Source organism: Pithys albifrons, chromosome 20 (assembly GCF_047495875.1).
Source record: "Pithys albifrons albifrons isolate INPA30051 chromosome 20, PitAlb_v1, whole genome shotgun sequence".
Lineage (NCBI taxonomy): Eukaryota > Metazoa > Chordata > Aves > Passeriformes > Thamnophilidae > Pithys > Pithys albifrons.
Genome location: NC_092477.1, coordinates 1,624,683 through 1,900,967, shown reverse-complemented (window position 1 = coordinate 1,900,967; position 276,285 = coordinate 1,624,683). Strand labels below are relative to the sequence as shown.

Here is a 276,285-nt window from a genome sequence, read left to right as displayed (position 1 = left end):
CGTGGAGTGTACCCTTTCTCCTTAGCTGGAAGACGCCTGCTTCTGATGGCGGAGACTCTTGTTTGTTCTGGAGAGATATGGAAGAGTCCTTCCTTAATCTTCTCTTCCAGTTCAGCCAGTTTTGTTTCCACAGCTGAGACATGGGCTCGTAATGGAGCAGTGACAGTGTCTTCATAAATCCTGAGTTTGCTGACCAGTGCACCCACCTTGTCTTCTCCCTCTCTCCACTGCAATGTTGCAAGGTAGCGAGAATACATTTCTGGCCCAAGTCGTGCAAATTTTAACCACATCTGGGATGTGCACTGGACACCATCTGGACTTTTAGGGAGTCTCTCATCCTCTGAAAAGATTATCTCCAGTACGGCTAATTCCCTTAAGCACCGGATACCTTGTTCCATCGTGTTCCACTGTCCTTGCTGTACGTGGAGGTCCTCCTTACAAAGATATCTCTCCCTCACGCTTGACAACAGTCGCCGCCAGAGGCTGAGAGTTTCCTGTCTCTTTCCAATGCCCTGATCAATGACAACATCTCGAGACAGGGATCCCAGCTGCCTTGCCTCACTCCCATCTAGAATGGTATCATTGGCTGCAGCATCCCAGATTCGAAGTAGCCAGGTCAAGATGGACTCATTTGCCTGTCGTGTGAACTCTCTCCGGAGCTCACGCAGCTCTCCCAGGGATAGGGACCGGGTGATTATTTCTGGCTCCATTTCTTCTGCTTGAGATGAAGGTCCTGACTCTTCCTCGTCATGCACTATACGAACTGATTTGGTCTTTGATTTTCTTTTCTGGACAGGGGCAACTGCTATCGGTTTCTGTTGTCCTTCTGGCTCCTCCATGGTTTGTGTGGACATGGTGCTGGTTGATGTATCTCTCTTCCTCTCTGGCTCAGTCATGGTCTGGGTGGACATGGCGCTAGTTGATGTATCTCTCTTCCTCTCTGGCTCAGTCATGGTCTGGGTGGACATGGCGCTAGTTGATGTATCTCTCTTCCTCTCTGGCTCAGTCATGGTCTGGGTGGACATGGCGCTAGTTGATGTATCTCTCTTCCTCTCTGGCTCAGTCATGGTCTGGCTGGACATGGTGCCTGTGGATTTGCTCCTTTTCTCCTCCTCCTGATGATGCTGTACCACACCAAGCAGTGTGCGGTAGGCAGTGGCCAGGGCCCAGCAGGTTGCTGTGAGCTGCACATCTCTGGGACTACCAGAGCATCTTCCTTTCACATAGCTTAGCATTTTGGCAGGGTCCTGCAGTTGTTCTGGGGTGAATTTCCAGATCATTTGAGGAGAGAAGGTCTCCAAATACTGGCCCATATCTTCCCACTTCCCGTGCCACTCAACATCATCCGCTCCCAGGGCAGGCCTCCAGCAAGTCTCCTTAGAGAGCCCAGTTCTGACCCTAAACATGGTGTATACAGTACAGAGGAGACAAAGCAACACTAACAGCAAGATTATGCTGTCCCTAACATCAAAAGGAAGCTCAATATTTTCAATGATTGTTGTAGCAGAGGTGAAAAGGTGGAAGTAACCATCTCCGCCTGTTTTCCCCACAGTCTGGGTGCTATTTTTAATGAGACCCCAGAGGTAACAACCCAAACCAGGACAGGCACACCAGACTGAACATACATTCACAATGAAATTCATTGCTTCTGATGTTATGACAACATAAACATAGTATATTAATAAAGCAATTTTGATCCTTCTCCCTGGTATTAAAGAGAGCATCAAAACAGGCACATGGTTCCCCATGTGTCGAAATATGAACAGGCCCAGATACACCATCCACATGAATACATCAAGCAACATGGTAGTCAGGGAGTTTCTGTACCCAAATACACAAAATGAAATTGTAGTTCTGACTTCTCTCTCGTGCCCCACGTTGGGCGCCAAAAGATGTGCTGGTTTGAAGGTGAACCAGCAAGGGAGAATGAACTCACCACGAGAGAGATTATAAGTCAGAGCTAAAATTTAATAATAATATTATTATAGCAACACTGACACACAAGGGAAATTGCTTTCAACGCACAATACCCCAGCAGTATAACCCAGTGTCCTGGGGCACAAACCCAAGGGGGTTTGTTTGCCCTTGTGCTGAGACCCCTGTGGCTCCCCCAAGTCCAGAGCAAAAGGAAAAGAAAGACCTGTTGGTGCAGGCGAGGGCTGTGGTCTGGGCGAGAGCGGTGATCTCCTGCTGTCGAGGTCCTGCTGCTGCTCTGGATCCGACGAGAAGTAACCGAGGTCTTCTTACCCACCACTTATGTACCCTCAGGGAGCACTCAGTCCCTCCCCCTGGGCGGGGACTCACACAATGGGTGATTGACTCTGGGAGCCAGGGGGTGTTGAGCTGTTGATGGCCCATTAGCAGCTCCGCCCCCCTCAGGCTGGGTGTGAAGGTGATAATGGCTCCCTGGGCAGCTGCTGCTAATGGCCCATTGTCCTTGGGGAATGATTAGAGGGGGTAGAATACACAGCTTTGATCACCCCCACACAGGGTTAGCTGGTCCCTCCTGCTGAACTAGGACAGTCGGCCAGACCCTTCCCACAGGGAAGTTTGCTGCCTTCCCAGGGCCAGGGTGAGGGATATTACTAAGAGACTTCCTAAGCTTATTCAACCCTTAGACTATTACCCGCTGTTGGTTGTCCAGTTTGGAAGAGATGACATCAATGAAAGAAGTACCAGGGTAATTAAAAAAGATTTTAAGGCACTGGCCCAATCACTTCATGGGACAGAAGCACAGGTAGTAATTGCCTCAGTTCCTGTGCTGGCTGGGACGAATGAGGAGAGGTTTAGCAAAGCCCAGCTTACCGATAGGTGGCTTAGGGGATGGTGTTACCGTCAAACTTTTGGGTTTTTTGATAATGGGGCAAACTCCGTGTTGCCCAGTCTCGTCAAAGCAGATGGGCTTCATCTATCTAGGAAGGGCAAAAGAACTGTAGCCCATAAGTTGGCAGGGTTGGTTAGGAGGGCTTTAAACTGGGTTTGGAGGGGGAAGGGATGGCAACTGGGCTCTCCAGAGATAGGCCTAAGGGCACAGAGCCCGAGTTGAGAATGAAATCAATGGCCCAGCTGAAGTGCATGTGCACCAATGCACACAGTGTGGGAAACAAACAAGAGGAGCTGGAAGCCACAGTGCAACAGGAAAACTATGATGTAGTTGCTGTCACAGAAACATGGTGGGATGACTCCCATGACTGGAGTGCTGCTATGGGGGGCTACAAGCTGTTCAGAAAGGACAGGCAGGGTAGGAGAGGTGGAAGGGTGGCTTTATATGTTAGAGAGTCTCTTGACTCTGTTGAAGTTGAGGTCAGCAGTGACAAGGTTGAGTGCCTGTGGGCCAGAATCAGGGGCAAGGCCAACAAGGCTGACACCCTTGTGGGTGTCTGTTACACACCGCCCAACCAGGATGATGAAGGAGATGAATTGTTCTACAAGCAGCTGGCAGATGTCTCAAAATCTCCAGCCCTTGTTCTTGTGGGTGGCTTTAACCTGCCAGATATCTGCTGGGAGCTTCATACTGCAGAGAAGAGGCAATCTAAGAGGTTCCTGGAGTGTATAGAGGATAATTTCCTTCATCAACTGATAAATGAGCCTACCAGGGGTAAGGCCCCACTAGACCTGCTGTTTACAAACAGAGAGGGGCTGGTGGATGATGTAGTGGTTGGAGGCCGCCTGGGGCACAGTGACCATGAAATAATAGAATTTTCAATACTCAGGGATGCAAGGAGAGCCATCATTAAAACCTCACTGGACTTCTGAAGGGCAGGTTTTGGCCTATTCAAAAGACTAATTCAGAGTATATCCTGGGAAACAACTCTTGAGAACAAGGGGGTTCCAGGAGGGATGGACATGTTTTAAGAAGGAAATTTTGAGTGCACAGCAACAGACTGTCCCGGTGTGCCCAAAGGGCAGCCGGAGGGGAAGATGACTGGCTTGGTTAAATAGGGAGATTCTGAAAGAAATCAGGGATAAAAAGAAAGTTTACAGACTATGGAAAAAAGGGCTGGCTACTTACGAAGAATTTACAGATAGAGCTGGGTCATGCAGAAAAAAAATCAGGGAAAGAAAAATGCAATTTGAAGTTAATTTGGCTAATTCTGTTAGGGATAACAAAAAGTCCTTCTATAAATACATTAATAACAAAAGGAGAGGCAAGGAAAACCTCCATTCTCTGTTGGACTTGGAGGAAAATATAGTTAAGGAAGATGAGGAGAAGGCTGAGGTACTTAACACCTACTGTGCCTCAGTTTTTACCAGTAAGACAGGTGGCCCTCAAGACAACTGGCCTCTGGAGCTGGTAGACAGGGAGAGGGAGCTGAATAGCCCTCCTGTATTCCAGGAGGAAATAATGACTGACTTACTCAGCCAGCTGGATCCTAACAAGTCTATGGGACCAGACGGGATCCATCCCAGGGTGATGAGGGAGCTGCAGAAGAGCTTGCCAAGCCACTCTCCATCATCTTCCAACAGTCCTGGCTCTCTGGGGAGGTCCCAGATGGTTGGAGGTTGGCCAATGTCACCCCAATCCACAAAAAGGGCTGCAAGGCTGACCCTGGCAACTCCAGGCCTGTCAGCCTGCCCTCAGTGCCTGGCAGGGTTATGGAGCAGTTCATCCTGAGTGCAATCACACAGCACCTTCAGAGTGGACAAGGGATTAGATCCAGCCAGCAGGGGTTTAGGAGGGACAGGTCCTGTCTGACCAACCTGATCTCTTCTTATGATCAGGTGACCCACCTGCTGGATGAGGGGAAGGCTGTGGATGTGTCTATCCAGACTTCAGCAAGGCCTTTGACACTGTCTCCCATAATATACTCCTGGAAAAGCTGGTAGCCCATGGCTTGGACAAGTGTACCCTCTGCTGGATTAAGAGCTGGCTGGAGGGTCGGGCCCAGAGAGTGCTGGTGAACGGGGCTGTGTCCAGCTGGCGGCCGGTCACCAGTGGTGTTCCCCAGGGGTCTGTGTTGGGTCCAGTCCTGTTTAACATCTTTATTGAAGATTTAGATGAGGGGATTGAGTCCATCATCAGCAAATTTGCTGATGACCCCAAGTTGGGAGGGAGTGTTGACCTGCTGGAAGGCAGGAGGGCTCTGCAGAGGGATCTGGATAGACTGGAGAGATGGGCTGATTCCAATGGGATGAAGTTCAACAAGGCCAAGTGCAGGTCCTGCCCTTTGACCACCCCAACCCCCTGCAGCACTCCAGGCTGGGCAGAGTGGCTGGAGAGCAGCCAGGCAGAGGGACCTGGGGGGACTGAGGGACAGGAAGCTCAACATGAGCCAACAGTGTGCCCAGGTGGCCAAGAAGGCCAATGGGATCCTGGCCTGGATCCAAACTAGCCTGGCCAGCAGGACCAGGGCAGTGACCCTTCCCCTGGACTCTGCCTTGGGGAGGCCACACCTTGAGTGTTGTGTTCAGTTCTGGGCCCCTCAGTTCAGAAAGGATATTGAGGAGCTGGAGCGGGGCCAGAGAAGAGCAACGAGGCTGGAGAAGGGACTGGAGCACAAGTGCTGTGGGGAGAGGCTGAGGGAGCTGGGGGTGTTCAGCCTGGAGAAGAGGAGGCTCAGAGGTGACCTCAGCACTGTCTGGAACTGCCTGAAGGGAAGTTCTGGCCAGGTGGGGTCTGGTCTCTTCTCCCAGGCATTCAGCAATAGGACAAGGGGGCACGATGGGCTCAAGCTCTGCCAGGGGAAATTGAAGTTGGAGATCAGAAAAAAATTCTTTGCAGAGAGAGTGCTCAGGCATTGGAATGGACTGCCCAGAGACGTGGTAGATTCACCATCCCTGGAGGTTTTTAAACTGAGATTGGCTGTGGCACTGAGTGCCATGATCTGGTCAAGGGGCTGGAGTTGGCCCAAGGTTTGGACTTGATGATCTCGGAGGGCTTTTCCAACCCAGTCAATTCTTTGATTCTATGATTCTATGAGTCCTCGATCACCTCTGCCCTGGTCACACCAGCTGTTTCTCTGACCTCTGGGAATATCTGCTACTGGGGGTAGCTCCACGTAGTAGTTTCTCTTGCCATGGTTACAGGAAGTTTTTGTATTTCATTACCTTTTCCAACATCCTTTTGGAGGGAATGTCTCTTTAAGAGGGAATTCCCACCCCTTCTGGAGCTGGGCAGGGAGGAAAGTTAAAAAAAGGCTTGGTTGGAAATAGAACTCATTTACTTCCCCAGGACCTTGTGGGCAGTCCCTGCGTGGGACTGCTGCTTGTGTCAGGAACACCTGCCATCGCCCAGACCTAGACTGCCACCACCACTTGCTCTCTTCCACAGCCAGGGAGGAAATGAAAGTGAGGCTGACCCAAGGCATGCTGTGTTGGACCAGCACGGCCACTCAGGACTGCCACTACCACTCACCCATGCCGGGACCGCCGTCACTGCCTGGGACCGCCACCACCACCACCACTGCCCAGGACTGCCATCACTGCCCGGGACTGCCACCACCACCGCCCAGGACTGCCACCATCACTGCCCGGGACTGCCACCATCACTGCCCGGGACTGCCACCATCACTGCCCGGGACTGCCACCACCACTGCCCAGGACTGCCATCACTGCCCAGGACTGCCATCACTGCCCGGGACTGCCACCACCACCGCCCAGGACTGCCACCACTGCCCAGGACTGCCATCACTGCCCGGGACTGCCACCACCACCGCCCAGGACTGCCATCACTGCCCGGGACTGCCACCATCACTGCCCAGGACTGCCACCACCACCACCACTGCCCGGGACTGCTGTCACTGTGCAGGACTACTGTGTCACTGCCTGGGACCACCATCTCTGCCTGGGACCACTGTCACTGCCCAGGACTGCCACCACTGCCCAGGACCACCATCACTGCCTGTGACCGCTGCTATTGCTCAGCCACTGCTCAGCCAAGCCCAGCAGGGCAGCACCAGTGCCAGGGGCAGCACATGGCAGGGAACAAAGAGGCTCTGGACTAATACCACTGCTACAGTCAGGACCTGAACCTGACTGGGTGACAGAGTGGGGAGTATAGCTCCTTGTGAGCAACAGAGTTTTCCTGGATTTTTGCTTTTGCCCCTATTTCCCATTGGGTATTTTGGTTGGGTAAAGGGGAGTGGTTGGCCATTTTTCCCCTTTGTTGGGGCACATGGGATGGTCAATTCCCCTCTTTTTGGGTAAGCCTATTCCTTTGTATCTTTGTGGTTGCTGCTATTTCCTTGTCATTTTTTAATGTATAAAAGCTGTCATTTTTTAATGTATACCTCCTCACATTGTGTCTCTCTGTATTGGTGGGAAATAAAAGGGATGGAGGTTCATTTTATTGGAGTTCCTGCCCCGACATTTGTCCTTAAACTAAGGAACTCTACACCAGGTTTTCACAAGGCCACCATGGTTTGTTTTATTTCCTATGAGCCAGAGGAGATACCAGCCCATACTGCTCTCTCAGCTGCTCCTATCCCTCAGGTCCTTCCCTCTGTGGTTACACTTTTGTTTACCAGCTCCTACTCCTCCATCACAACCCAAACTAGTGAATAGAGAACACATTGCTTCTTCAACCTCCATTCCTTTCATGGTTTCAAGCCTGGCATCACATTCCTGAAGGCTTCTCCCATCCTGCTGGCACACCTCCTTGCATTGAGGAGTATGCCCATGGATGTTCCCAGTTGTTCAGCACCCCAGCCTGAGCTGCTGAGGCTGCTCCTCCCTCCTTGCTCACATGCATCCACCAAACTGCTGGGCACCACGACAAACCCACAGCCCACTCCTTGCCCTCTGCATTGTGGAGCACATCTCCAGCATGGCAAGGTTGTCCTTGTTCTCTCTTGGAGGGCAATTACACTGTCATTTGATGTGCTTAATCCTCTTAGCCTGGCACCCACCTCTTCTTTACTCCTGGCAGATGCTCCTACCCTTCTGTCTGGAAGGACCTGATGACAGCTCTGTCAGCAACAGCAGGTTCTTACAGGCTTTTGTGAATCACTGATCATCTCCTGGCTGCTCCTTTTGCAAGTTTTAGGTTCACACTCAAAATCTTCTGTATCTCGTCTTCATTTATTCCTGAGTTCCAGTTTCCCATTAGACCCAGAGCCTTTCCCATTTCCTGCAGGCTAATGTCTCTGCTTTTCCTTGCCATCCTCAAGCCTGATGGAACCATATAGTCACCTTTGCATTTCTGGTCCTTGTGTGATCTCTGACTCTCAGAGGTCCCTACCTTGTGTTGTTTTCTCAGGGTGACATCCCCAGTGCAGTATTGGTCAGAAGGCACCTTCTCCCTCTGCCACATAAACATTATTTATTTTTTTGAGATCTGCTTCCATGATCTGTGATGCAGAGGACAAGCAGGAGACTTTCCTATATCTTCACTAAAGGTGTAAACACAATTTGTTCCCATGAAGGGCAGCAGCTGTTCAAGCGGGGTCCAACCTGTCACATTTTGTGGGGTCTTTAGATAAATCTCCAGCTGCAGATTGGGAAACCTGGAAGGAGGAGAGGAACTACTCACATCTGCTCATGTCTAACAGTCCCTGGGATCCTTACTGACCACAGAGGTGAGGTCTCAGCTCTCTATGGTGTCCTTCAGCTGATACAGAGTTGGAGGTTGCCTTAAGGATTGAAACCCCATGGGCTCAGACCTGCCACCTGCTCTGACTAAGCCCCTGGATCAAGGTGTGAGCAGTGCCTGGGCAGTGGCACAGGTTCAGCCCACCACACAGCAGAATGAAGGGCTGGTGATGCCCCATGGCAGGGGTGAGCACTCCTCCTCCTTCTATCTGTCCTTATCTCCTGCTTTCCCTGCAGATGAGCCCAAAGCCCCTGCAGCAGGAAAATCTCAGCAGCGCCACCATGTTCCTACTCTTGGAACTTTCCAGTGTCAATGGAGTAGAAATTACCCTCTACCAGTGCTTCTCACTCATTTGCCTGGTGATGGTGCTGGGGAACCTGCTCATTATCACCCTTGTCCTTCTGGATGCCCATCTGTACTTCCTCATGTGTTTCTTCCTGGGCCACCTCTCCTTCCTGAACATCTGCTGTTCCTCCATCACCCTCCCTTAGATCCTTGGGCACTCCTTCTCATCATTTCCTTTGTGAAGAAGACCATTCCCTTTGTGGGCTGCATCACTCAAATGTAGTTCTTCCTTGGCTTTGGGGGCTCTGGGTGCTGCTGCTGGCTAACATGGCCCAGGACCAGTCATGGCCATCTGCCATCCTCTCCACTACATGGCACTGATGAGTAAGAGGATGTGCCACTGCTTGGTGGCTGAGCAGCATCTTCTTGTCTCTGATCCAGGCCTGCCCCCAGCCTGCTTGTGCTTCTGAAGGTCCGGTGGGAGGGACCACTTGTTTCATGAGAAGCCCTTTGTGCTGCAGGCCCCCTGCCGGCCCACACCGCCCTCAGCACAGCCACCTTGTACATTCTGGCTGGGACCACTGTGATGGCCTTCTTCCTCCTCACTCTTATGTTGTATGTTCAGATCTTTGGAGCTGCCCCGCAGCAGGGAGCAGGAACAGAGAGCCTTTGCCACCTGCACCCCTGGCCATAGTGTCCTTGTTCTCCACAGGGACTGGGACCATTGCATACCTAGTGCCTTGCCCAGTAGTTCCAAGGAAACGGAAGAGATCTTCACCCTGCTCTATGCCTTGTGACCACCATGCTAACCCCATCCTCTACAGCTTGAGGAACAGTGAAGTCAAAGGGCTATCAGGAGAGCCCTGTGCCAGGGTGTCTTACAGATGTCCATTGAGGGTGCAGGCATTGCCGCTGAGCAACCCCCACCCTTCCCGTGACAGGGATGGGGCTCTCAGTGACTGAAGGTGTAGGAAGGGCCTGGGGCTCCTGGTCAGGCAGTGCCAGTGAGGGCACAGCTGGCAGCTTCTTGCTTCCCCTCACCAGCAGATTCAACACTCAGACCTGTTATTGCCCATGAGGACCTGGGGGCTGGGTCCCTAATTCACCTCATCTCCCTCTGCCACTGAGAGCCCCCACACTGCTGACTCAGATGTCCACTGCCAGCTACAGAGAGCCCAGCTCTGCAAATAGGAGCCCAGGCAGGTGAGCTGGGTCTCATCCCATCCCAAGAGCCAGGTACCATCCTTCCGTTGCACAGCTCTTCACTCTCTCAGAGGAGAGGAGTGGCAGAAGGATGGCATGCAGTGTCCTCCAGAATAGACTAAGACTAAGAAATAGATACTGCCCCAATGGATAAGCTGTGCTGGCTGTCCATACATTGCCTTCAGTGTGCTGGTGCCCTTGGTAAGCTTTTTCTTTTAATTATTTAACTATGCAAGAGCTTTGTCAGGCTCTCTGGAAAGAGCATTTACTCCCATCAGAGCCCTTTTTCAGGTGAAACACTGCAAAGCACTGCAGTAGTGCTCAGCTGTTTGCAGTCCTGGTAAGTGCTGGATAATCTCTTCTGGGCTCAACTTGCAGGCACCGCAGAGCTGGATGTCTTTCCCTTAATGCAATAAAATATGTATAAGTGGGAAAATCATTGTCAGTGGACTTATCTTTATAGTTTTGGGAGCCAAAATTAATCCTGGGAACAGGGAGCTGCTTCCACGTGAGAATTGCTGGCAATGAAGCAGGAGTTCAGGTGGGAAGGCAGATGTATCTGGTTCCTGGCATGCCTTCAGGGAGGGTTCAGGGGCACATGGAGCTGAGTGGGTGGTACCTGGTCGTCGTAAATAAAGTGATGGGAAAGGATGTTGTGAGCCCTGCTCAGCGTGTGCAGGGAGACCCAGCCACAGGCACAGTGAAACCTGTTCTTCCCAAACCTCGGCCCGGTGCTGGTTTGGGATTGCTTTACAAGCAAAACTCTGTAAGACTCCTACTGAGCAGAAATTATGGGAACCACTTTCCTGTGACTGATGGAGCCAAGATTTCCCAGTGGGAACCCAACGTGCGTTACCTGTTCAGGTGAGGCTGCACCACATCCTCCCAGGGCACATGGACAGGGCAGGGACAGTTGGGGAACCCAGATTGTAGGACACCCACAAAATCAGCAGCTTCTTTGGAAATAAAATGGCAATTTCCCAACCCTTCTCACCAATGGTTCCCAGGGCAGGTGTGACCTGGGGCAATCTGTCACCCCTCTGCTCTCTGACTGCCAGGGAAACCTGAGAATTCATGACTGCTCCTGCTAGGTGTGCTGTTTTAGTATTTGGCTGCTCATAACCTCTGGAAGTTATGAGCAGCAAGAGAGGATGGAGGATCTCTGTGGCAGGGAAGGGTTGGGTACCATGAGTTCCAAGGATGTCTGTGCTTAGCCTTCACCAACTTGAGACACTGATGGGCAAGGCCACACCATGATATGGACCAACAGAGCTTGCTGAAAGGACCAGCAGCCTTGCCAGGGATTAAAAAACCATAAATCCTGCTATCAGACTTATGAGTCAAGAGAGACCCCCACTTTCTTCAGAGCAGTGGCCTTCAAAGAGGAGACTGGAGGTCTGCATGCACCCTAGGGGTATACAGGACAACCCATTTGGATGCAGAAAGAAATACATTTGGTACCATTAGAAATAAAATAGAATAAAATAAAATAAAAGTTTAAAAGCAATGTTTATTTAATCTTTACCTTGTCTTTTTAAAATCTCTATTCATGTGTATGTTTTATAATCTACATGTAGTTATGTTATAACATAAATAAAGGGAGACATCCCTGCCAGGGGACTGGAAGTGACTGTGTCCTGCAGCCAAAGGAGAGACACGGGAGGTTCTAGGGTCAAGGCTGGCATGAAGAGGAGATCTCACGCTGTGCCAGTGTGAAGGCAGTAGGGATGGGTGGGTATCCAGCCTCCAGGGGCTGGCAGGGAGGCAGAGAGGAGGACATGGTAGCTGGACAGGCATGTTGGGAGCAACACCACATCAAGGACTCAGTGAGGCTGGAGGGGTGCACAGGAGGTGTGGGATCCATGAGGTGATGCAGTGGGCTAAGAGATGTGAAAAGGGTAAAGCAGAGAGGTGCTGGGGACAGGGGTGTAGGGGACTGGGTCGTGGAATGGATGCTGGGTATGGGCAGCATAAAGGAACAGCATGTGTAGGGTGAGAGGGTTTGGGTGGGGGTACAGAGGAGGGGTGCAGGGCAAGGCTTATGCAGGCAGGACGTGTGTGATAAGGTGTGTAGAGCTGTGCAACACCTGAGGCTTCATGAGCTGCCAGAGAATAAGAAGTCTCAACATGAGGAAGTTCAACTGCATCCTGGAGGAATCCCTGAGCTTATCCCTTCCACATCTGAAACATCGCTTGACTTTCTCCTGCAGAGAAAAGCCTCACCCGCTGTGTCCTGGTCATTATGGACCATGCCAGCCTCAGCACCCCCCTCAGAAGCTGTAGCGATGGCAGGGAGATGAGGGGTGCAGGGGGCAGACCCTCCACCAAGAGCCTGCCAGTAGGATGAGAGATTCCAGACAGCTCATCCCACTGTTCTGGGGGTGCTCAGGGTGCTAGGTGCTCTGGCAGGTCTGCATGTGTGACCAAAGTGCTCCCAGTGCCATCCCCCATGGGAAGAGGAGGTTTGGGGGCATTTTTTCAGGCTGCAGCCATATTGCAGCAAATATCCTCTGTACTTCCCGTCACTGCCAGAAAGACACTGAGGTGCTGGAGCATGTCCAGAGACTGGCAATGGAGCTGAGGAAAGGTCTGGAGCACAAGTCTGATGAGCAATGGACACAGGGACTACTGGCACAGCAACCCAAACACAGTCCCAAGCACCACTCTGAGAAGGGCTGAGCACTGGATAATGGCCTTAAAAGCCACTTCTTAAATTTTTTCCTTTAACCAAGGAAATTTTAAGATCTGAAACTCAGCATTAGGAGGGAATGTGGCCTTAGCTGTGTTTTGAAAAGTTGGGAACTAGCAGCCATCTACAACAGATAGTCCCTTGGGAGCTGGGGCTGGGCTTGTGGTAAGCAGCAGGAACTTCTCCAGAGAGGGGGAATGGGACTGAGGAGTCCTGGAATGTCTGTATGTATGGCCAGACTTCACGAATGAAGATTTGGGCAGGGCTCTCCCCATGTGGGTGTGCCCTTCCAGCGTGTGCAGTGGATTTTTTAGGTAAGGCACAGCGTGTGCAGAACTGGTCCACTGTTTAAGTCCTGAGGTCCTTCTGCCATGGCCGAGAGAGCTTGGACAGTGACAGTGAAGTCCTCGGGACTGTCACAGCACCCGGTACTGACTGGGGCTGACCCTACTGAGCATCTGAGATCTGACGGGATCAGATGGCAGGGAGGCATTGAACTGCCAGGGCACAGTCCCCACTGAGACTTGAACTCAGGTCCTTGGGATTCAGAGTCCAGAGTGCTCTCCTTTACATCACGGGACCGCCCCCAGCCCTGGAATAACTCAAGTTGGAAGATACCTCTGGAGGTCTGTAGTTGAGCCCCTCACCACAACAAGGCCCAGGTTTCTCAGGCTTTCATCCGGTAGGATCTTACAAGCCCTGAAGGTGGTGATGTCATAGCTTCATCAGGTCCATCTCTGGCTCTCACTTTGCTGCCAGTTCTGCTTGTTCCTAATGGATCAGTGCTGGAGGATCCAACTCAGCCCCAGTTTTGCTGTGGTCAAGGCTCCTGTGGCCGCCTCCACCTTCCTAGCCACCTCTTGCTCTCAGATGAAGAAATGATGACCCTGTCCATTGGCTGGGTGCAATGCTGGGTAATGCTGAGGTCCTCACAGAGGTGATTCAGGCTCTCATACATCCCCTGTCCAGGGAGGCATCATGCGGGTGGGGTCTCCTACCGACCTCACCCGGACTCACAGACTCTCATGGACACACAGTAGTGGCCCCCAGGTTACGTACCACTGCACTTGCCCGGCCAGGTGGATGCAGGCTTGACGTGCAGATGGGGAAGTTGTTGCATCACATTGAATCAGGCTCTGTGAACATTTTGCATGTAAATCACCCTTTCTTTTTCTGTACACTTCTGTTATTAATATTGTTGCTGTTACTGGTTGGTTTCTTATCTCATTGCTGTTTACAGTAAATCCTTACCTCAACCTGTAATTTTTACCTTTTTGTGTCTCCAATTCTCAAGTCCATCCCTGAAGAAGGAAAGGGGAGGGGAAGGGGAAAGGAGCAAGTGAGCAGCATTTGGTTTAGAAGATTCTTGGTGTGTGGGGGGACACTAAGTGCTGTACCTAAACCACAACAGCAGGTCTTTCTTTGGGAAGTAAAATCCCAGGTTGGTATTTCATTTCACAGACCCTTTCACAGGAGTAAAGGGCCAAGGAAATTAGGAAATAAAGAAATGAGATAACTACTGTGCTGGGGGCAGATGACGCAGCTGGCCGCATGTCATATTGTCATTCATCTCTGCCAGCACCTTCCTGCTCATCCATGGTGGCACTGGGAACTACCAGCAGGTGGCAATTCCTGCCAGAGCTGAGCCTGGTGTTCAAGCACACCGCACTTCAGTGGCGTCCTCTCAGCGTTTCTTGGACAGGCTCAGAGTGGGCTGACAGCCTGCCAGGGCACCACTGATGCTCTAACAGGGCTCCTGCTGTGAGCATGTTGGCTGGGATGGAGCCCAGCCACGCAGCATGGCAGAGGCCGTGGGAATCCCTCCACCGAGAATCAGGCAGCACATGTTGGTCAGCAGGATCCTGGGCAGCAGGGCCCATCCAGCATCATGTCATTGTGTTTGTGCCAAGGCCTCAGGTCTGTGACTGGAGCATGGGGCCAGAGATCAGATGCTGGGATTTTGCAGAATTGTCTGTCTTGGCATCCCCTGACTCCAAGGGGACCTTGGGCAGCCTGGGAACTGTGCAGCACACAGGGACACTGGGGATGACAACCTGGTATCCCTGATGGATGTGACTGGGGTGTCCATGTGGCAAGCCTGGGGCTGGCAGCTGCAGAGGCACATCTCCACCAAACACCCACTGTCCTTCAGCCAGATGCAACATTCATGCTCTGAAGGGGACATAAGTGTTGAAAACAAACCCTGCAGATGTGAAACTAATCTAGGATATGGGAAGAGGTTTTGTAAGGGAGCTCCCCCCTATAGTGACCCAGGGACTTTGACCAGGAAGGGAGGTGGTGGTTTAGTCATGCATGGCTCTATTCAAGGCCAGTGGCTGCAGCTCAGGTCTGACAAACTCAGCACTCACAGCCAGGTGCTACAGCTGTGGAGCAGGCAGGGATATGACACCAGCCCAAGCACTACCCCAGCAGCAACATGGGATTTCCCAGCCCCTCATTGCCAGTCGGTGCCATTCCTGTGGGACTAGGGGGAAAAGCACACCCCAGTAAAGTATCACAGACTGCTTTGTGTTGGAAGGGACCTTTCAAGGCCATCTAGTCCAATGCCCCTGCCATTGGCAGGGATACCTTCCACTAAACCAGGCTGCTCAGATCCCCATCCAACCTGCCCCAAACACTTACAGGGATGGGGCAGCCACAGCTTCTCTGGGTAACCTGTGCCAGTGTCTCACCATGCTCATAGCCAAGAATTCCTTCCCGATATCCCACCTATCCCTGCTCTCTGGCAGTGGGAAGCCTTTCTCCCTTGTCCTATCCCTCCAGGCCTTTGTCCAAAGTCCTTCGCCAGCTCTCTTGGAGCCCCTTTAGGGACTGGAAGGGGCTCTGAGGCCTTCCCGGGTGCTGCAGCCCTCGGAGCATCTTTGGGATCAGTGATGCCGGAGTGGTCCAGACGCGGTGCTCCAGGAGGGGGCGGGGCTCTTGGGGAGCGCGGTCCCAGCGCGGGGCGTGGCCCCGCCCCCGCCTGGCCCCGCCCCCCGCGCCCGCCGCCGCAGCTGCCGCGTCCGTGCCCGTGTCCGTGCCCGTGCCCGCGTCCGTGTCCGTGGACGATGCTGGCGGCCCGGGGCGCTGCCACCCGCCGAGGAGCGCTGCTGCTGCTGCTCGCCGCCCTCGGATGCTGCCGTTTGCGTCTCGTCCGTTCCGGTGGGTGCCTCTCCGTTCCCCCCCCAACCCGCGTCTGTGTCCTCTCGCTGCCTCCGCGAACGCTCGTGTTCCCTCCCAGGACGAACCCTGGTGCGGTTCTGCCCCATCCTCCCCCGTCAACGCCATCCCCACGAGGGATCAGCACGCATGGGTGCTGGGTGGAAGCAAGGTGGGAATTGCCCCCCTACGCAGCCCTGCTGGGGTTTCTCACGCCCCGCAGCGCTCCCCGGGGACTGGCAGCGCCGCATCGTCACCTCCTGCCCCGGCGCAGGGCTGGTCCCCAGCAGCTGTTTGCGAGGACTGGAAGCACCCAGAGGTGTTGAGTGGGGGGCAGGAGAGAATCACAGATGTGGATCCTGGAGCGGTGAGACAGCATGGATTCATGGGAGTGGCCCACAGGAAGCACCTTTATTAGAAGGAAAAAAACTAAAAAAACACGAGCCCCCATCAAAACAAAATAAAAAAAAACCCAAATAACCCAAATAAAGGTGCTGCTGTGACTGAGCCACCCAGGGGAGCCACCGAGGAGGCTGTGCGGGGGGTAGGCCTGTTTGCCCACCTGCTCCATGGCCCTGGAGCGCCTGCAGCATCGCCCTGCGGAGCCGCCCCGGTGACAGGGTCATTTCTACTCTCTGCCAGGGCAGAAGGAATGGGTGGCCTTCACTCCCTCCCCGCAGCAGCACCTTCAGCCACCTTGCTCGTCTGCTGAAGGGCTTTTTTGGGGCGTTCACGCTTGATTTGTTTGAATTTCAGGCTCTGAGTTAAGGCATTTTCCCTCCCCGGGCGGTCTGGCATTGGCCATGCTCCGTGCCCACTGTGGGGGTGTGCTGGGCTGCGATGGGCATAAACACTGCCCTGAAAACCCCAACCAGCCCTGAGCATTTGCTGTCTGCGGGTGAGGCTGGGGCTGCCCAGCGCTGCCCACACCGCTGCCTGCGCCGGGAGCTGCGCTGTCCCGGCCGTGGTACGGCCTGTCTCAGGCAGGTGCTTTCCGCCTCGCTGGCGCAGGAGCTGGGAAGGGCCTTCTGACTCCCAGCATTGTTTGCGGATCCGATATTGTTTCCCTGTGGCGGCTCCCGGCGGGGCAGGCGGGTGCTGGGCAGGCAGCCCACTGTCAGCGCGGGGCCCAGGCAGCCTCACCGTATTTCCCGCCTGCTCGGAGGGTCAGCAGGAAGGTGCAAGAATTTTTAAACCTCCCAGTGGATCAAAACATCCGGATGCTTCCATGCTGGGGTGTTGGAGGTGGGGATGGGGATGCTCCTGCACTGCCCCTCTTCCCATGAGCCAAGGCTGGGGTGGCCCAGGCAGGGGTACTGCTGATGCAGACTGTGATGGCAGGAAGGAGACCCGGGTGGCTCCAATGCAGTCACCAGTGATCTGGTGTAGTCTCTGCTGCTCCTGAATTTAAGGGTTTGGCATCAGATCATCTGGCCTGGCAGTGCTGCTGGGGCAGAGTCCCTCAGAGGCTGGTGGGGTGGCTGGGCCTAGGGGCTGTCTAGGGAGCTGGTTTCACCTCCTCTCCCTTCCCAGCCCTGCAGGTGCAGCTGGAAGTGCGGTGACCGGGAGGGGCCTGGCTCTGCAGCAGCAACCTGCTCCAGCTCTAGGATATCTCACACTCTCACCACATGTGGAGTTGGGATTTTCGGCTCAACCTGTTGGTCCCATGAAATGCTGGGGATGGTGTCTTTGAGCTGATCCTGATGGCAGCACCCCATTGCTGGGAGGTTGAGGTTGTGCAGCATATGGCAGTGGGGAGCTCCAGCCAGGTTTCTCCTGGGAATGGCTGGAGAAATGTCCCTGGGATGCTGGGCAGGGAAAGGGGCCGCTGTCCGGACCCCACCGCCTTCCTTGCTGAGTGCAGTGGGGCACGAGAAACATTGACTGTTTCTTCCCACTTTATAGTTGCCCTTCTTGCATGGATGGGGCAGAGCTTGGCTTTCGCTGGGGGTGACTGCGAGGTAGAGCTGGCCTGGCCAGGGGCAGCTCCTGCCTGTGGCGTCCTGATGAGGCTGGCTCGTGAAGGGCAAGGAGAGAGCAGAAGAGAAAGTCCTGGACCACCATACCTGTGTCCTCCTGCCTCTGTGGATTTATCAAAGCTTTTTCAGATGAGGGTTGGCATCTCCTCCTTGTCAGCTTCTCATCCAGCACTGTCACCCAGAGCTCCTGTAGCAGATGACATCTCCTAGGATGCAGCTGCATATGGCACAGTGATATCCTTGTCTTGCTGTGGGCCTGATCTGAGCTGCAGGAAGGGCAGCAGTGCTTTGGAGGTGCTGTAGAGTGGTTTAGGTTTGCTTGCTGCTCCTCAGCTGGTTTCTTTCCCCCCTTGTGTCTCTTTCCAGTGCACTTGGTTTTGGGCAGGGCCCCTGCCTTGCCTCGTTTCCTGGCTTCATTCTGGCTTGGTACTTGAGTGAGAGACAGACTTCTACCCCCTTCTTGAGTATTTAGGTTGCCAAATTTCATCTATTATCATCATTATTATTAACAAAAAATGTTTTACAAATGTGATGACAGGCTAGAACCCCTTCTTTTAATAATCCTGAACCCTTTGGCCCCACTGCCACTGTCAGCACTTCACATCCCAAACATCCAGAGTAGCTGCTCAGCAAAACGTGAGTGGTTCTTTCCAGTCCAAGTGACCCATTTGGCCACATGTGACCTGCCAGCTCCACATTGCTGCTCCTCCTTGTGCTGCTCCTCTGGGATGCAGGTGGGAGCATGGATGCTGGTGCTGATACCGGCTGCCCCAGCAGTGTGGTGGTTCAGGGACTGCTCATGGTCCCCAGATGGGCACAGCAAGGCAGGAGCCATCCCCTGGGAATTTCCCATGGCTCAACCTGTGGCAAGATTGTCCATCTCTTGGGTTTTCCTTTGCCTGCTTGGCCATTGCTACACTGGGGATGTGTGAGGGGCACAGTGGACGCAGTGGGTCCAGAGACCCCCATGCTGACCACTGAAGCTGGGACAGCTGTTGGGATTAGGGATTAGGCATTAGGGCCTGTGGTGCTTGCAAGGGCCCGGCTGCCCTGCTGAGCTCCCTGGGACAATACCCAGGTGAGCAAGGATTGGTCTGCTGGAAGCAGCCCCAGCTCTTTCTTGAGGCACAGGGAAGGTTATCAAAGTCCACCCTGGGAGCAGTGGCAGTGGTGGACAATGGTCCTGCTCAGCCACCCCATCCCTTTGAACTGCCCCCAGCTGCATGTCAGGGTGTCCTCTGCCATGCTGGTTCAGACCAAGTTTGCCCCATGGTGCAGCTGGGGTGCTGTTCCCCTGGGAACTGTGTGCTGCTCCTGACTTTAATTTTCCATGCAGTTTTATTCTTGGACATGATGTGCCCACCTTGTTCTCTGAGGTTACATTGCAGCTGGCTCCCACCATGGGAAAGGAGCTCTCGTGGGGGTGAGATGTGGGGGAGCTGAAACATGTGGCACAGGCATCCCATGGGGCTCTGTGGGCCAGTACTCAATGCAGGGACCTGGGCAGGGCTCCATCCACAGGCCTGAGGAGGGGGAAATGTGTGGAAAGAGGCTAACGATGTCCATGATCCCAATTGCAGAATCAGCATCAAGGAAGACTTTATGGAAGAGATGGGGTGAAAGTCCCTCCTCTCTTTCAGGGCAGCTGGCTGGTGACCCACACACCCATGTGCACCTCACGCATGTTCTGTGGGTCCTGGTGCAGGGAGAGCTGGAGATTGTGACAGGGAGACCATGGTCCTGGAGCCTGGGATGTATGTAGGGTCACATCCTTTGGATCTGCGTTTTCCCTGGCAGCTCTGGAGATGGGTCCCCCACCCTAAGGACCCCCTAGTCCACAAGGGTGCCCAGGTTCTTCTCACAGCACAGGGGGAAGATGTGTTGCGGATGTTTGCCTGAAAAGTCTGTTCTGGGCCATGGGGGTATTAAGGGAGGTAATCGGCTTAGCCCTGATGGGCGCTTCCCGGAGAGCTTGGGGACAGGGGGGTGACAGTGTGGTCAGGACACTGGGGACCGGGAAGTTGGTGGTGGTTGCTGGACAGTAGAGAGGTGATGGGGATGTTTGGGATAGGAGGAGTATTGGAGTTATTAGGGGTGACAGTGTGGCAGGGGCAGTGGGAACAGGAAGCGTCACAGGATGTACAGTGTGCTGGAGACAAAAGAGATGTGTGGCTACACTGGGTACAGGAGGGATCACAGCATGGTAGGGACACTGGGAATGGGAAGGTTGATGGGGGTTGCTGGGGACAATAGTGTCGGTGTGGTGATGGGGATGTTGTGGACAGGGTGAGTGTTGGGGGTGCCCAGGGGCAGGAGGGGTGATGGGATGGTCTCTCCTCGAGTACACGGTGCTGGATCCCTGGACACAGGGTACAGTACCTACCATCAGTCTCATCCCTGCATTAATTCCATAAACACAGTGCTACAGTGCCTGGTCCCCACAGGAAGCTCTGAGTCTGCTCAGGGGAACAGCGGCTCCCTCAGTCAGCTGCCCCTCAAAACCCCAGGGCCTGGCCCTAACGCCACTGCCAAAGCTGGGGCATCTCCCTCCCATGCCTGGGTGTTGCCCAGCGCCACAGAGTGATCAGAGCTCCAAATGGCAGCTGCAGGCCTATAATTAGCCACTTTGTGAGCTAATTAGAATTGCAACGGGAAGAAACTGGCCGTTAAGTGCCTGGAGCAATTTTGAATTGGAGGAAGGAAACACAGCTGGAGCAGGTCCAGGTCCCTGCCTTATCCTGTCCTGGAGGATGGGAGCTGCCCAGCCTAACCTGTACACATTGCAGCGAATGCTGGGGTCCCTCCTGCATGGACAGAGGATGGCAAAGCCTTTATCGGGGGAGATTTGCCCTGAGGGTGGGAACCCATCACTCTAGGTGGGTGACATGTCACCTGAGGGTTGGCAGGGACCATGGCTCATCGTGGCAGAGAAGTCCCGTGGAATCCTGGCCTCTATGCCCTTCCTATAGAAAGGAGACTCTGCTGGAGGTGGAGGCAGGAGGTATGGAAGTTACTGCTCTCCGGTGCACCCACAGCACCAGTGGGTGCTTCCTGGGCTCAGCTGGGGAGCACTCCTGGGGAGTCTGCAGCTCTCATGTGCAGGAGGAGCAGCTCTGCCTTAGGGATTTCATCATCTCGCATCTGCTGGGGATTATTTCCCAGCCACTTGCTAAATCGGGCAAGAGGGCGGCCCCCGGTGAGCTGCTGTAGTGTGACCCATGCTGTGGCCATCATTCCTGGCTTCCTGGCTAGGAAGGAGAGGGTTTCCCTGAGCTGGCTCTTCCTATGGGCCATAAACCCCAAAATCTCTGAGTCCAGCTCTTTCAGCACCATCTGCAGCACTTTCCTAGGAGCCCTGGCATGCTGCATTCACCACACCCCTGTGGTGCCTCTGTGCTTCCCATGGGCCCCCGGTTTCTGAGCTCATGGGGGCTCCCCAAATTCTGGGTTGATGGGGCCTCTCAGTTTCTGGGTTCTGCTCCATGTGTCATCATGACCCCACAGGTCTTTATCGCTGGCAGTGGCTGAGTCAGCATGGGTGCAGCCACAAGTGCAGCCCCAGCAGGGTGGGGAGCTGCAGCCCCTGTGTTTCCGCCCGCCTCTAGCCTTGCGTGTCTACCTGCACGTGGTGCCTGCCCAGAGTTCCCTTGCCAGCCCTTATTCCAAAGGCTGTTGTTCCAATGGCTGTTCCAACAGCCATAAAGGTCAGTCCCTATCACTCCAGTACCCATGGGCTGTGTCCCCAGACACCTGTTCCAGGATGGTGGGCTGGTGGGAGTGCCTGGGCTGATGCCGGGCAAGGAGTGGATGAGAGAAGCTGACAGAGAGACTCCTCACCCTGTGCAAAGCTGCCTCAAATCTGTCCAAGGGAGTTTCATCAGCAAAATCATGCCAGTGCCTCTTTCTCAGAGGCTGCAGGATGTCTCCAGTGGTGACGTCGCCACAGCAGAGGGTAGAATGGCTTTGGCTTTGCCAAACAGCATCTGGCCTTGGTGGGCACAGCAGTGCTGCCCATGCTGGACGGGTATTTCCAGACCAGCAGTGGGAGCACATGGGAGCCTGTGTCTTGCTCACAGATGGCTGAGCTGTGCTGGCCCCTGGCCTGGCAGCTCCTTGTGTGCTGGGCTGGGTGGGGGTGGGCTGCTCTCTCCCACCTCCCTGCCATCAGCAGTGGCTCCACAGGGAGAGCTCACCTGAGGCTGTGGCTCTGCTGCAGCTCACCAGACAGGTGAGCACCCTTGGGATGCTGCCCTGCTGCTGGGCCAGTGCCCAAGAGTGCCAGGAGGAAAGAGCTCGACCCCAGCCCTTCTCTCCAGACTGCTCAACACTCCAGGTGGGTCCATGGTGCCAGAGCTGCCCATTCCCTGTGATGTCAGCACAGCAAGGGTCTAGCATTGTGCTGTGCTGCCCGTTGTAGTGTCTCAGAGCACCCCAGGGATGCAAGGAGGGTCCCCTTGCCAGTGCTTGCTCTGCACCATGGCCCTGGCCACCAGCTGCTTCACCTGTGGTGTGGTGCCAAATCTGCCCAATAAAAAGCAAATTAAAGAACCCCACCCCTGCCCCAGCCCCTGTCCCATCAGTCTCAGGGCGGGTATGAAGCCCGTTGGTATTTGCTTCAGCAAAACCTGATAAACAAGACCTAAAGTGGGTTGTTCAAAGAGCAGCCGGGTGTGTTTTGGCCTGAGGTGGCATCGGGGACAGCCCAGGTCCCTGGTACGGGTAGGTGTGCAGTCAGCAAAGTGGAGCCAGTGGCAGGTTTGGATGGGCAGCCCCAGGGAAAAGGCATGTGGCACTTGGTTTGCCTTTTGCTCTTTTTTTAATTATTTTTTCTCTTCCTAAGTATCTGAAGCCACTTGTGGCTAGAGTCACCCTGGCACGGTGGGGGCACAGTGAGGATGCAATGGTGCAGATCCTGGATGCAACACAGCCTTTTTGGGGCTGGAGGTGGGGTTGGCAGCATCTGGGGGTGTTGGGGCTGAGGTACCAGAAGGATCTCACGTGGCTCAATGTCCCACTCACCTGCCACACACAAGGAGAGCCACGTCCTCTGCTGCCTCCTGGTTCTGCCCAGTCCCTGCTGAAGTCTGGATCCATGGTTTGCTGGAGCTGTTTTCATCCATCCAGGTGCCATCTCCCCTTCCCCCAGCCCTGCCACTCCAGCTCTTCCCCTTGCACAGCAGGCAGGCTGCCAGGGCAGGGAACAGGGATTTTTTTGGCCCTTTAGGGGATTTGAGTAGTGATGACACAAATTCCCACTCCCTCAGCCTTGTGGAGACTGCCTGGTGCTGCCCCAGCCTGGGATCACAGGAGCAACTTTGGATTTCAGGATGCTTGTAGATGGGGTCTCCTCTAGAGCAGGGACAGGCTCAGGAAGAACACTCGTGGTTGGGAGGTGATGTTCTTGGGGATGCCAAGGGTTTGGCGTCTCCCCAACTCTGCAGAAGGCTCACTCAGCTCCTCCTAGCCCTCCCTTTCCCCCTTGGCATTGAACCTGGAGCAGGACAAAGCTCTAGAAGCCCATTGTGATGCCCTCAGGGCTGCAGAGGGATGCGCACCACACTGCCCATGCTGCCTGTAGCCCAGGGCACCAGGCTGGTGGCCCCAAAGCAGATGTAGTGGTGTCTCTTCACTCCCAGCTTGTAGGGTCCACATTGCAGAGAGCCTTGCTTGGGTGGGGACTTGGCTGCTGCATTTTCAGGGACTGGAGCACAGTGGTGACGTGACCAGCTGCTGGCAGTGGTAGGGTTCCCATGGGTTCTGCCAAGCTGTGGTGCCACCTGTGCCCAGGAGTGGGGATTGCTCCAAGGGTGCAGCCTGCCCCCCACCGCCTGCATCCTGATGCAAAAAGCAGCAGGGCAGGGAGATGCATCTGGGTTGGAAAGCCCGCCAGTTCTTGGCCATGAGTGTGGTGTCTGTCCTGCAGTCACCCTGTGTCACCTGTGGTCAAGATGTGTCACCCGTGTCCACTGTGTGCAGAAGGAGCCATGCCAGGGCTGGAGTACCCCAAGCATCCAGCCTGCCATTGGGGGTGTCACTGCAGCTGTTGACAGGTCTGCTGTGACCAGCTGGCTTACCTTGGGAGCAACGTCCCTGGGCACAGGCAGTGGAGCTGGGGCATCTGGGTGCCTCAGCATCCCTGTCCCTGCCTGCTGCTGGACAGCAGCATTGCCCTTGCCCAGAGAGGCTGTGGGCAGGGGGAAGTGAGACCTTGGGGGCTGGAATGTGGCAGAGGGCATCACATCAGCCTGCCTGCCCAGTGCCTGCCTGTCTGCCTGCCCTGAGCCTGCTCCAGAGTACTCCTTCAGAGCCAGGAGCAATTTGCAGAGCCAGGAGGGAGCCCCAAACGCTGCCAGCTGGCAGAGGAAGTGCTGGGAGGGCAGGCAGGCTGCAGGCAGGACCCGCAGAATCTCCAATATCACTTGGCTGGAGGAGGAGAGGGAGGAGAAGGAGGATGAGGAAGAGGAGAAGTGGCCTTGAAGTGAAGCTGGCAGACACCACAGCACTGCAGGCTCCAAGGAGTCTGATGCTGCTGCTTCCAGGACTCTGTCATGCCTTTGCCATGGTCTTTCCTCAGCCACAGTCATGTGACAGTGTGCAGGGCCTCAATGTGGGAGTGAGATCTGTCCTTCTCCCCAGACACCCTGATGCACCCCCATGCCCTGGCTCAGTGCCCATGTGCCACCAGGGACCATGTCATACTGCCATAGTTGTGCTGAACCCCAGCGGTCCCTGGCAGGCTGCTCCAGTGGGCAGGCTGATCCATGCCCACGTGGCATGCAGCCTGTGCCCAGTGCGCCCTGCCAGCTCATGTTGCTGGCACTGGTGCTGGCAGCAGAGAGGGAGACTGGATGCTGGTGTTGCTGGTGCAGGGATTGTAAGTGATCGCACCAGTGCTCATTGCTAATTAATTATCTCTCTATCTATGGCAGTGACGCACTGAGGGCAGTCCCTGCCTTGGCCACCCAGATGTCCTCCTTGCGTTTATTTTTGTTTCTTTTTCACCTGTATATTTTGGCATGACTGTGGAAGACTCAGGCTGTGACTGTCAGCAGCTCCATGCTCTGCCTGGGCACGCCCCTGTCTCCAGCATTCTGCTGACCCCCAGTCCCACCCTGGGTGCCCAGCACAGCTCTCCCCAGGGTGAGTCCTTGGGGCATAGGGGATTGCACTTTACCCCATGGATAATACATCCAGGGGCCATGCACACACCTTGCAGTTCACACACCCATGTTTCCTCCTGGGCATGGGTCTGTTCCTGTTTACATGTGTCCCCAGTTTGTGCCCACCAGCTGTGCTGGCTGCAGGGTGTCCTGTGCACCTGCTGGCCTTGGGTTTGGTTCCTGCCTGGGATCCTGCCTGCCTGGAGGTACTCACCCTCTCCAGCACTGGCAACTCAGCAGAGCCCTAAGCTCAGTTTAAGGGGTTACCCCAATTGTTCTGGGCTTGGCTCACTGCCCACCTGCACAGGACCTGTGTGCCATGGCAGGGCAATGACAGCAACTGGAGCATCCCCCTCTTCCCAATGCCTCTGCCATATCTGGAGAGCAGCATCCAGGCTGTGCCGTGTCCAGCACTGGCCATGCTCTCCATGTCACTGCTCGCTCCTGGGATCTGTACTGTCCTGCCGGCAGGTCCGTGCTGCCTGTGCATCCCTGTCCCTCAGGATCCCAGCCTGAGTCCCTCCTGACCATCCCACCTGTGGCCTGGCCTTGCTGGGCTGCACTGATGCCAAGCAGGGGGCATGATTGGAGGAAGGGGATCCCAAATTCTCCCAGATTCAACAGCAGCCCCCTACAGGTGCAGAGGCAAGTCCGGGTAACTGCTGTGGGCATGCTGGCACTGGTACAGGTGAGTGGCATAGTGGTGGACACAGCCACAGCTGGGTGGAATTGGGTCCCATATACTGTGCCAGTCCCAGTACCTACCTTCGAGTGAGTGTTCAGGACTGTGAGTCCATGGCCAGAGCACTGGGGAGCTAAGGGTGGTGGGAAGGGTCACCCCAATATGGGAGCTGGACCCCCCACCTACCTGCTTGAGCATGGATAGGTGGTACCTACCCCCCAGGCATGTGTGGGTGTGCAGAGCTGGTGCAGCATTGCGGGGGTGTGGTGTGACAGCCCTCAGGGTGGCGGTGGTCAGGGTTGGAGATGCCCCCACAATGCCTGGGTGCTGGCACATGCAGGACTCAGTCCCTGTCACCTAGTATGCACGGAGGTGCCTGCTCCCACCAGCACAGGGCTCTCACTGCTGGTCTTGGAGGTGGGCTCAGAGAGTGGCAAAGTTCCATGAGCAGCCTCAGCCCACAGGGTGCCCACGCAGTGATGCCAGCTCAACTATCCACTGACTTGGTGACACATGGGGAGCTCTGAATCGCAGCCAGTGACAGCTGGGCAAGCACAGCTCGTTCCTCAAACAGAGATAACAGGCTTCACTGGGATCCAGCCTGGGCTTTATTTGTTTACCTGGTTACTGGACTCTGGCTTGGGGCTGTCCCCCTGTTGCCCCTCCCACTCCCCAAGGTGGCTCTGAGGGTGTTGTCGCGGTTTGACACTGGGGGGTGACCCACACTGGGGTGGCTTCCTCCGCCAGTCATCAGCTTTTGGCAGCACCTGTTTTGGGGGAAAGAATTTCCATGGGCGTGTGGCACAGGCAGAGGCACTCTGGTGACCTCTCGGCCTGTGGCATGTCCCCAGCCTGAGGCTGTGCAGTGCCACAGCCTCCTTCTGCCCCTGATTTTTAAACAGAGTGGCCTTGAGAGTAACCCCAGGGAGGTGCAGCGAGCAGCCAAGTTCCATTTCTGTGCTTAAACACCTGATTATTTTCCCATTAAGCACTAATTGCCCAGCAGCCACCTGTCTGAGCCCCACGCCATCACCAGGGAGCAAACCTGGCATCCATGGGCATGGCGGGCTCTGCCCCCCACCCCAAGTGAACACCCTCCAGGCTGCTGTGCCTGGTGTGGGGTTCAGCCAGCCCTAAAATTGCAGCTGCTGCAGGAGAAACTGCTACAGTGAGCGCAGCTCTGCCCCAACACTGCCAGGCAGGAGGGGAAGATGATGAGTGCCCCATGGGGTGCACTGGGGAGCAGGCTGGGTACAGGCGGGGGCCTGTTAGCTGCAGTTGCATCCTCTGATGAGCAGTTTGATGGTGAAATATGGCCATGCAGAGGAAGGGGTTGCTGTGCGGGGCATCTCCCACTTCTGTGGCTTTGGGGTGTCATTCCTCCTGTGCCCTTGCTGGGGGAGCAAAACTGTCATGATTCCTGTCCCCTGGCAGTTTCATCTTGTTCCAGAACTCTGCACTGTGCACAGGGTGCTGTCTCCCTTGACTCTGGTGTGCTGCAGGGATGGGGATGCTCAGGACAGCCCCTATAGTTGGGGTGCCCCTCCTTGTGGGGTGCTCGGTGCCAGGGCTCTCCCCTGGTGTTACTGTCCCCAGAGTGCAGGGATGGCAGATGGCAGGTACGTTGCCAGTGTGGGCGGCGAGGGCTGGCAGCGATGGCTCGGGGTGCGTGGGCCCGTGCTGGGAGGCGGCTCCTGCCATGACTCATCACTAGTCTGGGGGTGGCCAGCCTGGCCCTGCTCCCAGTGCAGTCTCACAGCCCTGCTCCCTGTCCAGTGCTGCCTGCGGGAACGCTGTGAGCATGGCCATGCGTGGCAAGGTGAGGGGCAGGCTAGGGCAGCTCTGTGCTGTGCCCCCATTCAGCTGCTCAACCCCATCCAGCTCTGCCTCACATCCAAATGTGCTGCTCCCCATTCAGCTGTACCTCTTGGTCAGCTGCACATGCCTCCATTGTACCTCATCCAGCTGTGCCCCTTCCTGCTGCACACCCCCATCCATTTGTGCCTCACATCCAGCTGTGCTCCCTATTCACTTGTGTCCCATCCAGCTCTGCCTCCTACCCAGCTGTGCCCAGCCTGAATACAGGGCATACTCAGGGGCCCCTGGCTCTGCACTACCACCAGCCCATGATGGAGGGACACTCATGCTCATGCTGTGGCAGGACCAGCAGTGTCACCATCAAAGCCAGAACGCCAGAGTGTCCCTGCAGCCCTGCACTGCAGGTGACACCCGAATCCTGGCCCTGCTTGTCGCTGCCCTGTCTAGTCACAGTTCCTCTCTCCAGCTCTGCACATGGTTTGTCATCATCGCCCAGTCCTGGACTCAGCTTTGTATAGGACATGGGGACTCTGTCCCCCAACAAGGTCCCGCTGTCCTGAGCCTGGCTGAGGTGATGAACCAGGGTGCTCCCGGCCATGACAGCACTGCCATGACATGATGGGTTGGGTGAGGTGGAGCATGGGGGGCTCATGCCTGTTCCCAGGGAGTGGAGACACCCTGGGGCTGACATGGACATGAGATGCCCGAAACTGTGAGAGAGATTTGGGGTGCAGTGCTGGGAAGGACTGGCTCCCACTGCTTCCTCTGGGCAATGCCAAAGGCATGGGATCCTAGTTGCTGGTGCCAGTGCTGACCTGTCACAACCCCACTGAGGCTTTGAAGGGATTGATCTGGGACTTCTGGTTTGACAGTCACCACACAAGCATCAGTCTATACTGGTTGGATTTCAGGTCCCTGTGCGGAACAGGCTGGGATGGGAGATCCTGGTCACTGCCAGCTCTGTGGGGCTCAGAGTACCCTGTAGCATATCCTGTCATGGGATAGTGGCAACCTTGGGGCTGGGGACCTCTGCAGGAGGATGAGCACTGCCTGCTCCTCTCTGTGCAGGTCATGGAATCACAGGCTATCTCGAATTGAAAGGGACCCATAAAGATCATCAAGTCCAGCTCCTCAGTCATTAAGGTTGTGGTTAATTGCAGGCGGTAATGCCTTTCTGGAGGCAAAGCAGGGCCAAAGGGCGGCTCTGGTGAAGCCTGTCCGTACCTGGGAGCTGTAGCAGGAGCATCCCGGGGCAGCTGGATCCCAATCCAAGAGGCTATGGGCAGGCCTGTAGGCACGTTTAACCCCTCTCCTTCTGAGTTCTTTTCTCCTGTCTTCATAGCAGTGTCGTGTCCCCGGAGCCTGGACTGTGCCCTGCAGCGCCGAGAGTTCTGCCCGCCGGGGTCAGGTGCCTGTGGGCCCTGCCTGCCCCACTTCAAGGAGGACGACCACGGGCACTGTGTCCAGAAGCAGTTCTCACCCAGTGGTAGGTGCACCCACCCCACAGCAGCCCCTTCACCCCCTGCCTGCACACCTGCCCCACCTCTGCAGCTCTGGGAGGTTCAATGCCTCAGGGCAGCACCCTGCCCTGCCCCAGCAGCACCCCAGCCTCTGCTCTCTCCTGTGGGGATGGCTGCTCTCCTCCTTCTCACCCCACTCACCGACGCTGGGGAGTGATTTTGGGGTTGGCAAGGAGCATGTGGGCCCCACCCTGCTCCACGTACATCCTCCTCGAGTGACCGTGTGCGGCCTTGCCAGCACCCCAGGGTCCCAGGACAGCCAGGGATAGGAGGGGGGTCAGATGGCTTCCAGGGCTCTCTGGGTTCTGCCAGGCTGTTCCAGGGCACAGGCTTTGCAGGAGCAGGGGAGCAGTTCTTGTCACACAGAGCTGTGATTTGTGCTGACCCTGTGGCTGAGGCAAATGGGTCCCTATGGCCTCACCTATTCAGGCACTGAGTTGAGACATTGGCCTGTGGTTCAGGGCTGCTGGCTCTTCCTTGAGTGATGCCCAGGACCCATGCTGGGAGGGCTGGACTAGGGTAATGAGGGTTGCACAGGGGGTTATTTCCGTCTGCTTTCCCAAGGGATCTGATGGGCTGTGACTGCCTGGGTGGCTGCACTGTACCGGTGGGCAGAAAGACAGGCAGAGCATCCTGGGAGCAGCAGCCCATGGTCACCCATCCCACTGTGGCTGCAGTAGATGGAGGATGCTCTCAGTGCAGTCATGGCACTTGTGCCCCAGTTCAGCTGCAAAGGCATTTTTTAGCATGATCCTCAGCTCGGAAAGCTGTGGTAGAGCTGTCTCTGTGCCCCCCTGTCATTTCATTACAGGATCAATGCACAGGTAAATTAAGACTGTAATTACAGCTCTACAGAATTCCTTTTCCTATAACTAAAGTGGAGTGACTTCTGTGTCTGGGGAAGAGGCCAGGACTGGCCATGCCCTTGGACTGCTCCTGTTGGGTTCTGCTGGGGACCACCTGGATGCAGGGTGGCAGCTCTGAATCACCTCCTGAAGCAGCACATGTTAGCCTCTCCCCTCAGCCTGCCCTTCTCCACCTGCTCCCACTCTCCCCAAAAGCCTCCTGCTAAGGGGTTCCCAAGTCCTGGGGAGCTTCCAAAAACATGTGGAGTGCCTTGTCCTGTGCCAGACAGGATGGACAAGCTCTGGTCACTGACCCAGAGAGGCAGCTCCCCTAGCATCTGAGTTCCATGCAGACATGGAGGGGTCCTCTGGGTTTTCAGGGATTGCTTTGTTCTTGAGCACATTCGGGGTCCCATCAGGGGGCAGCCAGAGCTTCCCTTTGCCCATGGCTCAGCCTGGGTGGGCACATGGGGGATGGCAGAGCTCAGCATACCTTTGGTGCCATTCCTCTTGGCAGGAGGATCACCCTGTAAATCAGAAGGGAGACCCCAAAGGGAGTCGCTGTGGCTGAAATGAGAGTGATGGCTGGAGGGGGTGAGAGATGATGGCACAGGGATGGGGTCCAAGCTTGGCATTTGACAGCAGTCAAGGGTCCATCCCCTCTGCCATGGCCTCCTTATCCACATAGTACGGAATGGCTTTAGCAGTTGTTTATAGCTCATTTTTTAATGTGAAGTCTTGGGAGCAGATTTCTCCTCTCAGAACGGATGCACATGCACTGGCATCTCCGTAGCAACCCAGCTCCTTCCCAAAGGATGTGGCCACAGTTGCATCCTCACCCAGAGAGATGCAGGACCATGGTACCATCCTCTGAGGACCTACCTGGGAGGATGGCGACCATCAGGGTGTCTCCCAGCCCCATCCTGTTGTCCCAAGCAATGCCATTAGCTTGTGGCAGCAAAAATGTGGATACTGGGGTAAATGAAAAAGGGAAATCCCTCCCAAATTCTCTGTTTTAGCATCCTGAGGATGCCCAGCTCCTCTTCACAGGGAGGCACCAATTCTTTTTTCATGGGGCTTTTGCATCCTGCCTGTAACTTAGTCTAGCAGCAGGAGCAGAGAAGGCTGCAAGGATGAGGGGCTGCAATAGCCTCATTTTGAGGGGGGTGCAAGGCAAACAGAGGAGACTGCTGTGGCTCAAGGATGCCTAACCCTTTGAAGGGGCTACCCACCCACCTCTTTGCTGCATGAGCAGCCCCTTTAAATGGTTAGGCATCCTTGAGCCATTTGTGATTGCTGCTTATGCTGATCCTGGGATCCCAGCTTGCTGCCAGATCCCTGTCAGGAACTGGGGATCCTCTCCCAAGAGCAGCTTTTTGGGGTAAAAAGCATTATTTGGGGTTTCAAGAGGGCAATACCTATGAGTGGCATGTTCCTGCCATTGGTGACAGCAGGAGTGGGGCACTCAGCGTACCCAGCACAGCATCAGCACAGAAGTGAGATGGGATGAATAGAATGTCGGTGCAGTGCATCCTAATAGCTGCCTGCACGTGGCTGATACTGCCTTGCAGAGAGGTCTGAGCCCCTCAAAATCCCATGCACACCATAATGCTACATGTGTCTGTGCTGTGATGGGTTTGAGTGGTGTGCTTTGGGCTGCTTCTGCTTGACCAGGATGGAGACCCACCAGGCTGCACGAAGCACCTTGGGAAAAGGTAGAAAAAGGGATCTCAGCTCACAGATGTAGGGATTCCCCTTCCCCAGTTGCTGTGCTGCTGGCACCAAGGAGGGCATCAGCCATCCTGGGGCAGGACTAGAGAAATCAGTGAATTTGTAGGAATTTTGTGCCCTCCTGTGGACACTGTCAACCTCAAGTTTCCTCTGCCCAGGGCAGAGGTCACACTTGTCTCTCCTTGGTTCCTGCTGTCCCAAATCATCACGGTAACTGGTGTGACCTCGCTGTTGTCCCAGGGTTGAGCTCTGAGGAGAGGAAAGCCATGAGGAGGGGCCAGGGGCAGAGCAGAGGGGCTGCAGGGCTTTGTGCCATCCTGCTGCAGGCAGTGGTGGGACCTACCATGAGAGGGCACCCGTGCGCTGCACAAGCCCTACCTGCACCTGTGAGTGTCCTGTGCGTGTCCTGTGTGTCCTGTGAAACCCCTGTGCAGGCCCTGTGCATAGCCTGTGTGCCACATCTCTGCACTCTGTTCCTTGTGCTCTGGCTGTACCCTGCCTTGTCCTATTCCTCCCCAGTATGCTCAACGCACTGCAGCAACTCTGCTCCTCCTGCTCCTGGGACAGCTAGGCAGGAATTGGGGCTAACCCTGGCCCCCTTTTTCTTGAAGCAGCCCAGAATCAGTGTTTCATCATAAGCTGCTGGTACCATCTTGCCTTTGTACGTCTGGGATTACCCTCCAGAGCTTTCCACAGGGGATAGCCTGAATATGGGCAGAGGGAGCAGGGATAGGGTTGGGGATTGGAATGGGGTCAGGGATAGGACAGGAATGTCTCCTGCCCTTGAAGATGAGTTTAATTCTGTTAAAAGCAGTGGTGAGTGTCAGAGCTGGACTCTGCTCAGTGAGTCTGAGAGGAGCAGCTCCACTCCTGCTCCACGCTGTCACCCCGTGGGTGGGCACTCCCTGGCTAGCATGGGGCTCTGCCCATGCCTGATGCCACACAAGCCCTCTGCACGGTGGATGTCCCTGGATGTCACTGTGTGTGAGATGCTGGGCCAGCCCCTGGGGATACAGGATGCTCCTCGCTGCACGGAGCTGCATGGACTCCCTCCCCAAAGGGCTATATCCTACCGGGCAGGACCCAGCCCCTCTGCTGGAGTGAGGTCTCCCACACTCTGTAGGACAGTCCAGCTGAGCTCTGCTCTGAAGTGGCTCCAGGGTCCCTGGGCTGTAAAGGACAATTTGGAGCAAAACCCAGTGTTGAGGTGTCCCCTGCCTGCAACTCAACCTGCTGGAGCTGCCCTTCATCCCTGTGGCAGTGGGGCAGTGGTGGGTTGTCTGTCCTGGTTCAGCTCCCATTTCTCCTCACTCAAGGCTACTGTGTAGCCCCAGGGGCGGGGACATGGAGCAGGTCAAGTACAGCAGGTTCTGGCACTCTGCACGCTACCACAGGGTCTGCAGGACCTGCTGCCTCTGGCACAGGGGCAGGCGTTGTCGCTCCTGCAGCCTCCAGTGTTAGTGGGGTAAAAATCCCTCCAAAAGCAATAAGGATAAATGTGGGTCCAAGTCCCAGCTTTGGGAAGGCTGCATCCAAGGTGGCTCAGACTCACCACCACCTGCATCTGCTAGAGCTGGGATGTGAGGGGGCCTGGGGGTGGGCACACAGCTGCACCCTGCAATACCCACTTCATGCATATATTCTCCCGCAGGACAGACCTCCATTCCCAGCTTGGAGGCAGAAATTGATTTACTGGCAGATGTGCTGGCAAGGCAAGAGACTCCTCATCACCACCTGCTACAGGATGGCAGACCCAGGAGTAAGTGCTTGCTCCCTACTCCCTGTGGTGCCAGGGACCACATAGCAGGGCATCTCAGGCTGGTTTGCCCTCCAGAGCTGCCTGGCAGCTGCTCACAGCTCTGCCTTCTCCTGCAGCCACCCTGGTGCCTGAAGGCAGCAGACAGCGCGTGGCCAGCAGGCTGAGAGAGGGGCAACTGCAGCGGGGCCCTGCTGGCGCCGCAGCAGCTGCCACCCTCCCCACCACTGCCACAGTCCAGAAGTACCCAGTGGAGGCATCCCCCATCCCTGCAAATGACAACATGGTGCTTGGTGAGACCCTGGGGGCTCCTGGGAAGGGGTTTCACACGCTCCCCAGGAAAGTGTCATCTGGTGGCACTGTGCTGCTGGCTTGCCTACTGTCCCTCAGTGTCCTCTCTGCCTCCACAGGGCTGATCGTGGTGTGCACAGTAGCCGGGATCTCCGCGCTAATTGTGGCAGCTGTCTGCTGGTGCAGGTGAGATAGGGCTGCTGATGCCAGCTAGTCCCTTGGTGTCCCTGTGCCCCGGGCAGTGTATTCCTGTGCTTCCCAGGCAGGAGAGGCAATAGCTGCCCTTGCCAATCTCCTCCAGCCTCCTGGTCTTCTGGCCAGGGTGGGAGCACAGTGGTGAGATACCCCCATGCCAGGTGCAGACTCCTGGGGGTGGGTGGCACCTGGTATGAGCATCGCTGTGGCGCTGGGTGCTGACACTCCCAGCACATCAATACCTTGTGCCCAGGCCCTGTGGGACGGAGATGGCTATTCAGGGGGGTGCCACCTGTTGTGGATGCCATCACAGGGAACAGGGATGTGGGTGGAAAGACTGAACCCCTCTGAGCCTCACTGGTCCATGCATGTTGTCTGCTCCCATAGCTCCCAAAATCCACTAGGATGGACTGGAGAAGTAGTTGTCCACTGCACTGGGCACCTTGAATCCTGGGGTCAGTTTTAGGTCCCTCACAACAAGACATTAAGGGACTGGAGCATGTCCAGAGAAGGACAATGGAGCCAGGGAAGGGTCTGGAGCACAAGTCTCACGAGGAGCAGGTGAGGGAGCTGGAGCTCTTAGCCTGCAGAAGAGGAGGGGGACCTTCTTGCTCTCTACAACTCTGTGACAAGGGAGCCAGGTGGCGTTCAGGCTCTTCTGCCAGGTAACCAGTGACAGGACAAGTTCTGTTGGGGAGGTTTAGGTTGGATATTAGAAAGGATGGTCAGGCACTGGAACAGGCCTGCACAAGGAGGTAGTAGAGTAACCATCCCTGAAAATGTTCAAAAAACATGGATGCGGTGCCTGGGAACATGGTTTAGTGGGGAGGTTGCCAGTGCTGAGTTTCTGATGGACTTCATGACCTTAGATGGCTTTTCCAAACTTAGTGATTCCATGATTCTGATTCCCTTCCTTGGCAGGCTGCAGAAGGAGGTCAGGCTGGCACAGAAAGCAGACTACTCAAGCCAGCGAGTGGCCAGCCCCCTGCCCTACGACAAGATCTCGGTAAGACACCCACGTCCCTCCCTGTGTTGTGTTTGGTGCTCTCCTGGAGGGATTCCCACACAGTGGAGGCCCCCCCACCAGCCAGGCTGGAGCACTCCAAAGCCCAGCGTCCACAGCTATTCCTGCTCTCTCTGCAGCCCGGGGACAAGACACTGGCTCAGAGCGCCCAGATGTACCACTACCAGCACCAAAAACAGCAGATGCTCTCCCTGGAGAAGTAAGCAGCTCGTCATCAGACAGCCACTGACTGGGGTTCCCCTAATCACCCCCCTGGGTTTCACCCCCTCTCTACACCCTCTCCCCCACAGGCATAAAGAGGAGCCAAAACTGCCGGACTCTGCATCGTCTGATGAGGAAAACGAGGATGGAGACTTCACCGTGTATGAGTGCCCCGGGCTGGCTCCGGTATGTGGGCACAGGGGAGCTTGGGGTCCCTGTGCATACGGGTGGTGTCCAGCGTATGCCTGGGATGTGCAGTTCCTTGTCAGGAGATTTTTCCACATGTTCTTTATCAAACCTTGAGATAGTCCAACCCTTCAAACCCAGGAACGTCCTCCCTGGCTGGCAGGGGACCCCAGGGAGAGATACCTCCTAACAGCCCTGGGTACAAAGAACACAAAGGGCTGGCGAGAAGCCTTTCACATGGTAATAGCTGCGGAGCCCGGCCATCAGGGCCCAGATCGAGGGTCATCATTGGGTCTTTACAGGCCCATTAAAGAGCACTTGATGGCAGGCAGGCAGTCTGGGCAATGCACCCCATTCCTGCTGGGAGGCCTGTCCTGGAGTTCCCAGTCTGGGCAAAGAATCCTATTCCTGCCAGCCGGGCTGGGGATGTTGTCCTGCGATCCTCAGCCCAGCTATGGGGTCCAATCCCACCCGGGACCTTGGGTTTTACACATCACCCCAGCACTCCTGGCCCCACCTGGCAGGAAAACAGTACCTTTCCAGGAGTGATGAAGGTCGTGGTTTGTGTCACCCCATCACAGTCCACTAGGTCATTCCCCTCCTCCTTCCTCTCTGCCGGGCTGGGGTTCAGACCTAAATCCCTTGGGATGGGGCAGCTGAACTCCAACTGTTTTCTGACGTGCCTTTTCCTTCCTCCATCCCACTCCCTCTACCACGACAGACTGGAGAAATGGAAGTGAGGAACCCCCTGTTTGACGACTCCTCCTTACACCCCTCCAACCCCAAGTCGCACCAGTAACATTCCCCCCGACTCCTGCACCCGAGCTCGCTACAGACTGTGCCCGCAGCCGGGACACAGCGAGGCGGCCGTGCCGGAGGGGCACCGACAGCCGGGCCAAGGGCCGCAGACCCCGCGCTGCCAGACTGTTCGACGCCTGCCCAATAAACACCCGCTAACAGCTATGGGGGCGGGGATCGCCCCCATTTCCAGCGTCCTTGTTCTCTTTGCTGCTGTGATCGCGTCCCTGCCTTGCCCTTTGCTCACTGCCCTCGGGAACATGCCAGGCCCACGCGGGGGTGGCTGCTGGTTTGGCACAGAAATTGGAGGGGCTGCTGCACTATCTCTTTGTGGTTGGCTTTGAGGAGAGAGCTGCTGCCCTGGCTGCAGCTAGGCTGATGTGCAGCAGCTGGGAAAGGGCTGGAGAGAGGGTTAGAAATCAGGAGATGCCAGAAGGGCTGGGCATGCTCATGCCTAGCCATCAGGGCTGCCAGCCTGCCCAGAGCCCGTCTACCAGGGGAGTCTTTCCCTGGAGCAGATGGCATCACTAAGAGCTGTGATGCCCATTCTGCCCACTCTTCTCCAGCCTGGGCAGCCCCCTGCAGCAGGATAGTGCTCTGGGAGCCAGTGGCAGGAGCAGGAGCAGCTTGAGCAGGTGTTTGCATCGCTCCCCAGGATGCTCCTTCAGATGCTGCCCTGTGCCCTGTCCTCTTTAGGAGTTGCTGGGCCTCGGGGGCTCTGGGGTGCAGTCAGTTGCAGTTCCACTGTGGCCTGGCAGCCCGTGCCAGGCTGTGCTGGCAGAGGATGGGCTCTTTCTTACCCCAGGTCTTGGTGGGGTAAAAGCTCAGAAGAAGGGTTCCGTGTTTGGTTTTTAAGCTGTATGGCCCTGGGGAAGGAAAGAGCAGGACTGGAGGGAGCTGGGGTGTCTGGTAGGGGTAGGCAAGGCACAGGGGCTTTGCTGTGCTGCTTCAGATCTCATGGAGCCCACACCTTGGCAGCATCCCTGTGGAGTCTGATACCACGTGATCTCCAGGCATCCCTCCATGGCAGGAGACAGTCTCCACTGCTCCATTCCAGGCACCTCCTGGGCCTCAGACACCCTCTGTACCCCTCTCTTCCCTGTGTCTGAGCTCACCAGCCCTCACCAACACATCCCTGCTCAGAGCCCAGTGCTGCTCCCCAAGGCCTCCTCTGTGCATTGGCCATGACCCCTCCAGTGGAAGGCCCAGGACAGGGTTTGAGTTACTTTGCACAGATGTGGTTTCATGTCCAGACCATGTTGTGGACTGTCACAGCCACAGGTGATCTGTTGCATGGAGGTGACCTCTTGCACTCCTGGAAGCCGTGGCACACTCAGGCAGGCACAGGCAGGACAGGCATTGGTGTTGGACGTGCCAGTGAGTGGTGGTGGCATGGGACCCTTCCTATCCCTGGCAGAGTGGCTGACAGGGGCTGTCACAGCACAGATGCTGTCCCCATGTCCTGTACTCCCCCTCCCCATGGGCTGCTGCCCCTCTCTTCACACCTCTTGTCGTTGTTGAATGAACTGTAGTTCTTTTAAAAGATTTTATTAAACGACCACGTTTGAGACCCATGTGAGTGTGTGGTGTGGGGCCCACTGCTTGGGGGGGCTCCTCTCGAAGTGGGATGGGACAAGGAGACAAGGAGGGAGGATACTGTGGGTCCCCCAGCCCCAAACCTTCCCTGGAGAACAGCGAATACCCACCCTGCTCCTGCAGTTGGAGGAGCCTTTAAACCTTTCCCGAGGATTCTCTCATACATGGAAAGAACTGAGTGTAATTTTCTTCTCAGTGTTTGCCAGGCGAGGTTTCCCCAGCAAAGGGGGCCGGGTGGAAGCCTCCGCACCCAACCCTGCAGCACCCAGCACCCACCCCCCCCTCCGCCCCTCGGCCCCAGGGCCCTTCGCACCTCGGGGATGGCAGATAAGGGCTATCGCGTCCCCGCATTGTGTACAGCGGAGCTCCTTTGATCACGCCAGCCCTCCATCAGGCTGATACCATCTCTCCTGGTTTCGGCAGCCGGAGGTGAGTGCTGACTCACTGCCAAAGCACCCAGCTGGGATGCTTCTCTCATGGGTTCTCCAGCTGCAGCCCTGGGCAATGCGCACCCCCAAATAACCCGAGAACACTCCAGGGCTCAATCCTGGGGAAACCTCCCTCTCCCTAGGTCCCGAAATTTGACCTTCCTTTGCTCTCAGTGCCCAGCAACCTCTCAGAGCACATCCAGACATTTGGTAAGCTGTAGCTTGGAGTAAAATCTGTCTGTTCCTTCTGGGAAGATCTCCTCACTCCTGGAAAAACGGTTGCAGGAGCCCTGTGTCTCCTGGAAATCCATGTCCCCACAACATGTCCGGGTACAGAAGGCTCATTTGTCCAGGGACATGGGCACTTGTGCCACAGACATCCCGGGACATCCTGGGACTGGATGCAGGGTCCATGCTCAGTCCCTGCCTCATCTTCCCCAGCTGTAGCACAGCAAGGAGGACCTGCTGGTGTGTTCGGGGCAGTGTGGTGGTGAGGGTGACTGTAAGGACAGACTGGGGTCTTTGTATGAGGGGACAGATCTGGACCAAAACACCCATCGGGATTTTCGTTTCAGTCGGGTTTGGAAGAACCAACTCCACCCTGCCCACCAGGCCAGCTGCAGCCCAGCAAGCTGCACTAACAGGTCAGCATTCCTTCAGGAATAGAGCTTCTAGAGCTGAACCCCCTGCCCAGCCTTCCTGGAGGGTCCTGGAGTGACCCTCTCATCATGGGACCTTCACCCTGCATGTGCAGGGCTGCAGCCCTCAGAGGCATGATTGCTTTCAGTGGGCAACTCAGGAGGATCCAGCACAGCCCCTCCACCACCTGCCACAGGGAGGGTGGGCTGACCATGAGTAAAACCTCATGTATGGTCATTCACTCTCTTAAAATCTCATTCCCAAGCCACACGAGTGCCACAGCAGCACACTCAGCAAAGGGAGGATTACCAGATATGCACCTCTGCCCCCACCAAAGTATTGCCATCTGAGCGAGACAGAAGAACAGATGCCTTTCTTTCTCTTCCCCTTTTCCTAACAGGATCCCACTGATCCCTGGCTACCTTAAATCACAGAGCCTGACCAAGCCTGGAGCACCAGCAGGTTCAGCCACGCTGTGATGGGAGGACACATTCATCCTCCACCTCTGGAACAGGCAGAGACTTGTGACCATTGGTGCTCAATGATCCCATACAATAACCAGGCACCTCACACAGCCCCCCCAAAATCACCCCATTGAAATGTATGGGGGGGCACACACCGAGAAACCCCACTGACTCCCTCCACATCCCCCAGCTAAAACCATCACCGCCACAATGGCCCTCACTCCTACAAAGGGACCGGTTCAAAGTCAACGTCTCCCTTCCCCTCCGCCTGTATATGAAAGGAGCAGGAATGCGTTTGAGGGCCCGGGGGGGGGGGGGGAGGCGGAGGGGGGGGATAGGGGGGGTGCTGGGAGGCTTCCTGGGGGGATGGAGAGAAAGAGCAGGTTGGCAGGAGGAGGGGGTCCAACCCGGGAACAATAAATCAAAGGAAAGGGGAGTTACTGCCTGGACAAGAAGCTTCTGAAATCCTGGGCCGCAGCAGGAGCCCGGGAGGAGCAGGGCTGATGGCTGCCAGCGGGGTCCCGCAGAGAGATTTCCTCTGCCCGCTGGCAGTGGGGTAGGCAGTGGGCAGGCAGCGGGCGGGCCTGCCTGCACAGCACTGGGATCAGCAGCCCTGGCAGCACGACATGGTCCAGGTTACCCGTGGGCACAACTGAATTAAGTCCCTGCTCCAGAAGGCACCTCACCAGCTCAGGACATCCCCCCCCACACCATGTCCTGTAGCTCACTAAAAGGTTCACGGTGTTTTAGCATCCTCCCTTAATTTTCCTGGGACTGGCCTCCCTTCTGGAGCCTGACACAACCAGGATGGACAGCCTGGCATATGTCATGCCAGGAGTCAGGAACAGGCATTAATTCCAGCTCAACCACTTGGCCACTTTTTTCCTTACAGGAATATCATTAGGTGGCTTAGCTGTTTCACTTCCCTCTACATGCAGCAGTGCCATCCATACGTACCAGTTCCTAGATGCCAGTCCCTGCATGTCTGTCCCTTGGGTCCCTTGGTACCTGTCCCTAGGTTACAGTTCCTAGGTCCCATCCCCTGGATGCCAGACCCCGGGTATCAGTTCCTGACTGCCAGCTGCGGGTATGAGGCCTGGGATGCCATTCCCTGGGTGTCAGTTCCTGGGTGCCAGCCGTCTCAGTGGACAAAACAAGTGCTTCATAACCAGCATTCAAGCGCCTTCCCCCAGTCCCTCCCACAGCCCCATCCCCATCCCGCCGCGGAGGAGGCCGCTCCAGCCTATCTCTTCGGCATATCAGTGCGAGACAGCAGCAACTCCCAGTAATCCGGGTTAATAAACAGGGAGCAGTGTCGGCAGCCGGGTTGTTCCTCGCCCTGCTCCAGCTGGGATCACGGGATGCCAGCAGTAGGGTTACCACTCACCCTGCTCTGACTGGAGTCAGAGGCTGCCCGCACCACCGATGCCTGCCCGTATGAAGGAGCTGGCATCAGGTTAGATTCAGAGGCTGATATGATGGCAGTGTTGGAATCAGGGAAGCATCCAGTGCTGAAGCAGGAGGGAAGGAAGGGGGAAATGCCTCGAGCTGACCCCAATAGTGCCATTTTGACGGACTGTGCAAGAGGAAAGTGCTTTAGAGAAAATATGGAGCATGCTCCATTGTGAAGCCCATGGACCCGATAGCTTGGGCTCCAAATTCCTCCCTAGCAGCACACTCTGGGGTCTCAGAGTCAGACATGCTCCTCCACATCACAACCTTTCTCTGTAGAAGGAGGAAGAGGTGAGGGATGGTGGGAGTGTGAAGGGTCTAGCTCTGTCCAGCTCTGTCCATGCTCCCCATGGAGCCACAAGGCTCAGTCGGCAACACCAGGTGTCAAGAGGTAAGAGGTGATGGCCAAGCCCTGGACCATCCCTTCTGCTGCACAATGGCACAGGCATTCCAGGGCCTGTCCTCTGTCCTGGGGACAAGGGGCTGGTGCGAGCGGGTGGGCTGCCCTCATGCCAGCCCCTGGCCCTGGTTCATAACGCTGCAGCTGCGCAAAGCTATTCCTCCCTGCCCAGGCCCCACAGCGCCTGGGGGGTTCCCAAGTGGGGAGACCCCGGGGCTGTGATGCCCTAACACTGCCGCGGGTGCCCCCGCGAGCAGCGCGGGGCCGGAGGAGTGCATGGCCTCGAGGGAGAGTCGGTGTCCTCCCGCTCCCTGTTCCGTCGGGGCCGCCCCGTCCACCTCCCCACGCCCAGGGTGCGGGTGAACGCAGCCTCCTCCCACCGCACCTTCCCCCCCCGTGCCCCCCGCCCCCCGGGGGATCAAGTTCACGCCCGACCCACTGATGCGGGGCCCAATGGGGCCGGGGCCCATTTCCATCCGGCCCGGCTCGGCCCCGCCGCTCTCAGAGGCCCCGGCGGCGCCGCAGCAGGGAGGCAGCGGCCGGCAGCCCCCGCATGGAGTCCTAGGGCGGCGGGCAATATGTTCAGCCCGGACGGGGGGCTGCCGGCCGCCCCCTTCGGCCTCCTGAGCGACGCCGGCCCGCCCTTTCCCCGCGCCGGCTTCGACGGGGCGCCCGCCCAGCCGCTCTTCTTCCCTTTCGCTGCCGCCGCCGAAGCCGACCCCGTCCGCGACCCGCCGCCGGCCCGCGCCTGGCTGCCCCCAGCCTCCCCCGCACCCCCTGCCAAGGCGGAGGCGCGCCCGGGCCGGTCCTGTAGCCAGCCCGAGCCCGAGACCCGCACGGCCGCCTGCTGCGGCCCGGCCTGGCCGCCCCCGCCCTGGGCCGGCCCCGCGACCCCCGGCCCCGCCGCCCTGCCCGGGCCACCGTTCCCTGGCCCGTCCGCCCCTGCCTTCCCCGGCCCCCAGCTCTGCCCCGCTGCGCTGCAGCCGGGCTCCGGCGGCCCCTCGGGGCTGGGCAGCAGCGGCAGCTCCAGCGGCGCCGCCAGCGAGGGCGGACACTCCAGCGACAGCGGCGAGGAGGTGAGACCCGATGGGACGGTGATGGGCAGACTGCCCTGTCCATTTTCCGCCGGCCGCATGCGGCGTGCCCCGGCTTTCCTCCGCGCCCGGTGTAGCTGCCGGGACAGCGACCAGAACCCCGACTCGCCAAGACCCCGCCGGTGGCTCCTGTTCGGCCCCGCCGTCGGGTACCCCCGGGAGAAGGTCTGACCCGGCGCTGGGGCTCATCCTGGCTGGGCCAGCCTCTCCTCAAGGGGGGAGAGCCTCGGTGAGGCGGGTTTAGGGTAAGAAAAGGGGTTTGAGGGCTTAGAGGAGCAGGTTTCCTTTTGTTATGTCGCCCCTGGTACGCGACGCGTCGGGGCCGTCCCGGGTAGCGACGCCGAAGGCCGGTTCCGGCGGGATAGTGGGGACAGCGCAGCGCAGTCCCTGCTCAGCTGCGAACTCCTGGCAGCCCCCCCGGTCACCCGCGGCTGCGACCCCGGCCGCTGCTCCCGGAGCTCCCTGGGAAACGACGGCTGCTGGGGCAGAGACAGCCCTAAGATGACGGCGGGGTCGGAAAGGGAACACTGTTTACCGACGCGCCTGAAACTGGTTTGGGTTAGTTTTTGGTATTTTTAAATCTTGGCATAACACGAGCCCGCTCCGGGGGCACCGTCGGCGGCCAATGCCGGGCCTGGTCCTTGCGGCCGTTGGGTGCGTTTGGGCAGCCGTCGCCGGACCGGGCCTGCGGCAGCTCCCATGCCACGATGGATGCGGGCCCCCAGGCCGCAGCCGGCCGTGGTGGGTAGGGGGTGATCGCGAGTGATGTTTCCCTGATGCGGGACAGTGAAGAATGCTCCTGGGAGGGATACCTCGGGCTTCCCGTTCTACAATAGAAATTGAAAGCCGAGGCTCAGTTGATAGGAGGAACGCCTAGAGAAACCGACACTGTGGTGAAAAAGTGGAAACTGGGTAAAAGACTTCAAAATGCCGCCGCAGTGGCTGAAGACTGCGCGGTAGGTAGGTGGAAGCGCCTAGGTGATCCCCGGACAGAAGGAGAGAGCCTGCTGGTGGCAAAGGGGAGGTTGAGTCCCACGCACCTCTCCGGTGCTTTGGTCCCTCCGTTCACGGGAACCTTTTCCCTGCCCCAGCGCCATTGGGAAGTGATCTACGCCGCGGGAGACCTGAGTTATGGTGTCGTGTGGTGGGATACGTGGGAGCGGGGCGAATCTGGGACCTTCAGCCAGTGTGAACATTGGTGCTGCCTCTGGTCAGGGCAGGAGAGTACTAGCCAGCGGAGAAAGAGGACATTCCCAGGGTGTGATGAGGTAGATCGGGAGGTCTGGGTGCTCATTGTTCCACCTTTGGCCGCCGCTACGCCAGCGTGGGTTGATCTGGGCGGTGTGCGTGGTCCGGGTGGGGAAGAGGGAGAGTCCTGTGTGGGGCAGGATGGAGGTGCTGCCTGGTACCTGAGCAGAGTTCGTCCGGGGGTTGGGAAAAAACCCTCTGTCGTCCATCCCATCACCCAAGGACTCTGTCACATGAGCCTGGTGCTGCCGAGGGCTCAGCTGAGCCCCCTCCTGACCCAGTCCCCGTTCCACGGGGACCCCGACAACCCGACAGACCTCGCTCTTGGCAGACCCTGGGCGCCAGTTGTCCCCTCTCAGTGTCTCTCTGCCCCTGCCAGGATGCGCCAACCTCTGGAGAGCTGGAGCAGTTCGCCAAGGACCTCAAGCACAAACGCATCATGCTGGGCTTCACCCAGGCTGACGTGGGACTGGCCCTGGGCACACTCTATGGTGAGAGGCCGGGGAGGGTCGGAGGAGGGCTCTCGACTGCTTCCGCAGCTTGGGGGAAAGGAGAGGGTTGGGAGAAGGATTGGTATTACCTGGTCCAGTAGAGGTTTCTGCTTCTTAACGACCCGCAAAGGAGCCGACAAGCACCATCCTCGGGGCTCCCGGGGGCGAGGGAAGGGGGGAGGGCAGTCCTACGGGAAGGTGAGCTCGAAGGGCTCGATAACCGGAAACTGGTTTAATAAAATAGCTACAGTTGCTTATTTTCAGGGCTTTAAATCCCTGCTGAAACAGCTGGGAGAATCCCTTTCCTGGTCTCCCAGGGTCATGGGAGGCTTGGGGGTGGCAGATCGTGGGGGCTGCAGGCGCGGGGGAGGGGGGAGCTGCGCAGCGCATGACGCCCTGCCCGCCCTGCTCGCGCAGGGAAGATGTTCAGCCAGACGACCATTTGCCGCTTCGAAGCGCTCCAGCTCAGCTTCAAGAACATGTGCAAACTGAAGCCGCTGCTGCAGCGCTGGCTCAACGAGGCGGAGAACACGGACAACATGCAAGAGGTGAGGGCTGGGGAGGGTGGGAGCTGGGGTACCCTGCACTTGCAAGCCCTCAAGCTGCAGGTTCTCCTCCATTTCTAACTTGCTTTTGGGGAAAGAAGAGGGGAACAGGAGATGTCTTGTGCCACAGCAGTGTCTCATTGCATGGCTTCAGTCTAGCTTGAGGGGAAACCATTGGGTATTGCCTTCTGCCAAGCTGAGGGGAGCCCAGTTCCCTCTCAGACGCCTAATAATTGTGGCAGCTCCCATCTTGGAGCAGCCAGGTCCTGCTGCAGCCTCAGATAGGCTAAATGTGTAGCGTCTGCTCCCTGGCAAACCTGGCGGGGGTGTAACAAGAGGTCTCCAGTTGCCCCACACCAGCTGCTGGTAGGGCTGGGACACTGGGAACAGCCCCAGTCACAGTGGAGTGATACTCAGTGGAAAGTCACAGGGACCCAGTGTCCCCAGAGTTCTGCAGCCAGCCACAGGTGTGCCAAGAGCCCAGTGGAGACTCTTCCACCCTGTGACCAGTGTGGTCCCTCTCTTGTTCCCAGATGTGCAATGCAGAGCAAGTATTGGCCCAAGCCCGGAAGAGAAAACGCAGGACCAGCATTGAGACCAACGTGAAGGGGACACTGGAGAGCTTCTTCCGCAAGTGTGTGAAGCCCAGTCCTCAGGAGATCTCCCAGATCGCTGAGGACCTCAACCTGGATAAAGACGTAGGTTGAGAGAGTGGGAAGGGTGGGTGCCCAAATGGCAGCAGCTCCTGAGCTCCTGCATTAGGCCAGTTTGATACTTTGTCTCAGAGCAGAAGTGAACAGCTGCACTTTGGCTCTGCCAGGCAGTTATGAGGTATAGCTCATCAATACAACCCCCCCCCCGCCTCCAGAAAAAAGCTTTTGTTCACAGATCGAGTATTTAAAACTGAAGAGAAACAAAAATAATTTCCAGACCCAACAATAACACCCATCTGCATTTGTGTATACACACATAGATATATAGAAGTCCTGTGATACTAATTCATCTCTGAAGCAGCTGATTTTTGCCCCCAAGAACCCACATGGAAAGTGGAAACTTTTTCTTCATCAGAAGTGGAAATGTACCAGAAACCCAACAAAACCCAACACAAGTTCCAGCCTCAGATGCATATTGTCTTCATCAGGTTATGCTGCCAGCCTTTGGAGAGAAAACTTTTTTTGATTCATTATCTTCTTTACTATTTAACATTTGCTGTCTCCCATCTTTTAGCTCTGGAAGCAGTGGGAAAATGGTCATGGCTGGACTCTGTCAGAGCACAGCCCAGGAAAGAGCTGTGCCAGGGAGGGGGCTGCACTGGCAAGTTGGGGTGCTGTGGAGATGCTACTAGCAGAAGGGTCACCTTGATATCCACACAGTTCCTGTGGTCACCCCTTCACCCATCTCTGTCTCCCTTCCTGCAGGTCGTCCGGGTCTGGTTCTGCAACCGGCGTCAAAAAGGCAAACGGCTGCTGCTGCCCTACGGCAATGAGGCAGATGGGATGATGTATGACATGAACCAGCCCCTGGTGCCCCCCACTTTGCCCATCCCAGTGACATCCCAGGGCTACAGCCTGGCGCCCTCCCCTCCTGTCTACATGCCGACCTTCCACAAAGCTGAGATGTTTCCACAAGCTCTGCAGCCTGGGCTCTCCATGAGCAATGGCGGCCACTGAACCAGAGTCTGTGGGGTCACTGCAGATGGTCTGGCAGCCCCCTCCTTTGCCCTGGGCTGGCACAGGCAGTGCCCTGCTTCTGCTCTTTGGGCTGCTGCGTTGGGGTTTTTGGGGTGCAAGGGGCTGGGAGCCTGCTCGCTCTTTACAGTTGCTCCCAGCCCTTCCCAGTTATGTGAGCTTACTGGTCCCAGCAGTGCTGGCCCCTCTCTGACCTCTCCTGGGGGCAGCTGCTCCTGCACCACTGTACCCACTGAAGCCACGTGAGCCTGGGGCTCTGAGTGGAGCCACTTGTGCCCAGACCCAGCCCAGCCACTCCCCTGGAAGACCCAAAAAAAAAATTAGATTTTGGGGTGGGGGGGAGGGGGGTGTTTTGTTTTTTTTAATGTTTTTTGGTTGTAGTTTTTAAAGAGCAAAAATTTTTGTAGTGATCTAGTTTCCCAGGTGCCTCCTCCCTGTCATGTAGAGCAGGGCTGGGGGTCCTGGTGGCTCTGCCCACCCTCTTGGGCAGCCAGGATGAGCCCCCACCACCCTTTGCCCTGTGGCACAGGAGAGCTTCACCCCTCTATGGGTCAGCTGGCGAGGCTTGTTTAGGTCAGGAGGGTCCTCCCCAGTGCTTGTGCTCAGCACACGCTGGACACAGGGGACTGAGGACCCTCAGTCCCCATGGCCCTCCTCACCCTCCAGCCACTGTCCCACTGCCCCAGCCCAGCTGCCCAGAAACCTCCTTTTCCTGGGAGGTCCCAGCCCAGGGGGGCAACACCACCCTATCCATGCTGCTAACACCCCATGCCTTCCAGCCTGCTGTAGTTATGATTTTTATATTTTTTGTTCTTAAATCAAATTTCCTCTGGCAGTGAAATAAATCTCAAGGGTTCTTTGGGACAAGAATGAGTTAATCTCTTTTGCATCCCTGCTCCTGCAGCCCAGCAGTGCAGATCTGGCTGCATGTGGGGGCACAGTGGCACTGAACCAAGGCCACCCAAAGAGTGTGGATTGGTCCCTGTCACACTGGCAACACCCGGCTCTTGTCTGCCTGCAACTTGGCCGCCCCCATACCAGGACTGGTGGCAGCTCGGCCCTGGAGATGCACCAACTTGTCAGGGCTGTTCCCTGCCCAAAGCAGAGGGGGGTCAAAAGTGAAGGGAGGGGTCATCTTCCACCCAGTTTTAACTGTTTTGCTGTGGCTGCTTCTGGGAAAGGGGGAAGCAGGGGTATTTAATTTGCAGGCTGCTTCAGGAGCTACCATGGACAGGGAAGGATGGGGCAGGGGGGTGGGGGTGGGGGGGGAGATGGGGTGTTGGTGCCTCAGGGAGGGGTGTAGAGGGTAGGCAAGGAAGAGATCTGGGAAACTGGATCTGTCCTTTTCTGTGGGGCTGCCGATGTGACACTCATGGGCAAAGGATGGATGCTCCTGTGTGCATGGTCCAGCTGAGACAGCCTTGTCGAGGGGTGATGCCCACTCATCCAGGCAGGTGCAGTGGCCAGTGAGATCGGGGCATGTCTGGGGGATGACTCTTCACTGTTCCTCACCACAGTCTCAGCAGCTGGTTTTCCTCCAATTCTTTCCCACAGCAGATTGAAATACCCAACCAAGCCTGTAGGGAAGCTTCTGGGAAGCCTCATTTGTATCTCAGCAGCTGGGTAGCTGTGGGTTTGCTCTGCAGGTCTGCCTGGAGTGGAAACACTTCAGGCAGCTTCTTGCAGAACACCCTGGGACTCTGCTGGGCTGGGTGCTGGCCTTGTGGGGCAGAACCTCCTTTGCTCACTGCATCTATGCTTCTTCCCTAGGGTCAAGTCCCTGCTTGCCCACAGGGTAGGGGCACAGCCACATTAGAAACTGCCCCTGTCACAGCTGTACTCTTTAAAAGTGTGGGTAGCTGGTGGAGTGGGGAGCAGAAAGCTGAGAAGGACATTGCTTTTCTTGAGGTTTGCTTCTCCACATTTTCACCGTCTGATTTTCTGCTTGTAGCAAGGCAGGAGCCCCAGACCCTCATGGGATTCCCAAATCCCACTTCTCTTGACACCCTGCCCATGGGCACTCAGCACTTGTCTGTGGGCACCCACAGCCCCTCCTGCTCCACTTCTGGTTGACCCAGAAAACAAAGCGGAAATTGGAAGCCACAGAAGTCAGAAGAATACAGCACGCCTGTCCAGCTGCCACCCAAAACCAGGGCTGGGCCAGGACAGGGATGCAGAGGGGGACCCTGGGTCCTGTTGGACACCCAGCAGCTCACAGGGTGGCAGGGGTGAAGTTGGGTGACTTCAGAGCTGCAGGGAGGAAAACTGCAGGAAACCAGTAACCAACAGTTGTTTATATCAGTGGTGTTGACTACACTGAGCAGAGGGATGTGGAGCAGGGCATGGATGGAGTAGGCATGTGTCACTCCCTGGTCCTGTCACTCAACCCCAACATGTCTACCCTGATCCCAGATGGGTGCCCAAGCTGCAGTGCCTACGGTGCAGGGGGGCTATGTGGTGCATGGTGCTCACAGTGCAATGTGTGAGTGCACATGGTACCCCCAGTACTGGCTGTGCTCTAGGCTTGTGCAAGGCTCCGGAGGCCACCAGTTCTCTGGCTTCCTGCCACAGGGAGGGACAAGCTACAGCGTACCTCTGCCTGGCCGACTCTGACTTTGCCTTGAGGGGATCCACTGTCCTGCAGCCCCTCACTGATGCAGTGACACAATTCGAGGGGGGTAGGGGGGGATGGGTGCTGCCAGGAAGTGGGGGAGCAGAGGCTGTGCTCCCTCCTGGCTGTGGGGTGCTGGGCACCCCTGGACTGCCTGAGCACGGCTCCTCCACCCCAGCCACAAATGTCACCATGGGTCCTCTGCTGCCAGGGCTTTGGCACCCAGCAAATGGTGCTGGGGGAACACTGAGAATCATGGAGGAAGGTTGAAGACCCACGAGCCACCCACAAACCCCCTGTCCTGTCCACACCTGGCACCACAGGCACAGTCTTGGCAGCAATGTACTATTTATTTCCAAAGCACCCTCTGGGCCTACCAGCACTGCAGCAAGGTAGTCAGTGTTGGGTCAAGGGGGTTAGTCCCATTTTGTTAGAAATTAAGTCATGAGAAGTTGCTTGGGGTCCCAGTGTGGCAACAGCTGGGCTGGGAGGAGGGTAGTGGCTCCTGTCCCTCCTTGCCCCACCTCCTGGCCAGCAGGTGGGTGCCCTGTACACCACCCACCCCTGTATCCTCTGCCCAGACTCATCATGATGGTCCTAGCACACACTAGGAGTTGAACCAGCTCTGCAGGCTGGGATAGAGGCGGCCGCGGGGCAGGTGGGGGTAGGCAGTGCAGATGGTGCAGATCCGTTCCCTCCAGTCACTGTAGAGCTTCACACTGAACCTCCTCTGCCAGGCAAAGAACTGCCGGTAGCGGCTGGAGTTCATGGTCTTCAGGAAGGTGGCCAGCTCCTCCAGGGAGCTGAAGTCATCGACATGGATAAAGGAATCTGCGGGAACAAACTGCTCATAGTTGGCCCGAGGTGGTCCCAGCACCACAGGCACAGTGCCAGCCAGCAGCGAGTTCCTCCAGAGCTTCTCTGTGATGTAGTCCTGGTGGATGGAGTTCTCGAAGGCCAGGTAGAACCTGGATTTGGATGTTGTTGGCAAAAGGCAGTCCTTGCAGAGGGGCTTGTTGTTTGCTTTCCCATATACATTCACATGGAGGTACCTGGAGAGGTTTTTGTAGACTTCAGCTCTTTTCTGAGTCCTGTGGTAGTTGCTGATAACCCAAGATACCAAGTTGGTTTTTGCAGGGATGTTCACAGTGGCTGATGGGTTGGGCACAAGCTTGCCGTAGGGGATAAAGATGTCCGAGTCCTGCCTGTAGGTCATCACCCAGTTGAAGGTCTGATTCCATCCCGCTAGAGCTCTACTGTTGGAAGGGGACTCTAGGGAGACCCATACCCAGTTCTGCCCGGGTGGCCTCTCCTTGGGCAGCCTGTCCTGGCCAGGACGAAGCCTGACATGGGGGAACACCACCACGTCAGCCTGGTGTAGGAGCTGCCGCTCTGTGGTGAGCTGGCAGCCTGTGATGCTGTACAGCTCACGGCACACGTCTCCACTGACATTGGGGACCTGCTTCGAGGGCCATTCCCACACCAGCACCACCAGGGGCTCTACGTGTTTGGAGTCTTCTCTGGAGCCCTTGGAGGGGTTGAGGAAGCACTTCAAGTTCCAGAGGATGGTTACAAACACTCCAGCAGTGACCAAGGCCTTCACACCAGGCTGGCCCCGCAGTGACCATGGCAGTGGTAATGCCCGGGACATGCTGATGGGTTGGCTGTCACCTCCTCAGGTTACAGAGTTGACACCTGGCAAAGAGAAGTGACCACCAAAGGCCATCGGCTTGGCTAGCGAAGGGGAAAGGGATGGTGGGGAGGTGCTGGGGTCAGAGGGGCCAGAGAAGGGGTTTCTCCATGAAATCTGGACCTCAACATCACCCCTGGACCCTCGACTCCCCTGTGCCACAGGGTTCCCCATGCACCTAGTGCCACCCCAGGGGGGTCCCTGGTGTCTCCATCTTTGGGGTAGCACAGATGCTGCTGGAAGGTGCAGAACTGATGGGAAGCAGCCATCTGTGCCCCTTGCCCCACATGCCTGGCCCCATAGTCCATAACAAGTGGGTTTTTAGTGCTTGCTCTGTACCTCAGATTCTCCACTTGACATGCAGCCACGATCCCACTCCTCACTTCTTACTTTGTCCAGAGTAGGTCAAACCTAATATACAGCCAGCCTTGCTGAAGCTGTGCACCAAAGGATGAGAGGGAACATCCCAGTCCCACCTAAACACCCCTCAAAGCAAGGCTCCAGCTGCAAAATGTGGTGTCCCTGGAACTGACTCTGAAGTCTGAAACTCTATTCAGGGCCAGACTGGAGTGTCGTACCCAAGAAACGTCCCCTTATCCCAGCATTCTCCTGCAACAATGACAAGGCAATACCCAGGCCCAAGGTGCCCTCCCCAGGTCAGGGTACTATCCCCAGCCCACAAAGCCATGGGGAGTTCCAGAAGGCTGGGAGGCTGTAGCAGGTGCTCCAGACACTAATATTTTATATTCAGGATGTCACAATTGGCCAGTGCTCCACTGTGAAGGCATGGAGGTCAGAGGGTGCAGTGAGAGCAAGGAGGGCAGTGAGAGAAAAAAGGGCAGAAAGGGCAGAGCTCAATGTCTGCAGGTCACCCATGGCATTCAGCAGCAAAGGTAGTTTCTCTTTTGTGGAAACCTCTGGAAATGCAGGGGCTGCCTGCACCCCACTGCCAGCTGAGGCTGAGCCCGTTCCTCCAGTATTGGAGCCTCCTGGAAAGCAGTGCCCTACTTATCTACTCACACCAGCACTGCAGCTTGGCTGCAAAAAGTCCCTTCCCTGCTTTTACCCGCTCCATCTGTCCTGCTAAAATGTACAAGCTAAGTTTAGGCTCCAGACAAACCTGGCATTGGAAGCTGAGAGGGCTGGGAAAGCTTTGCTGGTTTCCTGCATCACACATTGGTGCTGTGGGTACCTCTCCCTGGCAGTGGGGATGCTGCCCCCATTTTGGGGATGATCTAGAAGGGAACGTCCTGCTCTGGCAGTGCCAGGGGCTGCCCCATTTCTCAGCCCCTCTCCCCACAGTGGTCAGTGATCCTGAGCTTAGACTTACCGGGATGGAGGTGTGCAGGACTCCAGCATCTGCCTGGGTGCTGCTGCACTGGGCTGAGGCACTCAAGGGCTTCCTCTTTTCTGTGGTTTTTGCCTTGTCCCAGCCCCACAGTGGGTCCTTCCTGTCCCATGTGGCAGCTGGCACAGCCTGCTCCCAGCACTTCCCCTGTGCCACCCCAGGGGCTGGTGAACGCCCACAGCTGGGTGGGTGCCCTATGGCCAAGTGGGTACCTTGTGGCCTGGGTGTGTGCCCCATGGCTGGGTGGGTACCTTGTGGCCTGGGTGTGTGCCCCATGGCTGGGTGGGTACCCCATGGCTTGGTGGGTACCCAATGGCTGGGTGGGTGTCCCATGGTGGGTGCATGCCCCAGAGCAAGCTGGGTTCCCTGTGGCTGAATGGGTGCCCCATGACTGTGTGAGTGTCCTCTGGCTGAGCGGGTGCTACAAGACTAAGCATGCACCCCATAGATGTGTGGGTACCCCAGGGTGCCCTCAGCTTCAACAAAGTGCCACCCATCTGCCACACACAGCCTAATGGCAAACAGGATATCAGTGTGACTCCAACTCCCACTGACTCATCCTGAAACTGTCAACTAACACAGCCCCAGCAGCCCCACAGTGCTGCTGGGTCCTGGGCACTGCCCTGCCCAGGATGTTTCCTGCCAAAAGGGAAGCGGGCACGTGTGAGCCTCAGCAGTGCATGCACGAGCTGTCTCCTGGGTGTTGGCTCCAATTCCGCCCTGCTCCCAGTATGGCTCAGTTGTGTTCTTTGCTGGCATTGCTGTCCAGGACCTAAGTCTCCATGAAAGCCCTGCAGGGAAAATGAGAAGGGAAATCTGAGGCAGAGGCACAGAGGGGAGCACAGAGGTGTGCATCACTGCTTTTAAAGCTGGCAGGGGTATTTTGTATGGCCTGGCACACACCCCAAATGGGAGCTCTCTGTTCCACTGCCCCTGAGGTCTGCATCTTCACACCTGCCATGTCCCTTGGATCCCTGTTGGGCATGGTGCTGTGTCACCATGCCACGGTATATTGTGGCTCTGTGATTTCAGTGCCATCCCACGAGACCTCAGAGGCCAACTGCAGCCCCAAGGAAGGGTGTTTCTTCCTACACAACCATTTCCCCAGCTTCCTGTCATCTTTTCTCACTCTATGCATTCCTTCCACTGCATGATTGAGAGCCCAGATAACACAGTCAGCAGGCATTGCTCCCAGCCTGGCCTGCCCCAGCCCTGTCAGCTGTGGGCAGCAGTCTCTGCCTGGCCAGAGCATTCAGCATCATCCTGCTGCTGTCCCATACCTTGAGAGCCCAGTGCTACATTGGCTGGGGCCATTGCCCTCCACGGAGAGCAGTGGGGATAGAATTTCTATGAGGGATTCGGGATGTCTGGTGGAGCAGGAGGCAGCTGGCACTTGTAGCTGTCACCCATGGGTGCTGCCCCAGGACACCCTGGCAGCAGAGATAATGACCCAGGAGGACTTACAGCCAGTGGATCCATACAACCTGACCCTGTTGCCCAAGGAACATGGCTCTGAGTCGGCCTGGGAGCCAGGATCAGCACTGTGTGGGTGGGCTGGAAAGAGATCAGGGCCAGGGGCCAGGCCATGGGACCATTGGATAACATCAGACAGCACTAGCACAGAGCAGGGAACTGTGTGTGGGTGGGTACTGCCATCTGCAGATGACCACATACCACATACAGAGAGAGGAGCTTGGCCACCTCAAAAGAAGTCCCCTGAGAGGTGCTCAGGGCTCCACATGTCCCTAAAGCTTCAGGCCCTGGGTCCGTGGAGGATACTGTCCCCAGGGCTGTGCTGCCCCATTGTACACTGCTGTGTCCATCCCTTGCTGGCCCTGCAGGGAGTTCTGTGGTCATGCCAAGCAGAAAAGAGAAGCACTCCAAGACCCACGCAGGGGCAACAGGAGGGAGGGATCAGGAGACCCAGGTCAGGGATTTGATCCACCTGTGGAGCCCCCCACTGCACCTCTCCAAGCTGAGGATCCACTCTGCTTCAGGACAGGGGTTTTGAGGTGCTTTGTGTGTGGGCTGGGGACAAACTACACGCAATCCCTTGCAGGCAGCCAAGGGTGATAGCTTCCCTCCTTCCCCAGGGATGCAGGAGAAGCTCAGCTCCCCTCAGTTCTGAGCAGTTCTGCCTATACCCCTGCCCACAACCCTGCCTACATGCCTCCCAAACCAGCCACCCTCCCCAGGGCACAGAGCTGGGCACACAGTGCCTCTCCACCACCGCATCAACCCAGGCATCCCTTATCCTCCTGCACCTCAGCACATTGTTTCACCCAGAAGTTTGGGGAATAATGACACTTTGCGTTGGACAAGGGGAGCTTTTGTTAGCACCAGGCAGCTGCTGAAGGGTCTTCCCTGAGTACAGGGCACCCTTGGAGGCACCACTGGGTCTGGGGTAGCCAGAGGGGGATTCACTGCTCCCAGCTGAACTTGTCTGAGGAAGCCACGTGGAAAGGGACATGGTCACAGAATTGGAGGGAAGGAGAGGAGGCCACAGAGAGTAGGAAGAGCGACGGACAGGTGGGAAATGGAGAGAACCAGAGAGATGAGCAGGGGGAAGGGCGGGAGAGAAGCAAGGATGGATGAAAAGAAGGGTGGATGGGAGGAAGAAGGAGACCTGGTCCGGTTCAGGTCTTATTGCTGCTGATGTCATCCTTCCCAGCCCTGGGGTCAGAGCTGGTAATGGACAGCTATGGCGGCAGGTTGTTCCCTCCAAAACCACCTGGGGATGCCCCAGCATGTGCCCGTGGAAGGGGTCAGGCAGGAGCAGGGTGGGCTGCAGCCAGCAGCAGGAACAGCAGTGGCACCCTGGACGCAGAACCCGCAGCCAAGGGCAAGTCCATCCTGTTCGGAGGCAGCACGAGGGGCAGAGGCGTGGGGGTGACCCGTGCCTGGCTGCGGGGAGCGGGGGTGGCTCGGGGGACTGAGGGTTCCCCGGCACCAGGGCAGCAGCCCCGTTCTGGACCTGCCGCACAGGGGCCGCGGTTGCCGGGAGGAGCCGCGCCCGCCCACAGCGGCCCACCCTGCGGGGCAATCCCGGGGCCGCTCCGCGCTGGGCCGGCGCCGCGGTGCGGGCAGAGCGGGGGGCCCGGCGGTGCCTTTAAGGGGCGGCCCGGCTGTGCCTTTAAGGGGCGGCCGTGCGGGCTGGGGGTGGTGCTGGTGCTGCGCTGGGTCGGGCCGGACCGGGCGCGGCAGGGCCGAGGCCGGAGCCGAAGCCCAGGCCGAAGCTGAGGCTGCTCCGCTCCCCGCAGTCCGCAGCGGGCAGAGGCGGCGGCCGGGCGGGGATGGCGGTGGGCAGCAGGTGACCGCAGAGCCGAGCGCGGCGCGGCCCTGCGACGAGGCCAGCTCGGCCATGGGGTTCCTGCATCAGCTCCATCTCCTGCTCTGGAAGAACGTGACGCTGAAGCGGCGCAGCCCGGTGAGCGGGGGCGAGGGTCGGGGGGCTCTGCAGCGCCGGGGGGCGAAGCCGGGTCCCGCGTGGGGGCGGTGCCAGGGACTCGCCAGGGTGCGTCCCCATCCTCCGGCCCGGCGGTGTCCGCTCGTCTGGGGCCGTCCGTGCGCGAATCCGCGAAACGTCGGGAACGCCACCGCGGCCTCGAGCCCGGCGCGCCCCCCGCGCGGCGGCGGCGGCTGCTCCGCCCCGCTCCATCCCGTGTCCGTGCGACTGCCCGGGCCCGGAGGCCGAAGGAGCGGCCCGAGGCCGGAGTTTGGATGTCGGCCCCCTGGGTGGGATCCCTCCCCGAGCCCCGGTACCTTCCGGCTGTAAATAGATTTCCAACCCATACGTGGGTCGGAGCCGCCTCTCTCGAGAAGAGCTGCCCGTCTTGGGACTGGGGGTCGGGGGACTGATGTGTCTTCCCCCAAGGGGGGGCGAAGTGGCACCGGCCGTGTTGGGGTCACGGGGCCGCTGTCCCTGCCGTGGACTCCCTGTGAGGGGTCACCCGTCAGCCCCCGAGGCACCGCCGGCTCCGGTCAGGGAGTGGGTCCGCGCCCGGAGGGAGCCGGTTATTTTTAGCGGCTGGGGGAGGGAAGCGGCTGCTGCTCCCAGGCTCTTCCCCTCCCAAATATCCCGCAGACCCAAGCGTGATGTTCCTCGCCGGCAGCCTCCTGCACCAGACCTCCTGTGTCCCGGTGGCCGAAGCAGTAGAGACCCGCGAGGCAGGAGCAGGGCCGAGGCCGGGGCCGGGGCTGGGGCTGGGGCTGCAGGCAAGTTCGCCTGCACGGGCAGCCCTCATGCCCCCAAAATGGATGAGGGGGATGATGCTTTTTGGCTGAGTCATCTCCACTCACCCTGAGCAGAGCTACGTGGCCACAAGTAGGAGGCTGCTAGACCCCTGCCCTCGAGGGTGAGCAGGCTGACACAGCTGAACCCTGGCATGTGCTGGCTAACCCGGCTCTGGCTGCCGTGTCCATTGGATTACAGATTGGGGGTGCACATAGCTTTTGGGGACCCTTTTGTCTGTGACTCCTCAGCCCTGTGGGCAAGCATGGGGATGCAGCGCAGGAGGCCGTGGCTGGAGGAGGAGGAGCCCAGGCCCTGTCACCCCCATATGCATGGACTGTCACTGGAGTGCCAGTGCTGCAGACAGGGTGACAGGGTAAGGAGCAGCCCCTCCTTGCCTACCCAGTGATGCCATGTGTGGATGGGGGTGTGCACGGGACCAGCTGTGTGCTAGGGTGAGAGCTGGCCCAAGTGCTGAGGGTGCTCATGGATGGATTTGGTGCAGCCCCTGGAACAGCTGTGTCCTGTGCATGCCACCTCCTTCCTCTTGCTCCTGTGCATGTGAGTCCTAGAGTCACCTGGCGTCCCTGGTCTGTACAGGAGCCATCATCCAGCTCGTTCCTGGAGTAGCTCTGCCCTCTCCCAGCAGCCCGGAGCCAAGCTGCCAGCTCTGGGTAGCCAGGGCAGAGCCAGGCCCTGTGACAGAGTTTGGTGGCAGCTGCACTTGAAGCTCAGAAGTGAGTTTCCCAGTGCAGATCTGCCCTGGCACTGACCAGAGACAGGTGTCTCACTGAGAACCAGCTCTGTATCGCACGGGGGTGATCTTATTGCAGCAGCCAGAGGATGGGGGCTTAGAGAGGGGAAGAAGGAATGCATGAGCCCCGTCTCCTGCTGGGTGTTCACCCGGTGGGGATTGCTAGGCTTCTCCCAGCCTCACAGAGGGATTGTGTTGTGTGCCAGCGGCTGCCCCTTGGCACAGCCTGGTGCTGCCCAGGGGTTGGTGCCTTACCACCATGGACTTCCCTCCCAGCAGCATGCAGAGCAGCAGCCCTGGTGCTGCGGACTAGAGTGAGTGGGAAGTAGAGACCCTATGTTTGGCTGAGCGCTCTGGGCTGGGTCTTGAGAGCTAGGGCAGTTCCCAGCACTGCCTGTGAGTGCTGGTGGCCCAGAGGAGTCCCCATTGTCCCTGGTGCCAGGGGCTCTTCAGGAGCAGGATTGCAGCAAGGTGCAGCTGTGGTTTTAGGACAGACTTTGCAGGTATTTGGTAAGGGCTTGGCCAGGCAGCTTGCAGATGCAGCATGGCCAGGTGCTGTCCTGTGGCACTTCTGTAAAGTTTTGTGTCCAGCCTGTGGGAGCTTTGGACCTTGCCTGGTGTGGCTGAGCTGTTCTCGGCACTGCTCTGGGGTTGGGCACTGCTTTTATTCTTCTCAGAGCAGAAATTCAGGCAGGAGCCCTGGAGTAATGAAGGTCTGAGCAGAACAGCATCAGCAGCTCTTGATAGAGGGAAGCCAGGGCTGTGGGGTCCCGTGAGATGCCAAAGGCAGCCCTGGTGAGTATCATCTCTGTGTTGGTTCTGCTGGAATGGGAATGTGTTAAGGGATGGGCTCTTCCATGACTTTGGTATCTGGTTTAAACCTACCTTGGATGTAAAATTACCAGGTGCTCTCTCCAGCGTTACCAGAGGTGCAATTCAGGATGTTCACCCACCTGTCCTCTACCTGCTCTCTGTGCCCATGCTTTTGGAATAGGCAGGCAGATGCAGCTGGAGCTCCCAGTGATGGAAGTGTGCTGCCGGGTTTACTCTGCCCTGGGGAAGCATTTGGCGGGTGGAGGCTCTTTGGAGGAACGGCGGAACTGAGGCTCTGGGTGCTGCATTGGTGCTGCAGCACATTGGTGGGGCTCCCTGTGGGGTGGGGGGGATGCAAGGAGAGCTGGGCAGCAGTGTGGCTGCTCTAGCCTGGTCAGGATCTGTGCCTTCTGCTCCTTGGACCAGAGCCGGAAAGCTCCCTTCACACAGAGGATCTGGCCTGCCAAATCTGTCCCTTTCCCTGGCTGGTGGTAGTGGGGGGGTACTGATGCCTCCAGAAAAGGAAAGGCTGAAACTTAGGGTGCTGGGGTGCTGTAACAGTGCCTCTGCTAGGGCACAGCACCCCTAGGGGACAGTGTACTGTGTGCCTGTGGCACTGCCAGCTCCAGCTGCTGGGGCTGGGAGGGGTGTGTAGCTGGATCCTGCAGTAGGAATCGATCGGGTGCTGTCCTGACTCTGGGTGCTCTTTGCCCCCTTGCTGTTTGCGACGGATGTGGGGAGGGGAAATACAGGTTTGGCAGGGGCATGCCATCCCTGTAAGTCCCTGCTGTCCAGGCAACTGGGGAGCACCTGTTGCAGAGCACCTTCCTCTACACTGTGTCTGCTTGGCACGATGCTGTACTGGGGCCTGGCATCTTGTGCTGGCAGGAGGGATGGCATTGTCCCAGTGCCTTATGTCCCCTTCAACCCAGCAAACGGGTGCCCAGCTGACATGGGGAGAACTGTAGTGGGTGTTCCGTGGGCAAACCCCAGCAAGGATTTCCTCCTTCTCCAGCTTCCAGAAGGCAGGACCCCAGGCTGCCATCTCAGGACTGCCAGCAGGGTGTGAGGGGTGGGAATGTGCCCATACTGGAGTCAGGGGCTAGTGGGACAGGAGGTGATAGACACAACTGGCAGTGACCAGAGGCAGAGGTGAGGGCTTCCAGGCCTTGGCAGGAAAGGAGTTGGCAGCCCCTAGGCCTTGCCTTGTCTATTCCTACGGGGCAGATGACCTCAGGGAGCCCTGTCACAGGTACCACTGGGTGGTGGCCATCAGTGGGTGTCCATGGTCAGTTCACCCCAGGAATGAGAGCTTTGTGTAGCCTCGTGGGTCTGCCTGCCTGGGGGCGCCTGGCTGCCCCCCACCTTCAGTGACTGTGGCTTCACCTGTTTGTGCTTCCTGGCGCTGGGCAGAAGTGGGTGTTTAATGCTGATTTAACTCTGTAGCCATCAAAAAGTTCAAGGTTCTGCCAGCCTTAAAATGCTGTTGGAAGATTTGGATCCTGCAGGATGTGAACCTTATCCCTTGGGGTTCCTGGAGTCTGGCCCTACAAAGAGTACTGGCATGGGCAGAGAGGCTGGCAGGGAGCAGGCGGCAGCTTCTTCCTCTCAGGAGTAATGCAGGCAGACTCTGCCCTGGCAGACCTCTGTCATGTGGTGGGTATGTATGGGGCTTTTGGATGCTGCCTCAGGCTGTGTGTGGTGCTGCTTCACCTGTGCTGGGCCAATAAACACTCTCCTAGCTGCCATGCTATGGGAGAGGGGGTCTGGCGTGGCAGGTTTGGTGTGCAGGAGTTGCTGGCTTGAAGGTCTTCAGGTGGGGCTGCACAGCCCCTGGCTGCCCCTTTGCTGTCTGGAGGTCATGGCTGTGGACCTCAGACACTGCTGGGAGCCAGCAGGAGGGAATTTGGCAGAATTTTGAGTGGCAGCAATGGACCAGAGAGCTATCTCTGCCTGGCCAGGCTGACCCCACAAGGACTGGCCAGTGGGATATGTGAGTGCTGCCACTTCCTGGGGACACCTGTGGAGTTGACCATGACCCAGCACTTACGTCCATGCTGACCTTGGCTCTAGCACATATCCCAACTGCCCTGGTTCTGGCTGGAGAGTGGACATGGTGGCACCATTTTCCCAGGCTGGGCTGTTTGTTCTCCCACTGTCCTGTGGTGCTTGTCTGGCCTTTTAACCTGACTTTGTGGGAGCTGTGGATCTTGGTGGGCACCACTGCCTCATCCTTGGCTTCCTTGTAGCCTCTCACTCCCATGTGACAGCATGGCAGAGGATGGGTGCAGGTGTTAAGCTGCTGTCCCAGTGCTCAGGGAGAGATGTGTCCCCCTCCCAGGTGCCAGCACCCTGCTGTGGCACCCACTCATCTCTGCCTCCCCGGCAGGGGCAAGGCTGAACATGGAACCCAGCAGGCATAGGTTATCCCACCGTCCCTAGGGTGGCAGGTGGTCACTCAGCACTTGTGCAAACCCAGACAGCACTCATGGCCACATCCTGCTCATGTCTAAGAAGACTGAGGTGAACATGTGCCAGGGAAGGTGGATGGGGTACACACAGGAGTTGCCCATAGCTGTTGTCACCTGGGCACAAAGGCCTTCAGATCCAGTGTCCTACCCTGGGTCTTGCACCTGTGTCATTGCCAAGAGAGGGGGGAGGCACGGGATGGATGAGAGGGCAAGGCACACTGTGCAGTGCAGGGCATGGCCAGCTACTGGCAGGCACCAGCCTCTCTCCTCTGCCTAACTCTACCTGCTGGGAAGCATTTTCTTCCCAGCTGCCTCTCCCCACCTCCTTGCTTCCTCACACCATCCCAAAATGTCCTCCATTGTCCTAGGCCTGCGGGTCGGGACCCCACCATCCCCAGGCTGTGCCAGTGCTGGGTGTCCCTGCTGTGTGCCTCTCTCAGGGACTGAGGCTCTCTTAGGGCCCTCCCTTAGGGCTGTGTGCTGGTGCCTCTGCCCCACTGTAGGTGTGGGGCAGCCCTAGCCTTGCCACCCCTGGGAAGCCCCCAGGGGTAAAACCCTGGGGACCAGGCGGGCAGGATCAGTCCCAGAGGTGCTGGCCGGGGAGCATCCCTCTTCTGCCACATCTGCTCATTGCCCTGTCAGTCTGGGTGCTAAAGGTGGGGGACAGTCTGCCCTGGCACTGGAGTATGTGGGCAAAAGGGACATCTCTGAGGATGGAGATGAGCAAAAGGTCAATGATCCCCATCAAAAAAATAAGTAACAACAAGCAGGTTCCTGCTGTTGCCACCAAGGACAGTCCTCATGGGAGCCTGGTACAGCCCAGCATGGGTGTGGGGGGATGGTTCCCCTAGTGCTTGGGCACAGAGGCCCCATTGTGTGCCTGGTAAACAGGCAGGGAGTGGGGGCAGGCAGTCAGGAGGACAGAGCAGAGGCCACAGGACAGCAGCATGGGTCAGGGTGTCCCTTGCTACTCCACCTTGTACAGGAGCAGTGATGCCAGGGACTGTCCCTGGGACTAGTGGTACCAAAAAGATGGGGATCCCCTGGCACTGCTCCTCATGTATCCTCTAGCCCTTCTTCCTCTGGTCTCTGCCTCCCCCAAAACTGGGAGCTCTGGAGTGGAAAGGGCAGTATGGGGGGGATACCCATGTGTGCAGTCATGCTTATCCCACAGCAGCAGCACTGTGGTCATATATGCCAGCAGGGACCCAGGTGTGAGGTTCAGGGCTGCTCTGACTTTCTTGGCAGTGTTGGCAGCCCCTGGGTGAGCATGGAGGTGACACTGGAGATAGAAGAGCCTGACCCTGTCACATGTTGCCAGCCACATCCTTCCAGGCAGCTCCTGCCATGTTAAAGCTCGCTCTGCCCACCTCACTGGCTTACTCCTTGGCACTGGGTCACTGGTGGGAGCCCGATGGAGGTGTGGGTGCTGTAGTGAGCACCTTCCCGGCAGTGGAGCTGGGCAGGGGCCCATGGTGGCAGCAAGTTTCAGAGTCTCAGTACCTGCCTTGGGTCTGATCTGGCCCTGGAGCAAGCCAAAGCTGGCTCACCTCTCATTTTCTCAACTTCCCCACCTGCAGTAATTCCCCCACACTGGGCAGCAGGGCCATGACGTTCCGGGCACTCCTAGTGCAAAGTGGCAGCAGCTGCACTGGCAGCATGCCTGGTGCCCACTCCTGCTGGTGACTGAAGGCTGTGATGCCCATGCCCAGGGCCTCTGGGCAGGGAGCCCAGCCTAGGCTTCCTGAACTACTGTGGCCAGGGATTCCTGAGGATCTGCCGTGACTTACTATATGCCACCAGTGGAAATCCTGTGCAGCTGGAGCCTTTTATGAGGGTGCCAGGGCACCCCAGTTGCTCCTGGAGCTCATGCCAGGGCCTGGCTGAATCAAAGGTCTGACTCCTGCTATGGGACTTGCCTATGGGACCTGGTGGAACCCAATGATGGCCAAGTGGCAGGGGGTCATCATGCCAGGCACCTCCAGGCTGTGCACAGGCTGTTCAGGATTTGGGTTCATCTCCCTGGGCAGCCCCCAGCTGTAGTGGCCTGTCAAGGCTGGGCTCGAGCCCCAGCATGCTGTTTGCACTGCTGGTGGAGGTATCCATCCCTCTGTGCGTCCTCCCTTGTCCTGTGGTGCCTCAGGCAGAATGGAGCAGGCAGGGTGCAGACAGGAGATCACGGAGTGCCCAGGAACCTATTTGCCTCTGGCTGAGCTGTGACAGTGCCACCAGCTACCTGCAATATGTGGGCACAGTGCCACATGGCACCAGGGTATGGGGACCCCTGTCCTGCCCACCCTCCTGCCTGGCAGCTGAGTTCTATCCCTAAGTGTCATGATCCCTCTGCTCTGTGTCATCCCCAGTGGGTGCTGGCTTTTGAGATCTTCATCCCCCTGGTGCTATTCTTCATCCTCCTGGGGCTGCGGCAGAAGAAGCCAACCATCCCTGTGAAAGAAGGTGAGTGCCAGTGAGGTGATGCCTGAGGCCCTCTTGCATTTGGAGGCACCCCGAGGCTCTGGGGAGGTGCTGTAGCCCTCTGGTGACACCCTGGGGATGGGAGGGAGGACCCAGAATGGCCTTTGGGGGACATAGCACTGGGCTGGGGCTGCAGCCAAGGCATGGTAGGGCAGATATGGCATGTGGGAGTGGCAGAGTCTGTCCCAGCCTGGGGGGCTCCCCTGGGAGTGGCAGCACCAACCAGCCTGTGGCTGCCATCAGCAAGGAAGTTTTGTGGGGGGGAAGAGTGAGCTGGATGGTGCTGGGACAGCCATTTTCCCCCCAGGTATTTGAGGAGCAGCCAGAGTCTCGCTGAGAAGGGCTCTCCAGCAGCAGGGCTATTGTCCCATGGGACTGGAGCTGGGGACTCCTGGAGATGTCCAGCCAGAGCTCGAGACAGGGCTCTGGTCTCCAGTACCTGCAGGCTGTGCTGCTGGGAGGAGGTGGCAGAACAGAGCTGCCAGATCTCCAGGGCCCATGGGATGTCCATCTTTGTGAGCACCTTGGCACAGGTGACACAGCAGGACTAGGGGAGATGCTGGGCAATGGAGGTGACCCCACATAAGGATGGTTCAAGCCTGTGTTTCAGCGTGTCCTGGCAAGGGAGAGCCCAGCTGCCAGCATGATCCCACTGTGGCAGGCACTGCCTGGATTCCTGCCCTGGCACTGACGTGTGCTCTGCGTTGTGTACTTTTTTGGTTTGTTTTTTTGTTCTTTTTGCTCATGTTTTCTTTTTCTTTCCCACCATCTTCCCTGCCCGCCTGCCCTTCATGCCTCTACTGCATGTGCCAGTCTGTAAGTTGGTGGGGTGGGTGAATGCTTCTCCCTCTTCCCTTGCCTGTGCCAGCCTCATAGTCTGGGGAGAAAGAGCCTGATTTAGATCAACTCACTGTGGCCTAATTCACACCTCTGTAACCCCCTTGCCTTCCTCTGCAGTTGGTGAAGATGAGCATGGGCAGCACAGCATGGCCTGCTCCTCCCTGGAGACTGACCAGGCATGGTGGAGTCCCTGCTGTGTTGATGATGCTGGGTTCCCCAAGTGCTGGGGCCACTGGTGGCCATGTACCCAGCCTCCTGGGCTGCAGAGGGCTCTCCAGGCCAGGTGAAGGCTAGTCCTACCCCTTGTTCTTGCCTCCTTCCTGAGGCAGAGTCTGCTGGGTGCTGTCACCCATGTGATCACCAAATCTTGCCGGATCACCAAGGCTTCCACCCTGGCACCATCACCAGGGCACTATCACCAGGTCCCCATCTTGGCCCCCTGTGGCTAGGACAAGCCAGGATGTGGCACTGCTGGGAGTCTGGAGGCCAGCAAGATGCCACCTGTGCACTGACTTTGTCACCAAACTGTGGCATGGCCACCAGTGTGGGTCCCACTACCCCAGCAGGCTGTTGGCTCATCCTGTGCTGTACCTGTCCCTGCCCTGGGCTGTCCCTTGTCCCTGCCAGAAGCCCATCTTCACCAGCCCCTGCCCGTCGCGGCCATGCTGACAGCACTGACCTGCCTCTAACCACAGGCTGGGGTGGTGAGAGTGGGGTCCCTGCCTGGCACTACCTGGTGTCACATGCTGGTCCCCACCACTGGACAGGGCCATTTTGGGCTTGCCCTGTCCCAGGGAAGGACACAGGAAGGTCCCAGCAGGGACAATGACTCAGTGCCAGCAGAGGGGGGAAGGTTTGTCAGTCCCTTGCTGCTCCTTGTTTCTTCCATCTTCCCCCAGCATGTCTCCATTTCCACCTACCTCCAGTTGCTACACATCAGGGCAGCTGGGTTGGGGATAGGCTGGGGGCTCTGGGAGCTGCAGGTGACAATTCTTATTTTCCCTGTCGTAGTCTTCCTGTTCCTCTGGATATCTGGCAATGCCTCTGAGGTTACTAACAGGAGGGGCTGGGAGCCCAGAGGAGGTTGGTGGCCGTTCTCAGGGCAAACGGCAGAAGTTGGCAACATCCTGGGACCCATCAACCAGGGCAGAGTGGGTGGGAGCAAGAGGGCTGGAGCCAGGGTGGCAGGAGTTGCCTGCAACCTCTTGGGGCAACCAGCCAGGACAGTCCTGGGGGGAAAGCTGCCCACTTCTGACTATGACCGCCAGCCTCCCATGGACTCTCAGACCCTGACGCACGCTTCTCTGAATTGAATGTCTGTTTCTCTGGTGGCCCCTTCCCTCTCCCCACTTCTCCTCCCCTCACTCCCACCTTCCCTGGCCTCTTTTGCACTCTTACCGCCTCCAGCTTTCTATACGGCGGCCCCGCTCACCTCGGCTGGGATCCTGCCCGTCATGCAGTCCCTGTGCCCTGACGGCCAGCGCGATGAGTTTGGCTTCTTGCAGTACTCCAACTCCACGTGAGTCCTGCCCTTGCCACGTGCTTCCCCTCCCACTGCGCACAGTATTGCACGCTCCCATGCATAGCCTGCCCCTTCCCATGTTGGCACTGCAGCCCTGGGGATGAGGCACAGGCTGGTATCCTCTGAAGTGTTTGGGTGTAGACCACCATGTGCTTGGGGTGCAAGGAACACCTCAGCCCATTCCACTGTGGGCTTCCAAGTGCTCGGTGCTGGGAGGAGGATGGAGGTGGCCTACATGGACACCTTGAGGCATTGGGGTTCCACTGTGCTCTAGCACACTGGATTCAGTGTGCAGGTGAGAGTAGTGGTGCCCCATTTCAGGCAGTACTGCTGCCCTGCGCCTTCAAGAGGCTCATCCCCCTAGAGCTCTGGGGAAGGTGTCCCTCTCTGCCTAAAGCCAGCATAGCACTGGATTTTCACAGGGTGACACAGCTCCTGGAGCACCTCAGTGAGGCAGTAGAGCAAAGCAGCCTCTTTGACCCATGGCACCCAGGGCTGGAGGAGGAGCTGGAGTCACTGCGCCGGCACCTGGAGGCCCTCAGCAGCTCTGAGCCCAGCTCCATGGAGACCCACTTCAGCAGCCAAGGAGGTGGGCCTTGCCCTGCCTGCCCCTGCTGCCTGCCTGGGCAGGGACAGAGGTGCAAATTTACCTGGCATCCAGCGGTGTGATGTGTGGCAGTGCCCTGCCACTGTCCTGCATTGCTGTGTTGGGCAGGGCCAGCTGTGGGGCCACACCAGGTCCCTGCTGCTTGTCGACTGATTTTGACCCACCACCTTACTCTTTCCCAGGGTCTGGCTTCACACTGGCATGGGCGGCCAAGGACCAGGGTGAGCTGCAGCGCTTCCTGATGCAGAACATGTCCCTCCCCAACAGCACAGCCAAGCTGCTCTTGGGCTCCAGCATTGACCTGCAGGAGGTGAGTGACAGCCCACGGGTGGTGGGTGACCGCTAGGCTTTGCAAAGGTCTGTGCTGCCCTGTGAATGGCCATATCCTGATCCAGACTGAACCCTGACCATCAGACCCACAGGGCAGGGGCCAGCTGGCACCCAGGTGGGATGTATCCTGCCCTGCCACCCCATGCCAGGGCCTTGCTGGGCAAGTGGGTGCCTCCTGTACCAGCACAGCTGGCAGCCTCGCTCCTGTCTTGGTGCAGGTATACCGCCTGTTTTTTGGTTCATTTCCTTTGGTACCTGATGAGACCCATGAGCGAGACCTGTGGGATGGGTTTGGCTTTGGTGAGAAGATGACATGGCTGGAGGTGAGGAGTGGTGCTGCATGCAGGGAAAATGGTAGGGCAGAGCCCATCCTCTTGTCCCCTCCGTATCCAACCACAGGGATATCTGCGTGTCTGTCCCAGTAGAGGGGATGTGACAGGACCTTGTCAGGGGACAGAGCAGCATCAGGGATGTCTGGGGTCCATCCTGGTGCTGCCATCAGTTCCCTCAGTGCTGTGAGGCACACTAGCACCTGTGCCTGGGTTTACCATTGTAGTGGGGGATGGCACTGCCTGGGCAGTGGCTGTGGAGGGAGCAAAGGGAGATTGTTCCCTCCTTGTGGCCGGGGTGCAGGGGATCCCTGCTCTTTGTGTCTGCACAAGCCTTTTCTTCCTCTCCCTGTGGAGACCATGGGTTCTGTGGGGCTGTTCACATATGCTTGGGGACACACATGGAGGGAGACTTAGGGACCCCTCACCCCACCAGCCATCCCTGTTCTTTCTCTTGCAGAAGAACCTCCCCAGTGGCTGGACAAGTCTGCGGGCAGGGCTGGTTCCCAGAGTGCTGCAGGATCCTGTGGCAGCCCCACACCAGCCAGCACTGCTCCGCATGCTCTCCCAGGCCCTGGGCCTTGCCAGCGCTGCCATGGCACCCACTGCCTCCAACAGCCCCCAGGCCTTTGTCACTGAGATGGAGGTGAGCACCTCATGGGGCAACCTGGGCTGCTCTGCCAGGGCAGGCACTGCAGCACTGTCCCCCCAACTTCTGCCCTGTAGGGTGTCCTCTTCACTGGGCCAGTGCTGGAGCAGCTGACATGTGAGCAGAGCCAGGGGGAGCTGCGCCGTCTTTTGCATGTGGCCCCCAGGCAGCAGCCACTGCTGGCGGTGTACCGGGCACTGGCCTGCAATGGCAGCCGGGCCACCCGCCAGGAACGCTTTGCCCAGCTGGCTACTGAGCTCCGGGAGCAGCTGGACACACCCAAAATTGTCAGCAGGGTGAGAGCTGTGCAGGTGGGGTGGCCTGGGGGCAGGGGTGAGTTCTGCGCAGGGTCTCTGTTGCATGGCTTGGTCACTCCTTTCCATGACATGAGCACTCCACACCCAGCTCCATGGTAGGATCCCAGATGATTCCCCCTCTAGCACTCACTTTGACACTTCCTGTGGGGTGGGACTGCATGTCCCTGGCATCCTTCAAGGTGTGTCTGCAGGCTTTTCTGCCTAGCACCGGCAATATTCTTGGTGGCACAAGTCAAGGTTCCCCACCTCATCCCACCCAAGCCTCATTCATCCTTTGCAGTCACAGAGGACCACTTTCCTGTCTTGAGCGACATCTCATGTCCCATAACACGTCCCTGCCAGCATTTGCCACCACTCCCCCTGCCTGATAGCCACAGATGCACAGCAATCAGTCTTGGGCTCTATCTGGGCACAACTCCAACTTTTTAACCAAGAAAGTCAAGTTGCCACTGCTTGAGGTCCCCATTGGTCCCCTCCTGCTGCACCCTGTTACCCCAACAATAGGTGACTCCTTGTCCACTCATCCTTGCAGCTGAAGCTGGATGAGATAAACAGCACAGCTGCCCAGCACCGCCTCCGTGCCCTCCTTGAGGACCTGGTGGAGATGGAGAAGGTTCTCCGGGACATGGACATCCTCTCGGCACTGGCCAAGCTGCTGCCCAGGGGAGCCTGTGCCAGCAACGCCCCACCACCCACTGCCAACAGCACCAGCTGGGCCAGCACCAATGCCACAGCTGGCAATGCCACAGCAGAGGAGGAGGATGGTGCTGAGGGCCCATCTGGCAGTGACAACTCCCAGGGACAGTTCTCAGCGTTTGTGCAGCTCTGGGCTGGGCTGCAGCCCATCCTCTGTGGCAATAACCGGTAGGAGGGCTGGGGGATGGCTCCGAGTGCTCCCTGGTCGAACCAGGGGTGTCACTGCTTGCTGAGCAGACAGGATGGGTGCTGTACTGCAGCCAGGGATGCTCCCTGGGTTGAGCAGCACTGTATGGGCATGGGAGCCAGTGTGGAGTCCCCTCACTGGCAGGGGAGGGGTCTGCCTCCAGCAAGGGGTGCTGGGGCTGAAACAGAGTGGACAGCTTGAGCCCCTTTTGCAGGACCATCGAGCCTGAGGCACTGAAGCAGGGCAACATGAGCTCGCTGGGCTTCACCAGCAAGGAGCAGCGGAACTTGGGCCTCCTTGTGCATCTTATGACCAGCAACCCCAAAATCCTCTACGCACCCATGGGTACTGAAGTGGACAAGGTTATCCTGAAGGTGAGGGTGCATAGGCTGGAACCTCCACCCTTCCTTTCCCATCAGTTGCCATCTGCAGACTGACTGAGCGGCAGGGAAGAGGCTGACTGCCAGACAGAGGCAGCCATGGCCCTTGCTGGGGTAGTAGTGCCCTTGCGGGATGGGCAGGTACCTCTGTGGTCGCCAGTCATCCCAGAGAGCAGGAGGCTCCCGCCTCTGCCTGCTGTGTGACTTTTCCTCTGGCCCACAGGCCAATGAGACCTTTGCCTTTGTGGGAAACGTCACCCACTATGCCAAGGCATGGCTGAACATCTCCCCTGAGATTCGAGCCTACCTGGAGGAGGGCAGGCTGCAGAGGCGCATCCACTGGCTGCAGCAGGTAGGACAGGGTGGTGGGGACTGAGCCTGCCTGGGATTTACTGCTCTGCCAGTGGAGAAGGGGGTGTCCTGCCCCCAGGTACCCTGTGACTTCTTAATGGGGTACTCCCTGGTACCCACCTTGCTTCTGCAGGGACTAGTCTGGATCCCTGCATAGTGTGCATGCTGTCCCCCATCCCCGGGAAGAGCTTTGACTCCCACCTGTGTCCATGGGGAGGACAATCACCTGAGAGGCAGGGTTGTAAGCCCAGCTTCTCCCTCCTGTGTCTGTCTCAGTTCACCGCTGACCTCCACAAGCACCCAGAGATCCTGAATGTTTCTGACAGTGATGTTCTCCACAACTTCCTCAATGGCAACTTCTCCTTGCCCAATGCCAGCGTCCTGCTGCAGCAGCTGGACACTATTGACAATGCTGCCTGTGGCTGGGTCCGCTTCATGGCCAAGGTGAGGTGGTGCCCACTTGTGGGAATGTGGAACCCACCCACAGACAGGCTCTGTGGGATGAAATGGGTGAGATCTGCTCAGACCTCTGTAAGAGCATGGGACAGAGCCCATGGGGGCATGGAGAGATGGTGGCTTCTGTAGTGTCAAGGGTAGAGGTGCCCACACACTGTTGAGTTCAGGGCATGTGGGGTGGCTTAGGGTGGCACATGCTGTACTGTGTGCACAGTCTGTGTGCTGGATCCATCTTTGGCTTCGGGGTCTCACTGGCCTGCTGGAGTCTGTCCAGGAAAGGCCAAGAGATCTGGGGAAGGGTCTGAAGCACGAATCTGATGGGAGAGTGGTTGAGGGAGCTTGGGGGGCTCAGCCTGGAGAAAAGGAGGCTCAGGGGGAACTTTCTATCTCTACAATTACCTGGTAGGAGATTGTAGCCAGGTGAGTTGGTCTCTTCTGCCAGGTAACAAGGGACAAGAGTAAACTGCCTCAAGCTGTGGCAGGGCAGGTTTACTTTGGATATTAGGGAAAATTTCTGCACTGGAAGGGTAGTCAAGCATTGGAACAAACTGCCCATGGCAGCAGTATTATCCTTGAAAGTGTTCAAAAAACGTGTGAATTTGGCATCTGAGGACAAGGTTTAGTGCTGGGCTTGGCAGTGCTTGGGTTGCTGGTTGGACTTGATGATCTAATCTTAGTGATTCTGATTCCTCTCCCACTAGGTCAGCGTGGATGTCTTCAAAGGCTTCCCAGATGAAGAGAGCATTGTCAACTACACACTGAACCAGGCCTACCAGGACAATGTCACGGTCTTTGCCAGTATGTCCCTGGGAATCAGCCCCATTGCAGGGGTCCCTGAAGCCATGTATTTCTCCAGCTGTGCTGTGGACCCATTGGCATTGGGTTGTGGCTCCCTTGATGCATGCGTTGGGTGGGTGAATGTGCTGAGCATCTCACAGCGCCCATCCTCTGCCCTGGCTGGAATGCTGCCAGACAGCACCTTGCTGCTGTCCTGGCTCTCCCACTGCCTGCTCTCCACATTCCCTTGCATCCATGGCGGTCTCGCATCCCAGGCCCATGCCACCCAATCCTTGTCCGTGGCAGCCCTTATGGTACCCTTGGCTGGAACATGCTGAACCTCTCCCTGCCCCTGTCTATCACTGTGGCTGTCCCCCAGTGGAATCCCTGAATCCCTGCTTCTCCTGCTGCCCACAGGCGTCATCTTCCAGACCAACAGGGACGGCTCACTTCCCCCCCACGTCATGTACAAGATCCGTCAGAATTCCAGCTTCACAGAGAAGACCAATGAGATCCGCCGGGCATACTGGCGGCCTGGCCCCAACACCGGCGGCCGCTTCTACTTCCTCTATGGCTTTGTCTGGATCCAGGGTGAGTGTCAGTGCCCTGCCACAGCTACCCACATCCCTGGCCCCAGCCCACTCAGTCTGGCCTCTCCGCCTTCTCCACAGACATGATGGAGCGCGCCCTCATCAACACATTTGTTGGCCACGATGTGGTGGAGCCTGGCAACTATGTACAGATGTTCCCTTACCCGTGTTATACCCGGGATGAGTAAGTAACACCCACCTGCAGGACCTCCCCTCCCCTTTTACAGGCCAGGACACTTTAACTCGGAAAAGGGGACAAGTTTGGGGACCTGAAAGATTGGTGACATTAGGAGTGGTGAGCAACCAGTTAAGCCAGTTCCTTGGACCACCAGGCTCACGAGGGTGGGGGTGGGGGTGGGGAAAAGTAAAGGGATGGTGTGTGCATCTGTTGGTGGTTCCTGGACCACAGTGGTTTGGAGGCAGCACCGGCAGAAGTCCCAGAGCCAGTAACACTCCTGGGCAGGAGGGTGGAGAGGGCCTCATCCACACCAAAGTGGACAAGGACCTGGGCTAAGCCCATGGCTGCTACCTGCCTGCCTGCCAGGCCTGCCAGCCAGGAGGCTTGATTGTCCTGTGGGCTCACCAGAGAAGCTCTTTCGAGGCACTTAGGAGGCACTGGGCTGAAGATTCGTTGTCCCTGAGCAGTGGGAGGGCCCTCCTTGTCCCTGTGCCCCAGGGTCTCCTTCAGTTTCTGCAGGAGTGCCATCATCCAGCTCTCCCTTCTCTTCCTCTACCACACCAGCTTCCTCTTTGTCATTGAGCACATGATGCCCCTGTGCATGGTCATCTCCTGGGTTTACTCGGTGGCCATGATGATCCAGCATATCGTGACAGAGAAGGAGCATCGCCTGAAAGAGGTGGGGATGGTGGGAGAGATATCTGGGCAGGAGTGGGTATATTTGAGCACTGTATTCTGTGCTGTGTTCCTGGTCACCATCCCTGTGCGTCTGGGTCACATGAGAAGTAGATCCCAAATTCCTGGGCTGAACTGGTCCTTCTGAGTGTCCCCAGCATGAGATGAGCCCTGCCCAGAACCTGAGTTCCTTAGCACTCTTGCACAGGCTTCTGTGTGCTGCCCACTCCCAGCAACCCCTACAACCTCTCAGTGCTGCCCCTTGCTCTCTCAGCCCAGTGAGATTGACAGCAGGGGCACGCAGTGTCGGGGACAGCCCCACTGAGCAGTTTTGGCCTTATAGGTGATGAAGATGATGGGCTTGAACAATGCGGTACACTGGGTGGCTTGGTTCATAACTGGCTTTGTCCAACTCTCCATCTCGGTGACAGCGCTTACTGCCATTCTCAAGTACGGCAAGGTCCTGATGCACAGCGATGTCCTCATCATATGGCTTTTTCTTGCCATCTATGCTGTGGCCACCATCATGTTCTGGTGAGCTGCCCAGTCTGTGCTAGGCAGGGGGCACAAGGCAGTGCTGGGTCCTTGTGCCATGGGGCAAGGGTGCTGGGAGCTGTGTGGGCACAGGCTGCTGAAAGGAGCACAAGTGCCCCCAGGCAGCTGATTTGAGGAGTCAGTTTATCACCTCAATGCCACCAAAGCCGGATGGTGTGGGGAAAGCCCTGGTGGGATGAGATCCAAAGTGATGCTGTCCTCGCTGCAGCTTCCTGGTGTCGGTGCTCTACTCCAAGGCCAAGCTGGCCTCTGCCTGCGGTGGCATCATCTACTTCCTCAGCTATGTGCCCTACATGTACGTGGCCATCCGGGAGGAGGTGGCACATGACAAGATCACTGCCTTTGAGAAGTGCATTGCGGTGAGTTGGCTGTGGCTGCTGGGGAGATGCTTGGCCCCAGGTTTTCCCTGGGCTCCCCATGTCCAGGAGGAGGCCATCAAGCTGTCACCATGCCCTGGGCAAGCCTCTGTCTCTGTGAACCAACTCCCTGTGGGGCTTTTGAGGCATCTCCAGAAGGTTTGGTGCATCTCAGGGCCAGGAGCATCTCCACCCAGCTAGGTGGGGCAGCACTGGGTAGGATTTCGCCCCAACCTGTTCCTCTGGAGGTGGGGTGTGGTTCCTGCTGACCTCCGATTCCCTTCCCTCTACCTCTTCACAGTCCCTCATGTCCACCACAGCCTTTGGGCTGGGCTCCAAGTACTTTGCGCTGTATGAGGTAGCCGGTGTGGGCATCCAGTGGCACACCTTCAGCCAGTCACCTGTGGAAGGAGATGACTTCAACCTCCTGCTGTCTATGATGATGCTGGTTGTGGATGCCATGGTGTACGGTGTGCTTACGTGGTACATTGAGGCCGTGCACCCAGGTATGTGCAGGTAGAGGTGCATGAAGGCACATTGGACCTCACAGGAGCCTCTTTGCTGGGAGTCACCTGCCCACATGCCCTCACCCACTAGTGACACCAGCAGGTTCTTCAGAGATCTTCAGCTGAGTGTCTCAGTTCAGGGGCCAGCTATAGAAAAGCCAGGTGTTCACAGCTGGGATACTGATCCCCCTTATCCCTTCTCAGGGAGATGTCTTACCTGCTCCCTTTTCTTTCATTGTAAAGCTGAAGAATGAGCCAACCCAACCCAAAACCCAGAGGACTTTGTTTCCTGGCACAGCCCAGCAGCGCTGCCTTAAGCCCAGCTGGCCAGAGTGCTCACAGCCCCAGTGAGAGAAGCCCCAGTGCCTGTATCAAGCTCTGCCCCAGCCCTCATCCAGCCTCTGCATGGTCCTGGGTGCAGGGTTGGCCCTGACTTCGTGGGGCTGTGGTTGCAGGTATGTTCGGCCTGCCTCGGCCCTGGTACTTCCCTTTCCAGAAGTCTTACTGGCTGGGCAACGGGCGCGTGGAGACCTGGGAGTGGACCTGGCCCTGGTCGCGTACCACCCGCCTCAGCATCATGGAGGAGGATCAGGCCTGTGCCATGGAGAGCCGGAGACTGGGTGAGGGCAGCTGGGGGGTGAAAGTGAGTGGCAAAGGGTTGGCCCTGGCTCTGCCACAGGGTCTTGTTGTGGCTGTGGACCCCTGTGCTCTTTTCGGGGTTGGATCCTGGGCCAGGCACTGCAGCCTGTCTGGGAGCTGCCACCATGGTGTGGCAGGGGGGAAGCTGGAGAGAAGCAGAGGGGAAGGAGCCACAAGCCAGCACAGCCACCACAGGGTGGAGGCGGGTTGCTTCATACCCTGGAAGCCATGCTCCAAGCCTGGGTTTTCTGGCTCCTCACCATCCCACTGTCACAGCAGAGGAGACACGGGGCATTGAGGAGGAGCCAACCCACCTTCCCTTGGTTGTCTGCATTGACAAGCTGACCAAGGTCTACAAGACAGACAAGAAACTGGCACTGAACAAGCTGAGTCTCAACCTCTACGAGAACCAGGTTGTGTCCTTCCTGGGGCACAATGGTGCAGGCAAGACCACTACCATGTGAGTGCCTGTCTGGGCAGACAGGGATCATGTGTCTCTGGTCAGCTGCAGGGGGTGGGGAAGAGGCTGTGGGATGTCCCTGCGGGGTCCTGTGGCAGCTGGTGCCGTGCCCAGAGGGCAGCAGTGTGGATGTGGGGCTGGCACAAACATAGGGCAAGCTCATGGCCCTGTGCTAGTGTTACTCTGCCTGGAGCCCAGCAGATGCTACTGTAGATGGTGGTTGGGATTGGAACCAGACTGAAGAATACAAGCTCCCTCATATTGTTGCCTTTCTCCATCTATCCAGGTCCATCCTCACTGGTTTGTTCCCTCCAACCTCGGGCTCCGCAACCATCTACGGCCATGATATCCGTACGGAGATGGACAAGATTCGGAAGAACCTGGGCATGTGTCCCCAGCATAACGTGCTCTTTGACAGACTGACAGTGGAGGAGCACCTCTGGTTCTACTCACAGCTCAAGAGCATGGCAGAGGAGGAGATCCGCAAGGAGATGGACAAGTAGGCACCCTCCAGCTCCTTTAGTTCCATCCATGCCTTTGGTATGAATGAGTCTCCTTTCTGCTGGCTGTGCTGTGGGGGTTGATCTGGTGGCAGAGATGTCCCCTGGCACAGCTGCACCCTTAGGGTGTCGGGCTGTGGAAGCAAGCAGAAGATGCGTATGGCCTGACCACAGCTGGGCAGTCCCAGTGGTCGAGGGCCACAGGGTACCATGTGGGGAAGAGGTGTCATGTACTCCTCACAGGCACTGAGCACCAGTAGAGCTCCCCCAGCATCCCCTGCACTTCTACTCTGTTCCCAGGATGATTGAGGACCTGGAACTCTCCAACAAACGGCACTGCCAGGTGCAGACCCTCTCAGGTGGCATGAAGAGGAAGCTGTCCGTGGCCATTGCCTTCGTGGGTGGATCACGGGCTGTTATCTTGGATGAGCCCACAGCTGGTGTGGACCCTTATGCCCGCAGGGCCATCTGGGACCTCATTCTCAAGTACAAACCAGGTGAGCGGAGCTGGGCAGAGCCTGGCATGCTTGTCTGTCTGTACCAGCCCTAGCCCCTCTGTTGAGGCTCTGTCCTGCCCTTAGGGAGGACCATCCTGCTCTCCACGCATCACATGGATGAGGCCGATCTGCTAGGGGACCGCATTGCCATCATCTCCCACGGCAAGCTCAAGTGCTGTGGTTCCCCACTGTTCCTCAAGAGCACCTACGGTGATGGCTACAAACTGACAGTGGTGAAGAAGCAGTCAGACACCAGGAATGGCACAGGTTTGGGGAGCAGCTGGACCCTTTGCTTAGAAGAGTAGGTGGGACTAGTCCTTCAGCCGAAGAAAGGACCAAGAGGTCAACACCTAAGTACTCCCATCCTGAGTCTCCTTAGGCCTGTGGAGAGCAGAGGGGATGGGGAAGGGGTGTAGGAAGTGCCATCAATCCACTGTGATTTCTCCCAGCTGAGTCCTTGGTCAGACCCTGTGTGGTGACATTTGCCTCCAGGTGCTGATTGTGTCCAGCCTGTGGGTTGCCCACCAAGACATCCAGTGTGGGCCACATTCCTGGGTCAGGTGGGATGACTGGGAAGCTGCGTGCACCCCATGATGGAGGCTGGAGGAACCCCCACAACACTGGGTGGTAGGGGGAACAATGTGGGTCATGGTGGGAGGCCAGGTGCAAAGTGACTGATGGGTGCTGCCCTTCTGCCCCAGAGCCAGGCCAGCTGCACAGCCCCCTGGCCCACTCCTCTGTCAGCCCCTGCTCTGAGCCCCGTGTCTCCCAGTTCATCAAGAAGTATGTGGCCTCCTGCCTCCTCATCTCAGACACCAACACGGAGCTCTCCTACATCCTGCCCAGCGAGGCTGTCAAGAAGGGCTGCTTTGAGCGGCTCTTCCAGGTATCTGCAGGGGCTGGTAGGGTGGACAGGCAGGGGGCTGTGGCACTGTGGGCATCTCCTGCCTTCTTCACACAGCAGTTTCTCCCTCACAGCACTTGGAGCAGAGCCTGGAGGAGCTGGACCTCACCAGTTTTGGGCTGATGGACACCACCCTGGAGGAGGTCTTCCTAAAGGTGTCTGAGGAGGACCAGTCTCTGGAGAACAGCGACGTGGGTATGGGTGCTGCTGGGTCTAGCAAGGGACTGTGTGCTCTTCCTGGGCTTGTGACTGCAGGAGTACCCTCTCTTAAGGGGAGATGTCTCCAGCAGAGCCCATCCCAGCCAAGGGCAGCCAGCCTCTGCTCTGCTCTGCTCTGGGTTTACTTCCACCTGGAACAGTGTGTCCAGCTCTGGAGTCCTCAGCACAAAAAGAACATGGTCACAGAGATGCTCTGACGGCTGGCGCACCTCTGCCATGGAGACAGGCTGAAAGAGCTGGGGGTGTTCAGCCTGGAGAAGAGAAGGCTCCAGGGAGAACTTAAAGCCCCTTCCAGTGGCTAAAGTGGGCTTTAAAAAATGATAGAGCTAGGGACTTTACATGGGGCAGATAGTGATAGGACAAGGTGGAATAGTCTTAAAGAGGAGAGATTTAGATTAGGTGTTAGGAGGAAATTCTTCCCTGTGAGGATGGAGATGCCCTGGCACACGTTGCCCAGAGAAGCTGTGGCTGCCCCATCCCTGGGAGTGTTCAAGGCCAGGTTAAATGGAGCTTGGAGCAACCTGGCCTAGTGGAAGGTGTCCCTGCACATGGCAGGGTTTTGGAATGAGATGAGCTTTAAAGTCCCTTCCAACCCAAACCAGTCTGTGATTCTATGATATGATGCATCCCTGCTCCATGCTATGCTGCAGTAAAGAGTAGCATGGTCGATGGCAATCTGTTTTCTTCCAGATATCAAGGAGTCCAAGAAGGATACCCTGCAGCCACCCATGCCTGAGCTGGGCCCAAAGCCCGAGGCCAATGGGGAGCCTCGGGCTGAAGCAGCCATGCCAGAGAAGCCTGAGGTGGAGCTCAGCAACCTGGTGACCTGCTCTAAGCTGGCACAGTCGCAGGCATCCCTGCGCTCGGCTTCCTCGGTGGGCTCCGTGCGGGGTGATGAAGGTGGGGCTTATTCCGAATTCTTTGGGGATTATGCGCCCCTGTTCGATAACCGGCAGGACCCTGATAACATCAGTCTGCAAGGTTGGTGCCACTGGTGCCCGGCCAGCGGCAGGGACCAGGGGAGGCACTTGGCTGGGATACAGAGGGTTCACCGGGGCAGGGTAGAGCTGGCCCTGACTGTGCAGGGTCTACACAATTGTGTCTGAGATGGCGGGCTGTGCCTGCTGGGATGAGAGTCTGTAGGGAGGGGACTGGTGGTGCATCCACCACACTGCACACAGAGAGCCACAGCCTGGGTGGGAGGGCTGGGAATAGGCTCTTCCACCAGTTTGCACCCCAAACTGGTAGGTAGGGTGTGCGTATGGGGTCTCGTGCCGAGGCATGGAGTCAGCGGGGGCAACCAGCTTTGGCTCTGCCTCTTGTGGGTCTCCAGTGCCACCTTGCAGACTTGCCCCACTAACATGTCTGCTCCCCATGCTGGCACTGGTTGGGTTTCTCCTCCTGGCCCCTGGGCGTGGAGTCACCTTCCAGCTGGTGGCTTTACCTGCTGTACCCTACCCCAGGTGCAAGGCTCTCCTTTCCTAAATGCTGGGTTTGCTGGATATGGAGGGTGCAGGTTGTTGCTTTTGTCACAGATCCTGTTCTGGGTTATCTCATCAGCTCTTGTGGTTAATTCAGGGATGTGTAACCTTTACCCACTCCCCAACATGGCTCCTCTGAGCACTGTGATTTGGGCTGAGCCAGGATAGTGCCACAGCAGAACTCCCACTGCTTCACTAGGACCCCACCTGTGTCCTGTACCCTATTCATGACTGTGCTGACCCCTCACCAGCTGGGACAGCTCATGGCAAAATGGAGGAGTCCTGCAAAAAAGCACCAATTTACCTTGTGGGTTTTTTAATTATTGTCTAAATTTCCCATCTGGGGCTGAGAGGAACCTGCCAGCCTGCTGTCTTGCTTCACACCGCACTGCTGCTGTGGCTCTGTGCGGTCGGGGTTGGGTGCTGCCCTGTCCTTTTGGTGGCTGTGCTGGGCTGGGTGTCAAGCTCAGCTTTCTGGGAGCCCTGGCGGGCATGGAAGCAGCTGTGGCAAGGGGCTGACATCCCTCTCCCCTCCCAGAGCAAGAAGCAGAGGTGGAGGCAGAGGACCACGACCTGGCGGGGCAGGGGAGCTTCAAACTGGAAGGCTCATGGCTGAAACTGCGCCAATTCCATGGGCTGATTGTCAAACGCTTCCACTGTGCCAAGCGCAACACCAAGGCCCTCTTCTCGCAGATCCTCCTGCCCGCCTTCTTTGTCTGTGTGGCTATGACTGTGGCCCTCTCCGTGCCTGAAATAGGTACGTGCGAGCCACCCATCCCTGCCTGCCCGCTAGAGGTTCCTGGTGACCTTTTCTGCCTGCCCCAGTGTGGCTGTGGGAAGACAGGGTCAAGGCAGTCTGTCTGTGCAGTGGTGCTGTGGCAGCAATCAGGTTCCTGTCCTTGTCCCTGCAGGTGACCTGCCACCCCTCATCCTCTCACCATCACAGTACCACAACTACACCCAGCCCAAGGGCAACTTCATTCCTTACGCCAATGAGGAGCGGCATGAGTACCGGTGAGAGCTGCTACTGGTGGTGACCAGCATCCCACACCCCAGCCCCATCCCTGTCTCCATACCTTGGACTTCAGGGAGGGCAGGGGGAATGCAGTCCACAGCAGGCATGGCACCAGGGCTGGCTCATGCAGGGAGCAGAGCTTGCCTGGTGCCACATTGCCTGACAGAAAGCAGCCTCTGTTGTGGCCAGGGTGTTTCTGGGAGAGGTGCCAGTGCAGATGCTGCAATCAGCAGCTTGATCTTGCCAGGCACAGGCTGTGTGCCCACGAGAAGTGCAAAGGCCCCAGGGAGGTTGCAGCAGAAGATCGCCAGGGTGGTGAGAGCCATGTCTCCTGCCCCTTGCTCTTCCTTACCAGCTCACTTTCCCTGCAGCATCAGGCTGTCTCCTGATGCCAGCCCTCAGCAGCTGGTGAACACTTTCCGTCTGCCCTCTGGTGTGGGGGCCACGTGTGTGCTCAAGACACCATTTAACAACACACTGGACCAGCCTATGCAGACCCTCAACCTCAACAGCAACGAGTCCAAGATGCTGGCAGCCAAATACTTCGATGCCATGTGCATTGACTCCTTCACCCAGGGCCTGCCACTCTCCAACTTCGTGCCACCACCTCCATCCCCAGCTCCATCCGACTACCCCATCTCAGTAGATGAGGACCTGCTCCATGCCTGGAACTCCACGACATTCTCTGCTGTCAAAGGTGTGGGTGCTGGGTACTCAGGTGTTTGGAATTTGTCTTCTGCAGGGAGATGATGCCTCTCCCCGCAGAAGAAGCTCCAGGAACCTCTGGACGTGCCTGTCAGTCTGGCCTGGCCACAGCAGCGTCTTGTTGGGGTGAACTTGTGGCTCAGGACCAATGTTGGCCCTGGAATGCTGTCTCTGTTTAGCCACCACCATTCCAGTAGAGCCCCTGGGATGGTGATATCATCACAAGCCCTGTGGCCAGCCTTGTGATGCCTGTACTGGACACACTCCTCCACCATTGCTTTCTCCAACCACACTTCATTGCCCCTCTCTGAACCTTTCTGTCCTTCCTAAGCTTTTACCTACATCCATCTCTTGGTCCTTCTTAGTTAGCAGGACCCTACCTGGCCAGCTCATCACCTTCACACTGTCCCCAGCAGCCGGGACAGGCAGGAGCCTGGCTGTGAGCCAATCTCTCTGCTCCTCAGGGACTGTGACCTCGGCCCCTGCCCTGCCCCGTATCATCCATGAGCCCATCAAGTGCACGTGTTCGATGCAGGGGACTGGCTTCTCCTGCCCCAGTGGTGTGGGGGGCCACCCCCCACAGATGAAGGTAGTGACGGGGGACATCCTGGCAGACATCACAGGGCGCAATGTCTCTGAGTACCTGCTCTACACCTCGGACCGCTTCCGGCTGCACAGGCAAGAGGGGAGGCTGGGAGGGTCTGCCCTTCACCATGCAGCAGGGGTGAGGACCGGGGACTTGGGGATACCTGCCCAGCATTCTGGCTGGAGCCAGAAACGTGCTTGAGCATGGCTGCAGTCCCAGAAGTGGGGAACAGCAGTCACAGTTTCCTCAGCAGTATCTTGTCCCCCAGGTATGGAGCACTCACCTTTGGCAATATCCAGAAATCTATCCCAGCCTCCTTTGGGGCCAGGGCTCCTGCCATGGTTCGCAAGATCGCTGTGCGGAGAACAGCCCAGGTGGGATGGCACTGCTCCCTGGAGCTGGGGGAGATGGGTGGGGAGGAGAGGGGCAGGCAGGGACCCCTGGCCCACTGCTCTGCTGCAGTGCTCTCCTCCTTCAAGGGCTCTAGGGGGACTCCAGCCCTGTTGGGGTCAGCCAGCAGGTCTGGCCCAGCACAGTCAGCAGTGGCCTCTCCCCATAGCCCTGAGCACAGGATGTGCCCTGTGGCTGGCTGTCCACCCCGTCCTATTCCTCCCTCCCACTACATCTGCGGGCCCAGCTCTCTTGCCACCTCCCACCACTCCTCCTCCTGCAGGTCTTCTACAACAACAAAGGCTACCACAGCATGCCCACCTACCTCAATGCCCTCAACAACGCCATCCTGAGGGCCAACCTGCCCAAGAGCAAGGGCAACCCTGCAGCCTACGGTGAGGACCTGGAAGGGTGTTTGAGGGCAGGAGCACATCAGGAAACAGCATTAGGGGATGGTCCAACCAGGCTCCAAAATGCAAGTGTTCCACCCTGGGCTGAGCTGAGTCAGAGATTTCGCATACCATGACTCAGAGATGTGAGACCTGGTTTGGGGCAGAATGTCCCAAAGTGCTGCCTGATGGTGCCTAGGCTTATGAGGGTGCTCTCCAGTGTTGGTTTACTTCAGAGTGCTGAGCTTCAGGTTGAAAACCTATCTTGCTCAGAAGCCAGGACCAGGCAGACTAGGGACAAAGTTCTGTGTTCTGAGCCAGTTTTCATGCTTCCATGTTTCTTCTTGGTCCTTCTTGCAGGCATCACGGTCACCAATCACCCCATGAACAAAACGAGTGCCAGCCTATCACTGGATTACCTGTAGGTCTGAGGGAGGGTGGCTGTCCCATGGGGGGTAGTGAGCTCCTTACTGGTGGTTGCGGGGAAACGCTGAGGCTCTTGCCCTGCAGGCTGCGTGGCTAGGGACAGGGTGACTGTGATGTGGTGGTCCCTGTGCCCTGTGCACAGCCACTGTCTCACAAAGAGGATGGATGGCCCTTCCCCAAGCAACTGAATGTGATGGGGTCCCCACTCTCCTTGCTCCTCATCCAGCCTGCAAGGCACAGATGTGGTGATTGCGATCTTCATCATTGTGGCCATGTCCTTCGTCCCAGCCAGCTTTGTGGTCTTCCTGGTGGCTGAAAAGGCCACCAAGGCCAAACACCTGCAGTTTGTGAGCGGCTGTGACCCTGTGATCTACTGGTTGGCCAACTATGTGTGGGACATGGTGAGCAGAGCATGTGGCCCCACCAGCCAAGCCCCCAAGGCTGTGCTAGGGAGTGGGCAGCCAGAAGTTTCTGTCTTCTCCAGATGAACTACCTGGTGCCAGCCACATGCTGCATCATCATCCTGTTCGTGTTTGATCTCCCGGCGTACACTTCTCCCACCAACTTCCCTGCTGTCCTCTCCCTTTTCCTGCTCTATGGGTACATTGCTCAGAGGGGTGGTCAGGAGGCACTGGGGATTCCTCCAGAGCCTCATGGGGTGATGGTTTTAAACTAAAAGAGGGGAGATTTAGACCAGATACAAAGAAGAAATTTCTGATGATGGGGGTGGTCAGACATGGGCCCAGGCTGCCAAGAGAAGTTATTGCTGCCCCATCCTTGGATGTGTTCAAGGCCAGGTTGGATGGGGCTTGGAGCAACCTGATCCAGTTGAAGTTGTCCTTGCCCATGGCAGAGGTACTGGATTAGATGACCCACTTATCCGAGTCTTTCTATGATTCTATGCTCCATCTGCACTTGGGTGCACAGGCAGGACCCGCTCTTGAGGGCTGATGTTCTGCAGCCCCCATAGCTGTTTGGGGTGGATTGGCTGTGAGGGCTGGGGTGGGAGAGCCTGGGAATGGCAGGCGGGGAGATGGGTGATCTCAGGTCTGGGGTCCCTCTCCTGCCATACAAACCTGTGTTCCCACTGCTCACCTCCCCAGCTGGTCCATCACCCCTATCATGTACCCAGCCTCCTTCTGGTTTGAGGTGCCCAGCTCTGCCTACGTCTTCCTCATCGTCATCAACCTCTTCATTGGCATCACAGCCACTGTCGCCACGTTCCTGCTGCAGCTATTTGAGCACGACAAGGTATGGGATTCACGACTCTGCTGAGGGCCATCAGGAGGGGAGGTGCTGTCGTTGGGTCATGGGGGGGCTTAGAGTGGGATGGACCTTGTAAGGTCTCGGCTCCCAGCAGGGTCAGCCATGAGACCTGATGAGGCTGGATCTTGGGGATCCTGATCCTACCACACACTCAGGGTTGTTTGATGCTTGTGTCATCTCTGCTGACTCACAGGACCTGAAAGTGGTGAACAGCTACTTGAAGAGCTGCTTTCTTGTGTTCCCTAACTACAACCTGGGCCACGGCTTGATGGAGATGGCCTACAATGAGTATATCAACGAGTACTATGCCAAGATTGGTACGGCCTCTTGCTCCCTCCCTCCCTCCCTAGCTCCAGGGCAGGTGGGGCTGGAGGGTCCAGGATGCTGGCTCATCCCCTCTGTCTGCCCCATGGGGTGTCCCAAGGCCCAGAGCAACCTGGAGCAAAAAGCCAGGGGAGTGGACTAGACAGGACACAGAAAGAGATATGGCTAAGGCTCAGCAATGGCATGATGCCAGGGGTGCTGAAAGTGGTTCCTTGAGCCATCCCGAATAGCAGCCCCGTAGGGGAAAGGGTGATGTGAGCCCTAACAAGTGCATGATTCTGCTACTGCTGCACATTGCCTGTGGTGGGTCATAGTGGGGCTATGGTGGAGCTGCAGTGGGGCAGCAGTGGGGCAGCGGTGGAGATGTGGTGAGCCATGGTTGAGCTGTCCTGGGCTGTGGTGGGGCTGTACTGTGACAGGAGTGATGGGATTTACCAGGACTTTTTCCTCCCAGCTGGGGTCTCCTGAGGGCTGTGCTGCCCAACCAAAACAAGCGTTTTGCCACTTACCTGGCCTCAGAAGCTCCCCTGCTCTCTGCTTCTTGAACAGCTTCTGTACATAATCCAGGTGCTGCTGGCATTGTAAGGGGCAATTTTGGGTCAGGATCTGACAAATCCAACTGATATCACTCTCAGTTTGTTTAATTTATCCTACTGAGGTTGAAAAGCTGCCAGATGATTTCTGCAGCACCTGTGCTGTGAGCAGGGAAGTCTGTTGTGACCAGCCCAGGCAGCTGAGGTGGGGAGCATGGGAACAGTGTCATTGTTACAGGTCAGCTCAGGGGGTGTGATCAGGCTGACCCCTCAGGAAGGTGTTCCCAGCTGCTCTCTCCTCTTCCTCCCACGCAGGGCAATTCGATAAAATGAAATCACCCTTTGAGTGGGACATCGTGACACGGGGACTTGTTGCCATGACAATTGAAGGCTTCGTCGGCTTCTTCATCACCATCATGTGCCAGTACAACTTCTTCCGGAAGCCCCAGTGAGTACAGCAGGGGGCTGGCTGTGGGGTAAAGCTTGGCCATTGGGACACCTGAGCTCCAGGCTGCCCCTCTGGTGAGTGTGAATGGGAGCTGCCTACCCCCAGCAGGGATGCAGCTCCTGGTCCTGCATCCCCCTTCATCCATTCCCCCTACCACAGATGCCTGCCCGTCTCCACCAAACCCATTGAGGATGACATTGATGTGGCCAATGAGCGTCACCGGGTCCTGCGCGGCGATGCCGACAATGACATGCTAAAGATTGAGAACCTCACCAAGGTGCGAGCTGCACTAGGCTTCAAGGAGACACCTGGGACAAGCCTATGCCGGGGGTGTGGGTGAGGCTGAGGGTTCAGGTGGCACCTGGTGAGCTGAGCCCCCATCCCCTGCTCAACCAGGTGTACAAGTCCCGCAAGATTGGGCGCATCCTGGCTGTGGACCGGCTGTGCATGGGCGTGCGCCCCGGGGAGTGCTTTGGGCTGCTGGGCGTCAACGGCGCAGGCAAGACTACCACCTTCAAGATGCTGACAGGAGATGAGAACACCACGGGCGGAGAGGCCTTCGTTAATGGGCACAGGTTAACGGGGGGCACATGTTGGGTGTGACTGGGGGCTCCCTGCACTCCTGGAGACTGGATGGGGTTTGCTTGAAGGGCCCCCATGATGAAACAGTGTGAGTGAGCCTGTGTTTCCCCATGGGACTCTGCAGTCCTCTGTCTATGACCTGGTGACCATGACCTAGGATGTGAGGCAAGTGACAGCGGCCCTGAACTGAGACTGCCTAGGGGGAGTTTTACCTGGGGGAAGATGCTCCATTGTAAAGGCATGTAAAATGAGCCTCAGCAGCAGGGTCCTCACAAAAACCAATTCCTCCCCACGGCACCCCCCATTCTCTCTGACAGCATCTTGAAGGAGCTCCTGCAGGTCCAGCAGAGCTTGGGCTACTGCCCTCAGTTTGATGCACTCTTCGATGAGCTGACTGCCCAGGAGCACCTGGAGCTCTACACTCGCCTGCGTGGCATCCCCTGGAAGGATGAGGAGCGGGTAGGGCTCTGGGTGGGCAGGTGGCAGCATTCAAGGGGTGGTGCTGTGCCATGGGGATGGCATCTTACTGGGCAACAGCAGGATCTTGAGCCAGCGCTGGAGCCCTTGTGGCAGTGCTGTCACAGTGGTGTGCCCACATGGGCTGCCAGGGCCAGGCACACATGCTGACAGGCCCCCACTGCTGCTCATGACTCTGCCAGGGGCTACCAGGGGGCCCACCTGACTTGGCATGTGGCTTGTGGTCCCATCAGCAGCTTATGTGTGCTGTGGAGCCCAACCCCTGCCAGCTCTGCCAGCCCTGTAGGCTTGGCAGGGTGACAGTAGCCCCCTGCACCTTGCAGGTGGTCCAGTGGGCGCTGAAGAAGCTGGAGTTGACCAAGTATGCGGACAAGCCTGCCAGCACCTACAGTGGGGGCAACAAGAGGAAGTTGTCCACAGCCATCGCGCTCATCGGATACCCGGCCTTCATCTTTCTGGTGTGCCTTGAGGGTGCAGAAGTAACCCTGGGTGGGAGTTGCCTGCCCCCAGCTCCACCATGCATGTAGGGAGTGTGGGACCGTGGCCTGAGCTGGGCTCAGGATGGGAAGGGGCTGGCCTGTCTGAGGGTCCTGTCTGTCCCCCAGGATGAGCCAACCACGGGGATGGACCCCAAGGCACGGCGCTTCCTTTGGAACCTCATCCTGGATGTCATCAAAACGGGTCGTTCTGTGGTTCTCACGTCTCACAGGTCCACGGGGGTTCTGACTGCACCCATGATGCCTCCAGGCACCTGGGAATGCTGCATGGGAGGGAGGGAGCTCCCTAGTCCCCAGGGAATGGCATTTGATAGGGGCATGGGGAGCAAGGGGAGCCCTGAGACACCCTCTGTTGCCTTCTCTCATCCCTGATGGTGGGGCCACAGCATGTGGGTGATGATCCAGGGAGCTCAGCCCCCCACTTGCCCTTACCATAGCCCTGGCACTATCTTCCCATGTACCCTCTCTGAACCCTGCCCTTTCCCCCCAGCATGGAGGAGTGCGAGGCGCTCTGCACTCGCCTGGCCATCATGGTGAATGGACGACTCAAGTGTCTTGGCAGCATCCAGCACCTGAAGAACAGGTAAGAGTCCTGCAGGAGCCAAGCATCTCATATTCGCTGCAGGGCAGGAAGGGCCTGGGCCCCCGTGGTTGGGTGATAGTGTTATACCTGAGGCAAGATACCAGCCCTTTGTGTGGGTGCTTGGAGGTGGGCAGGGAACAGGCTCCCTGGACCTCCCTGGCACTGTCCTGGTGTCCAGCAGTAGCAACCTAAGAGCATCGTCCCCTTCTATGGACTTGGTTCTTCTCCATAGGAGTGTGGATGAGGGGACAGGTCCTTACAGGGTCCCTTATACCCTGGCAGGTTTGGTGATGGTTACATGATCACGGTGCGCACCAAGTCCAGCCTCAACGTCAAGGAGGTGGTGAGGTTCTTCAATCGCAACTTCCCTGAGGCTGTCCTTAAGGTGAGCTGCTCTCAGTGGTCATCCTGTCCCCTGCCAGCCCCCATCTTGAGGCACAAGCAGCCTTCACCTTCCATGGGGTGATGGAGGGGATCTGGGAGTGAGTGCTCAGTGCCCTCTCTGTGCACCCCTTCAGGAGCGGCACCACACCAAGGCCCAGTACCAGCTGAAGTCGGACCACATCTCACTGGCACAAGTCTTCAGCAAGATGGAGCAGGTGGTGGATGTGCTGGGCATCGAAGACTACTCTGTTAGCCAGACCACACTGGACAATGTAAGACTGGGGATGGCATGGGCAACTGGATGCTTGTACCCAGGGGTGGCAGCCGTGACAAAGTGCCAGGCAGGAACTGCCTTTGGTGCAGGAGGTGGACCTGGACAGGAAACACAATGGCAACCACCACATGGCAGAATGCACTGGATCCTGACATGGCAGCATGGATGGCAGGCAAGGGGTGGCTAGAGGTGGAGATGCCTGCAAGGATACCTCTCACTCTCCTGTCCTTTTACCCCTCCAGGTGTTTGTGAATTTTGCCAAGAAGCAAAGTGACAACCTGGAGCAGCAGGAGACCAGCCCCAGCTGTGTCCTGCAGTCACCCCTGGAGCGTGTGCTGAGCCTGCTGCGCCCCCGTGCTGCCCCCACCGAGCTGCAGGCCCTTGTGGTAGAGGAGCAGGAAGACCTGGAGACTGATGATGAAGGCCTCATCAGCTTCGAGGAGGAGAGGGTGAGATGTTGTCCCTGGATCTGGGTGTCCCTGGTGCCACCTGTGTCCCTGCCATGGAGCCCTGGGAGTGAGTGCAGCACCATGAGGAAGGGGACATGGTGAAACAAAGGCCGGGCCATGCTGGGAGGGCTCCCTGGGGGTGTGTGGGCTCTCTGGGAGGGATGGCTGCTCTGCCACCTGGGCCAGACTCTCGCCCCAGATGCCCTGGAGGTGATGGTGGAGTGGGCAACCCCTGAGTCCCGCCTGTCTTCTCACACAGGCACAGCTCTCCTTCAACACCGACACGCTGTGCTGAGACCCTGGGGGCAACCACATTCTTGTCTGTGAAGCCACCGACCCCTTTTGGCCTCTTTCCTCCCTTTGCCCCATGGAGCGGAGCTGCTGTGGCCAGAGGCACATGCCAGGGAGGACACAGTGGGTGCAGCAATGCCTGAATGGACCTCACGAGCCACACCACTGGGTGGCCTTTCTCCCCTTCAGCTCCAGAGCAGTATCACTGTGTGGTGCCAGGGGTCACGGTCCTCAGCCTGTCTAGCTGGCACATGCCACGGATGGAGACTGCAAAGGAAGGGATGCAGTTTGGCACCAGCACTGCTGCCCCCATGTACCTTGGGCCAGGGACACACAGGCCCGTGAGTGGTGCCTTTGGCTGGACACTTGTGTTGCACTAACACCAGGGACCTTTGGCTGTGGGGACCCACCCTGGCCTGGCCCTGTGGAGCTGGAGGAGGGATGACTGCTTCTGCATTGCCCCTAGCCAGCACTGCCCTGGGCACCACAGGGGCAGGTGGTCTGGTGCTTCACTCATGACTGATTTCTTTACTGGTGGGATGTCACTGGGGGTCTTGGCCCCACTGGTATTTCCTCCCCACCATGGGCTCTGTCCGCCCCAGCCCTGCCTGGCCTTGGGCACTGGATCTGTCCCCAGGCAGCAGCATTCCTTCAGGGCAGAGGGTATTTCACAGGGTATTTCACATGCTGGCACCAGCTGTTTCTCCCCTCTGCCCCTAACCGTGTCCCTCCCCCTCCAGTCCCTCACCCTGCCTCCTGCCTGCCCTCACCATCCACTTTCCCCATCGCAGGGCATTGCTGCATGCAGCTCTGCCACCTTTTTGTTGTGTCTCCTGTGTCACCCTTGCCCTGGCACTCATTCCTGAGTGTCCAGCCCTATGAGAGCCACCTGCACTACTTTCTTAATGTTGGGTCACTGGTGGTACTGGGAGAGGGGTTACTGCACCCCAGAATGGCTTTGGAAGATGGTAGTGGGTTGGCGTTAAGGTAAGAGGTCAGGACAGACTGGGTGTGGGTGCAGCTTGGCAGTGTTGCCTGGGGTGGTGGGGAGGGGAGGATGGATCATGGCAGTGGGGCTGGCAGTGTCACTGTGCCAGCAGTGGACACCCTCTCAGCCAGCAATGTCCCTCCTTTTTGCAGAGGGTCCTTCTGCCTTGTCACCCACAGGGACCATGTCTGGTGCCTGCAGCTTGACCCAGAGGTGGGGTGACAGTGGGGCCCGTGATGCTGACCCTGACCCCCAGCTGCCTGGTGCCCCAGACTTTGACAGCATCCCAGGGTGGCCATGCACCTTTCTGGGGAGCACCCAAGGCCCAGCTGCCCTGTGAGCTCTGCTGCCCTCTCTGCCTCCCTGGCATGGGCTTGGCTGGAGGCCCCGAGCAGCATCAAGGCGCCTCAGCTGGCTGCCATGGGAGGTGTGAGGCACATGGTGTAGGGAGGCCACTTTGAGCTGCCTTTGGCCCAACTCAGGCACAGGAGCAGGGCTTGACCTCCACTGTTGTCGTGCCCCCCTGGTCTCACCAGCCCTGTATGCCACCTGCTATAGATTGTGATACAATATACAGTATTTTCAATAGGGGGAAAATGAGGGAGAAGCTCTATTTTCAGATTTTTAAGACCATATTTTTTTTAATGGCATATGGGAAACTGGCTGGTTCTGGGGTGGGGTGGAAGGCACACGGGGGCAACCCCCACCAAGGTGCCCTTGCTCCCTTGCTGGGCACACTCTGCCTTCCTGGATGAGCACTGAAGGATGAGCCAGCTCAAGGTTTGCCCTTTGTCAGGAGGGAGATGGGATGGTTTCACCGTTGAGTCCCCAGCTGTCACTTCAATGTGGTGGCACCCTAGGGCACCCCAGGGTGGACAGTGTTGCCATGCTCTGGCTTTGTCCTTGCCCCACACCTGCCACACTGTCCTGTTGCTCAGGGCACTGGCATGCCAGTCACAGTGTCTTCCCTTTTCCCAGCCCTCCCCCCTGCCACCATGCCATCATCCCTATGGCTTTGATGGTCAGTGGAGATGCTCTTGAGCCCATACAGCCTGGGTGGCCATGGTGGCCTCCCCACCCTGGGTTCAGGGCTGCCCAGGCACAGGACCCTGCTGGGGACACCCCAAGGGTGGCAGCAGGGTGGGAGCAGGAGGGTAGTGCCCCAGGGCAGAGGTGGCTGCTGCCTTAACACTTCATTGAGTTTGGCTCTGCTTCTGGCCTTGCCTCCCCCCCTGCACGTCCTTGGCCACCAGCTGTGGGCACAGCGCCAGTGCCACGCTCAGCCCCAGGCATGGGGTCCCCAAGGGGTGGGGATGTCTTGGAGCTGCCTGTACATTGCTAGCAAACAAAAAAAAGATGAAATGTGAACATAATGATCGTTTTAAATAAAAAATAATAACTAGATCCAGCAAGGCTGTGTGGTTGAAGGGCTGGGCCCAGGTGCCTGGGAAGGATCAGGCCTGAGGAAGGGGTTGGCAGGGCCCAGGTGGGGGTGCAGGAGCCTGCTATGGGCAAAAGATGCTGGGCACAATGGGTGTATGCAGTGCTTGGCATCATTTGGACGGTGGTGGGGTGTTTAGGGGTGCAGGCAGAAGCTGTGGCAGCTGGCAATGTCCCCAGTCTCCCTCACTGGCCTGGGGCTGGCGGCAGCTTCGGTGCCGGGGCCCTATGGCAGGGCTTCCCACCTGTGCTATGGGGCCAGGCGTGGGTGGGAGCAGGTACACCCTGGGGAGGAATGTGGGCTGGGAGGGGCTGCGGCTCCAGCTGGGGCACTCAGGGCACAGCCAGCACTGTGCCAACAGCCGCCACCCAGCATGGCTGAGAAACCCCAGATCCAGCTCTTCATCAAGGTGAGGGGGGTTCCTTAGGCCAGTGCTCCAGGCCAGTGGGCACCCACTGGCTGCCACCCCTGGCAGTGCTGCAGTGGGGTGACCTGGCTGCCCCTGCCCACCACAGTGCCCAGATGTAGGGCACTGGGCAGGTAGTGGGCAGGGAGCCAGGCAGCAAGGTAACGAGCGGGACTGGCAACAGGAACGGGGGGCAGGGAGCAGGCAGGGCTCTTCTTCACAGCATTGCATGCTGCTGCTTGCCCTGCAGGCAGGGGGGCTGTGGGGGCTCAGCTTGGGGAGGTTGGACTGAGATGCCCCCTGCCCCAAACCAGGGCCCATTAACTGCCTGGCTGGGGCACTCTGTCTGCCTGCACTGGGCAGGACAGGGCTCTCCTGGGATTGTGCCTGGGGGGGATAGGGCCACCAGCATTGCCATCACCTTCCTTCGTCACAGTCCCTGCTACTGGACTGTCCCCTGCCACAGCTGCCCCTGCTGCCATGACTGCTGCTGCCCCCAAGCCCAGGACCCCTTCAGTGCTGTGAAGCTGGCACAGTCTGGGGGTCCTGTTCCCTGAGGCGTGCCAGGGCTAGCACTCACTGTGCCATGTGACTGCTCTGAGGCACGGCACTGAGGCCCTGGGAGCACACAGGGGCCGGGGGGCTGACACCCTGCCTTAGCACGGCAGGTGCCACAGACTGCAGCACAGCTCGCCAGCCTGTGCCAGCCCAGGCTGGACCAGGGCATGTGCCCTGCCACCCTCACCCTGTACCCACCAGGGCTGCCCCCACATGGTCCATGCTGGGGCAAAGGGGCAGCTGAGCTCTCTGTGCCCACAGGCAAGTGAGGATGGGGAGAGCATTGGGCACTGCCCCTTCTGCCAGCGGCTCTTCATGGTGCTGCTGCTCAAAGGGGTGCCCTTCACCCTCACCACCGTGGATATGAAAAGGTGAGTGGTGGTCCCCTTCCAAGGGGTGCCAGCCCTCAGGCCAGGGCCATGTGGGGGGTGGTAGGTCCCTAACAGTTTGGGAAGGGGTGTGAAGGGTTGGCACTATGGCATTCATGGAGCTTGTACCCCCACCAGGTGCTCACCACTGCCTGAGGAGATTGGTGAGCATTTCCCTAGGCACACACAGAGGCAGAAGCAGCCTAGGTGCACCTCCTCATCACTTTGCTTGGCACATGAACATACACACACACACACACACACACACACGTGCATAGTGCCAAGCAGAGCCTTAGACACACCTGTATCAGTAGTGTCTCCATCTCCTGCAGGGGTCTGGATGTGCTGAAGAACTTCGCACCAGGTGCCCAGCTGCCTGTTCTGCTCTACAACGGCGAGCCCAAGACTGACACTGTCACCATTGAGGAGTTCCTGGAGGACCAGCTGGGCCCCCCTACGTCAGTGGGCAGCACTGCCCTGAGAGGATCAAGGGGCCAAAGAGGGGCAGGATAGGCTGAGACAGGAGGGGGCTGACAGGATGTGAGCCTGTTGGCCCCTGACACCTGCCTCAGCTGTGCCCATGTCCCCACAGGTGCCCCAGTCTGGTCCCACGGTATCAGGAGTCAAGCCTGGCTGGGAATGACATCTTCCACAAGTTCTCTGCCTTCATCAAGAACCCGGTGCCTGCCCAGGATGAGGGTGAGGAGTGGGTCAGAAAGCACCCCATGCAACCTCTGAGGTGTCACCACCCCAAAGCCTAGCCAGGTCACACGGAGTCCTCCCAGTCCCCCCCACCCACGCAGGTCATTACAAGGTCTCTGTGGGAGGGCAAGGACCAGGTGCCAGCCTGGGCACAGGTCTGGGCTGGCAAAGGGATCACAGCAGAGCAGGAGCCCTGTGCCCTGACCCAGCTGCCCTCCCCATAGTGCTGCAGCGGAGCCTGCTGCGGGCCCTGCTGAAGCTGGATGAGTACCTGAGTGCCCCTCTGGAGCACGAGCTGGCCCAGGACCCCCAACTCCAGGCCTCCCAGCGACGCTTCCTTGATGGAGACCACCTCACGTTGGCCGACTGCAACCTACTGCCCAAGCTCAACATTGTTCAGGTAACCAGGGGCATCCTGGCACCATGTTCTGCTTTTCCTGGCACCTCCAGGCCACTGGCCTCGTGGTCTCACTTTCCCCTTGGAGCCTGCAGCAACCCTGTGCTCCTTTTACAAATGCTCTGTCAGCCCTGTGTCCTCTGGCATCCCCCTTCCCAGGAGCCAGAGGTACAATGCCTTCACACAGAACCCACTCTGCTCTGCATCTCCTCCCAAGTGCCAGCCTTCAAGTGTGGCCCCTGGGCCCCTTGCCCCCCTTCCCAGCTGGTTCCTTTCCTGGCAGCTGGGCCCTCCTTGGCGCACAGTACCAGGCAAGGCTCCTCCTGTTTCTGCTCACAGGTCATAGGCCAGCACTACCGCCACTTTGGGATCCCCAAGGACCTGCAGGGCGTGTGGCGGTACCTCAACAGTGCCAACGAAACCAAGGAGTTCAAATACACCTGCCCCAACAGCCAGGAGATTATACAAGCTTATCGCTCCATGGTCCGGGCACAGCAGTGAACCCAGCATGTGCCCCAGGGGGTGCAAGGCCAGGGTTGGGGTCGGGCAGGAGGACAGTGCTCACCCTAGTCCTACCAGCACATGCTTGGAAGAGCAGAGCATGAACTGTGCCCCTGACACCCAAATTCTCTCCACTGACACCCAGGTGCCCGCAACAATCTGTGGTTCACTGAGCCTCTCTTGTGCCACCCTCCTTCCCAGCCAGGACATGCTCTGTGGCCCCCCCCAAGCATCGGAACTGGGGGCAAGGGGGCAAAGCCATGGGCATCACCACTGCCAAAGCTGGGCCCTGCTGTGGACAAAGGCAGAGCTGAGGACAACAAACTGCCCAGAGCAAAGGGCAACCCTGCAGCCTCTTGAGTGGGCACACCATGCCACCTTCTCATGAGGGTCCGAGGCCCAGCTTTGCCTGGCCAGTAGGCACTGCAGGATGCCCTCACACCTCCACTGGGTGAGGGGACCCAGCATAGCCATGGAGAGGCCTGGGAACAGAGCTGACAGAGGAAGTCAGGGGCAGTGGGCACAGGCCAGTTGCCAGCACTCTTGGTGAGGGGAGCAGAACCTACCATTGGAAAGCTCTCAGGAGTGGATTTGGGGGTTGTGAAGTGGGGCAAGCCCAAGCCAAGCTTCAGAGCTCCTGGAAATCAATAAAGGCTTTGCAAGCAAGACCAGCGTGAGTCTGGAACAACCACTCCAGCTGTCCTCCCTCACAGGGGTTCACACTGACCTCCTCTTTCTCTCCCAGTGCCCAGCAAGGCAGAGTCGATCCTCCCAGCTCTCCAGAGGGCTTGAGCAGGCTTTAACCACCCTCCTGCCAGCCCACCTGCAAGAAGCTGGAAGGGAAGGGAACTTCTCTGATCCCTGGACCTCTGGGTTCAGCTGAAACTGGTCCAAAGCTTCCTGACAAGGGGAGAGGCAGAATACATCGATACATCCGCAGAGACCAGCTGGCTAAAAACATCTTTATTGGCAAGAAGCTAAGCACAGGCAATCTTTCCATTCTGTGGTGATACAGAAGTTCCTTCCAAATCTCACCAATTCATGGTAAATGAGGTCAAGAGGTGGTCCCTGCCAGCAGGGAAGAGCTGCTGGGGAGAAAGCCACCACTGGTGTCTCCCCCCTGACATCTGTCCCCCTCAAAGGCCCTGCCACCACCCTAGCAGAAGAGGGTCAGCTGCCAGGTGCTCTTGACTGTTGTGTCCCTGTGTTCAAGGGACTCAGCAGGACACAGAGACACCCTCTCCTCCACCCACACACATGCTAACAGGGCTCCACATAGCTGTCGTAAGGGCACGGGACAGCACCAGTCAGGAGTCCTCGAAATTCACTCCAGATGGTGCCTTCTTGCTGGGAGGAGATAAGAAGGAGCATCAGAGCCCCTGCTCCCACACAGCTCTGGAGCAGAGCCCATGGAATCCCCATCCACCCGAGCCCCAGCACTGACCTTTTGAAACCAGGGTTGATGAGAGACTCTCCTGGGACCTTCCTCTTGTGAGGCAAAGCTGAGCCAGCAGTCCTGTTCTTCCTGGGGCTAAGGTCTGCCTCAGTGAAAGATAGGCAGGACATAGACTGCAGGTCAGCCAGGTGCTCTGGCAGCCCTGCCAGTCCCTCCAGGGCCAGGGTGAACTTCCAGCAGCCCAGCCTGGCAGGACCAGCAGCTGTGTATGGTGAGGAAGGGCCAAGCCTGGCCTCTTCTCCCAAAGGAGCCATGGACCTGCCACAGCCTTCCATCTGGAAGCACAGCAAAGCCTGCCCTCCTTCTGAGGCTGGCAATGCCTGGCCTCTGACCTGAGTACCCCAGATACCCTGAGAGCCATCACAAGTGAGCCCTGCCCCTGCTCTGCTGGCATGGGCACCAGCACAGCCAATGCCTGCCAGCAGCCACAGCCAAGGGCATTCAGAGTGTCCTCAAGAGTACATGGACACAGGACCAGCAACCTCCAGGGAGGAAAAGGCAAAGGACAGCAGGACCAGGGCAGGTGCCCCTGGCAGTGCCTACCTGGCAGCAAGAGCTGCTGGCTCCGGACAGTGTTCTTCTGAGGGCTGCAGGAAGATGCCAGTGTCTCCACCGCTGCTGAGACAGAGGCCAGAGCCAAAGCTTATGACAACACAACCCAATACAGCATAAAGCACGCCAATCCTGTCCAGCCAAACTGAGGCTTGTTCTCCTTTCAGCACTCCCATCCAGACTGCTGCTGCTCCAGAATCTTCCCAGACCCCTCAAAACAGAGATGTCTGTGACTCCCACATCCAGGACGCTGGTGTTGCACTGGCCATGAGGACAGGGCTGTGTTTCCGCACAGAGACACACCACTGCATTCTCCCGCCTAGGCACCATCTCTTATACTCAGGGGATTCTGGTACAGACCCTGGCCAGCTTTGCGATCTGGCCAGCTGAAGTGGGAAGCAATGGCAGTAGCTCTGCTGCTGGCCTTCTGGAACCAGTGAGGAGAAATCACCTGATGTGAGCACTCGAGAGGCACAGCCCTCTCCCACGGAGAGCCCCAAGGATGAGCTGGGACACGTGGTGCACTTCGGGTGGCGGTGATAATCCCATGAAGGTGGCAGGAGCTGCCGGCCCTCCCCCTGTCCTCCCAAACCCACCACGGACCTGCCAGGCGGCTCTCCAAGCTCTCGATGCAGCCGGCCATGCCGAACAGCAGCGCCTGCAGCTGGCTGCGCGCCTCGGCGGCGGGCAGAGGGGTGAGGGCGAGGGCCAGGGCCGGGCACTGTGGCCCCGCCGGCAGCCGCAGCGTGGCCGAACCCGGGCCCAGGCTCAGCTCAGCGGCCCCGCGCCCCAGGGCGGCCCTGCAGAGATAGCGGGTGAGGGGAGTGGGGCACAGGGGAAGCCTGGGGTAAAGGGAGCCGGGAGCAGGGGGGACTCGGGGCGGCGGCACCTACCTGAGCATCGCACCGTGCTCCTCCGCCGGGCACCGCTGCAGAGAGGGGGGAGGAGGAGAGCACGTCCGACACGGCCTAATCCGGGCCCAAGTCCATCCTCGCCCCGACTGCACCCCCCTCCTCAGCCCCGGGCCCCACCGCCGCCCTGGGCCCCACTACATACGCATTCGAGCGCAGGACAGTCGCTGAGGTCACCGGCCCAGACCTCCATCGCGTCGGTCACACTGCGGGAGGCAGCGGCTCAGGCCGGGGCTGCTCGACCCCCGCCCGGCCCCGGCCCCGCTACCGTGCCCGGCCCCCGCCCGCTCTTACTAGACGGCGCCGCCGGGCCGGCAGTAGCAGAGGAACCGGCCCGGCCCGGCCTGCAGTAAGTGAAACGGCCCGCCTGGTTCCGCCATAGCCGCGCCGGAAGGGGCGGGCGCGACTGGCGGGGGCCGCCCGGGGCCGAGAGCGGCAGCGCCGCCATGGTGAACGTGGGGCTGCGGCGGGTGCAGGATGATGTAGCTGCTAAGCACCCGGTGCGCCTTGCGGGGGACGGTGGGGCCGGGTGTGCCGGGTGTGCGGTGGGGCCGGGGCTGGGACTGAGGGGGCCGGGTATGCCGGTGGGGCCGGGGCTGAGGGGGCCGGGTGTGCGGTGGGACCGGGGCTGAGGGGGCCGGGTGTGCGGTGGGACCGGGGCTGAGGGGGCCGGGTGTGCGGTGGGGCCGGGGCTGAGGGGGCCGGGTGTGCGGTGGGGCCGGGGCTGAGGGGGCCGGGTGTGCGGTGGGGCCGGGGCTGAGGGGGCCGGGTGTGCGGTGGGGCTGGGCAGTGCTCCAGCCCCGGCGCTGACGCGTCCCCGCAGGCGCTGCAGCAGTACGCGGCCTGCCAGTCCCACGCCTTCATGAAGGGCATCAGCACTTTCTTGGCAGGTACAGCCCGGTCTAGCCTCCCCCAGCCGTCCCCGGCCGCTTTCCCGCGGCGGCGGAGGCGTCCCGGCTGTGTTCGGTAGCTCCGGCCTCGATCTCTGCAGGCAGCGGGGCCACCTTCGCCGTGCAAAAGCTGGCGCGGCAGAAGCTGCCGTACGGTCCGCAGTGGAGCCTGCTGGTGGCCGCGGGTGAGTTACCTGCCCGGGCGGTGCTGCGCTCAAGAGGAGTTTGCCCTTGCTGTGCGCAAGTCTTCCCTGGCTCTGGTCACCTCCCGGCGCCCTGGCCCCGGGGGTTCAGGAGCGTTCTCGGGGATTCAGGAGGGTTCTTGGGCTGCTGCAGCAGGTGCTATCCCCACCAAGGTGCTGTCCCTTCCCAGCCGCAGGGTCCCTCGCAAGCTATGTAGTAACCAGAGATGAGACACAGAAATGCTCTGACTTCTGGATTTACTTGGAGACAGGCAAGTCCCCACAGGAGCTCGCCGTGACTGGTAGGGTGTCTCAGCCCACAGGTATGTTGACATTTCCCTGCTGCTTTCTCCTGGCTTGTCATGCCTGGTTCTTCCCTGCTGCAATAATTAGTTTGCTGTTCCTGACTTGTAATTAACCTGGTGACTGTATCATTTCCAAAACCTCAATGTAAGTCCCATGCTGGCACCTTGCAGCTGAGGGGTGGGAGCAGGAGGACCTATGGTGGCTGAAGCTCTCTGCCTGGTCTCATGGTTCCCATGTACCTCTGTGGTCGGGGCTGGTGACATGGGCTGGGTACACTCGCTGCTATGTGCTGCCCTACCTCCTTTGGGAATTCACAAGAGGCAGCACGAAGGGCTCATTTGCTAGAAGAGGAAGGAGAGGGTAAGGGATGGAGAGAGCAAATGAAGTCTGAAGAGATTTGGTCCTATAGGGTGAGCAGACTTGGAGGGGCACCAGGAGAGGTGCTGGACAGTTCCCATGGCTGCTCACTCTTCTCTCCCACATGCACCTTGAGCTCCCAAAGCTAGGACCACCTGAAGAGGCTTTAAACACTTCACCAGGGATCTGTGATTCTCTGCCCACCCTTGGCAAACACACCAGGGTAGCTGGAGATCCAGGAAGCTTATACTTTGTTGCAGAAAATCTGCTCAGCACAGAGGATATGGACAGCACTGCACCACCGGTGAGGAGGAACAGGTATGGGGACGTGGTGGAGTAGCCAGCAAAGCACCGTGCACTCTGCCTGTGTCCCACTTCAGCCCCTGCTGCCTGCCCAGCCCATCGCCGCCTCTGCTGCCTGAGTATGGTGGGCTTGCTGGAACTGTTGGGAAGCTCAGAAGACTTGACCTTGCAGCGAGAGCATGGTGGAAGCACCAGAGGGATCACTGCTGCTTCTGAACATTGCACTGGGAGTACAATAAAAGTGGAGATCTGAAGGTGCTCATTGTGGATGAGGTGAGGGCTGGCAGTGGGACAGGCAGAGCAGGTGATAAATGTCACCCTGAGGGAACAGCTGCAGTGAATGTTGGAGCTGGGAGTTTCAGTCCCTCTCTGGCAGTGGCACTCACTCCGTCAGCAGATGGATTGCTGTGATCTGTCTGCAGACATGGACACATCTGGGTTAAGCTGTGAGGGCAGAGGTGTTGCTGTGTGCTTTCTGTACCCTGAGCCCAGCCAGTCCCCATGTCCCTGGCCCTGCAGCAGCAAGGTTTTTCTCACCCACCTGAACAGGGCTGAGCTGAGCCCCAGAGCTGATTGGCCTCTGAGGTATCCTCTGCCCCTGCAACAGGGGTGACTGTGCCCAGGGCCCCTCTCTGCAGTGTCCACATGTCACTGGCCAGGGCATGTCATCTGGGCAATCCCAGATTGCCCATCTAAGTCCATAATTAATTGGCAAGAAAATGGTACTGGCTCAAATCCTGTACACAGAGGATGTGAGTTTTTTCCTGACTGGGTAAACTGGCTGCTCTTGGTAGATGTCCAGCTCTGATTCAGCCATATCTGAATTTGTTAGAAGAGGTAATGCAGCGTGGATTCTGGAAGCTGCCTGGGTTCTTAGAGCAGTGTTTCAGCTTCAGGGACTAGAAGTGCCCCTTCCTTCTCTGTGAGATGTGGAGACAGACCCTGAACCTCTCTCCACCACGGGAGGGAGTCCCTGTGTGGGGGAGATGAGCCTGGGGAAGAAACTGGGTTTGAGGGTGCAGAACATCATCTAAACCGGCATCAGGTTTGCCCTGAGCAGAAAGATTGGGAGCAGCCAGTGGAACAGCTGAAAGCAAAGTGCTGTGGGGAGCAGGTGGGTTAAGCCAAGCACAGCATTCCAGGAGCTTGGCCAGAGCAGGGAATAGTGTTGGGAAGTGAGCAAACCTGTGGAGCAGAGCTCATGCTACTGGTGGGAGCAAGGAGAGCAGCGAGAAACCACAGCTCCCTACAGCCAATCTCCTCTGGGGTGTTCAGGGAACATGGAGGGCAGAGGGAGGCTTCCCAGTAGATTGGAGAGCTGGGACCAGCCCCATGCAGCTGCTGGGTGCCAGGTGTGTGTCATCGTGTCTGAGCTGCTGGTGACTGCAACAGTAAATGTGGGCTGCCCTGCTGCCCTGCTTGGACACCAGCACTGGGCTCCGGGAGTGGAGGCAGTCAGCAGGTTGTCCATGCCCAGGGGTTTGGCAGCTTGAGCACTGCCTGCTCCTGGCTTTGAGGTGACTGCACCCCCAGTGCCAGGGAAACCTCGATGACTGTGACTGGCTGGAACTCTTTCACCTCCAGGTGGGCTTTGGGTCTAGAGTGAGATTTCCAGCCCAACTTCAGTCCATCTTGGGGAGGTCTTCAGGCTGGTAGAGCACACAAAGCCATGATGGTGTCTCAACACTGGACAGGCTGCAAGGGGGTAGGACCTTTGAGCAGAGCCTGACCTGTGGCTGTGGCCAAGGGGCCCTGCCCTGGGAACAGTCAGGCTGATCTGCCTGTTGCTAATCAGAAACCACCAAGCCATAGCAGTGGTTAAAAGGTTTTATTTCAGATTATAAAAGAAACCCCAAACAGACAAAACCAAACCTGCATCTTTGCATGTCTGTGTTCTTAACTGGAAATGGAGGTGCATCCTACCAGCTGCCTGGTGTAGGGTGATGGCAGGCTCAAATCCTAGTGCAGAGCAAAGTCCAGTTCTGGCAGCAAGCCCATTGCCTCTGCACCACGGAGTTGCAGGGGCCAGGGGATGAAGGAGTCTCTACCTGTGGCAAAGGCAAGTCTGGTACAGGAGCCACAGGGATGGGGAAGGCACCATGTCTGGTTGCTGAAGCGGGACCTGGAAGCTGCTGGCTCCCTGTGTCTAGTTATTGTTATGTCTTTACCCAAAACTGAGAGCAGTGGATGTCTGGGCCAATATCTGGCCTTCAGGGAGGTCAGTGGGTTTTGTACGCTGTCCAGAAAGACAAGCGTGAGCTCCAGGTGATGCCCAGAGCTCCCCAGGAGGCAGGGCTGATTATCCAAGGACAGGCTAGCAAGGTCAGATACAAAGACTGGCATAAGTAATATTACCCACCCACCTGCATACACATGAAAATGAGTCCTCCCGTTGCCTTGGCTCACTGGTGCAGCCTAGCTCAGCTCTGGTGGCAGAAAGATGTCTCAGCTCTAAATGTCCCATTCCCAAGCCTGCTCCAGGGTCCATTCCTGAGTAGTGCTAGGAAACTCTTCTGTCCCTCCTTTCCTGCAGCTTGAGGGCAAGGGGAGAGCAAAAGGGGATAACTTTCCTTCTGGGAAAGTGCCAGGCCTTGGCAGAGAACACTGAGCACTCGCTGCATCCCAAGTGTTCAGACCACAGAGACTCCAATAGGCAGGATGGTGCTGGGTCCTGCAGACACAGCCCACCCTGTTCCTGCTGTCAGATTGCGCTGGACTTGCTGCGCCGGAGCAGGCAGATGGCAGTAACCAGGGACATCAGGGTGGTGACCACAAAGAGCAGGATGAGGATAACCCAGTAGTTGTACAATATGCTTTTATGGGAGGAGGGCTCCTCTGCTGGGATCATGTTGGTGAAGTTCAGCATGTAGCCCAGGGCCCAGCCAATAGAGGTTTCTCCTGCCTGTGGGAACAGCATGGCATGGTCACCCAGCCAGCCAGCCTATGCCTGTGGGCCTCAGGAGACCTTAGAATCATAGAATCATGGAATCATTAGTTGGAAAAGACATCTAAGATCATGGAATCCAACCTCTCAGCAGTGCCAAGGCCACTACTAACCCATGTCCCCAAGCGCCACTTTCACGTGTCTTTAAATCCCTCCAGAGATGGTGACTATCACTTCCCTGGGAAGGCTGTTCCAATGGCTTAACACCCTTTCCATGAAAGAATTTTCCCTAAAATCCAAACAAAACATCCCCTAGTGCAACTTGAGGCTGTTTCCTTTTGTTATGTCACTTGTTCCCCGGGAGAAGATCCCAACCCCTAACTGACTCCACCTTCTTTCAGGTAGTTGTAGAGTGAGAAGGTCCCCCCCGAGCCTCCTTTTCTCCTGGCTGAGCCCCACCCCCCAGCTCTCTCGGCCATTCCTCATTAGAGTTGTGCTCCAGACTTTTCAGGGACCACCTCAGTGTCAGCCCAAGGAAGGAGAAGGGTGTGGGGGAAGCCCAGAGCACCCTGAGCTCTTGCTTGTTCATGGGTCCAGTCAGCCAAGAGACAGAGCAGTGACCATTGTGTGCCGAAGTGGGCTCATCCCATGGGAGCAGAACCTCATCTGCTCAGTCCAGTCTTGATCTTCTTGTCTGTCCCATGATGTGTACAGGCAAAAGCAAGATCCTGCCCTGAGGTAACTTCCCAAAAAGCCTGAGTAAATCACTGTTTGGGATGGCTGGTGTCTTGAAGGCCAAGGAAGGGCTAAAGGACCTCACCCCACCCTACGGCCAGCTCAGCTCATTTTTTTCCATACCCCAAGAGATCCAGCCAAAAACTCAAGAGTTCCATCTTGCCTCTGTGCCCTGAGATCTTCCTTCACTCTGCTTGCCCTTTTCTTGGTATGGCATCATCTGTCCTCCAGGATTCCTTGGTCTAACTACAAAGAGATCCCATGGGATGGAGATGTGCTTTTGTGCTACTCACCTTCTTCTGGAAAGCGATGTTGGGGAAAGAGTGGTTGTTGAAGTTGTACCCTCTGGTGGTGAGCAAATATACAAACATGCTGACAGCACAGTAATCTGGCAGCCTCTTCTCCAGCTTGGGAGCTTTCTGAAGTAGCTGGGTGGGATGCATGGAGGGAAAGAGAAAAGGGGTCAAACCAGCTTGTGTCTGTGGGCTGAAGATCTGGGTGGTTGCATGTCAGGCCAAAGCTGCCCATACTCACCTGAGCGCCTCCTGGTCCCATGTGGGAGCCATCACTCCCCTTACCCCTACTCCATGGGTGCCAGCACACCCAGCCACTTCCAAGGGCTGCTCTCAGAGCTTAGGTTGTGCCCCACACAAAACAGTCCCCTTTTCCCCGCTGTGCCCAGGCAGCCCACCTCGCTCCAGCTGGTGGCACAGATGGTCTCTGCAGCACCCTTCAAGTCATTGGGCAGGTGTACAGATCTCCCCATCACGGTCTGGATGAAGTCCACTGTGTAGAAGAAGGCGGAGAAGGCCTGATGGAGGGAAGGGAGCAGCTGTGGGACAGGCTCTTTCACCATGAGCAGAGACTGACAGGTGTGGTGAGCATGAACAACTGCCCTTGCAGAGCTGGGGGCCTGGCTTTGCCACCACATGATGCTGGGGCACCGAGGACAACCTACCCACCCAGCAGCTGGGTAACCACCCTGCTCCATGCTGGGACTTACAATGAAGTTTCCTGAAACCTTTGGCTGGAAAACACCATCAAAGGAGCAGTGGGAGTAGGAGCAGGTGGTGAAGTTGAAGAGCTTGCTGACATGCAGAGCACAGAGGTTTCCGTTCCCGGTGCCAACCAAGGCGATGGTGGTGTTGAGGGCAAGGTTTGGCATCTCCTTCTCGGTGCAGGGGCTGTCATAGATGCTGCTCAGTGACAAGCTCTTGTTGTAGCCCACGGGCCAGCAGGGATGGGGGACAGTAGCTTGGTAGCTCTCAGCCTGCCAGAGGAGGGACACATAGGATGCTCAAGCTGTGCTCTAGCTCCAGCTCCCCTGGAGCTTGAACAGTGAAACACAGAGCAGTTGCCATAAATGTCTCAAGATGACTTGGGGTGTCTTGGCTCTACCCAAGGGGTGCATCACCTTATGGAGATAGTGGGTGGAAGCTCTGGGAACACTGGGAGAGGGTTTAGGGCAAAACCCAAGAGTTGGCTGGGAAAAGGATGCAGCTGGCCCAGGGCTGGGGGACACCCCTGTGTAAACACCAGGGTGAGGAGGCAGCTGTGGGGTTGTGACAGCCAGCATCCACATCAAGCACATGCTGTACCTGGAGGAGCTTGGAGAGCAGCCTCTTGAGGACCTGGTCCCTCCCGTAACAGAGGTAGCTGTGGGTGTACACTTTGTATGCCTGCCCATAGAGCTTCAGCATCACTTTGTTTCTGGGGTTTTCGATAGGGTCCTGGGTTTCAAAGGTGATCTGTGTGGAAGCACCCCCAAAGTCCATGGCCCCCAGGGTCTTCTTCTGAGGCTGGATCCATTCTCCAAGCCACCCACGCTGAACCAGGAAGACAAGTGTGGGCATAAGGATATGATGGGCTGTGGGACAGCCCATCCACCACAGGCATCCTGCTGGGTGTCACCATCCCCTGCCCACCTTGATGAAGTTTTCCAGGAGGTAGTTTGCAGTGACCCAGCCAAAGACCCCTTCCTCTTCCCCTGACAGGATCTTTGCTCCTCGGAAATCAAAGGGGTATGTCTTCAGTGTAGCTGCCACAGCTCTGAGGACCGCATCGGATGCCTGTGGATCTGCAATGCTGTGGACCAGGTGAGAGGGCAGAGTGATGGGACTGCACAAGGGTGTGGCAAGCGGATCCCTGCCAGCCCCCACAGCCCTTGGGGACAGCACTGCCATGACGGGGGCAAGAGATGTGTGAATCCTTCCCTAGGTACTTATCATCCCACAAAAATCCCAGCTAATTCCCCTTTTCTTTGCTGGAGGAGGGAGGTAGCCAGGATGGAAGAGTGCTCCCTCCTCCTGCAACAATGGGATTCATCCCTTCTGGGCTAGGTAAGGGTTGGGGTCTGCCTTCTTGGGGGTGATTATTTTCACTGTGTCCCATCAGGCTGGCAGTGGGTGCAGGGAGATTTTGCTCCCAGCTAGCCAACAAGTCTGAGTGGCCCCACACCAGCCCCTTTCCACCAGGGCTCTGCTAGCAGTGCCCTGCAGAGCACATCCTGCTCTGAAAGGCAGGACTGCCTCTGCAGCGGACATGGAGCTGGGAAGCTGGGTGGTAAGGAGCTTTGCCTGCAAAGAGGCAACATTTCATCACCTCCACCACTCCCTGTGTACAGCAAGGTGACATGGCAGGGTGGCATGGCAGGGCCCCCCTGAGCAAGCACTCACTTGAGCAGGCGCATGCCAGCCGTGGCGCCCAGGTAGAGAGGGGTGCCCATGTGCTTCTCCTTGGGCACGGCTCTCAGAGCCTGGTTCAGGCACTGCTCCAGGCTTGTCCCGGCAGCTGGAGGGTTTGAGCTGTAGCTGGAGATGCCAGGACCTGCAGAGAGCAAACAGCATTGCTCCCCGTGGGTGGGGGGATGATGCCCAGTGGGCAGCTTTGACCCTCCCTGGCTTTCAGAAAGGCAGGTTTCTGTGATCAGGGAACCCATTTGGAGTCATCCAGGGTCCACCCACACCACATCCCCTGCTGGCTGACAGCCTGGGAAAGGCTGATTAATGGAGAGTGGAAAACCAACCCTGGCTCCTCACTGGGCTAGGCAGGGAGCTGGATTGTTTCCTGTTAGTTGAGTGCCTGCCAGGAGAAGATAAACCACAAGAATGCATGGCTGCAAGTCTTGGGGGAAGTTGGGAGAGGTTTTGGGAATAGAGCTGAACCCTTCAGAACACTTCACTGCATTAGTGAGTACAGAGGGTGACAGCTGGGCATGGCAGGGGCACTCACACCATGGTGCCCTGCCACAGGGAAATGACAGACAGCACCACCAGCCCCTGACCACAGGTCAGGGCCAGCCCTTACCATCCACATCACACATGCCGTGCTCGCTGACCACCCCAGTGTCGTTCTCCTTGTCTGCAGGCCACTTGTAGACAAACATGGCGGTATGGGAGGACCCAGCGTCGAGCACAATGCCGTACTGTGGGGGGAAGGCTGTGGGTCAGGCATGGAGATGGAAGGCACCCCAGCTGCTCCAGCCCTTCCTGAGCACAACTGCTCCTGCCCTGGCAGTGCCCAGCAGCTCCAGAGCATCATCTGGCAAAGAGGAGCTCTGCTCAGCCCAGCCCGGCACAGCTGTACCCACACCTGCCTGCACAGGGCACTGGCTGGGATGCAACTTGGAGCAGAATACTGGCCTTCCTGGGATGCTGCTTGGAATGGCATGGGGACTCTGACTTTTTGGGCATGGGGACCCCCTTGAGTGTAGCCTGGGGGACTCTTCCTCCACTGTAGGCTCCCATCTCTCCAGCATCGCTCCTGGCCACCTGCATCCATGCTGAGCCATGCCAGCAGGTCCCTGGGGCCAGTGGCAGGGAGAGACACCTGGAGTGACCCCTTGGGATGTACTTGCCAAAGAAGGGCAGCCAGGCACCTCATCCCTCCTGTCCTTGTATGGTGTGGCCATTCTCTGGCTATAAATAACCCTGCTCCTCTTGCCAAAGTTACCCAGCTCTTGAGGGGGGAGGACACCCCACATGCTGCCTTCAGCCCCACCAGGCAGACCCCTCTGCTTGACTCTCACTGCCTGTGGGCCTGGGCCTGCCCATGCTGCCCCCCCCCCCGTGCCCCCTTGGGGCTGTGAGTCTGGGGTGAAGCAAGGCAGGACCCAGCACTACCCCAGCTGAGTATCTCTGGGCTTAAACCTCGTACTAGGCTTCATCTTCTCCTGTCTTGCCCAGATGCAGGACTAGAGTGGGCAGTTCTTCTCCCTGACTGGCTCCTGGGAGCCACCTCAGCCCTTCCTTCCATGGGTGCCCCATCCCATTCCTGTCCCTAACCCCTGGTCTTGGCCAGCTCAGGCAGCAAAGTGTCAGGGCAAAGGCAGGGACATCTGGGGGCCCCATTTACAGGTAGCCCTCATTCCCCCATGAACCCATGGCCCCACACCAGTGGTACACCCTGCTTTCCCAGGGGACTATTTCACACAGGCGACACCCCCCAGCCTACCCCAGTGACTTTCTTACCCTGGGCCAAAAGCTACAAACCAGCAGAGAATCCCTCTCTGTGGCCAGACTAGGACTGGTGTGCCACAGCACTGGTGTGAGGGATCAGCTTCCAGCACTGCTAGACCTTGCAGAGAGGAGGAAGGGGGCTCTGACATCTCCGACTAACACCCCAGTCTAGCCCCCTGGGCTGGGTGCTGAGGTGAGTGTTCCAGGCAGGCTCAGGGGGCTCTCATCACCCTCTCTGCCCAATGCAACATGGGTCACGCACTCTCTGGCACCCCAGTCCCTCCTCACCATAGCACCTTCTGCACCCCCATATGGGCCGTCACCCACAAAGAACCCTGAGGAGGGCCCAGTCCCAGTGGACGTCCTCTGTCCACCTCTGTGGCACATGTGCCCATGCACCCCACAGGCATCCTGTCCTTGGTTTCCTCATGGGGCAGCACACCACCTCAGGTATCAGGAAGTGACAATAGCAGAAGCAGGGTGACAAGGCTGTCCCCAAAGGAAGAGCATTGACAAGTCACCCCCAAAACGGAGCTTAAGTGCAGCCAGGACCCTGGGAGCAGTCTCCAGCACTGGGATGCCATGGAGGGGCTGCAGACCACAAAGTGGGATGAGGTTCAAGGCAGGGATATCTATGTGGTGGCAGGGGCTGAGAAATGCCAGAGTGTGAGGCAGCGAGGATGACCTGCAGCACCAGAGATATGTGGTGCCACACACCAGGAATGGGGTCAGCCTAGGAGGGGGACGCTGAGGACACCAGACCAACCCCATGGCAGAAAGGGAAGTGGCCATGTGGCTGACTCTAGGGTGAACAGGAAGATACCCACCACCTGTGACAGGGGGAACCTGGTTCCAAGGGTTTCCTCCTGCCCTCAGCAGGGCTGGCTCAGCTGTGGCCTGCTTCTCACCCCTTGGAGAGCTGGTGTGGGGGTGCACACCGGGGGTGGGTTTGCATGTGTGGATGTGCATGCATGCATATATGCATGTGATGTGCATGCTGCAGGTGTGCAATGTCTGTGTGTGTGTGTGCATGGGCATACATAGGTGTGCACAAATTTAGGTGTGGAGGTGGGTGCATGGGTTTGCCTGCATGTGAGTGTGCACAGGCAAGGTGTACATGCACATAGGTGTGCCAGCATGTTTTGCGTGCACCTCTGTCTGCATGTACATGTACTTAGGAGGATGTGTGTGTATGGGTGTGCATGGGCACACATGCCATGTGGGTGATGCCTGGGGAAGTAGAGAACACCTGGCTGCAGGTGGGTGGCAATGAGGGGCAGCATCGAGCCTGCACGCAGGGCAAGCCCTATGCAGAGGTGACATGTTGCAGTGACAGTGGCACTGCTGAGGCAGGCTGCAGAACCAGCTGCTCCACATAGGTGCATCCTAGTGCTCTTTGCTGTCAACACCTGTGGATTGGGGTGGAGGGTCTTTCCTCTCAGACCCCCAGCCCACTGTTGCCAAGTGTGAACCCCTGGCCTTGGTGGTAGATGCAGCAGCACTTGGTTGGGTTAGGTAACATGTGGCAACATGACGGCGCTGCCAGCTGCAGGGATTTACAGGTGCCCAGCCGTTCTGCTGTGACAGCTCTCTCTGCAGCCACCACAGCATGAGAGGAGCCACCATAGCCTCATGCCAGCCCCCCTGTCCTTCTCCTGGGGGTGTGGGGTTTGACATCTCAGCCTGTCCCTGTGGAGGAGCTGTCCTAGCTGGCAGCACTGGCAGTGGTGAGGAGGGGTGAGAGCCATCTGTGCAGGTGTGTGTGTGTGTGTGTGTGTGCATGGACTGAGGCAGATTTGAACAGCCAAAAGCATCCCAGCAGTGAAGGAATGACCCTTCCTCCAGACCCGAGGGTACCACATGCTTCCAGCATCCACATGGAAATTGTGGATGTGGTCACCTACAGTGGTGCCTGTCCCTGCCCCAGACCCTGTGCCTGGGCGTGAGAGCCACTGTGTTCCCCAGCACAGGTGCACTGCCATGCAAGCACAAGTCATGGCTGAGCCATGGCCACAGGCAGGTGGGCTGCATGGACCCTACAGGTGGGAAGCCACAGGAGGAAGGACAAAAGCCCATCCCATTAGTGATTTGCAGAGTAAGCGCTGCCCTCAGCTCTGCCAGCTGAGCTGCCTGTGCCTGTCAACAAGCACACTGCAAATGAAGGCTGGAGAGACACAAGGATGCCCTGGCATGCTCCCGTGCTGGCGCCTGGCTCCCATCACCCTTCTCATCTGCCCTTGCCTTGCTTGTCTGCCAGTGCCCAGGGCTTGGCAGGGCCTTGTATGTGTGGGACAGTCCCCAACCCCAGCACCTTCTGGTAGCACAAGGATGACAGATTTTTTTAACAGGACTCCCTGACCAGACCCTGGTGATGCTGCAGGGCTGGGGGACATAGAGGAGTCCCCATAGTGGCACCACACTGGGACAGTTTCCCAGTGCCAGCCCTGGCTCTCCTGTCTTCTGAGTCACCCTGGCCCCACGGGCTCTACTCCAACTCAGCATCACCCAGCACAGCCCCAGCCAGGGCTGCTCAGTCCTAAAGCCCCTGCAGAGGCAGCGCAAGGGACAGTGATGTCCCCAAAGGACATGAGTAGGTCTTGGGACTCCTGGTCAGTTCATAGTTCTGCCCAGAGAAGTCCCCATACCAGGGGAGGAGGCAGAAGGGGACACTGAGAATGCCTCATGCTCTGCAGCCTGGCACTCTGCCTGATCTCACATGCGTGAGACTCCAGCTCCCACCCCACAGGCTCTCCAGGCTGCCCCATGGTGCACATGGGGCTTAGCCCTGTCCCCACAACATCCTGCCTCCCTCAAGGGTGGTGAGACCATGGGGCACCCAGGTTTACAGGTTTTCTTCCTGCTGCAGCAGCCACAGCACTGTCAGCATGGCTGGCATGGAAAGAGCCCAGAGGGCATTGAAATGGCCCATGAAGACATTTGCCAAAAGAAGGAAGAAAAGGGCTGTTGAGAGCAGGTAGCAATTTGGGGCCGTCAGGTCATGAGCCCCACTGCAGACCCGTGAGGGAAGTGAGATGCTGCTCTGCTGAGATCAGTCCTTCAGCAGCAAGATAACTAGCGCAGAGTGGTGTTAGGGCTACATTCCAAGCAAAGGAGCTGGAAAGGGAAGATGTGGAGCTGTAGCTCAGCAGTGAACAGCATTATCACCCAGCTGCTAATGTGGACTGAGCCAGCAAGGACCACATCTTGCACAGGTGGGTGGGAGGACATGCCCTGGGTCCCCCCCAGCAAGATTGACCTCTAAATCATGTGGGCGTCTTTTGGGTTGAGTTAGACTAATGCGAAGTTCTGCATTCCCAAAACAGCCCTGAGCTTAGTGCGAAAGCAACTTCTTAGTGGCTGCCCCGTACCAGCCCTGTAGGAACAGGCACTGCTGGACACCAGTGCATACACCATGCTGAACCTCATGGCACTTGGCAGTCCAGAAACTCTCAGTCGCCAGGACGGGCAGTGCAGCTGTGGACAGAGTAGGGTCAGAACCCATATGAGTGTTCAGGGATCCTAGGCCCCCAACCACACCACTGCCTGCAGACTGGAAGGTGCTACCACCCAGAGAGAGAAAAGGCACAAAAAAAGCACAAAATTTAAATTTCTTGGAATTAATTTGGCTTAAAACCAATGTTCAATCTTGGAACCCAGAGGAAGAAAGGCTTTCCAAGATGACTCAAGTGCTGCATATGGGGCTCTTGGTACTGATCTCATTCCCCCATGTCTCAAGATATAAAATCCACTTTGAAGCCAACTCAGGCACTGCCCAAGATGCCCAGCATGTGACAGTGGGTAGCAAAGAAAGGTGTCACAGGGAAGGAGTTAATCATTGCTAGTTATACTAACAGCAGTGAGGATCATCTTGGCTAAGCCGGCTCATTTTCTCATCCTAATCTTCATTACATCTGACAAAGCCGGAGAGAAGGCAGCACATCTGGCATGCAGGCTGGCTCTGAAAGTTTCCGTGCAAACTGCTTGGCATGAGAAAAAGGGGGTTTTAGATGAACCATTTACCAGGACAAGAGACTGGGACTATTTTAAAACAAAGGACTTGAACTACAAAAGAGGTACTTGGCCAACAAGAAATTGTTCGGGAACTTCTTTCAGCACCTGACTTTACAATGAAAAAGGGAAAAAAGCAGCTTGCATTCAAAGGGAAGTGTATTTGTCACCCGGCAGCGCTGGCTCAGGCGACGCAGCGGGAGCCCGGGGAGCTCGGAGATGCTGGAATGCGCCGTGAAGCTCCGACCCAGGCAGAGCTGCAGCAGTAGATGCTGACACTGCTGCTCTGGTCTGGGAGGCCACTATCTTTCAGTGTGTCCAACAGACTCCCTACCCAAAATGCAGGTCTAAGGCACCAGGGATGAGCGGCCGGGCGTCCCGCAGCCGGGGATCCCGCACCGGGGGTGACAGACACATCGGGGACCTCACTGCGAGTACAGCCCCGTCCCTGCGCACCCTGCGGCGGCTGCTCCCTGCGACCCTCCCCGCAGATCGGGAAGCTCTCAACCCCGGCGTCTGCCGTGACGCTGGGGTTGCCCTGCTGCCAGAGCCTCTCCTGCACGCGGAATCCCGCACACCGGCGCGCACCCAGCGGCTCCCGCAGCCCAGGCAGCCCAGGAGCCGCCGTGCCCACCGCCCCGGGCACTCCGCGCACGGGGTCCCCCCGCCGCCACGCTCACCTTGAAGCCCGGCAGGCCTCGCGTGTCCCCGGAGCCGAGGAGCAGGAGGAGGATGCCCAGGATGCAGCCGAGGGCCAGGAGCAGGAGCAGGGCGGCCAGGCGGCGGGCCATGGCGGGGCCAGGCAGGTGAGCGGCTTCGCGGCGGCTGCAGCGGCTCCTGCCGCTCCTCCTCCCCTGCCTCCTCCTCTTCACCCGCCTCTCGCGGCTGAGTCACCGCAGCTCCGGCCCAACCGGGCGGGACACCGGGCTCCAGGACACTGCGGCGGACGGCACAGGGCTGCGGATCCGCGGCTGCCCCTCACGGATCTTTCTGCCCCATCCCGCTCCGGCACCAGGCCCATCTACCTCCCTCGGGCACGGTCCTTGTCCCCGGGATCAGTTCCGACCCAGACCCTCGGGCATCTCCCCGCCCCGAGACCAGCCTTGTCCCTCCGTCATCACCATTACGGAGGGGTTCAGTCCCATCCTGTCTGTTCTCCCTGGTCACAGCCTCTATCCCTGGAATCAGCCCCATCTACCCCTCTGGGCATGGTCCTTGACCCCAGGCTTAGCCCCATCCTTCCTCCACCCTGGGACTTAGCCCATATGCTGGTTCAGTGGGAACGTGAGAACACCCCAAGATATTTAAAAGCCCCATAAGACTCTCAGCTACCATGATTAACAACTATGACTGGTGTTGGCACTTTTAATCATCAGAAGTTCATGACAACCCTGAGGAGCCCAGACGTATATTGAAGTTGTTTTTAATATGGTCACAAGTGAATAATGTGATACATTTGCATGTGGAGCAGTGAGCCCAAAAGAGCTCTTGGCTCGAAGAAGGACATTTGGAGCTTTCTTACACAATGGGATAAGACAGTGAAAAAAATAATAAACAAGAAGATATCACTAAGGAGAGGAGGCTGAAGGACATAGTTCCCAGCACAGCTGGGGTGCAGGCTAAGGGCCATACCCTCTCAGTGAGAGTGTGAGATCAAGCTCCTCACACCCTGCCTTACTTCTGTTTTTGAAGCAAAGCACTTTCCTGCCACTCACAGCTGACCCACAGCCAGCACACATTGCACCACTTCTGGATCTTCTGCAGAGCTTCCTGCCCACAGCTGTGGTATTTGGGGTGCAGAGGTGCTTGCAGGGGTTAGCCTGTACCAAGGGCTCATGATACAGGAGCCCTCAGCCGTGATGTGTCACTCCATTGCAGAGGTTCTGCTGCTGGAGGTCTTGAGGGGGATGAGTTCAAATGTGACAGCAGTGACTGGCAGCAGAGTCTGGGGGAGAAAATGTCTAAATAGGGACAGAGAGGGAGACCCTTGCCCTGGCAGTGTGTACCACCACAGCACAGGGCTTCTCTACAGGACTGTTGTATTCAATCTGTGAGTCTGTTTGCAAGGTGTTTTAACTCCTCCCTTTGATTCATTAAGCATTTCACCCTGGAAAAACTGTGTCGATCAACTCCAAGATACTAATGTATTAATTTATGTGAAAAAATTATTTCCCTTGGCTGATGCTGATGCCACAGAAAACCACACTCTGTCCCTGAGGGTCAGAACAGCATCGTTTCCACCATCTTTCTGCCTGCCCAGGCTTACTCTTCTCCAGTTTTCATGGGAAAACACCTGCCTATTCTTTACTGTTCTTAGTACCCATCTGCCACAGATGTGGCAGTGCACACATCTGCCATCCTCTACAGCGCAACTGCACCAGGGATTACCAAGGGAGCAGAGCTATTCTCTGGATTGCACTTAACCCCTTTCTCAGTAGCTGCCAAGCCTCCCACTTAACTCTTGGGTGGACAAACAATGAGAAGAGGTCTTCAGAGGCTGAAAAGGAACAAAAAAAGTCTCTTTCCTGGATGGTAGCAAACAGAGATAGGGTAGGGAGAGCCTTGTGGGTGTAGGGATGGTCTCCTGCTCCTCATCCTTATTTTGTTTCTGAGGACTTTGGAGCAAGTCCCTGTCTGGGAGGACGTTCTTGGTGTGGTGAGACCCTCCTGGGATTTGAGTGGAGATGAGATTGTCTTGCTATTGTGCAGCTTTGGCCACCCTATTCCCAGGCTGTCCATAGGTGACATGGAGAGGGGAGTTGGCATCCCTTCCCTACCCAAGGGGAGGTGATCCTTCTTCTCTTTGTGGGGTCATATTTGCCACCCTCTTTCTGGTCCCAAAGGAGTGGGAGGCGTGAGTCGAGGGCTGAGGGAGTCTGTGCCCAGCCCTGGCCGATCACTGGTGTACCAGGATACGCAAGTTCCAGTGCAAACAGGAAGGCACCAAAAGCTGAGACATGTTGGGTTGGAAATGCTCCAGGAAATGACAGCCAGGCAGACCCATGTATAGCCAGAACAGTACCCCAGTGATGGTACGTTCAGGCAGGGAGCACTCTGGCCCTGCTGTCTGAGCTCAGCCTGGCCAGGTTTGGGGCACTAACAGCTGTGACCCCAGCAAGGGGGGCTCCTGTCATCTCTCAATTCCCATGGAGCCCCATTGAGGCACCACTGGTTGGAGAGCAGGACATGGAGAGTGGCAGCATCTCTGCCCATGCTGTTTGGGCAGCCTCAGCCTCTCACAGAGAACCCAGCCACATTCCTGGGGAGGAGCAGGTAGGTGGCTGCGCTGAGGTGGTCACTCCAGATGGGCAATCCCTAAGCTTCAGGCACGAGCAAGTTCAATGGGAAAAAGAAAGCAAGGGGCAGGGAGGGCTTTCTCTGCCATGGCAGATGAAGCAGGTGACCTGCCCCAATGCTGGAAAGTGAGCGCAGCTTTGTTTGTCTGAGTAAATAGGGACATGTGGATTTTGAGCACCACCAAACCAAGGCAAGAACAGGTCACCTCTGCAGTACTCAAGTTGTGAAGCAAGGGATCTGGGCAAACAAGCAGGTTCAATGTGCAAACAGCTGCATGGGGAGCCAGTCCAGCACAGCTACTGCTACCTGTCTGCTTGCCATTCTCCCACTTCTGTCACCTCTGTCCTTTGCAGGACTGTTCTATGTGCATTCATTCTGTCTTGAGCATCCCTAGGCACATGGTGAATCTTTAGAGGGCTGCTTTGTTAGGAGTGACAGATCCCCTCAGCATGATCAGACCTGAAAGTGGTATTTTCAGCAAACTGAAATAACCAGATAATCTGCCAGATGCAGAAGCAGAGATTGCCGTGGGGCAGCAATAAATTTCACACGATTTAGTGCTCATTTTGCATGATTTCAGCCTGTATGGGGTGTCATCACCATGATGGGGCCACAGCAGCAAGGTGTACATTGGAGGTGGGGCAGGTGCTGAGCTCTTCTCTTTGGTCACCAGTGACAGAACCTGAGAGAACAACATGAAGCTGTGTTAGGGGAGGCTTAGGCTGGATGTCAGGAAAAGGTTCTTTCCCCAAAGAGTGGTCAGCCACTATAACACGCTCCCCAGAGCAGTGGTCACGACACCAAGTCTGACAGAGCTCAAGGAGCATCTGGACAACACTTGTAGGGACAGGGTGGGATTGTTGGGGTGTCCTGTGCAAGGCCAGGAATTGGACTCAATGATCTTAGAGCTATTTTCCAAACTTAATGATTCTGTGATTGTGTGTGCTGGTTTGAAGGTGAACCAGCAAGGGAGAATGAACTCACCACGAGAGAGATTATAAGTCAGAGCTAAAATTTAATAATAATATTATTATAGCAACACTGACACACAAGGGAAATTGCTTTCAACTCACAATACCCCAGCAGTATAACCCAGTGTCCTGGGGCACAAACCCAAGGGGGTTTGTTTGCCCTTGTGCTGAGACCCCTGTGGCTCCCCCAAGTCCAGAGCAAAAGGAAAAGAAAGACCTGTTGGTGCAGGCGAGGGCTGTGGTCTGGGCGAGAGCGGTGATCTCCTGCTGTCGAGGTCCTGCTGCTGCTCTGGATCCGACGAGAAGTACCCGAGGTCTTCTTACCCACCACTTATGTACCCTCAGGGAGCACTCAGTCCCTCCCCCTGGGCGGGGACTCACACAATGGGTGATTGACTCTGGGAGCCAGGGGGTGTTGAGCTGTTGATGGCCCATTAGCAGCTCCGCCCCCCTCAGGCTGGGTGTGAAGGTGATAATGGCTCCCTGGGCAGCTGCTGCTAATGGCCCATTGTCCTTGGGGAATGATTAGAGGGGGTAGAATACACAGCTTTGATCACCCCCACACAGGGTTAGCTGGTCCCTCCTGCTGAACTAGGACATTGTGTTATCCTTGTAAGTCCCTTCCACTTGGGACATTCTCTGGTTCTGTCATTCTTTGTGGCATGGGACAGAAGCCCAGAGGATGGATGTCCCAGGCAAAGGGGAAACCAGGTCAGGAGCCCTGACTCCCCACTATGCTGGTTCCTTTGGCTTATCCCATACCTGGATAAACAGAGAGCTTAATCCCAGGTAAAGCCGGATAAGGATGTGTCAACAGTGTGCCTGAGGCACCTGAGGGCTCCTGCCTGTATTTCTGCAACTCCTGCAGCTGGTGTGGACACAGCCTTCAGCTCAGTGGCGAGGGGAGACAGGGCTTTCTTCTTCCTACTTTAAGGAGAGGCACAGGCACAGACTCCCCAGCTGGGCAGAAAAGCCTGTCCCCACCACAGAGGAGGGGAAATATTCCCTAGGGGCAAAGTGGTTGGTGAGTACAAAGAAGAGAAGGTGGGAAATTCATTACTCACTCAGCAGTGGGGGACCACAAGGTCCCCGGGCAAAGGAGAGAGGTTTTTCTAATCCACCTCTTCCAACAAAAGCCTCTGAGGTGGGGCCATCTGTGCAAGGGCTGCAGGGCTGAATGAGAGGTAAAAGGGGACACTGGAGCAGAAGGTACTTGCTGGTGTCTCTGAGAGGTGAGGTTTGCTGGTGATGGGGCTCAGGTCTGCTCAAAGGCTTTGTTAAACACGGACAAGCACATCTGGGAGCCACGAGTGGGCGGCACATCTGGGAGCACTGGCGGGCGGCACTGTAGTTCCATAGTGCTTGGAAAATAACAGGAAGAACAGAATGAGCCTGTAGACACTGCAACGGGCCAGGGTCCAAAGGCAGCGATTAGGGACAGGATTCTGTGCTCCCAGCTGTGAGCCTCTCAGCCAACAACAAGTGCAGGGGAGATGCATCCAGGAGCGTTCAATAGCCTTGGAACTGGGATGAGCCACCAGTGTGGGCCAGCCATGAGCAATGCACAAGCAATCCCACAAGGCACTCTAGAGCTGCTACAGCACAATGCTGATCTCAGCTCTGGCAAGAACCCCAGGAGGTCCTGACCTGTGCCTGAGAGAGCACCGGAGGGTAGCAGGCTGCAGTTCCTCTACAGAGACACCCAGGGCAAGAACCAGCAGGGACAGAGAGGGGCTGGCTGGAGAACAGCCTGGTCCCTGTGGCAGCCAGAAGCACATTTGGGATAGTGCAAGGCTCAAAGTTGTCCCCAGCAGGAGCACTGCCCTTGTCTGCCTCAGCAGCACAGACCAGGGAACAAGGGCAGGGACTCGCTCCTTGGTCTCAGGCTGGACTGAAGCTGCTCCAGGACACAGGCTGTGGTCCATGAAAGGAATCCTCCAGCCCTGCTCTCAATCCCAACCCCAGTCCCACTCCCAATCTCAGCTCTGCCTGGAAGCGACACTGGAAGCACAGATAGATGGAGGAGGGGGAACCTGCTCCCTGTCCCCAGGGCTCTGTTGCTCCTGCTTAAGTCAGGACCTGGACTGACCCACTCTGGGGACTCAGTTGAGACACCAGGTATATCTTCTGGAGAGTGCAGGCTAGTGCATGCCACTCTGCATGGCCAGAGAGGTGCGTCTTCCTCTTGGACCTTCAGCCAGGCTAAGTCCTGCACCAACCAAAGGACTTGGATGTCTGGGCTTCCCCAACTGCTGGGGCTGACTCTCTCCCCAGCATCTTATTGCCTTGCATAGAGGAGTCCCAGAACTGTGTGGGGTACCAAGAAACTTCCCAGCTGCCTTTTCTGCAGGTGGGTACATCTCTGAGCCCAGCAGAGATGTGTCAACTTGGAGGCAGAAAGATGTTTTTGCTTAGGCATATACCCACCTGCATCTCCATCTGCATGATGTCACTGGCACATCAGAGCCAGACAGGGCTAGAAGGGAAGCAAGCACATGTCAGGAATTTTTCGGGATGCCCACACCAGTTCCAGCACTGAGTAAGCCCACAGCACACACATGCAAGGCATTTTGGGATGTTCTTGAATCTGTGGACAATGAGGCTGCAGATGCAACCAGTGTTTCCACTGGTAGAGGAGTAAAATAAGGGAGTGCAGCAACTCTCCTCAGTTGGGAGCTCACTCCTGACTGAGTGCAGCTCTTACTGAGCCTCTGTACCATGCAACTGGGAGCCCATTGATGTATTCCACCCTTGGCTCCAAGCCCAGAACTTGTCCTCCCGGAGCCATTGAAGGGCTGGAAGGATCTCAGTGTATTCAAGGCTATAATCCCCCTCCTGGCAAGGATTCTTGCCTGGAAGGAAGATTAAATCCAAGTACAAGTCTCCATTCTCTACTTACTTTTTAAACCCTTTTCTGCCTCCTGTTTCCCAGGGCAGTATCTCCGTGATGCCAGCCTGGAGGGGCTCCATGGACAGGAATCCCTGTTGTCCTGATACTGAACCATCCAGGAAACAGGCGGCTTCTCCAGAAAAGCCTCACTGATTTCCCTGATGGTCTTGCCAGGAACCCTCTCCTGCTGGCACAGAGGGCAGGGAGGTATTGGACCATGGGACAGTCCCTTTGGCTGACGGGTGTCCTGTTCTGCCAACCCTGCTCCTGCAGCTGTGACAGGGTGCCTGATGAGCTCTTTCCAAAAGCTGTAAGCACGTGGATGCCGGCACAGGACATGGGACCTGCTGGGAGAGCAACTGTGCCCTACTGTGACCCCAGGGCAGAGGTGTCCTCAGCACCCAGGGTCATGGTCACATCCCACTGTCTTCATGCAGCCACCACAGACTCATCTGTCCCTAAACCTGTGGGACAGGTTGGGTGGGCAGGAGTGAAGCACATGACATGAAGGAAGGGAGCACCACACGCAGACCCTTCTGGGCAGCCCTACAACAGGGGATTGATCCTCATCCTCAGTGTGAGGGAGGGGACAGTAGTGGGGTGGGGACAGAGCTAGTGGGATGGAGAGAAAATTATCATCTGCTTGGAATAGTGCAGGGAACTGTTTGTCACTTTTCTTAAACTGACCAGCACTACCCAGGGCCTCCAATTTCAAGAAACCATGATTTGACTTAGCTCAGCTCACCCCAGGAGCACTAGGCCGTGGCTGCAGCAGCTAGGCCATGCAGAGGCTGAGCCCTTGCCTGGTTCTTGGGGTGGTAGGCTCACTGTGGAAGTCCACAGCCACCACTACAGCCTCATGAAGAGCCACAATAAGGAGTGACTCCCTGAGAGATGCTGAGATGCCCAGACTGTGCCCACTGAGATCCATCAGAGTGTAAGAGAGCTCTGACTGAGCAGGAGGCTGTTGGGGGAAGCTGAGGGGGACACTCGTCAGTTCTGCTGTGAGGTCTGGAGGTGAGCAGGGACATGGGATGCTGCAAGGTTCCCCTGTGGCCAACTGCAGGACAGGCACCAAGTCCTGGAGAGGCAAGGGGCATGGAGATGTCCCCTCCTCCTGGGGTGGGTGCAAGCACTGCTGTCATCTTCCCCCAAAACCCACACCCCTCTCTGACCTGAAGTGGTCTCTTATTCCCCAATTATCTACATTTAACCTGGCTATATGAGGGATTCCTGCTCCTCGAAGGTCCAAACAGGACATGTTTTTCCATTCTTGGCTATTGCATTGATCATGCTAGGAGGTACAAAGTAACTGAAAGGATGTGGTTTGTGTTGGCATCTCTCAATCAGTTGTGCAGTAAATTTCCTCTTTTTCCATTTCTTATGCATGAAGAAATGCTCTGCTTAGAGGTTCTCTTGAGTTGGTAGAGTTGTTAGGTAAAAACAATTGTTTTAGAAGGACTTGAACACCTGAAGGGCTCTTAGCATCTCCCACCCTCCTGCTGTGCCACAGCCACTAGTTCAGGAGGCAGCACCATCTCTGTCAGGGCATAAGTCACCTTTCCATCACCATCCTGCAGCTCTTTGGCAGCATGCCCCAACCCAGCAAGCTGATGCCACTCCAGCGCCCCGTTCCTGACTTCTGGGCAAGGATGCAGGAAGGTGCAAGTTCAACCCAATTGCATTTTGCACAAAGAAAGATAGTTTTTCTTCCTACTGGTGCTGGCAGTTTTTTTGAGGACCAGAGTTCTGTGGAGGGTTCCGCTTGCCGGTGGCATCATCCCTTCCCTGCTACTGCACAGCACTGTGGCTGGAGAAGCTGTCCCGTCCTGTCCCAGGGTTCCTGCAAATCTTTGACATCAAACTATACTTGCTTGATCCAAGGCCTCACACTGAAAACTTAGTCTCTAGGAAAGGAGAGGTATCTCCTCTTCTTTCTCAGGATATCAATAAAAACCAAATGCCCAGTGCATCTGGGGCTCCCTGGTGGAGTACTGACACCCAGCAGCACTGTTCAGCAGCATCCCCTCCCCATGGAGGACTCCTCACTCTGCTGGTCTCTTTTCCCACTGTTTTCCATCAGAAGCCATGAAAGCAGCCCCAGCACAGTGGGTGAGAGCTTCACCCCAGCCTAGGATGCCCAGTGCCTGCCTTAAAAATCCTGAAGTTAGGTATATTAGGAGTTTGTCACTGGATTTTCCTTATGATAGATGGTCACTGCCTCTGTGCAAAGCTACACAGCCCTGAGCATGCCCCTCCAGCCAGTGGGCATGTTTCCAGTCCTTTCCACATCCCAAAATGTAACAAGAAATGTCATGAGAGCTGTTTTCTCTGCTGGAACCCAGGGCTTGCTCCAGGTCTAGCTGACGTGACATGCATTCTCTTCCCAGCCTTAGTCCAATGGCATTTTCCCATCCTCTCCCCACCAAACTAGGCAGTCAGATCCCTCCCTGCCTGCTGAGTTTCCAGCTTGCAGCCCCAGCCAGCTGACTGCTGGAGGTCAGGAGGTGACTTGAAACCACCATCTAGACTGGAAGAGCATTCCTGAACAAGGAATTCCCAGTGCCATCCTGCTGACAGAGCCACAAACCCACCACACTGCCCAGCAGCCCCAGGACTCAGCTTCCAATGACCTTTGGAAGTCTGTGCTCACATGCTCCCAAGTCTCCAGCCCTGACAGGGTCATTGGGGAGGTCATGGGCTTTGGTTATTCCTGCTTCCAGATGTCACTGCTCCTGGCAGCAGAACCTCTTGTGTTCAGCAGAGTAATGCCAGTGGGATGGCACAGGCAGGGCAGGTGATGGCACACACAGGCAGAGGATGGCACAGGCACACAGAGGACAGATTCATTTCCTGTCAGTGGCAGACGGGGCAGTGCGAGGTGCCCGGAGCAGGACCTGCTTCAGGGCTGGCAGCAATCAACTTGCCACAGCACAAGGGCAGGAGAGTGGGTGCTGTGACCCTTTGCCAAGGCTCAGCCAAGGGGTCGCTCCCTCTCCCATATTGCCTCTCTGTCCTGGGGTGCCCCCTTGGCAGTGTCCCTGCCTGTTCCTGCTGCCCAGATCCTTCAGAGTCCCAACCCAAACCCACTGACATCTGGACAACAGGCAGAAGATCTCTTCTAGGTGCTGACAGCTTCCACTTTGGGCGAACACCACTGGCAGCTTGCTTTCCTGGAGACACTCCCTGCTTTGTTCCTGGGACAAAAGGAAAAGAAAAACCCACCTGGGTTAATTCTGGGAAACTGACAGTAACCTCCAGGTGCTCCTTTGTGCCTGCAGGGATGGTGCCATGCCCTGAAAAGGCATGGGAAGGATGTTTGTTCCTGGGCATGGGAAAGATGCTTGCCCCACCTCAGGTCCACTCCTGCTCTCAGGTTTCAGGCAAGTGATACTGAGTGCAAATTTTCCAGTTTCAGCTGAATTTTAGTGTTTTGTGAGGTGGAAGAGCAGTCATGGCTTCACATGACTGGAGCTGCAGGGAGACACTACCCAGCTGTGGGGAAAAATTGTCTTTACTGAGGTTATTTCTTTCAGCTCAAAGTCCCTGGGCTGAAGTTAAACCCCAGTGGAAACACAGTGCCTGCATGAGTGTGAAATCTGGCAATGCCTGGAGATATTGGCAGCTTGTCAGAGGTGCTCAGCAGCAGCAGCCTTTCTGAGGAGCAGACAGGGAGGTCCAGATCCCAAAACATCCTGCACCAGGTGTTGGATGAGCTGGCCAGGCTGGTGGGTCCTCAGGGGGGCTGATACCAACCCAGGTATGTTAAGCTGCTCTCAGGGCAGACACGATCCTGCCTGGTGTGCATCAGCCAGACAGGATCTGGTCAGAGGCTGCTGTGAATGAACATCCACATCCTGCTTGCAGTGCATTGGCCCTCTGCTCCAGCCTGGTCCCCTTCTTGTCAAGGGGGCACTGTGTCCTTGGGACTATATTGGCAAGGTTTGGGTAGTGGGGGGCTGTAAGATGCCTTAGTGAGAAGGCAGCAGAAGCTGTCCCCATGTTGGACTCAGCCAGCTCCAGGACAGACCCATGACCCCCCAAAGCTGAGCCTGTCCACATTGATAGGGATTCCGCTGTGATCATGCATTTAAGAAAGAGTAAAAACCACTGCACAGTCTCGCAGATCCCCAGGTCAGTGGAGAGGGAGGGAAAGAGGTGCTCCAGGTGCCAGAGCAGATTCCCCTGCAGCCCATGGGGATGACCATGATGAGGCAGGCTGTCCATCTGAAATCTGTGTGGTTCATGGTGGAGCAGATGACAACCTGCAGCCCATGGAGGATCCCATACCTTTGCCTTCTTGTGTCAGGAAGCTGCTGGGAGCCCATCTGTCTGTTACTGACTCCTGCCCTCACCTTCTTGTGCAGGAAGGCTTTATGTGCCCGGCTAAAGGAATCAGCTTCCCTTTCCAACATCCCACATGTACCACTCTTTGGAATCAAGCTCTAAGACTGGAAATGTCAATTCTCCTGTGGTTACGTGGGTGCCCAATCACAGAACTTCCCCAACCCAGGGTCAAAGCAGAGCTGCTGAGCAGCTGCCACACTCTAGTCAGTTGCACCCAGAGGCACAGAGAGCCCCTGAGCCCTGTGCCAGGCTGCAGGTGCAGCTCAGGCTCCTCTCACAAACCTGCCAGGACCATCACTTCTGTGGCACAGGGAGAGGATGGATGCTGGATCCTGTGGCTCAGCAGCGGGTGACTGTGTGAGGAGTCACACTTCCAGTCTTTGAAATAGCTGAGGTCTCCAGGGAGTCACTGGTGGCTCACCAGGGGACTAGACACTTGCTTAGACCCCTGATAGTAGGTTTAAGCTTTCAGGTGAGATCTCTACAGGTGCAAGTTTCACTAATTTAAATAATAACCATGTTAGGGACCAGCTGGAGCCTGTGCTGGCCACATTCTTGGCTGGTGCACATTGGTCTCAGCAAATAAGCCTGGGAGCAGACAGCAGTAACACAGCTGCGATGTCCTCACCTGTCATGCCACCCAGTGGTGTCCAGGGATGAGGAAGCATATGGGACACTTTCCTTCAGCCCTCTCCCTGTCTCCAGCTGTTTTCAGAAGGGGGCATTTCCTAAGCCAGCCACGATTTTCTGATTTCTTTGCATTTACAACCTTCAGTAAATCCCTCCTCTGTGGACTTGTCCAAATCCCTACCCCAGGGCACAGAACAATTTCCAGCAGCACCATCTCTCATCAAGGAGCTGCTGCAACCCAGCACCAAGAGCTGTCTGTTTCGGGGTGGGTTGGATCTGTGCCACACCTTCCCTTCATATGCTGGAATAGCTAGTGGCTCCATCCCTCTCCAGTCTCTCCAGGGCATTTCCAGACCCCCAGCTGTATTTTCTCTGGCTGTAGGGTCCCATCCTGCTCAGACAGGAAAGGTTCTTCTGACCAGAGTTTCTCAGGATCCTATGGCCACCGTGATGGCTGTTGGCAGGGCTCAGCTGGCCCTGCTTCTCCTTGTGCCTCTGCACTGTCCTGATGCATCCCAGGGAGCAGGATGGTCCTTGCTGCCACACTGACTGCTTCCACAGCCAGCTGCAACCCCACGTCTCACCTGGAGCAAGCAGGACATCGACCACAGGGCCAAGGCACATGGCTGGTCACGGACTGGCCCAGACCTCTGGGGTTTTCCCTCCAGTGATGTACTTTCCACTGCTTTTAAAAACAAAATCCCAGCAGTAAAACCACCAGCTAATTTTATCCCCAGCCTGTTTATCCAAGACTGCTGCAGAACAAGATGCCTTCCCTCACCTCGCCTTGGGGATTCACTGTGCAGCACCATCCAGGGTGTGTATGGGGATGTGAGCTGGAGGGGAGGACGTAGAGCCCAAACGGTTGCTTGTAGGGGGTCTTTCCTCTTCACCTTGCTGGGCACCCAGGAACGAGTAGAGATAGCAGGGTGTGGGGCCCAGGGAGACAGTTTGGTGTGGTATGACCATGGTCACAGTGTGAGCATGTAGGTGGTAGACACAGCATCTGCAGACATCGTGTGCATGTCCACAGGAGAGCCTGGCACAGTGTGAGGGTGTAAACCTGCAGGTGTGCTGCTGTGCTCGTGCCCATATGTGTGCCTGTGGCAGGGCATTTCTCCAGCAGTTTCTGAATCCCCGAGCATGTCCCAGAGCACTGCAATGGGCACTGGAACAGTGGTATCTGTGGTGGTGTTTGCCCATCTGTCTGTCACTGGAGGATGTCGTTGCCACACTCGGGGGCAGTGCTGGAGCACCCAGCAGCTGTTGAGCTGTGGCAGTGGTCTGCGCTGGGGTGACTGTCACAGTCTGACACTGGCACACACTGGGGACAGGAAAACTATCTTCTGGCTGGGAAGCTGGATTGGCAGCTGGAGGGACAGAGCAAAGCTCCCTGGCCCTCCAGGCATCATCCTGGTGCCTTGACCTAGTTCAGCAGGTGGGACCAGTTTATCACTGTGTGGGGATGACCAAAGGTATGTATTCCACACCCTTTATTCATTTCCCAAGAACTGTTAACAATGGACCATTTGCAGCAGCTGCCCAGGGCACACCTGACCCCTCAAGCTGGGAGCTGCCTGGGAAAAAAGTCTGTGAGATGAGAGCTGTGATAATTCCCCTCCAAGGAGTTGTTAACACCTTCACACCCAGCCTGAGGGGGCGTGTCTGCTAATGGGCCATTAACAATTCCAAAAGACCCCCTGACTCACAGACTCAGATCAACCATTGTGTAACTCCCCGCCCTGGGGGAGCTACTGGGTGCTCCCACCTGGGCCGGAGGGTATATAATCCTGGGGTTTGAAGATCTCAGGGAACCACTCATCAGATGTGGAGGAGGATCAGAACCTGGACAGGAGGAAATCACCACTCTTCACCAGACTGCAACTGTCATCTGCACCAATAGGTTTTTTCACCTTCTTTTCCTTTGGACTTGGGGGAACCACGTGGGTCTCAGCACAGGGGCTAACAAACACCATTGTGTTTGTGTCACGAAGTGCTGGGTTATACTGCTGGGTTTTGTGGGTTAAACCCAATTTCTCTTTGTGCCATTGCATTTATTGTAATATTGTTATTAAATTGTAGCTCTGACTTATAATCTCTTTTGTGTTGAGTTTGTTTCTTTTGCCGGTTTACATTTAAACCAACACATGCCTCCAGCCAGCAGCAGAGGGAGCTGGGTGCCAGCTCAGGTAGTGAGGGGAAGAAAGGGCCCAGGGGGCTGGGAACCTGGGACAAGGGGTCCTGTCCTGCAGACCCACATCCCAGCTCAAGCTGGCATGCCACTGTCCTGTGAGCAGGGAGAGCTGCCAATCCTACTGAGAGGCAGGAGGTGGAAAAGCAGCTCATGGCCCCAGGAAAATGGTGGAAACCCCTGGAAAAGCCACCAGAAGCAGAGATGGGCCACAGGGCAGAACAGGCGGAGGGGCTTTGAACTCCCATTGCCCCCAAGACACAGTGCAGCCACAGTGGGAGCCGTTTTGCCCCCAGACTGCACGGACACAGCTGCCCTGTGGGACACAAAGCAACCAGGGCATTCCTGGAGGTGTTGGACTCTGCAGGATGAGCTGCTCCCAGCCCTGCAGCCCCAACAACCCCATTAAGTTTTGCAATATTTAGCTTTTCACAGCCCCTTTGGTTTTTCCAATTCTGGGCTCCCACTGAAGGTGGGCACTCCAGGGGAAGATAAGTGATGGAAGTGAAGAAGGCTGAGGACCCTGGAGAGAAATAAATGCCTCTCCTAAAAGTATTGCTTACAAAAGCTGCTTTTGTGGCGGTTTTTTTCTTGTTTTTTCTCCTGATTTCTTGATTTTAGTAGGGCCAGGGAGATTTATGACTTTCTGGGAGCTGGCAGTTATGCAACAGCTTACTTGTCCAAGGAAAATGTGAAAAATGGCTGGGCTGGGAAAACCCCCTGAGGATTTGGAACAGAAAAGCAAAAGGGGAGCTGACATGTGCAGGTTCTGGGAGGTGTAGAGTATGAGACACTGCAGAGGGGAAGCTGTCCCTACACACTTCATCAAGAACCCCTCCAGAATCACCCACATACCCCCAGCTGCACTGGATGCAGGGATGGCAGGGATGCTACTGAAGTATCCCAATGGGAAACGTGTGGCAGCCTGGCATGGAGCAGCATCCACAGGCATGGACCAGCCACAGGGCCACCAGTGAGAAGGTGGTGGCATCAGTGCAGAAGCATTAGCACTTGAATGTCTCCCACAAGCCCAAGTTATTTTCTTTGTAAGCTATCAATACTTAAATAATGATGGAATTGTTAGATTATTTGGTCATTACCTTCCTGGACCATCCAGCTGAGGTCTTTCTAAGCTGGCCAGGGCCCATCTCTCGCAGGGCACAGGACACCAAACCCAGACTCCAGTGTGATTCCTGGCCTGGCACAGTGGGAAGATTGATCCGCCCGTGGGACCAGATCTTCCCCACAAAGTGGTTCAACCTGAGGACTGATGGAGATCTTGGGAGATTTTAAGAGCTAATGAAGATTTTGGAAGCATCCCAAAGAACTGGCTGTTTTCTACCTAGCAGAGGTCATAACAGGAGCACTAGGTGTGGTAGTTTTGGCTTTAGTTTTAGCTATGCCTCAATTTAACAGTCTCAGAGAATCTACATAGTTTAGGAGAGACAAGTATCACCTGACTTTAAGCAGCCAAAGAAATACCAGATGACGCAAACCTGAGATATAAATACAGTAGAGTATGAATGTCCTCTCAGTTCCTTCAAGCTGTGGTCCCAGGAGGACGCACTGTGCTGTCCCAGAAGGGATGGGAGGACCAGGCCCAGCACTGGCTTACCACCACATTATCTTAGGGAAGCAAAATGTTTGGTTTTAGTCTTTCTCTCTGCTTGGGTTTGTCTCTGGGGATTAAGTTCTCTAGAGTGATTTGTAGTTGGAATGGTGGGATTTGTGTTCGATGGGGAATGGGGAGGGTTTTTTTGTTATTTCTAACTTGTGTGTGTTATGTTGTAGTTTTCTTTTAATTTCCTCTTTTCTGTATAAATATATATAGTTAGTTTAAGTTTAAACCTGTTTTGAGGGTTTTTTCTTTCCTCCTTTTTCTCTGCAGGGGAAAAGAGGCTTTGACTCTGTATTAGGCAGTTGGCATTTTGCCAGCTGAACCCAAGACACCAGGACGGAACCATTTTTCCATGTGCTACTGAGAAACAGCTTTGCCATTTTGACTGGCCCTAAATACAGCAGAATGAAAATGGAAAGCATTTAAAAAGCCTGAACTTACAACAGTACCAAGTATTTTCATCTGAGGCTAAACAAAACCTTGGGAGCCAAGGCAGTGTCTTTTGGGTTTCTGGTTTTAGTCAACAGCGAAAAAAAGATTGCTTCTTTCCCAGTTTGAGCAGCACTTCATGGAACCCAGTGATCTTCAGCAAAGAGGCTGTACCTGGGGACATGGGTCCAGGGGCTTGGGCTAGGATGTTCTGCTTGCACGGGGCTGTCACTGCTGTGTTGCTCTGTCCTGTGGGCACACAAACATGGCCATGGTCTGGGGCAGCTGCGGGATGTCCAGGGCAGGCAGCACAGGCAGTGGGGCAGGCTCTCACATTCTTGACATGTAGATAGATAATTCAGACAACGAAAATTGCAAGTTTTTTCTCCCCAAGGGCAAGGGGACATCTCTACAGCCACCACATGTCTACCTGGAGTCTTACTGGGCTAATAGGCACGCCCAGGCATCTCCTTCATGGGCAAGAGTTGTTTTCAGGAGCCAAGATAAATCAAACCTGCCTTCCTGGGCATGTCTGAGGACGGGGTATCCCTGGCTGCACATGAAAGATTTGTGGGGTCCCTCAGATCCTTGGAGGGATGCCTTGTGGAGAAACAGAGGGCACATGCCTAGGAGAAGATCTAGGGCAGCAGGACTTGCTACTCCCAGCACTGTTTCTTGGATCCAGCCGGAGGGCAAGAGTAGGTACATGTCTGCCCTGCCCTGGCTCCAGGGGGCTAGTGAAATGGGCACGGAACAGCCCAGGCTTCCTGTTTTGGGGATGTGCTCATCAGCAAAGGAGGGCCACAGATGACTAGAGGGATGGAACATCTCTTCCATGAGGAGACATTGAGTGAGTTGGGGCTTTTCAGCCTGGAGAAGAGAATGCTGCAGGGAGAGCTTTTACCCCCTTCCAGTGCCTAACAGGGCTCCAAGGGACCTGGAGAGGGACTTTGGACAAGGGACTTTGGACAAGGGACTGAAAGGACAGGACAAGAGGGAATGGTCACAAGCATTAGATGGGATATTGGGAAGAAATTCTTCCCTGTGAGGGTGGTGAGGCCCTGGCACAGGTTGCTCAGAGCAGCTGTGGCTGTACCATTCCTGGAGGTGTTTAAGGCCAGGTTGGACAGGGCTGGGAGCAACCTGGACTAGTGGAAAGTGTCCCTGCTGATGGCAGAGGGAGTGAAACTAGATGGTCTTTAAAGACCCTTTCCAACACAAACCACTTTGGGACTCTGTGATTCTCCGATTCTATGGTCTATGCACCCAGCCCTTGTCTACAGCTGAGGGAGGGCAGTCAAAGGGTGCTACTTACATGGGTGGGTTTTGGTGGCTCCTTGGGATGTGGCTGCAGCCAAGGTCCAGTGCAAACTCTGCCCTTGCAGACATTTCTGGCCCTTCAGCTGCCGGTTCCCACCCAGACCATGATCCCATGTTCTTGGAGGGGCAACCAGAGGTGCCCTGATGGTGGGACAGGATGATAGGGGCACCTGCACCCAGTGTCTGTACTCATTGCCATATCAGAGTCCCATGAAAGGATACTTTGGGTCGAAGGGAACCCACAATATGTGTGTCCCCCAGGGTTCTGGCCAAGATCCCAGCCTCTGCTCTGCTCTCTGACATGCTTTTCTGGGAATGGGAAGGATGGTGGATACCTGCCATGGGCTGCTGCCTTATTGTGTAATGTGTGGGAGTAAAGTCATGGTCCCTGTGACACACAGCTGCAGAGCAAATCAGGAATTATGAAAGCCTCACCCTTCCCTATCACATGCGTCTCCCAGAAGGAGCATCTGCCTTCAATCAGTTGTACTTTGGAACAGACCAAATTAGCTGCAGAGGCGGAGGGGAGCACCCATGCCAGGCTGGAATCACAGCCACGGGAAGCCATCGGATCTGACAGGGACCTGATGGGACATTGCAGAAGAGCCAGGATGCCGTGCTTGATTATCTTGGGATGGAGATGGTGGGGGTCCCTGGCAGAGCTGTGCTGCAGTGTCCCCACAGGAACAGGCCAGGATTGTGAGTAGAGGCTCAGCCACCAGTGTCCCTACTGTATCCCACAGTGGGGATGACAGGCCCTGTCCCTTCCACCTGGGAGTGGGTCTTTGCTCACAGTGCTTCAAATGTCAAACACAGGCCCTGAGAAGTGCCAGGTGATGCCCCTAAGGAGTTCAATCGCTGCCAAGAGGAGTAAAGCACTGGCAACCTGGCACCTGGGATAAAGGCAGGAGCCCAAGATAATACAATAAGGACTGCAGAAACAGCACAGGGATGGTCTGGGACAGGAGAACACCCTAAATGAGCAAGAGGTACCAGGCACCAGCTCACAGGTCTGAGGTGCTCCAGGAACCTCCTTAGTCCAGTCACTCCTGCATGGCCCAGCTCCCCATCCTAGTGAGACCAGGGTCTTCTCCAGGTCATTACACCCTTGGTTCATCTTCCAGGGAATTGCACTGACAACAGCAGAACATGGGAGCTGTGGTGCCAGTGCAGGGCAGTAGGGACTCCAGCAGCACAGCAGTGCTGATCACGTGGCAGGAAAGAAAAGCAAAGAACACACTGTTCAGATTGGGGGCCCATGATGTAGGTCTTCCGCTGGCACGTGGGATAACCACTCTGCTGGGAGAGTAGCCCTTCTCTGAAGGGGCAACTGAGCACACAGTCCAGCCTCTGAGGGCATGAGAAGGGCATGCAGCTGGGCAGAAGAGAGAAACTACAAATAGACATGGGTGACTGGATCCTTCCAAAACTGCATGGCTGAGGACACAAAGAATGAAATCCTGGCATGTCCCCAGACTGAGCCCAGGCAAGGGCTCACACCCCTCTGACAAGCAGCTACAGACTCTGGCAGTGGGGCCTCACCACGTGGTGTGACCCCAGCGCCCACCATAAATGCCTGGGGACAGGCATGTTGACCCCATGGTGTTGCACCTGGGTTTGACAACATCCAGGGTGGAGAAACTGCAGCGAGGTGAGGTGAGTTGGCAGGACCTGCCCTGGCTGGGGACAGCAGAGCCCTGCTCCAGCTGTTTCCAGTGAAACTGTAGCTTCGCATGGTGGTTTCCAGCTGTTACCAGAGCCCTGCAGGCACTGTCACAGATCTGTGCAAACCTAGTTCCAGCAGAAATAGAGGCTGAAGGGAAAGTGTTCACCAATGTCACCTAGCATATATGTCGCTTACAGACCTGGCCCCAAACCCAGGTCTCATGGCTCCTGAACCACCACTTCACAGCTGCCAGCCCCAGCAATCAAGGGTGCTAAAGTAGACACAGCACAGACACACAGGTGAGGGTCAGGCTCAGACTCAGAAACAGCATGGCCAGGCCATAGTGACACGTTCAGGTTAGGCCTGAAGGTACTGAGGGCACTCCAGTCCCACCAGGCCCATAGTGCTGCTGGTGCTCTCCTGTAACCCACAGCAGACCCACAGACTGGGGGCCAGTGCTGCCAGCCAGGCCGGGGACAATCCCCTGGCCTTGGGAAGGGAGAACTGCCCTGGCTCTGCACAGGGCAGCCTGGAGCAGGATCCATGGCTCTCTTTTTCCTTTGGAAGCCCTCATGAACTCCATATCCAAGCAAAGGCATGAAATGGGAACCGAAGGCATCCCCTCCCTGTCCCAGCTGGAACTCGTGGCTGCCCTAAGCAGCACCTGAAAGAGGCCATGGCAGAGATCCCTCCCCAGCTGCTGGGCAGTTGGCTGGGGTCTCCCTCCTGAGTTCATTCCCAGTAAGGGAGGCTCAACCTAACGGGAGGCTCTGCAGGGTGCAGGAGTCACCACACAGCCTGGGACAGGAGGGTGCTCCCAACCAGTTCAGAGCCCCAGGTTCACCCCACGTGGGTGTTGCCACCTCAGCATAGGGCAAGGGAACACATGCCACAGCATGCCATGCCACTGAGGTCCCCCTGGCTGTTCCTGAGGGAAGGAGCCACTGCAGAGCACCAGGCACTGCTGCCACCACCATGGCGCAGCTCCAAGGAAGGGCAAGTAACACCAGCACCATCTGAGGAGTGCAAGCCCCCAGCACAAGTTCTACAGGAGAAGACAAATGAGGCTATAGATACTTGAAGGGGTGCAGGTGGCTTCAAGACCTGTCCCACAGCAGAGGACAGGGGGTTCCCAGCCCCTGGGAAGCCCAGAGGTGATGGGGAAGGCCTTGGAACTTGTTTAGAAGCAGAGACCCTCAGGGCACCCTGTGCTCACCAGACTGTGCAATGTCAGCTCACTCCACATCCCAAGGGACAGAACAGTCAGGGCCTTCAGGGCTGGCAGCACTGATGGGTTGATTTAGGCAGAGAAAAAAGGATAACTTAAATAGTTCACCCCACTTTACTAGCGCCACAGACAGGTGGCCCTCCTCATAAAGAGGGTTGCTTTTAATTAAACCTTAGGCAAAACAGGCACTGGACACCAAGGTGGCATCACAAAAGAGATGGCAGGCACTGATGCCTAGGGACAACTAACACTCTACTCCTGCAGGAAGGGGACATGACTAGCCCTGGCCTTGCTCCTCCTCCTCCATCCTTTCCCGGGCACTCTGCTGCAGGCACCAGGGCAGAGCAGAGATTTATGCCTTGCAGTGAGCTTTAGGTCAGGATCAGCCTCAAAAAGAACAGCTGGATGGGACAAAGAGCACCTGACAGATAAAAACAGAACAAAATTGGCCTGCATGGTGCCAGTGCAGGGCGGGACTGGTACCTTCTGCCCAGCTCAGCTCAGCTCAGTGCCACAGCATGTCAGAGCTTGAAACAACCCTGGAGAGAAAGGTCCTGGCCTCAGGAGTATGGAGGACCAGGCTATGCTACATGGGGGTTCACAGGGGTCTCTAATGGAAGTGCCAGGGATACCAAGTACTGGACCCATAGTCAAATTATCATTCAGCTCAAGCATCATCACTGAACTGGGTAGGAAGTAGGAGTCCCAAGATGCAACATCCAATAAGACCCATCTTAGACCACCACCACCCCACAAGAAACCTGCAGAGGAGTGCAGCTCACAGTCAGGATGTCACCCCAGGGAGTAGCATTGACTGCTGGGACAGGCAGAGCTGCTATTTCTCTGTGTGAAGATGTGCAAAGGGAAGAGCCTGTCAGCTTCTGCTCCATCACCCACGCTCAGTTAAATAGAAAACTGAGTTTTAAAGCCCCTTTGCAAAGTCAGGCTGATATGAGCATCCTCAGGCTATGGGACATCACCTCTCCTTCTACAGTCATCATGAAAAGAATGTAATTCTGGCAGTCATCAGGAAATATTTGCTAGGTCAAGCCAATGGTGAGTTGTCTGCCTCAACCTGTCAACAGCCCACAACAGCAGCTCAGAGGTGCAGGCTACCTTGCTTGGGTTTATGGCTCATTCCCTACAAGAGCCTGCAAACATGTAAACAGTGACTATGGCATCACTGCCACAAATGGAGTACCAGCTTGGGCACTGCCAGGCAGCCAGGGCAGCGTCTCTGGCAGGCAGAACACACGCAGAAGAGAAGGGACAGGCATGACCTGTTCAATTTCCAATCTTGTCTTCTGACAGCAAGACAAGCAGGGGCAGGCACCCTCTAAGGGCCAAGGCTTGCCTGGAGATGCTGACTGAAGTGTTGAAAATGCATTGCCTTTTCCCAAGAGCAGCCAAAATCAGCCTAAGTCAGGCCAAGAACACAGCAGCTTCCCCTGCACAGGCAGCAGCCACATCTCCCACACAGCAGGGGTCGTGGGGCTGGTGAGAGAGTCCCTGCAGCCCATTTAGAGACAGAAAAGGAGCAGCCTGAAAGCAGTATGGCTGGAAAGCCAGCAGCACAGCAGGACAGGGATGCTCCCCAGGTGGGGTCCCAGCTTCCTCCTGCAGAGATGCCACTGGCAATCCCAGACCTTGAGACACAACACCTGGAGCAATGGGTGTGATGGGTTTGGGGCAGGAGTCCCTTGAAACCCCTGGGGAAGCTTGAGTATGGGGAAGGGGCAGGCAGGTGCTAGATAAAAGTGGAGTCCAGCTGGCTCGTCTCATGGTTGTTGCAGGCACGAGCCTCAAAGAGCTGCTTGATAAGGGCAGATTTCTCCTGCTCCAACTGGGTGATGCGCTCGCTCTTGTCAGTCACTTCCTGCAGAAGACAGGGGAGGAAAATGCTGCTCAGAGGAGGAAAGTGCTGGCAACTGCTGTGCTGCAGGTAGGATTTCATAGAACCACAGAATCACGAGCTGATTTGGGTGGGAGGACCTTAAAGCTCATCTCATTTCACCCTGCTGCAATGGGTAGGGACACCTTCCACTACACCAGGTTGCTCCAAGCCTCATCTAACCCGCCACTGAACACTTCCAGGGATGGGGCAGCCACAGCTTCTCTGGGCACCCTGTGCCAGGCATCACTACCTTACAAAGAAGAATTTCTTCCCAATAGCCCATCTAACCCTGCCCTCTGTCAGTGGGAAAACATTCCCTCTTGTCCTGCCCCTCCAGTCCCTTGTCCAAAGTCCCTCTACAGCTCTCTTGGAACCCCTTAGGATACCAGAAGGGGCTCCAAGCTCTCCCTGGAGCATTCTCTTCTCCAGGCTGAAACACCCCCAGCCCTCCCAGCCTGGCTCCAGAGCAGAGGGGCTCCAGCCCTTGAAGCACCTTTGTGTCCATGTACTGGGATGGGAACCCCAGCAATGAGCCTGGCCCTGGTGGGGGCACCATGGGTATCCCTTCCCCAGCAGCCTTGCTTACAGACCCCAGCAGCAAGTTCATCACATCACCATCTTGTGACCTGCATTTGTCAGTCTTTTCCCTCTGGGAGGAATGTCCCATCCCTGCCCACTAACTCACCAAGCAAACAGATGAGCATAGCTGGCCACAGCTGCATGCCAGAGGTTCTCTAGGTCCAGCCCATACACCCTTCTCTGGGATGACCAAGGCTGGCCAAGGTGAAGGAACACTTCCCACTGCCTAGAATTCCTGCCCCAGTCCCATCCTATCCCCTTCCTTTCCCAGCATCTCCACCCATACCCCCACTCACCTTGGTGAGAAGCCGATTCTGCTCCTTTAGCATGTTGATGGCTTGCTGAGAGCCCGTGGAGGCTGGGGACGCTGTGGGGACCAGCCTGCTCAGGCCTGAGGAGGGGTTCACTGGCTGCAAAGAAGATGAAGGGATGAGACACTGAGCCTCCTCTGCTGTGCCCCTTCCCAGCCTTTCTTCAAGGCTAGAAGCTGTTTCTGTGGCACACAGGATGTTAAGAGAAGACCAGCAGAGGATTACCATCCCAGCACAGGCCATCACAGAGTCTTCAACCCACCAGGCGGAGCAGGGAAGCATTCCTGCTGGCGCGCCTGGCTCCTGCCAGCAGCGTGGAAGGACAGCCAGCTCTGAGGTGACTGATTCAGCACTTCAGCAGGTTGGGTTTCTTATTCACTTGACAATGGCTATGCCTTTTTGGGGACCTCCTTTAATACCCCAAATGCCTTGACCATCTTCCAGTCAGTTCAGGATCAGCTGTGCTGTCCTCTTGGCTGTCCTCCATTACCTGTACTGCCTATTGAGCCAAGTCACCCTTCCAGAGTTGGGGGATCCTTTGGCAGCTCCAGTGCCAGCCCTGCCACCAGCATGGGGGAGGACAAGACAGATCCTAAGGTCACACAAACAACTTCAAACTGCTGGTGTGCTGTTCTCACCTTGCCAGTGATGGAAAGGAGGTCACCCAGGCAGCGGTTCACCTCCTGCAGCTTGGGGACCAGGTGCCCCAGGTGGCCCCAGCCACTCTCAGGGAAATCCTGTGGGACAGGAGGAAGAAGAGGCTTGGGTTACGACGGGGATGGCTCCAGGTCCAGTGAAGTCTCAACCCAGTTCTCCAAACCCACAGAGCAGCCCCATCTCCTCCCAAGCAGCCGGGCACCGCAAGAACAAGCCCCAGACTCACAGCACTGGTTCTTTTCTTCCCCAGGAGCTGCTGGTGCTCCTGCATGAGCTGGATGTGCTGGTGGTACCACTCCCGAGCCTGGTCTATAAGCTCCAGGCCCTGCAGCAGGAAATCTTTCTCCTGTTCCAGCTCCTTCATGTACTTCAGCTGCAGGACAGAGCACAGAGATGTCACCCACTCCCCACCAAAGCCTTGTTGAGTCCCAGGAGCTGGTTTCTTCATGAGGTGTGGAGGGATGTGGATATGGGCAGGGGTCTCAGCCCCCTTTCCCATGAGAAGACACAGAGGAGTGTGATAATGGCTTCTGCCTGATGCTGCTTTGGAGGACAAGGTTTGGAGGAAGAGTTCTCCAGTTTGGGAGAACAACTAAAGCAGGTGAAGGACACACAGATCACCTCTACCCTCCCGCTTCCCATTGCAGAAGCAGGTTTCTTTGCCTCTTATTTACCCAGAGGGGCAGCAGGAACAGCCACCCACAGCTCCCTTCAGGGTGTGCTGGTCAGACCCAGCACAGACACACTTGGATTTTGACAAGCAGTGAACAGCCCAGCTCACTGTGCAGGCTGGGAGCCGGGCAAAACCTCCAGCCCTGTTTCCCCAGCACTCTGTTTCACCACACAAGGCACATTGAGCTGTGCAGAGCATAGCTCTGCACACCTCTCTGCTGAGTGTCTCTGCCAGTTGCTCAGGTTCCAGCACCAGCAACACTTGCAAAGGCAGTGGGGACCTTGATGTGCCTGGAGAGCTGTTACGAGGCTGCCTGAGGCCTCTGCCCCCAGAGCAACCCCTTGGGACAGGATGAGCAGAACCCTGTGCCAGACTGCAACACAGCCAAGGCTGATGAAGGATAAGGGACTCAGTCTTCATCCACAGGGCACACAGGGTCCCCCTTCTCCTGCCACCTGCTGCCCCTCAGCACCACTCTGCCACCAGCAATCTGGGGAACAGAGCGACTGGTGCAGTGAACCAATCATCACTCTCACACTGTGACCCCATGGGCCCCACTCCCCTTCTCTGTGCCAGGCTGTTACCCCAGCTTCTGTGGCCTTCTCTCCAAGTCCAGGGCATGGGGAGCTGCCTGCCTTCTTTGCCACAACACAGCTTGGCCTTGACCCACAGCACAGACTGGGCTTATCCCACACCTGCCACCTATTACACCGGGGTTGCTCTTGCTCCCACTGCTCCTGGAAATGCTGTTTGCAACATGATAGCCTCCCTGGGTATTCCTCCGAGGACCCTGACATGGCTGCAAGCCCAGCAAACCATGTGCACAAACACCCCCTTCCCAGACTGGCACTGGGACATGGTTGTGTCCCCCCAAGGCCAGCGCCAGGCCTGCAGAAGCAGCATGACACCAGGGTGCACGTAGCGGAAGTGCAACGGTGACAGTCCCACCAAGCACTCAGCCTGCAGCCTCGGTCCTGGCTCTCTTCCCAGGATAATTTAACTTAAGCCTGTGGGCAACATGCCCAGATAGCTCCTCCAGTGCAGACCCCTTCATCCAGGCAATCTGATCCAAGTCTCTCTACTCAGGGGCAGGTAGCAGAGAACAGATGCCTCCATCCTGGACTGCCTGGCTAAATTCAATGTGGATTTCTCTGCTTTCCTCCTCTTGGGACCCAGGAGGATCAGTGTGCTTGAGTCCTGACCTGCAGGGAACATCTGGGAGGGGACACAGCCCAGCCCCACCACATGTCAACACAGACAGTACCTGACCCTCACTGGGGTGCTTGAAAGGCCCAGAGACCCACCTGTTGCTATCCCTTCACCTTTGTCTTTCCCTGTCCAAGACCTTGCCCATGGGGAAGGCAGCCATGTAGTCAAATACTGGCTCCATGGGCTGACTCCACTCCAGTGGAAGGCACACACCTCCTCCCTGTCTGGCATGATTTCTGGCAAGGACAGAAAGAGCAACGGAAGTAATGGCAGAACCTCCATGTATATCAACAGAGCTTTGTATCCAAAATATCAGGATCTACCTGATGTCCCATGACTCACACATGCAGGTGGGCAGCGGGGGACCCACAGCCCAGAGATGGTGTCAGCAGTGAGGGGCCCCTGCAATCCACCTTCCCTGTCATGGAAGCCCATGACAGAGCTGTCCCTTACCATGCTGAAATCCACGCCGTTGGTGATAGTGTGTCTCCGGTGTTCTGCACGGCCTCTCTGATGCCTCCGAGCATCCCCAGTTCCTGTGTGTCCACCTTCCCTCTGGGACTGCTCAGCAGACTTCACATCACCACCTGGAACAGTGAAAGGCATGAGGCCACCAACCATTTCCAACAAAAATCTCCCCAGAGCCACTTCTGTGGGATGATCTGCAGGGTGGTCTTGCAAACAGGGAGAGGATAAGCAAAGCACCAGCCTTAGTGCCTGCTTCTATTTTTGTCCCGGCAGGATGGGTTTCAGAAATTACTGAATCAGCAGTGCCAGGCTGGCAACAGACCTCAGTGTCATCTTCTGCTGAAAGCAAGCAGCTTCCAGGCAAAACTGGTCCAGTCAGTGATATTGCCTGTCCTCATGGGACACCTGCCTCCCACTCAGGTGGTACCAGCTCTGCCAGGCACCCAACATCTCCTGAGGGCAGCTCCTGCTTGCTGATGGACTTGGCCATGTGGACATCCCCTCCAGACTTCATGCCTGTGATGTAACCATAGGGTAAACTAGGCTGTAGTTTTTTCAAAATTTTATTAAACCCCCAACATTCTACCCTGCAAAAGACTAATCTATTACAAACACATGGTGCTGATGTAAATCCATGCATAACCTATTTTTGCAGATTAAGTTCATACTGGCAGGTTCCAGACTGGATCAGACACTTCCTGTCTGTCAGCTGGGGCATGATTTCCCTGGGCACCTGCACTAAAGTTTGTAAAAGCCTCACACCACTTGCCCTCACCAGAAACCAAGCCCTGCAGCCACAGCTGAGCCAGCTCCCATCTGTTGCTGGCTGAGCTGGCAGAGCAACACTCTGACACCCCACTGCCCCAAACCACAGCACCAGCGATGCCACTACACCCCCAGGCATGTCTGGGCACCAGCCTGCTGATCCTCCCTTCCTGGCTCAGCACAGCCTGCTTCATGCTACCCCCCCAGTCCTGCATCTTGCCTGCTCCCTGCAATCAGATTTCCTCAAGAGTGCTTTTCCCAGCCTGGCTTTTCAAACAAGAGCATCAGCGAGCTGTCAAATGATGGCAGGCAGCTGGGGAAAACACCTCCTCCTCAGGACTGCTCCCCATGCATCTGCCACCCACCACATATCCTTCTCCCATGGTTGGGGACATGCTGGTTCCCATGTACCAGAGCTGCCTGGCTCAGGTCTGGCACGTTCCCTGCTGCAGGCACATGAAGGGCTGTGAATGACAGGACAGGGTGTGTGGCATCACCTGGGCTGGCACATTGCTTCCTTCTGCTCCACGAGTTTCCGCAGCCAAGCACATGGACGTGATGGAGCTGGGATATGCAGCAAGGAAGGGCAGCCATGGCTGCAGGGGCCATTCTTCAAGTTGAAAGCAATAAGATCTAGGAGAGCTGCATCACACCAGGGCTGCCTGTGCTGCCACATTCACACCGGTTCAGTGACGGGAACCAGACTCAGGCTGAGGGAGCAGCAGGCAACGTGACAGCTCAGTCCATCACTTTGTGTCACTGGAGAAAGAAGCCATCATGCCACGGGAAAAGTCCGCCTTCTGGTCCATCACAGCATCCTGCTCCACCTGCCAGCAAATACTCTGGCACAGACAGGTCTCCAGCACATCAACATACACAGTCTTTGATATCACCCATGCATTTGCCAACTGCCTCCAGTTTCATACACCCAAATCTACCTGGGAAGAACCCAGTAAGACTGGTGTGACCATGCGCATGTTCTCCTAGCACACCTGTAGCACATTCTGCTCAGAAAGCTGAGAAGCAGCTCCAGATCAAGGATACCTTCAACAGGTAGACTCCCAAGGCAAAGCCAGGAGCACTTCTGGTAGGACCTGCAGGACAGATATGTTAAAAAGCTTTTTGCTGTTGTTACCTGGGAGTGTTGGGTTAAGCTGAGCTGAACTTGTGAGAAGCAGAGGCTCCTGGCCACACAACTGAGCTCTGTGCACTTGAGCTGACAAAACAGTAGCTGACAGGACCCCTGCTAATGAGCTTGGATAGTTCTTCCGAGGAAAAGAGCAGGACCAGATCACCAGAGGTGGAAGAGATCCTGCCAAGAGATAAGGGACAGCCTCCTCTCTCTGGGAGCCTCTCTGCCCAAGACAAGCAGACACCTCATGGTTGTTTTACACATTTCCACACTTGCCCTTGGCAATGGTCCAGACAAGTCCCTACAAACAATCCCATCTCTCCTGTCAGTGCCACCAGCTTTCCAGGGAGCTGCTAGAGCCAGGCCACACCTGAAGCAAGGGCAAGGGCTGTGCTGGGGAGGAGGCAGTGCCCAAGGCCATCACACACCTCCAGGGCAAGGCACTTTCTGTTCTGTGCCTTGACTTCCCCAGGTCTCAACTCATAGGGAAACCACAGGGGTTTACATGTCCAGACACTGCTGTGAGAAGGTACCAGTGGTAGGGTGTTATGGGTCTAGGTGGCCTAAATTTAGTCTCTGAAGGTCGGACTAGGCTGAAGCTGTCAGCTGACTTGAGCTGGGCTGAGCTAACAGCTGACCTCTTCTAGCCAGTAATTTTGTATTCCATACCACATTATGACATCATCTCCAGAGAAGTAAGAACCACTGTAAGAGTGGTTAAGGCAGTCGTTTCTCAGCCCTCCTCTTGGGAGGACATACGATACTGTCCCAGGGGGGATGGAGAGGACCAGGCCCACCACTGGCTCACAGGGTATCTCAAGAAAGTAAAATGTGTTGTTCTGGGTCTCTCCTTTCTGCTTGAGCTTGTCTCCCTGGGGAATAAGTTTTTTCTTAAGTAATGTGTAATTAAGACAGTAGAATTTGTGTGTTCATTAAGAAGTGGGGAATTTGTTGTTGCAGACTTGTGTGAGTGTATATTTGTACTCTAATTGTCTCTTCCTTTCTGTAAAATTATGTGTAGTTTTAGTATAAATGTGTTTTGAAGTGGTTTTTTTTTTCTTTCCCCTCTCTTTTCCTCCCTTTCCTTGGTGTTAGGAGGGAGGCTTTTCTCTCTGTGCTTGGGGGGGTTGGCTGTTCCTTATCTCAAACCAAGACATAGGGACACCACCACAGTTACTTCCCCAATATCAGCCTCACCATCCTCGTACCTAGAGAGTGCAGCTGGCTCCCCATGGGGCACCAGCAGCAGGTTGCAAGGGGCTGTCTGAGCACTGCTGGGCTGAAGAGAAGCTGGAAGCTGACTTAAGCAGGGACTTTTTCAGAAGCACTTCAGCACACACACAAGTGGAACATAGTGAGGGGAATGGGATAAGATAGAAGTGCTCACTGCACCCCTGGACGCGCCAGGAGAGTCACCTGGCGCCAACCTCTGTCGTTTTGCCATGAGTCACATCCAAATCACCTTTGGCCCCAGACCATAAAGCAGAGCTGAGGACACTCCCTTTCCTCAAATCACAGGCAGGGAGAGCTTCCTCCAACTTGTTGCAGCTAATAAGCACTGATACATCACCTCGCTGCACTTGACTGAGTTCTTACAGAAGCCACCACATGCAGTTGGAGACTCAGAGCAGCCCTGCACCAACACGATATAATTTTTGTGGAGACAGGGCTTCCTGTAGCCACAGGCAGCTCCCAGTACCCACCACACTTCCCTGCAGTGTGATGAGCAGTGCTGTGGCAGGACATGGCTCCAACTCCCTCATGGCCAGCTGAGAACATCCACCAGTTCAACCACACCCTGGGAAACTTTCCACATTGGAAGGGAGCACTGGGCAGTTGTGCAGGACCTGGAGCTAACAGGTGGAGTAACCGAGTTGTAACATTTTCTAAGCTGACAAATCAACCTGAAACTCAGGCCTCTTGCCAGAATATGGTCCTGCAGCATGGGAAGCTGGCAGCAAGGGCAGAGGCACTAACCCTGACCACAGGCTCTGGACGGCTGTGGAACATCAGCCTATAATGGAAAAACCCTCAGCAAGCAGAAAGCTGCTGCAGTCATCTGCTTGCTCCTTTCCAGGGCCGAGGTTTTAATCTGCTGTCTATTCACCAAGCAGGATTTTTTCAAATTTACACTCTTGATGAGAGAAGAGTCAGTTTTCTTAATAATATTCCCTTAGATGAAGCTCCAGTGATTACTCTGGAGACAAAATGGAAAGCAGAGAACCTCAACCACAGTTAGTTTCTTCTCCACCCAGGACTGGGAGAGAGTGGGTGGGATGGGAAGGTAAACCAGCCCAACCTTCCCCAGGTGGAGGAAGTCAAGTCTTCACACTCAGGTGGTGCAATAACAAATACCAGCTACTCACACAGACCTTTGTGTCCTCAGATCTCAAAGCACTTCACAAATCTAGATAAAGAATTATTACCTACTCAGACAAGCCCGGAAGCTTGGTTTCCTTTAATGTCTCCTACTAACTAGCAAAAAATCAAGACGCCAGTGAAATGGTTCTGCCCCGTACCATCCCAGAGGGCTCTGCGAGAGCCAGCATGGATGGATCCCAGGTACCAAGCAAGGAGGAGAGTCCACGGGTACCCGCAGGTGAGCTCTGCAGACAGAGCTTGGGACAGCAAGGCATGTCTTTCTGGTGTCACTTTCCCATTTATTAATTGCTTAATTATTTATTTGGAATAGTGCTGCAGAATAATCCAAACAAAAAATCTGGATCGGGTTTTGCAATTTGTTTTTTTTTTTCGCAATTTTTATTGCATGTGCATGACATTGTGAAAGAATCCTTCCTGAGGGCCACCCCAGCCCAGAGCCCATCGAGCACACGGCTACTCCGTGACCGCAGCCCTCATTCCGGAGAGGCTGCTCGACTCTGGGGGCCCCCATGTCCCGCCACCCTACGAGACGCCCAGCTGTGCCACCCATCCCCAGGGAACGTCAGGACAGACTGCGCCACGGGACAACCACGGACACGTTACGGCAAACCCCTTAATTCCTTCTGTCAGAGCTATAAATAGTCCAGCGCCTGGCTAAGGCAGCACAGCCCTGGGCGACGGCGTCGGGATATCCACACCGGGATCGGAGCCCAGCAACGCCAAACGGAATAGCACTAACTCTGGTGGAGTTTTACACTGGCCCGGCAGGAAGCGCTAGGAGGGCACAAGGGACCGGGGCAGGCAAGCCACGCGATCCCAGCCCGATCTCCGAGCGCCAGTCCCCGGACCGGCGCTGCGATCAGTCCTGCGAGCGGGGAGCCCCCAGCCCAGTCCCGCACTCACCGCGGCCTCGGGGCTGGCTGTGCCCCGGTTCCCGCTGCCCCGTGCTCTTCACCCATCGCTCCTCGGAACAGCGAGGGCTCGACGGTTTCTCCACGCTCCGCTGCCCGCCGCTGCCGTCCTCAGCCGGGGACTGAGCCCCGGGCAGGGCCGCTCGCAGCCCCAGGACGAATCTCTCGAAGGTGAGGTACCCGCTGGCCGGTGCCGCCTGCCGCAACCCCTCCATCACTCCGGCGGGCAGCTCTCGGGCTTCCGCTCCCCTCCAGCGCGACTCGATCTCCCGTAGGTGCACATAACCCCGACGCCGGTCATCCAGGATATCAAAAAGAGTCCGTAGGCTCTGCAGAAAAACCCGGGGAAGACCCTCAGTACCGGCAGAGAGCGACCGATCACCTCGTTCCGGAGCCATCGCCGCCGTCGCTCCCGAGCGTTACTCCAAGGTCAACCCCGCGTGCCTATTGGTTGGTGGCGGGATGTCTCGAGCTCTCATTGGACAGTGGCGGGCGGTCTCTTTGGCCATTGGCTGAGAGGGAGGACGGCGGTTTGAGTTCTACGCGGCGCCCGCCCCGCTCTTGGCAGGGGGTTGGCGGAGGGTCCCGGTCCCTTCGGAGGAAAGGTGGAGAAGGGACCGGGACTCCCTGCCACCTTCCAGGCTGCGAGCGAGGCGGGCTTAGGGATATGTTTATTCCTCCATCCTCCCACCACCCGGAACCTTGCACCCCCGAGAAGAACCGCGCTGGCAAGTGTCCATCCCTTCATCCTTCCTTCCATCCATCCATGAACAAATCCTGGTTTCTTTTCAAGCAGAGATACCTGAAAGTTTAACCCCAGCCAGCAACTAACCACCACGCAGCCTCTCACTCATTTCTGGTGGGATGGGGGAGAGAATGGAAGGGGGAAAAGAGGAAAACATCATGGGTTGAATTAAAGACAGTTTAATAGGGAGAACAAAAGTCACACATGCAAACAAAGCAAAACGAGGAATTCATTCACTGCAACACCTCTAGGAAAGCAGGGCTCCATCCTGTGTAACAGCTACTGGGAAAGACAAACGCCACACCCTTCCTCCTTCTTCCCTGCTCTTTATACATTGAACATGATGCCATATTGTCCAGAACATGCACCCGCCTAACTGCCTGTGCACCCACAGGCCCCTTGCTGGTGGGTTCAAGTGAGACGCAGAAAACACCTTGGCTCTGGGTGAGCACCCCTCAGCAACAACAAAACCATCTCTGTTATCAACAGCGTTTCCAGCACAAATCGAAAATCTATCCCCATAACTCTACTCCAGCCAAAACCGGCACAACAGCTAGAGACTTCAGAGCCAATGTAATCAGTGAAGAGGGACAATCCCCCCCCTCCCCCCAATTGTGGCTTTGGCTTTCACCACTACCTTTGCAAACACACCCAAGAACTGCCAGTCAATGCAGCATCCCTGCAGGAGAAGGATGTACAGCTCTAACACCATGCTGTACTTGCCTGGTGCCACAGAGTGCTGTCAGAGGAATTGAGTCCCATCATCATCGACAGGAGATGGGGTAGGGGCTTAAAGGAACCACAGATGTGAATAAAGGAGTGAAAAAAACCTCCAGTGTTGACAAATGTGAGAGAAATAGGATTTGGACCTCAACTTTTATAAACTTAATATGTTACTGGCATTAGTAGGAGAAATGAGCTTCTCTACTTTATAGGGAAATTTGCTGTGTCTGTTTGTGCTGGTTTAAAGGCGAAGCAGCAGGGGAAATGAACTCACCACGAGAGAGATTATAAGTCAGACCTAAAATTTAATAAGAATATTACAATAAATACACTGACACAAAGGGAAATTGCTTTCAACTCACAAAACCCAGCAGTATAACCCAGCGTCCTGGGGCACAAACCCACAGGGGTTTGTTTGCCCTTGTGCTCAGACCCACGTAGTTCCCCCCAAGTCCAGACCAAAAGGAAGTGAAAAAAACCTGTTGGTGCAGGCAATGGCTGTAGTCTGGTCAAGAGTGGTGATCTCCTCCTGTTGAGGTGTTGCTGCTCCTCTGGATCCAACAAGAAGTTCCTGAGGTCTTCTTACCCACCACTTATGTACCCTCAGGGAGCACCCAGACCCTCCCCCAGGGCGGGGACTCACACAATGGGTGATTAACTCTGGGAGCCAGGGGGTATTGTTGAACTGTTGATGACCCATTAGCAGCCACACCCCCTCAGGCTGGGTGTGAAGGTGCCAGTGACTCCCTGGGCAGCTGCTGCTAATGGTCCATTGTCCCTGGGGAATGAATAGAGGGGGTAGAATACACAGCTTTGATCACCCCCACACAGTGTTAACTGGTCCCTCCTGCTGAACTAGGACATTGTTAGATGCAGCAATATGTTAATCCTAGTGCAAGATGCTTTCTCTTCTGCAAACCTCCTCCATCAGGCTGTTTTGCAACACAGCAAACCGCAAAGCCAGGTGTCACAATTCCTGTGTCATAGCACCACAACTTGCTCAAGGGGCTATGGGCAGCTACATACCAGCACCTCCAGAGCCACCATCCTGGTTTGATGCTCTTGATGCTGAGAGGAGTGTCAGGGAACAAGCTTGCTGGAGAAGTGTGATAGCTAGGAAGGGTGATTAACTACTGCCCAGGTCACCAGATTCTGAGGCTGCCTGTGTCATGGACATCTTCCTGTGTCATAGGCATCTCCCTGTGCTGCAAATATCTACCCATGTCACTGATATCTTCTTGTACCACTGACACTGCCCTGTGCCATGCACCAGGGGTGATTCCCTTTAGTTCTCATTTGGCTTCAAAGCCTTCAAGCCTTCCCTCCCATGTGGCCCTTGCAGTGCTCCCCTTGCCATCAGATTTCCTGTATGGGTCAGACTATATCTGGTTGTTTCAGCACCTTAGTCCTACTTCTGGCTTCTCAGATCATTCTTGCTACTCCTCTTCTCCATAGAGACTCTCAGCCTTGTCTGCCGCCGGTTGCCAAGTCAATGACAACCTCTGAAGAACCTCAGGGGGCTTTTCTCTACCAAGGTCCTGCTCCAGCTGGTCTCTGTGCTGTGGCTGAACTGGTCACAGCCTGCTTTTCTTTAACTCATTTGTTTTCATGAATTTCCCGGACCTGTTCTACCTGTTTTAGATCTCTGCTTGGATTAGCTGTTTGACTGAACAGGTTCACACCTGTGCAGGATACAGGGAGAAGGAACCAGTGTCTCATCCCTCCCTTTCCTACTCCAGAAACAAGGCAGTCAATGTGCTGCTGCTCAGTTCTGGCAGCATCAGCACATGGGCTGTTTTGCCTAGAATAGGCTAGATCTGCAAACAAAAGGGGTTTTCCCTGGGTTCCTCTTCCATTTCTGACCTTGCAGGAACAGCCAGGAATAACAGAGGAAACTCAGGATTACTTTAATGTCTTGTGTCTGATTTCCCTGCCTAGCAAGTCTACTCCACTAGGAAAGTGATCCAGAGATACCAGAAACAATTCCTGGTATTCACTGTGTCTGCCACATCAGCCAAAATACTCTTGCTGTCTGTGTGGAGCTTCCTGCTGTTGGGACACAACTGTCTAGGGCAGCTCTGCTCTTACTGCACTTTTCATACCAAAGTGCCCTCAAAAAGCTGCCTTGAGATAGGCTTATGTTTCCATCCTCACTGTGTTGGTTGGATGAGGTTAGAGGGATTTTGAATATTCTTGGAAAAGACTTTTTTTGTTTGTTTGTTTGTTTGTTTGTGAGGGTCTTTATTTTCTCTCACTATATAGTTTACCTTGGGGCCAGCCCAGACTCCTCTGATGGACAGAGACTTCTTTGTTTTCTTAAGTATATAAACAACACAGTTATTCAGTTCTCCTTCCTCCAAGCTACTAGGAAGTTCCAGCTGCCATTCAGACCTGGCCCAGCCCTCCCTCTCTGCTGTCCTGCGGGCTCCAGCAGTGACACACATGGCTCTGGTGCAGCAACATCTAACTAATCACTGCCCCTCTCTGGAGAGGGCACAGGGTGCCTGGTGTCCCATGGGAGGCTGGTGGCAGGTCAGCATGTCCCACCAACCAGCATTGCCACCTCTGTGAGGAGAGGTCACAAGAGCCGCACAAAACCCCAGCAGAGCACTGGGGGAACAGGGTGCTTGTGATGGAGACTGGGACACCTTCCTACATGACATGAACTATCAATGGGTGCTGATGGGTGATGGAGGCAATAGACTGAGGCCTGTAATGTTTTTGGTGGCATGTAGGTGTTCTCATGTAAACCTCGATTAGGCAGAGAACACATAGTGTCTTACAGCCATGAGGCTGTCTCCTGGTGACCAAGTCCAAGCAGATGCTGAGAACCTCTGTTGCTGCATCCTCCTAGGGGAGAGCAAAGTCTGGTGAGGAACAAGCCACAGATCTGTGGACTCAGTGTGTGCATACTGCTGCCTGGCACGTGGACCATCTGGCACCACTGCTAGCCCAGACAGTGCTGCATCCAGAGTGGGTTTGTCCCCAGCCAGTGCAGGCCACAGACTGTACCCAGGAACGGTTGGTCAGGGCTTGGTTAAAACCAGACCAGGAGCTGTGCCCACAACAGTCCAGCTACTAAGCTCCAGTACTTCCCATCACTGAACAATTCATTAAGTGCAAGCCCCGAAGCTGGCGGGTGCAGGGAATTACTTTCAGCGGAGTACCAAAGTCAACCTAGAAATGCATCTGGCCCCAGGAGATCTCTGGTAAGAGCCTAAAAATAACAAGGGGAGTGTGGCTGAAGAACTTTCCCTTTGGGAAGGGATATCTTGTTTGATCTCCCCAGCTCTGCAATGCCATTGCGTTTTCCATCTTGCTGTTACGGGGCCTCTTGGAGACACACTGTGTTTGCTTTGGTCCGGGGGCCAGGCATTTGCCATGAAGTGACTCTTCTCTCCTCCAGACTGTTCTTTATTCCCAGGAGGTTGGCAAGCAGGTCTGCTGGATGCCTGGTGGTTCACGAGCTGCCATAAGGGCTGAGAGAAAGGCAGTTGGTGAGAAGCTGAAATAAGCTGTCTGGGGAGTGGCGAGTTGTTTGCTCAGCGAGGTCCACAGAGCAAGAATTGGTGTTAGCCAGAAATGGCAATCACTGTTTCCTGCATCAGTATCTCGCCCCTCCTGCGGTTTCAGCACAGGTGGTTTAAATATAAGGAATTATCTGCAGCTTAAATGGAAGTGTGATAGGGTTTCCAGTTAGAATCCATCTAGCAATTGCTTTGTCCTATCATAAATTCCACTCTCTTGATGAAGATGAGGCCAGGATTGGTCAAAAGCAACAGCAGTCATAGCTGTGCCACAGCCAGAAATTCCTCAGTCTGTCATGTTATTTGGAGAGTGATTGTAAACCCATATTTCTTTGGGGAATGTACTGGGGAAAACTTACATGTTGAAGCTTGGAGCAAGGCCCTAAACTCAAGAAGCTCTGCTTCTCTCTTGGTGGGATACCTCATCCCAATGGAGTGGTGTTTGCTCTCTCTGCTGTCAGGGTGCTGAAGCTTTTTTTCACGCTGAATTTCCTGTTCTACCTGCATGTCTGTTTTATTTGGCCCAAGCATCCCTCCCTCCTGCTCACTCAGGTTCTCCTGCCTGGTGCAACTGATCCAACCTGTCATCGTTCCTATTGCTTTGCAGAAAAAACTACCTATGTACACAGTGCCATGGGTTGTGGAACCAGTCTGGGATACTCTGCAGCCAGACAAACCTGTTCTGGTGGATGGCTGGATTTGCAGGGTGGGAGCACATTCACCAGCAGCAGCATGATTTGCTGTGATTCCTCTAGGATCTCACAGGTATGAGGTCCCACAGCTCTGAGCTGGGATTCCTTTGAGGCAAGGAAGCGAGTTCTGCAGGAAAAGGCAGGGCTTGATTTGCATGTTGTATCTGATAGAGCCTTTTTTGATGAATAAGGGTTGGTCATTATGCAGGCACCATGTGTGTGGAAGGACCTGCACCCGTCTACATGCTGGGCAGGCAAGGAATGCAAACATGGCAGGGAGAGATGTCATGTAAAGGGAAGCAGAGCAAGGAAGTTTCAAAACCCCAAAGCTCTTCCAAGCAGGAGCTGTGTTGAGTAACATAAAATAGGAAATAGAGTGTGAAACAAAAGCTTTGACAGCTCTCAGGGATTCTTTATGACTTGGCCACATCCACGTGGGGTGCAGCTCCCCTGACTCCATTGACAAGCAGGGAGGTGGATGTGTCTGAGCTGCTGTCTGTCTTCTCATCTCTTTCTGCCCAGCTGTGCTCTGACTGTGTGTGGGATGCCACAGAGACAGGCAGGTGGCTGGAACGAGGAATTAGTTCCTACAGGTAATGACTTAAACCTCAAACCATCAGCTTTGCAGACTCTTGTTTCTGTTTAAAGATACCTTGCACACCTGTTTTACTACTCATGATCGATGGGGAAGGGACTTACTTGAGTAAGGGGCAATCACAGTATATGGGTGAGGATTTTACTATGCTAATAAGCACAAAGTTCATACAAAGTTGTTCTTTGACCTTTTAGTTGGATTTATAGTATCCTGCTGCTCTTCACTTGTGTCACAGCTCTTGGTTCCTCCCAGTTTGGCTATTGACGCATCTTTCATAAATTCTTTTATTTCTCCTGTACTATACTTCACTGATTTAGTGAATTTTAAACTTTTATTCGTCTCATTGGTACTTTATTTCAACAATGCGAAGCTGGTTTTGTGAGCTGGGTGCCTGACCCTCCACCGTGGCTGGGGTACAGCTGGGCCCACCCAGCTCCTGCCGCGCCGAGGGAACTCTGAGATCTCACGATGGGTTTCCAAGTGCGGGTGTAAGCTGGGGCGTGAGAGTCCCTCCGGTACAGATGTGCCAGCACCAGCGCCCGGGGGTCCCGGCAGACACACCTCAGGGCAGCCGAAGAATCGCTGCGGAGCGCGGCTTCGGCCGAGGGGGAAGCGCTGCGCTGGCTGGAGGTGCCGTGCAGCGGGCAGGGACCCGTGGGCGTCAGACGTGCGGGCCCGGGCGTAACGAGCTCGGGAAGCGCTCGCTCCCGGTGGCTCCGGGAACCTGGCGGGGACCGCGCAGTGCCCCCGGGCCTGAGATGCACCCCACGGGTACGACCAGCTCCGCTCCCGGCAGCGGCGGCGAAGGGGGCGGAACGGCCCCTTTGGCGCCGCCCGGTGCCGCCCCTGTCCTGCCCCGTCCCGGTGGGTCGTGCGCCGGTCAGAGCGGTCTCCCCACGCCATGGATCCGCCCGAGGAGGTGCGGGCGCGGCTGGAGCGGTGCGGGCAGGGCCACCTGCTGCGGTTCTGGGCCGAGCTGGGCCCGGAGCAGCGCAGGGCGCTGCTGGCAGCGCTGCCGCCGGGGCTGGGCGAGCACTGCCGGCTGGCGGCGGCCGCCGGGGCCCGCCAGCACGGCCCGCCCGAGCGCCTGGATGGCCGGATGGAGCCGCTCCCCGCCGAGCTGTTGGGCAGCACCCGCCGCAGCGGCCCCGCCGCGCTGCAGCGCTGGGAGGCGGAAGGTGAGCGGGGCGCGGGGCCGCCCGTCCCTCCGCCCCGGGGCTGGCCGGGCCCGAATCCCCCTCGGGGGCGGCCGCGTCCCGCCGAGCCCCAGACCGGGGCAGGAGTCGCCTCCTGCGGGAGCACCGAGGGGCACCAGGCAGCCCCCTCGGTCGGTGCCCGGCAGCAGGTGGGAGCCGCAGGGACGGCGGGTCGGGCAGGGAGGGAGAGAGCCGGGGTCACGACTGCGTCCCGGCCCTGAGCGCAGGTAGCCGGTGCCCCTCGGCCGAATTCCCACCCTGCGCTATGAAATGCAGCGGACCGGGGGCAAGTGCTGAGGCCGGGCCTGGCAGGGTCAGGTGGAGCTCTCTGTAACTCCCTGACAGGTGATTGTAGCCAGGTGGGGGGCGCCTGTCTCTTTTCTCACCTAACAAGCAATGGGACTAGAGGCCTCAAGTTGTGCCAGGGGAAGTTACAGGTTGGATATTGGGGAAAATTTCTTCACAGAAAGGGTGGTCAGGCACTGGCACAGGCTGCCCAGGGCAATCGTGGAGTCACCATCTGTGGATGTGTTCAACAAACAAGTGTACAGGCTCTTCATGATATTGTTTAGAGGGCATTGGGGTATTTTGTTGAAATGATTTTTGGTATCTGTCATGAAAAATTTGTAGTACTAAAGTACTTAAAGGGGCTCCAAGAGAGCTGGAGAGGGACTTTGGACAAGGGACTGGAGGAACAGAGCTAGAGGGAATGCCAGAGGGCAGGGTTAGATTAGATATCCCACAAAAATTCTTCCCTGTGAGGGTGGGAAAGCCCTGGCACAGGTTGCCTGGAGAAGCTGTGCCTGTCCCATCCCTGGAAGTGTCCAAGGCCAGGCTGGACAGGGCTTGGAGCAATCTGTGCCAGTGGAAGGTGTCCCTGCCCATGGCAGGGGTTGGAATGAGATAACCTTTAAAGTCCATTTGAAATGAAACCATTCTATGACTCTATAAGCCCCTGGGGAGGGGTATCATTGGTGGCTGAGCTGGGTCACTGCCTTGGGCTGAGCTCCTAGCCTACCAAAAGGTGCAGAGACTGGGCTCAGGTTGGTGCTGATCCTCATCCAGAAAAGCCCATCATCTGGGGCTTTTGGAGCCTGGTAGACGTAGGTGGCTTTCCTTAGAGACTGTGGGTGTCTGAAAGCTGGGAGTGATGGGGGAGACCATGGCTGGATGCAGGGGAATGTGCTCCCCCCACATCACACAGGTCTTACATGGATAACCTCTGCTTTTTTCTAAGTGCATGGTGTATTTTAGTTATTTACAAACACTCATATGTGTCTTGTATCCTTCTTCATAAAATGTAACAGCACTGTTAAGAAATAATAAGAAAGTAGCCAGGAAAAACCAGTTGTGGTCACAGAGATACTTGTCTAAATTTTGGCAAGTGGCTGCACAGTCGTGACCTAACCCTGTCAGCAAAGAGATGGGGATGTGTGGGCAGGGGAGTCAAAATTTCCAAGCAGAAACAGAAATAGGAGCATCATGGTCACAGGGCAGAGGAGCTTTTCTGCCGTGTCAGACTTCACTGACAGGGCCAAGGGGTGATGGAGGTCACATTAGCTTGTACAGCGAATTGTAGAATGGTTTGGGTTGGAGAAGACTATAAAGTTCATCTCTTTCCAATGTTCTGACATGGACAGGGACACCTTCCACTACACCAGGTTGCTCCAAGCTCCATCCAGCTTGGCCTTGGACGCTTCCAGGGATGGGGCAGCCACAGCTTCTCTGGGCAACCTGTGCCAGGGCCTGCCCACCCTCACAGTGAAGCATTTCTTCCCAGTATCCCATTTAACCCCGCCTTCTGTCAGTGGGAAGCCATTCCCTCTTGTCCTGTCCCTCCAGTCCCTTGTCCAAAGTCCCTCTCCAGCTCTCTTGGAGCCCCTTTACTCACTGGAAGGGGCTCTGAGGTCTCCCTGGAGCATTCTCTTCTCCAGGCTGAACACTCCCAGCAATCCCATCCTGTAGAGCAGAGGGGCTCCAGCCCTTGAAGCCTCTCTGTGATCTCCTCTAGACTCATTCCATCAGCTCTGAGTCTTCTTTTTGTTGGTGCCCCCAGAGTTGGAGGCAACTCTGCAGGTCTCAGCAGGACAGCTTGCTCCCCACGCTTTGGGATGAGCCTAGAACACGGGGTTGTTCCTGGGCTGCCAGTGCACATGGCTGGGCCATGTTGAACTTCTCATCCGTCCACATCCTAAATTCCATCTCAGCAGCGCTGTTTGAGGTGGTCATGGTAAGGAAGAAGGAACCCCCTGAACCCTAGAGGCAGATGGGGCTGGTCAGGGCAGCACAACTGAATTAACAGTTTTACCAAACGAGGACATTTGGCTTCTGCCGTGCCAGGCAAGTGAGGAGCTGGCATGTCTGCCTCATGCCACCAGCCACAGCACAGAAAGGAAGGGAAGGCCAGGCCACCTCTGCAGGCTGGCCTAACTGGTTGCCAGCACTGCCTACAGGAGCCCAGGTCTGGTGTGTTTGTGACCCTGCCACTGTGCCCAAGTCACCTGGCCTTGAAGTCTGATGGCCTCAGGCTGCCTCAACCCTGCAGGCAGCCTGAATTTCTACCCAAAGAGGTACACACAGATCTTCTGTTTCCTTTTGGTTTGTTTTTATGATTCAGTTTAATGCTGGAGAGGGAACCAGCCCTCAGTTTTATTTCCTAGAGGAGGGCAATCAGGGGCAAGACTTTATGCTGCTGAACCTGGGCATTGTTGCATGTCCCTGCAGACATGGCCTTGTCCACAGCAGTGTCCCTGTGCCCCTGCATGACATTCCCAGTAGACCTGGTGTCATGGGCACAGGCTTTGTGGGCTCATAGGTCTCTGAGAGAATGCTGCTCTGAAAGCCCCTTGTTTGCAGTGAGCTGCTCATAATGTTGAGCAGGATGGGAGCAGATGAGACATCTGACCTGCTGCACAACGTCCGTGAGCCTGCATGGCCAGTACAGCCTGTGGCTGCGGGATCATGGCCACCCCTTAGCTGAGATGCTCTCTGCACTGTCCATGTATGTCTGAGTTCCCAGCAGCTCCCATCTGTATTGTATCCCCCAAAGACTGAACAGCTGAAATGATGTCTCTTCCTTCTCCCTCCCCCTTTTTCTATGATTAAAAGTGGTGATTAAAAGAACCAGACAACTCAAAACTTGTCTTGGAAACAATGAAGATATTTTTAATAGTTATAAAAATAATGCCACTCTTACTGTCTCTGAGATGATAAAACAGTCTAGTCAGATTTGCTTTCAGATCTTAAACACCAACACTCAGCAATCACATTTTCCAGGCAGCCCGAGGGACGATAGCATAAATCACACTTTTACATTCTGTCAGTGATTTATTAAAGAAATCTAAGCCTTGGCTTAGCCCCATTTTGTAATTTGATGAGCCATTCTGGTTATCTGACTGCTTTGCAGAATTGAAAAGTTTTGAGTTTTCTTCTCTTGCTGACTGCTCTTGTATTGGGGCTGATGTGCCTGTTCAGGAAGAGAATTCTGTCTGCTCTTGCAAGACTAGTCTGTTCTTCCTGCAAGATCTATTTCTGTTTTTTACTTTCTGTGCAGCATAAGGCTGACTGCAGCATTGGTGGGTATCTCAGCAGCCAACACATCTTCCCTTTTCTGTTTGGTTGAGCCATTTTCATATGTTGTAGAAAATAAGGTAGATTTTTTTTAAGTGGATAGATCTTTCCATTTACTTCAGGACTGTGCAGCAGTCCTTTAGTTGTGAAAATTGAACTTTAGTTGTGAAAATTGGTAGTTTTACATTTAGGAAGTCACAGCAGAGCTACTTACTCAACTTTTTGGGGATATTTGTTTTCATAGTGACCTAAGATGAACTTGGAAAAACTCTCGGAGTTGTAGTGTTGCACTACAAATACTGGGAATGCCATAAATGATGGAAAGGAGTTCCTTTGCCAGGTTGTTCATGTGTGCCATGGTTAGCCCTCTCCTGGGGTATGGCCCAGTCAGTCTGATGGATTGTGGCAAAAGAAAAAAAGAGTGGCACCGTTGATGTTTATCAGTTATATTGCTTTGGGCTTGAGTTCATCCTGCTGAGGCTGAGGTTTCAGTCCCCACAGTCAGAGGAGAGATGGATGTGAGATGTCGAATACCCCCTTGGGCAGATCCCATCTTCTTGTCACTGCATGGAAAACTGAGAACTTCCATCTCCCTTGCGACATTCACATCTCAGAGGGGTGATGCCAGCTGTGGCACCCCAGCTATGGCTGAGGATTGCAGCCACTTGATGCTGCAGGACAAAGAGGGGACCTTGCCAACTTTTCCGATACAATATTCATTCCAGGGTGTCACATGAGTGATACCCTTGGTCATGGTCTTTGCTCTGCAGAAACCTTTTAATTTGAGATCCATAGGATGTGGTCCGTTGCCTCAGAACCTGAGTGTTGCATGTTGGTGTGAGCCCAGCAGTGCTGGGAGGGGATGGAGAGCCTGACTTGCTCTAATTGTGGGTGAGTATCCATTTGTCCTAGTTCAGCAGGAGGGACCAGTTAACACTGTGTGGGGGTGATCAAAGCTGTGTATTCTACCCCCTCTATTCATTCCCCAAGGACAATGGACCATTAGCAGCAGCTGCTCAGGGAGTCACTGGCACCTTCACACCCAGCCTGAGGGGGTGTGGCTGCTAATGGGTCATCAACAGTTCAACAATACCCCCTGGCTCCCAGAGTTAATCACCCATTGTGTGAGTCCCCGCCCTGGGGGAGGGTCTGGGTGCTCCCTGAGGGTACATAAGTGGTGGGTAAGAAGACCTCGGGAACTTCTTGTTGGATCCCGAGAAGCAGCAACACCTCAACAGGAGGAGATCACCACTCTTGACCAGACCACAGCCCTCGCCTGCACCAACAGGTTTTTCACTTTCTTTTGGTCTGGACTTGGGGGGAACCACGTGGGTCTGAGCACAAGGGCAAACAAACCCCTGTGGGTTTGTGCCCCAGGACACTGGGTTATACTGCTGGGTTTTGTGAGTTGAAAGCAATTTCCCTTTGTGTCAGTGTATTTATTGTAATATTCTTATTAAATTTTAGGTCTGACTTATAATCTCTCTCGTGGTGAGTTCATTTCCCCTGCTGGTTCGCCTTTAAACCAGTACAGCATTGTAACCCAAAGCAGCATCCCCTGTGCTACAGCAACTGAGACCAGCAAATGCTGAGTTCAAATGTCAAGCAGCTTTGATTTAAATCAATGCGAAATATTTTAGCTCAAGTAATTTCAGTTCTAGATTATTTTTAATAAATGTAATTCTTAAAAAATATTTTAATTGCCCATCTCATAGAATCACAATATGGTTTGGGTTGGAAGGCACCTTAAAGATCATCTTGTTCTAACCCTCCTGCCATTGGTATGGATGTCACCCACTAGATCAGGTTTCTGAGGGTCCTGTCCAACCCTCTCACTCCTGCAGCCTTGTGACCCCAGAGGCTACTCTGCAGCAGAGCCATGGACAGACTGCGGAACCAGCTGCCTTCCCTGTGCTTGGGCATCCCCTACCTTTAGGGAAAGGTGTGCTTAGGCAGAAACACTGTGTTACTGCTGTAGCTAGACTGAAACTTGAAAGCATGGGGACAGGAATTGTGTTACTGTAATGTCATGGACAACTTGAGTTGGGTTTTGTTGCTGAAAGCTGCATTTCTGAACAGAATTAAAACGAAGCCATGTTGTTAGAGCAGCAGCAATTGGTATTTTTCTGCTATTGTTCATTTAAACATCCAATTACTTAAATATTAGCATAAAGGAATTCCTCTTTTTCTTCTAATTCAATCTCTTTCGTCCCTGTGTCTTTCAGTCTAAATCAGGAGTGTTGATCAGCTCTGGTTAATGTGGGATGTTTGCTGGAGGCTGGGCTGCCGTAGCAGTGGCAGCTTGGTGGTGTGCAGAGCTGTAGCTTCTGACCTGGGCAGGCCCAGCACTCCTTGTGTTCCTGGAGGAACGCACAATGTTCTCTAGGGAGAAGTCTTTCTCACAGCTGTCAGTCATTACTGTGATACTGTCTTGGGAGAAGGCAGGGAGCAAAGTCTGAGAGTGAGATAAATGTTTATTATGTGCACCAGATTCTGGACTTACTTGGTTTGTCAGGAGTAATGATACTAGTTTTAATGAGATTGTGGGGGGTGCGGCTCCTGCAGGCTTGGGTGTGTTACTAGTCTTGACTGCAGCTGTGTTCAGCTTCTATTTAAGCTGGAGCACAGGTACAGCTAGTTGATTATGGCAGATTCCAGAAATGCCCATGCTTTACTGAAGATGGTGAGACTTGACTGCTTTGGCATATAGAAATATTGGTGATAAGGGACCTCTGGAGGTCTCTAGCCCAACCCCCATCTGGAACAGGAGCATATGCCAGGTCAGCTATGGCTTTACCAAAGTAAGCCTTGAAAACTTCAAGGGACATCCCCTACCTCTCTGGGTATCCTTTCCAGTGCTGCATCACCTCCCTAGTAAAGACTTTGTATCCTGTTGTACAGTTTGAATCTCCTACAGCTCATGGCTGTTGCCTGTTGTTGCACCATCCACTGCTATAGGTCAGGAAATGGCTGCATCCAAAAGATGAAGTGAATTTTTACCTGTGTGTGCAATGTCATATTTCTTTCTGAGCTGCCAACATTGAACTGGAGGCTTCTAGCTGCTGCCTGAGCTCTGCAGAAAGGCTCAGGAGAAGAGCATGGGATGTTGGTTGCTTTGGAGGTTCTTATGTTCCTTTGGGCTTCTTTCTCTTGTTCAGGTTTGCATCAGATCTCGCAGAACAAGGTGGCAGTGCTGCTCCTGGCTGGAGGGCAAGGAACCCGCCTGGGAGTGAACTATCCCAAGGGCATGTACAATGTGGGGTTGCCCAGTGGCAAGAACTTATATCAGATCCAAGCAGAAAGAATCCGCAAAGTGGAGCAGCTTGCTGGCCAGAGGCATCACTGCAAGTGTGTCATCCCCTGGTAGGTGACCCAGAGCCAGACCTCCTGTAAAGGGCTCTCTGCCTTCCAAGTCTTGCTCATGTTGTCTTCTAAAAGCGTTGAGCTGGGTGCTGTACAGAGACAGGTCAAGGGAGAGGCTTTTGTTGACAGGATTTGTGAAGCCAGTGGCTGGGGGAGGGTGTACAGGAATGGGAGGTGGCAGGTCTGTGTCTGCAGACCTGAGGGATCAAGTGCTGCCCTTGCATCACTGACCATGACCCTGACTGCTGTATCTTGCTGGCTTTCCAAGCACAGGCCCTGGCAACGCTGTAAACTGCGCTTTTCAGTGATTGTTTTGGATGCTTCACAAAAAATGTCATCCATTTCTGCTTTCTCAGATTCCTGCATGGAGGACCACCTAGAGCTCACTTTCCAAGCCCCTCTGCCTTCCCTTGCCCATAATCTCTGCCACAGCAAAAAACCTCTTGCTCCGTGTTCAGGCCACCTTCTGCTGTCACTGTTCACAGTTGATGATTCTGCTGGCTGCTCCTGACTTTCAAAACAGACTAGTTCTGGGTGCAAAATGTGAGTTCCCTGTGGGCTGTGGTGGGTGAGAGGAAGGCACTGCAGATGCTTCTGGGCATGCTTTCTGTTAAGTGTTCTTTGTTAGACTGCTGTCTTAGTTCAAAGAAAGCTAAGGTGTCTATCTAGAGAAGGGGGCTCCTTCCCAAAACCGACCACACCCTTTTATATTTAAAACACTTTAATTAGAAAATGTATAGAAAAGGATAACAGTTCTTAACTACTATATATATATCTAATTAAACCAGACCAGAACAAACCACCACACCGTAAGCAAAAACTTTAAACGGGAATTAGTCTCTACTCTTTCTGGTGCAATTATATTTACGGACAGCAGGTGGCAATGTCGCCCCTCGGTGGCCACAGCCGCGGCTTTTCCGGCGCAGCAAAGACAAAGGGGCAGGAGAGGGACACGGGCTCCCTCTCTGGTGACCTGTGTGAGGATGGCAGCTGCAAAGGGACGGACCAGAACCCTCTCTGTGAGCAACGCAGAGACCTCTCCTCATCCTCCGTTCGAAGACGAAATGCTGGGGACAGGGAATGGCGGTGGTGGTACTCAGCCACTCTGCAGATGAAAAACTGGCCCTCAGGAAGGATCTGCATCAAAATTCAGGGGAGCGGCAACGGGTCTCTCCAACGAGCAGCACAGAGCGCGCAGAGCTGCGGCGCAGAACCAGGGCAGCTCAGTCCCCCAAACGCCTCCACGAACCCAGCAAACCGGTGGCTACCACTCACAGCAGCTGCCGAAGGAGTGTTCCAAAAACCTGGAAAAAACCTCTCTCCACTCCGTCCCCCAAGCTCCAGCCCAACGATCAAACTGAAATGCAGAGCCATTAGCCATTCTTTGTTGGCTGGCTCCAACGATCAAACTGAAATTCAGAGCCATTAGCCATTCTTTGTTGGCTGGCTCCGAGGGCAGGTAGTGGGGGCAGGGCCTTGGCTCCCAAACCGCCCGGTTGGTAAGGGAGAGAAAAAAAATCCATGAAAAATTTCAAAACTATAACAACTATGAAGACCATGAAGAGATACCGTTATGGAATCAATGTCTCGTCTCAGGCAGCCATTGGGCGGAGTGTATGAGGGCTTCAGGGTACCACACTGTTCTACAAATTGTTTCTGTATTGTTTCCTCATGGAAGGTGAGTCCATATGGCCTTCTTCCTGAAGCCTTGCATGCAGGACCTGAATTGCGAATGCACCAAACCTGGTGCTGCTGGAAGTCAGAATGGATTATTTGCAAGATGCTGCATCTACTGATACGTTTCCAGTTCCTGTTCTGGTGCTGAGGAGGCAGTTCACTGCTGTAGTACACCTGAGCCTAGGCTACGCTGTGCTGCAGAGGTGCAAACTGTGGGGCTTTGAGGTCCAAGCTCTGCTGTGCTAGGGATTGATTTGCCTGTCATGCTGGCAGAGGACCCTGTATTCCTATGCCAGTGGTTGTTGAAGAGCTTGACAGGTAGATGATGAAGTTGGCTTTCAGTCACTGGTGAAGGAGGATAGGAGAGGGAGAGACAGAAGCAATATGGGGTTGAAAGGAGAGGAGGAAATAGAAAAACTTAAGAGAAAAACAAACCATTCAACTAACATACAGAAATGCTGTTGTTTGTCTTGGTACTGAAGAGGTGCTGGCAGAGTGAGCTGGTCAGTGTTTCTTTAGACACCTAACATTAGTTTGAATCTAGGGTGAATGAGGCTTTTGTCTGCCCTTTCCTTTGTTTTCCAGTTCATCCAGATACTGCTCACATTTAGGGCAAGGTTCTTCTGTCCTGCCTGGAGCTAAACCTGTGGGTAGAATCATGCACAGGACCCCATGCAGCCTTCCTGCAGGATGAGTTCTGAAGGAGAGCTGTTTTGCACAGTTGCTCACCACAGGATGCTGTAGTCTCTCATTTCACACTTGCGTGGTTCCTCCTTTTGTGTTCCATTTGTCGTTTTGTCTTTCACTTGTGCTGTTCTTGCTCATTGCCCAGCCCCTATTCCTGCCCAGGTACATCATGACAAGTGAGTTCACATTGGGGCCGACAGAAGAGTTTTTTGTACAACACAACTACTTCAACCTGGATAGATCCAACGTGGTCATGTTTGAACAGAGGATGCTGCCTGCTGTCACCTTTGATGGGAAGGCCATCTTGGAGGAGAAGGGGAAAATTGCTATGGCTCCAGGTACCCACTGTTTGCTCTTGTGTGCTGCAGTACTGTCACGTGTGTTGATAGTTGCTACTGGCCATCAGCCAGCCTGGGCACTTGGAGCAGGCTTTGGGGGTTAGAGTTAATGCTTCCATTTAGTGTGGCAGGGTTCTGTTCAATGTTTCAGGCTGGTAATCAGGAGCATAGCTATCTTTGTTTAGCTTTTGCTGGAGTTTTGCCTACACCATGTTTTTTGTCAAAGTCTGAGAGTATTGGCAGGTTTAGGAGTGGTGCAGCTGCAGTTTAGGAAAAAGGTGCATCAGCAGAGTTGTGTGTGAGGTCCCCGGGGTGCTGCCTCCTGGGGTGAAGATGTCAGGAGCTGGGGCTCCTGCTCAAGGCTGATAGCTGGAAATGGGTAAAAAACAGGAAGAAGATAACTCTTTCCAAAATGACAGCAATGTCTCACCTTGGAAGGTTCTGGAGATGGTAAGAGACTCAGTGAAGGCAGCCTGATTGGGATGGTGTTGCAGCTGCAGAGTGGTCTTCCTCAGCTGACAGTGGTATTCAAGGAGAAACTGTTAATGGGTGATCTGTGAGGAACAAACATGCAGGTGTCTTTTGTGCAGCTGCAGTTCAAGCCTTTAAAAAAGCATTGGGAAGTTGCGAGGGGAAGATAAACAGAGAATAAGATTATTTTAGTCTTTCTCCAAGATGAGTTTTAAATACACCTTTACCCAGCACTGGAGGAGAAATTAAACAGAATTTCCCCACCCTCTGCATAACGTTTTTCCCTTTAGTGTTCTCCTTCTGAGAATCTTACTAGCCTTCATAAAGTCTCATAATGCTGCTCAGTAAAGTTGGTCCCCATGCTCCCACTCTGCAGGTGGGATGAGCTGGGGTGAGCTGAACTGCATGTCAAAATTGGAAATAAAATTGGTATCACTGATGCTTGGCTAGAAAGCATTCCCTGCTCTGCTGTTCAAGAAAGTTTGTTCAGGACTTTCTGCTTTTGCTCTGTTATCTGCAAAAAAACCCTAGCCCAAAGTCACTAATGAGCTAAGGCATTCTCTTTTCTCTTGCATTCTAGATGGCAATGGTGGCTTATACCGTGCTTTGGTGGATAATAAGATCTTGGATGACATGAAGCAGCGTGGAATCCAGTATGTCCATGTATATTGTGTGGACAATATCCTCGTGAAAATGGCAGATCCGGTCTTCATAGGTTTCTGTGTTTCCAAAGGGGCAGACTGCGGTGCGAAGGTGAAGCAGTGCTAACACTGGGCTGGTTTCCCACAGGGAGTTAAGGTCTCATTACTCTTGGAAGCTGCTGGCTGAGGGGAGCTTATGTGACCTGGGATGTTCAGCCCTCTGCCCATCAGCAGCTTGCTCCGAGCAGATTTAGAGCTGCTTGCTGCCAACATTGCTTTCCAAATCCCTACCCATGGGTGTCCTCTGTTCTTCCCAGAGTACTGTAGAAAATAAACTTCAGTTAGACCAGGGACCGTAGCTGTACAGCAAACTACAGTCTGGAATTGCTTCTCCTCTATGCCCAGCCCTTTCTACAAAGGCACTTGGGTAGTCTAGAAGCCGTATTGGACTGGGATGTGTTTTACAAGTGCACCTTTAAGTCTAACAGAGGCATTTCTCATGCTTTGCTGTCGAAGACGTGGAAAGCCAAACCAGCTTAGATTTATTCACCCTAAAGAAGCAGGTGCCTAAGGAGAAATTTATGCTACTTGAGTCATTAGCACTGTTGAAGCAAACATGAAGGGTAACAGCTGTAAACAGCTTTCACTAAATGCCAGGTCACAGCCCTTAATAAGAAAAGTGCCCTCCAGTATGCCGATTGCTTTTAACTGGTTTGTCTTCTGAGAAATTGCAATTAAGTGGTTGAGTACTGGGGTTTATCCTCACTTGTTGGGTACAATGTGCCTCCAGGTTGCTCTGTGCCCCCTGAACTGCCCTGCCCCTGCTCCTGAGATTCTGGAGGGTCAGCAGGCAACAATCCTGCATGATTGTTTCTATGTGGGAGTTGGAATGGTGCTAGGATTTTCTTCCTCCTTGTCATAGCCCTTGTCTTGTGGCTGCAGGTGGTGGAGAAGGCCTACCCCACAGAACCCGTTGGTGTGGTGTGCTGTGTGGATGGGGTGTACCAGGTGGTGGAGTACAGCGAGATCAGCCCCAAGACCGCACAGCGGCAGCACCCCAATGGGGGACTGATGTTCAGCGCTGGCAACATCTGCAACCACTTCTTCACTGTTGAGTTCCTGGAAATAGTGACCCAGTAAGTCCCAACAAACCTGCTAGGCAACTGAACCACCCAGAAATGCCTCCAAGAGTGGGTGCTCCTGTTTCCCACTCTGTAATTTCAGTTATGCATACCTCCAGTGCTGCCTTTCACTTTTTCTCTCTTCCAAATGGTTCCAAAGAGCTGTGTCCCCTTTCTGACAGCCCCAGCATTCTCTTCAGGCCCTGTCCAAGGAAGAGGTTCACACCTTCCTAGGTCTGTAGAGGTGAGCAGCTGTACAGGCTGAGAGTGAAGCTGTGGATGGACTTTGCAACACCAGTGTGTTGGGAAATGGAGATGTGATGCTGGACATTTAGTGAGCAGCTGTATGACCTTCCTGAAGAGCTTGACCCATCCCTGGGTGAGGGAACTGCTCTGCTCTGTTGTCATCTCAATTAGATAACAATTTGGGTTATGTTTTTTTTTAACCTCTGTCTGCAATTTCAGCTCAATGCAAAGTCCTCCCTCTCCTCTGACTGTCATCTCCCGCTGATACAGGGAGAGCCACTGGCTGGGCTGCTCTGCTCAGTGAAGTGTTCCCTGGATGTGACTTGGATCACTTGCGAGAGAGCACCACCACCACCACCAGCTGAGATGACGACTCAGAGCAGTTATAAGCCATGTGCTTCCCACAGGTGTACTGGGGTTTTTTCCTAAGTGGGCAAGAAGTAAAAGAACTTGTTTCTTCTCCTTTTTCAGGAAATGTGAGTCGCAGCTGAAGCATCATGTAGCCATAAAGAAAGTGCCCTACATTGACAATGAGGGAAATCTGGTAAAACCGCTAAAACCAAATGGGATAAAGCTGGAGAAGTTTGTGTTTGATGTGTTCCAGTTCTCTAAGTTAGTGGCAGACATGATTTTACTTTTTTCCTTCCCTTCTCAATGTTTGTTTGAATGACTGTAGGTTGTAACAGGCTGTCCAAAGGAGTACCTGGTTTTTGTGTGTGGCTTATTAGGAGGGTTGTTGAATCTACAGCCAGCTCTGACCCAACAGTAATGACACAGGCTCCAAGGGGAGCTCATGGGGCACTTGGAACTTGCATTGACCCTGCTCCCAGACTGGTCATCTTGCCCAGGATGTGTTGGCTGTTCTGGCCTCTGCTAGCCTGGGAAAAATAAAAGGAAATCGAGTGCAAAGCACATGAAGCCCATGTTAAGAGTGTTCAGACTTGCAAAAATTGGGTCTTTCAGGATTGTGGCTTCCATGGCAGCTGCAGCTCTGGTTTTGTTTTTGTGTGCTGTTATGCCAGGGCTCAGCTCACACCCTTTGTGCTTGGAAAACAGTTTGCTTAAGTAGCATAGGCCAAGTTGCTGTTGCTGTGTGTACTGTCAGTGTTGACTTGCCAAGCTCTACAGCATAGCTGGGAGTGCTCTGCCATAGGCAGTCAGGGGTACTTGTGCCTAGGGAATGTGGGATTTTAATAATTTAGAAATTTAGCATAAATGTTCTTGTAAAACCTATTTTCCAAGGTCTCAAATTCAGGAGTGAAGATTCTGTTTTCAGCTTAAATAAATGGCAAAGAGAGACCTCAGAAAAACTGAATTATCTTTGTCTGAGGATAGTAATTTTATTTTTAGAAGATTTCCTTTAGGGCCGAGGGCTTAAGGTTTAAACCAGTATCTGTTTCCTGACATGCGTTCAGTAAAGTGGTAGCAAACCAAAGGCAAAAGCAGCGTGATGGAAACAGTGCTGTTCTGACAGCTCAGAACTCATTTGCATGCATCGATTCCAGGCTTTTTTAACACCTCATAAGCAGCTTGGCAGCTGTGCTTCACCCATGAAGTGAAGAAACACACAGATACTGGTGTGGCGCTTTTAAAATTTGCATTCTGATTTCTGGTAAACAGCTGTACTTAACATTCACCTGAGGCTTCCCATACTGCTTGTTTGTCCCTGGGAACTGGTGTCCTTAGTTATCCTTACCTACAGACTCCCAAGCAACTCAGTGGCTGTTTTTTGGGGCAAGGTGGGGTGCTCTGCAGTGAGTGCACAGCTCGCAGTGTCTGAGCTGTGGGCAGCTTTGTGCTCTCCATCCTGCTGTGCTCTGAGCTGTTATGTCTGGGAGCCTCCCGGCGCCTGGAGAGGTTTCTGTGGAATCTCTGCAGGACTGTTTTTCCTCTCACCTGAGCACAACCTCCAGAGAGTCAGGAAGCTACTGTTATGTTCCCAAAGAGAGAGGGCTTTGTGTGTTTTTCCATACTATAGGCGTGGTACCCCTTGGCTCTTCAGATGGGCAGTGGGCTTCCCTTGGCCTGACTGCCCCAGGCTGCATACATTGCTGCTACTTAATATACGTATTAGCTTCTCCCCATGAATGCTGTTGTTGCACTAGCAGCACTGATGACTAGTTCTGGTTTTCATGATCATTTTCTCTCCTCTTTGCTGGTAGGAATTTTGTGGCATTTGAAGTTTTGAGAGAAGAAGAGTTCTCGCCACTAAAAAATGCAGACACTGCTGACAAAGACACTCCTACCACTGCTCGGCAAGCCCTTCTGGCCCAGCATTACCGCTGGGCTCTCAAGGCTGGGGCCAGATTTCTGGATGAAAATGGTTGCAGGATACCAGAGAAACTCAGGTATGAGCCTCAGTGACCTCCTCTGCCGCTTCAGGGACTGCCCAGCTGTGCCAGCTGGCCAACAGCAGAGGCTGGGGTCTCCAAAACCAGGTGTTAGTGTTGTCACAGGGTGGATCAGTGTGATTTTCATTCAGCTGGTCCTCTCTGGATGTGCAGATTGATGTCTATTACAGCTCCTGCTCCTTTAGTGACTGAGTGCTCCAGGCAGTTAGCACAAAGGGGCTCTGGGTGTTAGCTCTGGAAGATCCCTGCCCTTGGGGTCGTGAGTTGACCCCTACTACAGCACCACTAAACAGGGCCAGCCTTTTCGGTTATCCTGGATTTAACCAGCGCAAGGAATTTTAATTTATAGGCCTTTCCAGCTTTTGTGAATGTGGCCCCAACAGGATTCTCAGATGGGCTTAGGGATTGACTATTGGAGTGATTACCAATTCGGATACTTCCTGTGCCATATGGAGTGGGAAGCTGCTTTTACTTCATGGGGCCATTACTTCATCAACTCATAGTTCAACAAACCCACAAGCTGTTAATTTTACTTGAAAAACACCTCTATAAAAGTAGTGCTCTGGTTTTGATAAGTAACACTTGGGACCTGCTAATTCCCTTTTATTTTCACACTTTGTGTTTAATGTTTGGTGCATGTGACTATAACGAATGTCTTATCCTTCTGGGTATCCAATTCTGGACAATTTTTTGAAGAAGATGCACTGGTTTTTAAGCATAGCAGGAAGTTAATCCTATGTTCTCTTCTCTAGTCTCTCAGGAACTGAAGATCCTCCAGCTGTGTGTGAGATTTCTCCATTAGTGTCTTACTTTGGAGAGGTGAGAATAACTATCTGTGGAGCTATTTTTAAGAGTGTGCAGGTATTCATCTGATTTCCTTCCAAACACAGGTGACTTCTTTAGCCTGGACTTGCTGACAGATGGTCAGATCAAGGGAACTGGGACTTGGACTCTGGCTTACATTTCTGGTTCCACTATGGGTTGCTTTTCAGCAGTTTGTTCACTCTGTTTTAATCATCTGTAAAATAAGATTTGCAACGAGGCTGCAGTTTCATTAAGACTCACAAGTGCTTTGAGATCTTCTGAATTAAAAAGGCAGAATATTAAAATTACAAAATCTATGCATTGCTCATTTGTGCCTATCTCCCACAGTGAGTGAATACTGACTGAGAAGTGGGATATGTGCATTGGTTTTAGGGAAACAATTTCTCAAGTTTGTCCCTCTGAAAATAATTGATCCTGAGAAACCTGTAGTAGTGAGAAGAGGATCTACCCAGTGTTGGACAGAGTGAGAGATGGTGGATTGCAGGAGGATATGTTGGTACTGTGGGGAAGAGTGTTCATGAAACACTTTTGCTGGGTTTCCATGTGTATTAACTTGCAAGCCAGCTACCTGCACTAGGTGTGTTCCTCAACACATGCAGGTAGAAAACTTGCCACAATTGATACATTGTGAGAACAAAATGAGTACATGGCAATTTAAGCTGACTTTTCTTTGCTAGGATTATTCTAATAGTAGCTAAGGACGCACCTTCCCATGCCAGGTCTTCCCCAGGAAGCTTGTTTCTGAAATTGTGTTTCACGGTTTGTTAGTGCCACTCCATGAACCCCAGGCTTGGGGCTGAAATGCTTTCCATCACTGAAGAAACTGTTGCTGTTGTTTGTCCTTCCTGTGACCTTTATCTGTCATTCTTTGAGGACTTAAAAATAGAGCAGGTGACCAGTCTGATGCATTTACAGCCTAACAATGCTATTCTCACATGTTCTCAGGGTCTGGAGCCATACATGAAGAACAAAGACTTCCCTTCTCCCTTTGTACTTGATGAAACCAAAGTGGACATACTGGAAAATTCTTGAAGAGGGAAGCCTTTCTTCCTCATCAGATATCTGTTTGTCAGATCCATTAAAAGAACTGACATTACTAAAATGTCAGCTATGAAGGGCATTGAAAAAAAAAATTACTTTGCAGTGTCTGATTGATGTCAAATCCTCTCAGCAGTTGTGTTCACACACATGTTCATGCTCCCCAGTTCTGTTTCGTAACTTTGTGAGCCTCTTGCCTTAGTTTGTTTTGTACACTTGGATGTGAGTGAGGATTAACACCTTCTGGGTGGTAAACAGATCTTAAATTTATTTGCTGTGCATATGAATATGTATAGAAAGGGCCAGCCAGGCCTAATAAATCAACTTTGCCTTCAAGATTAAACCATTTCAGTGCATTGTTAGGTATCTTGTTTGTGCTGGTGTAGTTGTTTTTTGTTTTTGTTTGAGGCACCATCCTGAAAAGTATGGAAGGACTTTGGGTACTGAGGGCTTTCTCTCCAGTGATGGATCTTTTCCCTAATCCTGTGATGGTTCGAAGATCCAATTCAGCAATTGCATCCTCAAAGCAGATCATACAGAGTCTGCTGTAGGTAGGGATGTTGCTGTGCCTAAGCATTGCTTAAGGTTTGGACTCAAAAGCATTCAGACTAGTTTTGTATCTGGACTTGCTGGTGTCTTGCTTAGACTGATTGCTTCTGACAGCTCTAGTGGCCTGGGCTTTTTTAATTAAAAAAAAAAAGTTGATGAGAAATTTTTTCACACCCCTGTGCTCTTCCTGGCTGTGACAAACATTTGTTTTCCTTTCCATTTCCTGTTTAATAGCTACCATATCCTTCAGACAGGGCTCTCTCAAGATCCCTGAAAGTAGTAAGAGGAACAAATCCCGATGGTAAAATTTAATGCCTTGCTGCTAGAGTTTCTGCTCAGCTGGTTTTCCAGCACTCCTTCACTTACAAAATAATTGCTTAGATGCCTTGCTGTTAAATAGATTATTAACTGTAATGTAAATATATGTGTCAGCTAATGAAGGATGCTAATTGTCAGAACATATGTAGCACGTGAACTCAGTTCTGGCCAAGGAATCCCAGGATGGCTGTGATCCACCAGTGATTATTCCTGTTCAGCCATTGGAAATTGTTCTGGGAAGCTCATGCCCACCTGCTGCAGAATCTGTGCTGAGCAAACTTGAGTTGTTTCAGCCTTGGTGAGGATGCACTCACTGGTGGTTGGCCTTTGCTTCAGGAGCACTCTATACTTTTCCCCTAAACCTGGTGCTAGGAAAGGTGGTGAGGAAGATGCCTCATCTGAAATGTTATTTCATGCATCAGCTTCTATTAAGGAATTGCTGATGATATTTCATTAAGAATAAATAACTTCCATGGCTTTCTGCAATGTCCTCTATTCAAAATGTTGGGGAAGTATAAAAGTGTCTTTGAGAGTAAATACAGTTTGTAAGTAGGCTCAAGTTTTCCAAAGCAAGCATCTAAATGTCAGTATCAGAGTTTTTGGTTATAAAGTGGGTTTGTGTGAACTAGAGTAATGACCCTTTCACACATGCAGACCAGCTAGTGACAGTTCTGATTACCTCACTTGGCACATGCAGCCAGTAATTCCCATTTTTAGTATAAATGAACCCTTTCTCATTGATACTCAATTCTGTAGTCTTTTGGCACAGTGTTCCTGTCATATATTCCACTCCTGTTAGTCAAGTTTTATGTCTGAGAACAAATTGTGTTACATCTTTGTGAGTATTGCTTGGCAATTCTGGCACATGTTTGTTTTATGTTGCACTGTGCTATAAAGAAAGATTTCTTTTGTTCTTTCTGAAGTGCTTTGTCTTTTGAAGCTTCACTTCCCACGTACACAGAGCTGCTGATGTGGTTTTGAAGGTTGTTTTCAAGAAGAAGCTGAATTAGAATACTGAATGCCTTGTCTGTTGGGCTTTTTTTCCTATGATTTTTCATATTCTAAACTCGAACACAGAAAGAATTTTGAGAGAACTTTTAACAAAAGAAATCTATCCTGTATGTAACAAAGTCTTTGTATGCATTATAAAATGAAAAAAGTACCTGAAACAAAGGGAAGTCCTGTAGTCCTCCAGAAACTTCTGGGCACCTAAACATTTTTACAATAAAGATGTTACTGTGATTTCTATGTGTTTGTGTTTCTTGTCCGTGAGGAAAACACACCTGTTCTCTTTGTCTCTGCGCGTTGTGGGTATTGACACCACAGCCGTAGGGCAGACAGTGTCAGCAGTGCTACGACTGGAGGCCAAGTGCCCAGGCTTGAGATTACAGGGGATGTGGCACTGAACAGAGGGTGATTCCTGAAGGGGTTGGATGCTGTGGATCTAGTTTTCATCAGAAAACAGAACATTGTGTTCTTGTCTGTAATCCTGTTTATTTTTTTCCAACCTTTTTAGCTCAGTTTACTGAGGGAAGGGAGTTTAATGTGGATGGTGGTTGTCGATTTGAGTGATCTGGCTCCGAGTCAGGCTCTTGCATCTGAGCACCTTGCAGGAGTGCAACTTTTGCTTTGCTTCACAGTGACAGACACGTCTTAAACAGGGCTCTATTTATAACACAATCAGTAGGGGAAGTCACTAATCTGTCACAAATGGCATATTGTCCTATTTTGGGGGTTTAGTGCTGAACCCAGCTAATGTCCCATCTTCCTTTCTTACCTATTCCCCCCCATTTTTCTCTCTTGACACTCTCGTCAAGGCTGATGGTGGGTTTAATGTGTTTTTAAGTTACATGAATAGTTTCCTCTGATAGGAAAATGAATACTAAAAATGAATGCATGCTTCTGGCATCTTGAATTGTTCCTCCGCTGGTTTATGTGGTGTTTGTATCTACCAGAATTTTTGCTTGCTTAGTTTTCTTAATTGTGAAATGCTCAGAAAACACAAAATTTTAAGTTTTATCTGGAAATCTAGTGTGAGGTGGATTCCAAGTGTAAAGGCACAAATTATGCATGCTAACCTGCCAGTTAGGCACAGCTAGAGGTGAATTCAGGGCCAGGACTTAGAGCAGCAGTTGTAAAGCAGCTGCTTCAATGCTGCTTTCCACCTGTTGGGACCAGGAACCTGAGCTAGAGGTAATGGTTATTGCAAACGTGGTTCTGCTGTGGCTCTGAAGGTGTAGATCCCAACAATGCTCTTCTACGCTCCCACTGATAATGCCCCTCCTCCTGAGGGAAGATTCAGGGAACTATTTGCACAGGCTGGGGTCTGTGGAGGAGCAGACGGGGGATGAGTGCATCCTGCTGAATACCAAAATTCAGTGCCAGGTCTTATGGAAGGGTTTATTTATACAACTGTTTAAGTTGCTTTGCACCCACTCACATACATCCTCTCACAGATTCCAGCTGTCTGCTCTCGGGCCTTGCCTCCTGTAAAACTGTCTTGGGTTCTCTGGCAGCTGATTATGACATCAGACAGCTCTTCCCTGTCCTCGCGGAGTCATCAGCAGTTTGGCGTTTTCCTCGGCTGCGCTTCTTGGCAGGAGGAGCAGTGCTGTCCCCTGCACGCTCCTCGTGTCGGGCCGCAGTGCCTTGTGCTGGGCCGGGGCCTCGCCACGGGGGCTCCTCCGCCACGTGGGAGCTGCACCTTCCCGGGATCGGCTGCTGGGAGCCTGTTGAGTTGATTTTCCTTAGAACCTCCAGCATGCACCTTTTCATTTCTGGTTCTTCCAATGCCAGTGCTTCTGTGACTGCTCTCCGTGTTGTAACCTCACCACACCGAGGAACACTGAGGGTTCCCAGCCTCTCCTTTGCCCCACTGCCGGCGCCGCCACCTGCGGTCCTCCCTGGGCAGGGTCCGGCCCGCCGGGAAGCGCAGGGACAGCGAGGGACAAGGACAAAACGCAGCCCCGCCAACCCCCGGCCCCGGCCCGATGGGGGGAGCCCGTGCGGGGGGCTGGAGGAGCAGCGGGCATGGTAGGGCCGGGCCCGCCCGGTGCGGTGCGGTGGGGCCGGGCCCGCCCGGTGCGGTGCGGTGCGGTGGGGCCGGGCCCGCCCGGTGCGGTGCGGTGCGGTGGGGCCGGGCCCGCCCGGTGCGGTGCGGTGGGGCCGGGCCCGCCCGGTGCGATGCGATGCGGTGGGGCCCGGCCCGCCCGGTGCGATGCGGTGGGGCCGGGCCCGCCCGGTGCGATGCGGTGCGGTGGGGCCGGGCCCGCCCGGTGCGGTGCGGTGCGGTGGGGCCGGGCCCGCCCGGTGCGGTGCGGTGCGGTGGGGCCGGGCCCGCCCGGTGCGGTGCGGTGCGGTGCGGTGCGGTGGGGCCGGGCCCGCCCGGTGCGGTGCGATGCGATGCGGTGGGGCCGGGCCCGCCCGGTGCGATGAGGTGCGATGCGGTGGGGCCGGGCCCGCCCGGTGCGGTGCGATGCGATGCGGTGGGGCCGGGCCCGCCCGGTGCGATGCGGTGCGGTGCGGTGGGGCCGGGCCCGCCCGGTGCGATGCGGTGCGATGCGGTGGGGCCCGGCCCGCCCGGTGCGATGCGGTGCGGTGCGGTGGGGCCGGGCCCGCCCGGTGCGATGCGGTGCGATGCGGTGGGGCCCGGCCCGCCCGGTGCGATGCGGTGCGATGCGGTGGGGCCGGGCCCGCCCGGTGCGATGCGGTGCGATGCGGTGGGGCCCGGCCCGCCCGGTGCGATGCGGTGCGGTGCGGTGGGGCCGGGCCCGCCCGGTGCGATGCGGTGCGATGCGGTGGGGCCCGGCCCGCCCCCCGGTGACACAGAGCGAGGACGCGCCGGCGCCAGAGCGGCACCGGAAGCGGCTCCCGGAAGCGGCCGCTCCATCGCGCGGGGCGATGGCTGCCGGCGGCCCCTGAGGCGACGCAATGTACTCAGGAGCCGCCGCCGCCGCCGCCGCCGCTGCGGGGCCGCCGCACCGGGACTTCATTTCCGTCACCCTCGGCCCGGACGAGGCGGTCAGGGCCGGCGGCTACAACAACAGCAAGGCCTGGCGGCGGCGCTCCTGCTGGCGGGTGAGGCCCTCGCAGGGAGCTTTGCGGCACCGGCGGCACCACCGGGCTGGATGCGGGAATACCCTGGCGATGATGGAGCGCTGCTGGGCCGGGCCATCGTGGCTGTCCCTGGGCTTGCGTGCAGCTGAACCGCCGTGGGGCACCTGCCTTGGGACCCCCCGGTTCCCAGATGGGCGGGGGCCGTGTCTGTGGGCCTTGGGGCGGCCCTGGGCTCGGCTCCGCTCTCGGGGGGCTGGTCCCCGCCGGGGAGCGTGTGGGGCGCGGGCTGGCTGGGGGAGCTCCAGGTCATGTCTTAGTTTTCACAAACAAAGCTGCGTCAGGGAGAATACAGTAAAATTTTGCATTTTGCTAGTGGTCATTCGGGGGGCAATGCAGCGCGTTGTGGACAAGAAAGAGAAGGGAGCTTTGGTCGCTGTGCCTTTTTGCCCTGTTTTAAGGCTTGAAGGGGGAGCCCTGTCTTTTGCCCTGAGAGGGTAAAGGGGACGCTTCTGCTTTCTGTGGGAAGGCTGAACGTGAGGAGAGGGGTTCCCTGGCAGAGCTGGGGGGAAGAGACCGTCTGGTCGTCTTGTGGGTAGGGAGTGGGCAGGCAGCTTTACTGAGGATGGGAGTCTTGGGCCCAGAGAGTCTGGTATGAGAAAGAGAGAGTCAAAAGTACACGATAAACCTTGTTACAGATAAGAGATGATGAATAGTCACCTACAGAGGCTTTCCAAGTCGTCAGATGAAGCATTTGAATAGCTTATGGACACAGTCTCACAGTTGTCTTTTATTACCAGCTTGAGAAATGTGGGCCCTTCGTTTCACACTTCATTTTATCCTTATTCTTTGTGAACAAAAAACCAATAAGATGGTGGTAAATGCCCTCACGTGTTCTTGTGCCTCTTTTTTATTTGTCCCAAGACACCACAAGCGGTGCCTCTTTTCCCATCCTACCCTGAAGAACCACAAGGCTGCTGGATTTTGAGCATCCTTCTGCAATGGTAAAATGGTGATATGGTTTGCCCTGTAGGTAGAGCTGAAGATGATGGAGCGGGACTGGCATCTCGCAGTGTGTGCAGGGAACGGTGTACAGGATTCCTGTACTGTCAACGATGCAGGAAAGCAGGAAACTGTGCTGTGGGGCTCGCAGTGTGAGCACATCAACTGTTCTGCACTGGCTGTTCCTAAGAGGATGAGGACTGTGAGAAGTGCTGTGGGGTGTTATGTAGTGTGTAGGAAAGGTTGTTCCTGAGTGTAGCATTGGCAGTGAAGTTCCCTCTCTGTTTGCCAAAACCAGTATTAGTGAGTTTCAGTGGGACTGCTGGAAAAGTAAAAATGGTAATTTAGCAGTAAGTGTTTAATTCCAACTGCTCCCTCTCTGTAAATGAAGGCTAATGTACATTAGCTTCTCTCAGACTAAAATACCATTTGCTCTCACATTTTTAGTAATTGTTGTCTATACTCCAGTTTCAAAATACATTTTTGCCCAGAGTTAAATTTGAAAACATTGTGGATTTGTCTTGTTCATTGTGGTGTTTTACTTCATTTTCACGCTGCTCCAGGTTGGTGACTTTCTTGGTGATGCAGGACCTGTTCTGTGTGACAGTTCCCCTCTTTATCAGAAGCAGGATGCCTGTCTTCTCCTTCACAAATTCACAGAATATTCTGAGTTTGGAGGGGTCCCACAAGGTTCATTGAGCCCAACTCTTGAAGTGAATAACCCATATGGGGACTGAACCTGCGACCTGTCCAGTGGCTGGTGCTCAGCTAATTTTGACCCTTTCTTCTTTGCCGCATTAATGTTTTTTTAGTTTTTCTGCTGCTTGCTTCTGTTTTTATTTTGCATATGCACTCTGCAGTCCCTTCCCAGTCAGGAGCAAAGAGGCTTTTGGCTGATTTCCCAGTTGACATATGGGCAGATGCTCAGGCCAGACAGTTGAGGTTGTGATCAAAGTCAGCTGTAGTTGAAACTCTCTGGGATCCTCAGCATTTGGCAGGTTCTGAGGTTCTTGCAGCAAGTGGCTCTGATGTGTCTCTTGGCTTGCTGTGCCATATGCTAGCTGGTTAGATTTCTGTTTTCTCTGTTATCAAAGAAAATAAGCAATGGATATCTGCAGTTGGAAACAGTAAAATTAAACCTGCTGGATTTTACGTTTCTTAATTTGAATGAACTGGTAAGAGTTTGTTCTTAACCAAGTAGACTCTTATCGTTGTACTAAATGTTCTTCCTCTCGCTTCTTTTCTCTCCTAAAGAAATGGAAGCAGCTGTCCCGACTTCAGCGGAGTGTCATTCTCTTCCTGTTTGCCTTCTTGGCAGTCTGTGGAGTCATTTCGTACGCAAGCATGGGGGAAGCATGGAAAAGTATGTGTTCTGTACAGCTTGGAATTGCTCAAGTGAGGTGTTATTTAGGAAATTTTTGTAGTTCTTATAAACAATTTTAATTTCTATTGACAGTGCTTGGGTGTATTCATTAAGGAACATTTATGAGATGATTTTATGTGATGTTTCAATTACTTAATCCTTAATCAGAAATATTTTTCATAGGTCTTTTCTTTGTTTATCTTTGTTGACTAGAGCAACATACTGTTTTTAGTTGACAGGGTTAATTTTTGCAGTAGCTGGGACGGGGCATGGCTAAGGTCTAGGTGTTATTCTATCCCACCTCACATTGGTGCTGGGGGTGGGAGGTGCTGCTGCTGGTGGTGCTTAAAGGGACTCTGTTCTGTGAAGAAGGGGTTCCTCCGGGTCGAGAAAGCATGGTGGAGAAGACCTCTGGTATTTGTTTTTTGTTGCAAGTGTTCTGTGCAAATAGTTTCTTTTTCTTATACATTGTCTTATTGTTACTGTTTGTTTTCTTATCTCATTGCTGTATTGGTAAATTGTTATCTCAACGGGGATCTTTGCCTTTTTGCCTCTTGTTCTCAACTCCATGCCCACACAGCAGGAAGGAGGAGGGGAAAACGGGATGGCAGGGCTGGGGTGGGAAGTGGGGTAGTGTACGAGAGCAGCAGTGTGACTTTGGAAAACCTTGGTGGGGGCACTGATTTGGGGAATACCATTCCTAAACCACAACAGCCTTAGTTGGCACCCACTGTGGGGCACAAAGAGTTGAGATAACAACAGATCTGCACAGAGCAGGTTGAAAACAAGTTTGATCTTAGCATTTGTTGTATTAGGTACTGAACTGCTGGTCACAATGTTGCTGGTCTGCTAATGTGGTTGTGGTACTTAACTCTGTATATATTCTCCTATTTGCTCCTCGAGAGGGTCTTTTTCGGAGCAGGGAGAGGAATAAGAATTGCTTTTTTACTGTACTGTGGGATATCAGTTTATGACATGAAAACGTTAAGGGCAATGAGGGTCATTTGAGATGTGTATTCAGTGTTACTCTCCTACCCTACCTTGACTCCATTAATAATCATACCCAGTCTGTGGGGAACAGGGAAGGATGATTTTCCCCAGCTTTTCACTCATTTTTTCTCCTTCAAGCCAGTTACAACATCTTTTGAGATTTTTTAATTCCTTTGGATGTTGAGGAAAGCATGTTCTTGTTCCTAAGTCTGTCAGGTCTCCTCAGTGCAGTCCACACCATGTTTAGAGTCAAGGAGGAGATTTCTAGGAGGGTCATTCAGAGATCCAGCCCAAGAGTGGCATGGAAGGTAGGGGAAAATGGGCCAGCTTTGGGGGAAATTCTCTGCTCCAATGCTTTGGAAGTTCAGAACAGCTACAGCGCCCTGATAAAGTGGCAGGATATTTGCAAGAATGCTGTGGCAGCTCCAGAGAGGAGCAACTTCTTACGGTGTGCTGCACCCTGGCTAATTGTTAGCACACATAATACTAGACAGAACCCTCAGGGGAGGAGGAGGGAGGCAGACCAATGGCTGTGGCCACTGAAACTGCATCTGAACTAGAGGAACAACCGGTGCCAGTAGCAGTTGCTCCTATATAGAAGAAGAAATCAAAGACCAAATCAGTTTGCTTAGTAAGTCATGAAGAGGAAGTAGGGCCCTCAGAACAGGAGGAAGAGGAAGGACAGAGATAATCACCTGACTCCCATGCCAGGGTGTCCTGTGAGATACGCAAAAAGAATCAGCAACCAGTTAGGTGAGCCCCTGATGACCTGGCTGCTCTGATACTGGGATATTGCAGCCCATGATATGAAACTAGATGGTAGTGAAGCCAAGCAAATGGGATCCCTGTCCTGAGGTGGGGACATTGACAAGGGGATTGGGAAGAGGACAGAAACTCAGCCTCTGTTCCAGCGGTGGAAACACAGCCCCACTATTTACATGGACTGATCCAGACTGCACTGGAAGAGGGTGAAGCTCCAGAAGCTTTGCAATACATTGATGTCATTATCATGTGGGGCAACACAGCAGAGGAAGTTTTTGAGAAAGGGGAGAAGATAATCGAATCCTCCTGAGGGCTTGTTTTGCCATGAAACAAACTAAGGTCAAGGGACCTGCCCAGGAAGTTCAGTTTTTAGGAGTAAAATGGCAAGATGGGCATCACCAGATTCCAGCGGATGTGATGAACAAAATAGCAGCTATGTCCCCACCATCCAGCAAAAAGGAAACACAAACTTTTGTAAGTGCTATGGATTTTTGGAGGATGCATATTCCAGAGTATAGTCAGATTGTCAGCTCAGTTATTTGATCTGAAAGAAGAATGATTTTATATGGGGTCCTGAACAACAACAAGCTTTTGAACAAATTAAACAGGAGATTGCCCATGCAGTAGGCCTTGGATCAGGACAGATGTGAAAAATGTGCTCTATGCTGCAGCTGGGGAGAATGGCCATTCTGGAGTCTCTGGCAAAAATTACCCAGGGAGACTTAACCCCTCTGGGGTCCTGGAGCAGGGATACAAAGGGTCCGAGGCCTGTTACACCCCAACTGAAAAAGAGATCCTGTCAGCTTAAGAGCTTCAAGCTGCCTCAGAAGTGACTGGCACTAAAGCACAGCTCCTCCTGGCATGCCAACTGTCAGTGCTGGGCTTGATGTTCAAAGGGAAAGTCCCTTCCACACATCAGGCCACTGATGCCACATGGAGTCCAAGTGGATTGCTCTGATGACACAGTGAGCAAGTTTGGATGGGAAACCCCAGCTGTGCAGAGATCTTGGAGATCATCAGTAATTGACCTGAAGAAGGTGAAAATTTCAGACTGTTGTCATCAGAGGATGAAAAGGTGACACATGCTGTGGAGGCCCCACCATATAATCAGCTACCTGAGAATGAAGTGACATACTCTCTTCACTGACAGTTCCTGTCATCTTTTAGGGATGCACTGAAAATGCAAAGCTGCCATATGGAGTCCTACACAGCGAGTCACAGAAGCTATCGAGGGACAAGATGGATCAAGTCAGATTGCAGAGCTGAAAGCCATTCAGCTGAAGAAGGTAAATGGCCAACACTACCTCTACACTGACTTGTGGATGGTGGCTAATGCTCAGTGGTGGTGGTTAGACCTAGGGAAAAAACCAGTTGGCAGCGCAGAGGGAAACCCATCTAGGCTGTTGAACTGGGGCAGTTGTGCCCAGGTATGGAAGTGAGCTGTTAAAGTATGTCATGTAAGATGCACAGATACTTAAAGAGTCGAGCAACTGAAGAGCATCTCAATAATGAACAGGTAGATTGGACTGCCAAGATTAAAGTGTCTGAGGTGTATCTGGACTGGTAACACAAGGGGGAATTATTTCTGCTTCTGTGGGGCCATGACATCTAAGATCATCAGGAAAGAGATGCAACATACAGATGGGCTCATTATCAAGGGGTAGATTTAACCATGGACACCATCTCCCAAGTTATCCATAACTGTGAAACATGTGCTGTCATCAAGCAGGGCCAAGCAGGTAAAGCTCCTGTGATATGGGGGGCAATGGTCAAAATACAAATGGGGGGAGGCCTGGCAGATGGATACATCACACTCCCACAAACCTACCAAGGCAAGTGCCACATGCTGACAATGGTGAAAACAACCACTGGATGGCTGGACAAGCACCCTCTGCCTCACACCACTGCCTGGAACACCATCCTGGGCCTGGAAAAGCAAGTCATGTGGTGACGTGGCCCTCCAGAAGAATTGATTTGGACAATGGGACTCGTTTCATAAACAGCCTCATAGACCCCTGGGCCAGACTGCTCGAGATGGAATGGATATATCGTATTTCCTGATATTTTCAGCCTCTGTTGCATGAACTGTACAACAGACTGTTAAAAAATGCATTGAAAACAGTGGGTGGTTGCACCTTCACACAGTGGGATCTGCATTTAATGAAGGCCACCTGGTTAGTTAACACTGGAGGGTCTACCCGTTGAGCTGGGCCTACCCAGTCCAAATCTCCACATTCTGTAGAAAGAGATAAAGTCCCTGTGGTGCAGGTAAAGAATGTGTTAGGGAAGAGAATTTGCATTAGTCCTGCTTCAAGAAAAAGTAAACCCATCTGTGCGATTGTCTTTGCTTAAGGACTTGGGTGTACTTTGTGGATAATGCAGAGGGACAGGGAAACATGATTTGCCTCTCAAGGGGATTTTATTTTTGGGTGAGAACAGTCTGTAATATTGAATTGTATACCATTGGTTACCAAATGGCAGTGCCACTGTGTGCCATAACCACCATGGACAATGACTATGGACTGCTGCAGATATACCAAGGTCTATCTGGACTTCAGCAAGGCCTTTGACACTGTCTCCCATAATATACTCCTGGAAAAGCTGGTAGCCCATGGCTTGGACAAGTGCACCCTCTCCTGGATTAAGAGCTGGCTGGAGGGTCGGGCCCAGAGAGTGCTGGTGAACGGGGCTGTGTCCAGCTGGCGGCCGGTCACCAGTGGTGTTCCCCAGGGGTCTGTATTGGGTCCAGTCCTGTTTAACATCTTTATTAATGATTTAGATGAGGGGATTGAGTCCATCATCAGCAAATTTGCTGATGACACCAAGTTGGGAGGGAGTGTTGACCTGCTGGAAGGCAGGAGGGCTCTGCAGAGGGATCTGGATAGACTGGAGAGATGGGCTGATTCCAATGGGATGAAGTTCAACAAGGCCAAGTGCAGGTCCTGCCCTTTGGCCACACCAACCCCCTGCAGCACTCCAGGCTGGGCAGAGTGGCTGGAGAGCAGCCAGGCAGAAAGGGACCTTGGAGTACTAATTGACAGGAAGCTCAGCAGGAGCCAACAGTGTGCCCAGGTGGCCAAGAAGGCCAATGGGATCCTGTCCTGCATCAAAAATAGCGTGACCAGCAGGACCAGGGCAGTGATCCTTCCCCTGTACTCTGCATTGGTGAGGCCACACCTTGAGTGTTGTGTTCAGTTCTGGGCCCCTCAGTTCAGAAAGGATATTGAGGTGCTGGAGCGGGGCCAGAGAAGAGCAACAAGGCTGGTGAAGGGACTGGAGTACAAGTGCTGTGGGGAGAGGCTGAGGGAGCTGGGGTTGTTTGGCCTGGAGAAGAGGAGGCTCAGAGGTGACCTCATCACTGTCTAGAACTACCTGAAGGGAAGTTATAGCCAGGTGGGGGTTGGTCTCTTCTCCCAGGCACTCAGCAATAGAACAAGGGGGCACGGGCTTAAGCTCTGCCAGGGGAAATTTAAGTTGGATATCAGAAAAAAATTTTTTACAGAGAGAGTAATCAAGCATTGGAATGGGCTGCCCAGAGAGGTGGTGGATTCACCATCCCTGGACATTTTTAAACACAGATTGGACGTGGCGCTGAGTGCCATGATCTAGTAAATGAACTAGAGTTGGACCAAGGGTTGGACTCGATGATCTTGGAGGTCTTTTCCAACCCAATCGATTCTATGATTCTATGATTCTGACTTTCCTTGATAGACATCTTGGTTTCTTTGTAAACTTGAGACAGTCCTGGACTAAATGAACTCAATAGACATCTTGGAAGAATGGCCATTGACTATGGAAATTATACGTGTTCTTCTGTATATATACATATATGTATATAATTGAAAGGTGTAGAATCTGGGCATGACGTAGATCGTATAGAAAAAGGAGGGGATAATGTACAGGGTGAGGAAATTTTGGCCACTCATAGGATCGAGAGAGGTTGTGTAGGTACCTTTGTGTGTGTCCTGGTTCTGGCCAGGACAGGGTTAGTATTTTGCAGTAGCCACAAGGGAGTGTGGCTGAGGCCTGGATGCTATTCTATGCCACCATCTCACTGGGGATAGGGAAGGGACTGTTTCTCTCTTCCAGGGAGAAGTGGCTCCTTTTAGTTGAGAAAACGTGGTGAGGGAAGTCGTCAGGATTTGTTCATTGTCACGGGCTTTCTGTGTAAATAGTTTCTTATGCATTTTTTTATTAATACTGTTGCTGTCACTGTTATTTTTCTTATTTTGTTGCTGTTTCCAGTAAATTGTTTTTATATCAACCCATGATCTTTTCCAAACTCGATGCAGCAGGAAAGGGGGAGGAGAAAACAAGGGAGCAGAGAGCATCAGTGTGGTTTTAGAGAGTCTTGGTGCCTGGGGCACTGATCGGGAGTACCATTCCTAAACCATGACAGTTGATTAAAATTTGGTGGCTGTGAATGTTTTTTAATTATGTTCTTAAATAGGTATTGGTAGCCCAAAAGTAGAATAAGATAATTCTTTCTTGATTTTGACTGTGCATCAGAGTAGAAATCAGAAAATTTGTACAATACTAAGGCACATTTAGCTTTGATACTTGTCTTTCTGCCTGTATTGAGAAACTGAAATAGTAGCAATCAAAAAGAACACAAATGTGCCTTTTAGCAGCTCCCATGTGTATTAGGGAGAGGATTAATACCAAAATACACTTTGTATCTAACAATTAGCGTGTGTTTATATGTGTTTTATGAATGCACTTTCTGGAGGTGTATCCACTGTGTGAATGCAGCAAACTGTTATAAATTTCTTGCTGCAACCTAAAGTGTTGATTCTCTGTGCTGAGCAGTTTTGTGTGTCTAGGTCTAAAAAACAAATCGTTGGATGATCAGGGAACAGAACAAGAAATTCCTGGATTAAAGCTGGCAAATCCAGCTGTTCTACCAGCACCCCAGAAAGCAGATGCCAACCGGGGAGACTACCCTGACCTTTCACCACAGGTACTGAGGGAAGAAATTAGTTTTATAAAGTTACCAAAGGGTTTGTGAAGTCTGCAAATAGTGCTTGGTTTCAACAGTTGCTGTGGAGAAAGGAGTTAAAGCTTGCAAAAAAAGTTTGGGCTGGGTGGAATGCTCTCCTCTCAGGAAGGGCTTTGGTGTAGCATTTCTTGGCTTTATCTTTTTTATGCTATTTCTTACTCTCTGCTCTGCCCAGGAGTGCCAGGACTTTAGGTCACAGTGACCTCTTACTTGAGGCTTCACTCGTGTTGGGATTAATTTGTTTTGACTTGGAGTGCACTGGGTATCATTCTCAGTGTTGTGAGGAGCCTGGAGTCGTGGCTGAGTAGGAGACATGATTACAGTCAGTGTCACACTGAATTAGAAGAGATTTTCTGAGAGATTGAGAAATAGCAGCAGGCAGAGCAGATGTTAGGATAGTTTGAAGGGTTGTGTTTGTGGGGGATGCAATGGGAAAGGAACATCGGCTGACTGTGGATTAGTGCATTAGGTCTTTATACCTTCCATTCAGGGCAGAACTTGCCTGCTGATATGATAGCAAAATAAGATTTATCTGGAGCTTTGTTTAACACAGTGGAGGGAATGCTGTTGACTTAATAGTTTGAAATTTTACCATCTTTGTAACATACCAAGCACATACTTTTTTTGCTTTTCCGAGAAGCAGCCAAAACCACCTCATGTTCGTCGTGGTCCTTCCAATCTTCAGATCAAGGCACCACGGAGGGACACAAGGCTGAGGACCCAACACAGTACCATCAGGGCTGTAGAAGAGCTGGTCCAGGTTGATAAAGAAGAGAAAACTGAGAAATCTGTTATCAGGTAGAAACTTTTCAAGCAACCTACAGTGTTTCCCCCCTCCACTGACATCCACTGGGGATTGGAACGAGTATTTTAAGGGCTTTTTGTTGTCCATGTCTGAGGTTGTTTTCTTTCCTTGTATGTGTTTGTTCTCAGGTCTGGCCTGATAACTGCTGCTATTGCTAGGCTGACAGATTTCATTTAAATGAATATGCAGCTTCTCTGATTTTACTGTTCGTGTCACACAACTGCAGAGGATTTGGGCCCCTGCAAGGCTGGCTGTATTTCTAATGCACTTAGATGCTCTTAATGTTCAGGAGGATTCTTGGTGTCCAGGGGTTTCTTCTGTTTGTTGTAATAAATATTAGTATACCAATATTGATACAATAGTGATGCTACCAGTGTCTTTGTCCTGGGCCAGGCTTGTAAAATGATAGCAGTGTCAGTACTGATTAGGGGCTGGTGCTGCTAAACACAGCGAGCCCAGGCTGAACTGGCAGAAATCATGGATGTGTGTGTAGCTGTGTGCATGTGGCTATACACAATGTGCTTACTCCTTTCTTACAAACAGTTCATACAGTTCCGAGACCCCTTACACAAATCTAGCAGTATCTTTTATAAAGGGTCTGTGCTGCTGTGGTTATAGTTATATGAAGCTGTTCCCCAAGATTATACTGACTGAAGTGTTTTGATTTGGGAATCACTGAAGGGGTGTAATATGGATCTAGAAAAGACTACTAAAAGTTCAGCAGAAGTTCCTCAGGAACAGCAGGCGTGGGGTTTTTGTGTGTTTGTTCTTTTCAGCGCTGGCTCAGCTGAGCTGATCATTGCATCAAACTGTGCCTGCCTCAACATTTTGACTGTCTGAAAGTGTTTCATTGCTGTGTTTATGCTTGTGCTGTAGCTCATAGAGTTAAAGGGCTGGTAACAGGAGAACTTAGGAGAGCAAGGAAAGCTTAGTGAAAACTGGATACAAATCTAAAAAATGAAAGTAAGACATGAAATATGTGATTTATCTAAGAAGATATGCTGACTGTAAACAATGTAAACTTTAAAGGTCCTGTAAGCCTAATCCTTTTAGGAATCATCATGAACTCGAAAGCAACATACCTGGATATTAGATGGTATGACTGAGATTGTTTGATCTTGATATAAACTTGGCTTAACTTGAAGTCCGTCTTTTCTTAACAAGTTTTTTCATAAAAACCTGTAAAAACTGATTTATGCATTTGTGGTGGCAGGGAAGGCTTGTGACCCTTGATAGCAAAGGCAGTACTTTGAGCAGCTTGTCCTTTGTGCTTCTTTGTGATTTTTTTGGCGATCATCATTTGTGTGGTACTATTTAGTGTTAGTGGCTGCTGTGGCCATTTCACAGCTGGTAGATAGCAAATTACTTGTAATGCAGCAATTTCAGGTGTTCTAATTAATTTTAGAGGTTTTTTATTAAATTCCATTGCCAAGATACTTAATTAAATTCCAAAAGCTTGTAAGACACATTTCTTAATCCAGTAAAACTTCTCTGGTGCAAATTTCTTTCTTTGAACAGAAAACTGTCCTGGTTAGAATGGCCAAGACCAGCTTATTACTGTGTGGGTGTAACTAAAGTTGTGCATTCTACACCCTGTATGTAATTTCTAAGAAAGGTTTATGGATCATTTGCAGCTGCTGCCCAGAGCACACCTGTCCCCTCAGGCTACAAGCTGGGTGTTAGAGAACAGGGTCTTCACACCAATGAGTCAGGTGTGAAAACTCCTCTTGGGAGGCATCAGCCCCTTAGCACCCAGCCTGTGGGGTTATGTCTGCTAATGGTCCTTCAAGGAGTCAAAAAATATCCCATAACTCACACAGTAAATCACCCATTGTGAAACTCCCCATCCTGGGGGAGGTACTGGTCATTCCCATCTGAACCTAAGCACATATAATCTTGGGGTTTGGGGACTTCTGGTACCATTTGTTGGATCCAGAGGAGGAACAGAACCTCGACAGGACTGTGACTGCCACTCTCGACCAGACTGCAACATCATCCTCATCAACAGGTTTTCCTTTCCTTTTACTTTGTACTTAGGGGGCCCACGTGGCACTCAGCACAGGGGCCAATGAACACCACTCTGTTTATGCTCCAAGGTGCTGGCTTATTCATCTGAGTATTGTGAGTTAAAGCCAATTTTTCTCTCTGTATCATTGTATTTATTGTAATCTTTTTATTAAATTGTGACTCTTGTAATCTCTTTTTGAGTTGTGTTCATTTCTCCTGCAGGTTTACCTTTAAACCAGCACAAAAACTTATCTAGTGGACAACATACTTATTTTGACCCTTGACACAAAATTCAACCTTTTTTTTTAACCAAGTATCATGTGATAAAGGAAATGCAGAGATAAGTCCCACTCATTTGCATGACTTTCTGTGACCAAAATAAGTCTTAATTACAGTTGCTTGTATTTGCAGCTGGAGAGGAGCAGTGATAGAACCTGATCAAAGCACTGAACCTCCATCCAGTAAAATAAAGGAACCAGAAAAACCTTCATCTGTGGAAGCTGAAGACCAGAAGGAACCAGGTAAATAGTGCAGTTAATTAGACTTTTCTCTTTGCTTTTATGGTTGAAATTGTGCAATTCCCCCCCATACACATCTATTTTATTTATTTTACTTAAAGGAAACAAAAAGTGTAGGAAAGATTAGTTACCTAGAACATGCAAGTCTTTCACTGTCCCTATTCCTCCATGGCAACGTTTGTGCTTATTGGCCTTCAGAATGTGAAAGGCTTTGAATTGTAGCCTCTGGGAGGAGGTACATATTGAAGGATGGGATACTCTAAGGAGAGAGAGGGGGAAAGAGACAGCTTCCTTTTTTGGCAGGTTTTCATTTCCCAAGTACAGGGAAGATTACTTTCTCCCTGAACTAAACTGTTTTTAAGGCTCACCAGAAAGCTGCAGAAGTTGTTTTTGAAGTTGCTGCCCTTGTGGAGCGAAGTACCTGTTGTTCCTTTTTCGGGGTTCATACAAGGAAGTTCTGGTGTGATAAACATGGCATGCAAGCTGAATATTTATGGGGTTAGTTTTGCTGCTTGGTGTTTCCACTTTAAAAGTCTTTGTTTATAATTTTGAAAAATTTCAGCTAATGGGCTCAAAATTTTGTATGTTGGATGTGTGACATAAACTTTACTTCTTGGCAAATTGCAAGTAAAAATCAGTAGAATTATGGAAAAAGACATGGCTTTGCCAAGATGGAAAATGTAAATTTTTTTCCTCTTTTGGTATTAAATGAGAAGTTCAATAGAAATAATTTTGTAGAAGTGGTTTTAAATTTAACAGAAAGCAATGAATAGAAGAGGAAAGATGAAGAAAGTTTGGTCATGTGTTGAATCAGTTGAGGATTGTGTCATTAAGTATATGTATTCAGCAGCTGAATTACTGTGGATCTTAATTCGGTATTTCCTGATTTTCAGCTCTTTGACCTTTAGTGATAATCATCTACAACTGTGCATGTGACTATTTTAATGTTTTATTTGCAGAAGTGACAGTTTTGTTGCCAGGGAGAGATCTCTCTATCCACCTGGCTGAATTGCTGACCAGAAACACTGACTGGTTATTCTACAGAGGAAGGGCTGTCCTGAAAAGAATAATGTGAGGATGGTTTTTCCATTGCATGGATCAGTTAGTTTGGAAGAAAGTTTATTTTGAGTAGACTGCAGCAAAGTGTGCTTGGTGTAGCTGTATAGTGCCCTGAAGAAGGCCTGAGCCAGGTGCTGATTTCCCCTTGCAGTGCCCATAAACGAGCGCCAGCTGGCTGTGATCGAAGCCTTTCGCCACGCCTGGAGAGGGTACAAGGATTTTGCCTGGGGCCATGATGAGCTGAAACCTTTGTCCAGGTCCTACAGTGAGTGGTTTGGACTTGGGCTTACCTTAATTGACGCCTTGGATACCATGTGGATTTTAGGCTTAAAGGAAGGTAACTTTTTCCCTCTTCCATTTTTTCCCTCTAAAAAAATTCCTTATATTCTATTCAGGTAGTGCATGTTGAGAAGTCTCTGAGGTGAACATTTATTACATGTGGCCGATAAATTTAGCTTTCCAGTTTGGGTAAATGCATATATATATATATATATATATATATACACACACACACACATAATAAATATGTGTAAAATATTTTTTAAAAAACCCAACTATATTAAAGGACACCATTTTTCTCAGAATAAAATTTAGAGCCAGAAAAAAATGTTCTGCAGCTACATATGGATACAGTGCATATATCTGCTAGAATTTGAGGGATGTATTAATAAACTTCCTGGTCTTTGTTTCTGTACTAGAACCCCAGTTCTACCTCTGTGCCATTTTACAGCCACTGGAGCCTTTCTACCCATCCCTCTTGGGTAGTTCACCTGTAAGCGTCTTGGTTGTGTTTTATCACACCTAGCATCAATATTTCTGCATGGTTTTAAGGAGGTTGTTTCTTTAAGGAATCCATGGGTGGAGAAAGGAGCATGCAATACTTTCTTCCTGAATTGCTTTGCTTTCTGTATTTTTGAGAGTTATTGTGGAAGTGACCACATTAGAAAACTGTAAAACAGATTTCAAAAACTAAGCCAAAAATTTTGCAATTTTGTTGCTAAAAACTTAAATGCTTACTCAGTATTCAAGAGGATTTTTTTCTTTGTTTGGGGTTTTTTTGTTTCTTTGTTTTGTGGTGCAGGGCTTTTAGTAGTATTTAAAAATTTCTGGAACTGTATTTAACCTTGGTAGATAGCCTTCTTTGTAAACTTATTAATCATGCAGCTTTTTCTGTCAAGACAGGAAAAGCAGAGCTGCTAGTAAGGGGACAATAAATACTCAGTCTCTCATGGTTCTCTCTCTTCTACCTTTGAAGTTTGCATAAAATAGAGTTTTCATGTGATTTAATATGTCGTGTATGTTCAGCTCTAGGCCTGAACAGTCTGTCTTGAAGTTTCATCAAGTTGTCAGTATGCTGCTCTTTTATTTTTCCTAAGTGGTTTACAATGAACTGAATAAAGGTTTTACAATAGATTGTTAGTAATTTAGATGTGTTGAAAAGGAGTTCTTGCTGAGGGTTTCTACATATTTTATAGCGGTTCTGCTGATTGCCTTAGAAAGAAAGCTCCTGGGGTTTCTTCTGAAAAACAAATGCTATGTAAATGAAAGTTTTGTTTGAGGCTGCCAACCTTCCTTATCAGCTCATGAATGCAAAAGCTGTGGCAGAAGCTGTGCCGTTGCTGTTCTGCTGGTAATAGCCATGACATCTGACTGGGAGATTTTCTGCGGTTCTCAATCTGCCCAGCATCCAAGACCAGAGGGCACAGAGGCATCCTTTTGCTTTAGAGTTTATCTCCTGTGAAGTGCCTTCAGTTTCTGGGAAACTGTTTGTGCTGCTGCTTCTCTCAAGACGGAGTTTCTGGAACCGGCGAGATTGTTCGAGATAGCTCAGCCCTCACAGGTGGAGGCTGAGCTGGCTCACGTGCAGCATGGAGAGACACCCTCTGCCAAAGCAGTAATTGTGGGATGCTGCTGCTGAGCTGTTTGATGAATCTAAAATGGCTCTTTTTTTACGTTATTTTTTTTATTAGCAGTGTGATAAACAACTATTTTTGTTTCTAGAGAAAAAGATTGCAGCCTGTCAGGATTTTGGGTGTTAAGTGCTGAGGCAGGAAGCAGGCTCTCCAGGACATTGCTAGGCTAAAGGTGTTCGTGGCCATTATCTGAATATGTTACCTGTTTTTCTTGGTAGATAACAGCTTTGGTTGAAAAAGATTTGATTAAAAAGAGAAGGCTCTGTGAAAATGTGACAATTTGTCTGACAAGTCAAGTGGATAGAATTGAAAGACAAATTTCTGGACTATTTTAATAAAAGAATTCCCCTATTTCTTCTTTCTTAGACAATTAAGAAATTCCTGTTTTGCTGGATATTTCTGTCTGTATGCATCTGTGGTGGTGTGCTGAATAAGAATTAAACCAATCGTAGTCAAACTTCTCCAAGGATGTGCTCTTCATTTTAGTTTTCCACCTAAAATTATCATCTCTGTAGACAGATACAAATAAGCTCAGGGCTATATGGAATACTCATGTCTGTAGTTGTTGGAACATTCCAGAAATTCATAAATGAACTACTTTTTATACTTTGCAGAATTTGAAGAAGCAAGAAAATGGGTAGCAAATGATTTAGTATTTGATAAAAATGTGGATGTGAACCTGTTTGAGAGCACTATCCGTATACTGGGTGGCTTGCTGAGCACCTACCACCTCTCCGGAGACAGCCTCTTCCTGGAAAAAGCTGTGAGTGACTGGCCTTACAAATGAAACTGGCTTATGTATTCCATATAGGACAGAGTTGAGGGAAGATTCCACAGAAAGTTAATATTGCTGGTCTTTAGCAGTTTCATATTTAAAGTGGTGGGAAAGGGCTTTACCATTGAGCTTTTAAGCCTGCGCCTCTGCTCTCTGGATGACCTCAGAGCCTCTCTGTGTTTAGCACCTCTCCTTGTATATCTGCTCTTCTGCTGAGAATGGCTGACAATATTAAAGTTGATGTAACGAAGGAAGAAATAAATGGTTGGCAAAGGGTAATTGTTGTCTTTTGATGCCCTCTCTGTGTGTCTTAACAGCATCAGCGACCTCTTCAGATTATCTAGATGCAGTTAGTGACTGCAGACTTGCATCATGTGGCTTAGGGATGAGGCCTGGAGTGCTGGGGACAAGGTGGAAACTCTGCTCATTATTACAAATAAATTCAAGACCTCTTTTAATTCTTTAATTGCTTGCCCAATCTAAAACTAAGCTGTTATTCTGTCTTTTTCTACCTGCTTGATGAAGAAAATCTAATGAGTGTGTGTGAGTATATTTATTTTTTGGTTTTCTTGTTGTTTTGTCCTGTGCTTGTGGGTTTTCTCTAGAAAGACATTGGGAACAGGCTTATGCCAGCATTCAAGACCCCCTCTAAGATACCATATTCTGATGTCAACATTGGCCGGGGCACTGCACATCCCCCTCGCTGGACATCTGATAGCACTGTGGCAGAGGTGACCAGCATTCAGCTGGAGTTTAGGGAGCTCTCTCGTCTCACTGGAGATGAGAAGTTCCAGGTATGGAAGAATCGGTTGATGTCTCTTTCTTTTTCACCTCTCTGCTGCTCAACCACTGACTCTCATTAGTACTCGTGGTGTCTGCGGTCTATAAGTTACAATAAATAAGTTGTGAAACTCTAGATGAGGGAAGAAAAAGAAAACAAAATATCATGATTATTTTATTGAATACCAAAAAGTAGCTGTGGAGATGAATAATTATTTTTCTTCCTCAGAAACGGATTTAAGTAAAAAAGTAAAAAAATCTGAGTATGGTTTCTTAATGCCATTGTCTATACACAGAAAACAAAACTGTAGTGTTGCTGTCCAACGTACTGCAATGTGGCTCATTAGATAAGAGTCTGAGAGCAGGTCATAGGGAAAAGTTAATTGAAATAAAAAATAATTTCAGAGAAAATAATATTTCACGTATTTCTTTTCCTTTGCTGATGTTATTTTATTGTTTTGAACTGTATCCACAGCTCAGTTTTGAAGAATGCAGTTATTTAAGGAAGCTTTAGCTATTGCATGATTCATGTAGTTGTTATTTTAGCTGGACTTCCACTTTGCAAAACTGAGATCATTGTCCTGTGCCATAGTACTGGCTTTCGAGTGGGCTTAACTTGAAGGAAAGGAAACTGTTAAAATTATTTCAAAGTACTTAAAGGTACCAAGAACATCATGTTTTGAGATTCCAAAAGTTTGAAATTCTGTATTTAATATATTGCTCGAGCTGAACTTGATGTCCCTGGTGCTGTTTTGGGGAAGAAAAGTTACAGATTTCCTGCTGGCCTGCAGTTACTAGCCACAGTTTTGTGCATCATTTATACTTGTAATTTATATTTGCCATTTCCTTTCTTTTAGAAAGCTGTAGATGAGGTGATGAAGCATGTTCACACCCTCTCAGGGAAAAACGATGGCCTTGTGCCCATGTTCATCAACACCAACAGTGGGCAGTTCACCCACCTGGGGGTCTACACGCTGGGAGCCAGAGCTGACAGCTACTATGAGTATCTGCTCAAGCAGTGGATTCAGGGTGGAAAAAAAGAAAATGAGTAAGTTCTGTCCACTTCTTATATTGCTGTGAGAATTAGGTGAGCTGTAAAACTTTCTGTTGTAGTCTGCTGCTTAAAGAAAAATAATGTGTGTGCCCAAGAGTTGACTGAACATATCACTGTTTTTAAAAGCAAGCTAAACATCAAGAGGGACCTGTGGTAACTTGATGTAAAACCAGTTGGAGAGTTGCATCTCAAAACTACTCTCCCACAGAATGCTTTTCTTCCTCAGCTCATCATTAGAGACAGGACATGAGAATTGAGTCTTTGCTGGAGCATAATTAGACACTTTGAAATACTGCTGATACTTCCTGTTATCAGCAATGTCTGTGTTTGCTCTGGGTTTGTTAGTGAAAGGTGAATGGAGACTGAAGTTTGATGTTTGTGTAAACTTTGCTTTAAGGGACCTTAAAGCTCATCTTGTTCTATCCCCTGCCATCAGCAGGGACACCTTCCACTCTCCCAGTTCCTCCAAGCCCCATCCAGCCTGGCCTTGGACATTCCAGAGATGGGGCAGCCAAAGCTGCTCTGAGCAACCTGTGCCAGGGTCTCACCAACTTCACAGGGAAGAATTTCTTCCTAATATCCAGTATAAACCTACTTACTTTCAATTTTTAAGACCCTTGCTCTATCACTACATGCCCTTGTAAAAAGTCCTTCTTTAAGTCTCAATGTTTCTTTTGTCCGCACTTTAGAAGTGGAAGAGAAATTTTACAAGGAGCAGAGGAATTAAAGATCGTTTCCTCCAAAACAAGCCAAAAATTGCAGCAATTTTTTTCTGCATTATAGCTAATTATGTTGGACTTGTTCATTTTGGAGGGCTTAATGCAGAGAGAGTGACAAGAGGCTTTTCTGTGTATCGGAGAAAATGCCTTCCTACAAAGTTCTCTCACTGCTCTTTCTGAGCTTTACCTCACTGTAAATGGAGAATCAGTGCCTTTGGGAGCACAGTGGCGTTCTGTGAGCCTCGCAATGGAATTAACCAACAGGTTGTTTTCCACACGAAAGTACTTGAAAACAAAGGAAAATCAAATTAAATACTGTGAAACAATGTTTCACAGTGAGAGAGGTCAGTTGGAAAAGATTGCTCCAAATCTTTGAATCTCCATCTTGAATGGAGATACTACTGCATCTTTGGATGGAGGGACTAAAAAACTGCTTAGATAACACCTCAGGCAGCCTGATGTAACTGAGTCTGCCTCAGAGCAGAGGGTTAAGTAGGGACCTCCAAGAGGTACTGCCCAGCCTCCATTTTCTGTGGTTTCAATTACTTTATTTCCAAGTATTTTTTAAAATCTGGCTATCACCTAGAAACAGTGGGGGATGTTTTCTTTAATACTAAAATAAGGGTTTACTTTTTAAAGTATTGCTGCATGATAACAACAACAAATTAATGTCCAGTTGATGGTGACTTTGAGGATTTTTTTGTCAGTTTCATGTTTAGTTAAATACTATTCTTTAGCCTGACATAACAGTCTCTTAAAGGATTGTGCTGAACATCAGCTATGACGAAATATGTTCTGACTGTGTGAATGTGAGCCAGCTGGGAATGATTTTAATTCACAGGCTGTTGGAAGACTATATGAGAGCCATAGAAGGAGTGAAAAAGCATCTTCTTCAGAGATCAGCACCCAAGAAGCTCACTTTTGTAGGAGAGCTTGCTCATGGCCATTTCAGTGCCAAGATGGTAAGAAATACAATTGCATTTAAAAAATCCAACAACAAAAGTGAACAGAAAAACTGTCACAAAATTTAAATAAAACCCTACACAGAGCCAGGCAAATGCACACCTTTTCCCTCTACAAAGGGAAATAAACAACCCTAAAGCAACAAAATACCAAACCCCAAGACTATATACACATACACATCTATCCAGTGGGATGGCAGTACTGAGTAACTGATTTGTACATACTAACGACATGTGCAAACCAGGGACCTTCTTTATGAGTTATTCTAATAAACCCATGTATTTTCCTGTGAGACTGAACATTTTGGTGGAGGAGTTAAATTTTTTAATTTTCTTTCTCTTTTTTTTTCTGTTGTTTTTTTTTTCTGTTGTGAAATTCTAGTGATAGAAGCTGTTGAGGCAATGCCTATTTTTAGTATTATTAATTTTCCATAATTCAAAAATATATTTGGACATTTGGACACCTGACTTTTCAGATTTGCCTTCAAAAGAAGCAGGTGATCTAATATTGTGTTATGGGGTTTAAAAAAAATCTGATAATTTTGGAGGATTCTATTCATTTATGACATTTTTTTCTTTTCCTACTGTAGAATTCTTGAGTAAAACAATATGCTGTTTGCTGTAGGGAAAATTGATTACTCTTAACTTCCTGCTCTTAATTTATGCATCCATATTCTTTAAATGCGTTTTAAGACCTTTCAGTTAAATATCTCATGCCAAGTGCAGGTATTGTATGTGCATGTGGCTTGTCTTAAATACAAGTGATGTATGTGTAGCCTTATGCATACTTTTTCAATACCTGAAGTGAGCTTTAGTGAATTCTATGACTTGTTCAGTTTCCTGATGTAATATTTTCTCAGATCCTTAGCTCTAGTTTTCAGCACATGCTTCTTGGATCTGAATTTTCCAAAAGCTCTTCAAACCCACTCTTAAGTGAGACGAGACTCTGGGTAGAGAGGGCTGGTCCATCCCAAGACAGGACAGAATTGAATTGAGACAGATTTGGCTTAGATTTCTCCATTTGCCAATATACTTTCTTCTAACCTAGGGAGTCATTATTTTGGTATTTAATCTATTACTATTGGTTGAAAGGCTGGACAGGTTTCTTACCCTGGCCAGCTGGAAAGTGTTATGCTGTTATGTTGACCTTTACAACCCTCAACTTTCCTTTAGGACTGGATGAAGCTTTTAAAGGTCCATACAGGGGCATCAGAGCAGTTTTATTGTGTTTTTGAGTGATGAGACCTGAACTTTCATTCTGACTGTTGAGAATCATTTTAAATCCCATAAGTGACATGACTCTGCAGTTCTTACAGTCTTACATCAGTGGTGGACTAGCCCCAGCATGAGGACAACCAAACTTTTAGGTGGTTCTGCCAACCCCCTGCATGAGCTCATATGAAATGTATTGTATGCATCTGGTAAACCAAAAGACACTCCTCCTCCTGAGACCTTTTTTTCAGGAACTTGTCATAAAAACACAGTCTTGGATGTTTTCCAAATTAATGGTTTCTCTAGTAATGCTGCCTGCCTCATGCTGCATTACATCAGATTGTTAAAAAGTTGTCCTCACGTTGTAGGTACCAGAGATGTGTTTTGAAGAAGAGAAAGAACAAAAAAAACCCAGAAAGAGAGAGATGCACACACACTCACACACACACACACCCCCACACTCTCACACACACCCCCACACACACCAGTTTGATGCGTAACTTCTCCATAGTAACAGTTGTCTTGTCTTGTAGGATCACTTGGTTTGCTTCTTGCCGGGTACTTTGGCCCTGGGAGCCCACAATGGACTGGCTGCTGATCATATGAAATTGGCTGAAGCTCTTATAGAAACGTGCTACCAGATGTATGCTCAAGTAGAGACAGGCCTGAGCCCAGAGATTGTACATTTCAACCTCCATGCACAGAAGGGCCACAAAGATGTGGAAATCAAGGTGAGCAGTGGCTCCAATTCCATGATTACTCTGTAGCTCTATTCTACTTTTAAACTCCTGGCCAGATATTGATGATGTGGTTTGTTGTGGAGCAGTTAATTTCTTTGCTGCCTCACCTTCTAGCTGTACCCTAGGCTTTGGTTTTAATGACCCTGATAGTGTATTTAGAAGCTGAGTTATGCATAGCAAACTCTTAGGAGTAGATGGAGATGGGAATCGTGTCTGAGGAAATTCCATGTCTGAAGTACTCTTACCTTTTTTTTCCTCTTGTAGCCTGCAGACAGGCACAACTTACTGCGACCAGAAACTGTGGAAAGCCTTTTTTATATGTATAGATTTACTGGTGATAAGAAATACCAAGATTGGGGCTGGGAAATCTTGCAGAACTTCAATAAATACACACGGGTAAGGCCAGCTTATAGTGACCTTCTTCTGTCAGGACTTAATTTGCTTACTTGCTTTCTAACACCAGTTTTGGAAACTTACTATGTTTCAAGATTCATCAGATGCTTGTGAGGAAATTTATAAGAATATACAGAAAAATTTGGTTTCTTACAGTTTGAGATACGCTACTTGGTCCATATAAGGAAAGAACTTGTATTACATTGATTAAAAAGTGAAATGCAGAAGCTGTAGCCAAGACTACCAGTGTCTCTACATCTTGGAAGCTGCAGTTGTTTTTAGAATTGAGAAGCTGAGAAGGACCTGGCTGGATTGAATGAATGCTTTGAGTGAAGTTGCCAAAGAAAAAGAATTTGCACAAAATGGCATTAACGGTTTAATAGAGGGGTTTTGTATTCATTCTGACTACAGTGCTGGTGAAGATATCACTGATGTGCTGTGGCAGTGTGGCCTAGGTGCCAGTGGTCATCAAATATCCATGGTCTGTTCTTAAGAGAAATGGGTGTGGGTCTTGGTCCAGCTCTAACCTAGAAATCACAAGTTCCCTTCTGTATGTTTGTCCAGAAACTTTAAGGGGATGTTCCTTGTGATACTTCTTTAACTTAAGTGGATATTTTGCTTCATTTTACCCTTGTGGTTTCTTTTAAAATGCAGTGAGTTGGGTTTTTTTCATAACTGAAGTATTTTATGTAAAGGAAAACCAGGTACAAAATGAAAAACATGCTGATCTGTTTCCTATCACTTATCTTCTCCAAGTGCATCAGGATGTTAGGAAGTAAAAATAATTTATTTTTGATTATGTAAAGATACAAATTTCTGTGTTTTTTGGTTTCTTTGTATTTTTTTTTTGGCACAGGTTCCTACAGGTGGTTATACTTCCATTAACAACGTTCAGAATCCCAGTAATCCAGAGCCACGGGATAAGATGGAGAGCTTCTTCCTTGGGGAAACACTCAAATACATGTTTCTGCTGTTTTCAGATGACATAGACTTAATCAACCTTGACAAATATGTCTTCAACACAGAGGCTCATCCACTCCCTATCTGGGTACCAGCATAGACTCTGCATCAGTGGACCTTTCAGTGGTGGCATTTTTATCTCCAAGTCACTTTACTTTTCAGGGTTTGAAGAGAGATGCTATATTGTACCTTTTTTGGCTTGAAACAACACCTTGGGAAAGCATCTCCAGTTTGAAGAAATCATGTCAGTCTTAGATCTAATCCCCAGTTCTGGGATGGACAAACTGTGCCATGTGAAGCCGGTTTCCCTGGTACTGATGACGAGGTTCAGAGAGTAATTGTAGCTTGGACCACAACATTCATGGGGCACTGGTGACTGACCTGTCAGTCTTACTAAATGCTCATTAAATACTGGGAATGCAGTGAGTTGGCTTAGGGCACAGGAAAACAAGAATAAGCCTACAGTTTTTGTTTATTCTGCATTCACTGAAACACTGGATTACAGAGCCATTCCTTTGTCAGACTGTGACAGTGGTTCAGGTGGAAAGTGGAATAAACAAAAGAGCTGTAGTGCTGTCCCAGGTAGAAGCAAAGCTGTCAGTATTGCTGCTGATGCTCTGATCTCATTCCAAACTCACAAGCTATGCTGCATCACCTTAGGGGAAGGAAAAGGCAGCAGAGCATCCATTGTATATTGTCTTAATTTTGTAAAGCACTTTGAACGGTCTGTTCAAGCTGGGGCTGAAATGAATGGTGAAAGGGAATTTGCTGCTGGTTTGGCTCAAAGTGGTATATAATTTTTGTAGAGGTATTGCAGTTTTTTAACTTATCTGCAGGAATGCAGGAGATAATGTGAAACACAAGTGAAACTACTCGTGCATTTTATGTATTATTTGCATCAGTTAGACTCAGGTATTCTGACTGAAAGCTGCTTTCTGAGGTTGGGCACTGGGAAAGTTTGTGAGCACATTTGGTATCAGCCTCCTTCCGTCCCTTCCTGTCCGGATATTACATCATGAGGTGTTTGTTGACTCAAAACAAGCTTACAACTGTACAGCACAGTTTATGTTATTCATCATTTCTTGGACTGTGGAGAAATTTTCAATTTTTTCCCCCTTAGGAATAAAATGGGTAGAAGTATTTTCACTAGTAGTGTTAAAAGCAGACAGTCTGAAAGTATTACAGCTGTTTCAGGTCCCAGTAGAATTAGAGAAACCTATTTCAGTTGCTTGAAGACAAAAGCAGACTCAGGTTTTTTAAGAATCTTACAGGAGCCCTGGGATCATTCATTTTTATATGTGCAATAGATTTTAAACGATGAATTTGGAAATGAACTTTCTTTAGTGCTTGTCCTTTTGGATTTGTGGACTCTCCTGTATTTACAGATACAGAAAGATGCTTGTTCATATTTCTGGAAGAGGTTGTTCTCACTGAAATGCTCTTTCCCCTGTGGCAGCGGGTATGATGGGCTCCACCAGGTATGTGGTGGCAGCAGGAGGTCCAGTCCCCACAAACACTAGGGCCATTAACAGAACTGATTGAATCTGACTGGAATGGTTAATTTTCCAGTGGCTGAGGGAGATATGTGTATTTTATAGTAATTATAACTTTTGATTTGTAAAATAAGATGCATCTTTATTTGTTTTATGCTGATCCATTCTGTTTGCTGGAGTTACAAGTTACTCTTGGGACCACTATTTAAGTATTTTAGAGAATATTTATCATTCCATGTACTAATGATGGCTTATGGAAATGGAAAACTTTTAAAATTATTTAAATGCACCTTTTGTGTCATCAAAGGTATCCTGGGATTGGCAGGATGTGACAAGTCAGTGCAGAATGTTAATGTTCTTCCTGTTCATTTGCCAGCAGTAACCCCAGCAATGAGCTTCTCACATACACATGCAGTGGAATCCACTCTCTGTGGCCTTTGGCTGCACAACTGATTGGTTGCCAATACTTCCGTGTTCATTGACACAACAGCAAATGAGGCAAGTGCTGTTGAAATGTGGCAGCAAACACCCTTCAGTGGTTTTGGTTGTGGAGCAGGTTTGTGCTGCTGAGGAACTGAGCTTTGGCTGGAAGCTAACCTTAAAATTGGAGATTAAAGAAAAAAAAGATAAATTCAATGACACTACCCAGGCCCTGGTGACCTGTGTTGCTTTGGCCTTGTGCCTTTGACTGATCCTAGTACTGAACTCTTATTTATGAATGTGCTATGGATTGTAAAACTTCCAGGGTTTGGTGTTTCACCCATACAGCTGCCTGAGTGAGGCAACAGAGAGATTTCTTAGAAAATGGAATGCTTATAAATGCTTACAAAAAATATTCTGTTGTTGAAGTCTTACACCAGACCAGTCTTAATGTAATTGATTCTACAAATGGAACTGTGGGAGCTTGCATTATATTATTTTTGCCTTAGGATTGACTTTAGAGTAATAATCCATTTCCTAAAGAGCTAAAGGAAGGGGGAGAAGAATAAACAATCACTTTCTCAAACATGTCTTGTCTTTTAGCTGAGCCTGTTGGTCCAACGGATTTCTGCCTAGCTCTTATTGGGACATGGAATCTCTGCAAAATGTGGATTTACTGTCCTTGGCCTTTAAACCTGAAGTTCAGATTGTTCAGCTCTCACTCCCCTTGAAAACAAGTGCTTGTTTCAGACCCCTGTATCACATGTGAAATGGCACAAACTGAAGAATCTGAACAAATATCATCTATTCCTGTTCTTTTGCAAAGGTCATTTTATTTATTTTTACTTTCTTAACAAACTGTTGTGTCAGGTCAGTCTCTGAGCTCCACAGCCCATCTCTGTTCCATGATGTGCTCCCCCAGCACAACAGAAACTCAAAAGTTTCCCTTTGAGCACTCTATGGCTCCTTGTTCCAAAGCCTGAACTGCCTGGTCCATAACCCACTCTGGTGTGTCACTGTACTGAGATGCTCCTGGCTTAAACGGAATGTCATGGAAAGGCCACCACTGAGCTAGGGAATCTGTCCTTCTGCACAAAGAGCTGCTGTGGTTTCTCTCCAAGAGCTTGAGTGCCTACCTAATTAAAATAAAACAACCCTTACCTCACCTGCCTCTACTGTTCCCTTGGGCTTTCGCTGAGGAACAGAGCTGGGCACTGGCAGAGCCATGGAGAGCTGCATGGCTGTAGGATGTGGGAGTCTCACACTTGGGGCTTTGAGCCACAGATTAGGAAAAAAAACCCCAGACCTGCTTGCTCAAAGAAAATTGAGCAGATGGGTGGGGCACAGTTAGCATCTAATCCTTGAACTTCTGAAGGCTGAATTCTCATTGCAGGTCTTAGAAAGTGCCAGTTTTGCAAAGTCCCTGGTGTTGGCTGAGAGACCCCTCCTGTTTCACTGGATTTCCCAGTAACAGGATTTTCAGTATGCCATGCCAAGTTCAAGTACAGCTGTACTTATTGCTCCAAATATTAGACAAAGAGCAACATCTTGTTTCCAGTTCCATACCAGTGTGATGTTGGCAGTGATGAGGGATGAAAACAGGAAAGGTTTTTGCAGTAACACATTTACAGTTTTGTGAATTTCTCCTGCACTTTGAGACTTCCCTTCAGTTGTGTGCTCCTAGAAATAGCCCTACAGGGAATTCAGCTCCTGATTTTGTGCCATACTCAGTATCTTTAACAAGACCAGTAAAACTGACAGGACAATGTAGCTTCATGAAGCTTGTTGCTTCAACAGAAGATTTAAGATTTTTCTGACTTTGGGTTCGTTAAGAAAGGCTTTGGGTTTTTGTCTGTGAAATATTGCTGGAGATGGCTGTCCAAGCGTGGAGGCCTCAGCTTTTGCTGAAATCTAATCCTGAGTTCCTATTGGTACGTGATGATAGAACAAATGAGCCTTTTTTCAACAACCCAGTGGGTTCTTGAGCACAGGGGAGAGGCTGCAGCCATGGTCTGGTCTGGGTCACTCCCTGCTGGCACATATTTTCCTTTTGCAGCTCTGAAGTTCAGCCAGGAGCAGCATTCCCATGATGCTCAAGAGTGGTGACTGCTGTTCTGTGGCTGTTCCTCCTCACAACCAGGGATTTCCACGTACATCCCATGCTTGCTTGCCCAAGGCTTCAAAACATGGATGTTGGTAGCACTGGCTTCAGACTTCTGCCGTGGTTTCTTTTATAGCACTGCTCATCTGTCCTGAAGTCCATGTGTATGTTTATCTCTTTGCCGTAGTGTCTGAAAGCCTTTTGTTCATCCATTTATATCAATCAATGCATGTCCCTCACACTCTGTGGATTCCTTTGGGGCAAGAACTATCTGTAACAGGAAAATAGGAGCTCAGAGTGGTCCAGTACAGGGGATTAAAAAATTGTCCTTCTGGAAGGTCAGCCAACATCTGGGCATCCTTTCCCTCCAAAGCACAAACCCAACTGTGGCCACAGGAGTGACTTGCAGTGATTTCCCAAAAGCCTCTCCCTGAACCTGGCTGTGTTCATGCACTGCTGGGCTGTCACTGGGTGACTGCTTGTGGGAGTGAAGGGCACTGTTTGTTAGAAGAACAACACACGAAAGATGGAATCCTTTCTGCTTTTTTTTAAAAATGTCCTAATCCTGAATAATGCCTGTGGTACAGCAAATCTGAATTGGAGAATGTTAAGGGCTATGAGCCTGGAGGGATGAACATGAGTCCGGCACCTCAGTAAGGCTGGATGTGACAGCCTTGTCTAAGCCACAGTTTGAGCAACAAACACAAAGCCTGACTTGAGCAGGAGCAGAAGGGACAGTGGCAGGCTCATGCAGGTTTTCATCTGCATGAACAGAGGAGTTGGGTCTTCCTGAGAATGTAGTACCACCGGCAATCTTACAGCAGCTTTCTCAGGGACTAGGTTGACTAACTGGGTCTTCTACGTTCTTTCATTTGCATGTATTGGAAATAGCTGATAAATGGTTCCTGCTCTCTCCAGCATTCCTGGGGGTGGGGTGGGCAGGCACAAGCCTTTTGTTCTTAAGGGCTGGGCAAAGGTATGTAGGTCCTATCTCAGCACTCAAACATTGTGAAATACCAGCAGCAGCTCTGGGAACCAGCCCTCTGTGACCAGAGAGGACCCAGCACTGCAAACACTGACACAAAGCCTATTTGAGCAGTGTCAGAATGCTGAGGCACTGCTGTGACTACTGCACAAGAGATGGAAATCTTTGGGGACCCAGGAGGCCTCTCTACAAAGTCTTAAAATCACTGTAAATGGATCAACTGAGGCAGCCAGTTGATTACGATAGTTTAATATTTTTGCAATTATGGTAGTAATTATTGGTGGATAGTCATTCCAGTAGGTAGGAATCCACGTTTCTGTGCAAAGATGAGTTACTGTGTTACTCCACCTGGGACAGTGAGAAGGAACCCTTTTTATCTTCTTTGATTATACTACCAAGCCATGAAATTATATCACACACTTTAATAAACTTTTCTATCACACACTTTAATAAACTTGTAATTTATTTTAAAAAGCTCTGAAGATGTCTCAGTGGAAGTGTGCTTTACTGGTCATCAATACGTAGCTCTTGAGGGACAGCATTGCACACCAGGATTACTTTGTGTAAATGTTCATCTCAGCAACTGGAATTTCTTCGGAAAGTTAAAAACAAAACCACAAACCCCTAGTCCTGGCTGAGGCTGACAGTCTGTTATAGATAACTGGTCACCAGTGGAGTCCCCTGTGTAAGTTGTGACCATATATTCTGCTTTCCCACTTGCTTCCTAATACTTTTTCTCTATAAATAATTTAACTTCAACCTCAAGGTGCCTCATGCAACCATCCTGTTCAGGACTGGGATGGTTCTTGGGTCTTCCAGGCAAACTTTTCTTATTCCTATCCTTTGTAACAGCTCATTCCAAGCAGGCAAGCATGGAGCTCAGATAATGTGGTTTTGGCTTTGGTCAGCGATTTGGCCTTTTGCTTTTATGCTAAGTAAGGTGCAGGTGGGATGCTTTGGAAAGGTACTTTCCACCATCATGGCAGAAGAGAGAACAGTGACACATCCAGCCTTTACCCAGCTCAGCAGGCTGCTGTGTCCTGGGGCAGCTGCACCACCCAGGGGACTGTGGGGATGGAGGAGCTCAGAGCTTGCGTTGCCCGGGGACTGTGGGGACTGAGGGGCTCACAGCCGTCTGTCCGCTGCAGTTCCCACATGCTGCTGCTGGGCCCACTTCATGCCTGCAGATTTCACCCAGCCGTCAATGATCTTGGCTTCCAGCCTGCGCACTTCCGTGACAGACGGGGGATCAGCTGGGTTGCGTCCCCTGTGGAAAGCAGAGCAGCATCAGGCACTGGGCTGTGGTTCTTTGCCTCCTGCACAGAGCCTGGAAACTGAAGGACAGCTATTGACTGGTTTGTGCTTCACATTTATGTCCTGGAAAATAAATTGCAGTGTCAGGCCCCCAAAGTAGTTGGGCAGCAGCCCTGAGCTCACCCTTTGCTTGCATCACTGGCTGATTCCCTCTCTGCTCCGGGCCCAAAGGCTGATGGCTAATGCCAGGAGGCACTGGACTACTTCATGTGACTGATGACTGCAGGTTGCCACACACTTGTGCTTGTACCAATCTCTGTGCAAGAACCTGATCTAGTGACAGTAGGTGAGCTGAGTTCTGAGTTCTGCACAGACCAGCATCCCTGGAGGGGGAAGAGCCCTGTGCTCAGGAAGACTGTTCTTTCATTTTGGGCTGCCAACAGCTTGGTATCCAGTCCTCTGTAAATACTTCCCCTGTGCTGAGCACTGGTGAAGCCACACTTTGAATTCTGAGGTAAGTTTTGGGCCCTGCATAACAAGAAAGACTGAGGAGCTGGAGCACTTCCAGAGAAGGCCAACAAAGCTGAGGAAGAGTCTGGAGCACAAGATGGGGAGCAGCTGAGGAAGCTGTGGGGGCTCAGCGTGGAGAAAAGGAGGCTCAGGAGGGACCTTCTCACTCTCTCCAACCTCATGACAGGAGGGTGGAGCCAGGTGGGGGCTGGGCCCTTCTCCAGCAAACAAGTTGACAGGGCAAGAGAAAACAGCCTCAAGTAGAAACAGGAAATCTTTAGACTGGATATTAGGGAATTTTTTTCATGGAAAGAGTTTTAAGGCATTGGGACAGGCTGCCCAGGGAAGTGTTGAAGTCACCATTCCTGGAAGTGTTCAAAAAACCTTGGATGTGGGACTTAAGGACATGGTTTAGTAGCGAACGTGGTGATGGTGCTGGGTTGAGGATTGGACTCGATGATCTTAGAGGTCTTTCTTCAACCTCAACAACTATGATTCTCTGGTTCCAAAGTATTTCCTGGTTCTTTGGGCTGTGGCTTGCTGAGATCAAACACCCTGGGGTGTCAGGATTCTGTCAGTCAAAGAAGAATTCAGTACTTACCGGAGATCAAGGTGATGGGCACCTCCTTTAACAGTCAGTGCAATCAGTGAGGGGCTGAGGCTACCGTTTATCTGGAAGAAGAAGGAGCAGAGGCCAGCTTTCACCAAGTGACTGGGCAGAACTGGACATCAGTTCTGAAAACTGAAATATGATCTGGGCAAGACTGAGTTCTGAAGTTTTGTTGACTCAAAGCCAAAACATGCCCTGGTTAGAGTCACTGCTCACAGCGCCTGGCTTGGTCTCACCAAGTGTGCTGGGACTGGAGAGAGCCAGGAGCACTGGCACCACTGGCTGGCAGCACTGACACCACGTGTGGACGCACAAACACACTGGGTTGTGGTTCAGACCCTGGGCGTGGGGCAAAAAAACATCCTGCTGTGTCTGCACTACTGAAGCCACATTTGTTCCATCGGTGTTCCTGGCAGATGGACACTACTCTGTGTCCATCATTAGTGTCCTGAGGCTTCTGAGTGGCTCAGCATAAAACAGCTGCTCACAGAAACTCAAATGGCCTAAAACTGAATCACCAGCATTGCTCTGAAATGGAGCGGGGTGTGTTACCTGCAAAGGCTGCTCTGTGTTCAGGGTGCAGGAGTGCACATGCTTACCCCACCTCCAGCCCATGGGTCCAAGTCTCCATTTGAAAAAATGATGTTGCTTGCACTTTTCAGGTCTGAAATTGAGACATAATTGAGAGGTCTCCTTCCTGTGCAGTTACCCAAATGTGTTTGGCTACTGCAGGAAACATGGCCAAGAACAGAAAACACTGGAGAACAGAACAAATTCTTGGTAGTTTTTAGGTTTTCTACTTCTGTCCCAAGGAGGTACAGAAAGCTTTGTTTAGATCAAGTCAGCACAAGGCTGTGACTTTCTGCCAGGAGTCATTAGTGCACTGTGCCTGTGTCCTCATGGGGCTCCTCTGGGCAGAGGGGGACAGGCAGACAGCCACAGGGAAACACAAAGAAACAAGCAGTCAGCGCAATTCACCTGCTCCCCAAAAGTTTGTCAGCAGCCAGTGTGCTCGAGGCCTCACATGCCACTTTTTCCAGCAGTACTGCTCCCGCATGGCCTCTGTGAAGGGCATCTCGGGGAACATGTCTGTCACATTGTTGCTGTTGAAAGTTAAGTTGATCTCAGTGCAAACCTAAAAGAAGCACAAGAGCTATCACGGGCGGGAAAAAACCAGGACAACAGCTGAAAGCTGTTGGTGTCTCCAAGCCCTTACCTGGTAGTCCCAAGCCTCTGCATCCAAGCCGATGCCACAGCCCGTGGGGTCAGCACAGGACCGGTACAGCTGGTATATATCATAACATGGTGCCAAGCCAGAGGAGTTGTAGAACACCCCTGCCAGGTGGGAACATAGCACAAAGCCAGTCAGTCACTGCTGTCTCACCCACTACCTCTCACACAAACCTCATGGCCAAGACCAAGCCAAGGCCTGGCTGCAGGATATGCATTTTTCTGCTGTACTCACAGAGAGGAAGGGACTCTGTGCCAAAAGCCAGTGAGTGGCTCACTGGTGCTTGGAAGAGTCCACGCCCCCAGAAACAGGCTGTGCACAGGATGCTGGTTGAATAATTCAAAGTTAACAGGACACAACTGCTGAGACCTTCCCAACCTCAATCTGAAAGGAGCTGTGTCCAGCTTGATAAAATTTAGTCAGAGGGCCAAGGGTGGCACATCACAGAGGGGATTTTTTTTTGACTGTTGTTTAAAAAGGGAAGGATGGCACATGCAGGCATGCCCAGGTGAAAGAATAGCTGAGCAGGTTTCCAGGGAAGCATGGCCAGGAGCTGCCCTGCCTGCTGTGTGAATGAACAGTTATGAGGAGGACGAATACAGCTAAGCTGGCGGCTGTCCCCTGCTGCCAGTGTAACAGCAAACTGCACAAACATTGTGGATTTGTGCGCTAACCAGCACCACCAGCTCTACTTGCAAACAGCCCCATGGTATCCAGTGCTTTGTGCTGCAAAGCCCCAGGCAGGGGCTGCTGAGGAGGGAACTGCTACAGCTGCTGCCTTTTGGGTGGCTCTGCAGGGCAGGCAGCACAGCCTCAGCTCCCCCACAGCATGGAACCACTGGCTCAGCTGCAGAAGACCATCTAGGAGATGCACTATGGGGCTGCTCCAGGGCTGCATGCCACCCAGAGTGATACTGCTTGGCTCGCAGGCTTATGTCTGACACCTGCCTGCCAAAACTCCTGGAAGGGCTCAGCAGCCTTGGCTCACAGAGCGTGCTGTGTGACATGACTCTGGAGGCAGAAGCAGTTTGCTTTCCAGCAATTACTTGCAAGATGATGTTTGTTGGAAAGCTGATGGGAGTGGGGAGCTCAGATGGTAAAATCCTGCTGAAAGCCATCAGTGCTGCTGGGCTGAGGAATGTTCTCAGCTTCATCTACTCCAACAAGCTCAACCTTCCACTATAGAATATTGAGGAGACCTACAAAGCTGCAGCAACTCTCCTGGTGTGGGAGGTGATTAAGCTGTGCTTTCGCTTTCTGGAGGGGTGCTTGAACTGCAAGAACTGACTGGATGTTCTAAACATCACTAAGAAACTTGGCCCAGATGAACTGAGACAGAAAGCCATGTGCTCCATGGGGCAGCATTACAAACAGATCCTGGCTGATCCTCAGTGTTGGAAAGACCTTGACCAAGGAACCCTTTGTGAAATTTTGGACAGGATCAACAGTGAGGGATGCACCGAGCTGGAACTGTCCAGAGCTGCTGTGAGCTGGATGCAGCACAACCATGCACAGCTGAAAGATGCAGCAGAGATGCATGATTCCCTCTCGTTCCTTTATAGGATCTGCAGAGATATGTCCAGGGAATGCCTCTTATGAGGCTGGACTTAGGCTGTCACAGGTACCTGCAAGAGGCTCTGGATCACCACTCACCTATATGTTCAGCCCATCCTGCAGCCAGAGTATAAGCCTCTGGTCCAGTTCCACTGCACTGCTGGTCACTGGTGGCAGAACTGCCAACAACTGTGTGTGCAGGGAGATGTGGGCTGCTCACCTGAGCTGCAGAACCTGGTGCCAGGTCGGGAACCTCTGTGTGCCAGTATACAACCACTGTGTTGCTATCATCAACAACTTCCTCTTTGTCATCAGGGGACAGTGCAGATTTGATCCCACAGGAAAGCCCCCATCAAATGAGGTTAGACACAAGAAACCTTCGGCCCTTTGGAAAAATGGCTGGGTGAGGAGGGTAGGAGAGTCATTCCTCTCGCCTGCCACAGATGTACCTCTACATATTTCCTAGAGCTCTGTGCAATACTGAATGCCCTTAGGAATACACATTCCAAACTGTCTGGGAAGAAGTCAGGTCTTGCCCTGGTCTCCCCTTGCTCCTGCTGTAAATTGTCATCCTAATCTGTACACAACTTCACAGTGCAGGTGTGGCCAGGTCCACATCAGTCAGTGAAGCAGCCCCACAAATGCTGTCCTTGGCCCCACTGGTGTTGCTGTGGGATTTGTGCTGGGCAGGCACAGCTACAGCCTCCCACTTCTCTGGAGGAACTCCTCCCTTGGTTTTGCCCTTGAAAGGTAAATTTGTTTTAGATCCCCTTTTGCCTGGAGGAAAGTCAAAAGACTTGTGCAGGATTTTATGTTTTCCTAGATGGCTTCAGGAAGCTTGCTAGAAAAACTAGCACGTTTTTCTTCCTCATGCTCCTGGAGGCTTATTTCAGCATTGTACTGAGTTCAAGAGTTCCACTGCCACAGCAGCTCCTTTCCAAGGCCCCGAGGCAGCTCAGCAGCAGTGGAACGAAGGATGCTGGAGCCGACGGGCTGCGACACCAACTGCCAGGTACAGCCCAGGCCAGCACTCACTATGGCTCTGCAGATACTGCCCTGGCTCAGCAACCTGGGCTTCCTGACCAGAACAAGCTTGGGGAGGTATTTACTGCTGAACAAGGTGTGAGTGCAAGCTCAGCCTTAGCAGAGGTGCTGTGCCCCTGTGGTAATGACAACAGGAATGAAGGGAGAGGAAGCCACTTTTGCCTTCTCCTGGGTGAGAGCAGCAGGCAAAGCTCAGCTGCTTTTTTCTCATACAGCAACAGTGATGCAAAATGTACTTGTTGAAATCTCACTAAAACAGTTCCCAGCTGTCACATGCCAGCTGCAGTTTCAATCAAAGATATTTCATTAAACCTGTGTGTTTCACCTCCTGCTTACTGTAAGCTGAGAGCACAACCTGTTCCCAGACCTCCCCCCAGCCTGCAGAAAGGCCATAACTGAGTCTTCAGCTACACTGAGAAGGAGCTGCTCCATCAGCTGTCTGGCACTGGATGTGGCTGGAACCTGTCCAGGTCTGAATACAAAACCCTCCTCAGTCCAGAAAAAATATTTAGCAGTTCTTGAAGCTGCAAAAGACATGAGCCAGCTACCTGCCTTCTGCTAACCATCACCTCTGCTGTGATCCAATGTTTTCCGATTTGATCCCTGCAACATGTCCTGGCTCCAAGTTGCCAGCATGCTGGAGCGATGGACATGCTTCCATGTGGACATGCTGTCTGACCACGTCTTCGCTGTGGGTGGGGTGACACTGCTGGGGACCCTCTCCCATACTGTGGAATTGTACCAGCCTGCTGACAACGTGAGAGCTCAGAGCTCCTCTCCTGTGCTGATCACGCTGGCACAACTCACAAGGGAATCCTCTATATTGCAGGTGATAGAGCCAGTAGATAGCATATTTTCATACAGTTGCATTGCTTTTTGCTACCATTTTAATATCACAGTCTAAGCCTGCACCCATATCAGTAACACTCACAGCTCCAGTGTTCCTTTCCTGCTGTGTCAGCACAGCCTCACTGCCCTCCTGCTGCAGGAATTCTTTTCTTTCCAGGACATTAAAAGTGACCCCATCTGCGTTGCAACCCTGAATCCCAGAGCTTTGCTGTCTGAGAAGGTAAACCAGAACAGACTGACATGGAGGTGGGTTGCTGCAGCACATGCAGAAAAAGGAGTGTTTTCCTGCATGACACAGAGGGGGAGGTATGCGAAAAAGCCAGTCCCCTGCCCAAAGCTCTGGTGGATCATGCTTCTTGCATGATTAAACTGCCCTGAGTGAACGAAGCTGGGCAGATGGGGAGAGGTATAAAGTGCTCCCCCGCAGCCAAGAGGAAAAAATCCACCCCCATCTTGTTTATTTCAAAGAAATAAGAGTCGCACTCTGCCTCACAGGGGAATAGGATGTGAGTAAGTCCAGTAGATCTGACAGTCTTTGCCAAGACATTAGTATTCTAACAACTCCTCTAGCTACCAGCCAAACATCTTTAGCAGTGATTTGGAATTGGTACATTTAGCTTCCAATCATACTAAAGTACATTAAACCTGTAAGAATTGCTTAAATAAATTTTTTGTTGTTGTTCAGAAGCTGGTTTTTTGAATAGTGACCAAGGTAGAACTCATTTTTAACTACCAACTTGAGGGATTTTATGAGGAAGTCTTAAAAAGTTCTTTAAATTCTATCTCTATTAATAATTTTCTTACAAACACTGCTGGCTGACAAAATAAGTACTCATGGAGAAAAATATACATATTATTTTCTTGCCAATGGATTAAGACCACAGGACACTGTGATGACAATCTTGTCCTCAACATGCTGACCTCAGAATGTGCACTGAGCTCATAACTACTGGAGCCAGAGTATGGGTAAACTTTTAGGAAAGAAACAAGTATCTCAGAAGTCCACATCTCATGCACAGGCTATGGGTCTGCAATGCCTGAAAATCTGACAAGGGTAAGTCTGGAAAGGTGAGAGACTGAACCTATGGGCCACCATGAGACATCCCAGTGGACAAAATCATCATGGGGCAAAATGTCACAGTGGGAGATCAGTCATAGCAGCTTCTCTGACACAGAGCAACTCAACAGCTCTACTAACAAGTGCTTCTGAAAAACTGTGTTGTTAAAAGATCAAAATGAAAATATTAACTCACCAACAAGAGCAGCCAAGCCTTGAATTGGGTCTTTGTGGGCAAGAATTTGTTCACAGCCGACCTGGGTGAGACACATTACAGGCAAATGACAGATAAAACAGTTACCAGTCTCTGCTCTGAGGGAGGGCTAAGCTGGAAGATTCATTAAAATTATCATTTACATATTTTATGGTTCAGCAGCCTTCCAAGGGCCTAATGCAACAGGTTTTGAGGGATTTATCCTCCTCCTCTTTAGCAAGAAAATGCATAGAAACAAGGAGATGGAGCAAGGGCAAACAGTTCCTTTACCAAGTTAAGCAGCCAGTTCCTTCTACAATGAGAATATTTCAATGCCCTTTTCAGGGCGTGAAAGGAACGTGTAGAATATTTTTTTCCATTTGAGAGGTCATTAAACAGACTGTAGAAGGGAACTGGAGCCAGAGGCAGCATCTCCTGAGTCCCACTGCAGCAGAGCCTGTGTGATCTCTTGCACAGCATGCATGTTGCTCCAGGTAGGACTAGAACCCTAAAGGCCACAAAGCCAGATGCAAATGAAGTCCCATGGGCATGATATGCTGGAGGGCAACAGGGAACAGCAGGCTGTCAACACACTGGAAGACATCAAGTTGCAACATCAACTCGTTATCTAGGATCAAAGCTTGGACCTTTCAAAAGCAGCTAGTGTCTGAGAGGTTTTGGTAACCCCCTGAGAACCTGGCCCTTTCCCCATGCTTTGACATCTCTGATTCTCTTGAAAGTTCACGGATTTTGCAGTCCCCAGAGCAGCAGATTGTTCTCTGCAGAATACCTGAGGTATGTCACCTTCCTAGGTGATACTTAAAAAGGAGCCTGATTTTTAGATCTCCATCCCTGCCCACCAAGAAAAATACATCTATGAAAGCATGTTGAGATGGGCTACAAAAAAACTACTTTTTTTTTCCTAAGCTACAAGTTTTTACTGTTTAAAAGATGAAGTTAACAAGCTTACACAGGCTTTCATGTCTAAGGTAAAGGCAGAGCAGGGGACGAGTGACTTCAGCAAACCTGCCCTCAGGAACATCACAGCAGTGCATTTCAAAGACAGTAGTCACTATCACAGAGAGGTTTAAAATATGTAGATTTACTTCTAGAGTGGAAGGGCTGCAACATCCACCACTATCTCCCCATTGCCATCACTGATGGTGTGTGCCTGACAGTGCCTTAAGCTCCAGTCACCCCCCTTGCACCAATGTCCTCACCTTCACTGGATTGGCAGGGAGGTGACCCATGAAGTCAGTTTTGTAAGGGTAGTCCATCATGGCCATCATGGTAAAGGCATTTCTAGCAAACTCAAACAGCTGGTAAACATCCCTCTTGTTAGAGATCTTATTGCATGTGGCCACTTTGCTGCTGATCTCATCATAGGCTGCAGAAGAAAGGAAAAGCAGACACAAACTTCAGCAGAGGGAAAACCATGCCAAGCTTCAGCATCTTATTTCACTCTGGAGCAAGGACATGCTGTAACATGCAAATGAGCTTTCTAGTGGAAAGCACATATTGCATCTAAATTTACAGAGGTAGATGTTTTAGGCACAGCCTTTGTGTGCAGTGTCACAACCCCATGTTGCCCATGGCCAGTGCTCTGCCCCTTGTACAGCCACTGACACCTCCCTAAGGAGCCTACAGGAATCGGCACCTGCTGAGACAGAAGTGGTCATGGCTGGCACAGTGGGCAGAAGAGCTTGGTACAGCCTATCCTTGCTCATGCCCTGATGTCTGCTCCTGCTTGCACCCACAGGCCCCTCTCCCTCAACAGGGCTGCTGTGTCCCACAGGGCAGGCTTGCCAGGCAAGCTCTCATGCAGGAGTGCAGGGCAGAGCATACACATCCCAGTGTGATTCAACAGCTGAAAAAACTTACAGGTGAAAAAAAAATCATTTTAAAAATAATTTTAAAAAAGTGCTCCTTGGGAGCAGGGTGCATTCTGCAGTAAGAACAGTCCTCACAGAGGTCTCCTGGGACATGCCCTCAAACCTCAGCGGGCTTCACAGTTCAGCTGGAGTCAGAAAATTCATCTCTGGAGATGTTCTTTCAAGATGTACTCACTCATACACCTTTGCACTTCTGCTGGCGACAGCTGCTCCCTTCATTTTCATTTGCAGCCTCCACATTTTGGAGTCGCAGTTCCCGTCCCCATCTTGCACTGCAGCTGACCACCAGTGCCCAGAGGTCTTTGCTTGGAGACCCAAGATCTGGAACTTGCCTCTGTATAATCACTTGAAAGCCTAAGCCTTAAAATATGCCACATTATCCCCCTGCTGCAGGAAGCACAGCCCCAGGCAGACTTGGAAGAGCTTGGCTAGTTAATCATAACATGCTTACTGCTGTGATCCAAAACTAAAGGCTGTTTTGGACCCCAGGTTCCTCTGGCAGTTCCAGGAGCAGCAGCAGCAGCAGCAGCAGCAGCAGCAGCAGCAGCAGCAGCAGCAGCTAGGAGGCTCATGGCTCCTGACATGCAGCACCACAGACTAAGCCTTGAGACAGACCCAGAAGTCACCACAGCTATCCCAATACCGTGCAGGGCTCCCAGGAGATCCTGCATCAGCCCATGGCATCTGACCTAGCCTACTCAGGAGCCATTGCAGAGATTGTCATCGTTCTCTGCCATAACTGTCCAAGGCTGGAGATGGAAGGGACTTGGATGATTGTTTCAGGACCTAGACTGCCCTTCATATATTTCTCAGATCTATCCTGTGAGCTGAGCCCCAAAGATGTCATACCCACCTAAACAGCTCTTAAGAGTGTTGAGGACAAGCATCTGGTGAAACATGTGGCTTTACTAGTATAAAATATGGTGGGTTTTCATCTGCAAGTGTTTTTGCACTTTGGTGCAGAAAAGAGTTTCATTAACACTGTGCTAACCCCTACAGAACTGCTTATGTTTTGGTGCCAGTTGCTAATTTTAATGCTAAGTGAAACTGATAATTAATTTAAAAAAAAATTAGAAAGAGGCAGCCATGTGGGCATTTGCTTCCGTTTAGCTGAAGAAATTGAAGGGCTAATTGAGGTAAAGATGTATCAATGTTATTTCCCGGTGGCTGGGATTGCCTGGGACTGCTGCATGCACTGGGGGGGGTGTCTGCAGCTCTCTTCCCCTTACCTCCACTCAGGCACAGGTCCTTGATCTGCTGGAAGGCCTTGCGGACAGCTGTGACGCAGCCTGGGCTGGACTTCTGAAAATCCTGAAGGGACAGAAAAGACACAGGATGACAGTTTCACCAAGGAGATCCTTGTAGAGGCTGCAGTGTGAAGAGCTGCCAGAAGGACCAGGAGATAAGAGGGGTTATTGGTCCCCTGGTCAGCACTTCATCTGCATCTTCGGGAGCAGTGGCACCAGTGCCTTGTCCCCCAGATAGTCGGCACGTCCCAGCAGAAGCCAACACTCTGCACAGGTCAGGCCAAGCAGCAGCTGTGCCACCAGTTCTGGCTGGCTGAGCTGTCAGACAGAATATTCTGCACTTCATGGAGCATCAGACTGAACGTGAAGAGCAAGAGGAGACATCCCTTCCCCAGGACATCGGGAGAATGGGCCAGGCTGCAAAGCCTAGAAGGTTTTTCTTGTTTTTAAACACAAAACAGAGTCTTTCCAACTGCACTTTGTGTATGAGAAGGAACCAGTTGTGCATCACCAGAACCAAAACCTGCTTTTCTTCTTAAGCCTGCCAGTGACCTGCTTTCTTAAGGCAAGCAAATAACACTCCTGAAAAGAGATGCTACTTACCAGAGTGACATCTCTAAAGAACTGGGTGGAGTCTCCAAGCCCAGCCACAGACAGCAGAGGAGCACTGGCAGCTAATGCTCCGGCCACAATGTTTGGGTATTTCATCCTCAGGTAAGCACTCAGCATTCCTCCATAGCTGCCAAGAAGGGACAAGTTATTTCCTTTAACAGACAACTTACACTGTAGCAACTCAGAAGTTCAGGCCAGCATTCACAAGCACACCTAACCCAAGGTAACAAGCCCATGAGAATCTGTAGATGCCTCATGTGCTCATCCATGCTCATGATATGCATGATGCTCATGGATATCTGTGATTCCTCATCCTCGCGTGCAAAGATCCAGTCAGTTATGGTCAATGAGCAGCACAGTGTTTTCCTACTGGCCTTTCTCTAAAATGCTCACATCAGCTCTGGTGGGAATACAGCAGTTCAGATTGTTTCTGCAGACAAATGTAAATCCTGCCTCAGTATTTAACTCTAAGCATGTCCCGACACCTTCACAGCAGAGCCAAGTGTGGCTCAAGTGAAGCTGTCACTGTTCAACGGGGGAAGAAGACACACTGCACATTTTGCACACACAACAATAAGGACTATCCAGGCTCTTGGCGAAGGGTATCCCTGAACATGGCAGAATAGGCAGCCCTCTCATGTTCTGCAAAGTGGAAAGTATTCTCCCTGGGCACCCCAAATAACAGCTGTGTAGTCGATCAGACACAGGGAGGGGGAGACATGAACAACTGTCACAAGAAAACTCAAAGCCACCTTAGTAGCTTCAGTGCCAAGGCCACAATCTACACATGGATCAACGGCTGCTAGATAGGTCCAAGGTGACAGAAGTTACTCACTTGCTGATGGTTGTGGAATTACTCTGAGGTCACTCCTGGGAGTGGCAAATGACATTCCCAAAACCTAGGTTAAACCTGGTCTAACTCCAGGCTTAGAGGTACTCAGTCTCCTCCATCATCTCAAGTGGTTGCACTACACACCATTTCCACAGCATCAATATGTAAATCAATTTGCTGTACTTCTGCAAGCCTTTTGAAGGGAAGCATCCCTCTACTACAGGAGCGAGGATCCATCAAGAAACAAGGACATTGCATCCACCCAGTTGCAGCACCCTGGGGAAGGACTGCTGCAAGGAACCAAGGAGCAGCCGTGCAGCAGGCTGCAAAGCAGAATTATGAAGAGGCCTACAAGGAAAATGGCTGGAGGCTGTTAAAGAGGCTTTGTTTAATAAAAACCTGGATGGCCCCTCGGAAGACTATTTTATCAATTATTAGTTTCCTGTATGTCCAATGTAAAATGATCTGATCCTGCAGGAGGAATTTTTCATTTTTATCAAATCATAGAAGAATATGCTGAGTTGAAAGGGACCGGTCAGGATCATTGAGTACAACTTCTGGCCCTGCACAGGACACCCCAACAACCCCACCATGTGCTTGAGAGTGTTATCCAAATATGTCTTGAACTCAGACTTGGTACTGTGACCACTGCCCTGGGGAGTCTGCTCCAGTGCTCAACTACCCTTCGGGTGAAAAAGTTCTTCCATATATCCAACCTCAACTTCTGACTCAGCTGCAGTTGTCACTGGTGACAGGAGATTGGTACCTGCCCCTCCACTGCCCTCCACAAGGAAGCTGAAGACTACAGTGAGGGCTCCACTCAGTCTCCTCCAGGCTCAACAAACCAAGTGATCTCAGCCTTTCTCAATATGGCTTCTCCTCCAGTCCCTTCACCATCCTCCTGGCCCTCCTTTGGTCTCTCTCTAATAGCTTAATGCCTTTTTTATATTGTGGTGCCCAAAACCACACACAGGACTCAAGGTGAGACCACATCAGTGCAAAGTAGAGTGGGACAATAACTTCCTTTGACCACCAGATGATGCCTTTCCTGGTGGTCCCCAGGACACTGCTGGCCCTCCTGGCTGCCTAGGCATTGCTTGCTGATATCCAGCGTGCCGTCGACCAGGATACCCATGTCCCTTTCCACAGCTGCTCTCCAGCCTCTCATTCCCCAGTCCATACACACACTTAGGGTTGGCCTGTTGAGGAATATTTTAATAGCACAGGCCACAGGGTGCTATCAGAAGCCTGTATGCACAACCCAGCCTATGGAAAGGGAAACGGGGCCCTGCATCCTTAGGCCTGCTTCAAGAAGAGCAGTAAACAATACAGGTATGCAGCAGCTGCTGGAAAAAGCAGGCAGAAACAGTGGTACAGTGAGGCATAGTTTAGAGAGAAGTACCAATCAAGTTGTGTGGTAAAGAAAGCAAACCGTAGCCATTAACCAATAATACTCCTATACTATTCGTGGACTCAAGAAGTATGTGATAAGTGTGTGTATTTTGGTAAATAAAGTTTAGAGCATTGACGATACTTCAATGAAGGGGACGTCTTTGACTCTCGCGTCGTCCCCTTGGGAGTTCAAAAAGGGACATTTTTTACTTTAAGTGGTGGAGTTCGCGGGCAAAGAAGTGGCGATAAATTGTTCCCACAGGTCGATTGGAGACTGAACAAGGGAGCTGTGGTCAGTGTCTGCGAAGCTGCGCTGGTCGTGGAAGCTGAAGAGGCAGAGATAGGAGAGGCTACCAGCGGAGCGGAGTCAAAGTCCGTGGTAAGCAAAAGTGGGAGTCCCTCTTCCCCTCCTTGGCTTATTGAAACAATGGAGATGACTGCTGCAAAACGGCTTTTGCTGGGTGTACTAGCTAAGCGAAGTGACACAGTCAGCGAAAAACTCCTTGACAAGCTCGTTTTATGGGCTAGAGAACAGGGGTATTTCCAAAGCCCGCCCACGTTATTCATGTGGGAACAATGGAAGTCAGTTGGAGATTTGATGTGGGACTTGCATATACAAGGGAAGAATAAACAGGCGTTGGGGCTAGAAGGAACGTGGAAAATAGTGCTTACCGCGCTTAAAGAGATGAAAGCAGAAACAAAGATTGCTGCTGCGGCTGTAAAAATGCTCGCGCCAGAAAGGGAAAACCAAGCTGAGCCGTCATTGCCCCCGCTCCTGAGATCGGAGCGCGGGAAGAGCTGGAAAGCGCTGCTAGGAATAGAAGGGAATAGCTTTGCCGTGAAGGGTATGTCGGGGAAAATGCACCGGTCCGTGAGTGAATTCCTGTCTGATTGTGGTGCTGCAGCCCCTAGAGCAGAAGTGGATGCTATGCCGTCCCAGACCGAAATGCCAAACAATGCGGAAGCGTCCGCTGGCGCCACGGCGAAGAGGGGCGGTCCTTGTCGCAGTTCCGAGGCTACGCCTGCACCTACTTCGCCCTGGCAGGAGATCCCGAAGTCTCCCGGAGGGGGGTCAGATTGTGAGCGAGAGCGTACGCTATCACCCTTAGAAGAGCAAATGAAGGAGTTGTTAGAGCAAATGGCTGAAACAATAAGCAGATGATGAAAGCCCTTGAAAAGAAAGAGAGGGAGCCGCGCCCATTGTCTAAAACGCCGCCTTTTACTTTTAAAACATACCGAGCTCCCTCTCCAAGCTCGGAGGATGAGGAAATTAAAACAGACTGCCCATCCTCCCGCAAATCTAATGCACTAGAGCCATCTAGTGATGGAAAGCCCCATGTGGCTTGGTGGTCTGGCTTTATCAAAGATGCAATTTTAGACAGTGAATGGTCAGCTGTCGACACAGTTGTCTGTCCTGTCGTAGTCAGAAACAATGGTCCAAGGTATGACCACTATGATTGGAAAGTGGTGCAGCAAGCAAAAAAAGCTCTAAAAGAAGGAGGAATAAAAACAGAGACTGGATGCTCAGTTTTAGATTGGGTTTTCATGGCTGATACAAACAGTCTTCATGATTGCAGGAACATAGCATGCTTTTTTCTAACACCCTCTCAGCAACTAAATTTGGTATAAAGAGTGGAAGTGGCTTGTCCAGCTTGAGGCTGCTCTCCCCCACGCAGCTGGTGATCCTTTAGCAGCAGGGGTTACCTCAGACATGTTAACTGGTGATGGACAAAATGAAAATGGGCAGGTACAGCTGCAGTTTCCTGCGATCCTACATCATACCGCAGCAAGACTGGCCTGTCAAGCCTTCTATGCAGTCCCAGAGTCGACTCCACTTCCTCCATTCACATCAGTCAAGCAAGGAGTTACAGAACCTTACCCACACTTTGCAGACCGTCTTTCACAGTCAGTCATGGCACAATCCGACTTAGATGCGGAGGGGAAAGGTACTGTGCTTAATCTGTTAGCTTTTGAAAATGCCAACCCAAGAACCAAGTCCCTGCTTGCAACGCTTCCCAAAGACCTAGAGGTCCCTGAAATGCTTGAAATGGCCTCATGCGCAGATCAGCAACAGCAAAGCCAAGCCATGGCAGGTGCCTTTTCAGCTGCAATGGAACCAACTTCTCGCCGCTGTGGCCCAAAAAGTAGCTGGCAAACAGAAAGGAAAGACAGCAAAGCCTACATCTGTGTGCTTCCGATGTGGAGGTAAAGGCCATTTCCGTAAAGACTGTTCTGCCACAGTGTGGTGTGACCACTGCCAGAAAGATAATCATAACAGCAGCATCTGGAAGTTTGCAAAAAACGGGAGGCCCAGCACGAAGGGCCCCTGCACCAAGACACAAGTGGCCGGCCCAATGCTGTCGGACAACTACCACCCCCCGCAACAAGGGGAAGCCTGGGGCTCGATCTGGCAGCAGCAGTAGATGTGACTCTCACATCTACACAAGTCCAAAAAATAACCAACTGGAATTACAGGATCCATCTATCATGAAAAGAGCATGATGGGTGCCTTGCTGATAGAAAGATCATCAGCTGGAACTGCTGGATTAATTGTTTTGCCAGGAGTTATTGATGCAGACTACACTGGAGAAATTTTAATTGCTTGTTACATAGTGACATCACCTCTCTTGATTCAAAAAGGAACTCGCATCGCCCAGCTAGTTCTTTTGCCTAAAAGCGAAGTAGGGAGCCAGAAAACATCGCTCCTTCCCAGACGAGATAACGGATTTGGGTCCTCTGGTGACATAGTAGTATCTCTCGTGCAAAAAATGAAAGCCCAGCCCATGATCACTGTGCAACTAACGTGCAATGAGAAAAGTGTTGCCATATCAGTGATGATGGACACAGGGGCAGATGTCACCATTGTCAGCCAGCAACTGTGGCCTCGAAGCTGGAAGTTGCTACCTGCTGTAGATGCCGTGCAAGGCTTTGGAAGTGGCTCCAACCCACTCACCCCGTGCTGCTGTCCAGCTACAGTTTCCAGAAGGGCAAACAGTGTCTGTGCATCTGTAGCGGGTAAACAAGTCAAAAATATGTTTCTCCATTGTTTTCTGCCTCTCAATACATTCTGCTAACATTGCCATGTCAGCTTTAGTGGAAAAGCTTTCTCAAGGAAATACTTCCTGCCAGAAAATCCTGCTTTTGTGATCAGTTTCCCACATCTGGACCTGACTACGTGCCAAAAAACATGTGTAGAGATTAAGAAAGCATTATAAAAACCTGAAGATGAATTCAGAAGTTGGAGGAACAAGAGACAAGGAGAAACTAGGAAGCCTCGCCTAGTCTTCTTCGGATCTCTCCTCTCAGCTCGTCTTACCTTTCTTCCAACACCACCAGCTGTCATCTGCCTCGAAGGAGAGACTGCTTGTCAGCCTGGAGAGAGGGCATCGGCCTAAGAGCGAGACTGCCTGGCAGCTTGAATAGTCTGTGACTGTCTGTGGAGGTATATCCTTTCTCTGAATTTTTCTCTTACAGGCTAAAATAAAGCACCCTCTTTTGCAGCTACTCCAGAAGCCAGCCGGTCCTGCAGTTTTGCATATCAAAGACTCACAATCCTCTTGCAGCCAAGAGATAACATCGTGGCAGAAACAGAGAGAACATCTGCATCTCCCCCCCTTCCTCTCAGTTACATCGATGAGGCACTCAAGTAGTTTTTCATGGTGGTATCTTTTCTCTGCTTCTATAAATAATCTTAAGCATTTTTCCTAACTTTTCTTATTTTTCCTCTTTTCCTTTCGCATCTCTCTCGCAATCAGTTAATAAAAATCAGTTTTTAGTATTTACAGATAACTTGAGTTTTAATTTTGCTCAAGAGAATGATTCGAACTTGTAGTTCAATCTGCATTAAAAATTAAGCAGATCTGAACGTCACAGCGTCCCTGTATCATGGAACTCCAGGCCAGCTAGGTGGTTTTGTTGGAAGAGATGTGTTGAGCCAGCTAGGAGCAACCCTTTCCATCCCTGAGCCTGAAAAACATTTTTAGGCACGGTCACTGCTGAAAAGCCGCCAGCCCTCCGTCTTTGTTAGAAATCAGACAAATGTATCTGGGTAGAGCAGTGGCCATTGTCCAAGGAGCGGCTAGACATTGCCAGTCAGCTTCTAAAAGAGCAACTAGATGCAGGACCCATTCAGCCATCAGTCAGTCCCTGGAACACCCCCATTTTTGTAATTCCCATAAAATCAGGGAAGTGGCGCTTGCTGCATGACTTGCGGAAGGTGAATGACCAAATGTGGCCAATGGGGGCTGGGCAACCAGGCATACCATTGCCAACAATGTTGCCTGAAGACTGGCATGTATTGGTAATTGACTTAAAGGACTGTTTCTTCACCATCCCTCTTTGTCCAGAGGACACGGTCCGGTTTGCATTTACAGTACCAAATGAAAAACTCACCTACAATGCGTCAGCTTTATGTTGCCTGGGCACTTCAACTGCTGCGGAAAAAGATGCCGTCTACTCTCATCTACCACTTCATGGATGACATTCTCCTGTGCCAACAAGATCCATTTGATAATGGCATCTGTGATACCATAGCAGCCTCGTTGAAGCGCAAAGGCCTAATTGTAGCCCAAGAAAAAGTGCAACAAGTAGCTCCTTGGAATTATCTGGGATGGCAAGTGACGCATGCTGCCATTAGACCGCAAAAGTTTTCACTTATCCCTTCAGTGAAAACACTGCACGATGTCCAGAAATTAGCTGGTGAGCTTCAATGGGTCAGAACTGTAGTTGGCCTCACCAATCCAGATATCCACCCGTTCTTGTCGCTCTTGCATGGAACACAGCCCAATGCAGCAGTTGAATGGACCCAAGAACAGACTGAAGCCCTGAATCGTGTTGCTGCTAAGCTCTCCTGTGCTACGGCAGATCAGCGGTACGCTGAACATCCCTTGGGTATATGGATCTGCAATCATCCACAATTCCCGTTTGCACTCTTAATGCAAGACCTTGTTTGGCAAAAAGAAAAGGGGGAAAAGTTACCCGACGAAAGGCTGACCCCAGCGACTCCAGGTGCCAAATGAGATGCACAGGTAAAGGGCTCAAGTACAGCAATCCTTGAATGGCTGTTTCCACCATATGCCATGCCAAAGGGTATCTGGCAACGCACAGAAGTTGTATTGCACCTGATCCACAAAGGCCGCCAACGTTGTAAAGAAGTTGATGGAAAAGAGCCAGAGTGGATCAGCGTCCCCATCAAAGCTGCTGATTTTGACTGGCTGCTGCAGAATTCCGCTCTGCTACAACTTGCCATCGTAGGGTACTCTGGCAGTCTCTGCCATGGGGGGCCCAGTGACAAGCATCTGCAGGCAATATCCCAGCATTGCTGGGTTGAGAGACCCATGGTTTCGAGTTGGCCAGTTGATGGGAGAACTGCCTTCACTGATGCAGAAAGAAAATCTCGCACTGTTGTTTGCGTTTGGAAAGAAAATGGACAGTGGCATCGTCAACTAATCCCGGGGAAGAAAGAAGACAGCCTACAAACACTAGAACTAGCAGCTATCGCCTGGGCACTAATGCAATGGAAAGCAGAATCCCTGAATGTGGAGTCAGACTCGCAGTATGCAGTGGGAGTTGCAAATTGCATAGAAGATGCCCTAATCAAACCAGTGAAGAATCAGAGACTGTTAAGAGTTGTTTTTACTCTTGCAGTGCACACTGAAGCTGAGATCCCATCCATGCTGTATACTGCATATACAGAGTCATCACACCTCTTTGGGTCTTGGGGAAGGCAATGCAAAGGCAGACTCTCTTGTTAGCTTAGGGATGCAACGGCCAGCCAATGCCTTTAGTATGGCACAAGATAGTCATTCAATGTTTCATCAAAGTGCTAGGGCCTTAAAACATCAATTTAAGATTTTGTGGGAGGATGCTAAAGGTATAGTGAGGGCATGCCCCCAATGTAGTCAGTTTGGACCCACTCTAGGCATGGGAGTGAATCCCCGAGGCCTGCAAGCAGGAGAATTATGGCAAATGGATGTTACTCATGTGCTCAAATTTGGGCGGCTTAAGTATGTCCATGTGTCCATAGACACCTATTCTGGTTTAGTTTGGGCAACACCTCAGGCTGGGGAAAAGAGCATACATGTAAATCAGGCACCTGACGAATTGCTTTGCTATCATGGGTGTGCCGCAAACCATAAAGACAGATAATGCCCCTGCTTATGTAGGAGAGCGGGTTCAGAGATTCCTTACTACATGGGGTGTTGAGCATATAACTGGCATTCCCCACCTTTCAACAGGCCAAGCAATAGTGGAGCGTGCCAACAGAACCCTTAAAATGTACTTGCAGAAGCGGAAAGAGTCAGAGGTCACTGATCCCCAAATTCGTCTGTGTAAAGTGCTGTTCACTCTAAATTATCTAAGCCTAAGTAGAAATTCAGAGCAGGCCCCAGTGCAGTTAGATTATAGTTCTCGACGGATATCTCTCATGCAGGAGGTTCAAGTAACAAGTACAAGGACCCCAAGACAGGTCAGTGGGTGGGTCCTAAGCCTCTATTGTTCACTGAACAAGGTTATAGTTGTGTTTCCACAGGTTCCGAACCCATGTGGGTGCCCTGCAGATGGACTCGAGCTGCTCTAGCTGGTCCAGCTGCCCCCTCTTCGGATGAGCCTGCTTACACACCAAGCGACAACAAAGAAAACAGCAGCTAGACGTGGCCAAACCCATGGTTCTACTAAGCCTCTCCAGCCGGAATCCTCATGCTGTGACTTTAAAGATCCTTGGTCATAGGGGACCAGGTGGAGTGTGAGAATTCAGCACCCATTAACAATTGCTACCCAGGATAGCCTCTGTGAAAAGTATTATGGGAATAGCCTGTCTAAACTCTATAGTGCAACCACAACTCCTTATAATATCCTAGTTAGAATAGTTAAAGCGAGCTTGTTTTCGACGCAATGGGCAAACGAATTCTCAGTTGTTTCTATTGCATATATTTGCTGTGTGTTTTAGTTAGTCCCGGTACAGCCACAATCCTTCACAAAATAGAGCCTAATAACAACATTTGGGTTACTATTGCTAAGGAGACTGGAGAAGATTCCTTTTGTCTTTCTATGGCCACACCCAGAGACCCGTTTAGGACCCGCCTGATAGGAGTCCCAACATTTGCCACTAAATGGTTTAAGGGATATGTAAAGAATGAAACATTGTGCACAATGAGTGATGCCACAGCCAAGGCCACCAAACCAGTATCTGCATATAATTACAATGCCTGGTGGCAAGGTGCGTTAATTATGTCATTAAATAGAGCCATAGTGGAACCCCAAGAGTTAGACCTTATGGCATCAGCACCCCCAAGTTTTGGAGCTGTGCTGTTCAAGGGAAACAAAAAAATTGCTGCCCTATTAAAATCCAGTAAAGTTCGGTTGTCAGCCGTACAGACAGTATCACCAAGGTCTTCTGTCTATAGAGAGGTTCAGAAAAACAGCTACTGTCCTCCAAAATGTCTGTACTCTGACGTTTGGGGAAACAACACTATGGGTCTAGCCTTGCCAGAAGGTCTGTTTTTAATTTGTGGAGATAGAGCATGGCCTGGTATCCCCAGTAATCCAGTTGGAGGCCCTTGCTATCTTGGTAAACTTACTCTGTTCAAGCCTACCATAGCTCAAATGCTGAACAACACCTTATGGAATCGCACCAAAGCATTGCGTAGTAAACGATCAGTATACCAACCAGGGCCAAGCTGTGATAGCAGGGTAACCTTTTGGAGCACTCCCGTCAATATCATCACATCGATATCTGGAATAGGCACTGCAAAATCTTTATGGGTAATTCAACAGTTAGCCTGCTGGACTGGGAAAGAACTAAACATAACATCCAAAGTCCTTTCAGAATTGACCACAGATGTAGATGGCGTCAGGCATGCAGTCCTGCAAAATAGGGTGGCCATAGACTTCCTGCTGTTAGCTCAAGGACCTGGATGTAAAGACTTTGAAGGAATGTGTCGCATGAATCTATCTGATCATTCCCAATCTATACATAAAAGCCTTGAGCAATTGCAGGAAGGTTTCAAACAACTGACAGTTTCAACTTCTCCTTTCAGTGATTGGCTGAAATTGTTGGGCATTACTGGGTGGTTACAAGATTTACTTAAGCAGGGTGTTGTGTGTTTAGCTGCTATTTTAATCTGCTTGCTTGTGCTTAGCTGTGCCTTAGGTTGTATGAAACGGCTAATGGTAAAGTCAGGCCTGGGCTGTGCAAAAAGAAAAAAGGGGATTTGTTGAGGAATATTTTAATAGCACAGGCCACAGTGTGCTATCAGAAGCCTGTATGCACAACCCAGCCTATGGAAAGGGAAATGGGGCCCTGCATCCTTAGGCCTGCTTCAAGAAGAGCAGTAAACAATACAGGTATGCAGCAGCTGCTGGAAAAAGCAGGCAGAAACAGTGATACAGTGAGGCATAGTTTAGAGAGAAGTACCAATCAAGTTGTGTGGTAAAGAAAGCAAACCGTAGCCATTAACCAATAATATTCCTGTACTATTTGTGGACTCAAGAAGTATGTGATAAGTGTGTGTATATTGGTAAATAAAGTTTAGAGTATTGACGATACTTCAATGAAGGGGACGTCTTTGACTCTCGCGTCGTCCCCTTGGGAGCTCAAAAAATTGACATTTTTTACTTTATTGGCCTGTCCCAGGTGCAGAATCTGGCACTTGCCCTTGTTAAAACTTCACAGATGGTCATTGCCCATCTCTCTGATTTGTTGAGGTCTCTCTGCAGGCCCACTCTGCCCTCAAGGGAGTCAAGAGCTCCTCCTAATTTAGTATCATCAGCAAACTTACTCAGTATCCCTTCCAGTCCTGCGTTCAAGTTGTTAATGAAGATGTGGAAGAGCACAAGGCTGAGAATGGAGTTCCATGGAACTCCACTAGTGACTGGACTCCAAACTGATATCACCCCAATCACTACAACTCTTTGTGCCAAACTGTGAGCCAGGTGCTCACCCATCACGCAGCACAGCTATCCAGCTGTGGGCTGGACATTTTGTCCAGAGGGATACTACGAGAGACATACCAAAAGCTTTGCAGCAGTCCAAAATAATTATATCTACTAGCTTCCCTTGATCGACTAGGTGGGCTACTCTGTTGTAGAAAGAAATCAGGTTCAACAAGCAAGACCTTCCGCCCCTGAAGCCGGACGGGCTGTGACCAATGACTGCGTTGTCCTCCAGGTGTTTTTCAGTGCCTCTCAGAACAATCTTTTTCATGCTTTTACTGGGCACTGAAGTGAGACTGACAGGCAGTCAGTTTCTGGGGTCTGCCTTCTTGCAAAGTGGGACAACATTTTGCCTGACTGGTGCATTGAAGCAGCTTAGAAACATCCAGTCAGGGGTGCTTCTCCAAAGCAACGGCAACTGTAGACTAATTCTTGATGGCAGAGCCGAGTGGGACCTGGTGATGAGCTCCTGGGAGCTGAGGCACAGAGACATCTGCTCTCTATCAGATAGATTAAAGCTCTGCCTTGGGAACTTCCTTGAGGACCAAAGAGATCTACAAGGACAGCATGACTGTGGCTGGGAAAGGATGCAGAGAAGAGTAGGAGCCCACATAACCCTTACCTGCCTCCAAAAGCGATGACAGGGCAGTCTGCAGCACCAAACTGCTGCTTAAGCTCAGTAATGAGCACTGCGTAGTCAGCAAGGGCTTGTTCCACAGTGAGTAGAGCAGTATTTTTCATCTGTGTTGACTCAAGGCCAAATGGAAGAGATTTCCCATAGTACCTCTGAAAGGAAAGAAATACACTGCAGGAATGCTGGTCTGAGTCTTCTGTGCTTTCACCATAGAGCTGAGGTGAGTGTGCACTAATAGGATGAGATAACAGAGCATGAAGCGTCCTCTAACTTGTCCATAACTGAGGAAGTACTTTGCCTCCTGCACCTGAAACACAGAGACCTTCAGGACAGATCCTGGAGAGGATGGACAGTATATCCTACTACTTCAGTGGGTGCCAAGTGGGCTTTCAGCACATGTAACTCTTTTAAAATCCCCAGACAGAAAAGGAAACAGGATAATCTCTTCATGCCTAAGCTGATAAATAGTGGATTTAATAGAGCAGTATGAGAAAGGTTGGCTTGGGACTTTGCAGGTTAGAGAGATTAAATATTATTCAACAAAAGTAACTCCATTCTAGCATGGAGTTCAAGGCCTGTAAAAACTGCTTACAAAAGCAAATACAGTGTGGCACAGGTCTTACTGAAATAGCAGTCTGTATCCTGGAGTGCTGGTAGGCATAGTAGAAAATCATTCAGAAACCATGATTAAGTAAAGAAGACCACGAGGAGAAAAGTTACAGCAGGCCTGACTCAGCTTCATTGCAAGAGATGTATTCTAGACCTGCATTCCAGACCTGCAGAAGGCTGAATTTGGTAACAGTGAACAGAACAAGACTCTACAGTACACATAATTATTAAAATACTCACATGCTCAGCAAAAATGACAAGTGCTTGCTGTTCCTCTGCTAATTCAAATATGAAATCAGAGTTCTGAGCAAAAGTCCAGATGTCACCTTCATTGCCAGTATAAAAAAAGATGGGTCCAAATCCTTTCTTCCAGAACTTTGCTGAGACAATTAACAAAAGCAAATTAAAAATACAATAAAAAAATAATAAAAAACCCAAACGAACAACCCCCCACCAAACAATACAAACCTCCCCCCCACCCCCCCCAGCAAAAAAACATGTGTATGAAGAAACTACATTTTTGGTGAGTTTAACAAGGAAGAACTCTGTGAACAGGCTGAGACCTGAGCTGGGATACAAAGGTGTTAGAAAGACCAGGCTCCAAAAATCTCTCATTTGGGTCAGGGTAAATAAGAGCTTCCACAAGATCAGCACATGGCCTGAAACTTCCATTTCTGTCTGAAAAAAACTAAAATTTCAAGTTCTGCAAGTCATTTGCAAAGAGTTGCCCCCCAAAAGAGCAATTTCCCTTTTCAGCCCAACTTATCCTAAAACACTTGCACTGATGGATTTTCCCACAAAATTGACATTAAGGAATTGCTTGTATCTTTCTCGTGCTCCTGCTGTGACACATAAAGCTGTAAATGACATATGGGTTAAGCTGGGAGGAAGACCCAACTTGAAGACCATCCAGTTCAAGCTGCCCTGCCATGGGCAAGGACACCTTCATCCAGACCAGGCTGCACCAATTCCTGTCCAACCTGACCTTGGACAATTCCAGGGATGGGGCAGACACAGCTTCTCTGGGCAACCTGTGCCAAGGCCTCCCCACACTCGTAGGGAAGGATTTCTTCCTTATGTCCAATCCAAATCCACCCTCTGTCAGCTTAAAACCATTGCCTCTTGTCCTATCACTACTGACCCTGGTAAAAAGTCACTCTGATGTCAATACTGGCTTATCAAAGAAAGAGTTGCTTAAATGCTTGCTGACTTTACAAACATTTGATTTTAGCTTAGTCATAAATTGCACAGGTATTAAGAGGGATAGTAAATATTTTTCTTCAATGACAGACCCCAGACTGTCAGTTAAGTGTTGATTTCAATACACCAATCATCCAAAGAGACCCTTTGCAACAGTTGTCCTAAAGATGTGGCTGCAGCATGTCACGTGAGGCGGTTTCCATTAACAGAGAGGCCTGAATTTAATTCTTGGCATTCTCAGCACAGACTTGCCAAAGGCAGATATGGCTTGGAATGGGATTTGAAACCTCTCATTAGTGAAACTGCTGCTTTTTGTTGACAAAGAGGCTGATTTGCTCTCTATGCTGCATTTGCTTTGGGGTTTGGGTCAATAATTGGCTTTTCTCCTGATATGCTTCACTGTTCCTGGAATAAACAACAATTCACAGGAACCAAAGCCAAATCAGACAGGCTCCTTAAAAAGGTATCTCTTTTTAGATTGATATTTTGAGGAACTGCCAGCTAAACTCAAGAGTATCAGATGCATGGCTGTGAAATAATAATCCTCTTCAACTTCTTGCTGATAACCTGAAAACTGTCACATTGCACAAAAAACAGTAGAGAGAATTTCAACTCCTCATAGGAATTTTGAGGAGAAACTCTTTGTAAACCAGCAGAATTGCAATATTAATGTTTTGCTACTCACAAGTATTATTCAGCTCTGCCTGGACACACAGGTAAAACACAACACTTTACAAAAGAAACAAGTAAAAGTTACACAATACTTTCAAGCAGGTGATCCCAACTTTCTATTCAAAAAGGGCCTCTTAACTAGTGAATTCTCAGCCCTGGTTGCATTTCTGCTGTGTCCATATCTTGAGGCTGAACTGATCCATGAATTCATGACTTGTGAAACATACATGACTGGGCACAGGTGATGAACAAGCTGCAGAGCAACAAGTGATGTGAAGGTCAGCTGTGGCATCTGAAGCCCCATGTGCAGCTGGGAGGCAGAAGTAGGAGAGCGTCAGGCTGGGCTCAGTGCTGCTGCTATTCCCAGCTCTGCTTTTGTTCTCTCCCTGAAAATTGCTCTCCAGATTCCTCTGAGTAGAGCACAGTTGAAAAATACATCATACTGGCTATGGAAATTGCTGCCTTTTTAGTCACATGCTGTTTAGAAAGGCTTTGTCTCTCACTATCTGTGGGACAGAAAAAACCTGATTTGGCCAGAAAGGTAGACACTGCTGGCTCCTTGCTAGCATCACTCATTGTTCAGCATGGATTAAGCTATTTCCAGTTGCAGAGATTTAAAAGACACAAACCACTGACCAAAGAGGAGTTATCTTCACTTGGAAGAAAAGGGGTACAGAGCGCTAGTTTCAGTCACTACTTGTTTTTCTTGCTGCATTCAGAGCACCAAGTTGCACTTGTAGGAGATGCTGTGGTCAGCTGAAGACACACCCCCCCCCCCCCCTCAAAGCCCCCCACAGCTCTGGTGCAACCCCAGCACAGCTGCTGCTTCTAGTCTGCTCTTGCTCCAGAGACACCAGTCCTCAAACCTGTCCCTGCACATCATGGCCAGAACAGCCAGAAGGCAAGAAGAGAATCCCAGTCTAGTTTGGCTTGGAAGGGACCTTAAAGGCCATCCAGTTCCACCCCTCTTCCCTGTGAATTGGGACACCTTCCACTAGATCAAGGCTGCTCCAGGCCCCGTCCAACTTGGCTTTGGACACTTCCAGGGATGGGGCAGCCACAGCTTCTCAGGGCCTCCCCACCCTCAGGGAAGGATTTCTTCCTAATATGCAATCTAAGCCTACTGTCTTTCAATGTAAAGCCAACTTGCCTTATCCTATCACTACATGTCTTTGTAAAAAGTGGATGATAAGGAAAAGGAGGGGAGAATACAGATGCTCTTGGATCACATTGACTCCTGGCTGCCCAGCGCTACTCTCTGGCTCCTGCTCTCCCTCGGGGTAGGGGTGGTTAAAGCTTAAGCAGAATAAAATCCAGCCCGGAGCCACAGCACCCCCAGCACCTACCCGACACCAGGTACCGCTGTGGAAAGGTCTCATTGCCTCGGGTCTCGAAGCTAAAGTGGTCTCGCACCTGAGGGAAGAGCCGCTCCTCCAGGTCGGGCCGCAGCAGCCGGGCAGCTGGAAGGGGTACGGTCAGCACAGGGAAAACCAATGACAGGTATCACCCAGTACGGCCCAGTCCGGGAACGGGGGCCCAGGAGAACTCGGGGCTCCAGGCTGGGGAAGCAGAGGGGCAGGCAGAACGGTCCAGCCCGGGGCACCTACCAGGAGCGGAGCCAGCGGGCGGCAGCGGCAGCAGGAGCAGCAGCGGGAGCAGCAGCGGCCACATCCCCGCGGCCCGGCCCGCGAGTGCTCCCGCGCGGGCACCGCTCACGTGAGCGGGGCTTTGGCGTCACGTGGTGACCCACGGCCCTTTCACGTGATCCTGCGAGCGCCTCACCCACCGCGCCTCGCCATGGCGGCCTTTGCTCGCGGGCAGGGAGGGGCTGGGCCGCGCCGCGCCGCCTCCCGAGCGCCCTGGACGGTGTAGGCGATCGCGACAGGACCGTCTGCCGGGCCCGGGGATGGTGGGACAGGGCGATGCGAGGTGCCGGGGTCGTCGGCGGGTCCGTGTGCCCCGCGGAGGGCTCAGGCCGTGCCCCGCAGTTGCCGTCCCGCCGGCAGCCCCCCGGCAGCCGGTGTGCCCTCCGGGCTGACCGGCCCTCGCGGCCCCGGGCTCGGCGCCGAGAACCTGACAAATGGCTCGAGGATGAAGCCGTGTTGGCGCTGCGACACCGCAGCGACCCGCAGGTCTGGGCGGAGCAGCTGGACAGGGGACCGGGTGTCCCAGCCCGGCCTTGATGTTGGTTGCTGCTTTTCAGGCCACTGCAGCGTGTGCCTCCTGGCGCTGAAAAGGTGCTGCCCTTTGCAGGGACAAGCAGTGGCAGCTCCGGTCCCTTCTATGGTGTGTTTGAGACAGAAGGAAGAGATGGGGAGGAGGGAAAGCCCAGTCAGCCCGCAGGGGCTATCGGAGCTGGGCCCAGTGAGGAACCTGCAGCCAGTGTGGGTTGGAGTGAGGTCAGGGCAGGAGTGGAGACGGGTGAACAACACACCCAGCACCCCCCAGGGGGGACTGTCCAAGGCCTGTTGGGATAAAAAGCAGCTTTGCTTCATTTCAGACCCATTTTGTGCCCTGATCCCTCTCCCTGAGTTTTTGGGGTCTGTGTAAAGGTTTCCTGTTCCTCTGGCAACATTCTGCAGACCAAGGGTTGGGGTCACAGGGCACAGCAGGATGATAATTAATCAACAACAATTTAATAATGAATAATTTAATTAGCAATAGATTTAATAAGTGACAACAAAACCCACTGAGTTTAATTAATAACTGAATAAAAATAAATAGAAATAAAAAATATAAAAATAAAAATAAATTTTAATAATAAAAAATAATGAAATTGACACAATGAAAACATAATTAATCAGAATTAAACTTATTTTAAAGTATATTAAAATATATAAACAAATAAAACCTATGCAATGAAAATATAATCAAATTGTTAGAAGGAAACTTATTTAAAATAATATTTTGTTTATATTCTAGTGCAATACCAATATTTTAGTGATTGTAATAATGATTAAATAATGTAGATAATATTTATTATATTTGCATAATGATACTTACATTAGTCCATGGCAGTGAATGGGAGGAGGAGGAAGAGGAGGTGGTGGTGGAGGAGGAGGAAGAAGAGGAAAAGGAGGAGGAGGAGGGGGGGAGGAGGTGGATGTACCTCCAGGAGCCCTTTCGGCACCTTCCTCTCTCCCCCCAGGGCCCCTTCACACTCCTGGGAGCAGCTTCACCCTCAGCAGTGGCTCTTTGTGGCTCCTGCGGCCGCGGTGACACATGGACAGCGACTCAGAGCCTGGAGGGACACGAGCCCACCCCCCTGCCGGTCTCTGCTCCTGCTCCAGAGGGGCCAAACCCCCCCGTTATCCCGGATCCCAATGTCCCGGGGGCAGGGACAGGGCACTGACCACCATCTGTGCCAGCCCTGCTGTGCCCCGGAGGGGCTCCAGTGAGTAATGTCCCTCGACCCCTCTGCCCCATCCCAGGGGGGCTCTGCTTGGGGGGGATGGGTTTGGAGGGGCCACTGTCCCTGATGGGGCTGGATCCCTTCCCTGCAGGAAATCCTGGGGAAGAAAAGGACCTTCTGTGCCTTTTCCTGAGCTGCTGCTGGTGGCCAAATCTCAATGCTTTGCCCTCCAGAGGGTTTGCTGCCCATCCCGGGGCACAGTGTTGGCACCAGCAGGTTTTGTTCTGATCACCCCATTTCCTTGGGAAGGATGGAAAATACAGCCAGTCTCCATAAACATTGTGCAGGGCTTCACCTGCTCAGCAGGGCTGGGGGGACCTGCAGCCCCCTCTGGGATCACTCCAAACATCCCCAGGGCTTGGCTTGGGGGTCTCCCCGTCCCCAAGACACCTCTGGGTGCAGCTCAGAGCAGGAGAGGGAGGGACTGAGCTCTGAGGCTCTGCAGCTTTGCTGGGACAAGTGAACAAAGAGGCACCTTGTGGGTTTTCTGGGCTCCCAGAGAGCCTTGTGAGGTTTCCTCACTGAGCAGAGGGATGTGGGGGACCTGCAGCTGAGGCAGAGCATTAAAAGCAGAGCAGGGAGCACAGAAGAAGAGCTGCTCCCTCCCTCCCTCCCTCCCTCCCTCCCAGTGGATATTTTAATTTTATTTGACACTACAGAGGCAATTTCTGGGGTGACCTCTGGAATTTTATTCTATTTCAAGAGCACCAGCAACAGGGTGTTTGAGTGCTGCAAATGAGGCCTGGATGGCCCTAACTCTCCTTGACTTAGAGCTCAGGGTCTTGTGGGCATTCCAATGTCTGCTGATGGCGACAGCTGAGACAGAAACACTGAGTTCACTGTCACAAATGCACTGTGGGTGGCACTGATCAAAAGAGGCAATTGCAATTTTACTGATAAAATTCAGGTGGAAAAATGAAATTTATACAGCATAAATTTTTAGTAACAAAAATCATATCTGTTCCAGAAATGCCTTTGTGCACTGCCTGTTTTAGATGGATGTTCTTGTCATTCCATGGGAGCCCAAAAATGCTGCTCAGCCCATCATTGTCACACCTGCAGCATCAGGGGCTGCAGGAGTAAAGGGGACCCTGAAGGGAGGCTTCAGATCTGTTCCCTAAATGCCATTCTGAAAGGAGATTGAATGAGGGAGAGCCAAGCAAGTTCTCAGTGAGAGACAGGCAGCTGCCAGCAGGTCCCACCAGCACACTGGAGTTACAACATCTGACTCTTCTGGGGGGTCCCTCTGGGCTCTGACCCTGCCCCAGACCCCTCTGCCCCCTCGCTGGCCCAGAGGAGCCGCTGCCCGTGCTGGGATGCTCAGGGACCACTGGGCTCTTGCCAGTGGTTTCCCTGCCCAGCCAAGCAGGGCTGCCTGAGCTCCTCATCAATCAACATCCCCATCTTCTACCCAAAATTCTATTAATTCCACATAAAACTCCTCTCATTTACCCCCAAATCCACTTAATTTTCCTGATAATCTCCATTGATGTTGCCCAGAGTTCCCTTAATTCCATCTAAAACCTCCCCAATCCCACATACTTCACCAAAAATTACTTTAATTTCACAATTCTCTTTCCACCTCAAATCTTAACTACATGCAAAATTTCCTAATTTCTACCCACCATATCCCTAATTCCACCCCAAATCTCCTAACTCCACTTAAAAATGCCTTAATCCCTCTTAGAATCCCTGGTATTTCATCCCAAATCCCTCAGATTCCATAAAAATCCCCTTAATTTCACATAAGGATTATTTAATTCCATCCCAGATTCCTTTCATTCCACCCAACCTCTCCTAATCTCACCTCAAATCCACTGAATTCCACCCAAAATGCCCTTAATCCCACACCAAATTGTTCATTGCATCCTAAATCCCTTCCCCAACTCCCCAGCCCCCCAAGTGCCCTCAAGTACCCCCGCCCCCCCAAGTGTCTTCTTGGAGCCCCAAATCCCGGGAAAGGGCCCCATGGGAAGGGGGGATGGGGGATTTGGGGGCAAATACCCCAGAGACCCCCTAAACTCCCTCCCAGGCCCTCCAAACCTCCACAGGACACCCCAAACTGCCCCCAGACCCACCCACACCACCCCAGGACCCCCAAAGTGGGATCTGGAAGTGACAGCTGAAACAGAGAGAACTGAATAATCTGAGTGAGACACATGAGGAGCCCTAAATCTCAGGAAAATACGATTTCTCTTTTTTCTAGAAGCTGAAAGGGGGAAATTGGGGATGATGCTCTTGGAAAAGGGAATGGTGTGAACAAGTGAGGAGTGACCACAGTGTGGGGAACAAAGGGAGTCACCCCCAAAGGGGCTTTGCTTGGGGAGCATCCCTGGATGCTGGAAAATCCTGGGATCCTCCCATCCCCCCAAATGGAGGTGCCTGGCACAGATCCCCTAAAACCCCAAACCATCAAGATTCGGCAAAACCCCCTCCAAAATATGCAGATTAAGGCCAAAGAAATTCAAAGCACCAAGACTCACCTCCCAAAAACCCTCCCAGAAATTTGCTGTCTCTGCTCTCTCCACTTTGGGGTTCTGGGGTCCCCCCTGAACAGACTATTGGGGGTGCCTTGTGTTTTGGGGGCCCCTCTCTGGGGTTCTGCCTTTTCCAGGCTGCTGGAGATCCCAGAAATGTCAGGGGTGCCCCACTCTGTGATCTGACCCCTTTGGGGTTCTGGGATTCCCCCTCTCCAGGGTCCCACTCAGGAATCCCGATGGTCCCAGGGCTCCCTTCTCCTCTGAGTCTCTGCTCGGGGTGCTCAGGGACCCCCCTGGGACTCCAAAAGAGGGAACCTGGAGAGGGGGCACCCTCAGGACCCACCGGCATTCTGGAGAGGAGGGGCCCTTGGGAACCCACCCCCCAAGCAGAGAGTCAGGGGAGAAGGGACCCCCGTGGCCCCAAATCCCCCCTGGAATCCTCAACCCGCAGGACCCCGGGGAGGCGGGACCCCCAATCCATGTAGGATCCCCAGCAGCCCGGCCAGTGGAGACCCTCCAAATCCCAAAGTGGAGAGACCAGAGGGGGAGCTCCTGAGAGGGTTTTCTGGGCTGAATCTCTGTGGTTTGGGCTGAACCTTGTGGGTGCAGGGGGGACACAGTGCTGGGTTAGGGGGTTTTCAGGGCATCACAGGGCCAAGGTAAGGGGGGTGCAGGGGCCTGGAGAAGTGGGATGGGGGGCCAGGGGGACCCTGATCCCAGGCAAAGGGGGTCCAGGGGTTCCTGATGTCGAGAAAGGGGGGGGTCAATGGGTAGGGAGACCCATTGAAACCCCATTGAGACCCCAGGGAGAGTGTCCAGAAAAAAGGGTTCAATAGTTTTCCCCCATGTTCCATAAAGGGGAGGGTCTGTGGTTTGGGAAATGCAAGATTCTGGGTTCCCGGGGTCCCAGAGTCAAGGCAAAGGGGGGCTGTGGGGTCTGGACTAGGTGGGATGGCCAGGAAAGGGGTGCAGGGGGGTACTGGTGCAAGATAAGGGGCCGCAGGGGCGTCCCAGTGCCTGGGAATGGGGAATCAGGAGGGGCCCATGGAGAAGGAAAGGCAGGACTAGGGGTGGGAAGAGGTGGTTGGGGGGTGCAGGGAGCCTTTTGCCCAGAAAAGGGGAGTGTAAGGAATACCATTTTAAAGGAAGTGTGGAGTCTGGGAGAGGTGGGATGGGTGGGAAAGGGGGCTCAGAGGGATCCTGGAGTCAACAGCACATGAGATGACCTGGGATGGCTGGAATGGGGGCTTGAGAATCCGTAGGGTCAAAGAAAAGGGGGATCCAGGGGCTGGGAGAGGCAGGATGGGCAGGAAAGGAGGGGCAGGAGGATCCTGGAATCAAAGAAAGGCGGGGGTGTGGGGACTGGAAAACCGGGACTGGCCAGGCAGGGGGTCCTGGAGCCTCGGCAGCCCGGAGAGGGCAGGGACCCTGGAGAGGGAGGACCCCCAATACACAGGAGACCCCCAGCAGCCCAGACAGGGGGGATCCCCAGAACCCCAAAGTAGAGATACCAAAGAGAAGGAGCTGCTGGGAGGGTTTTCTTGGGCTGGATCTTGGTGTTTTGGAGGATTTTATGGACCCAAGGAGACCAGTGAGTTCTAGAGATGGACTTGGGCAGGAAGAGCCCCCAACCCAACGTGCTCAAACATTGTTTTTTCCCCAAAAACCCGGGATTTCTGCTTCCCAAAGCTTGCAGGATGGAGGAGAAGCCTGTGAAGAAGAAGAGGATGGCCCAGGACCCCCAGGCAGGTGAGGAGGAAGTCAGTGCCCCTTTGTCCCTCCCTTGTGCTGCATCTTCCAGCCCAGCATGGCCCCGGCTGCAGGATAACCCCGCTGCCGACCCTGTCCTGCCGGGGCCGGGTTTGGGGGGATGTCCTTGGCCTTCCCTGTGGGCCGGAGTCAAATTCGTCCCTGTCCTTGTTCCTTCCTGCCCCAGACAGCTGAGGGAGCATCGAGGATGAAAGAGCCGGTCTGTCCCGGGACGGCGGGCGAAGCTCCAGCCGCAGCTCCGACCTGGGGGTGCAGCAGCAGCTTCACACACGGAAGAAGAGCTAGAAGTGCTTGGAGTGTGGGAAGAGCTTCCGCCAGAGCTCTGACCTGCTCAAACACCAGCACATCCACACTGGGGAATGGCCCTACATACGTAGGGAATGTGGGAAGGGGTTCTGTCAGAGCTCCAATCTGAGCCGCCACAAGAAGATCCACAGCGGGGAGAGGCCTTACAAGTGTGGGGCGTGCGGAAAGTGCTTCATGCGTAACTCCCACCTCGTCACCCACCGGTTTATCCACTCCGGGGAGAGGCCCTACAGTTGTGACAAGTGTGGGAAGAGGTTTCAGACCAGCTCACATCTCCTTATCCATCAGCGCACCCACACAGAGGAGAGGCCCTTCCGCTGCACCCACTGCGGGAAGGGCTTCAGGCACAACTCCCACCTCGTCCCCCGCCGGCGGGACCACACTGGGGAGAGGCCGTACAGGTGTGATGAGTGTGGGAAGGGCTTCACTGACAGCGCTAACCTGACTCGACACCAACGGTCCCTCCAGTGAGGGAAGCCCTACGAGTGCCCCGACTGTGGGAAGAGCTCTTGATGGCTCTTGGGGGGGGTGGGGGTGGGGACAGTTCTGGGGCAGTTTGGGGTCCGAGGGGGCATTTGGGAACCTGGAGGGGCAGTTCTGGGGCAGTTTGGGGTCTGGGGGCCGAGGAACACTATTCTGCTCATGCCCCAGGGATTTATGAGGTTCAAACCAGTTTTTTCTTTGTATCACTGTGTGTGTTGTGATCTTTTCATTAAATTGTATCTCTGACTTGTCATCTCTTTTAAAAGAGTTGGGTTCATTTCTCCTGCTGGTTTCCCTTTAAACCAGCACAGGGGGTCTGGAGGGGATTTGGGAAGCAGGAAAGGCAGTTTGGGGGAGGCTGGAAGGGGGTTTGGGAGGGTCCTTGGGGGCTTTTGAGGGATCCTGGGGCAGGGTTGGGGAGTCTGGAGGGGGATTGGGGGGGCTGCTGGGGTGATTTGGGAGAGGGAAAAGTGGGTTTGGGGGAACAAGAAGAGGGTTTAGGGCCTCCAGGGGATTTGAAGGGGTCTGGGGAAGGGAAAAGGGATTTAGCAGATGGGAGGGGCTTCAAAGGGATTTGGGGGCTCCTGGGGGGCTTTAGGTGGGTCTTGGTGGGTTTTTGAGGGGTCCTGGTGTGGTCTGGGGGTAGTTTGGGGGTTCTGGGTCAGTTTGGAAGGTCTGGGAGAGGTTTGGGTGTCTGGCAGGGGGATTGGGGGGGTTTAGGGGTGGTTTGGGTGGTCTGGGGGCAGTTTACGGGTTCTGGGGCAGTTTGGAGGAATTTGGGGAAGTTTGAGGGAATTTGGGAAGGTCTGGGCTTTGAGTGGGCTCTGAGGGTCCCCAGGGGGCAGTTGGGGTCCTGGGAGGCCTCTGGGGGTCCTCAGGTAGAAGTTGGGTTTCCTGGGGGAGCTCTGGGGGTCTCTTTGGGGTCCCCCCACTCAGGGGTCTCTGGACATCTCAGAGGTCTCGTGGGGGTCTCTCAGGGAGGTCTCTCTGGGGGTCTCTAGGGGTCCCTCCGATTTAGGGGGTCTCTCTGTGCCCCCCAGACTCATTTCTGGAGCAGACCCTGCAGGAGAGGGGAAGGGTCTTTGGGCGTCTCTCAGGGGGTCTCAGGGGTCTCTCTGGGAGTCTTTCAGGGGTCTCTCTGTGGTCTCTCTGGGGGTCTAAGGTGTCTCTCTGGGGGTCTCAGGGGGTGTCTGGAATCTCTCTGGGGTCTCTTAGGGATCTCTCTGGGGGTTCCTCTGGAGGTCTCCCCCCGGGGCCCCCCCTGCTCACTGACTGCCACTCCCTAAGCCCCCAGGCTGGGGGGGTGATGCCCCCCAGAGCCAAGAGAGCCCACCTGGAGGGTGAGGGGCACCCCAAACTCGGGGGGCTGGGGGTCCTGCGTTATGGGGGCACTGGAATTGGGGGGTCTTTGGGGGTTATGGGGTGCCCCCAGTTTGGGTCCTGCCTCACTTTGGGGTCTGCCCCCCCCCGCAGCCCCCTCGGAGCCCCCAGTTCCAGCCCGTGGCCCCCCACCCCCACTCTCACCTCCAAGGCCCTGAGGGGCCCCCCCGACCCTACTCAAAAAATGGGGGCCACCCCCTGAGCCCCCCCAGTCTGCACAGGTGAGATCCTGTGCAAAATGGGGGGCATCCCCCCAAAATAGGGACCCTCCCCCCAAAAATGAAGGACCCCCCCAGCCTCTCCCTCCACAGATGAGATCCCCCCCCCAAGTTAATAGAGACCCCCCAAAAAAATGGGGGGCACCCCCCAAGCCCCCCCTCCCTGCACAGGTGACACTCCCTCCAAATTAATGACCCCCCCCAAAATTAATGGGGGGGAACCCTCCAGACTCCTTTATTTATTGGGGGGAATGTCCTAAATTAATATGGGGATCTCAAAAACCACGGGGGGACCCCCCAAATAAATAAGGGGAGACCCGCATGACTCCCCTAATTAATGAGGGGGGACCCCCAAATTAATGTGGGGAGATCCCCCCGAAATACATGGGGACCCTCCTGAGCCCCCCAATTAATGTGAGGGACCCCCAAATAAATGCAGGGGGACCCTTCTGAACCCCCCAAATGAAATCAGGGGACCCCCCAGGCTCCCCCTTCTGCACAGCTGAGACGCCCCAAATTAATGGGGGGACACAATAATGGGGGAACCCCTGACTCCCCAATTAATGGAGATACCCCCAAATAAGGGGGGAACCCCCTGAGCCCCCCAATTCCTGTGGGGGGACCCCCTGAATTAATGTGGGAGACCCCCCAGATCACTATGGGGGGACCCTCCTGAACCCCCCAAAAAAAGAGGAGAAAGCCCCCTTATAAAATCGGAGGGCTCCCCCCAAGAAAACGAGGAGGGGTCCCTCCAAAAAATGGGTGATCCCCCTGACACGCCGAGCAAACTCGGGGGGGGGACCCCAAAAAAATAGGGAGGACCCCCAACAAATGGAGGACCCCCCAAATAAATCCCCCCAAAACGAGGGGGGACCCCTCAAACCGAGGGGGCCGCTGGGGGTGTTTTGGGGGGAGTTAGGGGTTCAAGGAGGAATTTGGGGGGCCAAGGCGGGGTTGGGAGGTTTTGGAGGTTCCGGGTGGGTTTGGGGGTTCAAAGGTCGGGGGTTTGGGGGGGTCAAAGGAGGGATTTCGGGGGGATTTGGGGGGTCAAGGGAGGATTTGAAGGGATCCAAGGGATTTTGGGAGGGTCAAGGAGGGAAGTTTGGGGTCACGGGGGTGATTTGGGGAGCACTGGAGGGGGACTTGAGGAGTCAGAGGGGATTTGGGGAATCAAAGGAGGTTTTGGGGGTCGAGGTGGGATTTTCGGGGGGTCGAGGGGGTGGGGTTTGGGGAGGTCGAGAGGGCATTTGGGGGGGTCAAGGAGGGATTTGGGGGTCCTAAGTGGGTTTTGGGGGGCTCAGGGAGGGTTTGGAGAGTCGGAGAGGTGGTTTTGGATGTTTTTGGGGATCCTGAGTGGGTTTGGGGGGGTAAGGGGGGGTTGGCAGGTTTTGGGAGTCCTGGGTGGGTTTGAGGGGGGTCACAAGAGGAGTTGGTAGGTTTTGGGGGTCCCGGGTGTGTTTAGAGGGTCAGAAGAGGAGTTGGCAGGTTTTGGGGGTCCTGGGTGGGTTTGAGGGGGTCACATGAGTAGTTGGCAGGTTTTGGGGGTCCCAGGTGTGTTTGGGGGATCAGAGGGGGAGTCGGCAGGTTTTTGGGGGCCTGGGTGGGTTTGGGGGGCTCAGGAAAGGCTCGGGGGGGCTCAGGGATGCTGCCCCCAGCCCCGCAGAGGTGCCATGCCCAGTGCCATTGTCTCTGTCTCTTCCAGCATGCCAGCTGTGATGACCGTGAGGCTGACTCAGACATCTGCGAGGAGAAACTCGAGAGAGATGGAGTCTGTGTCCATCAGCTCTGCCTGGTGAGTCGCTCCATGGACTCCCTCCAGCTTTCCAATGGGCAGTCCCTGCCACAGTCTCCTCATCACTGTGTTGCCTTTCCTGCAGCATTTTGCCTGCCGCCTTCCTCCTCAAGAGAATGAGCAATTCGGACTCCTGGGCTTCCTCCCAGGCCATATCCTAAATGCAGTCAACCGGGCAAGACAGAAAGGGAGAGCCTGAGAAAGGAAGGGAGATTTGGACCAGGCATGCTTTGCTGGGGCTGAGCCCAGACCCTAAGAAAGAAAATCAAGCCCTTCCAGCCAGCTGGGGCACAGGGAGCAGGCACTGAAGACGCCCATGATGAGGCTGCTCTGCTCTTTCCAGCGCGGCTTCATCTGTGGCCAGATCAGGGCCACCATCGCCTGCTGCCATCACTTTGACCAGAGCTTCCACCTGCCCTGTGCCAGGGAGGGTCACTGTGTTCCCCAGGACACTCCACCATTCAGGTACCTCCTCTCCCCTCCTCACCGCCACTGGGGAAGAGCCCAGCACTTCTCACCACACCCATCCGTTTGCCCCCCAGGTCCTTCTGCCCTGCACACAGCCCACAGCAGGCAGTGCAGGCAACTCCAGAGACAGACACCGAATGCCTCACCTGCCTGGAGCCTGTGGGGGACAGACTGCTTACAACACCACGGTGTGCCCAGCATGCAGAACCGCCTGGTTCCACAGGGACTGCATCCCGGCGGGAGTGGTTCCCTCAGTCCCAGGGGCACACCAGGGGCTCAGCAGCACCACCAGGGCCTCGCTCACACTGCCTGTTTCTCCTGCAGAGAGTGTCAGCACTCCATTTCAGGCCTCCAGTGCCCCAACTGCAGAAATGATGAGGAATTTCTCTGGGAAGTGATCACTATGGGGATCCGAGTCCCCTCGAGGTTGGTGTCCTGCCTGGCTCACAACACAGGAGGGTGCAAGTGCTGTGCCGTGCCAGGGCCTGCCCCAGCAGTGCTGGCCCTGCACTGTTCCAGGAGTGTCGGGCTCACCTTCACACGGCAGTTGAAAATGGCACAGTGGGACAAGCAGGGACAGCCTGCACCTGCCTGATGCCGGGCCAGAGAGAGCTCATCAGTTTTCCTTTCCCTATCAGACACACGGCTGGACAACAATGCCTCTGAAAAGCAGGCACAGAGGCACAGCCGCTGCGATGCTCATGGGGGCTGTTCTCCCGGAGGCAGGGAGGTGGCAGAGCACGCGGGGTAGGGTGGCAAAACTGCACCCGGGGACTCTGCAGGGCTTGAATCAGAAGGACCCAGGAGAAGAGATCAGCCAGATGCTGTCCCATGCCTTGGACACTGCCATGAACCTGTTTGCTTCCCCAGGCCCTGGAAACTGCTCCTGTGCTCCTCCTGTGCTGCTGAGGGCACCCACAGACACGGCTCCAGCCTGACAGACAGCACAAGCAGCTGGGAATGTGGCAACTGTGCTGCTCTGGGCACAGGTGAGAGGCCAAAGCAGCCAGGTGCCCCTGGGCCAGGGGCCAGGCAGGGGCTGGCAGCGAGTGCCCAGGGTGGGCTTGGCACAGCCTGTCTGCTGCAGGAGGGCTGGGGGCACTGCTCTGGCCTATCCTGCCTCGGGCCTGTGGCAGCCCTGCCATCCCTACTTCCTCTTACAGCTTCCAGGGATGACTTGGAGCTCACTGGCCCCAGCATGACCAGACAGGCAGGACTGCAGCCTTCTGACAGCTCCACACAACACCCAACCAGCATGCCCAGGACACGCAGCCAGGTGCCCGGGGAGCTGTTCCCTGGATCCTCAGCACCAGAGACCAGCAACCTCCGCACCAACCAACAGGCAACATCAGAGCAGTCTCTGGAATCTCCCTCACAGCAGATGAACAGCCCCAGCCCTGACAGTCAGCTGACATCAGAGCCGTCCACACAGCAGCGCCCAATGTCAGACCCCCAATCCATCCATCTGGTCCAGAAGTCGCCATGGGAGGAGCCGCGTGCCAGCAGAAGTGCGGGGAGACACCGGCCCAGGCAGACACAGTCAGGGACATCCCACAGGCAAACACAACCCTGCCTGCAGCGTCACACCCCAAACCCATGAGGCCAGGCCAGAAGTCCCCATGAGAGGAGCCGTGTGAGAGCACCAAGGAACAAAGGAATCTTCTCCACTGACACAACCAGTATCCCAAAAGCACCAGACAGCAAAGACAGAACTTCCCAGGGGAGCTGGAGCTCCAGCTGATTCTGGGCCCAACAGAGCCTGCCAGGAACACCACGCAGTTCCTGAAATCTCCATCCCTCTGGACAGCTGCCCCTTCCAATCCTCATGCCCTGCCCATTCAATCCTTCCTCCTGCCCACAGTTCATCCCTCCCCTTCCTGGCCTCTCCCTCTCTCTTGACAGTTGCCACCTTCCAAACCTCATGCCCTGCCCATTCATGTCCCTCTCTGGGCCAATCTCATCCTCCTGCGCCAGTCCCATTTCCCCCCTGCCTTTGGCTTTGGCGTGAGATGTCCCCAGGGTGGGTGGGGGATGCCCCGAGATGGGGTGTAGGATGTCCTGGGTTGCCTTGGGATGACTATGGGATGTGCTGGGCTGGTTGTGACAAACCATGGGATGCCTTCGGTAACAATCCCATGCCCCCTGCCAGTGCCATCCGCCCCATGCTGAGGGGTGAGGGTGGGATGTCCCCAGGGTGTAGGATTTCTTGAGATGCCTCGGGATGAGTGTGGGATGTGCTGGGGTGGGTGTGGGACACCACGGACTGCCCACTGTGCCCATCCTGTCCTTCCCTGGGCCAGTGCCGCTCCCCCATGCCGGTCCCGTCCTCGCCATGGCCAGGGGTGGGTGTGGGATGTCCCAGGAGTGTGGCATGCCCTGGGATGCCTTGGGATCAGGAGGCAGCAGGGACAGCTCACACCAAAATCCCTCTCCCCAACAACGTCACACCCCAACAATGTCACACCCCAACTCCATTTGGCCAATGCAGAAGCCCCTGTGACAGGAGGTGTGTGAGAGCACCAAGGGCTGGGAGGCACAGCCATAGCCAGGAGGCAGCAGGGACAGCTCCCACACAAAATCCCTCCAGCCAACAACGTCACACCCCAAATCCATCTGTCCCACCCAGTAGCTGCCATGACATGAGCCGAGTGAGAACCCCAAGAGGTGGGAAGGGCAGCCCCAGGCAGGAAGCATCAGGGACACCTCACAGGCCAAAGCGCTCCCGCCAGCAGGGTTGTTCCCCAGATCCACACAGCAGTGCACAAGTCGCTGTGACAGGAGCCTTGTGAGAGCAGCAGGTGTTGGGAGTGGCGCTCACCGGTGGGACGGTTGGACAGGGTCTCACCTGTCTGACCCAGAGATGGCTGGAGCATGTCCTGGGGTTCCATGCCATGACTGTGGGATGTGCTGGGCTAGGTGTGCGATGCCATGGGATGCCCACTGTGCCCATCCTGCCCCTCCCTGGGCCAATCCTGCCTCCCATGCCGGTCCCTTCCACCCTATGCTCAGGCGTGGGTGTGAAATGTCCCCGGGGTGTTGGGTGTCTTGGGAACTTCTGAACCTATTTCGTGCTTAATCCACATAGACCTGACCTTCCAAATGCCTTAAGGCTGGCTTAGAGCTGGTTTAGGTTTTCTTTATAGAGCTGGTTTTAGGGCTGGCTTAAGGCTGTTTTAGTGCTAACTTAGAGCTGGTTTACATTTTGTTTAGAGCTGGTTTAAGGGCTGGTTTAAGACTGGTTTAGTGCTATCTTGGAGCTGGTTTAGGTTTTGTTTAGAGATGGTTTTAGGGCTGGTTCAAGGTAGGTTTAGGGCTAGTTTAGGGTTGGTTTAGGTTTGGCTTAGAGCTGGTTTTAGGGCTGGTTTAAGGCTGGTTTAGAGATGTTTAGGTCTGGTTTAGAGCTGAGTTAGGTTGGGCTTAGAGTTGGTTTTAGGTCTTCATTAAGGCTGGTTTAGGGCTGGTTTAGAGTTGGTTTACATCTGGTTAAGGTCGGTTCAGGGCTGCTTTGGAGATGGTTTAGAGCTGGTTTAGATCTTTTTTTTATGGCTGTTTAAAAGCTGGATTTAGGGCTGGTTAAGATCTGGATTTAGAAGTGGTTTAAGGCTGGTTTAGGGCTACTTTACCATTGGTTTAGGGTTGGTTTAAGGCTTGTTCTACAGCTTGTTTAGAGCAGGTTTAGGTGTGGTCTGGAGCTGGTTTGCAGCTGGTTTAGAGTTTGTTTACAGCTAGTTTAGGGCTGCTTTAGAGATGGTTTAAGGGTCTTTTACGTCTGGTTTAGGGGGGGTTTAACGCTGGTGTAGAGCTTGTTTACATCTGGTTTAGGATCGGTTCAAGGGTGGTTTGGAGATGGTTTAGAGCTGATGTAGCTCTGTTTATGGCTTTTTAAAGACTAGTTTTAAGTCTCGGTAAAGTCTGGATTTAAGGGTGGTTTAAGGCTGGTTTAGGGATGGTTTAGCATTGGTTTAGGAATGGTTTGGCGTTGGTTTTAGGGCTTGTTTGAAGAATGTTTGCAGCTTGTTTGGAACTGATTTAGAGCTGCATTAGGGCTGGTTTTACAGCTTGTTTAGAGCTGGTTCAGGGCTGGTTTGGAGCTGGTGGTGTGTGTTTATGCATGTGAATAATTGAATGGCACTGAAGAGACTTGCCATAGTTAAGGCTGCTTTAGGGCTGTTTAGGTTTTTGTCGCAGGAGACTTAGTGGATGAGGAGTTCATCAAATGGCAGAAGTATTATAAATGCTGGGTGGATGAAGACGCGGAGGTGCAAGAACCGGGAAAACCATGGAAGAAGCTTGAGAAAGACCACGAGGGCTTTAAGAGCTATTTGGACATTTCCCCAGTTTGTTATATACCCCGAAAATGGCTACCCTTGTCTTTTTTCCCTTAGGAATCCCTGTCCAGGTTTCTCCTTCCAACAGACCCTTAGGGCATTTTTCCCGCCAACCCTCTCCTGATTGGTCCCCAGTTGGTGCAGTGCACCATTTTCCTTATATGGTTATGCTCAACCCCAGTTCTCCGATTGGTTCTTCTCCCGTTCCTCCCCTTCATTTGCATGCCCACCAATCAGATGTTTCGCTCCTCCCTGTCTCCTCCCCTTACTCCGCCCATGTTCTGGAAAGTCCCATGCTCCCCTATATAAGTCTGGGCACCCCAATAAACTTCGCTTCTCTTCGTGGACTCCTAACTCGTGTGGACCTCTTCCTTCGGGGAATTGTTGCTGGGTTGGGAGCGGGAGGAGCCTTCCCTGAGCTTCTGAGGAGCTTGCCCCTCGAGAGCATTCGCATTGCTCTTCGAGCCTTGCTTCTGGGAGCGCTATCCAGTCTACCGTATCAGTGGATAATCAATCATTCACCAATAGCTTTTGTTTAGAGCTGGTTTTAAAGCTGGCTTAAGGCTGGTTTAGGGCATGTTGAGGTTTGGTTTAGAGTTGGTTTAGGTTTGGTTTAGAGGTGGTTTTAAGGCTGGTTTAGGGCTAGCTTAGAGCTGCTTTAGCTTTTGTTTAGAGCTGGTTTAAGACTGGTTTAGGGTTGGCTTAGAGCTGGTTTACATCTGGTTTAAGGTTGGTTTAGGGCTGGTTTGGAAATAATTTTTTTCAGAACACACTCGGCAAAGCATGTGAAGAGCCAATTACCAAAGAGAACTTTGACGCAATTTATCTGTCATGGGTTCACCTAGGTGGGCCTAGATTTGGGCTCTGAAGTCTGGACTAGGCCGAAGCTGTCAGCTGACTTGAGCTGGGCTAACAGCTGACCTCTTCTAGCCAGTAACTTTGTATTCCATACCACATTATGACATCATCTCCAGGGAAGCAGGAACCAGTGTGGGAGTGGTTAAGGCAGTCGCTTCTCAGCCCTCCTCTTGGGAGGACACACGATGCTGTCCCAGGGGGGATGGAGAGGACCAGGCCCACCACTGGCTCACAGGGTACCTCAGGAAAGTAAAATGTGTTGTTCTGGGTCTCTCCTTTCTGCCTGGGTTTGTCTCCCTGGGGAATAAGCTTCTTCTTAAGTAATGTGTAGTTAGGACAGTAGAATTTGTGTGTTCGTTAAGAAGTTGAGGTGGGGAACTTGTTGTTGCAGACTTGTGTGAGTGTATATTTGTACTCTCTTCTAATTGTTATTGTCTCTTTCTTTCTGTGAAAAATATATGTAGGTTTAGTATAAATGCAGTTTGAAGTGTTTTTTTTTTTCTTTCCCCTCTCTTTTCCTCCCTTTCCCTGGTGTTAGGAGGGAGGCTTTTCTCTCTGTGCTTGGGGGGGGTTGGCAGTTGCTTATCTCAAACCAAGACATTATCAAACCCTCATTGCCAGATCTGAGTTCCTGGAACTGTTCCTGGGCTACTCAGCAGATTGCAAAGTCCTCGTGTCACCGACCTCACGGAATTCCTGTTAAAAGAACAGTTTAAAACTGAAGCCAGGGAAACAACTGCCTGGGAGATTATTTCAAAGTACGAATCAGTTGATGAAGATGTGCACAGTTCAGGTATCTGATATCTCTCATGCAGAGGCTTCTGCCCGTGACTGGGGTTTGCGAGAACCTCACATGGGTATTATTTTAAAAGGAATGTATATTTAGATGAATTTTTTCTTTCTGTGTTTTAATTTATTTTCATGTTGCTGCGAATGGCAGGAGGAGGAACTGGCTGATGGAGCTGCTGTTGGGCATTTCCCACTTCTGGACATGGGGATCTGTTCAAGGAGGAAAGACAGTGACAATTTAAGTTTGATTTCACAGTGAAAATTCAAAACCCTTTCTCACTCAGCCATCCCTGCTACTCAATGCCTCTGCCTTTTCCATGTCTAGGAGACCTTCCTTCATGTTGGGTGCTGCAGCCCTGATTGCTGCTATCAAGGATTCTGTTGAGGAGCTGGGGCTCAGCCTGCAGCATAGGTGGGAGTTTCCTCTACTCCACTGCAGGCACTCACGGCAACTTGTTTTCTCCAGACTCCCTCCAGAGTCAGTGGAGACAAGAGAAGACCCTGCAGGCTGCTGGGTTCTCTGACTCTAAAAGTGGCATGCAAAGGAAAAGTTACAAATCTCTCCCTGGCACTCCTCTCTTGCCCTGCATCTAGGTTAGATTATTTGATAGCGACAGCAACGAGCAACTGAAGGGAAACAAGAGCATTTTGGTGCAGACGGGTGTGAGGTGGCACTGTGTGGCACACTCTGTGAGCCGTAACTAATTCCAGGGATTATTAAGAGCACTAAAAACAAGTTATATGTGCTTCCTATTCTGCCCTCCACTCTCCTTTCTTGAAAAACCAGAGAGCAAGAAGCTGTGGAAGGAAGCAGGAATTGCAAAATACTTCATCTTGCTTCTTTTGAAATCAATGGATTCTCAGGGATTCCCAGTGCAAAAATCAAGTACTGAAAAGTAGAAACAAAACAGAGTGGATGGCATTTCATGGGTCAGCATTTGTGCAGTACAAGAGAGGCTTTTGGCATGCAGGTGGGACAGATGCTTGCAACAGGTCTGAGCGAGCCTGGAAATTCCCAGGAATGGGGTGAAATAGCCAATAGCCCCCATAAAATTCTCTATTTTGGTAGAAGAATTCTTTGTGTTTGGAAAAGATAGGAAAAAAGACAACAAAATCTCTGAGCACTCGAAGTGAAATGTTGTTGTAACTTTGATTCAAGCTCCTTTTAGTAAGCAGGAAGAAAGCCCGGGATGGGCCGTGGGGTCTGGGCCACAGCCCCGTTCTGTGGGGACACAGCCCCGTTGGGGGGGGGACACAGCCCCATTCTGTGGGGGACACAACCCCGTTCTGGGGGGGGGGCACAGCCCTGCTGTGGGCACCGGGGGGGGAAGGGGAGGTGTGTCCCTTATCCCCCTCGTACATCTCCGAGCGCCTGAGCCCCCAATTCCGACTTCCAGATTTGTCCCCTCCCCTCCCCAGCTTGTTGGGTTTAATCCCAAACCGCAACAAACCCGTCCTACGGCCGCAGGCGGTCCGTGACACAGCACCGGGAGCGGGATAATGCCCGGCTGTGCCTGAAGGGAAGGGGCTCAGTGGGGCACCCCCGCTGCCCTCGAGAAGCTTTTTCTGTCCAGTTGAGCGATTCTCGGCCTTTCTCGGCTCCTCTAGTCTTTATTCCTCTCACAGCTCATGTCCCGCCCTCGGCACAGCCCTTCTGGAGGCAGCGGACAGTGCCGGTCCCTCGGGGCAGCTCTTGCAGTGACACGGGGCGGGGACCCCCCGGTGCCGCTCATCGCAAACTGTTTTGGCAGAAACTTTTTCCCTAAACTGTTTTACCAGAGGGGATTCGGCTGCATGTTCTGCCAAGGCGTCTCCTCCAGCTGTTCCTTCAGGCCTTTGGGCAGAGCCTTTTACAGGGTCGGGCGGGACTTGGGCGGAGCCAAGGGCGGGGCAAGGGCGGGGATAACCAGAGAGGGAAAAGTTCTGCAATGCGGCAAAAACTGACCAATAGGAGGGCAGGGGCCACAGCCATGAGGGGACAGGGAAAGTTCCAGAACTTCCAAGGGGGAATTAAACAAGAACAGGGGATTTTATAACAAAACCTGAACCACAAACAGTAAACCAGACCTATAGTCTTGAAATGATTGTGTCTTCATTGTCCAGGGAGGGGACAGAGGGGACAGGAGGGGACAGAGGGGACAGGAAGGAGAGGAGGGGACAGAGGGGACAAGAAGTGACAGAGGGGAAAAGAGGGGACAGGAGGGGACAGAGGGACAGGAGACTATTAGTCTCATATATACGACCTGACAGACCATGCTCATTTTTATGACAGACTCAGGTTACACTGACAGTTTTATTTGCACTGAACAAAATTTGTTACCAATGGATCTTTCCAAGGGAAGAGGTAATATTACACATAGAACGTGACCTTTACATTTCTAATAACAGCAGCTTCTGATTGGACTCTTCCTCTTTAATGTCCACTGGTATTTTCTCAAAAATCCCTCAGTTTGTGCCCAAAAATATGGGATTTATCCCCAAATCCCTCAGTTTATCACCAAATCCCTCAATTTATGCCCGAAATATTTGATTTTTCCCCCAAAACCAGCAGTTTGTTCCCAAAATATGGGATTTTACCTCCAAAACCCTCCGTGTGTCCCCAAATTATGGGATTTCCCACTCCCATTTTATCCCAATCCCATTTTTATCCCAATCCCAGTTTATCCCAATCCCATTTTAAAAAACATTCTTTGGACAGATTTAAAAAAAAATTAAAGAATTCTTAGGAAAGTTTTTTTTTTTTAATTCTAAGGAAAAATGCAAAAAAAAGCAAATAAAAATTTAGGAAAGATTTTTAAAATAACTTAAAACATCTTAGGAAAGATTTAAAAAAAATAAAAAATTCTTAGGAACAAAATATGAGATTTTTATCTTCAAAATCCCCCAGTTTGTCCATAAAATATGGGATTTTTCCCACATATCCCTCAGTTTGTCCCCAAATCCAACAGTTTATCCCAAAACAGGAGAGTTTTTCCCCAAACCCCTCAGTTTGGCCCCAAAATATGGGATTTTATCCCCCCAAATCCCCCAGTTTGTCCTAAATCTCAGCGATTTATCCCAAAAATAGAGGATTCCCCCCATATCCCTACATCTCAAATCCTGGGGATTTATCCCCAAATCTCAGTGTGTTGTCCCCAAAATATGGGATTTTTCCCCCAGAGCTCTCAGTTTATCGCTAAATTTCGGGGATTTATCCCCAAAGCCTGAGGGTTTGTCCCAAATCCCTCAATTTCTTCACAAAATAGAGGATTTTTTTCCCCCGAATCCCTGAATTTACCCCAAAACTCATGGGTTAATCCCCCAAATTCGAGGATTTATCCCCAAAACTCAAGGAGTTTATCCCCACAATATGGGATTTTTCCCCAAAGCCCTCAGTTCGTCCCAAATCCCGGTGGTTTATCCCTAAAACCCACTGATTTATTCTCAAAACTTGAGGAGTTTACCCCCAAAGATGGGATTTTCCCCCCAATCCCTCAGTTTGTCCTCAAAGTATCAGATTTTTCTCGCAAACTCCCTCAGTTTGTTCTCAAAACATGGGATTTTTTCCCCCAAAATATGGAATTTTCCCCAAATCCCGCAGTGTGTCCCCAAAATATGGGATTTTCCAATCCCAATTCTCCCAATCCCATTTTATTCCAATCCCATTTTTATTCCAATCCCATTTTTATCCCAATCCCATTTTATCTCAATCCCAGTTTATCCCAATCCTATTTATCCCAATTCCAGTTTATCCCAATTCCAGATTATTCCAATCCCATTTTTATTCCAATCTCATTTTCCTTCCCAATCCCATTTTACCATAATCCCATTTTATCCCAATCCCATTTTTCTTCCAATCCCATTTTTATCCCAATCCCATTTTATCCCAATCCCATTATTTATCCCAATCCTAGTTTTTATCCCAATCTCATTTTATCCCATTTTTATTCCCAGTCCCATTTTTATTCCAATACCGTTTTTATCCCAATCCCAGTTTTATTCCCAATGCCTTTTATGCCAATCCCAGTTTATCCCAATCCCAGTTTATTCTCAATCCCATTTTTATCCCAATCCCAGTTTATCCTAATCCCAGTTTTATTCCCAATCTCATTTATCCCAATCCCATTTTATCCCAATCCCAGTTTATTCCCAATCCCATTTATCCCAATCCCAGTTTATTCCAATGCCAGTTTATTCCCAATCCCATTTTTATCCCAATCCCAGTTTATCCCAATCCTGTTTATCCCAATCCCAGTTTATTCCCTCCCTTCCCTGGGTCCCTCCAGGGCTCGTTGGGGTCCCCTTTGTGTCCCTTTGGTGTCCCCTCCTGGGCCCAAGGTGAGGGGGCCCAGGGCCACCTTTGGGGACAGCAGGGGACACACTGGGGACACCAAGCGGAGGGACATGGGGGGAGTGACATTTTGGGGACACTCTGGGGACACTTTTGGGACACTGAACGGGGGGACACAGAGGATGACACTTCGGGGACACTTTGGGGGCTCTCTACGGACACTCTGGGGACGCTCTGGAGACACCAGGCGGGGGGGACACAGGGGTGACATCACTGATGGTCCTGTGTGGAGACAGGAGTGACAAACCACAGGGGACACTGTGGGACCTCAGAGGCACTTTGGGAACACTCTGGGGACACTCTACGGACACTTTGGGGACACTGTGGTGACACTTTGGGGACACTCAGAACACTCTGAATCACAGAATGGATTGGGTTGGAAAAGCCCTCCGAGATCATCCAGTCCAACTCTTGGTCCAACTCCAGCCCCTTTACCAGATCATGGCACTCAGTGCCATGGCCAAGCTCAGGTTAAAAACCTCCAGGGATGGGGAATCCACCCCCTCTCTGGGCAGTCCATTCCAATGCCTGAGCACTCTCTTGGGAAAGAATTTTTTTCTGCTCTCCAACTTCAATTTCCCCTGGCAGAGCTTGAGCCCATCGTGCCCCCTTGTCCTATTGCTGAGTGCCTGGGAGAAGAGACCAACCCCCACCTGGCCAGAACTTCCCTTCAGGCAGTTCCAGACAGTGCTGAGGTCACCTCTGAGCCTCCTCTTCTCCAGGCTGAACACCCCCAGCTCCCTCAGCCTCTCCCCACAGCACTTGTGCTCCAGTCCCTTCTCCAGCCTCGTTGCTCTTCTCTGGCCCTGCTCCAGCCCCTCAATATCCTTTCTGAACTGAGGGGCCCAGAACTGAACACAACACTCAAGGTGTGGCCTCCCCAAGGCAGAGTCCAGGGGAAGGGTCACTGCCCTGGTCCTGCTGGCCAGGCTAGTTTGGATCCAGGCCAGGATCCCATTGGCCTTCTTGGCCACCTGGGCACACTGTTGGCTCATGTTGAGCTTCCTGTCCCTCAGTCCCCCCAGGTTCCTCTGCCTGGCTGCTCTCCAGCCACTCTGCCCAGCCTGGAGTGCTGCAGGGGGTTGGGGTGGTCAAAGGGCAGGACCTGCACTTGGCCTTGTTGAACTTCATCCCATTGGAATCAGCCCATCTCTCCAGTCTATCCAGATCCCTCTGCAGAGCCCTCCTGCCTTCCAGCAGGTCGACACTCCCTCCCAACTTGGTGTCATCAGCAAATTTGCTGATGATGGACTCAATCCCCTCATCTAAATCTTCAATAAAGATGTTAAACAGGACTGGACCCAACACAGACCCCTGGGGAACACCACTGGTGACCGGTCGCCAGCTGGACACAGCCCCGTTCACCAGCACTCTCTGGGCCCGACCCTCCAGCCAGCTCCTAATCCAGCAGAGGGTACACTTGTCCAAGCCATGGGCTACCAGCTTTTCCAGGAGTATATTATGGGAGACAGTGTCAAAGGCCTTGCTGAAGTCTGGATAGACACATCCACAGCCTTCCCCTCCTCCACCAGGTAGGTCACCTGATCATTAAAGGAGATCAGGTTGGTCAGACAGGACCTGTCCCTCCTAAACCCCTGCTGGCTGGATCTAATCCCTTGTCCACTCTGAAGGTGCTGTGTGATTGCACTCAGGATGAACTGCTCCATAACCCTGCCAGGCACCGGGGTCAGGCTGACAGGCTTGGAGTTGCCAGGGTCAGCCTTGCAGCCCTTTTTGTGGATTGGGGTGACATTCCCCAGCTTTCAACCATCTGGGACCTCCCCAGAGAGCCAGGACTGTTGGAAGATGATGGAGAGTGGCTTGGCAAGCTCTTCTGCCAGCTCCGTCATCACCCTGGGATGGATCCCGTCTGGTTCCATAGACTTGTGAGGATCCAGCTGGCTCAGTAAGTCACTGTTTCTACCATCATGTACAATCCAGTCAATGCAGTGGCAACAGTGTTGGTGTCTCCACCAGCTGCAGCACCACATGGAGAGCAGCCAGTGCTGGCACTGAGCTCCACACTTTGAGACCACCAGGAACATTCCAGGTTCCTTGGGTTTCACCCTTGGTAGGATGTGGTAGTTCCAGCCTGCGGATTAAATGGACACCAGGCTACATGGAGCAGAGAAGAAAAAAATAATTACCTTCCAGAAAACTTAATGATCAGCAGAGGAAGGGGCCAACATACTCTTGCCCCTTCCTTTGGCTCCAGTGTTGTCCCTCTGTAGTGGAAAGTAGTTTGTTGAGCAGCAGAACCAAAATCATTAACCACAGCATTAAGTTATAATGTCCCCTCTAACTGGCTTTCCTGAGAATTTCCTGTGCACGAATCGCTCACCCTCAGTAAGTATCCGGTGCTGGTGCGGGTTTGCTGTGCTTTGTGAAATGAGTACAGGAAAAACACTTCCAAAGCCACTATTTCTACATGCCTGGGCTGGGCTGTCCCGTGCCAGCCCCGGGGCGGGGGGCGGCAGGTCGGGCCGGGCTGGGCTGTCCCGTGCCAGCCCCGGGGCGGGGGGCGGCAGGTCGGGCCGGGCCCGCCCCAGCGCTGGGGAGCGGCGAGCGCCGCTGCGGGAGAAGCCGCGGGAGCCGCAGGAAGGGCTGCGGGCACGGCCGGGAGCGCCTCGGCTGCAGGTGGGCGACAGAGTTGGGGTGCGGGTGCCCGGGAGGGTCGCGGCTGGTGGGAGAGCCGAGCCCCCACCCCTCGTGAGGGACGGAGCGGAGGAGCCGCGGGAGCGGGACCGGGGATGCTCCGAGCGCTGTGGCGGACACGGAGGCGGCTCTCGGGGGCCTCCTGTGCCGCGGGTCCTGCTCGGTCCGTGCTCTGCAGCGCCCGGGTGGGCTCCGCTGGCCGCGCTGGGCGGGACCTGCTGTCCCCTGTCCCGTGTCCCCGCCCCGGGCCGAGCGCTCCGGGAGCCGCCCGGGGGTGCCGCGGCCTCCGAGGCTGGGAGAGCGCCGAGGGCTCCGCCGGAGCGGGCGGGATGCGGCTGGCACGGGCTGTTGTCTTTGGGGTTGTTTGCCCCCGACAGTTGTTTGAAGGGAGCCTGGAGTTGCTCAAGTTCTAAAGCTCTGGCGTCGCTTTTAATTAAGCGCTAATTGTCTCAAACAGGAGAAGGGCCGTGCAGCGCCTCTCGCCGCCCAGCCCTGACACCGGTGGGGATCTGCCGTGTTGGTTCAAAACAACTCGCACACCGCTCCAGAGGAGGCTTTTGGAAAAGCTTTTTCCTTTTCCTCGTGAATAATGCCTTTGCTCTCTCCGCACCTCACTCGGGACCGTTCGGTTTCGACTGAATTTTGGCAAACCCGGGGCTTTCCCTCGGCCTGCCGGCCACGATTGATGGTGAGAGCAGCGCCAGGGGCATTAAGACCTGAAGTGAACCTTGGAGATCCAAAAGAAAAGCAGCAGCAGCATCTGGGGCCTGGGGCTTGTTGCTCTTTTTCTGTTAGACGTGGGGTGAAAGAATTGTTCCTCTCTGAAGAGCAGGCAAAGTGATGTTTGGGAAGGGCAGTTTTTTGGTTAGCAAGGCTACAAGTGTAGGTTTTCTGGAGCTCTGCTTCAAGCCCATTTGGGTGCCATGAATTACCTCAGAGCAACATTATTATTAGTTTTGGAATGAAATACAACTCCTGAACTTCCAAAATTCAATTTCTGTTGGTTTCTCCACTCCCCTCCATGGACTCTGTGTCTCCCTTCTGCAGATTTGGTTCCCTGCCAGGACATTTTGTATCTTGGTACTCTTAATACTTTACAAACCAATTAACCTCTCTGCCTGTCTTCTTTTCCTTCCATGTTTTTCAAACATCTGCCAGAAAGAGATTTCCTGATTTGAAGCAAGCCCAGGGCTGGGGAGGATGCTCTGCAGAGCAGAACCACCTGGTGGTCTGTGTTCCGGGGAGGTTTGGATCAAGTGCAGAGCGTGGATGGGCTGGTGGAGCAGAGACTGTGGCTGGCAGCGTCTCTAAGTGCAGCGAGACAAGAGAAGTTGGAGTAAAACTCAGAACAGTTACTGGTTCATCTGTATTAAGCTGTTGTAAATTAATTTTGTATAAAACGGTGCTTTTAACCAGGTCTCTGCTAATGACACACTGGAGAGACCTCTAATCCTGCTTGGTGCTGGGAGAAGTTTCTGTGGAACTTTGTTCCTCCTTTCTGTGCTTTGCAGCCCAAGTGGCTCAGGAGGCTTTGCCTGCTGTGGATGCCCCTGCAGCGACAGGGAGGCTGAGGAGGAGCCCCAGGCACCTCACAGTGGCTACCTGGGAAGCAGCTTCCTAATGAGTGGAGCTGCTGTGCAGACGTGGAACAAAGATCTGATGAGACCCCAAAGGAGTTGGAGCAGCCATAGTTTTCCTTGGAGCACCATGTTAAAGTTTTCTGAGGAACAAGCCTCAGTGTTGCTTAGTGGGGTTTTAACTCTGCTGTTTTGTGTGGAGTGACAGTGGGGGTGTGGATGCCCTGATGTCTGAGGTAATTAATGAATGCATCCTTGAGGACCAGAGAACCACCTGTAGAATGTGTGATCCCTGTAACCAGTAGGATCTTTCCATGTATGTCAGGTGAACTAACTAACCAAGAGCGTGCTGGCATGTTACAGACAAGAGTAGATAAAAGTGAAGCTGTAACTAAAAATAAAGTCCTTTGGAGTATCCTTTTGGTCAGACTGCAGCCTCCTCTGAGCACTGCAGATCTACCTTACCCCGACACTCTTTGTCATGCTGCTTTAGCTTTGAACTGCTCAATTCTTCTTTATTTACAGCCTTTCAGGTGCATTAGGTGCATTTGTATTCTTTTCAGAAGAGTGCTGCTGGCTCTGTGATCTTAAATATTTTCTCTGTGTTTTGCTTTTTCCAAGCGTTCCCAATCTCTAACATTGGATTCCTCTGAGCTCTTACTCTCCAGATTTGCCAGTTGGATGATATCAGTGTTAACTATTTCCTTCAAATAACAAAAGTCCCTTCTGAATTTGTCTTGAGCTGGCACCATATCTATGTCAATTGAACTAATAACAGATAAAAGCTTGACTTTAAGAAATAACTTGTGGTCTACTCTGGCATTGGACTGGTCTACCCATACCTTGAATATGCCTTTAGCACTTCTGAGTTGGATTCATCTCAGCAGAGAAAGACTCAAGTGAACGGGGCTTGAAGCCAAGTCTGGAGATTACCTGGCATTAGGGAAAGACTGGCTTGAGAAATTGTGTGCAAGTGGTTTTGTTCTTGTTCTTCTGGATTTTCAAAAACCTGTGGTTGTAGCATTTTTCTAATTATTTTTGTTTCTTGAACATGGACAGGCAAGTGTGTGGTTGCCTTGCAAAGCTGGAATATTTTCATCGTGGCTCTCATTCCTGTCAGCCTTAGAGGAAGAACTCTGAGAGACAGAGCCTTCACTGATGTGGAAGATTGACAGTGTACAGAGAAGTATTCCTCATTAAAACCATCATATTGTGTAATTTTTTCCCAGCTGCTAATTTCATTTTGAGGGAAATTAGAACTGGATATCCCTCCCTCAAAAGAGAAATCTTAAAAAAGAAAATAAAAAGGGCTACTTGAAGTTCCTGGGGGTGTTGCACACTGAGCAGCACATTTTTCTGCTGTCCTTTGGAGATGACTTTACCATTCACTAGAGGGTCAATATCCTCATTTATCCAGTGGGGGCCCTGGCACAGATTGGGCAGAGCAGCTGTGGCTGCCCCAGCCCTGGGAGTGTCCAAGGCCAGGCCAGACGGGACCTGGAGCACCCTGGGCTGGTGGGAGGTGCCCCTGCCCGTGGCAAGGATGGCACTGGGTGGGCTCAAGGTCCCTTAAACCCAAACCATCTCATGATTTGGTGATTCTCTGAGCTTCTAATCATTCCCTCCTTCAACAAAAGTGCAGTGACCTCAAGTGTCAGCACATCCCTGTGAGAAAAATCTCGGCTCGAAGAATTTTTAGAGAGATGAGTTGAAGGAGCAAAGCAAAATAGGGTTTAATGGCCAAACTGCACACACAGGGTGCCTCGCCACAGCGAAGTCGCCGGGGAGCACCCCGAGGAGGGGGAGGTCACCCTCATTTATTTCCTTCACACCACGCCCTCTTCCCTCCCCTCCAGGAGTCCATCCCTCCGTAGTCCATGTATGGTCCCGTGCACGCTGATTCGAGGTTACTCCATCACTTCTTCACTGCCTTCTTTGGGCAATTTCTTGCTGCATCATCAACGCTAATTGGCCCATCCAGTCCCCCTGTCAGGCCCTACCACCGTCCGCAGGCCCTGACAACAGCCCCCCTTGCTGAGGCTGCTGCCTCACAGACTGCTCTGACAACAGCCCCCCTTGCTGAGGCTGCTGCCTCACAGACTGCCCTGACAACAGCCCCCCTTGCTGAGGCTGCTGCCTCACAGACTGCCCTGACAACAGCCCCCCTTGCTGAGGCTGCTGCCTCACAGACTGCCCTGACAACAGCCCCCTTTGCTGAGGCTGCTGCCTCACAGACTGCTCTGACAACAGCCCCCTTTGCTGAGGCTGCTGCCTCACAGACTGCCCTGACAACAGCCCCCCTTGCTGAGGCTGCTGCCTCACAGACTGCCCTGACAACAGCCCCCCTTTGCTGAGGCTGCTGCCTCACAGACTGCCCTGACAACAGCCCCCCTTGCTGAGGCTGCTGCCTCACAGACTGCCCTGACAACAGCCCCCCTTGCTGAGGCTGCTGCCTCACAGACTGCCCTGACAACAGCCCCCTTTGCTGAGGCTGCTGCCTCACAGACTGCTCTGACAACAGCCCCCCTTGCTGAGGCTGCTGCCTCACAGACTGCCCTGACAACAGCCCCCCTTGCTGAGGCTGCTGCCTCACAGACTGCCCTGACAACAGCCCCCCTGCTGAGGCTGCTGCCTCACAGACTGCCCTGACAACAGCCCCCCTTGCTGAGGCTGCTGCCTCACAGACTGCCCTGACAACAGCCCCCCTTACTGAGGCTGCTGCCTCACAGACTGCTCTGACAACAGCCCCCTTTGCTGAGGCTGCTGCCTCACAGACTGCCCTGACAACAGCCCCCCTTGCTGAGGCTGCTGCCTCACAGACTGCCCTGACAACAGCCCCCCTTGCTGAGGCTGCTGCCTCACAGACTGCCCGCCAAATTCACCTGTCTGACCTGCATGTGGAGAAATCCCCCCCTTAAAGGGCCATTCCGCTTCTCCAAAAAGCAATTAACACAGAACCTTTTAATTCAACTGTTCAAACCAACCAAAACCCCTTCCTTCCACACCTCCCACAACGAACCCTCTCTTTTTATTTCTCACATCCCTGTGCTGGGGTTTGGGATCCATGTGGACAAACAGGTTCCAGGTCTCTGGAGCTCACATGAGTTCCAAGAATTCCTGATTAATTTAGTCTCAGTGACTCTACAGATTCCTCTAGCTCAAACTCCCAAGTTTAATATGAACTTGTCAGCCAGATCTGACAAGTCTCAGTTTTATAAATAGAAATAAAAATTCTACCCTTTGGGAAATTTCTGCTTTTTACGCCTGACACTGGGTAGTAAAAATTAAGGTCGCTGAATAAAATGACTTTCCTGAACCTTTCCCAAACTTTCTATTTCTTTCAGACATTCTTGTGCATCACTTGCTATATTATGTGGTCTGCAAGTGCTTGGGTTTGGGAAAGCTGATTTTCAAGGGAGATAAATCAGGTTGAATTTTCTTATATGGATGTGCTCCCATCTTAATTAATTTGTTTGGCTGTTGGATTGGTTTGGTTTTGTTGTTTTTCTTGCTATTCAGTTGTTTTTTTAAACAGACTTCTTGGAGGAGCTCATGAGAATTTGCTTCTCTCTGACAGTTAAAGATACGGAATTGTGAATTTTTCCTGGTGTGTTTGCACCACTTCACAGGTTTGCTTTCTTAGTGCTTTGAAATACCTTTGCCTTCTGAAACCAGAGCACTGTGTAATACTGGGAAGCTTTCTGATTTCTAAAACTGTATTTCCTTTTTCATACTCTGTGGGTATGAGTCCCTTTGTTTCTTTCCTCTCTTTTCCAACAGCAGCAGGTGCTGCTTGTCTTTATTCTTTGTGGCCTTTCCATACAAAGCGCTGAATTTCTGTGGAACCAGTTAAGTCCAGGGATTTCCAAAAGCACCAAAGGGATGCTGTGGATCTGCCCTTTTGCTTCAGTAGAGGGGGAGGCAAAATTATTCTTAGCTATTAATATTCCATTACTCTCACTTTGTACGAGATGACATTTAGGCAGCAAAATCAAGAGGCAAAGGGGCTGGGACCTTTTTTTTTCTTTGTACTTTTCCTCCTCTCTTTCTGTGAGTGTGGATGACCTGAAAACCAACTTGGGTTATGTAGAAGTTTTGCAGGTGCTGAAATATTATCACCAGATTCTGAATCTCTGCTTTGGCAGTCGATTTCCTTGATGCAGTTATTTCCACCTGCTGGATCATTGCAGTGTGTAGAGTTTGAAAAGTAACTTGCTGCAGCCTTTCTAATAGAATGGATTTTTGTCTCCTTACCTCTGATGGGGATCTGGTTTTTAGATTAATACAGTAAGAAAGAAAAGATACTGGAGCTGAGCTGCAGTGGTGTTCAATACTTGATTATTTTGGAGCAATTCCCAAGCAAGAACCTTTCTCCAGTGCCAAAAATTGAGCAATGCTCTCTAAACAACCTGATGGCACCAACTTGGCCTTGGTGCTGAGGTTGGGGAGAAAACCTCCTTTGGGCTACTTTGCTTTCTGGAAGGGCTGTTGCTCATCAGTGAACTGGGGAGAAACTTCCCTAAGTTTGTGTTTTGCTGTTCACTGGGTGTGCACATGGATTTGCATCTTTTGAAACAACCAGCATGTTCCTGAGCATAAAGATATATTTATCTGGTTTAAAGCTGTGAGTTTGAACACTACCAAGGATCATGCTTTTAAAATGAAACATTGATATTCAGGAAAAAACTTACAGAACAGAGTGAAAATGAAGTGTTTAAAGTCATTTAAATCTTACAAGGTTAGCTGGTGACTACTATTCTCTCTCTTAGATATTAAAAATCATTAAAATACAATGCAGCCAAAGGCTGGGGATGTATTTTTATAATTTTAACCCACAAAGCTTTCCAATTTTTTTTTTTTAGTTTCTACCAAAGCATGTTTTTTTCTGGCCTGAAATGGATCTGTCACGTTCAGCTTTGCCCAGAGCACTTAAAGAACAAAATGACATGAATTTGCCTTCTCCATATTTCCCCCTTTCCTTGCAAGAAATCTGGCACATCAGAATCCCCTACTTCAGTATTCCTGCTTCACCTCCTCCTGTTTTCCCTTCCTGCCCTCCTGACTTGTCTCCCCTGCTCAGGGCAAATCTCAGTCCCGTGGGCTGGGCTGGTGCTGCTCCTGCAGGATTCAGCTCTGCAGCCCAAACTGGGGGTGTCCTGGGATGCTGCTGTGCCACGGTGTGTGTGGGTGGGGGTTTGAATGGCCCTGCTTTTGGCTTTTTGATAGTCACATTTATGAAGATATAATGCAGGCAGATTCTGGGAGGTGTGTCCATGGATTCCTGTGCTCCAGGGCCGGCTTTGCAGGTGGCCCTTGGAAACACAGGGCAGGGAATGGCCAACTCCCAATTTCCAATTTCAGCAAGAAGGTTTTGGTTTATTTCTTTGTTGTTTTGGTTTCCTTTTGTGGTTTTTTTGTAGGTTTGGTTTGCTAAGTTTAAAATCAAAATTAAAGCCAAACAGAAAATGAGAAAATTAAAGTCTTAAATGGCAGATCTGCCACAGAACAGGTTTCCACCTTTATTTGGGTATACATTTGATCCTGCACACGTCGTATTGTAGCCAGCACAGCATGTCCAAGGCAAGTGCAGCACAAGCTGCTCCTGTAACCACGTGTTAAAGCTGCTGAACTGTGACTCTGATTGCACCTCATGTGCTGTCTCTGCTTTAAACCCACTGTATCTTACCAATAAATGAGAGCTGGAACTTGGTGGGAAGCAGGAACTGCAAAAGGAACTTCCCTGTCCGCTCTGCTCCTGCTGGACTATGGAATTCTAACACCTTGTGGACCTACCTGAATGTGATAGGTCAGTGTACCCTTCTGCTGGGTATGAAGCCATAGGGAAACAAGAGGAACATTAAAGGATCTGTTGACTTTGTTGTGTGTATTTAAAGGCATTAACTAGGCAGCCAGGTCTTGAAGATCACCCAGGGATTCAGTTCTGTGTTTGTTCTTTTAACAGGTTAACCCTTGCCTTGCATCAGTTCCCCTGAGAGGCCCGGAGTGGCTGAATTGAGGAGCCTGAAGATGCTGCTGCTGTGGAAACAGCTGCTCCTGGTATCATTTGTTGGCTGCCTTGGAGAGAGCAACAATCTTTAACTTCTGTTGTAGAACTGGGTATAAGTTTCCAGATCCCAGATTTGAGCTGCACTCGAGGAGTAGAACCAGAGAGGCTTTGAAATGCAAATGTTATGTAGAGTTTAGAAACCAGGCATGCAATAGGTATCTTAAATAATACAAAATATTAAAAGTAAGTGAACTAAAGTAACCTTTTTGCTCTGAAGTTACTGCATAGGGATGTGCTTTCAAAGCAAGCAGAAGATACTCAGAGGCATTAAGGATGTTGTTGGTAGTGCTGATTTAAGAGCTGCAATATGTGTTTGTCTTTAACAGATCTGTGCTGTAGCTGGGATGATTCCTGCAGCTTTTTTAACAACTTTCTTTGCTTTAGGATGCAGTTTCTTCCTGAGGAGCAGCTCTGTGTTTCTGCTGCACCAATTCAGCAGTTCAGAGCTTTGCTTTTCTTCCTGTGCCAGGCAATTCTCAGTGTTTGGGACTCGTGCTGCTGTTCAGGTCTCCTTTCTCATGCCACAGGAGCTCTCCAGAGGCATTTTTCTGTTCTCATCAAGGTCGATGCTCACTCTCCCTAAACTGACACATACCCTTAAATCATCTTTATAACCTTGCAACAGCTTTGTTTGATTTCAGCAGCTGAGAAAATGGGTCATTGTCCCAGCTATCTGTAAGAACTGGAATGATTGACTTTGTGCTTCCAGATACAGTCCAAAACCTGAAGGATCCCAGCTGTTCCCACACTGGTGTCCTGTGTGGGGGTATATTCCCAGAGGTGGTGCCCAAGCTGACAGCAGCTCTGCCTCACTCTGGCAACGTGTAAGTTTGAGGTGTTGAGCAGGAGGTGATACAAAACATGCTCCTGTTGCTGAGAACAGTGGTTTGGATGAACATGTGGAAGAGGTGAGAATTCCTTCTGCAGGCAGCAGGTGGATTGGGATTGACACCCCTCACACTAATTGTGCTGTTCCTGCAGAAAAGAGAGAGCTGAGCACTCCTGGAATTACCAAATGGAGTTGGGAATTGGTACCAGAATCACTTAAAATCCTTGGATTCGTGTGAGAGTTGGAGGATTAATGATTAAAGTTTTCAGTAGACATGGAGAGAGGTCCTTTCTTCACTAACACAAACCTGTCCAGCACAGTGACCTCAAACATGCAGTGCCCCCAGATCTGACATGGGAGGGTGCAGGTCAGCAAGTCTTAGATAAAATACCCCTCCATTAAGCAGAAGTGGTTTGTTAGGAGTAGCAGGGATGGTTCAGGAGCAGCTGGCCTGGCTTGAGGGCTCTTCAGCCCTTTCCAGATCAGTGGTCTGACTTTTTTTTTATCTTTGCTGCTAGATGTGTTGCACTGAGCTATAAAGTAATTTCCAACAATACTAATTCTAAACCCCTTCTCAAACAGCTTGTTTTCTCTTCCCCTTTAGCCCCCCAAATACTTTTGCCTTCTGTCGTGCAGTTTCTCAGATCTCACGAGCTTCATTGCACTTCCCTTCTGCATTCTCTGTAACAAGTCTTCAAGAAGAGACTTGATGAAATAGTGATTATTCCTTCACACACAGCATTCCAGTTACAATAGAAGCCAATGTTCCTCCCCAAAGAAATGCCATTTCATAGTATGGAAAGAGAAAATTGCTTCCCTTCTACAATGTAGCATAATTTTTCCTTTTCTTGTCTTAGATCCAGATATTTACATAAGTCATATGAATGTCACCTTTCAATGGGGAGCAAATTATTCTTGCAGTTAACAATAATTTTGACCTTTTGAAGTGTGCAGTTCCAGCAGGGTATGGACATCCACCATGGAAACTCCTTTTCACTCCCTCCACATCAGCTCCTGTGTTGAGCTTGTATTTTCACTGTGTTTCTTTGGGGGCTGTTGCTGTGCAGGGAGGAAGAGGATGTTCAGTATTTCCAGCTGAGGGTGCACAGATCAGTTTTGTATTTCTGTCCTAAAGCTCTGTCACAAACCACTGCAATGTTTTCCTTAGAGGATTTTCCCTTTCTGGCATTCCCTTTCTTAGCAGTCTGGTTTGGGATTTACTGAATGGGAGATTCAGTAGATGACTGGCTTTGTGTGGGAAGTCTTCCCCTAAATTATTTTACTAATTCAGCCTGGTTTTATGCTGGGGTCAACTGTATCATAATTGAGCAGTGATTTTTGGATGATTAAGATGGTCCTCTGTCATCATTCTGCATGGCTATTCCTCTGGATAGTTTAGTCCTGTTTCAGAGAACCTGTTAAAACTCCCTGGGGTTTGCCACAAATCAGTAAATCATCTCACCCACACACCCAAAAGAGAGAGTGACATCTAAAATTGATTTATGCAGATCTCCTGATACTTTTCAGTTGTTGTAGCCTTTAAATTGTACTTAACTCTCTACAGCTGTTTCGATTTTTACTGGGTTACTGTTATGTTTTTAATGGTTTTTAATGGTTTTAAAGGACTGTCAATACAAGAAACTTCTCAACATCCCACACTGAACATTGGACACAGTTAATGTGCAGCTGCCTAAAAAACATTCATGCAGTGCTAATTTTCCCCCCTTCTGCCAAGAATGGAAAAGTTTGCTAGACATGTGGAGATCTGAAAATGATTTTTCTCTGCTGTTGATTTTGTTCCAAAATCGGTTTGTAACAAGTGACAAAGGCCTCAGTAAAACAAACCTGGGAGTTCCTTTAGGGTTTTACCCACTGCTACTACTGCACTTGTATTGTGATTATTGTGGGGCTTGTCATCAGCTGTTATTTCTATTTCCTGGGTATTGTGATTCATATTTGTTTAGTACAGTCAGTTTTACGCACCTGACACTGAGTTTGGATTTATGAGAGACAGGAGGAAGCAACGAGACCTGAAAAAACTAGACATCAGTTTTGTGTTGGTGGATACACTGCCTGTTACCTTGTTCCCCTGTGGAATGGGGCCATAACCGGGAGAACTTCAGGCAATGACAAGGATGTTGTGGAACTGAGCAGGTGTTGCTTGGAGAGTCCAAGGCAATTCTACTTGTCCTAAATTCCTGACCAGCCTCATGTGATGTGTGTTCCTGTTTCACGCAATATGGCAGGGAGAATTCTAAAGATGGGAGGCAGTGAGAATGTCCTCCCTCTTTATATCATTCCCCAAAATCCTCCCTTGGACCCCCAAGTGCCCTCTGGAACCCCCAAATCCCCGCTGGGATACCCAAGTCCCCCCTGAGGCCCCCAAATACCCCCCGGGGCTCCCAAAATACCCCCTGGGACCCCCAAACACCCCCCTGGGACTCCCAAACACCCCTTGGGACCCCCAAATGCCCCCCAGGACGCTCAAATACCCCCCTGGGACTGCCAAATATGCCCTGGGACCCACAAATAAACCATTGGGACCCCCAAATGCCCCTTGGGACCTCGAAATTACCCCCTGGAACCCCCAAATACCCCCCTGGGACCCCCAAACACCCCTGGGACCTCCAAATGCCCCTCTGGGACCCCGAAATACTCCCTGGGACCCTCAAATACCCCCCCAAAATATCCCCAAGCTTACCCCCGGGACCCCCAAAATCAGCCCTGGTGCCCCACAAAATACCACCTGAGACCCCCAAATACCCCCCTGGGGCCCACAAATACCCCCCTGGGATCCCCAAATATTCCCTTGGGACCCTGAAACACCCCCCTGAGACCCCCAAATATCCCCCTGGGACCCACAAATAGCTCCAAGTGCCCCTCTGGGACCCCCGATTCCCCCCCGGGACCCCCAAGTGTCCCCCTGGGACCCCCCAAAATAGCCCTGGGACCCCCAAGTGCCCCACTTGGATCTCCAAATGCCCCCTGAGACCCCCAAATACCCCTTGGGACCCCCAAATACCCTCCTGGACCCCCTAAATACCCCTTGGGACACCCCAAATACACCCCTGGGACCCCCAAATACCCTCCTGGCACACGAAAATACCCCCTGGGACCCCCAAATACCCCCCTGGATCCCCAAATACCGCCCTGGGATCCCCAAGTACCCCCTGGAAACTCTCAAATACCCCCTGGGACCCACAAATAGCCCCAAGTGCCCCCCTGGGACCCCCGATTCCCCCTCGGGACCCCCTAATGCCCCCCTGTGACCCCCAAATACTCCCTGGGACACCCAAATCCTCCCAGTGCCCCCCTGAGACCTCCCACAATACCCCCTGGAACCCCAATTACCCCCCCATGACCTTCAAATGCTCCCTTGGACCCTCAAATACCCCGTGGGACTGCAAATATCCTCCTGGGACCCCCAAAATCAGCCCTGGGACCCCCAAAATCAGCCCTGGGACCCCCAAATACCCCCCGGGATGCCCACATACCCCCCTGGGACACCCAAACACCCACCCGAATACCCCCAAGTACCCCCTTGGGATGTCCAAAATCAGCCCTGGGACCCCCAAATACTCTCCAAATACCCCCAAATACCCCCCTGGGATCCCCAAATACCCCTTGGGACCCCCAAATACCCCCTTGGACCCCCAAGTACGCCCTGGGGCTCCCAAATACCCCCCAGGTATGTGCTGGCTTGTGCCTGGCAGTGGAACAAAGCGAGTCAGGGACTAGTGAATCTCTGGTTAATTAGCTGAATAAATTGCAACTCATCAGGGAGCAGGAGAAAAGAGACCCCAGGCCTTCTGCTGCCCCGGTGCTGTCCAGACAGGCAGGAGCCCCACAACACGGTATTTGTGTCTATTTCTAAATACATCTGGCATTTCATTCATTGATTCTTGATATTTTATGATTCTTTTAATGATAGTTTTTTGATTCTCTTAGAGATCAGTATCACCATCATCTTGGTCTTTCATTCTCCCCATTTCTGGGGAGCGAGGAGGGGTTTTTCTCTCTCAGTCTCTCGTGCTGCAGCTCCTCGTCCCCGGCTCTGGGTTTCCTCCCTGTACAGACAAATCCCAGGCTGGCCCCTCAGTGCCCTCCCCAGGCCATCAGGGCTAGTCCCCCCCCAGTTGTGGGGCTGTGGCAGGGCAGGGAGCTCAGGTCCGACTGCCAGTTCCGCCCAGCCCGGGCTAGGGCGGGGTCAGCGGGGCTTTGGCTCCCTGTGTCCTCCCCCATGTCACAGCCCCGTGTCCCCACCCCAGGTCCTTTGTGTCACAGCCCCGAGTCCCCACCCCAGGTCCATGTCCCCAGCCCCGTGTCCCCACCTCGGGTCCATGTCCCCAGCCCCGTGTCCCCACCCTGGGTCTGTTATAGGCAGCTAGGTGTTGGCTAGAATATCAGCATTTATTTTATTTAATAAGGATAAAATAAGTAATATTATTTATTAAGAAAAAAAGAACAAACAGAAATTGATTTTAATAAGTGATATCGGTGTCCAGCTCAGTTAGCCCCAGCCTCTGTGATTTCAGCTCTTTGTGAAGGCAAGAGAGGAGCCATACAGTGCTTGCAGCATGGCATAGCACTGGATGACCCAGGAGACCAGCTCCCAATAGGTTCGTGCTGGACCTGGGCCAAAACTTTGCTTATATTCACTTTTCTGGCATAGGCCACGCCCCCTTGCACAGACACTGTTCATGCATTTCGCAAGAGTTGTGCAACCTGTTGCTCTTTTGCGCATGCCCAGTTCCTGTATTTCATAAGAGTTACGCAGACTGTGTCCCTTCTGCACATGCCCAGTTCTGTGGCGCAACATTCTGCATTGTGTGAGCTTGAGGTATTGCGCAATAGTTGCTGTTCAGCGGCCGCTGGGCTGGTCTCGTGACCCTCCATGGGGCTGGCTGAAGATGGCGGTAATGGAGTTTCCAAGATGACTGGGCTACTCCAAGTAGGGGTCTGGTCACAGCACTGCGGGGATGGTTCACCCTGATGCGGCCGCGGGGCTGAGGTGGCTCTGGGAGCGACGTGGGTGGTGGCACCAGACGTCTTGATGCAGCGTGGAGGGTTCCGCAGACACAGCGGCCACTCCAGGTGGTGGCTGACCTGTCTCATATGCTGAACCAGCGGTGGGCTTGGCAGGAGACCGGAATTTTATTTATTTAAAATAACAGTGAACTGGAGTGTGGATAACCCAGGAAGGGGAGAGTGGATGCGGCGCCGGTTCCAAGGGAGAAGGGCGGTTGGGGTGGAGACCCGGGATGGACCAAGGTGGGGAGGGGGACGGGGACCGAGAGCTCAACAGAAGTTTTCTAGCTTGTGGAGCTTTGATGCGGCACGGAGCTGCGCCAGGGCTGTGCAGGGCCAGGGAGGAACGGCACGGTTTGGCAGCCATGGGCAGAGCTGGGCAGGCACAAGCCGGTGGCTGGCACAAGCAGCCTTGGGGCTGGGGTCAGCACCGGCGCCGGCTGGGTGAAGAAACCAGGATGGACTGGGGGAGAAAGGGGGGGACGGGGACCAGTGGGGCAGGCAAAACCGGGCTGGGGTTACGGGATTTGGTTCCCAGCGGGGCGGCTGGCGAGTGTCTGTCAGACAAGACTCCGGCACTGTGGTGGGAACGGGGTTATGGGGTGTGGAGGGTGCTTTGGCCGGTGTGGGGCCGCACAGATCTGGTGCGGGGACCATTTGGGGAGACGGTGGGCAGCATGGGTTTGGAGAAGGGCTTTGCCGGATTTGGCGAGACCAGCGGGACCGAGACAGAGCACAGGGTCGGGGGGGTTGTCCGGGCGCTGGCTTGGGAAGGGGGGGAAAGGGCACTATAGCGAAACTCGTGTTGGAGGGTGGAGGAGGCTCGATAAGGGAAAAACTGGGGGGGAGAAGGGGGTAGGCGCCGGGCTGAGAAGTACCGAAACCAGGATGGACCAGGGGGGAGGGGAAGGGGAGGCATGGGAATGCAGACTCCAGGGAACCGAGCCAGAGGTAGGCTTCTCCCATCCCCCTGCAGTGGGGCTCTCGCAAGTTGTGGTTTCGGTTCTTTTGTTCGTTAATCAAGGTTTCTTATCTTTGTGGCTCCTGCAAAAGAAGCCTGTCCCACGCTGGGTTTCAACAGATTTTTAAACATATATATATACTTCTACATTCAAATAAAAATCATCAAATACAATTTTAATTTGAGTTTAGCAAATGAATAAATTTCGTCTATCACAGGGTCCATGTCCCCAGCCCTGGTCCGTGTCCCCAATACAATGTGCATTGCACAGCTTTTGCTGGCAGCTTTTTTCCTAGAGAGGACCAAGGCTTTTGCTTTTGTACAAAAACCACCAGCAGCACCCAGAATTACCCCTCATACATTCCTTGATTTTTTTTTTGAACAATTGTGCTGGTTTAAAGGCGAACCAGCAGGGGAAATGAACTCACCACGGGAGAGATTATAAGTCAGGGCTAAAATTTAATAATAATATTACACTAAAAACACTGACACGAAAGGGAAATTGCTTTCAACTCACAAAACCCCAGCAGTATAACCCAGTGTCCTGGGGCACAAACCCAAGGGGGTTTGTTTGCCCTTGTGCTCAGACCCACATGGTTCCCCCCAAGTCCAGAGCAAAAGGAAATAAAAAACCTGTTGGTGCAGGCGAGGGCTGTGGTCTGGGCGAGAGTGGTGATCTCCTCCTGTCGAGGTCCTGCTGCTCCTCTGGATCCGACGAGAAATTCCTGAGGTCTTCTTACCCACCACTTATGTACCCTCAGGGAGCAACCAGTCCCTCCCCCTGGGCGGGGACTCACACAATGGGTGATTAACTCTGGGAGCCAGGGGGTATTGAACTGTTGATGGCCCCTTAGCAGCTCTGCCCCCTCAGGCTGGGTGTGAAGGTGATAATGGCTCCCTGGGCAGCTGCTGCTAATGGCCCATTTGTCCTTGGGGAATGAATAGAGGGGGTAGAATACACAGCTGTGATCACCCCCACACAGTGTTAGCTGGTCCCTCATGGTGAACTAGGACAACAATGTGTCTAATGATAAAGTTGTGCAGGTTTGAGGGGTTTCTGCTGGCTTTTTTTCTTTTACAAGAAAGTAAGCTTTAAAATATATCGTGTAAAAACACATTAGCATAATTTTCCTCCTTGTTGGGACCCGTTGCCAGGGGCTGGTTCCGTGTCAACAAGCAGTGGAACAGTGCGAGGGATCAGGTGCTGTGTCACAGAGGGGGCCCTTTGTGACACCCTGGTGTGGTCAGCACAGCCACAGTGTCCAGCAGGACAGTGACAGGACGAGACGGGAGTGTGGAGTTGGCGAGATCTTTCTCAGCCCAGCCCAATTCTTTCCCTCTCGCCCTGTGGTGATACATTTTTTTCCAAAAAGCTTTACTCTTCTCCCTCCTGTAGGTCTAGTCATCTTCTTGCAGGAGGGAGAAGAAACCCCCCAGAAAGCCCAGGGTGACCTGGGTGAACGAGGGTTCTGCCCAGGAAAGCAGTTCTTCAGCAGAACTCTAGCGGGGGATTCTGGCAAACCCAACCCAGCTGCAGATGCATGAGTGAGGGGCCCTTGTTCACATCTCCCCAGCATGCTGGCAGCAAAGGTCCTGGGGATGGATGTGGTGGCTGAATGCTGAGGCTGCTCAGGGCTGGACAGCAGCCCCAGCACATCCTGTGCTAAGGAGGAGGGGGAGAGCAGAGGGGACAGCGAGGGGCAGCTGGGCTGGCAGGAGGCAGTCATGCTGTGGGACCTTTGCTGTCCATCTGCCAGCCCGTTCCTCAGCCCGGGGTACTGGGGCTTTCCCTGCCATGGTCAGCTCCAGCCCGGCAGCTCCTCTGCTGGGCACTCTCCAGCCAGGAGCTGCACGGGAAGGCCGTGCCAGGGGAGGAGGCACAGGGCTGGGCAGAGGGCATGATAAGTGAAAACGCCACAAAAATAACTAAGAGAAAGTTTTTGCATCCATTAGCAGCAGGTATTTATTTCTGTGCAGGAAGCAAGGCAGCAAAATGCCACAGAGGCTTGCTCACCTGACAGGGGTCAAAGTAGCCTAATTTAGACATTTGAGCATAATTGATTACAACATCTCATTACATATTGATTACAGGCAGGGTCTGGTCAGAGCTGGGGCGGTGTTTTCTTCTGGCAGCAGTTCTGGGGAGGGGTCCTTCTGTTCTTCATCCCCAAAAGAAGGGTCCCAATTAGTCTTCCTCTCCTTGACCCAGCTTGCCTCCTTTCATAGGTGACCCAGCCAAAACTAGTAGAAAAAATCTTGGCTAGCTACCATTTTGCTCTATTCAAATGTCTACTGTTGCCGTGAGACCCCCCACCAAGCAGGACTCTGAGCCAAGTTAGTGTAGGGTAAGATAAAAAGTAAATGTCCTTTAATATCACAGTCCTCAGGCCCACAGGAATACACGATGACACGCACGCGCCCCCAGTTCTACTTTCCATGGCTTTTATAATATGATCCCTCCAATCATTTCTTTACACATTTCTCAGTCCAGCCCTGGTTCCATCCCTAGTCCAACCCCACTGGAATTGAGGCTGGGGTCGTCAAGACCCTCCGTCTTCATCCACCTCCTCTTCTTCAGCACATAAAGGTCTTTTGGACGCCTTCCAGCGCTCCGGGTTACTCTGCTTGTGTTTATGTTTCATTCTGGAGGCCTTTCTGATAGTCGTCAGCATTCTACCTTGAAGAGAGTTTAACAAGATTAATTACCTAAAGGAATTTGAGCTACTGATAAATGCTCAGGGCTTGGATGTCTAAACAATGAACTTAGGCTGCCAGAATATTAGCACATTACCTCTTCTTTGCTACAGCTGCAAATACTTCTAAAATCTATAAAAATGAAAAATCAGAAATCAAAGACCCCTTTGGCATCACTACCATTACCTGATTAATTCAGCTCTAGGCTACGATACAGAGAACTGAGCGATAACCATGTCCTAGTAAAGAGAACAGAACATGCTTGGTGATAAGGCTGGAGCAAACAGGCCTAAAACTTGGGGAGGGGGGTTGGGTATTGGCCCTTGTTCCTTCTCAGTCCCCTGTTTTGTTTTGGAACTCACAAATTCTTTTGTGGAAATCCAATTCTATTGAATTTTGATAGGAATGTACCATTGCCAACATCATTTGCCTTTTTCTGACCGTAGTTGTGAATTTATACCATAGCCACACAATGAACAGGGCTAGCAAGAGTATTGTTGCCACTAAGGCTATGATTGGATGTGTTAGGAAGTTGAAAACTTGTGTGGCAGGAGGTGAATAGCCTAAAAAGATGTCCCACCAATGATGGGCTCTTACTTTTTCAATTTTGATTACAATTTCTTTGTTGTTTCCAGTGTCATGTTTGACTTGCCACAGCGTGCGTTGGGCTGTTCTGTTTACCTCTTGGACTAGTTTTTCTATGTCTCAGTGTTTAAGCATTGCTTTAAAGAGATCAATGTTCATACCTATTTGCCATTTAGGTATATCATGGTACAAGACATAATCAACTGTCTAGTAGTCAGTGGAACAACATAACCAAAATCACAAGCTATGATTTGAGTGAAATTACACACACAAAAACTTGTACCCTTTGCTACTTCATAACAATTGTCAATGGTCATGTTAACAAAGGGTCCAAACACATACACATCTGTTGCCTACATAATATACTTGTGATTGGGTTTTAGCATAAGGAAGCATTTCAAAGGTGCATTTGCTTTCTTCAGTATCCAAGCACAGATCTTCCTTTTCTACTGCAGCTTTTTCACAAATGTACCCTAACTGTCCTTTAGGGCTAAAAGCCTCAGTACTGATGGATTGCCATTTTCCTTTGGTTTGATCATAACTTACCCATCCATTATGGCCTGTGTGTCTCACAATGACATTTTGGTGTGTAGCTCCTTGAGTTAGAATGGGAAAGATGGTTTGTTCCTTGGCTGCACTGAGTGAGTACATAAGCTTCAATTTGCTGGTGTTGTGAGTTGTAAGTAAAATTTACTAACTGCCACCAAGCTTGGTGATTTTTTGTAACCAAGGGAGACGGGTTTTTGACCTGCACAGACGACTCCACAGGAGTCAGCAGCAACAGGCCCTTTATTCATACGCACACACACTTTTATACATCTTTAAGACTGGAACCTTCTGCAGGTGATGACACTTTGGCACTGATTATTGGCTAATAATGCTGTTTACATTACAAAGCTTCTCATAACTGGTTGACCATGCACATCTGCTGAGAAGGTCAGCAGCAGCCTCTGATCTCATTAATTAGTTCTTAAGGCTACAACACACTAAATACAGAGGCAAGTTCAATACACAGCTTGCCTTTTAGATCTAATAGCATATGAAATTCCAACAATTTTTCTCAAACTGAGTATTAGAACAGTTTCTGGCTATTATTTCTCTTATCTCTTGGGGCAGTATTCCTGATGTTCCTTCTCTGAATATTCCTGCAGCCAAGTTTGTCCCCATTGCTGGGTTTGGATGCACTGCATAGCAAGTGCAACTTTCTTTTTGATGCCACCAGGGTAGTCAGCAATTTTGGTAAGGTCTGCAGCTGTAAGAGTGGCTACTAGTGGTAATAGTTTGACTGCCAGTGATTGTGTTTCTGCCAGGGTAAGCAAAGATGCTCTTAAGGGAATCTTAAGTTTTCCTAGATCAGGAGTGACATCACTGAGTTTATTAACTAATACTTCTTGATCTACAGTATTTAGGACACCTAATCCTGTGCCAAACCATCCAGCCACATCTCTCCGAATCTTGTGGTGTATTGTGGCTGCCAGCCATGCATTCCAGCCTTTGAGGCTCTGCTGTACATAGGGCTGACAGTCTTTTTACAAGTGAGAGATGTTTATTTGGATGTTTATGTGAACCTTTTTCAGTGAGTATGTGGGATCTAAGAGTAACTTTTGCTCATTTGATTGGCGAATTAGGGTCCAGCAAAAGTTAGGTTGTGTGTGTTTTCACAATTCAAGGAAGGTTTCGTGGTATGTGAGGTAACCCTGGTGGGTGGTTTAGGAGGAGATTTAGTTGCCAGGTCACCTGAAGTAGCTTTTATTATGCACCTCCTTGTTATGTTTCTTTCCTTGAATACCCAGTTGCAAATGGCAGAAACTGATTTGTCTAAGGTTAAAGTGTGCCAACATTGATCAGACTCACACACACGCCCACTGATTATTTTTCTGTACTGGGCAATAGTGGGGTAAATGTCTAGGCAATCTCACACAGTTATACAGATTCTGGGTGGCCAGTTGGTTTGGGGGGTGGGGGGTTGTACACTCTGCATCCTACCCGAGTTCTCGCCCTAACTTTTCCAGTCCAAACACTTGAACTAAAATTCTCATTCTGCCATCCTGTTAAAACTATTGCTCTTTGCAATGCTAGGACAGATGTATTGCACTTTCTCATCTGGGCATGGCTGTTTAGGTACTCGTACTGAGAATCTGGCCCTAGATTAAGTAACAGGCCAGAGATTCCATCATAAGCCTGAGACCATGATGTGTTTTGGGCATGTGTTTGGTTTAGAGTCAATGTACTTCTCAAAGTCCCAAAGATCAGCACTGAGAGAACTTGACAGTAGATGGTTCCTGCTCTGAGGTCCATTTCTGCTCAGGAGCCTTCTTGACTCCAGAGTAGTGGAGCCAGGTTGGTTTCTCCTTTGTCTGAATTGCAGTGAAGGTGCTCAGCAGCACCTGGGATGGTCCGTCCCACTTCTCTTGTAGGGGGTTTCCTGAAAAATTCTTAACATAGACCATATCACCAGGACTAAATGGATGCAATTTGCAATCAGGTTGTTTAGGCTGATGTTCTGTTACTGTAGTAGCCTTCTTATTCAGCTGTTTCCCTATTGTTACAAGGTAATCAAAGACATACTGGCTACCTATTTGATCCAAAGCTTCGCTGTTTACAGGATTCATTGCATATGGTCTGCCATACAAGATCTCAAAGGGGCTTAGCTTTTCTTTAGATCTTGGCCTGACTCTAATGCGAATCAAAGCAATGGGTAAAGCTTGATACCAGTGCAAATTTGCTTCTTGACAAATTTTGGCTATTTGCTGTTTGATAAGGTGGTTCATCTTTCCCTCCTGTCCGCTTGCTTGAGGTCTGTAAGGAATGTGCAACTGCCAATCCATTTGCAATGCTTTCCTTATTGCTTGCACAATTGGTGCACAAAAATGGGTACTTAACTATGGACTTAAGACTACAAAATAGCTTATTTTCCACAAACAAGTTAGGCAAGTTTTTGCCCAGTATAAACTGGCTTGCCTCCAATGTTGTCAATAAATACCTTTGCTGTTATTAGAATCCAAAACTTTCTCATAGCAGTTATTTTTGTGAAGTTTTTGCTTATCACCGGGGACACTGGGGGAGGCAGTTTTCTGCAGTGCCACCCCTGTGTTGGTGTCAAGGAACAGGGATGGCACCTTTGTCCCTGTTATTTTTTGTCTAATAAAGGTCTGAATATCACTGGGGCTGTCACTGTGGGCTCACTGAAGGTTCACTTGGAGGTCTGCGGGTATTACTGAGGGGGTGTGGGGGTCACTGGTAGGGCTGGGGGCTCACTGGGGGGTCTGGGTGAGTCACTGGGAGTCCGGGGGATCTGGATGTATTTCAGGGTCTGGGGGGGTCACTGAAAGGTCGGGGGGGATCACTGGGGGGTAACTGGGGTACCAGGGGGGTCACTGGGGGATTACCTCACCTACCAAAGAGCAACAGCAGCAGAATGAAGGGGAGGGACAGAGCTTCCCAGGGAGAGCCTCAGGCTTTGGGGCTCTCAGCCTGTGCTGCAAGTTCACCCACCTCACGCTTCTCAGAACCAGCAAAGGTGCAGACGGCGGAGTTCCTTGACTGGACTAAAGGAGGAGAAGGGGGAGAGAGAGCGGCAGGGCTTGGGGGCAGAAGGCAGAGAGGGGCAGAGCTTGGGGAGCCCTTGGCACCCCAGCCTCTGCCCCTCTGTTGCAAACACCTCTCCCTTCTTTTTAAGAGACAGTGGAAGAGGCATCTGGAGGAGACCTCAGTGTTCCAAGGACAGGGACTCCCCACAGACATCCACCATGGCAGACATGAATGAGGAGGCCACTGGAGTGAGGGACAGAGTGAGGGACTGAGGTGAGGGACAGAGGTCTGAGCACAGTGCCCATCCCTCAGCCTGGCACAGGGGCTGTCGGGGTGGGCAGCACAGGGCTGGGAGCGCTGGCAGGGGAGGGGAGAGCCATCCAGCCATCTCGGGGCTGGAGCCCTCCTTTCCTCAGCAAGCTGGGCCAAGCTGGGTCAGGGGGACACCCATGCCTGCAATGGCCTGTCCTGTGCAAAGGCCCCAGCCCTGCCCTTTGGCCATCCAGGCAGGGACAGAGCAGCCCTTGGAGTTGATCCCTCGGGGATGCTGCCCTCGGCCCCACAGAGGTACCATGCTCAGTTGCCATTGTCTCTCTCCCTTCCAGCGTGTGTGCTGTGTCGTTGTTCAGAGGCTGACCCGGAAATTTGCGGAGAAAAACTGGAGAAATTTGAACTATGTGTCCATCAGCTCTGCCTGGTGAGTTGCTCCACAGGCTCCCTCCAGCTTTGCAATGGGCAGTCCCTGCCACACTCTCCTCATCACTGTATTATCTTTCCTGCAGTGTTTTGCCAGCTCCCTTCCTTGTCAAGAGGATGTTCTACAAGGACTCCTGGGCTTTCTCCCAAGACATATTCGAAATGTAGCCAACCAGGCAAAACTGAAGGTGAGAAAGGAGATTTGTACCAGGCGTGGTTTGCTGGGACCGAGCCCGGACCCCAAGAAGGAAAATCCAGCCTTTCCAGTCTACTCTGGGACAAGGAGGAGGTGCTGAAGATGCCAATGATGGGGCTTCTCTGCTCTTTCCAGCGCTGCTTTGTCTGTGGCCAGGGTGGGGCCACCATCAACTGCTGCGAGACAGGCTGTGAGCAGAGCTTCCACCTGCCCTGTGCCAGGGAGGGTCACTGTGCCACCCAGTATATCCCACTGTACAGGTACTGCCTCTCTCCTTGCAACCACCAGGGAAGAAGAGCCCAGCACTTCTCACCACACCCACCCCTTTTCCTCCCAGGGCCTTCTGCCCTGCACACTACCCAGAGCAGGCAGTGAACCTGACTCTGGAGCCAGACAGGACGTGCCTCCTCTGCCTACGGCCTGTGGGGGACACACAGCGCTCCCAAACTGTGCTGTGTCAAGCATGCGAAGGTGCTCGGTACCACAGAGACTGCATCCAGGTAGGAGTGGTTCCCTCAGCCCTAGGGGGACACAAGGGGCTCAGCAGCACCGGGGCCTCACTCACACTGCTTGTTTCTCCTGCAGGCAGAGATCCTGCTTGCTGGTAGCGAGGAGGGCTTCCAGTGCCACCGCTGCAGAAATGACATGTGCTTTCCCATTACTATGGAAGAGATGGAGATCCAAGACCCCTCGAGGTTGGTGTCCTTCTGCCTGGCTCACAACACAGGAGGGTGCAAGTGCTGTGCTGTGCCAGGGCCTGCCTCAGCACTCCTGACCCTGCACTGTTCCAGGAGTGCAGGGTTCCTTCCTGCCTGCCTTACTACCTGCCTGCCCTCCTGCCTCCCTCCCTTCCTCCCCCCCATCTCTTCCTCCCTCCCTCTCTTCCTTTCTCCCACCTTCTGTCTCTCCCCCTCCCTCCCTCCCTCCCTCCCTCCCTCCCTCCCTCCCTCCCTCCCTCCCTCCCTCCCTCCCTCCCTCTCTCCCTCCCTCCCTCCCTCCCTCCCTCCCATCTCCCTCCCTCATTGCATCTCTCCCTCCCTTTGTCCCTCTCTCCCTCATTCCATCTCTCCTCCCCTCCCTCCCTTCCCTCCATGCGTTTCTCCCTCTCTCCTTCTGTCTCCCCTTCCCTCTTTCTCTGCTTTCCTCCTTCCTTTCCTCCTTCCTTTTCTCCTTGGTCTTCCAGGGACAGGGACTCCCCACAGACATCCACCATGGCAGACACAAATGAGGTGGCCCCTGGAGCGAGGGACAGAGGTCTGAGCACAGTGCCCATCCCTCTGCCTGGCATGGGGGCTGTCGGGGTGGGCAGCGCAGGGCCAGGAGCGCTGGCAGGGGAGGCGAGAGCCATCCAGCCATCTCGGGGCATCAGTTTTGGGGAGGAGTCCTTCTGTTCTTCATCCCCAAAAGAAGGGTCCCAATTAGTCTTCCTCTCCTTGACCCAGCTTGCCTCCTTTCATAGGTGACCCAGCCAAAACTAGTAGAAAAAATCTTGGCTAGCTACCATTTTGCTCTGTTCTAATGTCTATCATTACCTGATTAATTCAGTTCTAGGCTACAGTACAGAGAACTGAGCGATAACCATGTCCTAGTAAAGAGAACAGAACATGCTTGGTGATAAGGCTGGAGCAAACAGGCCTAAAACTTTGGGAGGGGGTTTGGGTATTGGCCCTTGTTCCTTCTCAGGGCACATCTTCCTCAGCTCTCTCCTGTCACTGCAGTTTCTGCAGCCCTCCCCTCTCTCCCCTGTGTTAGACACCAGCTGTTCACCTCTGAGCACAGAAGAGCAGGACGCCATGGATTTCATCCAGGTCTTTACCAGAAGCCCGGGCCACGAAAGCACGGCCAGTTGGATGGTGGTTATGCCCTTCTAGGTGCGGGCTGGGCAGAGCTGCTGCTCCCACAGGGCACTGCAGCCCAGGGCTCTGGTCCCACCAGCTCAGTGTGTCCCCTCTTCACACTCTCTGCTTGTCTCTCTGTCCCCTGGCTGCCAGGAGCAGGACCAAAAGCTGCAGTTTCTGGAGAGCATCTGCATCCTCTACAGGATGGCCAGGGACCGTGGCTTGGACCAGGACCTGAATCTGTTCTGCCGCAGATATGAGGTGGCAGAGAGGATCCAGGTGAGGGGTCACCCGGCACCCTGGGCAAGGGGACAAGGACTCCCACCATCGTGTGAGGAGAGTGGTGGGACAGGGAGAGGGGCTGGTGGCACTGGGTGCTGGGAGCTGCCAGGTTCCAGCTCTCTTGTGCTCTGCAGGTGCTGCTGGATGAGGAGCCCAGGAATGAGATCAGCACGGACGTGCGGCGGCTCGCCCTGCTTGCCGTGGCCTCACTCAGATAGCCACTCATCAATCCTGGCTCCCCTGCCCCAGCACTCCGTGCCCACCTGTCTATGCTTCCCCAGCCCATGCCCCAGTGCTGCAGGAGACCAGGAGGTGCTGCTCCCACCACCAGTGCCCAACTGCGCCCTCACTCTTTGCAGCTGCATGGGCACGGTGCTGCAGGGCAAGAGAAACCTCTTCAGAAGCTGCTTCCAGAGTGTGTTCTTTCTCCCTCCAAATGAGGAATTGCAAGTCCTGGAAGCTTCCCTCTGTGCTCGGGTAAGTACTGCGAGGAGGCTGCAGTCTCTCAGAGCTGCTTGGCCACCCCAAGCTGCCTTAAGATGAAAGATCCAAGGCTGGCCACGATCTCAGCTTCACTTTCTTACCCTTGTTCCTTCATACCTTTCTTGGGCTCCAGCCACATCCAGCAGTGCACCTCGTCTGCCCCTAGCACAGTGCCTGCTCCTGGGACTCTCCCAGGCAGCGTGGGCCTCCTGCCCTGGCACTGGCAGTTCAGACCATTGTCCTGGGGGTGGCAGGGATGGCACAATCACTGCCCCTTCTCTCTGTCCTCTTTGCAGACCCTGGCTGTCATGGACACCATGCTGGAGGCAATAGTGCTCAGATCTCCTGCCTCCATAGTTGGAGACCTGATGCAGGACATCTTGGAGGTCTGGCCTGTGCATAGTGGGGGTCACAAGAATGGTCCTCCCTCTGGAGGGGAAGGGTTGTTCACTCCTGGCTGGGTGGTGCCCCCCTCTCACGGTTTAGGAATGGTATCCCACAATTTAGTGTTCCCACTGAAACACTCTAAACCACCTGCTCCTTCCTGGTTCCCCCTCCCCTTTTCTGTCCCCCTGAGGTGGGATGGAAAGGATAATCGAAAGCAGGAATGTAAAACGTCATGGTTGAATTAAGAACAGTCCACTAAAAGAGCACTGAAATAAGAACCCAGCAGTTACAGCAAGAATATTAATAACAGAGGGTACAAGAGAGGTACAGGCAAGTGCTCCCCATGGATCCAGCATTGCCCTGACCGCTCATTCCCGTATGGTGTGAAGTGGGGTAGAATAACGCCGGGGTGGTGGCCATGCCCCTCTTGGCTACTGCAAACATCAGCCCTCTCCTGGCTGGAACCAGTACCCCCCTGGAGTGCTGTGCATCCCAGCGTGCTGTGGGGAGGGTGCCCACCTGCCCTGGGGAAGCAGGGGCTGGCAGCAGGTTCTGCTGGAGCACAGTGGCTGCAGAGAGTGGCACCTGCCTTCCTGCCTGGCCACCCGGTTTGCCTGGGGCCCTTGTGCCAGGCCTGTGAGGGATTCCAGTGGCAGGAGCCCCCCTGCAGGCTCTGCTTGAGGTCAGAGGAAGCCTGGAGGGACAGTGCAAGTGTGTCTCAGGAGCAGAGCCCTGCTGCTGCTGCTGCTGCTGCTGGAGCAGGCGTGTGCTCCTGGGACTCACCTGCAGCCTCTGTCTTCCCAGGAGCTGCTGGACTTCTCATCCTCTGAGACAGCAGCTGTGAAGGAGAGGGCCACAGGCAGGATGAGGACAGTGGGCCATTTGCTGGCTGAATTTTGGCCTCTGGAGGTAAGGACCGGGCACCCTCTAGCCAGGCCATCTCCCCGTGTCTGTGCCCCAGTGCAGCTGCAGCTCCAAGGTGCCTGCAAGGCCAGCCTGGGTGCAGGTTTGGGTGCTCTGCCAGCCTCTGAGCTAAAGGGTCTTGCTTCCTCCATTTCCCCTGGGCTTCTCTGCCAGGAGCCAGCTCTGTCCCGAGCCCTTTGTGAGACAGGACTATCCAAGGAGCACAGAGGGAGCCCAGGCATCTTTCTCTGCTGGGGCTGATGCCCAGAGAGCTGCTCTGGGAAATGGGGCTTCAGGGCCATGCCAAGCTCTGTCCCACGTGCATCCAGCTCTGGTTACGCTGTGGGGGTCCATGTTTGGCCTCAGCTGCCTGCCCTGAGCCCTTCTGCTCTTCTGCCTGCCTCCCCCAGGCCGATCCAAAGGAGGACGGATGTGCTGTCGAGATCCCCGTCCTTGGCAAGCTTCTAGGACACCTCCTGCTCAGGCTATTTGGAGAAGAAAGGACCAGGCCTGTGGCTCTGGATGCTTTTTACGGCTATTTCAAATTCACCTGTCAGCAGAAACGTAAGAGAATCCGTGGTGGGCTGCATCCCCCTGCACAACCACATCACTCCATCCATCTGCTTGTCTTCCCGGGCATTGGGACACACCCTTTTTGTTCCTGGTGCAGGTGCCAGCATGTCACCAGCACTGCTGGCACCTCTGCTCCTGTCCCTTGTGCTCTCTCCCAGGCTGTTCATGGTCCCGTGGAGCTGAGCTGCTCCTTCACACAGGGCTCAGCCCCTGCCCTTCCCCATCTCCCCTCAGAGCTCGTGTCC

At 52.9% G+C, this 276,285-nt stretch overlaps 13 protein-coding genes, 2 long non-coding RNA genes and 1 pseudogene across 34 annotated transcripts in view; 11 read left to right on the top strand and 5 right to left on the bottom strand.

The window, feature by feature from the left end:
• The first annotated feature begins 15,700 nt into the window (after window positions 1–15,700).
• Window positions 15,701–37,620, top strand: NPDC1 (neural proliferation, differentiation and control 1). Its single transcript, XM_071574294.1, is given in 10 exon segments — window positions 15,701–15,869; window positions 28,848–28,991; window positions 33,253–33,360; window positions 33,477–33,650; window positions 33,768–33,834; window positions 34,765–34,884; window positions 34,886–34,919; window positions 34,921–35,066; window positions 35,158–35,254; window positions 35,976–37,620. Coding segments are annotated over 10 exon segments (1,062 nt in total). The 5' UTR covers window positions 15,701–15,775; the 3' UTR covers window positions 36,054–37,620.
• Window positions 37,621–41,609: 3,989 nt separating this feature from the next.
• Window positions 41,610–46,079, top strand: LOC139681194 (POU domain, class 5, transcription factor 3-like). The gene is made up of 5 exons (XM_071574432.1): window positions 41,610–42,107; window positions 43,753–43,864; window positions 44,282–44,412; window positions 44,943–45,107; window positions 45,828–46,079. The coding sequence occupies exons 1-5, from the start codon at window positions 41,610–41,612 to the stop codon at window positions 46,077–46,079; spliced, it is 1,158 nt and encodes a 385-aa protein (XP_071430533.1).
• Window positions 46,080–49,048: 2,969 nt separating this feature from the next.
• On the bottom strand, window positions 49,049–51,823 carry FUT7 (fucosyltransferase 7). Its single transcript, XM_071574408.1, has 2 exons — window positions 51,729–51,823; window positions 49,049–50,403 (listed from the first exon to the last, which is right to left on the bottom strand). The coding sequence occupies exon 2, from the start codon at window positions 50,357–50,359 to the stop codon at window positions 49,316–49,318; it is 1,044 nt and encodes a 347-aa protein (XP_071430509.1). The 5' UTR covers window positions 50,360–50,403; window positions 51,729–51,823; the 3' UTR covers window positions 49,049–49,315.
• A 3,055-nt stretch (window positions 51,824–54,878) lies between these two features.
• ABCA2 (ATP binding cassette subfamily A member 2) lies at window positions 54,879–89,502 on the top strand. 4 transcript variants are annotated; one of them, XM_071574642.1, is made up of 49 exons: window positions 54,879–55,173; window positions 62,379–62,472; window positions 64,738–64,849; window positions 65,275–65,441; window positions 65,642–65,769; window positions 66,008–66,112; window positions 66,579–66,764; window positions 66,845–67,063; window positions 67,617–67,948; window positions 68,182–68,341; window positions 68,571–68,699; window positions 68,975–69,142; window positions 69,856–69,952; window positions 70,349–70,522; window positions 70,603–70,705; window positions 71,264–71,378; window positions 71,718–71,908; window positions 72,138–72,288; window positions 72,587–72,791; window positions 73,247–73,411; window positions 73,710–73,890; window positions 74,177–74,389; window positions 74,691–74,887; window positions 74,972–75,154; window positions 75,589–75,773; window positions 75,866–75,986; window positions 76,701–76,991; window positions 78,030–78,248; window positions 78,403–78,505; window positions 78,878–79,203; window positions 79,676–79,889; window positions 80,066–80,171; window positions 80,471–80,582; window positions 80,937–80,997; window positions 81,229–81,403; window positions 81,487–81,602; window positions 82,106–82,253; window positions 82,462–82,585; window positions 83,441–83,573; window positions 83,733–83,850; window positions 83,970–84,148; window positions 84,473–84,614; window positions 84,956–85,090; window positions 85,238–85,341; window positions 85,620–85,712; window positions 85,995–86,097; window positions 86,231–86,368; window positions 86,613–86,819; window positions 87,079–89,502. In XM_071574642.1, the coding sequence occupies exons 1-49, from the start codon at window positions 55,108–55,110 to the stop codon at window positions 87,112–87,114; spliced, it is 7,530 nt and encodes a 2,509-aa protein (XP_071430743.1). In that variant the 5' UTR covers window positions 54,879–55,107; the 3' UTR covers window positions 87,115–89,502. The 4 variants fall into 4 exon arrangements, with proteins under 4 accessions (XP_071430743.1, XP_071430744.1, XP_071430742.1 ...); XM_071574643.1 differs by having other exon boundaries at window positions 73,707–73,890; window positions 76,701–76,910; XM_071574641.1 differs by having other exon boundaries at window positions 73,707–73,890.
• A 372-nt stretch (window positions 89,503–89,874) lies between these two features.
• On the top strand, window positions 89,875–93,159 carry CLIC3 (chloride intracellular channel 3). Its single transcript, XM_071574073.1, has 6 exons — window positions 89,875–89,948; window positions 90,765–90,874; window positions 91,204–91,329; window positions 91,464–91,570; window positions 91,798–91,973; window positions 92,310–93,159. The coding sequence occupies exons 1-6, from the start codon at window positions 89,913–89,915 to the stop codon at window positions 92,469–92,471; spliced, it is 717 nt and encodes a 238-aa protein (XP_071430174.1). The 5' UTR covers window positions 89,875–89,912; the 3' UTR covers window positions 92,472–93,159.
• A 260-nt stretch (window positions 93,160–93,419) lies between these two features.
• Window positions 93,420–96,510, bottom strand: PAXX (PAXX non-homologous end joining factor). 5 transcript variants are annotated; one of them, XM_071574076.1, is made up of 7 exons: window positions 95,685–95,804; window positions 95,536–95,596; window positions 95,373–95,407; window positions 95,083–95,279; window positions 94,471–94,542; window positions 93,916–94,009; window positions 93,420–93,814 (listed from the first exon to the last, which is right to left on the bottom strand). In XM_071574076.1, exons 1-7 carry the CDS (start codon window positions 95,768–95,770, stop codon window positions 93,796–93,798), a joined length of 564 nt encoding a protein of 187 aa, XP_071430177.1. In that variant the 5' UTR covers window positions 95,771–95,804; the 3' UTR covers window positions 93,420–93,795. The 5 variants fall into 5 exon arrangements, with proteins under 5 accessions (XP_071430177.1, XP_071430175.1, XP_071430176.1 ...); XM_071574074.1 differs by having other exon boundaries at window positions 93,420–93,818; window positions 95,685–95,801; XM_071574075.1 differs by lacking the exon at window positions 95,083–95,279 and having other exon boundaries at window positions 94,471–94,690; window positions 95,685–95,803.
• Window positions 95,783–97,682, top strand: TMEM141 (transmembrane protein 141). Of its 2 annotated transcripts, none has more exons than XM_071574081.1 (5): window positions 95,783–95,890; window positions 96,214–96,280; window positions 96,382–96,465; window positions 96,660–96,785; window positions 97,386–97,682. In XM_071574081.1, the coding sequence occupies exons 1-5, from the start codon at window positions 95,837–95,839 to the stop codon at window positions 97,463–97,465; spliced, it is 411 nt and encodes a 136-aa protein (XP_071430182.1). In that variant the 5' UTR covers window positions 95,783–95,836; the 3' UTR covers window positions 97,466–97,682. The 2 variants fall into 2 exon arrangements, with proteins under 2 accessions (XP_071430182.1, XP_071430181.1); XM_071574080.1 differs by having other exon boundaries at window positions 96,654–96,785.
• A 1,559-nt stretch (window positions 97,683–99,241) lies between these two features.
• On the bottom strand, window positions 99,242–110,536 carry ENTPD2 (ectonucleoside triphosphate diphosphohydrolase 2). 3 transcript variants are annotated; one of them, XR_011699456.1, is made up of 10 exons: window positions 110,193–110,536; window positions 104,354–104,471; window positions 103,723–103,873; window positions 102,973–103,132; window positions 102,646–102,873; window positions 102,051–102,317; window positions 101,739–101,858; window positions 101,341–101,475; window positions 99,792–100,330; window positions 99,242–99,476 (listed from the first exon to the last, which is right to left on the bottom strand). XR_011699456.1 is itself a non-coding variant. In XM_071574071.1 (9 exons), the coding sequence occupies exons 1-9, from the start codon at window positions 110,301–110,303 to the stop codon at window positions 100,130–100,132; spliced, it is 1,491 nt and encodes a 496-aa protein (XP_071430172.1). In that variant the 5' UTR covers window positions 110,304–110,536; the 3' UTR covers window positions 99,242–100,129. The 3 variants fall into 3 exon arrangements, 2 of the variants coding, with proteins under 2 accessions (XP_071430172.1, XP_071430173.1); XM_071574071.1 differs by having other exon boundaries at window positions 99,242–100,330; XM_071574072.1 differs by lacking the exons at window positions 99,242–99,476; window positions 99,792–100,330 and adding an exon at window positions 100,333–100,393.
• A 19,614-nt stretch (window positions 110,537–130,150) lies between these two features.
• Window positions 130,151–141,504, bottom strand: SAPCD2 (suppressor APC domain containing 2). The gene is made up of 6 exons (XM_071574611.1): window positions 141,073–141,504; window positions 135,876–136,009; window positions 133,767–133,913; window positions 133,522–133,620; window positions 132,869–132,982; window positions 130,151–131,975 (listed from the first exon to the last, which is right to left on the bottom strand). Exons 1-6 carry the CDS (start codon window positions 141,476–141,478, stop codon window positions 131,847–131,849), a joined length of 1,029 nt encoding a protein of 342 aa, XP_071430712.1. The 5' UTR covers window positions 141,479–141,504; the 3' UTR covers window positions 130,151–131,846.
• A 5,732-nt stretch (window positions 141,505–147,236) lies between these two features.
• Window positions 147,237–166,995, top strand: UAP1L1 (UDP-N-acetylglucosamine pyrophosphorylase 1 like 1). Of its 3 annotated transcripts, none has more exons than XM_071574608.1 (9): window positions 147,237–147,360; window positions 155,287–155,491; window positions 158,018–158,193; window positions 159,245–159,417; window positions 160,248–160,441; window positions 161,144–161,284; window positions 162,835–163,020; window positions 163,776–163,842; window positions 164,794–166,995. In XM_071574608.1, the coding sequence occupies exons 1-9, from the start codon at window positions 147,246–147,248 to the stop codon at window positions 164,878–164,880; spliced, it is 1,344 nt and encodes a 447-aa protein (XP_071430709.1). In that variant the 5' UTR covers window positions 147,237–147,245; the 3' UTR covers window positions 164,881–166,995. The 3 variants fall into 3 exon arrangements, with proteins under 3 accessions (XP_071430709.1, XP_071430707.1, XP_071430708.1); XM_071574606.1 differs by lacking the exon at window positions 147,237–147,360 and adding an exon at window positions 148,210–148,540; XM_071574607.1 differs by lacking the exons at window positions 147,237–147,360; window positions 164,794–166,995 and adding exons at window positions 148,210–148,540; window positions 163,914–164,787.
• A 2,628-nt stretch (window positions 166,996–169,623) lies between these two features.
• On the top strand, window positions 169,624–195,320 carry MAN1B1 (mannosidase alpha class 1B member 1). Its single transcript, XM_071574605.1, has 13 exons — window positions 169,624–169,830; window positions 172,063–172,171; window positions 178,747–178,883; window positions 179,563–179,720; window positions 182,146–182,255; window positions 183,463–183,648; window positions 185,839–185,987; window positions 186,605–186,793; window positions 187,637–187,827; window positions 189,394–189,514; window positions 191,260–191,457; window positions 191,731–191,862; window positions 192,716–195,320. Exons 1-13 carry the CDS (start codon window positions 169,684–169,686, stop codon window positions 192,917–192,919), a joined length of 2,031 nt encoding a protein of 676 aa, XP_071430706.1. The 5' UTR covers window positions 169,624–169,683; the 3' UTR covers window positions 192,920–195,320.
• A 2,918-nt stretch (window positions 195,321–198,238) lies between these two features.
• DPP7 (dipeptidyl peptidase 7) lies at window positions 198,239–225,882 on the bottom strand. 2 transcript variants are annotated; one of them, XM_071574609.1, is made up of 13 exons: window positions 225,749–225,881; window positions 225,488–225,601; window positions 222,510–222,649; window positions 221,649–221,812; window positions 209,863–209,998; window positions 209,242–209,323; window positions 207,341–207,507; window positions 206,124–206,184; window positions 201,409–201,527; window positions 201,171–201,327; window positions 200,792–200,856; window positions 200,184–200,254; window positions 198,239–199,085 (listed from the first exon to the last, which is right to left on the bottom strand). In XM_071574609.1, exons 1-13 carry the CDS (start codon window positions 225,810–225,812, stop codon window positions 198,944–198,946), a joined length of 1,482 nt encoding a protein of 493 aa, XP_071430710.1. In that variant the 5' UTR covers window positions 225,813–225,881; the 3' UTR covers window positions 198,239–198,943. The 2 variants fall into 2 exon arrangements, with proteins under 2 accessions (XP_071430710.1, XP_071430711.1); XM_071574610.1 differs by lacking the exon at window positions 198,239–199,085 and adding an exon at window positions 199,092–199,195 and having other exon boundaries at window positions 225,749–225,882.
• LOC139681251 (kelch-like protein 13) lies at window positions 202,357–204,870 on the top strand (annotated as a pseudogene).
• A 1,282-nt stretch (window positions 225,883–227,164) lies between the features above and the next one.
• On the top strand, window positions 227,165–232,595 carry LOC139681305 (uncharacterized). Its single transcript, XR_011699502.1, has 3 exons — window positions 227,165–227,535; window positions 231,723–231,782; window positions 231,970–232,595. It is a non-coding gene; the product is annotated as an uncharacterized lncRNA (long non-coding RNA).
• Window positions 232,596–241,795: 9,200 nt separating this feature from the next.
• On the top strand, window positions 241,796–243,652 carry LOC139681198 (uncharacterized). Its single transcript, XR_011699488.1, has 3 exons — window positions 241,796–241,872; window positions 242,258–242,429; window positions 242,577–243,652. It is a non-coding gene; the product is annotated as an uncharacterized lncRNA (long non-coding RNA).
• Window positions 243,653–273,576: 29,924 nt separating this feature from the next.
• Window positions 273,577–276,285, top strand: part of LOC139681261 (uncharacterized) — an 8,783-nt gene continuing 6,074 nt past the window's right edge. For all 7 annotated transcript variants that reach the window (XR_011699497.1, XR_011699494.1, XR_011699495.1 and 4 more), the window contains exons 1-4: window positions 273,577–273,691; window positions 273,829–274,171; window positions 275,369–275,473; window positions 275,878–276,031. Coding sequence is in view for 1 of the 7 variants with exons in the window: in XM_071574540.1 (XP_071430641.1) it covers window positions 273,669–273,691; window positions 273,829–274,171; window positions 275,369–275,473; window positions 275,878–276,031 (625 nt within the window). In the remaining 6 variants the exon portion in view is untranslated. The remainder of the gene's footprint in view (window positions 273,692–273,828; window positions 274,172–275,368; window positions 275,474–275,877; window positions 276,032–276,285) is intronic.

Coding starts and splice junctions, on each gene's coding strand:
- ABCA2 (XM_071574641.1), top strand. CDS start 55,108: ATGGGGTTCCTGCATCAGCTCCATCTCCTGCTCTGGAAGAACGTGACG. Junction 68,342..68,570: donor TGGACAAGGTTATCCTGAAG/GTGAGGGTGCAT, acceptor TCTGGCCCACAG/GCCAATGAGACCTTTGCCTT. Junction 75,155..75,588: donor AGACACCAGGAATGGCACAG/GTTTGGGGAGCA, acceptor CTTCTGCCCCAG/AGCCAGGCCAGCTGCACAGC.
- FUT7 (XM_071574408.1), bottom strand. CDS start 50,359: ATGTCCCGGGCATTACCACTGCCATGGTCACTGCGGGGCCAGCCTGGT.
- TMEM141 (XM_071574080.1), top strand. CDS start 95,837: ATGGTGAACGTGGGGCTGCGGCGGGTGCAGGATGATGTAGCTGCTAAG. Junction 96,281..96,381: donor CATCAGCACTTTCTTGGCAG/GTACAGCCCGGT, acceptor CGATCTCTGCAG/GCAGCGGGGCCACCTTCGCC. Junction 96,786..97,385: donor TAGGGTGTCTCAGCCCACAG/GTATGTTGACAT, acceptor ACTTTGTTGCAG/AAAATCTGCTCAGCACAGAG.
- LOC139681194 (XM_071574432.1), top strand. CDS start 41,610: ATGTTCAGCCCGGACGGGGGGCTGCCGGCCGCCCCCTTCGGCCTCCTG. Junction 43,865..44,281: donor GGCCCTGGGCACACTCTATG/GTGAGAGGCCGG, acceptor CTGCTCGCGCAG/GGAAGATGTTCAGCCAGACG. Junction 45,108..45,827: donor ACCTCAACCTGGATAAAGAC/GTAGGTTGAGAG, acceptor CCCTTCCTGCAG/GTCGTCCGGGTCTGGTTCTG.
- PAXX (XM_071574078.1), bottom strand. CDS start 95,770: ATGGCGGAACCAGGCGGGCCGTTTCACTTACTGCAGGCCGGGCCGGGC. Junction 95,280..95,372: donor GAGCACGGTGCGATGCTCAG/GTAGGTGCCGCC, acceptor CTATCTCTGCAG/GGCCGCCCTGGGGCGCGGGG. Junction 94,907..95,082: donor CTTGGAGAGCCGCCTGGCAG/GTCCGTGGTGGG, acceptor CACTGGTTCCAG/AAGGCCAGCAGCAGAGCTAC.
- CLIC3 (XM_071574073.1), top strand. CDS start 89,913: ATGGCTGAGAAACCCCAGATCCAGCTCTTCATCAAG. Junction 89,949..90,764: donor AGATCCAGCTCTTCATCAAG/GTGAGGGGGGTT, acceptor CTGTGCCCACAG/GCAAGTGAGGATGGGGAGAG. Junction 91,974..92,309: donor CCAAGCTCAACATTGTTCAG/GTAACCAGGGGC, acceptor TTCTGCTCACAG/GTCATAGGCCAGCACTACCG.
- DPP7 (XM_071574609.1), bottom strand. CDS start 225,812: ATGTGGCCGCTGCTGCTCCCGCTGCTGCTCCTGCTGCCGCTGCCGCCC. Junction 225,602..225,748: donor GCCCGCTGGCTCCGCTCCTG/GTAGGTGCCCCG, acceptor TACCCCTTCCAG/CTGCCCGGCTGCTGCGGCCC. Junction 200,857..201,170: donor GACAAACTTTTGGGGAGCAG/GTGAATTGCGCT, acceptor TCTCAATTTCAG/ACCTGAAAAGTGCAAGCAAC.
- ENTPD2 (XM_071574071.1), bottom strand. CDS start 110,303: ATGGCCCGCCGCCTGGCCGCCCTGCTCCTGCTCCTGGCCCTCGGCTGC. Junction 103,874..104,353: donor CGGCATGTGTGATGTGGATG/GTAAGGGCTGGC, acceptor TGCTCTCTGCAG/GTCCTGGCATCTCCAGCTAC. Junction 101,476..101,738: donor GTGCCACCAGCTGGAGCGAG/GTGGGCTGCCTG, acceptor CATCCCACCCAG/CTACTTCAGAAAGCTCCCAA.
- MAN1B1 (XM_071574605.1), top strand. CDS start 169,684: ATGTACTCAGGAGCCGCCGCCGCCGCCGCCGCCGCTGCGGGGCCGCCG. Junction 179,721..182,145: donor ACTGAGAAATCTGTTATCAG/GTAGAAACTTTT, acceptor TTGTATTTGCAG/CTGGAGAGGAGCAGTGATAG. Junction 189,515..191,259: donor GCCATTTCAGTGCCAAGATG/GTAAGAAATACA, acceptor CTTGTCTTGTAG/GATCACTTGGTTTGCTTCTT.
- UAP1L1 (XM_071574606.1), top strand. CDS start 148,264: ATGGATCCGCCCGAGGAGGTGCGGGCGCGGCTGGAGCGGTGCGGGCAG. Junction 159,418..160,247: donor GGGCAGACTGCGGTGCGAAG/GTGAAGCAGTGC, acceptor TTGTGGCTGCAG/GTGGTGGAGAAGGCCTACCC. Junction 161,285..162,834: donor GATGTGTTCCAGTTCTCTAA/GTTAGTGGCAGA, acceptor CTTTGCTGGTAG/GAATTTTGTGGCATTTGAAG.
- SAPCD2 (XM_071574611.1), bottom strand. CDS start 141,478: ATGGCTCCGGAACGAGGTGATCGGTCGCTCTCTGCCGGTACTGAGGGT. Junction 136,010..141,072: donor CAGCCAGCCCCGAGGCCGCG/GTGAGTGCGGGA, acceptor TCACTGTTCCAG/GTGGTGATGTGAAGTCTGCT. Junction 133,914..135,875: donor ACGGCGTGGATTTCAGCATG/GTAAGGGACAGC, acceptor TCTGTCCTGCAG/CTGAAGTACATGAAGGAGCT.